Source organism: Aulonocara sp. 'chitande type north' Nkhata Bay, linkage group LG2 (genome assembly GCF_057382095.1).
Source record: "Aulonocara sp. 'chitande type north' Nkhata Bay isolate Kocher_YH1m ecotype deep benthic linkage group LG2, A_spYH_male_GT1.1, whole genome shotgun sequence".
Taxonomy (NCBI): Eukaryota; Metazoa; Chordata; class Actinopteri; order Cichliformes; family Cichlidae; genus Aulonocara; species Aulonocara sp. 'chitande type north' Nkhata Bay.
In genome coordinates, this window is record NC_141345.1 from 25,223,922 (window position 1) to 25,508,385 (window position 284,464).

Consider the following 284,464-nt stretch of genomic DNA (forward strand, 5'->3'; position numbering starts at 1 on the left):
TTTATTGTTTGTTTGCAGCTGGTTTTCTGTGACTCGGGATGACTTCACATTTTCTTTCAGGCTGGGAGGCTTCCCACTGGGAGATAGTGGTATTGTGGAGCAGGGCAGGTGCAAAATCGATATCCAATCTCAGCAGGGATAAAGAAAATGGTTTTCCCCCCCTCCAGACTCCTGCTGAGCTCAATGAATCAATTTGGGGGGGGGAAGAAAAACTGCATGATAAAATTAACTTTAGTTCAAAAAGGGCATCCAAAAATAAAGTTAAAGGTCATTACGCATTGTGCAAGGCAAAAAGTATTTATGCAGAAGTCACTATTGGAGTTTCTCTGCAGTTGGTAAACCAACAAATAAATTAAATCCAGATAGTAAAAGTATTGCATGGTTGCTTACTGTGATCATTTACACAGCCGAATAACTCAGCTAAAGATCTCCCACCTCTAGAAACTCAAAGAACAACCAAACTAGATTCAGAGCCACAACCTCGGATCAGTCCTGAAGCTCTTTCTCCAAAACCGCGTTCTAGTGTCCAAGTTTGCAACGGGGGAGGCTGGGGGCTTGGCCTCAGTGCGCAAGTGTCTGGACAGCTGCTGTCATCAAACACACACGCTGAAGGGATCCGATTTTTATCATCACAGAAGCTTGAGGTCAGGATGTAAATCTTTGTGCTCGTCCCTTTCCCTAAATCGCTAGTGCCACCCCTCCTCCTCAAATACTCCCTCGATCCATCCTCGTCCTCTTACCCCTCTGCTAAAATAAACTCAGTGAGGTAAGCACTGGAGGCATCTTGGGATGAGTTTTATACAGACTGCTCCCTCTGTGCTGAGGAGTGTCAGAGTGGAGCGTGGAAGCATCCCAGCAACAGTAAAAGAACAAACCACACAAACACCCCAACCAGCTCCAACACCCGGCAAACAGGCAGGCAGCAGAAGCAAGAGAAGCAGGTAAGGACTAAAATAAGGGGAGTGCAAACCTTTGTATCATCCAAATAAGGAGTGACATAAGACACAGGATTCATAAATGACTGTTTATCAGAAGCATAACTGAACAGCTAAGTGAATATTTTTATTTTCATTGTAAAGAAGTAATCTGCCCGTTTTGTTTAGACCCATGACCGGAGTACGTGTGTACCAAAAAAATCTGCAGAATATACATTTTTTTCAAAGAAAGCTGGGCCACCTTTTAAAAAAGAGTATGGTGATGCAGTGCAAATCATCATTGACTATATGTATGTGAAATGAGTGCAGATTAAATGTAAACACTGACATGATTTTATTAATTTTTAACTTTGTTTTGACAAAAACTGTTTTTTATACTGTTTTTATACAGTTTTTTGTTTTTTTGGTTGGTTGGGTTTTTTTTTTTAACTTTTCTACAGGCGACAGACAGCCTGTAAGGGTTTGAGGACTTTATTGACCAAGTTTATTATTTTCTTGTACTCACTTGATATACGATTTCAGCTACTTAACGGTTTGCGGTCTCCCTTGTCATAATTTGGGTTTCATGGTGCACCAAACGCTCTCAGTGACTGACAGGCCCGGACTGCAGGCACCCAAGTTTAGAGCCCAGAGTCTTTAACTTTACAGTCATGATCTTATGAATATGGTTTAGTTTTAGTAAAATAATTAAGACCTTCTCTTTTCGTAATTTTGCCTCTGTGCACCACCACAGTGGATTTATGATCAGACAGTCATGTGACTATAGTGTAGCCTTTAGGCTTTAATTTGAGGGGTTTAAAAAAATACATGAACTCTTTGGGAATCACAGGCGTTTTTAAACACAGTCCCGCATTTTCAGAGGATCATAAGTAATTGGATTTTGATTTACAAGCAGGTTCTTGACCAGGTGAGGCCTATCTCTGTTGTTATTCTGTGGCAAATTAAATATTAAAGATCTGAAGTAGCCAAATTAGTACAATTGGTATTTTCTTAAAATAGACAATCCTTATATTTGTATGTATGTTACTTTGCCCAATTATTTTTGAGGACTGTTTATAAAATTGGCTGCAATTCCTTGAAAGTTAATGCCATACTTTTATAGAACCCCTTGAATTAAAGTTGCACTTCAATCACATCTTGACTGTGTGATTTCAAATCTATTTTGGTGTACAGAGACACAGCTACAAGCGTTGTGTGATTGTCCAAATATTTATGAACCCAACTGTATGTTCCGATGCCTGTGTATAACGTTCAGCATCAATAATGCCTCTCCAGATTTGCATAATATGGATAGTCTCTGCAATTTGCAGGTAGGTGCTTTCCACCTCTAAGCTGGATAGTCCCTTTCTTTTTTAACCCACAGGATGCAGAGAATTTGTGCAAGAAGTTGTTTATAATCCATCTGACCAAAAGATAATTCTCTACTTAACATATTCAGTATGAAAAAAAAATTCAGTTTCTCGTTTAAGAAATTGGTTTTCGATCTTTTGTAATTTTTTGTAATCTGTATTTCTTACATTTTACACAGAATCCAAACATTTTTCTTTAAGTACTGGGTTACATTACTAAGGATTTGTGGCATATGGGTGAGGGGTGGCATAGCTAAGTTTTATCAACATCAGTGATATAAAAATATCTAATTATAAAATGTCACTAAATCAGAAAGAAAGAAAGACAGATTAGAAAGATTCTGTGTTTATGTTATATGGGAGAAATTACACATTAGCCCTTATACTGATGATGAAAATGTATGTGTTCCTTAGAGGAAGCTGTGAATGATGATGCAGTCAGACGTGAATCACATGACTAAGCAGAGGTTGTTGCAGACTAAGGGTCTGTCTAAGGAAGTCAGGGGAGGTAAGTGTATTTTAGATGCTTTGTTTTATTACTGCCTATGTCAGGGCATCAGGAAATAGAACTGACATATGTGTACAAAACATTTGCATATTAGTTTCAATGCTTTTATGCACGTTGGTCTACTTCTTCTTTTAGTTGGTCCCTTTAGATCATCTACCTTTATCCCATTATCTCTCACAGAGGCTCTCTGCATGTCCTCCTTCACTACATCCATCTTCTCTGTGTTTTTTTTTTCTCGTGCCTCTATATTCAGCATCATTTCTCCACTATCCCTCTTCTATACGACTCATTCGAATCTTGTACATCCTGGTCACTCCCAATGAAAGTCTTAACATCTTCAGCACCACCTTCTGTCTTTTTGTCAGAGACACCATCTCCAAACCATACCTCATAGCAGGTCTCACTACCATCTTAAAAACCTTCCCTTTCCCTTCTGTCACAAATCCACCCCTAACACTCATCTCCACCCACTCCACCCTGTCTGCACTCTCTTCTTCACCTCTCTTGTGCACTGTCCATTGCTTTGGATCACCCCAGATATTTAAACTCATCCACCTTTACTGCATACACTCCTTGCATCTTCACCTTTCCACCTCTGTCCCTCTCATTCACACTCATGATTTCTGTCTTGCTTCTACTGACTTTCATTCCTCTTCTCTCCAGAGCATACCTCCGCATCTCCAGGCTCTCTCCCATCTGTTTGCTATTCTCACTACAGATATCTTCTGCAAACATCATAGTCCACAAAAACTTGTGTCCGATCTCATTTGTCAGCCCGTCCATTCAATTCAATTCAATAAAACTCTATTGATCCTGAAGGTTGACCCCGAAGGAAATTGGGTTAAGGCTGCCGACCTTTGCCAGCGCCATTTTTTTTTCCATCAATCATTGCAAAAAGGAAGGGGCTGAAAGTAATCCCACTCCCACCTTGAACCCTTCTGTCACTCCTACCACACACTTCACCAATCTCTCACTGTTCTCATGCAGGTCTTGTATCACCCTCACATACCTTCTACTCTTAACTTCCTCATGCAGGATCACAGTTCCTCATATTCCATAAAATAACGTGTGGATATGAGCCCATGTCCCATGTGACATATAGCATATCTGGGACCAACAGATTGAACTGAGCCAAACATCAGCACATGCTGGCCCACTGCCTGGAGAGAAATGAACTGTAGTATACTGAAATCCCCGGAAGGCCAAAGTGCTGTTGAAATTCTCTGCACATTCCAGTGGGGACCATCCCATTTGCACTGTTTGTTTTCCAGTTTTGGCCGCCAGCTACACTTTGAAACTAAGTCTCCTAAACTCAGCAAAATGTGACTCCCACCACTGAATTTTACACAAGCTGATCAAAGACAGCTCCTCCAGGATGGCACATGCCCAAACCTCCCCGAACACTTATCATGTGCAAGTAAGAGAGCCGCTCTTACACAAGTCTTTCATCCAAAGAGCCTATTTATATGCCGGTTACCCATGCAACCTTGGACCACAACAGACATTACACACCTCTTGACATCACCTTGAGGTTATTTGAGACCCTCCACAGTGCCGGGATATCACACAAGAAGAGACCCTGAGCAAAAGCTCTGAGGATACCAACTAAGTGAGGCTTCCCATGCTTTTACTTTTATATATAAGTCCCTCTCAGCTGTTTAATGTTGACAGAAATAAGAGGACCAGAGGGAACTTTATGATTTGCCAAAGGTCCTTAATAGCCTGTTGTTACTGCCCTTCTCCTTCCAAACGTCTGCAAGTTGCTGCCATCATTAATTAGCACCAACAGCTAAAAGTATTTATGGAGGGTCACATCCACGCTGCCTCACTGCACAAAATCTTGAAGCAAATTATTTTCTGTAGTATGAGCTGTAACTTAAAAAATGCCACGTGTAATCAGTTTTTAAAACATGAGTATCTCTTTGTGTATCCTGTTTTGCACAAGGTTTGAACCTGGGGAAGAAGATTAGCGTTCCAAAAGACGTGATGATGGAGGAGCTCAACCTTCTCTCTAATCGGGGTTCTCGCATGTTTCAGGAGAGACAGAAGAGGGCTGAGAGATTCACAGTAGAGAGTGCTGCCAACACCAGTAATGTAAGAAAGTGAGAGATTAGGAAACTGTTTCTCATGTGTATACTCTCTTGTAACAGCTTAGTGTGCTACATGGATCGAACAGTTACGATTAATAGCAAAAAAGCATTTTCTTAGCCCTTGTGCAATTTGTAGTACAGCAAGAGGCCACTTTACCTCACATCATGAAGAATTACTGCCATATCAGCATCACAACAAGGAAACTTGTTAGGAAAGTAATAAGTAAATTAACCCAGTATCTTTCCTAGGTTTATGCGGAGCCCATTCCTACCCAGCAAGTCATCCAAGAGGTGCAGGCAGGAAAAGAGAACCAGGCTTTCTCCATCCCTGGTAAGCATAGCCTGGTCATGAACCTTCAGAAGACTGTAGCAAAGAAGGGCAGTCCTGATGTCCTGGCTCCAGGTAATACACGACAATGAAAGGATTGCCAAGGACTGCCAAAAGCACAAGCCATGAGACTTGCTCGTTGCAATGCCAGTGCCTGGATAGAGGAAACGCTTGAGCAATGCATGGTCATTGTAGCACACTCTGGTTTGCAAGTGCTCACCTTTGTTTTGGAAATGCATCGGGCACATGGATTTGTTTGATGGTTATTGGTGCCAGGAGAGTTGGCAGTTTGTAGAAAGCAATTAAGTGTGAGCATCTTTGCCGAGTGCTGTTGTGTATTTGCCCCAACAGAAGGCACCGCTTACACTCTGACTGACAGTGAGATAAGCACTGTTTATTATCAGGGATTCACACTGAGATCTAATTACTGTAGTTCCTATTTCCTATTGACAGGGGTGATATCAAACATATTCATATTAGATCTGTGTCTGCTTTAATAAGGAGAGCTTTTATGATTTTTATCTAGTGGGTTTTGAGTTTTTTTTAGTTGAGCTCATTTACATAGAATTTAGCACACACTCACAACTGAAGTCAAACTTTTCTCTTTGCCCAAAGCGGTGTGCTATTTTTAGCCGCTGATACTACATTTTTGCTCATGTCAGGGTATTCCGGCCCTCTGAAGGAAATTCCTCGTGAGAAGTTCAACACGACGGTAATCCCCAAATCCTACTGCTCACCATGGATGGAAGCTTTGGGAGACAATGAGGAGCTCCTGAACACCCTCAATACTCAGCTGCCCCAGCCCCCACAAAGACTACAGGCTTCCAACTACAGGTGCTTCAACAGGTAAATCTGCCCTTTCACCCCAAATAAATCAAAAAGTGGTAAATCTTAGTCTGTTAGAAGCCCACAGTTCTACAAATAGTCCCACAGATGACCTCACCACCTTATCCATCACTATCATATCTTCCCGTCGGCTCCGCTCCATGTTTCCATGGTTTGAAAATTAATCCAGTGTCTGGCTTGCACTTCCTTAGGAGTGACGTATCTGTGATGGCTATTTTGAACACTGGCTCTTGAAAAACGATCTACTGAGGGGTTGCAAGCTTTTAAATGGCCCCACAGGACAAACCAGCACACGAAAGAGAATCACGTCTCTCATGGCACACAAGGAATTGCATCACACAAGCGAGGGCAGGACAAAGGTTACGCTTGGGCAGACGGATAAACGGAGAATATATGAAAGACCAACTGGCTTTACTCACTTGAAGCTGTCAGATAAATAAATTCTGACAGCCAGGTTGAAACTGAAGCCAATGTGGAAGGATCTTTTTACACACTTACAGTTATTATGAAGGCTTAATTAAATCTGAACTCTAACAGTGAGAGCAGCTGTGTTAGTAAAGGAGGTCAAGTTCACCCCCAATGCCTGTTAGGGTTTTTTTTTTTTTAACCGTTAAAAGAGCCTTCTGTTTAGAGCAGGGACTTCCAAATTCATATTAGGTATCATGTGAAAGACACCCGCTTTAAGGGAAGGAGTGTAAGCTAACACTTCTAGGTAATGTTCCACCATAAAGTGTTTACTTAACCACAAAAGACTCTTCTTTGTTTCTCAGATCTCCAATGCCATTTGGGGGCGCTGTGGCAAGCAAACGGGTGATCCCGGTGATCAGCTTTGAGGCTGTAGAATCCCAGCAACTTCCTGGCATCGCTCTGGACCGCATGTGCCGTCGCCCCAACTTCAACAGAGCACCCAGGGGATGGGGACCCGATTACTGCCCTGAATCTAATGAACTATGAAGAGAAGCTGACAGACTAAAAGAAGCTAAAGACTGAAACTCTGGCCTATGATCGCTCTTCTCCTCCTACAAAGACGAACCCTCTGTTAATCCTAAAGCACCGCAGGGGAGAAGAAGAAGAAAAAAAGTACTCCTGCATGATATACAAAGTGGTTTTCTACTGCCGAGTGGATTGATGAGCTGAGGCGAACTCCCAAGTTCATTACACACTCAGTCAAGTCCAGGACAATGCTGCCACAGGCTGATCAGTCCTACCTATTGTTCCTGTTTGTCACCTCGAGCAGTATCTGATCCCATCAATGTCTCAATGTCTGCCTGCCCTCTCCTTTCCCTTCACTCTGCAGCTTTACATCTTCTCTATTAATCAGAAGCTGCCAGACGCCGTTATACAAGTAATGATGAATAATGCACACAGAGACGATGGATGGAAAAAGTTAGCCGTTTTAATGACAAATGAAAACAATATTCAAAGAAAGCCTTACAATAAAGTAAGTCAGATGATGTCAGATAAAAAAGTCAACTGAAATTAACAGAATCTAACTGCACGTTATACTACACACAATGTGACAAATACAAGTTTAACCTAAGGAAAAACATTTTATATATACACACACAATGGTTCCTACCACAGGAGGCTTTGAAACCCGTGTGGTCAGCGCTCTTGTTTTTAAAGTCTTTTAAAACGTTAGGCGTTAGGTGTTCAGATGCCGTTTTGGCTACTTTTTGACAACTTGCAAGATCCTGGTTGTCGTCTCTCCAGACACAGATGGTGCTTCTTCACATCATTCACTGCTCTGCAGGTGGAGTATTTAAAAAAAAACATAACAAAAAAACCCGACTGTTTTCTATGCGATGTCCTGCTCCCAGACGTTGCCTTTGGGTTCACCGCCAGTTTGCAATGTGTCCTGACCAGGTTGAATACAAGGAGAAGAGCGACATCTAATAACAGCACGACTTCCCTCTGACTGCTAATCGCCATGACGTGCTCCATGTGCAGCATGGGCACCCATGCGCTGAGGATCCTGAGAGGGGTAGTGGATTTGACCTGGAGGTCTCATGCTCATTGGAGGGGGCATAGGCGGGGCCATGGGACCCATGTGGTGAAACATTGGAGGGCCAAAGCCTAAGGGAGCAAAGGAAATAAACATGCTAAGTATCTACAATTACAAACTGTGTACACCTATGTAAGTGACTAAACCAAGACTGATGCCTTTAAAAAAAAAAAAAATTCATAAACTATACTATAAAATACACATTAATAAGTCATAATTTTACCTGGAGGAGGTGGATTGATGCCTGGAGGTGGGGGTAATGCAATGTTCATGACAGCAGGAGAGGAGCTGGGGTCAAGGTTGAAGTAGTTGGCAGGAGGCTCTTCATCTAGAGCTGGCGGTGGAGGCAGAGCTAGTGCAAAGAAGAGCAAAGTTTTAGAAACTAAACAGGAAATGGCAACAGGCCAGCAAGATGTTTTTATGTCCGATTTTGCCAAATTAGCCCAATTCTACACGCACAGATTTCATATTAACTCATTCACTGCCATTGACGTCTATAGCCGTCAATTGCAGTGAATGAGTCAATGGGTTTAACTCATTCACTGCCAATGGCTGGCAGTGAATGAGTTAATTGAGAGTTTGTAAAACAACAAATAAGAATTAGATGCAGACATCAAACAGCATGCAACAGCTCGCTTTCTCCTCTGCTCGCTGTGTCTGACAGCTGAACCTGAGCTGCAGTACATACGCAGTCACAGCAGATGAAGTGTCCGTTCCACTTGGATTCACATGAAATCTGCAAATGTGGCAACTTCCTCCAAGGTTGTGTGGAGCTGCACACAATCTTATTTGTGCTCTAAAGTGCAACTACCTTGAAACACTGAAAAAAAGGAACGGCAGACTCTTTGCTTTACTCCAAAAGTCACATTCACTCAGCTTTTTTTCCCCTCTGCAGTGACTCTATTCCCCACCAGTGTCAGTACAGAACTGAAGGTTTAAGGGAGAAAAGCTAAAATGACTGGTGTGGGACAGATGATGAACTGAATAGCTCAGTATAAGATAAATAAGGAACATTTTTAACCCTAAATCAAGCACAGCTGAAATCCTGCCCATACACACCTACCACAAATGCTCAGCGCCGCAAGAACAACTCTAAATGTTCTTCATGCACGCACACACACACACACATCCTCACACTCTTCGAGACTCACCTCCAGGCAGTCCAGGCACAGGATCAAGTCTGGTACCCATCTCACTGACACCATCTTTGATTCCCTCCTTTCCTCTTGCTGCCTGGGACCTAAATGGGCACACAGCACAAGTCAAACAATGACTAATGACACTGCAACATTCACCATCCAGGACAAAATCAATTTTAAGCCTCCTGCCTGACATAATTTGATTAAACTCTTTCTACATTTCCACTTTGAGTCAAGCATTATGTCAGGGCATTACCTTTAAACATGGCAAATTATCACTTTTAAAATTGACATCTTTACCTAAATGGCTCTCCTTGGTGGGGGTTTATGGGAGTTAAGCTTATAAATCAGATTGCAAAATGATGTTTTGTAATTTACATTGTTATGAGCCCCCTTTAATGGATTCAGTACCTTCTGGTGTTGCTCTTAATATTCACAAAGCTGGACAATGTTTAACTTTTGATCGGATTCTTACCTTCCCCACTTGACAGTGAGTCTTCGTCCGTTAATAATGAGTTTGTTGAAGGACTTTTCAGCAGCCGTTTCAGCTGACTGCCGCGTGGCAAACTGGATGAAAGCGCACTGCTGCCTTTGGACTATGGTAATGGTTCGGATTTCACCAAACTGGTAGAAGTGACTCCTGCAATGACACAAAATAGTGAAATAAAAATACTTTGTAAATTTTGCTGTGTTGCAGTAAGTAGAAATAACAATATCCGCTTGTGGCTGTAACCCTCTAGCCGGCAACAACAGCTGTCTAGCCTAATAATACATGTAGCGGAAGCTTTAGAAGAGTTTATTAAGCAGGCACGAAAGATAAGTGTTACCAATTTAGAATCTGACCAAACGTGACATATGACCACAATCTCTTCTTCTTTTCCTGACTTATTTCTTTGAGTAAAAGTCAGCAAATTGCTCTCGTAGAACATCCCATCAGCATTTTGTATTACTGCCAAACGCCCTTGCTATGCATCGCGGAGAAGGAACAAATATACATATGCTACGATCATTACAGTGTAATGCTATGATACATTATATTGTGGCAACATTCTATTCTGACACTGCACCGATCAATTGAACTGTCAAATGTACAACAATAAACGACTGTGGGATTTCTATAAAATATTCCTATAGGCCATATAAATGTCGGCACTCACAGGGCCCTAGGCAATGTTTATACAAAGTTTCATCAAGATTAGTGCACTTGTGTTGGAGGCGATAAGGAGCATGCAAAGATACATACGCTATGATCATTTTAGTATAATTAGACATTTGCATTTTGTATTATTCTAACCAGCTCATCTTTGTTTGTGCCTGATTTAAATAGTGATGAGAGAGATAAGATAGGAATGGAACAGATGGATGAATAGACAGCCAAAAACACAATGCCTCCAGCCACAGCTGTCCCGGGCATCGAGGCATAACAATAAATTATCACAGCAAGCTGTAAAAGAGGTCATTATGAAACAGAAATGCTTACTTGAGGTCTCCATCTGTAACAGTGTCTCCCAACCCCCCAATGTAGAGAGTGGTGATGGATTTGTCCTCTGGTGGGTCCAGTCGGGGCATAGTTGAAGCCCGCTTTAGTAATTTGTCAGCCACTGGGTCATTGATGCCATAGTAACGATCCTTTATGTTTTGGTCTGCTAGAGGGTCATCAGGATCTGTGGGCTTCTCATGCCTGTGTAAAGAGGGCAACAGAAAAACAATAAATATGATATGAAACTTCAACTAACCCATAGCGATGTCTTAATATATGTGAGCTGATATCAAAAGAAAGAATCAGCTCCATGGAGACTAGCATCATGGCACTCACCTGTAGGGACATTCCTCCCCTCTCTTACACTCTCCCTTGACCCAGAAGGAGCAGATGTGTGGCCGGTTCCTCTTGTAATATGGTGTGGTCCGAGCCAACTTCAGCAACATATCACTAGAACTTGGAGCCTTACCAAGCTGGCCCACTGGCCGAGTGCCATCGGAATTGGCTATCTGTAAACAAAGAAGTCCAGAGAGGCATGATGGATGGAAAATCTCTCTTATGTTTGCTTGAAAAAAAACCACTGGATCAGACATTGGACCAGTAAAGACTGTTATCACTGTGCAAGCATAACAACTTAAAAAATAAACAAACCCAAACCAAAACAAACAAACAAAAAAATCATACTGCAGTCATGAGAAAGGAGCTTACCTCTCTCTCCATGTTCTGTGTGTAGTACTCTTTATTCACATCTGACCGAGGAACCTCATCTTTAACGGAGAGTCCAGTGTCTCGGACTTGGATAGGCAAACCTGTCAAACACAAGATATGACAGGAGGGTTACGCTCAGAACTATATAAATGAGGAGCTCATGAAATCTGCACAGCGACAAAACCCAGAGGAGACTCACCATACTCCAGGTCCAGCAGACATGTCTGACAAACATTTTTCATTTTACTGCAGGTCTGACAGACTTCTGTCTTTTTGAAACGCATCCGTGTTCCTGGACACCATCGGAACACTGTAAAGGGCCGAGCACAGATCTGATAGGCGGAGAGCGACGTATTAGAATAGAATAGCCCTTTATTGTCATGCATCAAAAAGGCCTGTACAATGTGGGCTAAATATGTACAATTTAAACAGTTAAGGCACCCCCCCCCCAAACAAAAACAAAAAAAACATACCTTGCATTCTTTCCCATATTTTTCCTTGGTCTGTAAAACAAAGCATGACCATATTTGGACTTGCACATTTGCTGGTATTAACACTACAAGCAAATAGTTTTGAATTTGCTATGAAAGCACAGGGATGCTCACTCACCATACGAATGTAAGGATTTTCTCCTAAACATGTCTGACACAAAATTGGAAAATCCTGAGGAGAAAGAAGAACCGTGAAAATCAAGCACTGTAATCTTCGGTTTATCCAACAATTCCTTGAATTAAGTTATTCAACAGACCGACTTGGCTCCCCATCTCTGCTTCACCTTCTGCTGTGAGCACCTTGGCACACGTACAGGTAAGACTGAATACAAGACGTGCTATGGGACCTATTTTGCCATCTGTTAAAGGATGCTGTTTCAGTCCAAGTGCTGGGTGCTGAAAACGGCCTTGCCCTAATCCATCTCACAGACAGCATCAGCCAAACATCTAAATATAGGCAGATCTTATGGCTGAAGCGACATCTACATAATCTAGGGTTGCAAAGTTTATAGACTAGCATCTTAACAAAACCAACATTGGATAAATGCCCTGTGGTGTCATAGCTCAATAAGGGAAACTGATTTGTTGCCTTATAGGGTAAGTAATGTTTAGGTAGGTCACAAACACGTTTTTTGTTTCCAACTAAGGACTGGTCTGTTTGTGACCTTATATAACAATCAGTCGCTGTTGAATTTACCCAGTAGTGTAAAGACTTTATTTTTAGACTAAATTTTCTCTAATATTTTCGCCGCTGTCAAACCTGCCTAACAAGAAGGTTCGTTTTTTCAGTGTCACTTAGAGCGGTTCCACCCAGGATGATGTGGCTTTTTTCGTTTCCTCATATTCATTTATATAAGCAAATTTTCACCCGCCTACCATCGTTTTAGCATTGTTAGCCTGCTAGTGCTGGCCTTTATAGGTGCAGCCAGTTAACTATCACACAGCGCAGGGTTAGGTTACGTTAGCAATGATAGCTGTAAGCTCAGTCACTGTCGTTTTTACTACACTCTATAATATGGTCTCGTTGGATCCAGTGGAAAAAGGTATGTTCCATGAACTAATGTAAAATATCGAAAGCAATAATGTACACAGGTGAGCTAATGAAGCTAGCAGCCACGCTTCTACAACTAGCTACCGCTAGCTAGCGGAAGGCTAACTATCGAGAAAACTGACTAGTTTAATAAAAAGCTAGCGTGTTTCGCGATTATATTAACTCGTGAAATGAAACGTAACATAATGTGCTTCAATCATTGAAACCACTCGGCAACATATAACCCCAATAAAACGTACCGCGTCTTCCCAGTTCTGTCTGTTGTAAGTGTTGGAGCCTAGGGAAGTCGCCATTTTGCAGACTGTGGATCAACCGGAACGGGTTGCCAGGTCTGTGCGTGAAAAACCACCCCAATAGCCAATCAAAACTGGCGCCCACATCAGCCAACGCTGGTAGCGGTACAGGCAGCGGCTGGCAGAGAGTACCTGTAAGTGGATGACATGTGAACTAGAACCAGTTTGCTGGGATATGTAAACATGTATATAACTGCTTAGTCATGTATGCATTGTTTCATTTCAAAAATGAATTTGTATTTATAGATGTACATGTAAGTTCCTTCGAAATGTGTCTACTTAACCAATAATTTTTACCCTGCAGCATTTTAACTGTAGCCCAGTTCCGGGAAAACTGCAGAACTGGCAACCCTGCAGACCTCGCTCTACACTGGGCGAAAGGCGACACATTTTTAAATTGACTATTGTTTTTACTTTTAAGTCTAGGATGTGTTCTATCAGGAGTCAGTTTGAGGATGTGTTTCGTTTAGCGGGATGTGGGAATCTTGTGTAGTCTGCGAGACTACAAAAGCCCACAATGCACCGCGGGCCAGATAGCCACGTTTCACCTAAGGATGTCGCTCTATTTCAAGAAACTATCAGGTTTACGATAAAATAAAATGGGAACGTAAATATCAGAGAATAACTGTCAGTATAGTAGAAATACTAACCCCGACTCGTCCATCTGCACCTTGGGTGTAAACCTGAGTGTGTTTTTGTTGTGTGCTTTTCCCTTTGGCTCTATGACACGAACTGTTAATTGTGAAGGTGTATAATATTAATTTACCCCAAAAACAGAAAACGCAACTGGTGTTTTTTGAGTATGTCTTAAAAAAAATCAGTGACCTAATATGATATGGCTTACAGCCTGTGGGGAGGTTTAAAATGACTTTAATGCTTTATTTGCTTAACTGAGGTGCTGATACAGAGATATTTGTTGTAAACAAAGGCTGTAAAGCGCTATTTCCGGAGACAGGGAAAAACAGAAGACAGACAGACTGCTTGGTTGATGTGTGAGAGCTCGTGTAGGCCAATTGTGTCCTCGACACACACACACACACACACACACACACACACACACACACACACACACACACACACACACACACACACACACAGAGTTTGTCTATCCACCTGCTCTGATTCAGGTCAGGGTGTCTTTGCGGTGTGAAACTCCAATTAGTGGGCCAAAGGATGTTGAAGATTACAGATGGCAACTAAGTCCCTAATGTTTATTTAAGGTCAGAGAGGTTGTGGAGTCAGAGGGCAGGGATTAGATGGAGGTCTGGAGCACTGGCAGCATGCAGCTGCCCTTTAGCAAGTCAAGATGAAGCGTCTGGGATTCCTTATGATCACCTCCAAGTGGAAAATCCCCATGTTGTCCTTTTTCTTTTGATCTCTTACCTAGATTTAGGATTTCAAGTGTAAACTGGTTGAATTCTATCAGATAGGTGGCTCCATTTGTTAATGATTGAGGGTTTGAGTAATCATATTTACATAATAGGGGAGCAGAAATTTCCACTGGCCTTGTCCTGTTGTTTTTCTTCAAATGGGGTGAACAGACAGTCTCTTGCCCTATAGCACAACAAAGCAAACCTTTTGGGCACAGCCCTTTTGTCCTAATGAGTTTTCTGACCCTTTCTCCTTGATCATGTGAGCCAGTTGTTTTGAAGAACGGCTTTGTCTCGGATTAACCGGCCTGTAATTAAAATCACCAACTGCAAGAGTCACAAGGTCAGAGGACGTGTAGGTGTGCTGCCGCATCTCAGATGCTTCGTGTTACAGAGCTGCTTCAAGAAGTCATCGCCTTGATACTGTGTGAATCTGTTTGGCACATGACACGACAGACAGTCGGTTGTTATTTAGGCTATTATGGACCGTCGTCACCAGTTTTATTGCAGATGATTCAAAGATATTGATGTTTGCTGTGAAATGTTTTGTATTATTAAGCATCACCAAGACTATGGTTGCAAATACAAGTATTCCATTAGACATATCCTTCACAAGATAATGAAAATACCATAGTGTGAAAGGATAACTGTAGTAATGCAGTGATAAAGCCACTATGACTCAACACTGTGTAAGTGCTTCTTATAAGGAAACAGAGACTGATGCAAAACCGGTTAAATGACCTAAATGTTGGCTCCTTGTGCGCATAGCATTCCTTTCCCTCAACTACCCCTTTTCCTAAAAAAATATATCAAAAACTTTTAAGTGCAATTGTAATAGTTTTCGACAAATGTGGAAGCACAAGAAGACAAATAATCTCCGCATTGTCGATCAGGGACGCTCCCGCAGTAATCTCCTGCAGGAACAAGATCGCACAGTGATTTCTTTGAGGAGTTCTGTAGCTTGCATGCATGCATGCGCATATCAGAAGGAGGAAAAATGCGCCGCGCTGGCGCCTCCTGACGACAGTTATGGGCTACTGCCTGTGCACAGAGCTGCAGGAGAGAGGGTCTTTCTCACATTTCCCGATTTCTCCCAGCCGAGTCCGCTCTGCCCGCTTTCACATCACGGCCGACAGCAAACCGAGACGACGTGAGCCCGGCGCGCTTAAATCACCACATTCAACCCGGCCGGCCTCCTGTGCACAACATCCGTGCGTCGTCACATACGGACAAGGTGAGTGAAAATCGACACGACCGCACGGAGCGTCGCGGTGTTTTTGCTATTTGGTAGGCGACCGAAAGCCTCGTCGCTCGGTCTCCCCAGGCCAGGCTAGTTGTCTGGCGCAGACGGAGATGAGGCCAGTTTTTTTTCGGCCTGATCTCCCTCTCTTTCTCTCTCTGCCCACTAGCTGGGAACATAAAGCCCCGGCGTTGTTATTATGGTGGCGGCCCCTCGGCACAGATTTCACGCTCGTCCACGTAGCAGCGGTGATCGAGGGGCTAACGTTATTGTCGTGGAGCGCGTCGGGTGGAAGTTTGTGCTCAGGATAGAACCGCTCCGTGATTTTCACGGGAATTCCTTTATCGAGGGGACCAGACGGCACAGCTCGGCACCGAGCAGAACTGCTTTCTACAACTTTGTGGCTCAGTGTGCACGGTGTTAGGAAATTATCGCCCTCCCATAAGTTTGCGCTATCCGGCCGCAGTGTTAACAGCAGACCTGTTACAGTGCTGTGGTTAAAAAGGCGAATGATAGTGTGCGTAAAATAACAGATTTATGCGAGTGTCTGCTGCGCGTGGCAGAGGTGGACAAAAGATTAGCACGGGAGTGTAACTAGTGCTTTAATATGACTTCATTTGATTTAGGTGATCATATTTTTTTCTTGAAACTTGCTTGTTCAAAGCTGTTATTATGGGATTTATCAGATACCTGTAGGAGTCATCTAAATGCTGGTGTTTGTTTATTGATTTTTCTAATTTACTAACTGTTTACAACTAATAATGTGAAGCTGATTAGGTCAAATTATTAACCAGATGAGGGGTTTGTATTCTGAGAAAGTGGGACATTTTCAAATGCACGAGAAAGGCACCCGGTTCTGATATGTTTACATGTGGCTTGGTGGTTGTTGTAAAAGGGCTCCAGCCATGCACAGAAGGAAGGCTCAGATACGATTTGTGTCTTCTCTCTGTGAGCCTGCTTTGTTGTTCTTGTCTGGCGTAAAATAGAGCAAATGCATGCCTCCACCAAGCACCGCATCCGTTAAAAACTATAAACACTTAAAAAAAAAAAAAAAGAAAAGAGAGAAAAAAGGGGGGTAGGCAGTCCAGACCTGCCTGAAATCTGTTGCCTTGGGGCGTTGGAGCATGGAAGTGTGCACCTCAAGTGACTAAGAGATTACTAAAGAACAGTGACTCACGCTCAGAATGTATTTGGCAAAGTCACAAGGACTTTCCCTGCATTTTGCCTCAGCTGCAGAGCAAATTTTTGCAAGTGAAAAGCAGTGCCCTGCTGATTTTATGTATCAAGAGATTCATTTGACCATTGCTTAACTTTTTTTTCTTTTCCTTTTTTGCTATTCCCAAGCCATGTGTTGTTTATCAAATGTCCCACCCTGCATCTGTGGAGAGAGAGAGAGAGAAAAAAAGTGGGGCTTATTCCATTTTCAGATTATATTTTTTTAAGGAGTGAGGTTGCTGTCATTTGTTTGTCAAAATTTTGTGGAAAGCCAGATCCTAAGTTGTGTTCTATTTATCCGTGCCAACTGTTTGTCTGGTTGTTCTAACCCTCCATCTGACTGCTCCCACTGGCTGCCAACCATGCTGTGATCTAGCGCTTTCAGCTGATGAAGGCTGCCACTGCTGCCGCATCCATTTGATCATATATCAACATCTTTTCACTTAGATATACCTGTGAAACAGCGCAGCAGGGCTACAATGCCTACACGCGCGCACACACACACATACACGCAGGTTGATAAAATAGCGCGGGTATGATGCTGTATGACAGATCGCGTCACCGAGGCGCGTCTTGAGCGTTTATCAGAATGAGGCATGATCACAGGCAGTATGTCATTGTAGATTTTAAGGTTTTAACAGGGAACAGAGGGAGATCGGCTGTCGATCAGAGGCTCCAGCCCTTCGTCGTTGCTTATCTCCTTGTAGAGGTGGATGTAAATTTAATTGTAAGCAGTAACTATCATCACATTTAAAGCTATGTGCAGTAATTGTTGGGAGCTGCAGGGCCCAACAACTTGCCAGCGCTTGTATTTTTCCATGTCACTGCTCCTTGTAGCTCCACTCTGTGTGTGGGGGGCAGACCTCTCTTTAGTGTGAGGCCGAAGCCAGGCATCTTTCCAAACTCAACTCCCCCCCCCAACAACCCTCAACCTTCTCTGCTGGTTATAAGCACTGCTTTGTGCCACAGAGCTGCTCCCTATGGTTTTTATTCACATATTACTACAACACCACTAGCTCCACAAGATACTGGAATCTGCAATTCGACGTAAACCCAGCTAGAGCCTGCTGTCTGACAGACAAAGTCAGATGTTCCCTCATTAAAATGAAGCTTTTGGATTAATAAGCCAGAGTTCGAGAGGCAGATTGCGCCACTGTAGCCTCTAAAAAGTAGATTGCGTTTAAGTGTCTTTTCTGTCCCGGAATGTGGAGGTGGCATTTTTGGGCTTAGGCTGGGCTACCATGAGGCGTATTGGAGAGCAGGAGAAAAGTAAATACATTTCAGACAGCGCAGCACAACCGAGTATTAGCAAATGATCCGATATCATCTGTAATCCTCGGGAAAACCTGGAGAGTTGTCTTTGAATGGCTCTAGCGTCCATCCAGACAGTTGGCAGGCGGTAGGGGTGTCCACATGTGCGAGTGGCTGGCGAGGCTAGCTGAATGCTACAGTATGCAGGCAGATCAGATTACTGAACGATTAGCCATGGCCTCCCATCCCCGGCCCGGGGAAATGATTTTCCACTGTCATAATTCCCTAGACTGAATTACGCCGGCCAGTGACTCAGAGATACTCCGTACTACCAGCCCAAGTACCGCATGGTATAACTGTTGCTCTCTGGGGAGGGGGAGATATGTTGTGACCCTTGTTGCACCAGAGCACAAAATCGTTTTTTTTTCTATTTGAATTTCATTAAGAGCTCCGGGACCTGCTTTCATGCACAGATGGCAGTGTGACCTGGCTTCAACTTTGGTTGCACAAAAGGTAGAGTTCAGCGTGATGTTTACTCTTTAGCTGGCAGTGTGACGCAAAGGAGGAAAACTGCCCTCAATACAATAAACTGTTCCTCTATTGTGATGCGTGCTAGGCTGATCGGCGATGAGGCAGTGCGAATCAAGCAGGCCTCTAGTGGAATTTTACTGAATGGAAAGCGGAGGGGGTTGGGGGAGGAGGGTGGAAGAGAGTCGCTGGTGGAGGTAGGACCATGTTTCCGAGGTGCATACCCCCTGAGGCAGAAATCCGATACATTCCAGAGGATCCTGTATCCAGACAAATAATGGTAACTGGGGTGTTGTGTTTCATCAAATGACACATGACTGGAGTGTAAGTGCTGGGAAATTAAGACCTATGCCATGGGCTTCGAGGTAGCCGGCTCTAGTTGCCTGAGGGGTCAGAATGAATGCCAGAAAAGCAAGACAGGTCATGAGATATGGCAGGGAACAGGGTTTTTTTTTTTTTATCACACCCATTTCCCCTTACCACTGCTAAGATAGAGACCTTTACATCTCTTTAGTTGACATGCTCATCCAGAAAAAGATACAATGAATGAATGACGTAGTAGGAAAAACATCAGTTGTCTTTAGTACATTAAACTCAATTGTGCTCTGATTAGGCCCACAGCGGGAGTTACACTGAACAAAGATTGGCTGTTAAATTGCTTCTAATGAATAACAAAAGAGCCTCGTTTGGCTACCCTCTGTATAAATTTTGATAAGAAGCTGTTTCTCAGGTCCACGGGCTTCTGAATATTGCGTGACCTTGCTCTTCGTACGGGTTTTTACATCTTCACTTTCCTCCAGATCAACAGCACTAAATCAATGGGTTTAATTTTCTACTTCGAGTGGAGAGTTTTCGTGCTCTCCAGCCCCTAAGCTAAAGGCTATTTATACTGCAGACAGAGAAAAAGTATCTTGTTTTATTTAGTGGTCAAAAAACAAGCTGTCGGGTGTTAATGGACTTCACCTCAGCCTTTCCGGTGGACCCTCGGGGTACTGCGCGTTCGTACGCTCGGCGAGGGAGCTCTCGGCACAGGCCTGTTAATGAAGCCATTTTCAGAGATGGAGAGATGCCGTAATGGGAACGCATCACTTCACCGCCGGATATTTTAACCCCCCCATCCTCATCATAAGTGCTATCAGTCATCGGATATGATTAGATTTTTTTCCCTCCTTTGTCCATTTAGATGTTTGGTTTGCTCTTTTTTTTTTCCAACTGAGTTAGAGATCTGTCAGTGATTTATCTCGGTGTTGCTTTAAGAAATGCTTTTAACGCATCCAGGTATTTTAAATTTTAAGCCCGTCTTACATATTACACTAGAAATCAATGATGATTATATTTTAAACTATAGGTTTGGTGCTTAAAGCTCATTTACATGAACTTTGAGGGAAGATAGGTAACGGTAGTTGGCGTGGTGGTGGAGGCGGGGATGAGGGTGGTTGTGTTTATTCAGTTGCCGTGGCCCCGGCCGTGTGTGACTGCACTACGCATACCACAAACATACTCTCACCTACTGTCGAACTGGCATGTGTGCACGCTCTCACGCATGCATGTCTCAGTCTGTATACAGTTTAGTTGCAAATAGCATCCATCCCTTACTCTAAATAGAAAAGTTCATCTATTTGCATGTATGTCACTGAGGAACAGGCAGTAGGAGAATTTAAGGTTTAAGTGGAATTTTGCAAGATTTGCAAAATTGCATAACTAATAACTAGTAAATTGTTAAGCAGTGCCATATACCAAATATACATTTGACCACTGCTTTTCATGCATGTGAATATAATATGGGGCACCACTTAATAATTACACTTTTTTAAAATTAATCTAATGATTGTTTTTTAATAAGTCAATTAATATAACAGTTGTTCCAAAGGTTAATATGTATTTCCCCACCTGAATACTGCATGTCAGTTATTTAATCTTCACCTAATTTCACTACCTGCCCTGTTAGCACATTAATAATAATACTATTATATTAGCCCTAATAAATAGGACGCCTTATTAGAAAAGTACTGGTCCTGAAATTCAAAAGTATTGCTGTGACACATTGATTAATTGAATTACTTTACGTTACAGCAGCCCTCTCCTTGATTTATATTTAAAAAAATTTTTACTCGGATGATTGTTGTCATAACCAAATTGTTATGACATAGATTAATTTCATTAGTCGGAGTAATGTGCAGTTAAAATAATCTGTGGGCAAGGGAAATAACAGAAATGATTTACATCCTCTACCAACAGTCGTTCATTCAGGCCATTTTCTCGAAATCAATTTTAACGCGTCTGCTACTAACAGAAGGGTTTCTCGTGTTTATAATCGTAATGTACCGTGCTTGGATGAGGACACAAAGTAAACAATACTGTGTCTTGCGCTTGCTGCAGTCTTGACAAAGCACTCTTGGATGCTTTTTCTTCAAGTGCCTGCGCGTAGCAGTCGTACTTGTGATAAGCCATTTTCAATTTGCAGTGCTTGTAGAGCGTCACGTTGTTGGGTCTCTGTCTTAGTACTCACTATAAGTGATCATGGGTGAGTTTAAGCTGCAGCTTGTTCTCCACTGGAATGCATTGTCCGGGCTTTGATTGCGTTGATTACTTGCACCACCCCTAATGTAGTCTCATGCTGTCATTATAAAGTACTTCCCTTTTATGTTTGTCTGACTACAGGCCATGGAAACTACTTCAGTCTCTGCACTGCATTGTTTTGGGTCCCAGTAATCCACCCACCAAGTGTGAAACGGACTCAATGAAGTAGCTTTCACAAAAAGCAAAGACCACACGTGTCACACAAGTACAAGCTCCATCATTTTTTTCTTAATCATGAAGTGAGAATAAATTTAGAATAACCTTTCCAAATTCGGGAGCACTACGGACTACAGCTGCTAACATGCGCACAAATTGTGACCTTCACAAAAGGAGGTGTAGCAGGTTGCATTAGATGTACTTAAGTGTACCAATTTACAGATAACTGACAGTGTAATCAGTGTCTGTACTGTATTTTGCAGTGCTCAGGCCTGTGTTCATGCTGTTTGACGGCTCTTCCTCGAGCCTAAACAAGATCACAGCTTTGACCTCACGCTGTCAGGCAACCCGTGTTCTCTGTTTGCCAACTCGAGTTTATGTTTACAGCGCTGTCACGATGAGCCGTGATACTGTGGAAAAAAAAAAAAAAAAGCAGGCAGTGAACACCTACGCAAAGTCAGGTAGAGGTTTTAGTTTTCCTTTGTTAGCCTGTAATGATAGTTGTTGTTCGTTGGGACGGCAATACAACATAAGAGCAGGCAGATCTGTGGCACGCTCTTTTCTGTTCTCCGTCCAGTTGCTTGAGAGTCGACCGCGCCAGAGTGGTGGCATCCCACCAGGACTGCATTGACTTTTGTAGGGCATCTGGTGCCCAGTGCCCCTGTTCTCTTCTCTTTCCCTCTCTCCCGTCTCTTGGCCCCAAAGCAGACGATTTTACCACATCACAGCAAGTCATCTGGTGTCCAGTCGGCTCCCATCTGCGAGTGTATTTGACTTCAGAGCAAACAAAACATTCTAGCATGCAAACGGCCGCTAATTCATCTAAACAGCTCGGTCCCGCTTTCTTCCTCCCCCTTCATCTTTGTTTGGAAACTGTGAGTCATCCTCAGGGTTATGGGTCATCTCCATATCAGTTCATAAAATCATACCGAGACACTGAGAATACAGCGCTACAAAGTGACCGCAGCTGATGACACGCCTCTTTTCCATTTTGAATTGCTGAGGTGGAAAGAATTGTGACGGTGCCGACCCCAGGTTTAGCTTCTGGCAGCTCCGCGCGTACCCCTCCACTGATCCGAGGCGGTGCCACGTCTGCCTAGCCTGCTGTCTCTCATTCATCCTGTGTGGCAGAGAGATATGCCTCTGCCTGTGTGTGTGTAGCTGTCCCTGTCTGTGCAGGACAGGTGTTGGCGGAGGTTGGTCCAGACACAGCTGGGGTACCTAGACAGAAGGACGGCTGGAGACTGCAAATGACAGCAGGATGAATGAGCTTTGTTTTGCCAGGTTTTTGGCCAGTTTTTATTCAAAGGGCGCAGCTTCGAGAGGGGTCAGTTGTGACAGTCAGGCGGCATAACGGCTGGCCGCTCTCAGCGGAAAGCGTACGGCAGCGAGCGTTCGGTCCTTGCAGAGAGGCTGGGAGGCTTGTTTGGGTAAAGAAACCAAACTGAAGGAACTTTAGTGGGGTGTGCGAGCCTGAAAACACAAACACAACCCTACCCCCTCTGTGGAGTGTTAAGTGCCCGGATATGTTTGGTGAATGGGACACAGGTGTCTGGGCCGGGCTGTATGTGCCTGGCCAGAGGTCTGTGTTTGTTTTCTCTTAGTAATGGCCTCCAACTCTCTGCTGCAGCTTGACCGAGCTCATTGGCTCTCAGTGGGCCGAGATGGAACCTCCCCCCTTCCCTTTTTCCCCCCCTAAACTGTAGGACTGAGTAGTGGATGAAATAGAGTCAAGAATCTGATAATGATATTCATGACGGGGATCCTGTGAATATACATTGAGCAAGCCTGGCACTTTTTTTTTCACCTTTATTCTTTCCTTTATCCCTCCAATGCCTCTGATCTGCCCCAGCAAAGCAGGCATTTGAAGTTGTGAAGGCTCAGGCTTTTGTGTCGAGTCCTCAAAGTGCTTATGTGACAGGTAGAGCAGAGCTGCAGGGGAGTAATGTGACTCCACTATACGGTCCAAAACCTCCCCATTCGCCATCTTCCACACCCTTGTTTCCCATTTTCTTCCCGCACGCTGGCTTCATCCCCGTACTGACGTCACTTTGCTGAGCTTCCCTTTGTTGAGTGCTAGCCCAAAGGTGCAGTTCAGGCTTTGAGGAAAACACACACACACATATACACTGCTGCCACAACTCTATGCTGTGTCTCCCCTGGGAGTGCAACAGGGTGAGGTAATGACTTGTTAACCCCTCAGTCACCTCCGTGTTTAGCCGTGATAGCATCAGGAGTGGCAGCTATCATCACCCTCATCTGATTGTTTGAGTAACCCCTTGGTCTTTAGTTGGCCGCGCCCCAGCGCTGGTTTATGATAACCATAGAGTTCATGTCTGGCCTACATAACAGTCTCCCAGTTTCTTGCCCGCCCCTCCACTTTCCTCCATTGTTTCTGGTGCCTTCTCCTGAGTGCCCTGTTTTATTTCTTTATTTCACTCATCTTTATAAATTCCAGAATCCATTTCTTTTGCCCCCGGGCACAGTGGGTGATGGCTAGAGAAAGTGTAGCAAATTAAATTTTGTATCCCTATTTTTTTTTCTCCCAGGACATTGTTAGGATGGAACAGCAGAAAGAGAAACAACAGCTTGAAAAGCTAGAGGAAAAAGCCCATTTCCCATGCATTACTGTCTCTGTCCTTAGGGTCAAGGATGGAGTAACACCAACACCTCTATCACTTTTTTTCTTTCTCTCTCTTTAATTTTCCTTTTTTAGTTCGCTCTTACTGCTGGTGTTCGCTCTCATGCGGCCTAACCTGAAGGTCTCTCTGCTCTCGCTACCGCCGCTAACACAATCTGACCCAGTTTATTAGTTTGGGTCTAGTAAATCATTAATCGAGGTTATCTAACTGTTCCTGTAATGATTCCGCCTGGACTCGCGTGTCAGAGCCTCTCTGTGTTTGTAACCAATAAAGCTCTACCCTCACGGTTCTTGCTTGCACACATTTGTACTTTATCATAACCATCGAGCAAAAAAAAAAAAAGCATCGTCCCTCAAGCTAGACTATATGTTTAATAGGTGTGCTGTGCACTGTAATATGTCATTGTGTCAGAGCACAATACGAGGACTAAGTGCACTGAATGCAAATTAATCTTGTGGGATGGCAGCAGCTGAATAGAGTGCGGTTTTGGGGAAGGGAGGGACAGAAGAAGGGCTAACAGTGGCGACAGAGAAGAGAGCATGTGAGAAGGAGGAGGAGGAGGGGAGTGGGATGTAGTCATCGCCAGGCCCATTCATCATGCAGTGCCTGCTGGGATGCGCTGGGGTCAGTCCCGCACAACACAATTACAGCCTGTTCTGGTGTGTTGTGCTCGGCTTCGCTGTGTTCCGACTGAGTTCTGTTGTCTTTTGTTAGATTTCCTCTGTTCCGATGCGCTCGTCTTCCTCCCTTTGCATGTTTTCGCTTCTCTGCTCTTTTCTGTCCCATCCTGTTCAGTGGCAGATTTCGCATTTTCTTTCTTCTTCTGTTACATATTTTTGAACCTGCTGCTCAAGTTGTCACCACAGCAGTTCTTTGAGCTGAACATCTCAATTAGCTACACATTTGTTGTGTTTTGTTTCATTGAGCCTTAAACTCAAATTTGTCTTTCTGTGTCTGTTTTCCTTTTTAAATAAATTGCCATGTTTTTGTTCGTGCGGTGTAGCTCGTGTCTTCCGTGTCTCGGGCTTCCTTTAACCACTTGAATTGCAGCCACTAGCTTGATTCATGTGATTGACAGGCCTGGCTAGCATGGGGGAGTGAGATGCTAGTAACCATGTTGTTTACCCTGCCTGCCTGACAGACTTCTCTGAGCCTACAGATGTTTTCAAAAAGCCCGACATGTGTTCTGTGTACTCTTATGTCAGTTGGAAGCATGTCTGATCATGAGGATGCCTCAGTCTTTTTGTCCTTGACTGTTTTCCATGCAGGGAAAAAGTTTTTCAGAAGGTCCAAATGTTTCATAAAAAACATTGTGCAAGGATATTTTTGCTTATTTATGCTCACTGGCCCCTTTATTACCAGGTCGGGACCCCTTTTTTTCTTTCAGAATTGCTTCAGTTCTTCATGACACAGATTCAACAAGGTGCTGGAACTTTCCTCATAGATTTTCCAAATTGGTTTAAAAGGAAAAAGCGGAACATTTATATAGTTAAAAGTTGAACTGTGACTTGTTGGTTTTTGTATTATATGATTTATTTATTACATTTTATGTGGAGTGAATAAATAAAAGTATATTTACGGTGGCCCCTACAGACAAAGCACATACAAACTTCAAATCACGTACGAACTCTGAAGCACGTACAAACTCCAAAACACGTAAAAACACGTACAAACTCCAAAACACGTAAAAACTCCAAAACACGTAAATACTCCAGAAGCACGTACAAACTCTGAAGCACATACAAAACACAACAGAAATGCTCCAGGATGCTATGGGCAGTGTTGAGCTTTTGTTACCTAGTGGCTACACAAGCCAGGAAGTACCAACGACCGGATTTGGTGTGTGGTAGTAACAGGTAAATGAACATTTTTTTAAATTATTTGAATATATATGAGTGCTTGTGTATAAATACACAAACCATACACATATGCTTTCAATTGTGTAATTTAAGTGATCTAGGTAGCTCTGATTTGGAAGTTCAGTTAACTCTAGGAATGTGTTTTGGAGTTTGTACGTGCTTTGTCTCTAGGGGCCACCACATATAAAACCACTTTTTTTTACATTAGTAATTCCTTTTGTGCATAATTTTATATTATTGTTAATAATAAGTTAATTAAAGCAACAAAACAACCTGAAGAGTCGGTTCGGAGCCGAAAGAGCCGGCTCTTTTTAGTGAGCCGAGCCAAAAGAGCCAGTTCTCTAAAAAGAGCCGGAAATCCCATCACTATTGGCTGCACATCCTTGATGCTAATCTCCTGTTCTGCCACGTCCCAAAGGTGGTCTATTGGATTGAGATCTAGTGACTATAACGCTGTTTGAGTACAGTGAATCCGTTATTGTGTTCAAGAAACCAGTTTGACATGATTTGAGATTTGTAAAGTGGTGCGTTATACTGCTGGAAGCAGTTATTTGAAGATGGGTTATATTTGCGCTCAGCAAACTTCCTGTTTTATACGTTACAACCAATTGTGTTGAGTCCTCTCGATTTGTGGTCATTGACAAAGGCTCATTCAGACCGATTGCAACATGTTGGCAATCTGCAATATGCAACTTTTTGCAGAAAGGTTGCCTCTTATCAGGCGACCTCTGCAATCATTTTGCGATTAAACGTGGCTGTAATTGTGCAGCACCCTTAAGGTCTGGGTAACCGTTCAATCACCACAATTTGCAATCAGTCGGAGAATGTGGGGAAACAATCAATATAATCACCAGACATCCACTTTTTATATTTTTTTAATTATTTTTTTTAGTGCAAGCAGGTTGCTGTCCCATTTACCCCTCATGCGACTGAGCCATTCACTTGCTCTGAATTAAGAGGCAGCTTAATTGTGTTGGATGGATTTTAATTTAATGTAATTAATCAGTTTGCTCTGCTGATATTCTCTCAGGATGGTGGTGCAGGAGATAAGTATTTTTATTTATTTAATAAAACATTGATGTTTGGTGTATCAATACAACATCAACACGCAAAATATCATGATGCTATGTTGCACCAATTTTTCTTTCGATTTGTTTTGGGGGTGTTTCCCTAACCCTCGTACATCAGAGGTTTCTGAAATGCTTGTGAAATGGCATGGTTGTTGGTGCCAGGTCGTGTGTCCGTAGTCGCTTAAATCACGTTTCATATCTATTCTAATGCTGAGCTTGATCTTCAGCAAGTCGTCTTGACCACGTCTACTTGCCTAAATGTACTGAGCTGCTGTCATGTGACTTTTTGATTAGGCAAGGCAAGTTTATTTATATAGCACAATTCAACAACAAGGTGATTCAAAGTGCTTTATAAAGACATTAAAAAAATAAAAACGTATAAAAAGGATGATTTAAAATAGATGGATAAAATCAGTAGTTAAAATGTAAGTTTTAGAATTTAAACTTAAAAATGAAACATTGCAAATTTGGTGCTTTATTCAAATAAATGAATTCAGCTTCTCCGTGTCTGGTTCTGACTCTGGGAACTGATAAAAAAAAAAAACAGATCCAGATGACCTGAGTAGGGATGGGTATCGTTTAGGTTTTATCCGACACCAGTACCAAACCGGTACTTTTGAAATGGTGCTGGTGCTTAAACGGTGCTCGAACCGGTGCTTAAAGAATGGAGAACACACAATTTGTCCAAAAACCTCTCATGTTTAGCTGTTTTTTTGTAAAAAAGATAACAATGCTAGCCTTTTCTGCAGCTATAGGGCATATATGGTATCACTCTTGGCTGGAAGCAGTGCTTAAACAATGGAAAAAACACAAACTTTGTCCAAAAACCTCTCATGTTTAGCTGTTTTCCACTTTTTCTTTGGTCATTTTAGGCTTTTTGGCCAGGGTGAAGGGAGTATCTGCCGTCAAACAAGAAGACAGCTGCATGTAACTACGACGGTGTTTGCTAGTTCACCTTACGTGCATTAATTTAATAACGTGGTTAGCCTACTCAACGTAAATTACACACGAACAACATTAAGCCACTCACTCAGAGAAGAACAGCTGCTGCTGCCATCATCATCTGTCATCATTTCTGCTATACTGGCAGGGCTAGGGGCCAGGACTGTACTCCTCGGGTTCTTGGGGGATGTTGCTAACTCCGCGTCCAATAACAGGCAACCCACCCGCAGTAGATGTGCATGGTGTGAGGGCTCGCAGCAAGCTATCAAATACCGTGCATTTTTCGGCTTTTAACAAAATGCTATGCGTCGCCAGGTGTTTCATCAGATTCGAGGTGTTACCTCCTTTGCACAGTATCAGCTTAAAGCACTTGTTGCAGGCTGCTGAGTTTGCATCTTTTGCTGTGAAGTACAGCCAGACTTTTGACCGCTTCGCCTTGGGCATTTTTAATCTGTAGCTCTGCTCTAATAGAACGTACGTACCTGGGCCCGCCTACTACGCTTGCAAAGGTGAAATGATTGGCTAGAATCCAAAGTGTATGACATCTCAGGAAAAAAAAGCACCGAAATAAAGCACCGAAATGTGCGCTGCTTTTCGGTCTGGTTACTACCGTTTATGTCGGAACCGATGCCATTACCGGTACCCATCCCTAGACCTGAGGGATCTGGAAGGTTCAGGTCAGGAGGTCACTGATGTATTTTGGTCCTAAACCATTCAGAGCTTTATAGACCAGCATCAGCAGTCTATCCACTGATTACTGCTGGTAGCAGTTGAGCAGGTGTACCTAACAAAGTGGCTGGTCACTGTATATTGCCATTATACCATGTGCCTGGGTCATTTTGAAATGTGAAAAAAAGAAAAAGAAAATCCAGCATAAAATCAACCTCTTCATAAATCGTCTTGACTTTAGAGCCCTCAATAAAACAAAAGACTGTTTGTGACTCAAAGGATAATATCACAGCAGTGAGTAACTGTTATTTTCGTTTCATCTTTCTGCTTTTTTCTTACTTGGTGCATAAAGCATTACAAAAGAGTCACAAATGCCTGTTACATAAGGATGGTAATCATTGGCAGTCTACCGATTTGACTCCAATTCAGAATTTATTCTTATTTCAAAACAAATTTTGATTCACTGAAAGAAGGGGTGGCATTTTTATTTTGGCGTCTACCGCGGGCTGTTCATTCTTTGCCAAACCACTGACTCCTATCCTTTGCCCACTGAGCTACAACTGAGGATTTTTGCTTTAACAAAAAAAGCAGTGAAAGGTGTTTGAGGATAACTTGAAGCCATCGTCAAATTGTGAAATAATTGTGGTAGTTAGAGTAATTGCATTAACTTTGAAGAGTACTAAACAATCTTCACCCTGTATGAAATTCAGATTCTGATTCTGTGTGATTTATTAGTGCAGTTCTTCACGGCCAGCCTCTTATCCAGATGGTCTTTTCTTTACTAAAAGGTCAGTGTGTGTTGGCCACCTGGTGTGGATCGGTATTCACAAAATACTTAACCTTGCAATTATGAAGTCAGTACATCTGAAACGTGGTGTTGCACTGCAGCCTCACAGTTCAGAGCTCTTTTCATTGTGTCCCAAACATCTACCACGTGACAAAGAAAAGCAAATCTTTTAGTACACACTGAACGTTGTGAGATTGAATTGCTGCCTTGGATATTTTTGTGTGTCTTGTTAGTTAATGAATTATGGTAGGCTCCCGTTCAGTGTTTTGAGCTTTAATGATGGGCTTGGTTTACATTCGGATGACAAATGGAGCCTTTAATTAATGGTATCATTAGTAGAACTGGCTGCATTTTGTAGTATAGCGTGCTGGCTGTGGAGTAATATTACAAAGGTTAAGTTTATTTTTGATTTGCAGACTTTTGTTTCTAAACCTCATGTTGTTTTGACAGTGAACCTTCCATGAAATGATAAAATAGTCAGTTTCCTCCTAAAAATGTTTTCTTGGTGTTGATAAAGCTGTCTGTTTAACAGCATGTCGACTGTGGGGAACGGGGCATTCCTCTCCTCCTGTTTCAGACTCGCGTTGTTGTGTTCGTTGCATTTAATTGAAACATGTCTCGTTACAAAAGCGAATACAAACGCACCCAAGTGTTCCTGAAGTTCACTTGCTCTCTGCGGATGCTTTGGGTGGTGGCTTGGCTAACAGGAAGCCCCAGCATTGACTGGAAGAATGACAAATCATAGCCTGAAAATGCAACAGTTTAAAGTAAGAGAGCATCTGGAAGCAGTTTGAAACAATGGATTGTCTTTAGGAGGCTCCTTGTCAGACTGAATAAATGCTTCTCTTTCCTGACTTTAGGCCTCTTCAGACAACTATCTTAGTTGATGCCAGTGATTGATTTATTATGCTTCGATTTTATATTCATCGCAAAAATCATCATCCTCATGCATGCCGGAATAGTTTTGGTGGTTTGACAGATAGGAATCTTTCCAGATTTTACCCAAACCTGACAGCGTAAAACCAGATGCACTTTCCAGCCTTGTGCTATTTAAGCGTGCGTTTAAATTGTGCGTTTAAATGATCTGGCAAACTACTAAAAACTACTTCAGCATCTACAAAGCTTCAGATATATATAATATAGGTGCATCCCAGATTGAGACACCCCTGTGAAGGTTATCAGGAAGTACCAGAAGTTGATTTGAAAATATGCATTTATGTGAACTCTCCTCGAGAGAGAGAGAGACATTCTGATTTTCAGTGCAGTTCAATTCAGTTTATTTATATACTGCCAGTTCATAATAACAGTTACCTCAAGGCTCTTTATTATAGGGCAAAGATATCACAGTATTAGAAAGAAATCCCCAATAACCATGAACGAGTACTTGGAGACAGTGTGGAGGAAAAACTCTTAACAGGAAGAAGCCTGCTGAGCCAGGCTTGGGTAGGGACAGCCATCTACTACGATGGCTCGGTATGATCATTTGCTCATACCGAGGCTGCTGGATTGTGGCTGGCTAGCTCTCAGTAGCTTCACCTTTGTCAGCTTCTGTAAAATGGGCATTTTCAGCTTGGTGAGGGTGATTTAAGTGTCTGTCCAGGTTTGTTGTTATTAACGATGCATGGTGGTCTCCCAGTTATTTACTTTGGCGAACTTTGTGCCTTCACTCACAGCGAGGAGCTCCCATGCTAACCACATGCTAGTGTGTGGCTCTGATTGTGTACATGACTGTTTGCCTGTGCCGCCGCACACATGAAATGGACCGGCTTGTAATTGGACATATGTGAGGCTTCCCAGCCGACCACGAGACTCCTGTCCCTGGCCGGTCATCCGATAGACCTCTTGAGGAAATAATACCTTTTTAAGCCCATGGGTAGATTTTAATAATGGGCTGACATCCTGGTACTGCTGAGCTCTAATCAGCTGCAACACAGGTGAAAACTTAAAGCAGCTGACTATAATGTTAAGTGGCCTTTGAGCTCCTGTTATAATCTCTGCTATCAACAATAAATCTGGCCAGTCAAATGTAGGACAAGTTCTAACCGCATCCCATGCCGATATGGTTGCTAAGTATACCTGCTCGAGAGCCTCCCTGGTCTGCAGATGCAGCAGTCTGTCTGTCGTCAAGCTGTCTTTCGTGTGCCCTAATGAAGCTGGGGAAATGTGACGACATGCCTCACATTTCACTCTTCACCTAATTGTGTTGATGTGGAGGCTGATAGGAGTGCTGTGGTGGTTAATCTTCCCAGTGAGAGGAAATGGCGGAGTCATCAAGGGATACGGCTCAGCTAATTAGACTAGTGTACTCTTCCATAAGTGAGGGGAAAGGTGGGGGTGTAGTGAGATCTAGCAAAAACAGAGGGGCGGGGAGGGTTGGTTTTGGAAGTTTTTATTCATTACGTGTGCTTAAAGTTGCTCCAAACTCATGTCTTGAATGTGTGGCACATTCTTTGAATGCCGCTCGGTGATAGAATTCACATCCTGACAAGCAGCAAACCCCAACATTCGTTACAGCTTGACACTTTTACCTCTTGCCACATCACCATTTTGGAGAGCTTGAAACTAAAGTAATTTGAAGTTGCACACACTGGTACGATAATTCCGTGTTTGACTTCATCCTCGCCCAAGAAAAGCTGTTAGTACCTTTGACTGATTAGAGCCTGAAGCCTCTGGCTCTCAATTAGACAGAAGACAAAGCTTCAACCATTGCTGCTGGGAAATCAGAAGCAATGAATTAGTGATAAAGGTTTTAAAGACAACACCGTTAGAGGAGCTCTGAGGAGAAGTTGGACATTTTTTCCCTCTCCTTTCAATTTGCCAAGCAGGTAATTTGAAGTCTGAAGAAATACCAGCAGCATGCTTTGTATTTCCCTTTCTCTGCTTCTTCCCCCTGTCTTTCTCCCTCCAGCTACTAGTGACAGTAATATTAACCTCCTCTCCGCTGCATGGGAATCATGTGACCTGGAAGTCGTCTCTCGTGAAGCTCATAATGCATTATGACTGCATCGCTCGGGGGTGGGCGGATCAAATATTATATTAATATTATGTTGCGAGTTGTCACGCCACACTTAGGTTGAGAAGCGCTACGCTGGCAAAAAAATTTCTGTAGAGTCATGCTCTGATGAGCCCTCATTTCAAAGGCTGCCTTAGGCCCGGTTTGATTTTATTTTAGCTTCCAACCTTTTGCCAGTGTCATCCACACCACTCATCCCCCCCTCCCCCAGTTATTGACCGCCACTAGCGCACACAGCGCCCATATTCATCAGGCTGATAGCGGCAGTGTTTGCCACATTCCCCACCACCCCATCTGTCTGCGCTCCTCTTCGTTTGTGGAGAGAGCTCAGGCCTGTCACCTGAGGGATAAACTGTGTGGTGGAAACTTGTATCCTCTGAGGTATGCGGGGTAGATGCAGACCCTCATTTGGTTCAGCTGTCGTGCCTCGTACAGGCGGGGAAGGCACAGCAGGCCTCCGTCTCTGTTATTGGAGGAGTTACGGGGCTGGGCGAGACATTTACTGTTTGCGAGAAGGTTTTCACGCCTCTTTAAATCTAAATTCGGGTCATGGCGGTCCTTTTTTCCCCTTTTTTTGTGCAGGGGCGTTTTTATTAACTGTGCATTATTTCATTTGCATTGTTTTTATGCAAAGAAATGTCCAAGTTAAGTTGTCTTTTATTCCCCTGTTAAAAAATTAAAAAGAAATCTGCTAGCGCTAAGCAGCCCAGGCTTTAGTGTCTTATGACTGAGTTTTTTCAAAAAACATTTGTTAGTGGTTAGTTGATGGCTATAGCGGCTGGTCTGAGGTCAGCCTGCTTGTGCTGCTGACGGCAGGGTGACAGTTTTTCCTTCATCTTTTTTTATTTTTTTTAACTACCTTAAACTGTAGACTTGCTTATATTTTGACCAAAATACCAAGAATATATTTTTAACGCAGATATTACACAGAATGAGCCCCTTATGAGTAGAGATCACACTGATACATTTCGTCCTCTGTGTGACAGTATAAAGTATACAGAGTGAGTTACAGGAATGCAATCTGCGACTTATTGGCACTGCATCCTTTTCTTTTTAAAGTCTGTGAATATTCGAAGGACTTCCAAAGAGGAATGCTTCTCCAGTGCCTTTTTAATTCATTGACCTCAGGACAGAGAAGCAAAATGTTAACATTTAACTGCCTTTCCTGCCCAAAGCCAGTACACCGTGCGCAGATTTTCATCTTGCCACAGAGGTCACTCGCTTTCAAATAGCACCACCAAAGATCTGGTGCTTTAGTCAGAGCTAATGATGTGGGAGGAAAGTTCAAAACATCACCCAATGCGTTCTTCCCAAAAACCCTTCTATTGTTTTAGAGAAAGCCGCTCTTCCTTTTTGTCGGGAGCAGAAGTGCCAGTGAGCAAAGTGATAGGATGTTAGAGGTCCTGTCAGTGCTTTCTCCGTCTCTCTCCCAGCCATCACTTTACCTTTCCCCCAGCCTCACCCTTTCGATTGATGGTGAGATCACCCTTTGCATAATGGAATCCAGTCTTCCTTCCAGTCCCTCTTCACTCTCATCAGCTGCTCGCTCTAATTAGATGAGGGTGATTTCAATAAAGTTACCGTCGTCCTCACTCCATTAGTTATATTAACACTCGGATTCCTGCCCCGGAGTTGTCTGTCTATCCTCCGCCTTTCACCGAGGGGGGGGGCAGTCCTCTTCTTTTCATGGATCTGTGTAACCTAGTTACTGAGGGCCCAGCAGGGGAGGCCAATCAATTAATGAACAAAGGAGACCGCTCACTGAGCAGCAGCGCAAGTCTGGGACTATAAACAGGGCGCTCCCAAAACATGGTCACTGTCAGTTCAGTGCTCAACTGATGGATGTTGTTTTGCTTTGTTGCTTTGCGCGTGTGTAAGTGCGCGTCTGAGAGGACTATTTCAGAGCAGTCCAAAGCAAATGGATACTGTTATCTGCTTGAACACACTGCCAGCCAGACAAAACTCTGCTGTCTATTATTGAGAATGAGAAGTGAAAGATGGGGAAGAATTTGGAACGTTTTTGTTTTTTTTGTCAGGAAAACCCGGAATGCCTTCATCACCATTATGTTTCACCGTATTTGAGACGTGCATAAATGGACGTTGAGCACAAAGCTAACAAATTCTGGGCAAAGGTTAAAAATCCATATTCAGGAGTTCTCCCCCTGGCAACCTTGTGAGCACTGGCAGGTCATCCACCTGTGCTCACAATCTTTCACCACTTTCTCATCCTTCCCCTTTTCTCAATACCTCTTTTCATCCTAGTAAGTCCTCCTTTTTTCACCGCAGCTCACCCTTTAAAAAAAACATCCCTGAGGTCCACCCCTCTTTCTATTCTTTCTTCTCTCCAGCCTCGCAGTCTCTCTGTCATCCCTTTTTTGTTAAATCTGGCTGTTCGTCCCCAGTGTTCCCCTCCCTGGAGTTTCCAGCTCTATCTCCCTGTGTGTGAGATCAGTGAACAGGCTGTTGTAACAAGCTGTTGAATAATGTAAGCACAGGGCTATAGGCCAGAGTTTCATTTAACCCTTTGATCTCTGATCACACAGTGGGTGAGGTGGACACATCGTAAATGACAGCTCGACAGCAGGGAAAAGCATCCTGGAGGCCGTTTTGCTTCTGTCTTCCTTCAGCCCTTAACTGAAGGCTAAAGTTTCCCCATCCGGGTTTCATTGGCAGTGTCTTTGTAAGCAGAAACACAGTGAGCGTCCTTAGCCTTAGTTATCTTAACATTGATGTATAATTAAAGGGTTAGAAAAGGCAATGCTGAATAATTGATATTGGAGCAAAGATGTCGTGGCATCCTGAACCTCATTGTGCTCAGTGTTTTAACTTGCAGTGCAGATAAAAGATTTACCAGTTTGCTTTCTGGTCATCTACTTCAGCTAGCAGTGTTTCATTGTGGTCAATGCTACACTGTGACTGAGGAGCTACATATATATATATATATATATATATATATATATATAGATGTACTTTTAGGTTTCAAAACAAGGCCACGGAGTGAAAAGTAAAGCATTACCAATTTTTATCAATCAGCTGACCAAGTCATACGTTTCTAATTCAGAAAGAGAAAGTATTAAGAACATATGGTCACGTTAACCCTTTGTAATCAATACGATTCCTCTCACCTTAAGTGCTTCTACTTAGCTTTTGAGCACCATATCTTGAAGCTTGGGTGTATTGATCTGCCCAGCTGATTGGAAGTTTTCCTTTAGGAGCTATAGTATAGCAGTGGGACTACAAGTGGATGGATCAGTTTACTCCTTCTTACCCCCACTTCCGTCACCACACCTGCCACAGCTAGCAAGAACACACACAAACGGCCCATCTGCGCGTGCAAATCCTCGTGTGTCAGTGCAAGAGGCTGCTTGTGTGCTCAGGAGAGCACACGTCTGAGAGGCGTATTAAATGAGAAATGTGTTACATAGGGTTTATGGTGGCGGCGTGTGCTTGAACCGCATTGACTTGAGCAGCTGCTGGGCCTTATTATGGATCCGTGGCAGGAGACAGATTTTAGATTTTTACAGGGCTAACACACTATATGACAGTCTGCTTTTCCGATTGAGTGCTAGAACCCATAACCCACTGCCGATCAACATCCACGCACTCGTGCAGAAACGTGCACACTTTTACACCCATAAACAACAACAGCAATATACACTCCATTAAATGGTCAAACAGTAGATATGCATGTCTATATAGGATGCTGTTTATCCACAGGTCTGGCAGTGTCTCTCTTCCCACTTACATATGTCTACTTTTCTCTGATTCTCTTCTTTTATCTAACAGATGCTAAAATATAGTTTGGATTTTTAAAGGTGTTCTGGGATTGACCTCGTGCGTAGCCTCAAGCCTCCCCCTTTTGTAAACTGATATACCTCATGTGTGCGTGCGCGTGCAGGCGTGGTGTCACAGTCGGATACACAGCAGCTGTGGAGGAGGCGGTGAAGAGGGGAAATGGGAATAGCCAGCACAGTAGACAGAGCCCAGATAGACCTGTCAGCTCTGTGACACCCACACATGGCTCAGGCTCTCCTCTGGGATGAGACCAGAGCAAGGGAAAGGAAGCGTGACAGGGTGCAGGTAGAGCCGTAAAGCCACGGCAGAGGTGTGGTACGCGCTGCGTAAATTCTTGCTCCCTTTTGTTCACACAGATCAACAGATTCACAAAAATAAGAAGGGTTTAACTACATGAGTGCTAAATATTTTTAGCTTAAGTCTGCAGTCAGCGGTTACAAGCTAATGTTGGGACTGCACATATAGCTGTGAACAGTAAGTTGCACAGCTACCGCAAGTTTGGAGTCCTGCAACTAATTCTGCGTTGCACAGAGGTCTGGAAGCTGGCTTAGCCACTTTAATAAAATAACATAGCTGTGTTAAAGCCACTCCTGTGTAGCTGTTGGCCTGTGTTTGGGATTTATGTCTTGCTGAAATCAAAACCTTCTCTTTATAGTTTCATAACAGAGATTCCCATAGTTCGTTTTTCCCCTTCTTTTGTTGTTGAATTTATTTTACCTTTACCAAATTATGCTGCAAGGAAGCCCCTCCAAGCATGATTCTGCAGGAACCAGGCTTTGTGGATGAAGGATGAGTTATGATGACATCACACTGTTTGGTTTACACCAAACATAGCATTTAGTGTGATAGAAGGGGGGGGGGGGGAGCAAAGCTCATTTTTCTCCTTATTCCAAAAACTATTTCAGCTTTGTTCCAAATTCTCCCACATGCCTTCTGGCAAACGCTAGCTGAGATGGCATCAGTTTTTTTAACAGTGATTTCTCTCTTTTTCAGTCTACCAGAAAACTAGCTGGTAAATCACCCGGGCAACTGTACATTGTCTCTCATCTCTCAGCCATGGAGGCTTGTAGGTTCTTCAAAGTTGCTGCAGACCTCTCGCTTGGCTTCAAAGTAGTGTCCTCCAATGCAGAGATGCTCAGTTTTTGAAGATGGCCATGAATTAAAGTTTTTCAATCACTGGATGGCTTATATAGACGTATTTAGTATTTCCACTGCTGCTTACCATTTAGTATGTAACACTGCCGGGATTTTTTCTCCCCGGTCCAAAACATGTAACCATTGTGAGAGCTTTTACATTAATATTGACATATGGAGCTAATGCAAAAAAAAGGTCGTGGAATTGCATTCAAATGAACTGCTCACATTTGGTCCTTTTTTCTTCTTCTTTCAATTAAGAAACAAGCAGAGACACTCGTGCTGCCACGTTGGAAAAGCTGGAAGTATCGCTGAGCTTGACTGCGGTCGTGTTTTTTCAAACCGCGGCTGTGGAAGAAAGAATTAGAGAGAAAGAGAGAGGAGAGGAAAAAAAAGTCTCAGGCTCAGTTTCAAGCAACACATAGGATTTGTAATAAGATTCACGACTGGGCCTACAATCCGGTGTGTAGTTATTGTTACTGCGATAAGCCAATCACGAGGCTGAGTGTTTCTCTGCAGTTGGATGTGTCAAGTGTGCGCTGTTTGTTTATGTAAAACATACTGTAGACAAATTTCCACTTCCTTCCATTTATCTGCTGTTCTTGATTGTGCGCTGAAAGCAAGCTGATGATTATGAGTGTGTTTTCTTACGGGGGTGTGGGTGGGATCATATCTGTTTGATCTTGCAGGCAAAAATATGGGCAGCACAACAGAATCTCATCTCTTGTGTCAGCTATTCTTCCGCGCTGCGATATTCTCATGGGAACGCGTTTCTGCTGCGCGAATCACAGACAGATCAGTGCGGGCCGGTTCTTATCTGGACATGAAGGACGGGAAGATGGAAGAGGGAAGGTGTAAAAGTGAGGGAGAGGAAAGGAGACGAGAGAGAGGAAGAGATCCTCTGGGAATCATAATACCTGAAATTTGGGTGGGAGGGCGGCGGCTCTTGAATCTAGCCCATCATCATTTCATAAGCAGGTATTTTACTTGCCCCCCTTTTTTTTGCAGGCCGGGATGCAAGCTCACCTCGGCTGCGTTCCCTCTGTTTCCCCTCAGATTGAGCAGATTAGACAGTTATGTTGTTTATGCGAGTGCCACGACTCGTGTAACAGCCTGCCTGGAGATTTTGTTATTAGTTTGATCGCTTTCTTTTCTATTCGTCTGCGGCCATCATGCGCGTTGTTGCCGTTTGATAGCATCTCTGGTTCATGTCAGGTCAGCAGATCTCTTATTGCTGTTCTGCTGCAGGTGGGGAGGTCCTAATAAAACCGTTGTGCTTCAGTCAGACATTCTGCGGGGCACTACGTAGGGTTTTCTCAGCTGAATGGGCATTTGATCAGCAGACCCTGCAGCATCAAACCACGCTGACACTTAAGTGCTGTTGTCTCTACGTTCCCCTTCCACTCAGGAACCCCCGACTCTCACACTCACATTCACGGAGACGTGCGTTATTCGCGAACAGTGCGACTTTCACCTCTGAGTGATGTGTATTGTCTGCATAAAGAGAGACCCATCAGGGATCTTCAGTTCCCGATGGAGACATCAGGCTGCCCGCCATGCTCTCTTGTCCTTCACTAGCATCCTGAGATGACAGTAGATAAACAATGGGAACAAACAGGCACTCCCACCAGCATTGATCTGGCTGGCTCACCCCTCCCTGCTTTCACCAACAACGCCACATTGATTCCACCTACACTCAATTTATATGAAAGCCCCCCCACACCCCCACCCCCAGCCCACCTCCCTTTTCTACCAGGACTGACAAAAATGATAAATGACCAACCCCTTCCTCCCTCTTCCGCCACCTCCCTCTGCCTCACGTTGGCTGTCCGAGGCTCTACAAACCTATTTTCTACCCTCAGAAATCCAATAGAGTGTGCTTGCCTTTTTTCCCCTTTCTCTGAAGTGTAGTTTTTGCCGGTGTGCGGGTTGTTCACCACCTTTGCAGTAATTTCCACACATAAACATGTCACTGGGTATAATTTCAACCCTGCAGGACGCCCATATCCGTGATGTCAGAGCATTAAGGAAGACAAATGAAGGAAATTAATATGCATTTTCAATGGCAGACGCCGTAGGATCGCTTTACCCTGCGGCTAATGCCTCTGATAGTCTGCTGTGTCACTTAAAGAAGTAATCATATGCACAGTTTCCAAAATGATGTCAATTATTTTCTTCTCTTTGGCTTAATCAGACCGTCGTCTCATTATGTAATTATTATCTGGTTAATTTGTCCCCTGTGTAAATCGCACGATCGAGTTTGTGGTTCGACTGTCCATCTTAATACACGTTCAGCTTTTTATACATATTCTTTTTCTGATCCAGTGTCCCCCTATGCCTGTAAATGGGACACGGAGCGTCTATAAATAGATATACTGTGGCACCGAGCTGCTGGTGTGTGCGCGTGTGTGTACTGCTTTTCACATGTTCCGTGGAAGTGATCGAGGCCATTGATGAGGATGCCGGTTCCACTCTCGGCCCCTCCATCCTGCTGCCCAGGGGTGCAATACCATTTCACATCTCACTTAGACCCTTCCCTAATGATCCTTCTCCGCTCAGCCACAGTTTTCCCATGGCTCCCAACTCCGCACTGCTTTTCCCACTGTGAGGTGATCCATTTTACACTTCCCTCTGCTCTCAGATACCCACTGGAAAACTAAAGGAAGGTGGCAGCCAGGTTTGTGAGCCTCCAAGATGAAAATGACTCACGAGTGCCATGTATAATTTATTCCCTGCTCCTCCTGTTTCTTATTCATTTCGGTCTTAATCATTCTCACATATTATAAATGTGTAATCATGCCATTATGCCAACGCCTACTTAGGTTGTCTCCCTTGACGATGATGTTTGTGTTGATGGGATCTGATGTGATTTCTTAAATATAGAAGTCTGAGGGCAGGGTTACCGTCTTCCCATTCTCTCGATAATTGCTCCTAGGTAAAGATTCCACTACCTCGTGCGCATTTGAAGATAATTCCCTCCTTGTCCCGTTACTATGTCAAAGAATAGCATTGCAATCATTTCAATTATGACAGCGCTGGGATCGAGGTCATCGAGTGGGGCCTTGAGAAGTAATTGGAAGGGCATGGGCGAACCGAGGAAAGGCATTTTTCTTCTGCGAAATTGCCTCAGTCTTGGGGACAGTAAATTGAGGTGCTGAAAAATGATGTGATAATTCAGCCACATGGTTTGGTAAGGGGAAATTGTCTGAAAGGCACTTTCTGGAGAATTAGAAGGCAAAACTACATTTCCCTCCCGAGTCCTCTGTCCTTCACGCAGTGGCATGAAATGAATTGATGAGACGGAGGGAGAGGGAAGTGTCGGTGTAAATGTTTGCAGCTAAAATGAAGCTGCCTGCTCGCGCATTCAGATTGGCTGAAGGGTGAGAGGCGGTAGCCCGAGCGAGGATACGGTACTCCGCTCCACACTATTTCACGGCCTAAGCCTTTAATCGCAGCAGCTACAATGAATGCATAAAATGGAATTCAAATTTCAGATTGATTGATTTTATATTGATGAATGCCAAGGCTGGCTTAAGGGGAAAAAGAACTGTGACTGTGGCTTTTTTTAAACGTAACCTCTTTAAGAAGGCGAGTCCTTGCTGCTCTCATGTGCCCGTTTGTTGCTTTTAGATGTGCTTCAAAAGAAATATGAAAAATTCTTGCTTTTTGAAGTTTAATCTCTCTTAAGAAAGGGTAGGAGGCAGAATGCAAATGTGGAAATTTGCTCCGGCTTTGCTATTTACTGCTTGAGACTTGGGCATCTTGTAGCCGCGGACAGTCAGCATTTCGAAAATGTCAGGCTTTTGAGTGAGCCTTCTGAGCGAGCGTCGTGGACATCTCAGTTCTCAAATCAAAAACATGGCTGCCATCCCAGCCTCCCTCCCAATGTACTGTCAAAACTTCACCATAGTGGCTCTATTGTGTCTCATTTCTTAATCCCTTCAAGGTATCTCACACAGTAACAGAGCTGCCATAAGCACATTTGGTGCTGTTTGCAGATTAACAGGATTACAGATTATGGATTACACTAGCGTCATTCTTACCCATTTAACCTTGACGCATGCCCCGCTGAAAAATTTCAGGCCTTTGCAAACACAAGACCAAGTTCAGTGTTAGTGTTTGAACACGATACTTGGCAGTGTTGTCCAGGACTGAACGCAAACAAGCCTATCTACTATTGGAGTGTCTTGTGTGTGTTTGCGTATGTGGTCACACCAGCAGCCCTTCGATGAGGGTCCTATGGATTAGCGCCCTCACTGTTTTTCCTTCGCCACAGCTTCCATGCCTTTGAACGCAACCCAACTCCAGCGTTTCCATGGGAAACGTGCAGTTGCCAAGTCCTGTGGCGATTGAGCGCTGAGGGTCATCGTTTATTTCTGTCTGACAGGAGCAAAGGGGGCAGATTGGAGAGGGGACAGCAGGGGGGGAGAAGAGGGGGAACTGTTGGGTCCTGAGGGGATGTGGAGGGCCTAAATCTCCTTTAAAAGTTTATTTGTCCAAGGGATCACCTACGGCGGAGTCTGACACTGGTTTGTTGGTGTTAATGTACCGACTGTCCTCGCAAATCCCTCAGACACTTAGTCGTATTCACACTTTAAAAGAAGTGCAGCAGCAGTGTCGGGGAGGGAGGGGAGGGGGCAAAAAAGGGGGGGAGACGTGTGAAGCCGCATATGGTCGACCGTAGCGTTGTTTTTCCAGAGAGTTGTTACAGCTGAGGACTAGCCTCCATCCCCCTGCTCCTCTTTGTCTCTCATTAATCTAGCACTATGGCTCTGGCTTGTTTCCAGCGATGTAGAGCGAGCAGGTTTAAGTGACCACCCACCCTGAGGAAAAGCATCAGTCTGCCCCCGGTGTCACCTGCTAGTGTTTCTGCCTACATTTCACTCTGTCGCCTCGTGTCTATCAGCCGCTCTAAAATAATGAACAAAGTGCTTTAATTGTAGTTTTCGAAGCGTCGGGATTGATGGTTATACTTTGGGATGAATCTCTCGCTAATTTCTCTTGTCTTGTACGAGTTGATCAACTTGTCCTTTCATTTGCTATTGTCTTTCATTTTTTCCTTTCTTACTACTCTGGTCTGCCACCTCTATTTAGGGAGGCTTTAGTCCACATGTGCAATTACAGAGTTCATATTTGGTCTGAGCTCTTTCCATCACCAAGAATGAAAAGGTTGGCTATGGGATCTGCGTTAGTCTCCTACTGCCGCTCCTTTATGCATGAGTTAGGACTCTGGCAGACTGGAACACCGTGGTGTCTGTGAACCCTTTTGGCTTCTCTTCACCTTACCCAATATGTCTGCTGGCTATACCTATCATCAGCTTCTGCAAAGCATGAAATATTCATGTCCCCCTTGCTTTCTCCCTCTGCATTTTTGAATCTATTATTTTGAAGAAAGGAGCACAGGCACGTTTCCAGCTCTATCTCGGCCTCTTCCAAGGTATACGTAGCACATTAGGTGAGATGGGCATGCAGACATTTTGAGATCCATTAGCCATTATTCGGTTTAGGTGCTTTATCTTCAGCCCCATCATGGTCTAATGTATTGTACTCTCTATTTAACGGGTCTGACCTCACTGCTTCGCACTCAAGGCCTTGAGATTTCCCTTTATTTGTGTCTGCTTCTCTCACTCCGCCTCTCAGGCCTTCTCTTTCTCTCTGCCTTCTTCCTTTCTTCAGCTGTAGCTCACTGCATCGCAGTGTGAAGGTCAACATTGGGAGGCGGTCATCTCTACTGTGATTTGGGCAAGAAATGTGGTTTCCTGTGAGTCTGCTCAGTCTTTCCGCGCTGCCATTAGATCTGCTTCCAAGCCATGTTAACAGTGTCATTAAAGTCACAGCAGTGCTTATTGTCTCCCTGCAGACACGGCCAAAGATAGCATGTCTTCAGTCTGATTACACATTAACAGGAATTGACTTTAATATAGCTCTGATCGGGGCAGGCCACTATGGCTGGAAATGGAGAAATCTGAAAATATATACATCATTAGAAGGTTTATCATTTGGGGAGGAAACATTTTACTAATTAGCGTTCAACCAAACCGGTTAGGATTAATTTGTTTCTCTTTTTTGTTTCTTCCTGTTTTAAAAACAAATCTTTTGGCATTTGACTATTCGTCAGAACAAAATAAATCTTTAGTGTCCATGTTCTTAATAGACCACTATAAATGTGTTACTTTGTTGTTAAATCTACATTGTTGTTTCTCTTATCACAAATATTCTTGTGTATTTCAATGTTTCTTCCTGCATATCTGCTGACATACGCTCACCGGCCAGTTCATTAGGTACACGTTGGACCCCCTTTTGCCTTTAAAACTGGAAGCACTCCTCAGAGATTTTGGTCCATATTGACATGACAGCATCACACAGCTGCTGCTGAATTGTCAGCTGCACGTCCGCGATATAAATCTTGTAATGTAGATTCCTCCACATCCCAGAGGTGCTTTATTGGATTGACAATCTGGTAATTGTAGGGGTCATTTGAGTACAGTGAACTCATTGTCATGTTCAAGAAAGCAGTTTGAGATGATTTGAACTTTGTGAAATGGTGTCTTATCTTGCTTAAAGCAGCCATAAGTAGACTGCTTCACTATGCATAAAGGGATGGACATGGTTGGCAACAATACTGCCAAGAAAATAATCCCACACTTTTACTGCAATCAGCAGCCTGAACCAATACAAGGCATATATCCGTGCTTTTATGTTGTTTATGCCAAATTCTGACCCCACAATCTGAATGCTGCTGCAGAAATCAAGACTCATTTTTTTCTGTTCTTGTCTGATATGATTGATACCCGTTGTGGTCTTCTGCTGCTGTCGCCCATCTGCTTCCAGGTTGGATGTGTTGTGTATTCATCGATCTTCCTCTGCATACCTTTGTTGTAACAAGCAGTTATTTAAGTTGCTGTTCCCATCTTATCAGCTCACAGCAGCCTGGCCATTCTCCTCTGACCTCTGGCATCATGGCATTTTTCTCCCAGAGAGCTGCCACTCACTGGATATATTCTCTGTAAACTCTAGCGATGGTTGTGCGGGAAATTTCCAGTAGATCAGCAGTTTCTGAAATACTCAGACCAGCCCATCTGGCACCAACAACCATACCACATTTAAAGTAACTTAAATCACCTTTCTTCTCCATTTCAATAGTAAGTTTGAACTTCAGCCGGTATTCGCAATCATGCCTCTATGCTCATTGAACAAAACAACTTAGAGCTAGCTGCTTATTTAGTTTAATGTCCAATAGTACATTAAACTAAATAAGGTGAGCATATGCCAAAAGGCATATGCTCACATATTTAAAAGGAGGAAAACTATAAACTTACTATAATTTAAAACTAGGAACTCACTGTGGTGAGGTGAAAAGATACTACAACAGAGGACAAGGGGGGACAGCAAGTATATCTACACAGGAGGGTGATGGGGGGAGTGGAAACAGCTGCGGAGAATGAGACACCGTTAAACCAAATCACAGTGAACAAGACAAAGGAAGCAAAAGTAAAAACAAAGCACCAGGACTACAAACTCTCAAAGTAAAACAGGAACTGATGACTTAATGAGGAAAACATCATACACGAGACATGAATAAACTAAATGCAAGAGGCTTGACACGGGAGGGAGGAAAAGAGAACTAGACTAAATTCGCTAGGAGAAGGAATACAAGACATAATCTAAACCTCACACAACCCTGAGATCTCAATATATATCGAGTAAATAAACAAAACTAGAAAGTCCAAAAACTCAAATGCTGGGAAAACAAACCCATGACCATAAAACCATAACACATCATCGTGATACAATTTTAAGATCAAGTGAATAAGGTTTGTTGATTAATATTCTGGTCCTCATTATTGGAGCCATGTAGATTTCTGAAGCATCTTGACGCTGAGAAATCTAAAAAGAAAACTGTGCTTCTTTACAGTGGTAATAGTTGTCACCCTGGTCATGTCCTCTGCTTCACTGTTTCCATCAGGAGTCACTTCCTGTGGCTAATCATACTTTGATATGCTGTGGCACGAACCCTGGCTCCATAAGAAAGGAACAAACAAGGTACCCGGGGATCTTCAAGCAACCAGCTCTGTTGGTTTTTGTCTGCACCGCTGTGATATATTCTCTGAACACCCACTGTTTTTTTTCACGGCCTCTCTTTACATTAGTCTCTGCATCCCCATGAAGGGAGAAGTTGGACACGACTCAGAGAAAAAAGACGTGCAATTTCTTCCACAGATCTTGCAGGAGGCAGATTTAAGGCATCCTGTTAAGCTTAGCTGGAAGGATAGCCGGGGCAGAGACACTTGCCAGACCTTGATTCTCATTAAAAGGACACCGGATGCACTTGATTTTCTCCACTTTGGAATTCCGTTTGAGCCGAGCTCAGCGCGGCCACTTGTGTATTTTTGACGTTACTGCTTACTTTTAATTAAACCTAGGTTTATCGGGTTACCAATAAACCCTTTAATGGCATTATTACATCTACTTTATGTCCTTTGTGTCTTGCTGGGTTTCGTGGTCACTGTTTAATGTCTTCGGGTTGAGGGGTATGTGTCTCTAATGCAGCATCTATGGTTTTTACACAGGGATGTGTGCACGCTGCAATAGCTCTCCCGCTTAATGGTCAGACCATTTTCCATGCAAAGGTAATGATGCTCCATCTCATTTCTCCACCAGGAGACTTAATGGAGAAATGATGTTTTTGTAAGTGACTCGCTCATACCATTCTCATGCTGGATGCTTTACTTTTCACACTTGGCTTGATGGAGGTTGCCTAAAGGGCTGGTATATTATGTTAGGTCTGCTGAGGGTATGGAAATGTATATAGAGTGTGATAAGGGATTTTTTCCAAGAGTAAAGGATCCTTTTGTTGCCAGGTCTGTCTGTCACTCCCATCCACTCCTCTGCTCTTGGATCGCTTCCCTTCCATCGGCTTGTTTTTCCTTTCTTCTCTCCGTTTAGGTTCCGATACTGTGCGGATTTGAGAGAAATAGAAGGCGAATGTCCCCATGGGTGATGGCTTCACTTGCACGCAGTCACACAATTCTGAGCTGAACTGGGAATTGGCTCACCCTGAAGCTTTGTCACTCAAATTTTGCCTATTGATTGTGTGGAGGCTGCGTGAGCGGGTGATTTGTGTGTGTGTGTGTGTGTTATGTTTGCACACACAGGGGTTAGGCGTGTGTGTGTGTGTGTGTAGGGGAAAACTGGCAGCTCTTACTTTGTGTAGGTGAATGCAAGGACTACTTTGGAGCGAACTTTTGGAGTGCTGGCACTGCCAGTATGCAACATCTCCCACACACGGCTAATCCCACTCAACAAAAGAACGTGATATGCTGTTTGTTCTATAGGAGCTGATGCTTGTGCTGTTAGATTTTAACGCTATTTCCTTCTGTCTTGCCGTTTTTCTAGGTCAGGAGATTTAATCCTGGGGGAATGCTGTTGAGATGACCTGCGTGGCCTTTGTTTCCTCAAGAGATTATTCTCCAATCAAAAGAGTGGAGCAAAATCGAGCCAGGACATGCTTGACAGGTTTACATGATGGACAGGTGATGGAGTCTTCCATCATCTTTCTCCACCAGTGACTCGGCCTGCCAGCTCTCCCCGCGAGGCATAAGTGTGTACCAGCAGTCCAAGGCCCCTTATTTGTTTGCCATGGTGACATAAGCAGTGCTGCAATATGAGGGAGAACCAAAACCGCCTCATTTCTTTCTCCAGTAGCTCCTGCAGCTGCTATCTTAATGCTTCTTATATTTAGCTCCATAACAAGGCTGACCTTGCTCTGAGAATCCCCTGCTCGCTGTCCTCTATCCACACCGAGAGAGAGACTGTCCCCCAAGGTGTGCTGCTGAGCCGGCGCGGCAGAGCGGTGTGGCGTGAGACGATGCTGGGATGTGTGACCCGCCTCCGTCGGCAGGTCCGTCTCCTCCCCCTGCAGACCTCGCTGATACTTCTCTTCCTCTTCTGCACCGTCAGCGTCTTCATCTCAGCCTACTTCCTATATGGCGTCAAGCGGGAGCTGGAGCCATCAGGAGGGGGTGTATCCGGAGCCGAGGGAGCATCCGCCGACACCGATGACCCAAGGGTCACTCCATCCCGACTGCTGCCTTTGCGGCCTGTCTCAGGGGGCCCTGGGGCAGATCCCGGAGGGACAAGGACAGAACCTGTTGTCCTGGTGTTTGTGGAAAGCCAATATTCTCAACTGGGGCAGGAGATTGTGGCCATTTTGGAGTCTGGCCGATTCAGGTACCGGACTGAAATCTCTCCTGGCAAAGGGGACATGCCCACATTGACGGACAAAGAAAAGGGGCGTTTTACACTTGTTATTTATGAGAACATTCTCAAGTATGTCAACTTGGACGCCTGGAACCGAGAGCTGCTGGACAAATACTGTGTGGAATATGGAGTAGGCATCATTGGCTTCTTCAAGGTTAGGACAACACCACACTCCTTCTGCCTCCCCCCTTTCTCTCCCCTCTCTCACTCACACCTTCTGCCCTGTCCATCTGGCTCCACCGTCTCTAAGGAGATGGGATTCACAGAGTTGGAAAGACCTGCCTGGTTCAATATCACTCTGTCCCACGGCAGTGTCTTCTGTCTCTCTTATGTTCTCTGTATCAATGTTTTTCTTTATTCTGCAATCTGGCCTTCTTCTCTTTTCTTCCTCAGTGTCTTATTTCTCTGCTTTGTTTTAATCTACACATGCATTCCCCAGCCTCCTTCTCCCTCTGTGTTTCTCTCATGCTCTCTCCTTTTTCCTCTAGATCAGTAAATCCGTAGATGCTTATGTTTGCCCAAGGCCAGCTTTTTTCTTCTTCTAAGGTGTTATGGTTTTAATCACCATTTCTGAGCCGTGTACAGAATATCTAGAGATGTAGAAGAAATTTTAGGCAGGTCATGGTTTCCTGGCAGAATTTACCACAAGGAGAAAGAGAAAGCAACCAGTACACTTACACATCTGCATGATTGATGTCGTTGTCCCGTTTTGGCCTTTCCTTGATGGATATCAGCGAGTTTGTTACATACACATGAAGTCCACTACAGACGCAGATGCATTGCTTCTAATTAGACTCCAGCTGTACAACAGTGGACTTGCATCTGCTCTGCATCTGTAATTAGCTTTGGCTACTTTTTTCATGTAGCCCTACAAAGTTTATTTGGATTATTTGTGATTTACAACTCTGTGTTGTTTACAGTTAAAACTCTACAGGGTTCACATGACCGTGAACACGAGTAGCATGTCTCCAGAGTTTTGCACACTGTAGAATTTCCCGTATAGCAAACATGATATGGTATGTTTTTGGTCATGTGTAGTCTGTGCAGAATAAAATAGTTGTTTTTTTAAATGAAATAAAATATTTCGACTGATATAGTGGCTGATATTAGCCATTTGCCAATATATCGATATTGTTTTCTCATATTAATAAAGACTCATAAATAACTACATCTAACAACTGTTAGGGAAATCATAAAAATTCTGTGTATTAGTGAGGCTTCATCTCCTTCATAAAGCACGCCTGATATATGGAAAAGGAAATTGATGTTGCATGTGTGCTTGTTTATTTTTCTACATATTAGGTGCTGATAAGATAAAATACAAAGAAAAATAAATACAATTAGATAGTTAAGCATTGCAATAGTTGTTATCTACAGCCTCGGGGTAATTTAACTCCAAATGATGCGGGGCAAAAGAAGCCAGAATGAACGAATGGTTAAAGAAAATCAGCTGATTTGTTTTTTATTAGATTTTTAAAACTACTAAATATGATCAGAGATGTAACGTATAGTTTGCACACATGAATGGGAAAAACGGTGACTTGACACCACGCAGTTTGTGTTAGTGTCAACTTTTCTCGCTAACACCCACGCGCTGTTTTGTATTTCTAAAGGAAGACTTAAGTTGTGCAACATGAAGTGACTGTAAGTAATCATACAGCAAATCAAGCGAATACACTTTTTGTCACGTGTAGTCTGCGGAGAATAAAATGCTCCTTTTCAATGAAATTCGAGCTTGACTGAAATGTTGGCCAAGTTTTCTGCCCTGTCGGCATCGGCCACGAACACAACGGCAAACGGCTGATTGGAGCAGAGTCGGGCGGAGCGTAAACGAGTAATCCACGACATAAACAAGATTATATTTAAATGGTTTCCTTATGGTTTGTTAATAGGGACTCATAAATGACTGCACATACCAAACGTTAGGGAAAGGCGTTTATATTTTGTGCATCTAAAAGAAAAAAAAATCTGACTTTTAAATCACCAAATATTTGTAATTTTGTCAATCTCAAAAATCTAATGTCAGACAGGCTCTAAATGCAGTCTACCTCACAGAGCAGGCCTAATTTGTAATTAGTATTTGTATCACTTTCTTCATATTAGTTTCTGATAAGATGTGATGAAAAGAAAAATCAATTAGATGACATGGGTAATCACTTTATTTACATCCACAGCCTCGAGGTAAATGAGTGTAACAAATGAACGTTTCTTTAGATATAATCACCATCATGTGGACACTGCACAGTGTATATTAGTGTTAATGTTTCTAACTAACACCCAAACACTGTGTTGAAATTCTAAGGAAGAGTTATGTTGAAGTGCAAGATGAAGTAAGAGAGAATCAGGGAATGGCAAGTTTTGGCGGGGAAATTTCATTAAGCCTTTGCTGAAGTCTCAGTCTCAGAGTCTTTGAGAACACAGCAGGAGGTTATTCATTTTGACTGCAATCTCAGGGCATAGCAGATTGAGCATAGCAGGTAGAAGCTGCCTCATGCCTTCACGTTTGAGCAGACCTGACATTCCTTATTTCACACATGACTGGAGAAATTGGGGAATTATTTCCAATGCATTTCTGTCTTCATCACTCCAGTGTATGATGAATCTGTGTGATTTCTCTCTCGTCTCTGTCTCTCTGTGTTGATCAGGCCAATGAAAACAGCCTGCTCAGTGCACAGCTGAAAGGCTTCCCCCTCTTTCTTCACTCTAACCTGGGTCTGAAGGACTGCACGGTCAACCCCAAGTCCCCGCTTCTCTTTATCACTCGATCTGGGCAGCCGCTGCCAGGTCCTCTCCCCGGAGATGACTGGACCGTCTTTCAGTCCAACCACTCGACATACGAACCCGTGTTACTGGCCAAGACCCAATCAGCTGAGAGCGTCGCGTCGATGGGGCAGAATGCTGCTCTGTTGCCGTCAGTGGTGCAGGACCTGGGGCTTCACGACGGCATCCAGAGGGTCTTGTTCGGCAACAATCTGGCTTTCTGGCTGCACAAGCTGGTGTTTGTGGACGCTGTGGCCTTTTTGACAGGGAAGCGACTCTCGCTTTCTCTGGAGCGCTACATCCTTGTGGATATAGATGACATCTTTGTGGGCAGAGAGGGTACCCGCATGAAGGTGCCTGACGTAAAGGTGAGTTTGTGTTTCAAAGTGCTAAAAAAAGAAAAACATCTTCTCAGAATAGTAACTGAACCCACTTATCTATTCATCAGCCGCTGTTTTTCAACAGCCCTTTGCTGGAAAATAAAAAATTGCCTCACACATAGCATGTTCTACCCTCTGCCAGTCATACAGAAACCCCTTCTTCTCACTCCTCTACTCCTTTTGAATGCATTCGTCCCAGTAGGCTGCTCAAAGCTGACAGGCCCCACTGCTCACACTGTCACAGAAGCTCCACAGCAATGAATATTTCAGGGGCCCAGAGACATACAAAGAATGTTGAAAAGCTCCTTGCTTGCGTCCCCTCAGAGCAGAACAGGCTCGCCTCACATGTGGAGGCAGAGGGTATGAGAAAAAGTTATGGAAGAGGCATCAAGGCCCCCCTCACTGGCAGCGCAGCAGCTAGCTTTTAGAGACGCATCACACCCTGACATGATGGAGAAATCTGAGCGAGAGAGAGGGGGTGTGCACTGGGAGCCTCATCCAGCACGGAGATCAAATGAAACAAACACCCGAATCAGAGGAGAGCAAAATATCAAACAGAATGGAGGAGAGGAGTGAGGCAACTGGGAGTGGATGCTGGATGTTTACCGAAAGAAACTTTCAGAATAAAATATGCATGTGGGCACAAGACCGAACGGGTGTTCGCGCTTTCTCATTAATGCGCTCGTGCACCGGTTTCAGCGCATCGTGTATTGACTCACCCTCCTCTCCTCCTACTGTTTCAGGCCCTGCTGGAGACACAGAGGGAGCTGCGCACCCATGTGCCCAACTTCACCTTCAATCTGGGCTTCTCAGGGAAATTCTTTCACGCTGGTGAGATGCAACCCGACGAGAACTTTTGCCAGTTGCTGAGATAAACTAAAATAAATAAAACTTCAAGCTGGTGAAGTCGTGATTCATATTCTTTAATTTTGCTTCTCCTCTCTGTCCTCTCTGTCATGCCCTGACTTTGTCCATTTCCTGCTTCTCATTTCTCAAATGCTTCCTTCTAATATTTGAACTCTGTCTCTCCCTTTGCCTTGCTGACTTTCATTTCCTCTCCCTGTCATCACTCGCTCCATTTTACCTTTGCCTCTTCTTTGTCATCTCCCATTTTTATATCTTCAATTTCCTCATAACCCACCGCCCCTCATTTTTGCGCTAACCCCGTTCATCTCCCTCCATCTCCCCCTCTTCCTTTCCCATGCTATTCTCTCTTACGTCCAGGATCTGATGAGGAGGACCTGGGAGATGACCTGCTGCTTTCCTATGTGAAGGATTTCTGGTGGTTTCCTCACATGTGGAGCCACATGCAGCCCCATCTATTTCATAACCAGTCCGTGCTGGCCGAGCAGATGTTGCTCAACAAGAAATTTGCCATGGTGAGTCAGCTTGGGGGTAAAGGTCACATCGCTGTTTTGAGTAAACACAGTGATCGGCCTTATCTTTTGCATATCCTGCTGTTTTGATTTAAATAGGCAGTCTCGGACGAGCTGGTGACGTTTTTGCAAGTAAAAAAACCCAAAAACAATAAAGATTGAAGCTCACTTCAGTTAGCGGCACACGTGCCTCGAGCAGCTGTTTTGTCTGTAATACAAAAGGGCATCTGGTGCATCTGTGCCTGTAGCCAAAAAAAAGTCTTGCGTTGTTTTGATTAAGAATGCAAAACTAGTGCAATTTTAATCAGATGTGAAGATTCGGACCTGCATGTCTTCTGTGCAAGAAGACGCTGTGGAAGTAGGCTTGCTGAGGCGTCGTTCGGCTCTTATCTAATATCTCGCTGTGGCTGCTCTTTCCTTCCTCACTGCTCGCTCACTCACTCCTCAAACAGAGACGCATAAAAATGAACTTGTTCAAAAAGAATGATTTCCATCTCCACTAACAATGTTAGCACGTGCGACGCATCTTCTATGACCCCTTTAACAGTTAAAAAACAAGTCTAAGATTTAACTGCACAGCAGCAACGGGAAATTATAGGTTTGGTATTCAATTCAATTTTATTTATATAGCGCCAAATCACAACAAAAGTCGCCTCAAGGCGCTTCATAGAGCTCTTAAATGGTGTAATATGAGCAACAGAACAGCGAGCCCGTTATTAGTTGCATAAATTTGCACACGCTGCATTGTTTTCCTGTGAATTCCGTCTGCTTATACAGTCAGTGTGAATACAGCAAAGAAAACGCAGACACCCTTTTCAAATTCAGACAATTCTCAATATCCCCAGAGCTTGACGGGTGTCGTTAAACCTCGACTCGTTTTCTTTTTCATCCCCAGGAGCAGGGGATCCCCACTAACATGGGCTACGCGGTGGCTCCTCACCACTCGGGCGTTTACCCTGTGCACATACAGCTGTACGACGCCTGGAAGAAGGTGTGGGGCATCAAGGTGACCAGCACAGAAGAGTACCCACATCTAAAACCTGCTCGCTTCCGGCGAGGTTTCATCCATAGCGGCATCAGTGTAAGGCAACTTTTCATACACCCAGGCATTCGAAAAAGCCTCGTTATCTTCTTACCTCTGGCTTGTTAGCTTTCTCTCCACTTGGCTTCTCAACATCCATTACCTTCTGAGCCAATAATCCCTTTCAGGGGGCTCTTCTACTATTTATCTTCTACTATTTACATACTTTATCACTCCCCCCTCCTCCTTCAGTTCTTTTATATTTATTCCTCTCTTATGACCAACTCTCTTTTCAACCTGTTCTTTTGCCCCTCATCTACTGCTCTCAGCGTGCCCGCTTTTCCTAGATGATAATTGTGATGACAGTGTTATTATTTTCCATCTTTGGAATCAGGAGTCCTGCAAAAGGCCAGTCCTGCTTGGTTGTATTTCCTATCGAGTGCCAAATGATAATGTAGTCAAGTGAACCAGTCTTGCATGAGACACCTGTCTAGGTTGCGCTGCCTAGGAGGCCTCAGCAGCATAATGGAGACTGACATCCTTGGCAACAGCATAGCGAGTGTCTGCATACAGCAATCATTGAAATGTCAGCACTCCCTCCTCAAAAAAAAAAACCAGAAAGAAAAATACACTTGACTTTATTCAGCTTCGGATCCGAGTTGGTGCTGAAGAGAGCAAAATTAAAGATGAATAGAATACATTCAGGAGGTTTTAAAAGGTGGGTGGGTGAAGGGGGGATCTTATCCATTTCTTTCCCAGGTTGACCTTCACTGCTGATAAGAGGCAGTGCAGCCTCAGTCCAGTTGCTTTGTAGTGCTGGCATTCAGTCAGCCTGTGTGGTCCCACAGTTCTGTTCCTGTCCTTGAGATAGAGCAGTCTGAATGGACAGTCTCCACTGCTTACTGATGATTGATATTCAGTTCCCCTGACACTCCAAACTGTAAACGCATTTCCATGAATTTCCATATAGACTCGGAGTGAATAAGAGGTTTGCCTTGGCTAGATGAGCTGCATAATATGAATGTTATTGGAAGCAAACAATGTGTGGGGTAACTGCTTGGAGTACTGACAGCTTCGCTCTGCTCTCAGCGGAGGGCTGATGGTGTGTATTTATTTGTGACAATGCACTTCTCATGATCCTTTTTTTTTTTTTAACGTGAGTGTGTAACTTCATTCCCTTTTTGTTTCCTCGCTCTTGGTTTGGTGACTTTGTGTTTTTGTTCGTGTCGCAGGTGCTGCCCAGACAGACCTGTGGTCTTTTCACGCACACTATCTTCTACAAAGATTACCCGGGCAGTCCGAATGAGCTGGACAAGCTCATCAATGGTGGAGAGCTCTTCCTCACTGTTCTTCTGAACCCCGTGAGTCAATTACACATCCGCACAGCACCTCGATAGTCTTGCGAGCTTGGAAAAGCCGTTTTACTGATGGTGTAAATTGAAATTTAAACGAGGGACGGGACAATGACTAGTCGGTGAGTCACACAGGGATGTCTGCATCAAGCGCACTCTTTTTTTTTTACTCTGCTGCGAAAGCTTCTGTCGCTGGAGCAAAAACAGTGTTGAGAATTCGTTGTGTTTGTCAGCATGTTTTGTTTGAGATGATATAAATTGAGAACTGGGGCAGCATGCTCTAATATTTAAAGTCTATTATACTGTATAGTGATAGTAATGAATGTCAGAGTCATTCATCTGTGATTAATATGTTTATTTTTATTTTTTTAATAATGTAGTGCAAAAGTCTCGAACCACCCCTCATTTCTTTATATTTTGCTAGGAAAATGCAGTAAAGCATAAATGGAAAATAGTATCCGGGGCAAAACCACAGTTTGTACAATTTGAAAACATGCGGAGGTCAAATTTTAGACTGACCACATCAGGCAAAACATTGTTAGGCAAGCTCTGTTGTCATCTTTTTTTATGTAGTTTTCAGGAAAAGCTCCCCAGGCTTCTCGAAAGACATTCAAAGCTCATTTTGGGGTGTTGGCTGTGTTTTGCTATGTCCTTTGTTAAGATGTTCCCACACTGTTTCAATAATATTGAGGTCTGGACCAATCCATGACTGATAGTGCTGCATTTTTTTGTTTTTGTTTTTCTGACCGTTTACTGCATTGGTCCATTCGTTTGCGTTTCTTGTCATGCTGAAAAGGGAAGCTGTTGCCAATCAGATGCTTTCTGGATGCTATCACATGGTGGATCCAAATCTGTCGATACATTTCTGTGTTCATAGTTCACTTTTGACAAGAGCCCAGCCCCTCGAACCATGACAGAGTCTCCATTGTGTTGGGCTCCTGACCCCCTCCGTACGTCTCAAGAGTGATTTGAAATTAAAAAAAATTATGTTTCAGTTCATCACCCTGTAAGACCTTTTGTCACCTTTTTTCAGTTCAGTTCTTGGGTAATTTTGCTTACCATTTTTGCTTACCACTTCTTCTTTTGTCTTTCAGTTATCTAGTTTCCTTAAACTGTTTTGTTATGTTTTGCTTTGGGGTTTTCAAAGAACACACTGTACACTGTGGTGAGGTATGCCGATAGCTCTTTGGAAATCACATTTGTGTTGCAAGAATACTATTTTACATGTGTAAAACTCTTTTATCTTGCACATTTTTGCACAAAGTAACAAAGTGCCTGAAGATGCACTTCAAAACTGCTAAGTTGCCTTATGTTATGTGTAGGCTCGACTGGTTCATCACTTGAGTTCGGGGCCTTTTTGTGCTTGAATGATTCATAGGTCAGTGTTTAGTGTCATTCCTCTGAGAACATTCCTCTGATAATGGTAAGAAAAAGTGAAAGACCTTCATAAAACCTTGCAATGAAATCTGGCTACTTGGAAGCAAAATATTTTTCTAAAAGACAGGTGGCTCAAGACTTTTTCACAGTACTGCAGTACTGTTGGCAAAGTGTGCTCATAATAATGTACCAGAGTTAGGATTTGCTTTTGTTTGACATAGGCAGACATTTCTCACTTGAAAAGCTGGACTCACTAAATGTTTGTCATTTTCTGTTCATGAACTAATCAATTAATCAACTAATTGTTTTATTTCCTGTCAAATTCACATAATCACAGACAGTTACATAATGTACACAGTTTACCACGTTTTCAGTTCAGACCATATTTTGTTTGTCTTCTTCCCCTTTTATAACTCTCTCTCCACGTTTCCCTCTCCGTTCGCAGATCAGCATCTTCATGACCCATTTGTCCAACTATGGGAACGACCGCCTCGGCCTATACACCTTCAAAAGCCTGGTCATGTTTGTCAAAACATGGACCAACCTGAAAATGCAGACCCTGCCGCCTGTCCAGCTGGCTCAGAAGTACTTCAGCCTGTTCCCATCTGAGAGAGATCCCCTCTGGCAGGTGAAAAGAACATACTGAGTGTAATATTCCTTATTTTTTATATTTTACTGAAACTCACAAAGGAGGGACGATTCCAGAACCTGCTCCAAGTCTGCGCACGTATTCTTAGAGCTATGAAAATGAGAAAAACAGCATATGTTCACAGTGGCAGCTATTGCATAGCTTAATGAGCAGGCTAGATACAATTACAGCCCATTACGGGGGTATCATCCTTGCTGTAGTCAGTATACACCATATATCACCACCGCACAGGCCTATCGCAATTGTTGAGATTTGCAACACTGCAACGTGTAGTTAGATTTTCCCAAGTTAGGCCGTGTCATAAATCAAGCAAAGCCTGTGCGTAATACCTTAATGATGGCCACTTCACCATTTGGTTGCTCTCATATCTGTTAAAAATTTGTAACACTGGATGTTTTTTCAATGTGTTTTCTGTTGGCTACAGGATCCTTGCGAGGACAAAAGGCACAAGGACATCTGGTCCAAAGAGAAAACATGTGACCGCTTCCCCAAACTGCTCGTCATTGGTCCTCAGAAGACAGGTGAGAAGCAGTACTTCAACACCCTCTACAGGACATAGCTAGAAGTGATTAAATGTGACGATTGCCATTGTTATTGTATCTTTATTTCAGACATATACAGAAAAAACAATATATACATGTTTAGCTTTACTCAGTACATTCAGCCATTCAGTTCAAAAGCAGAAGTTATCTTATGAGAGGTTGTCACCGTGGTTGACTGTAGATGTCTGTTACATTACACTTAAATCTGCTTTCTAATTATATTGTTAGAGACTTCCTCTTTCTTCCTCTCACCATCTTCATCATGTCAGTGACGCTTGCTGTGCTGTTCTTCACTCAGGGACAACAGCACTCTACCTGTTTCTTGGCATGCACCCTGATCTGACCAGTAACTACCCCAGCAAGGAGACTTTTGAGGAGATCCAGTTCTTCAATGGGCATAACTACCACAGAGGCATTGACTGGTATGTATTTTTACACTCGCCTCTTTTTTGTGCAGTGGGAAGTAACACTTCACGAGTCAGAAATATCCCCATAATATAATTAATGTTCACATTTTTTCACCCCACCCCCCCTTGTCTGGTGTGATGCTGCAGCATCGAAGCAACTGACAGCAACTGTTCACAGTGCTCTTAATTTAACATCCCTCTTCGGCGTGTTGGCATATACGCCGGACTGTGAGTGGAAAAAGGCAGTTTTCACTTGTAATTATAGTCACAGTTGCTTCACAACTTTGCTGCACCTGCATCTGGAGTTACGTTCTCCCATATGTGTAGGTAGGAGCACAGGTTAGATCATTTGCAGTTAAATCAAAAGAAAAAAAAACACAAAGTGGCAACGGCAGTGAACAATTTATTTTCACTTTGTTAGTAAAAAGCAAAAAAAAAAAAAAGCAAACGACGCCACCTCACAACAACAAATCCACTCATTTGTGACATTGCCGAGAGCAAGACCAGCAACGCAATTAACACCCATTCATCTAAAAAAAAGTCACTGTTTTGAGTTTCCTGCAGGTTTAATTGACTTCGAGCAGCATTAAAGTGAAGCTTCACGCGCCACTGCAGACAATCTGAAAACAATCCAACACAAAATTTACTTGGCAGGCTGGAAATTTCTATGAGTGGGCTGCTCAAATATTAACATTGTATAACACTATAGAGTGTTAGATGGTTTTTTTGTACTCGGGGTGCCAAGCTGTTGTGCATGGTCAATCACCCACACAGTGAACAGAGAAATAATCCTTATCTGCAGGTTGCAAATTGGACCAGATCAACTCTGGCTGCTTGTAATTTTTTTGCTGTGTTTTTGTGTGTTTTTTTTAATGCATTAGGTATATGGAATACTTCCCTCTGCCTTCCAATACTAGCTCAGACTACTACTTTGAGAAGAGTGCTAACTACTTTGACTCTGAGGTGGCAGCTCAGAGGGCTGCAGCTCTCCTACCCAAAGCCAAGATCATCACCATCCTCATCAGCCCAGCAGACAGAGCTTACTCGTGGTACCAGGTTGGTGACCTGCTACTCCACTAATCTCCAAACTTTTGAATAAACGCTGCTGTATTATAGTTAGAGAATTATTTCATCCCAATTAAAATACTCTCTTCACCTTTTGTGTCTGTATGCAGCACCAAAGAGCCCACGATGACCCAGTGGCATTGAAATATTCTTTCCACGACGTCATCACTGCAGGGCGTGATGCTCCTGTCAAACTACGGGTCCTCCAGAATCGCTGTCTGGTGCCAGGCTGGTATGCCATCCATCTGGAGCGCTGGCTTAATTTCTACCACTCCAGCCAGGTACCGAGGGGAGGATGCTTTGTTTAGTGGGGGGGAAATGTGCAGATGCACCCAAAGTCATTATAACAAACTAAAACAATGCTAGATGTGAAAAAACTTTACCACTACTATGAAAAAATAAAGATAACTACCTGAAAAGGTTTTGTGGACTTTGAACACTAACAAAAATAAAATAAGAATACAGAAGAATTGAATATTTCTGTCCTTCTATTATTTATTAATTTGGCAAAACTTTAAACTAAAACAAGCAAACACACTTAAACTAAACTGAAATAAAATCAAAGAATAAAAATGCTAAACTAATTACAAAGTATACAACTAATTTAATAGTTGAATTTAAATGAATTTAACACTCAGGTTGTATAAATGTAGGTATGGTAAATCACTTGTGGTAAGGGTGGCTTGTTCTCTCTTTGGTATTCCTCATAGTCAGTGTTTCAAATGCGGGTGACCTTGAAGAAAGAGAGCTGCTCTTTGGGGACACTCAACAGCAAAGTGAACACTTGTTGCTCAAAATCTCTAAGCTGCACAATGAGTCGGGATTAACTGTGAGCGTCATTACTGAACAAGAACGTCCATAAGAGTCAGCTCTGGTGGATTCTGGCTAACAGATCATTATATTCAGACTTGCAGGTCTAAAATATGATCATTTATAATAAATAATACTTCTAAAGCTTGACTAATATATTGGCCAATATGTTAGTCCTATTGAGAAATTAGAATTTAAAAAATAAAGAAGTGGCTGGAGGATCTCTCTTCAACCATGTTTATAGTGTTCGTGTTCATAGTTTGCTCACTAGAGGGAACTACACAACTTTCCTGTCCGTGACACGTTTCCACACGCCAAACAACCAGCTGGTCCAAGCAGAGTTGGGCAGATCGTAAAGCACAATTTCATGTGAAGTTTAAATAAGATATGTTTTTTATTTCATTGCCATATTATCCTAGTAAAGACTCATAATTAACTACGCATATCAAACTTTATGGAAATCTGTTTATGCGTCATATGAAAGGAAATATCGGCCGATAAACCTGATTCTTAAATGAGCAAATAAACTGGTATCAGTCTTAAAACTCCTTTATCAGCTTTGCTCATTATTAATTTGAGAGTGTCTTATAGCTTTCTGCATACCCAACTATCCTCTTCCTGTTCACATACTGTTTCCCAGGTGTTAGTTTTGGATGGACAGATGCTGAAAACCGAGCCTGCTTCAGTCATGGACAAAATCCAGAAGTTTCTTGGCCTCACTAACATTATCAACTATCACAAGATCTTAGCGTAAGTATCTTCATCCCAGCATGTTGCTTTCAGCTGCCAAGTTTACAAATGAACTTGCAGCTGCATTAATAGCTTTCCTGCCTTCAAATGTAAATACAAAGATGGGATTTGAGTCATTAGCTTATTAAAAAACCTTAGCTATCAACAGCTCCCGCTAGTAAAGAATTAAGACATTTAAAAAATCATTACATTAAAAAAAATCGAAATCACTTGGCTTTTAAAAATGTGTTTGTCTCATGGTTAATTTGAAGGTTTGTCAGCTCAAAAAAAGTTTTCTCCCACCCTCCTAAAATACATGCTGAAAGTTCTAAGTGTGAACATCACACTTCTTTAAGTTGCTTATTGGAATGGGATTATTTGTGGAGCCGTCAAACATGCTCATATGTCCACGCGCTAGAAAACAGCACGTGGACATATGAGCAAAGAAAATATGACGGAAACACAGTAACTGGGGGGAGATTTTAGATTTTCAATATTAGAATTGAAATTCTAAATAGTCGTTTCTTATTTCTCAGTGTATTCTTGTGTTTTTTACGTCCAGGTTCGACCCTAAAAAAGGTTTTTGGTGTCAGCTGCTGGAGGGGGGGAAGACAAAGTGTTTAGGAAAGAGTAAAGGACGCAGGTACCCTGATATGGACCCTGAGGTAGGACGAATTATCACATTATAGTATGATCTTTTTTTAATTGCTATATTTTAGTTTAATATTTGCTCTATTTTTGCATTCTCCAGTCCCAGGCGTTCCTCAGGGAGTACTATAGGGATCATAACATTGAGCTGTCTAAGCTGCTCTACAGGATGGGACAGCCTCTACCAAGCTGGCTCCGAGAAGAGCTGGTCCACACCAGGTAGCAGCACCACAGGGGAAAACCACACCTCCTCATACTGAACCACTAATATTCCCTGCTGGGGCTCACTGGCCTCATGGCCTGAAATGTTGAAGATCCCAATTTGTTTTGACTGAGATTTGAGGATGAGACATCCGCATACAACTCAAGACTCAACTGTGATCTTCCTAAATAGGGCAACAGTGGGCAAACCAGGAACATGGAAGCCTTAACGGTGTGCACTGAAGAAGAGACCGGGGAAGACTCAAGAGGACGCACACGAGGAATTGTCGGTGTTTGATAATCACATGGCCGTTCTCCTCAATCAAACTTATCATCACTTGAACTTCTTCCTGGAAATCAGAGGAAGGGAATAAAGTCTGAAATTTCAGTTGTGGGACACAGGTGATGGAGAGCATCACCTGTGTCCCCGCCAATGAATTTTCACGTAAGGAGCACATTAAAGCAGGCTTAATGGATGATATCCCGATCGCCTGAGAGACATTGGTTCCAAATGCCTTTGATGCACGTGTTTGTATGAAGGGAGAATGGGACGTCTGAAGTCTTGACTTAGGCTGCATGTTGTAGCCTTATTTGATAGGCCTTGGTAGAATCTAGTTATCACGTTACAAGTGCCGGGACAAGAATCTTCCTTAAACTATTACCACATGGACTTTTCATGGCTCTTTTTTTTAAAGTGTTTTTTTTCCTTTACTTTGATTTTAACGTCTCTGTAATGCGGATGGCAATGCATTGCTGTAGAATGTACCAAAATTAAACACTTTAGCGCCATTGGTTTCATATGGGCCAGATGTGCAGTACAGTTGCGTACACTGTTTTCAGCTTAGCATGCTCTGTAGCCAGTTTTACAACCATTTGATTGGCTACAGCAGGAACATAGGACGGGTGATGAAAGCACATTGTTTGAAGATAAAAGGTTACTGGAAAGCACACTCACGAAATTGTTCCTACTACAATCTGTGAAGAAGAAGATCATAAGCTAGCTACTGTATGTTAACGCCACACTCTGGTCCCACAAGATTCAGAAGATTGTGCATCTCAAAATCTGGTGTCAGCATTGTTGTTGTTTTTTGTTTGTTTTTTTTGTTTTGTTTTTTAATCACAGCTGTTTATGTTTTCTTATGTTCTGTTTCATGTCACTCAATAGAAAAGGTTTCGTTTGGGAGATTAAAAGCTGACTCTGCTTATTTAAAAACAGAACAAACACTTAAAGTCACCCGGCAAACCAACAGTTCGCCCAGAGAGACCGCTCAGACATTTTGGTTGTCGGTCAAGGTGTTACCACTGCAACTAGATGTCAAACGTAGGTAACAAAAAGCTGCTCTTCTTGCAATAGTTTTGTACGATGTTCTGATGTTATAACAATGCACATGACGGTGACTTTATAATGTAAATAATGCGAAAACCCTCTGTAGACCTAAATTATTGAATGGGTTTACACTCTCCATCAGCCCATTGTGTGAAATGTCAGTGCTCTACTGAGGGGGAGTGTGGAAATTTTTATTTTATTTTATTTTATTTTTCTCCTCACTGTGCAGAGGTGTGTCGCTGAGATTCTTTCCTCTCATGTCCTCTCACTGCCAACTGTTGTACAAAGGTACTGAGTCTCTCCATATAAAGTATTAAATGATAACACATAACAGCAACGATGGTACTAATCTCCTGGACTGTATGATAAAGATTTGTAATTGTTGTCAATAATTTTTACAGTGTAACTAATATTGTCGGTGCTTTTTAATTTGCAAATAAAACACCACTGTATTTTTCAGTAGTTGGATCTTTTTTCCTCTCCTTTCTCTGCTGTTTGGCTTCCAGCTGTTTTTGTTTGTTTGTTTTACATAAACAGCTCTTTCATTTAATAAAGTCATGCAAAAGCCTACCTCATGCTATGATTATATAAGAATATGGAAACAAGATTAAACAGTGGCGGATCTAGAAAACTCTACATTTGGGTGGGGGCAAGAGGTCTAGGCAGGGTGGCACATACCTCTTCAGTGAAGGTTGTGAAAATCCCTTATCAGAATCAGAATACTTTATTGATCCCTGGGGGAAATTATTTATATGAATATGTCAACAAAATATCCACAAAACACTTTAAATTATTAAGTGCATGATCTCTTCTAAGAAAACAAAGACAATTAGGTTGAGAAAATTAGTTGGGGACAGAAAATTGGGGTGGGGGGAGCACGGATCTACAGCATTGGGTCAGTTGCCCCCCTTTGCCTCCCTGTAGATCCACCCCTGAGATTAGAAGATGAGCCTAGTGTCAAAATGCTCACAGAGTCTTGTGAAAAGGGAAGTTTCTTCCAGGGTTGGATGCAGTCCTGTGAAGTCCATCCATAGGAATTAAGGAGTGTAAGCAACTTTGTGTTGCTGCTAGCTAAAAGCTAATTGCTTGAAAACAGTCTGATCACCTCTAGAACAGCAGTTTTGGTGGTTTGATGGTTTTATAGCATTCGTTTGTGTCTTGTAACACAATACTACAAATTTCCCAGGTGTGAAAGTCCCGTCAAAGACACCCTAAAGGTCAGTCAGTACAATGCTCAGATACTGCACACAACAAAAGGCCAACAGCTACATGTCAGACTCTTCAGGCCTCTGTTAGCATGTTAAATGTTCATGACGGTATAATTGGAAAAAGACTGAACAAGTATGGCTTGTTTAAGGTTTTGCCAGCCAAAAGCCTCTTCTCTCTAAAATGAACATGTCACCACAGCTTAAGTTTGGAAAGTTGAACAAACCACAAGATTGTTTTGAACGGTCTTGTCTGTCTAAAGGACAAAGTAGAAATGTTTCACCAGAGTCACATTTGGTGAAAAGCAAACGTAGCATATTAGCACAAACACCTCATAGCAGCTGTCAAGCATAGTTGGCAAGAGGATTTGGGCTTGGTTTGGAGCCACAATACCTGGTCACCTACAGTTACTGAGTCAACCATAAACTCCTCTGTATACTGAAGTATTCCAGTCAAATGAGAGGCCATCTGTCCGGCAGCTAAAGCTCGGACAAAACTAGGTCATGCAACATCGCAGTGATCCCAAGCACAGCAGCAAATCTACAACAGAATGGCAAAAAAGAAATGTCCTAATCAAAGTTCAGATCTCAATCTGATTGAATTGCTGGGGTGGGACCTCAAGAGAGCTGTGCATAAACTAACACCTGCAAACATCAACGGACGGTTAGTGCTACCAAAGGTGGCCTGTACTCTGTACTTTCTTTTTTGCATTACTATAAAAGGACACCTTTCTGATGCTGGCTTGTTTTAACTAGCCACTCACTTCCACTCTACTTCCACTCCACTAACTCTTTCTTAACCAAAATGTACATTTGAAAGTATTTTTTTCCAGTGAATTATAAAGACTTGAGTATTAAATTGTGACACGAAGTGCATGCAGTTTTTAACAGAGCGTAAATATGTTTTTCAGCCCTGAAAATATCATTATGGGTATAAGAAGCCTAAAAATATTTTGGTTATAATTAGTTGGCTTAAAGACCTCCTAATTTTGACCCAGCCTTATAAGCACCAAGGTCATGTGACTGTAAAAATGTTAACGTGTGGTAGTAAATTTTGCAGTCCTAAATAAGTCCTTAAATATATTACAGTCCACAGGTGGGAGTTTGTATGAACTATTATTTTAGGGGTAGCTGTAAATTAAAAGCATTCAACGTGATGATGACCATTATGCAGAGATTTCTAGAAGCTTCCCAGTCTCCTGGTTTGGATTGAAAAACAAACTGTTTTTCTTTTTGTTTCACTTTATGGAGACGTGAAGCAGACAAACCAAATCCCTTGATAGCACATTCAGCACTAACTTTTATTAAGTAAAAACTTTTACTTACTTACATAAGTCTTTTACTCTAAAGTCCACCAGATTTACAAGTAATTCATATTTCTTCTTTTCGTTTCCTCATTGGGGAAAACACCTTAAAGTGTACAAAGAAGTCTCATCTTATTCCTAAAAAGGCCAACATAAAAAGTAGACAAATGTACTCACCACATTTCCCTTAACATTGTTGTAATTGTAATGTCTAAAACTTTGTTTTAAAAGAACACTGCATATTACTATGATTTGATTCACTGTTTCTTTATTCTTTAAGCTATAATAGTAATATTAGCCTTTATTTGTAATTATGGGAATATTATTATATTATTTTCAATTATATAACATGTACTTTATCTACTAATACAACTACCTAAATGTCATAATGTGCAGTATTTAGTAATGAAACCTAAAGTATGTATTTTCACTGATGTAGTAATTCAGTCATCTAATAAACTACTGTAGTATTATTACTAGCAGCATTATCTATATTTACAAATAATTAATGTTTACTTGCTAGAATTAGCAGAGGCAACTGAAAATACTATACTATCAAACAATAATGGTAAATTCTAGATCTTAAACCGTCGCTTATGTCGCTGCTGTCTGCCTCTGTCAACAGATGATGCTATTAAATCAGCCAATCAGAGTGGCGCTAGTGATCCGTCCCACAACTTCTTGTTCTTTTTTTTTTTTAAATAGAGAGGCTTTCTGTGGAACCCGTCTGGTTTTCTTTTCCTCATTTTGTAGGCAATTTATGCTCTAGACGTGTTGCTCTTTGTTCAGTTTGTTGCTTGAAGGAACGGAAAGAACTCCTAACACAGATGGCCCACTCTCCAGACGATGCACCCCTGGCCAGGGGAAACCTGGCAGACAGTGAGGAGACGCTTCTTCCCCTTGCAGCACCAAGAGGGTGAGAAGAGTGTACTTTATCCATAGCAGCTGTTTGTGCTGTATCTTTAAAAAATTATTATTATTTTCAATAAAGTGCACCTTTTTAAATTGGCTCACACAGATAGAGCAGAATAAATTTAAAAAACTGAAGTTTTTCACCAAAGGTTAGTTGCTTACATGCAGCAGTATCACATTTCCTTTAATTTCATTTAGCAATAGCAAAGATACATTTTATGACATTTAACTTTGAAGGTAGGCCTATCTGTTTCAGATTTGCACTTATTCCTTTTTAGTTAAAAGAGCAGTAAAATTATTTCGTTTTTATCTTTTATAATTATATATTATAATATTATTTATGTATGTATTCATGTTTACAACAAATAATGCTTTTAAAACATTTCGTTTTACTTCTTAATTTCACTGAACCGCACTTCCCCTTTCAGCCAGGACAAGGCGTCTGCCTAGTAACTGGTGACGCAGCAGTTGTTATTGGCTAATAGAGAAAAGAAATGCCTTTTTTTTGGGGAACAATTCAAGTTAGAAATAAATACAGTCTACAAGAATTACAACTTAATAATCGATTAGAATCTGATTTATGAATAAACGTTTTGTGTGGACTGTTGATTGGAAATAATAGATAAACAAACTTTATATTTTCCTTTACGACACAGATTATATTGGCGGTATACATGAATTTATGATAAACAAATAAAAAAATAAATTGCATCGAACAGACTAATGTCGCAATTTAAAAAGCGGATATGTAAACATATGACTTTCTGACTTTCACTATTAATGTTTTCCAGCAATAATGAAAAAGTAACATTGTCCTTATACGTTTGCATTTGAGAAAAATCATTTTACACCTATCTACCTTTGTTTAATTTGCAAGTTGAACTTGAATCATAGTTGAATATGACTTCCTGCTGAAGCCAGAAGAATGTATCTGCCTAGTAACTAGTGATACTCACATTCTATTGGCTGAAATAAAAGAAGGAGCAGTAATTAGATCTGAGATCACTCTTTTTTATCTAATCTAATTTTTTTTTAAAAATTATATATTTTCCAGATTTGCTGCTCTTTACATGATGGAAAATAATTGTTTTTTTATGGTTTACTGATTTGATTCCCAGACAGCTGGATCGCAGCTGTGTGTTATATCTCTCCTCCCCAACATATCCTACCCATTTTCAACTCCTGCCCCCCACACTGAAAAACCAAACAAATATCTTTAAAGATTCAAATTAAAAAAAGGAACAAAAGAAAATAAATTTTAAAGGAAATTCAAAGGCAAACAAAGGAGAGACTAAGGCCGATCCCCCCCTCCCCCTCCTTGTTTTCTTCACAGATTTGTCCCTTCCTTTACATCACGTAATGTGCGGTAAATTAACATTTTACACACTAATCATGATCATTTTTCATCATCTACAGGTTTGACTAAAGGAAACTGTGGCTTTCCTTTTTTTTGTTATTGTATTTTTGTGTGTGGACTGTCCAAAATCCAAATGACTCACCCAGGCCTTAAAAATGTCACACACTTATAGAAATCCCCTCACGTCACTTTCATACCAAGAATTTTTTTATTGGAATCCCATGTTTTGTTTTACCGTTTTTTATGTCCTTCATTTCTTCCACCAAACCTCCTGATTTACCTCCAACCTTTTAGTGACACATACTTTTCTATTTCTCACAGAGGCTCCAACAGTCGTGCCTTGAAAATTGCGGGTCTGACAACCTTGGCTTGCCTGCTGGTGGCCAGCCAGGTCTTCACTGCCTACACGGTGTTTAGCCAAAAGCAGCAGATCCACACTCTACAGAAGAACTCGGACAGAATTAACAAACAGCTGACCCGCTCATCTCACGGTAAAGTCGAGCGCTAAAACCTTAATGGCCACACAGAGCCCTAAGGGGATGTGTCATTTTGAGTGATAGTTTTAATTAGACAGGCGGACGCGGGCTGGAACGCTGAGGAGGGAAGTGAGAGTTTACTTTACAGAAGCTGAGTTTGAAGGTGGATGGAGAAATGGAAAGTTTATTGTGACTCATGGGGAGAAAAAGGTTAACTGTGTGATATTTTTATGTTAATAGCATTAAAACAAGATTTCAAACAGAGGCGTCTCGAGAGATACTGTTAAACAAAGAAACAAAAACACATTCCTTTTTTAATTCTCTATTTATTATGTAGTCCAACTTTTCAATTTGTTTCTGCTGAGCATTAATAATTTAGACATAAAAAGAGCTACTTTTTCTTGTACTTGCATTTATTTAAGTTTTTTGTTGTTGTCGCTGATTTTTTTTTCTTCTTTTTAATTTTTTTTTTCAGCTGTGGCTCCAGTGAGGATGGCCATGCCCATGAACAGCCTGCCCCTCCTCATGGACTTCACCGAGGACTCCACAGCACCCAAGACCCCCTTGACTGTAAGTGCACACCATCTTCTGGGAAAAAGTTCATATTTGTGTGCAGCTGGGATTCATTTAAGGCTTCAAATTAATTGCTAATGCTTGGATTTAAAAGTTGAATAATTAATTTCAACTTGAATGCTCCCTTCCTCCAGAAACTGCAGAACACTGCCATTGTCAGTGTGGAGAAACAGCTGATGGATCTCATGCAGGTAGGTTGCAAACACTGTCTAGCCTCACATTCCTTACCTGCGTGTTGATGTGTTGCTGACGGTAAGCTCTCGAACGTGCTCTGAACAGGACTCCGAGCTGCCTCAGTTCAACGAGACCTTCCTGGCCAACCTGCAAACCCTGAAGCAGCAGATGAACGATAGCGAGTGGAAGGTGAAGCGTCACACGCAGTGATCACATTGCTAACGTAGCTAAAATAGAAATGAAAAATGGCGACTGTCCTTTTAGCCATGCTTATCTAACACTTTCTGTATTGTAGAGCTTTGAGACCTGGATGCGCTACTGGCTTATCTTCAACATGGCCCAGCAGCAGCCTGCAACCCCCACACCTCAGTCAGGTTAGCTCAACTTTTCTTTCCTTCACTTTTAAGTGTTTTATTACCCAAATAGTTGCTATAACAGCAAATACAGATTTTCCTGTTTTACTAGTATGCACTAGTTTGGCATTTAAGTCATTTTCTTTAGAGATTTATATATAAAAAAAGAAAGAAATACAAAATGTTGAAAAATTATTGGATGTTGTTCATGCGTGTTTCATGTTTGTGAGCTGTGCTAAGCTATCTGAGATCTGTATTCCCATTAAACTCTCAACAAAATGTCTTTTTTTTACAGTCTTTATTAACGACTTTTTAATTTTTAACTGGTAAATAAAACCAAAATGAATGTCTGAATATTCTCCGCTCAGCCACTACCATCAAGACCAAATGCCAGGTGGAGGCAGCACCCGGACCCAGCAAGATTGGTTCATACAAGCCCCAGTGTGACGAGCAGGGCCGCTACAAGCCAATGCAGTGCTGGCACGCCACCGGCTACTGCTGGTGCGTGGATAGCGAGGGCCATCCCATCGAGGGAACCACCATGCGTGGCCGTCCCGAGTGCCAGAGAGGTAGAGGACACGGATTAAAGGATCTTTTCTTACATGTGTAGTTTTGGTGAGGCTGTTGTGAATGACACCAGATGGGTTTTTTTCCTGTTAACTTTAGCTGCATTTCCTCGTCGCATGATGGTTGCACCCAGGCTGATGCAGAAGACATACGACATGGATGGTGAGCGCTTCAGATTAGTTTCTTTGTTTTTGATGATTTTTCATTTGTGAGATTTTTCACTGGCATCATCATCATGATCACTTTGTTGTTTGCTGTTTTCATCTCTTTTTCCAGATGAAAAACAAAAGTGAAGCAAATCTTGAAGAAAGATTTCATCCAGCAATCTCTGCAAATGACAGACGTCATGCCGCACTTCAATTATTAACGCTTCTATCCCTGATGAGCTCGTTTTGCGTGGAATCTCGTGATTTTAACCATTTTTTTGTGGCTGCTTGAAATCGGATCAATAGAGGCCTGTTACACCTTAGTGCATTTAATTTTGAAAAAAAAATTGCCTTTACGTCAGATTTGTTTTGGGGTATATTTGTATAATCTACAATAAGTACATTAAACTATGTGAGTGTTTAATATGTTTGGTTCTGATGAATGCTTAAAGGGTAGGTTTACCGCATCTCCTTCTCTTAAACTCAATGCAGGAAAATGGAAGCTTGGTTGTGATGCTCTGAACATTGAAAAATTGCATTTATTAATGTAAACCAGCCTAATTTCTTCCCGTGCTGGTCTGATAATCCAAACCTCACAGAGGGCAGTTTAAATAGGTTCTAATATTTTGCTAGAAAGTAGTGTCAGGAAAAAAACCCAAAGCAACTAGGAACAATCTGGAAAGAGATGTTGCTATTTTACATATAAATAAATGAATAATTTGCATTTCCAACTAGAAATCTAGCTAGTATAAATCTACATACCATAAATACATACCATAAACTGTGGGCTAACCTATCCTTCACAGGATGTGAATATGATAAAGTTACTCTTTTATGACATGTTTGTTTTAATAAGGTTGATGAATAAAGTTGTCCTATTAACACCGCTTGCATTACATCTTTCACATTATCTACAGTTAAGAGAAATCATTGTTTAAGCTGTAATCAAAATAAGGTCTGAATAAACTTTAACCTGATTAGATGCAGTGACGCTGCTCACTCAGTCCTGGATTTTGTGGCATTTTTTAAAAATTAGACACTTTGACACTCAATACATTTGCCGTTAAAGAACCTGAAATGTGCACGAGTGCACCGACTCATCCTTTTAGTTCTTTTAGAAATTGAGTTCTCTCACATTTTCTTAAAAAAAAAGAGTGCCCCCATCTTTTTTTAAGCACCACTCTCACTATCAGTCATCAAATTAACACGATCTAACAGGCAAAGGTGAAAACCACGGTGCTCGCTTCTGTCCCTTCTGTTTTGACAGTTACCCAAGATCATGTTAAGAGTGCAAATTTGCCCACTTGAGGCTCGCATATCTGGGACGACGGGTGCAAAAGTGTGAATTTATTTTCTTCGTCATTAGTGGTGAAGATGTACAAAACATTAGGTTTTTTCTCAGTGAGTCCTCTTTTAAAAAAAAAAAAAAAAAGATGTGAAGAAAAGGAAAATAACTGATGGATTAAGCCAGTTGCACATACCTGCTCCAACTTGGTGAACAGCTCACACAAAAAATACTCATCCATGTCTAAACTGGCTGGACATGAAAACACATAAGATCCACGTTTAGCTACAGATTTGTTCTCCCATATCCATCCATCCACTATCTTAACCACTGGCTGGAGCCTGTCCCAGCTGGCATGCAGTGAGACGCAGGATATACCCGGACACGGCGCCAGTCTATTACAGAGATATTCTTCTGGCAACCAAAAGGTCTCAAGCTGTAAAAAGTGGATGTTAAGAGTTTATAACTCTGCTTGGCTTCACTGTACGACAAGGAAACCCTTAAAAAATATGAATAAAAAACAAAAATGTGTACTTAAAGAACCATTTCAAACTGTCAAATAAAGCAAACACGTATTATAATGAAATTTTATGTGGATTCTCTGAGATTAAAGTTTCTCTTAGTTCCAGTTCCTTTTTTAATATTAACAGGAATTCTTTTCCTTTATTAAAACATTTTTTGTTGTATTTGAAGCCGTAAATTTAAACGCTGAAACCATGACATATTATCTTCTCTAGATCTGATACTTTTTATCTTCTGCTGACTCACTGAGTCATCCGTTTCATTTGAGGCTTATTACCACTTTAAGAGCAGCCACTTCAGTTTGCTTTTTAAGCAAGGATAAGATTTGCTTTAAGTTTAGTCGTGAAACCCACAAAGTGTATTTATTACCAGGCTTTTCAGCTTTGCGCAAAATGGAGCAGAATGATATTCTTTATGCCAGCAGTAGCCCCATTAGTGGGATGCCATCATCTTCCTGGATAACACAGACAAGTGTGTAGTGGAGGACTTGCCTGAGAACTTGTATGCGACACACCAGCAGCCCAGCGGGAGACTCTGATAATGAATTTGTGTCTTGAAGCATGTGAAGCCGAGCAGCGGGATGCAACATCACACTTGATTTTTGACACTATTTATTTTTGCCCACATTTACAGCATCCATCTTTGTTGGGTTCTACTTTCAACTTTTATAAAGGGTCTAATTAGAGGTTTCATAATAATAATAATCTATAACAAAAAGTTTCAGGGCTGTGAGGAAGTCTTTTGAATCCATCCAGAGTAGAGGAGAAGTCTATTGACAACTTATTAACTATTTATTAAAAGAGTTTGTGGATCTTTTTTGCTCTCCCAATTGAGTCTTAAATTATTAAGTGAACGTCTTTGGGAGGAAGCCAGAATACCTGGAAGAAACCCTCAAAGGCACGGGGAAACTCATGGTCTGGACTCCCAGATGGAGTCCAGACCAGGAGCCTTCTTGCTATTGTCAGGGCTCTGTGTGCAGGCAGGTGGAAATGTGGATCCAAATGCAGGACTCCGAGACGAAATGTAACTAAAACCACAGCTTTTATTGCTGGCATGAAACAAAAACCAAACCAACCATGAAACCAAGCAGGAACACACAGGCAGGGTCTGAGGGTACGACACAACACTGAGCACAGGAAAACACAGGGCTAATATACACAGGGTGGTAATCAGGAAATGGCCAACAGGAGGGAGACACAGCTGGGAGAGATCAGGGTTAACGAGACGGGGGGAACCAAGCTGCACACACTAACATAAGACAAGACTTTCACAATAAAACAGGAAACATGAATTACTAAACAAGCACGCAGACTTTACACTGAGAGACAGACAGACAGAGAATGACACATGGAACCTGAACTAAACTAAACGTGAGATATAACCGAGAACAAATCCTTAAGCACGGATAAACAGAAACAAGAAACTAATAATAATCATCATCACTACGAGAAAAAGAAAACAATCCATGAAGCAGAATTAAACCGAAATATAATAAACTCAAAATACTGGGTCCAATGGATATTATATATATGGCCAATTTTTCAAATAAATAATGGCTATCACCCTTATGTTTCCTACAAGGTTAAGTCAGTAGAACACAAGCAGCATGTTCTTGCAATTAATAATTAACCATGGTATAACCATTGTATAGCCATTATTTAACTTACAACCCTTGTATAAAGTGTGCCTTCTCATAAAAAGGGCAATAGAAGACAAATGAGTTTTTAATTATACTGTCACGGCTGTTGTATTTCTCTAGTGTGTACAAACTGTATATGTGATCATGGAGCGAGTCTTCATAAATCCTATTTTATTTTTCCCTGCCTAAAAAGATAGTACTGCTGATCAGTGACCCCATTTCTGACCGCTCTGTCCGTCTTGGTAACAGAACCCTGCTCACTTTCCCTGCTCACTTTCAGTGGAAGTAGCCTCTGGATCATTAATAATTCATCCATCTGAAATGAAATCCAGGTGCGCCAGTGGCTGTCAGACGCAGGATGGCCACTGTTAACATGGATGCACCTGTGAGTATTCATATTCTACACAGTATATAAATAGCATCTTTTTAAAGCAGGGGTATATTTACATCAGAATAATGCAGAATTTAAAGGCACTCTTGTTGGAGTCTCTGTCATTGATCTTTAATGTTTTAGGGAGCTGACGCAGTGAGAGTGGGAGTTGTACTTACAACAAAACCAGGTAAGGCTGGGACAGTGACAGTATACCTGTATATTTGCTATACTGTCACTGGAGAATGACTGTAACTCGGTTTTGAATGCACAGAGAGTAAAGAATCTGTTGTTATTGATGAAGAAGGACATAGTGTTTACTACAAATCATCAAATAATGAGGTAAGTCATTTGACTTCACACACATGCTTCAGAAAGTATCTGTTAATTTGCTTTCAAGCTTGCTTACATTCTTTCAAACAGGCAGCCAAGGCCTTCTCTTTCGACCAAGTCGTGACTGTTGACAGCATAAAGGTACAAAACAGCTCCTGACCTCTTATTTTAACCTTTTTCTGCTCCACTGCACATATTTTCACTACCTGATATTTTGATGGCTGGAAACTGAAAGACTTGAGTGTAAATCTGCAGAGTTTTCACCCTGAGCTCCTGCAGCCTCTCACCGAGTACATGTCCAGTGGGTGTAACGCAGCACTGCTGATATGTGGAGCCTCCACAGAGACGACGAGAGCTCTTATTGACAGCAGTGTCATCAGACAGGTGGAGCTCTAAACAAAACTGCATTTAATATTTGCAGATTTTATGTGTTTATATTTTCAATCATACCCTTGATTTGCTTGTAGGTCGTGGCTAACCTGTTCAGCTGTATGGAGTCAAGAGTGAAAGGCGAGTTATTCATCTCTGTGTCATCCCTTCAGGTTTGTCCTTGTATTCAGTAGCAGAGCCCCAAAGGATAATAGATGCAATAAAACACATGATGACAGCTAATGTTTTTCAATGTCAGTTTTATCCAGACGGCAGTGCAGTGGATCTCTTGAGCCTCAACAGACAGACTCTACAACCTGTAACACATCCAGCGCTTGGAAGGTGTGTCACAATTTTGCATTTTAATGATAAACAAAGACCTCATATAAAACATATACACACTGAAGCTGTATTATATATGCTCATGCCTGCTTTTCTCTCTCAGTCTCATAGGAGGATTATGTGAGGTGTGTGTGCGTTCAGCTGAAGACGCTTATAACCTGTACGAAACATGCAGGGAAACACTGAAGGCGAACACAGGCTCCATTTCCAGCCGGTAGGTCATACAAAGCACAACTTTTATGAACTCTAATCCATTTACAAAATCACTTTGGATCCATTCATTAAATTGGTTAATTGCAATAAATCCAAGTGCCTGAGCGATAAAAAATTTACTTCTGGCTTTTATGATTGAGTTGTTCTGCACGGTGTCAGTCAGCTTGCCCTTTTTTTCATAAATTTCCATATGAACTTGTCAAATGTTTATGCTGTGTTTCTCTCAGATGTAGCTCCCTGTTCATGGTGACTGTTGAGTGGAAACTCCATCCAGAGGAGGTGGAGTCAGATGTCTGCCGCAGCAGATTTCAGCTGTTCAGCCTGGCAGGAGGAGCCAGTAGGACTGACCTCAGAGGGTCAGTGACATAGCCAGTGAGATCTCTATTACATGGGCAAGTGGAACTTGAAATGATCTACCACAAACTGATAAAGCATTATTCTGATTGTGGTCATCATCTGGAGGGAGATGTGCTATATTTATTTATTTATTTTACCTCTGGCTGTAGGCATAGATTATAGGAGATAAGTAGTATATATTGCTATTCCTGAACAAAATCCTCTTGTAGGAACAACTGCTTTTCTTGATGGATTCTTGTAGTTGAGGAATGTACCTCTTGTGACTTTCTGAGTAGGTGTTTTTGTAATAGAGTGATGTTGGGGCCAAATCTACACCAGTCAAAAGTGATTCTATATCTGTCCTATAAACAACTTTAAGGTAGCCAAAGTGTATCATCTGCCCCCCGTCTCACACTATCCCTTGGATTGTAATCTTATCTAAGGTCTTCCTCTTTCCCTCCCATCTGGGAGCTCAATGTTCAACATCCTTTGTCCAATTTATGCAGAATCCCTCCTCTGCACATATTGAAACCCTCTCAGCCTTGCCTCATTAACTTTGTCTCCAAACCACTCAACCTGAGCTGTCCCTCTGATGTTCTCATTTCTAATCCTGTCCGTTCTGGTCACTTCTATTGAAAATCTGAGACTCTCCACCTCTGCTTCCTGTCTTTTTTATGTCAGTGTCAGCACCTCCAAACCATACATCACAGCAGGTCTCATTACCATCTTGTAAACCTTCCCTTTCACTTCTTTACCACCCCTGAACCTTGTCTCCGCTCACTCCACTTGCCTCTTCTTCACCTCTTTGGATGGTTGAAACAAACCAAGTTTTTTTTTTTTTTTTAACTCATCTGCTTTCACCACCTCTGCTCCTTACAGCTTCACCTTTCCACCGGTGTCCCTCTTATTCACACACATGTATTCTGTCTTGCTTCTAACCCTACCTCATCCAGCGTGCTCTCTACTCTCACTAAAGACCACAATGTTGCCTACAAACACTATAGTCCAAGGACACTCCTGCCTGACCTCATCTGTCAGCCTGTCCATCATCATTGCAAACAAAAATCTATATGACACTAATGTTATTTCACTCAGCAAACCAGCTTCAGATCTTCATCTCTACAAGAAAACATATCCAACTCAACAGGGAGTGAATTTGACTCAGAGCCTACAGGTAGATGCTGGGGTGGGGGATGGCCTTTTGAAATATGTTCAGTAACAATGGAAGGAAGTAGCGGCATAGCTTTTGGGGAAAGCAGTGTTCACAGGCAGGCAGTGAAAGAATGAGCAGGGAACTGACAGCTTATACCAGCATGATTAAAAGGGTGTTGGGTATGTGAGGGGAGTATGCCAATGCGAGTGCCGCAGTACACTAGAGTGATTGCCTGAAGTATCTTGCAGCCTTCAATTTCAATTTCAATTTCAATTTTATTTCTATAGCACATTTAAAAGTCACAAGTACAACAAAGTGCTTCACAAACGAACCATACTTGCAGAGAGTTGGAGGCCTAAGTAAAGAGAATTACAGTAGTCCAATCTAGAGGTTATAAAAGCATTCACCTCATTAGTAAAACCTGTACTTTTCTGGCTGCGATGAGTCAAAAATGTCTGCAGTTATATGGTCCTGTTAATTAGGTCAGATCAACAGGGAGGACAGCATTTGCCTCAGAAATGTAATTTTTTGATATCAGTTCTCTTTATGAGTAGAAGCTTTATTCAAGCTAAAAATTATTAATTCTACATTTTACAGCATGGTTTCTTATGTCGGTGTGCTAGAGCATGAACACAACACAAACCGCCTTTTCAATCTCAGCAGGTCATTTGGAATTGGCTTTTAGCATGGCTGCTCTCTCCTTTAGAGGTAAGGTGCAGAGTTCAGTCATTTGGGAGGGGCTCAGAGTAGAGCCGCTACTCCTCCACATCAAAGAGAGCTGGCTGAGGTTAGTCAGGTATCTGACTAAGAGGCCTCCTGGATGCCTCCCAGGTGAGATGCTTCAGGCATGTCCTACCAGGGGAAGGCCCCGGGGCAGACCAGGACATGCCAGAGAGATGATGTCTCTCTGTTGGCTCAGTGTTCTTTCAGATAAGCTGGGGAGAGGGAGGTGTGGGCTTCTCTGCTAAGTCTTCTCCCCCTGCAACATGAAGATGGGTGGATGGTGTACTTAGTTTTTCAGATACTTCCTTTGCATTTTGCCTTAGTTTTTTGATAAAATAATAATAATACGATGTAATTTGTCATGTGTTGTAATTCAGCTCAAGTTGTTTTTACCTCATTTTAAAAGACCTGTAAAGGCCTAGATATCTTTATGTATTGATTTTATACCCAGATTAATTTCTGATATGATATTATATGCTATTACTATATTATATTATGTCCTGATATCTTAGAGACAGGATGAAGAGCTCCGAGTAGAGCTGCTAATCCTTCATATCAAAAAGAGCCAGCTAAGGTTGTTTAGGTTTCTGACTAGGATCCCTTCTGAATGAGGTGTTTCAGGCATGTCCTACCAGGAGAAGACCCAGATCCAGGCCCATTATGTGTCTCAGCTGGCTTGGGAATGTATTGGTGTTCCCCTGAAGGAAGTGGAGGAAGTGGATGGGGAGAGGGAGGTCTGGGCATCTTTGGGACCTGAACCCAGATTAACGGCAAAAAAAAAAAAATATATAAATAACTGGATGGTTGGATAGCATATCCACTTTGTGATATTTGATATATATTTTCAGAGTGAACCCACTGCTGAAGGTCCTGGACCAAATCCCAAATCCTGCTGCTAATATCAGTGTGAGCCTCCTGCCTCATTTGCTTAATGATGCCTTAAAAGGAAATAGCAGGACTGTCCTCATTTACTGCATTAACCCTCAAGGTACTGAGCTACACCACATCAACATACAAAGAAATAAATATGCATGTGTGATTTACAAAACAAAAATAACCCTCCTTCTTTCAGGTCTTCTAGATAACGAGACACCTTCTGCTTTAAATCTGGCCCAGAAAGTGAGAGGTTTTGCAACTAAGCCCACCACTGGTTGCTGGAGTCCAAGGGCAACTGAGCAAAAGATTCGTGACAGCATCACTGATCTAAGAAGCGTGATAATGTCACAGGGGGACAGTGAAGTTCACAGCATCTACAAGCTGGCCGAGCTCACGCAAAACCTGCAGGTAATTCATAAAATCAACCTCATGGAAAATAATGCTTCCCAAATAATGAGTTTGAGTCTGTGCTGTGATCACCACAACAGATGGTGAAAAATCAATCATGGGAGAAGAGACGGGAAGAATCAGAAAAGATAAAAGTCAAAATAAAGGTTTATATCCGAATTATTACATTTATTCACAAGTGTAGCAAAAACTAGAACACAAAGTGTCTTCAACACAATAAAATGAGCTCCATGTTTTATATTACTTGGCAGACTTGCAAGACCTCAAATAGCAATCTGCTGTTTTCTGGAGATCATCACCCCAACAGCAGGCAGGGTACAGATACAATGAAATGTCTACAGGACCAGCTGAGGCAGGAAATGGAAGAACATATTACAGGTAAAATACTCAGATTCAAAAGTCACGGTTCCATATGGCTAACCACAGCCGGCGTATTCTGTTTGTTTCTCATATTCCCAGAAGGTAAAGAGAATGCAGAAAAGGTCCAGGAGAGAGTAGCGAGAATCCAGCAGCTGAAGGAGGCTCTCAGGGAGGAGACACTCAAGAGTGGAGCTGCTACTGGGAATTCCCCTGCCTGTCAACAAGTAAAGCACATCATCTGGCATTACAAACTCTAATTTATTACAGATCATTTAGAAAATACTCAGACCCCTTCACTACTTGAATACCCTATGATGTAGATGGGGAATATAGTCCCACATATGCTGCAGTGAAGCATATGCATAGCACGATTCTGCCACTGAAATGCTTTTCCTTGGGGATGAGATGAGCAGTGTTACTCTTTTTTTTGAAACATCTGAACTTAGTCCTTTCAGTGAGCTCCAAGCAAGTAGGTGTTTGTCTTTTATGCACGACCAGCTTCCATCTAGCCTCTCTATAGGCATGATGTTGGAGTAATGCTGACCTTCAGCTCACTTCGGTTGAAACACCAACTCATCAAAGTTTTAAGCTTCCACTTCAATTTGGCTCCTGGTAACAGTTGAAATGTTGGAAGATGTTCAACACTCCTGCCCTGATCGACGCAAGTCTACAGCGAATTTCTTGGACTTCTAGGTTTTAACCTGACGTCCAGATTTGGTTTTCCGACAACATGTTAAAATGTGCAAGAACAAAAGGGGTTTGGGCATTTTCCAAAACCATGCATGTGGTTGGATAATGCAGTAACAAGGCTGAATCAATAATCTTTTCACCATCTAAAAATTATTTATGTGCACAAGAGTGGGCAGCCCACACAACGGCATTTGTTTTGCCAATTTAATGATTAGTCTCAGTTGGAATACAACAAAGCAGAGGAACGGAGGAGGCAACTTAAGGAGGATCATGGGAGATTAATTCAGCAGGAGGTGGAGAAGATGGAGAGAGACTTGGCACAGGAAAACCTACCGGTGAGATAATGAGATACACTAACACTATTCTGTTTGTGATCCATCTTAACTGAGGTTGCTGAGTCAGTTTGAATTAATGCAAGGCTGGATTTATGGCAAGCAGTGGAATTCACTGTATAATTATGTTATTTTCTTGAATAATTTTATGGTTTGTGCATTCCTGTATTAGAAAGAAGGTCCTCAGAGGGACTTGCTGGTACTGACCAGAGAGAGACAGGTCCTAGTACTGCAGATAGAGGCCTTGCGTGCCGAGGCCCAGCAAGCTGAAAAAGACCTACAGGATCAATATGACAGACACCGAGCAGAGCTGCACTGTCTCAGGGAGGAGAGCCTGCAGGTGGGAGAAATAACCATGATTCAAATAACAGGACTTATTCACATTTAATCAGTTTGTTACTTTCAGCAAACTCATGTCTGCCTGAACTGCCTCTGAAATTAAAAACACCAAAGTTACATTTCTATCTTCATAAGGACGATCAGAATTTGTGACTCAGTCTTGGAAATCAATACCATGTGTAAATTTTTAGCTGTCATCAATTCGTCTGGATTTCCAGATTATTTAAGAGAGGTCGTAGCTATGCATGTAAATATTGTTCTTCTCGATAACTACAATTGCGTAAAACACAAGCTGACATTTAACTCTTTGATTTAAAAATGTGCAACAAGTTTTATAGTAGCTGAGCTATCAAATACAAGATTTCCCTTTAGCTCAAAAGACAGTATCTATATCCTAGCGCCTGTTAGCTAACTTTTGATGAAAGGTGGGGGATACACTCAGGACAGGCAGCCAGGTCATCACAGGGCATGACAACACATAGTGATGACAAGTTATTGTAAACATGCGTATGAACTTGCCTGTAAATGTTTTATGGAAAGTTAATCAAATTAACAGCAATTAAATTTACTGTATAACTTTATTAAAAATATGTATCTTTGTATGGTTGATTACTATATTCCTGTATCCGTTAGGATTTATGTACAGTAAACATCACATATTTATATTTGGAAGCACTGCCATAGACCGTAATGCTCTGATGATGGATAATGCAGCGCTGACACATCCCCCCCGAGTGATGATATTTGCTGATTCAGCTGTATGAGGAGGGAGGAGTCACGTATATAAAGTTCATATTTTGCATCTTTTCCTGCTCTTAGTACTTCAGACTTACATTAAAATTATTAAGCATTTCGCCTAGTGTTGCTGTGTGTTGCTATAAACATGGCAATTAAGAATGCAAGCGAGACAGACCATCGTGACATTTAAAAGAGTAGGTTATTCCTACAGAGAAATCCACAGAAAGAAAGCCACACATACTCAGAAGATGAGTTTTTGAAGTTAACAGCTTGTAAGGCAGCTTACAAGACCACAGTTTGATATTGATCATAGTAAGCAAATACCAGTTTTGACTTTAAAGAGAAGACTATGCTCTATATAAAATGACTTTGTTAGCTGCTTCATAAAAATACTTGTATAAAGCTTTACTAAATGATATCCTTTCTACATTGCCCCCCTGCTGTTATCTCCCTAGGCGTTCAGAGTGTTTCGTCAGGTAGGCGAAGAGCAGAGAAAGATTTCAGAGGGCAGATACAGAAGTGTGCTGCTGGAAGCGGTGCAGGATGCCATCTACTTGTCTGCACAGAACCAGCAGCTGCAGGCAGAGAATAAGCAACTCCGTAAATGTCAGTTTGAAATTATGTAACCTTTGCTAGATGTGTGGTTGTATAACTAAATGCTTAAAAAAATGTTTTTTTTATTTAAACAGCAGCAGCAGAACTGAAGGATATGCTAGCTGCACAAGGTGATCCCATGGCTGATCCCCCGTCAACACTGAATGTGTGACTTGAATGTCTTTACGCAGCAGTGTGCGGACTGTAAATCATGAGAAATAAATGTCAAATAAAAAAACTATTTTTTGACAGTTTATTGGTTATTAAAACACTGCATAACACTTTATCTCTGATGTTGTTCTTGGCAGAGAAGGTGATAAAAAATGAAAAAAAAAAAAAAAATAGCAGCAGTCATCGGAAATAATTCACTCCATATAACATTTGTTTACTGTCTGATCTGAATTTACTGCAGTGTAACACAATCGGAAAGTCAAATTAGGCAACATGACTTAACAGGTATGAGCAATATGGTCACAAACACGTGTTGAATCCAAATAAAAAAAGAAGAGTTTCAAGTTTCAGATGGAAGATAAGGCATTAAAAAACCCTAAAAAACAAAAGTTTAGGTAGCCTCCACTGAGAGCTTTTGTGGGGTCAAACTGTGCTGGTGGTTCTTTTATTAAAGACTGCACTATCTGTAGTAAAGGTAAGCTGCCAATCCAATCATAGCAACAGGTACTGGGAATAAAGCAGTCAGCTGCAAACCTAAGGTGGACCAAGACAACAGAGCATTAACCAGCATGGAGCAGGAAATGACAAACAGTCTGGTGATCCCACTGCCATGTTTGAGAACCACAGACATCAGGAGTCCATTTGCTGCTTGTCCTGCAATGATAACCCAAACCACCCACGAGTAGCCTTCCAGAAAGCCTTTGTCACTTGCCGCAGAGGAAAAAGATGACAGTCCATTGATTACCACACCAAATATATAGAGGTAGAGGTTCTGTAGGCTCAGGGGAAGCTGCTGGCTCTTCAGTATCCCCTCTGTGTAAACTGCTGCCAGCCCTGAAACACAGCAGTACACCAGCACAAGGAAAAGCCCCCAGGCTGTGATATGAAGCCTTTCAACTTCCTCAGCTTCACCCTTTTCAGGTTCCTCCAAATCCAGGTTACTGTAACTGTGGAACACGCCTGCAAACATGAGGAGCCCCAGGCCTAACCACTGAGCAGGCCGGAAGCTCTTGCCCAAACAGAGGGAGTAAAGCAGGGCAGTGGAGGCAATTTTAAGATTTGACAGTACCTGGAATGAACTTGGGTCCATGTAGGCCTGCATCAGAACAACCAGGTTGTTGTTGAGGGCGTAAAGTATAGCAGGGACTGCATAGGGTGCCACGAAGGCAAGGCGTGGAAAAGCACACAAGTTTGATGTACCACCAGTGAGAACAAGAGTCATCAGAGAGATGAGCAGTTTAGCTAACTCAATCATTACAACACACGAGGAAGGGTTAAAAGGGACTTTACCATCTACCTTAGTGAGAGTGATGAGTGGTGCATGAGAACCATAGATGTGAACCATAAGCCCCAGGAGAAACCCCCACCTAATTCTTTTCACCAACTGCCTCTTAATCCTTGCTGGGGGACTGGGCCCCACATTATCAATCACAATCATAATCGATGACACACAATAAATACTTATTTTCCAACAATCTGAACCTCAAGCTTTGCTAAAGTGCATCAACCCCCCCACTTAAGGTTACTTTGAAATGACAAGCAGCAAATTACAGCCATTTAAATGGTAATTGCACAATAGATAGATATTTCTCTATGTAGCATGTTTTAGCTGAACAATAAAGATGTAGGAAATATTTTCAATTGTTTTTATATGACTACTTCAAAATCTGACAGGTGTAAACAGCTGGACCAAAACTAAGACAGGTCATGAAATATAAAGGCTCAAGGTCAGGGTTAACATTGGACAGATGCAAGTGGAACAGTAGCATGTAACTTCCCTCACAACAAAAATGCAAGAAAAAAAAGAAGAAGCAAGAATTCAGTCCCCAGTAAAATTTGAGTTAAATGTTTACATCCATAATTCAGTCTACGCAAAAGTCCTGATCTATCACGAGCCGGGAACTCCAAGAGTAGTACTTCTGTAAAGTCACTGGAAAGACAAACAGTCATCCCAGATTACTTTGGTCCTTTCTTCAAGTTGTTCATGTACTCCTTAAAGGTCCTTTCAATGTTGGGCACTTGATAATTCTGCGCTGCATACATGCCAGTGACTGTTCCCAGCAGTACTCCCAGGAAGGCAGATGAACGTAGTCTGGCCACCACATAACCGGCCAAAAAGCCTTTCAAAAATGGCGATCCCAACACTGAACCACCCTACAAGGCAAAACAATATACACAAATGAAGATATTTCATTAAGGGTAAATATATATTCTGCATAGACCACAATCACAATTTAGCTTCCGTTAGTCTGAATGAGTGACCAGTATTCACTTTTATTCATCAGTCGTAATACAACTGCTAACGGAAATGCTTTACATTTACAATGATATACACTCTCCGGTCACTTTATTAGGTATACCCACTCAACTGCTCATGAACACAAATATCCAGTCAGCCAGTCACATGGCAGCAACTCAGTGCATTTAGCCATATAGACGTCGTGAAGACAAGACGCTGAAGTTCAAACAAAGCATCAGGGTAAGGAAGAAAGGTGATTTTAAGTGACTTTGAATGTGGCATGATTGTTGGTGCTAGGTGAGCTTGTCTTGGAGATTAAGTATCGGAATTTCAGAAGCGGGACCATGCCTCTATACACGCTCCTTTCGGTTCTCACCTATTTAGGTTTCCCCAGTCCGACAAGCTGTTTGTTCTCAAAATTATTGTCAGTTTTGTTTTCGGTATTTTGAACTATACTTATCTGTTGTGTCTCTGATGAAAATGTGGGGAATGGATGACTTATTACAGACTAAATCTACCTACAGGTAGACAAAGTATCTCAAACCTGATGTCACAAAGCTCAAATCATGTCAAACTGGTTTCTTGAAAGCCACAATGAGTTCATGCCACTTAAATGTCAGCTGATCTCAATGGAATAGAGCATCTTTGGGACGTGGTGTGACATTTGATCAACAAATCTGATGCTTACATGTCAAGATGGGGGGAGAAAAAAAGCTGTCAGTAATGTTTCCAGTAGCTTGTTTAATCTGTGCCATAAAGAATGGAGACAGAAAAGATCCAACTCGGTAATAGCATCATATACCTTATAAAGTGGCCACCGACTGTATATTCCTACAGCAAGATTAGACAAGGAGAACGTGCTTCAAGGTACTGACCACTTATCTGGGACACTTGTAATAACTTACCTGGGGAATTCCTGCAGATACTTCGTGCTCTACTCGCCTCTGGATCTCATCCAGCTGATTTTTGAGCTGTGTTAGATCTCTTAACTGTTTCAGAGGATCCTGTAATAAAAGCAGTTAATCAAATTCCCATTAGAAATGATATGATAGTTCGAAATTAATCTACCCGAGGACAGGTGTCAGCCTAAACTTGTCTCCAGCGGTTTTACGAAGAGCACATTTGTTTTTTTCCAACAAACTCCACACTTCTGTCGAAGTTATCACAGCTACAAGCGGTAATACTAAAGCCGAACAATTTCATGTAAAAGTGATCCCTACCCTGTTAAAATAAACGCTGTTAACAGAAAAATATATTTTATTGTTCTAGCAGTCGCTAACATACGATGAAGCGCACAACATAAAGCCTGACCACACTCTCACTAACCTTGTCATCCGCCATTTTTGCTCGGTGCGTTAATCGGCATTCGGCTCATAAGTCTGTGCTGCAGCTGTTTGTCCGCTCGATTGGTATAGCCTGGAAATCAATGCTTTGCAATACGTTAGTTATACAAATGGAAATTTGGTGCTGTTGGCAGGCGTATGAGAAAGTACGGTTAGAAAAAGTTTGGAGTTTCCCTTCCATATCGCTGTCGTGCAAAGTTATGAAAATCATTGTCAGGATGCACGTCATTTAAACTTTTCAAATGCATTTCTTTGGCTTTGGGATTTATGGGGAATATTTAATTTTTAAATGCGTCCGATTTATGTATCCCACTCAAAGCCACTCTCTACCCTGTTATTCTACTGTAGCCCCTCTAGAGGCATTTAACCGGAAAACAATTGCGCTTGCTTGTGTCCACAAGCACTACTCCGTAGGACGCACACTGCACTTTCACGTGGCAAAAACGTCTTACGTTATTGGTTTAATGTATACATTCTGGCATGTGATTGGTTAATGACAATGGCAACAAACCGCCATCTTTTTTCATGAGACGACTAGCAACGAGGCTACTTTACACCTTTACTAGCGTCGTGAAATTCTTTATCTAATGTAAAGAACAGGCAACACGTAGCATTACTTAGCATAATAACACAATGCATGGACATTTTCGGCGACTTCTAAACGTTGTTCAGAGTAGTTTGTAGTACCTTGGGCCGTCGTAGGTAAGACTTCAATAAGAAGGCATTTCATTGGATAACTGACTGACCGTGCGGGCAGTATTAACACACGCCATTAAACCTACCTTTAAAACGAGGAAGGAGCGGTGGTTTTTACATGTTTGTTTGGTTTAGTATCTCTCTCCCTGAGCAATGTGGATAAAAGTGCATGGCATTTTTGCAGCGATATATTCAAATAATAACCTTTAGTCACACTCCAGTACTTTTATTAGTATTATTTTTCATTAGTTATAGCCTTTATGAGCACCTCTGCTTGCCTCTCATCACCCGAGGAAAGGAGGTGAAATAAACTTTATGTCAACAGCACTGCAGTTACTATGTAAAATCACCCTTGTCATACTGTTCAAACATTGTGGCCGCTAATGATTTGTGCCTTAGTTGCATGTTATTGTGTTATTAGGCATAAAATAGCTAAGATGTGCAAACATGGAATTTCATAAAAACAAATTTGCAAGTTGTTTCCAATTTGAGCTTTAGAATTTACTGCATGTGAACGAGATATTGTATTCACTCGTCTAATGTGTGTTTTTGTCTGTTCTTATCGTTTGTGTTTTTATTTACAACTATTTTACTGCTCTCTTGGCAAGTTAACTGCCGAATAAGAGATCTTTATTCTCCCTGAGACTTTTACTTGGTTAAATAAAGCCTAAATGCTTCTATTTTTGGTGCTTCCCTTTTTGAAGTGAAGTGGAGATGGGTACGCTTTGACACAACACCCCTGCAATAAATTCCATCTTCTTGACAGTTCAAACATGGATCCCCTGCTGTGTGTCATTTTTGTCCTAGATCTTTGGAAACATGGACAAAGTGGAGCTTTTTGAGGTTGTTAAAGTGACAGAAGAGGTGGAGAGTGCCTACAGCCAAATGGAGGTGACATCCTTTAAAAAGAGGAAGAGCAAACCTCAAGATGACAGTGTGGAGAAACCTAAGAAGCCTAGGTAACATGAATAAAATGGTTTTCAACCCTTCTCTCATCACTGGCTGAGCTTCAAAGGCATTAAAAATGTCTTAAAAATGTCATGTTCTAATTGTAGACTTGGAATGTGTTGTCTGCCTTAGGTCTGCCTATCTGCTATACTACTTTGATGTTCACCAGATTATGCAACTCGGAGTCTCTAATATGCCACAGTCTGAGATCAACAAGCGTATCAGTGAGAGCTGGAAACGACTCAGCGTAGCTGAGAAAAGCTACTACCTGGAAAAAGCCAAGTTGGAGAAGGAGGGCATAGATACAGTAAGCTGCAGTCTCAACTTTTTTTTTTTTTTAAATGTAAACAAACCAGCGTATCGGATTAGCTGAGAAGACCATATTATTTAAATCCATTAATCTGTAGATTAAACCTTCTTAAACACTTATGCTAGAATTCAAAACTGGCGCACTTTCACCTGGCAATATGAGTCTGTTACAAATAAATTAGAAAAATACTTAGTTCAATATATGGGAAAAAAGATTTAATTTACATTTAAGACCTTCCTCAATAGTGTTTGACTATCTTTCAAAATATGTATATATTCCTACATAGTGAACAATAGTGTCAGAACGTTGAAAAATGTCTGCAGCCTTCATAAACGCAGGTACATAACCTTACTTTTGCTATATGTGAACATGCAGTCATCCTTTGAAGTATACAAGTCATTTCCAAGGGACGACTTACTATGATCGTAGAATATGATTTTATAAATATAATAGGAGGGCCCCATCACTGCAGCCAATCACATCATGAAAAACAATCACTTTTTATAACTTCTAAACAGTGAGTGATGTTAACATTTTCAGTGAAGATCTGAGAATAAATCTAGCATGTCCACAGATGTGCTAGATCTCTTTCTCTTACAAGGATAACAGCCTGTTAAGGCAGTCGTCAACTAATATTTATTAGTTGGCTGGAGTGCCACAAGAGGGCAGCAGCATCAATTCATATTTACCTGGAACATCAAAGTCCCAGGTAAATATGAATTGAATACCTAAACTTTAGCAAATAAATGCATTCCATTATCTTCTTCGTGGGTTCTCTCCGGGTACTCCGGCTTCCTCCCACCGTCCAAAGACATGCAGCTTGTGGGGATAGGTTAATTGAATAATCCAAATTGCCACTAGGTGTGAATGTGCGAGTGAATGTGAGTGTGAATGGTTGTCTGTCCTTGTGTGTTAGCCCTGCGACAGACTGGCGACCTGTCCAGGGTGTACCCTGCCTCTCGCCCTATGACAGCTGGGATAGGCTCCAGCGCCCCCTGCGACCCTGAAAAGGATAAGCGGAAGCCAATGGATGGATGGATGGATATCTTCTTTGAAATATCAGCTATGAATCAACAAAAGAAACCATGTAACCGTGTTTAGCTGGACGTGAAGAGTCAGAATTTGTTACTATGGTAACTGATTCAGATTTTAAATTACTCCTGTTTTCTGAACAAAACATCCAGATTTTCCCTCATCTGAGTTAAAAAGTTCAGTAAAAACTTAACAGTAAAAAGTATTTTTATTATAATAAATACTGTACTAGTAGACACTCTAGTAGTAAATTAATCATTATTCCACAAAGTCAACCTGTCTTTTTAAAAACATTGCCACTGGTAGACAGCTGATTAAAAAGCCCTTCCTCCAGTGAGATTCATTTATTTCCTTTATCATGAATTCTTTTGGCCATAAAAAAATGTCTCGATTGTGCTTTTTCCTCAGTCATCTGTTAGTCTCTCCAAAGATCTGCCAGGCTTCCGCAAAATCCTACCAAGAACCAGTTACTTTGTATTGTCCAAAGGCTGCTCTTCAAGTCTCCAGCCGGGAAGCTCTCAATCAGAGCTCAGCATTGAGTCTACGGAGAATCCACCTGAAAATGGCTTGCCCTCAGTCTCCCTTATTCAGGAACCCCGGTTGACACCTTTAGGGTTGGCTGGTAAGGTTGAACTCTCTGAACACCCCATTGTTGTTGATGAAATAACAGGGGAAACAGCAGTAGTGTCACCTGCCCTCCAAGGAATTCCACCCACCTCTTCCTCCTCCTCTGTCTCACCGAAAGCAACAGCTTCTGGAGACTCCAGTGTCTCACAGAGCTCTGGTGACTGTATGGCAAATCGGGTCATACTGAAAGGAAATGAGGCAAAAGCTGGCAGTAGTAGTTACAGTGCATCGATGGTGCAGCAAACACAGGGGGAAACCACACAGGTGGTGGCCATCATACCCACCCAGGTACAACCTAAATGTCCTCCATCTTCTGCCAGGTTGTAGACTGATATTCATTAACTTATATAATCACCTAATTTTAATAACAGCACATGTATTTTGCTTACTTCTTGCCTTACCCTAGAACCTACTGGAGCCCAAGTCTTTGGCAACTGTGAGCTCTGTGGGCCCAGTGGTGATGGTCCCTGTTAGAGCAAGCATAGAGCAAAGTGTCAAACCTTCATATAAAATGGTAAGCATGCATATTAGTCAAATAAAGAAAAATCTTGTATCTGGAAGAGTACACATTTAATTTTTAGGACTTGAAAGACCTGAAGTTACATATTTTCTTCTTCTCATCAGTCTGTGAAGACATACACTCGGAGAGGTCGAGGGAGGTGTCTGAATCCTGGCTGTTCATTTGTCTACGTTACCCGCCACAAGCCACCAACATGCCCCGAGTGTGGGAGCCACTTGGGTGGTAAATGGATACCCGCTGTAAGTGTTAATGAAACCTAAGAAAAAAATATTCACTATTTACTTGTGATTCTAATCAGTTAGTTTTGGCTGCCATTTTCTTAATAGGCAAAAAAGTCACACGAGAAGCAAGCTGCTTCAAGGCAAAAAGCTAAAAAAAAAGCTAATAAAAGCTGTCAAACCACACAACCAACAACTCAGAAGGCAGGTGCTGCTGTCAGCAAAATAAATACTACTGGAGTCAACAAAGAAGGACAAGTTGTGAGGCGCGCCAGAAAGCAGCCTGTTCGTTCAGCTGGATTGCCACAAGAGGGCAGCAGCACCAAACAACCGGCTCAAACAAGGTGCGTGTCATTTCTGCAGATTATTACTGTCTGAGAGTTCACAAGGCCATTAAATCAGATATTAAGTGTGTTCGTTCTTTTAAAGAAGCAAGTTGATTACATCAGCGGTCCCCAACCTTTTTTGCGCCATGGACCGGTTTATGCCCGACAATATTTTCACGGGCCGGCCTTTAAGGTGTCGTGGAAAAATACAACAAAATAAAACTAGTACCGGTACCGAAAAAAGAAGACTTATTCATAACACATGTGAAAAGACGCAGGAAAACCGAGTTAACGATAAAAACTATAACAAAATAACGCTGAAAAACGATAAAAACCCTGAAAACCATACATTTCACACTGAGCCTCAACTCTCGCGGCCCGGTACCAAACGACTCACGGGCCGGTACCGGTCCGAGGCCCGGGGGTTGGGGACCGCTGGATTATGGCTTTTATGCTTTAGCTGCAGAAGGCATGCAGTATGAAAAGTACAATGCAAAAGTCTCAAGATTGCTTCTTGTAGTCTGTCATTTATATTTACATTTTTCTTCAATACTTTCTTTTAATGTTCAAAGTCATTTTGAGTATTAATTCTCAGGGCTTTCTGAAGGACTATCAACATTTTTCGTTAACTCATTTTAATCTCGTACTTGAATTTTTTTTAATATTTGTTAAGCCATGTAACAATAATATCAGAATAACTGAAGCATAAAAAGGCACTAAAATCAATGGCATGTACCTGTATTTGTAGATTTGTATCTGTATGCCCGTATTTGTCATTTTCCTACCAAATGTCAAGAAATTTGAGGTGGCTCAATGCTTTTTCACAGCACTGTATGTGCATTAGTGGATTTGTTTATTTTTAAAAATGCACACTTACCTTGTTTTTTCTCTTTTAACTTACTGTACCTTCCTTAATAACAAGAACTGCCAAAAATGTGTGGAAAAAAGGGCCATTTTGAAAATGTGGATGAAGTTGAATTATACTCATTTCCTCTTTGTGCTGTTAAAACAGCTGCCTGCTGCCCTCTGTGTTTTGACACTAGACTGTATCTGACTTGACATACTTACTCTTTTATTTCTAGACAAGTGAAAGACAATCCTAAAAGTGCCTCAATCCAAGGCCAGGAAAAGAGCAGTACCACTGTGCAGAAGAGGCCTGTGAGGCCCATCCTTCCTGCCTGCTACAACACAGGTGAAATGAAACAGAGCCAGCAGTAATGTTTTGGTGCATGTGCTTAATTGGGCTCTTACAGCGTCAACATATGTGTTTGTGTTTTAGGTCGTGCTGTGTTTCAGATCATAACTGTTCCACCTGACAAAGAGAAATGTCAGTATTCACACAACAATAATTCACCGAATGGTAATGATCATTTGACTGTATTTCTAATTATTCTTCATTCTGTGCAATTTCCACATTTGTGGCTTCTGTCTGGTTTTATTACATGTCTGCTCTGTACTTGTTCTTGACACATGCAGACCAATTTTATCATGAAGTGTCTCGATGTGACTGTATTTTCTGAGGTTTTAGCTCTCAGTTGATCTGGTTCTTTTTTAACCACAGTGCCACCAGAGAGTTTCTCAGGTCTCAAACCCAGCACTTTAAAGCAGCTCGGCCACGCTGTCCCAACGACCACAGCTAACCAGGTTAACACATACATATGGTTACACACACAGAGAAAAACCTCACACAGAACTGCAAAACAGCAGAGTTAATTCTTCTTTCTAACTGTCTGCATGCATTTGCATAGGATTTTCCGGGCGCAGCTGACAGAGGCCAGCCCACGTCTTCTCTGACTGACAGGAGAGTGAATATCCTGTCAGTTGTGCCTTTCAAACAGCAAACAATTTCCAGTTTTGTGAGTATCTTCTTTGCAGTTTATTTTGCTGTAATTGTGTACAAACCTGTACTTTTGTCCCTCTATATTGCTTGTTTGTTGATATTTAGGTAATTTACTTCTTTATTCTTTAAGGATTTGGGACTGTCCACAGCACGAGGCAGGGGTCGGTGTAAGAACCCATCTTGCGACTATATTTATAAGAACAGGCACAAACCTGCAGTGTGCCCGAAATGTGGCTGCGAGCTGACCCAGAAGAATGCCAAGGCAACAAAGGTACACAAAACCTTCCTTCCTCCAATTTTTCTCCAAAGTGCAGGTGCTGTAAGGTGCTGTTACAGCTGTAACACTTTCGTTTACTTGTCTTCACTATAATTATTGCAGAAACCTTTAGCAACTTCTGAACACAAATGTATTAAATGCTTTACTTTTACTTTAAAACCAACATTTTTGTATTTTTCAATACGGATCCATTTGTCTCCATTGATTTCTTAATTTCCCCTTTTCAGTCTGAGACTCTGCTGTGTCCATACAATCCCCTTAGTCCTGCCCAAAAAGACATCCAGCGTCAAAATACGGTGCAGCTGCTGCGCAGCTCTTTGCAGATTCCTGAGAATGAGGCTGAGCTTCAGGAAACATTAACCCTCATCCAGGAGCTCAACACTTTCCAGGTTGTCTTTGTTCAAGTGGCTGATCAGGAGCAGGAAAACAGCGCTGAGGCAGAGACCATGCTTCAGTCTAGGTGGCCTCAGTACTACGAGTCAGCAGCTACTCACTGTGGCCTGTGTAACTACCCTCTCTTCAAAGGTGATCAGAGGTAAGAAGATGCATGACAAGATTAGTTTTAATATCTTTAGTATTCTCCCACCTTGATTATTGTAGTTCACTTTTCACGTGTGTCTCCCAGTCCTCCATATCTAACCCCCAGTTACAGCAGGACAGCAGCAAGGCTGCTTACAAAAACTAGTCAGCAGTCACATATTACACCTATTCTCTGATTCCTTCACTGGCTTTCAGTGAATTTGAGAATCCACTTTAAAATTCTGACCTCTGCTTAAATAGCAGAGCTTCTGAAACCTCGTCACTGCAGCCGGCCTCTCCGATCCTTAAACCAGGGTTTTAAAAATAGAGGTGATTGTGCATTTGAGGTTGTTGCACCTAAACTGTGGATTAGCCTTCCACACTCATCAGGTCAACTTCACTGTTACTGGTTTTAACTGCTGAAAAGTCATTTTTATAGGTTAGCTTTCCCTTAATATTTTCCCCCTTGACTTTGACCGTAATTTGCAACTATTTGCTTGTATGTTGGAATGAGTGTCTGACCGTATATGGTTGATTTTGTTTCTGTGTGGTTATCATCACTCTGTGGCTTTTATTCAAACTGTTAAGCACTTTGTAACTCTGTGTTTTGAAAAATGCTAAAATTATTGTAATATCTGGTATCTTACATTATCTGTATCTGTACATTTTAGCACTGTTGCAGGACAGGAGAACTGCTGGCTGCTCACTGAAACTCTAATGCAGACAGTCTCTCTGCAGCTCAAGGTTTGTCTCAATGTTCAGTGTCTGGCCCTGCACAGCTTCACTGACCTTCATCCAGGTAAGCAGAGCCAATTGAAGGTATATTGCACATATAATTATGGGATTTGTTTGAATTAAATAAAGATTCTTCAGGAGACTGGCTACCTTTTGTCTGCAGAAGCTCTCAGTAGGCACAAGCTGGCACATATGTAGTAATGACCAGAAATTTACATTCAGTTATCATAGGCATGAATGCCATGGTAATTTTAATTATTTATTTGAACTGTTCTTTTTCAAAGAAGTATTGGTTCTGAATTTATTCTGGATTTTCTCTAATCCAGACAGGGTCAAAAACATACACAGACTCATCTAAATCTTTCAATAAGTGGTGCTGAGGTTCTATTGTGTTTTTTAACGTGATGAGGCCAAAGCCTATTAAATTCTCGCTGGTGATCCCAAACAACATCAAAACTGGTTTTGAAAGGATAAAACAAGCTGACATTAGACTTCTGGAATGGTCTTCCTAAAGCCCCAGCTTAAACGTTTTTAAAAATGAATGAACTAACCTTATGCTTAAAATGCATAAAACCTTTGACTCTATGTGGATTAGAGAAAATTTAAAATAAATTCAATCCTATGCACCAGTTCTTGTTTTCTAAAGTTGTTAAAGATGTATGCTTCACAATCATTACACCCTGAAAAACAGCTAAAAAATCAACAATACCCCAAAATACCACGACATTTATGCTGTATGTAAACTTCTGACAACATCTGTACATTTATAGGCCCATGCTCCCAATTTGACTTATCCAGTTTTTAGTACACTGTGCTTCTGTGATCCACTGGACAGAAAAGAAGTTGGCAAAGTCTTCAGTCGTGATGGAAATTCCAGTGTTACCAAAACAGCAATGCTATTATGAGTAACGGTGGCTCTGTGAGACCAAAACAGTAAAACTAAGAAGGGTGCTGCAATTCTGTTTGCTTAAAATGTTAGAAAAGACAGCAGTCCACTACTTTTAGCCTTGCTACTCATCAGTCGCTCCTTTTTCAAAAAAGAAATTGGTGCTTGTTCAAATGTTAACTCCATCAGTACCTGCCCTGGGAAAGCTCTTCTTCAAAAAGTGCCCTTAAAGGTCAGCTTCTGCAGTAAAATGTTGCATTTACCAGTTGCAGTAATTATTTCACTGATTGGTTAAAAGCCTAGCATATAAGACTCCAGTGAATGCAAATCTATCAGTATTTTCAAAAACTGTTGTCATCGTCTTTCAACTCCATACTAACCTTTAATAATATAAGGACAGGTTAACGTTTCAACCTGCCTCAATATGGTCAAAGTATCAGATGGGGTTGTTGATGATGTTGATGACTTTTGGCTGACCATGGAGAAACAATATTTTCCTTGTGTATTCATACCAAAAGCATTGAGTGGATATAAACAGCTCTTACTGAGGAAGCTTTTTTATAAGGTGTGGTTTAGCCTGTAGCCATATTCTCTGGCGTCGAGTGGATGAATCTTTCTTTATTCTAACAGGTCTGTTCAACATTGGGAACAGACTGCTGGTGAGCATTGACCTCTTTCTGAAGATCAGGGCCAGCATCAAACTAGGCCAGTCACCCTATCAGGCAGCCAAGACTATAGTGGACCACGTCCCCAGTCATCCTGGTAAAATCCTCTATTACACTCAGCATTTATTGCTTCTACTTTGTAAGGGTCTACATTTTTAAAAATAGCTTTGACAGTCTGTTTTCTCCTTTGGTTTTGGCCCCCAGTCCATTCTCTTAATCCAGATGAATCATCTCAAATTCAAGAGCTTCTCCTGAGTGGCTACTGGGCCTTTGAGTGCCTCACCATCCGAGATTACAACGATATGATCTGTGGCATTTGCGGCGTTGCTCCAAAGATAGAAATTGCACAGAGACACACAAACAATGTCCTGGAGCTCAAGAATGTAGAAGTGAGAGTTTGGTGATAACAACTGTAATTAATGCCACATAACTTTTGTTTTGGCAATGGCTGCTTTGTTTAGATATGTGTTTGACTGTGTGCTCTTTTGTTGTGTCCTCTTGTGACCTTTCTGCAGTTTACCTGGCCTGAGTTTTCAGTGTCAGATGAGGTACATGTGGATGACTTCTGGCTGACCATGGAGAGTGAGGCTATTGAGCAAGCAGCTTTCCCCACAGACATCCCTATCACACGGGTAGATGCTTCCATAATTGCTCCCTTCATTCCACCTTTGATGAGGAGCCCCACTGTTATCAACACAGAGAAGGACAAGGTCTTGCCACACCCTGAGCAGTCCTCGGGTATGTTCTTCCTGTAAATTACTGCTGATTTTAATCTCCATATGCATAAATCATTTTTATTAAGGGGTGTCCGATGTTCCAGTGATTAAATTCTAGTGCAATAAGTACTATATTCAAGCAAATATAATGGAGATTTTTAAGGCTAAAAGAACATAAATGCGTAATAGTGTTTAAAAAAAACAGTTTTGTAGGAAACACTAGGGGTGCAACGATATTCGTATCGATATTGAACCGTTCGATACAGTGCTTTCGGTTCGGTACGCATATGTATTGAACAATACAATTTTTTTCAATTTTTTTTTTTCAATTTTTTTTTTTTTTTTTTTTTTGTGTCCCGTTTGGATTTATAGCCATCAGAATTGTTGTCTTGAGGCCAAGAAAGATGCCAAGAGGATTTATTTTAAGTGGATCATCATATTGGTCCATTTGATTGACCTTTATTATAATTCTGAATTTATTTTATTTTCAGTTGCAAACGGGACAGACATGACTGTGGGATAGGACAGGGGGAAAGAATGAAAGAAAGAGGGGGAGAGAAAGAAAGAAAACCAAAGGGGAGAAAAAAAAAGAACAATACAAAATTTGTAATTTATTTTATCAACTTTCCTTCTGACGATGCTGTCTGTGTTGAGCGCTCAGTGAATCTGCATTTGACTACTCCGCCTAGGCTCGAGAGTGCAGCCTAGGCGGAGTAGTCGAACGCAGATTCACTGAGCACTCAACACAGACAGGATGGTCAGAAGGAAGAGCGCAGGGCAAGCTAGCGAGACAGAAGTGGACCTCCCCACCCTCATTCAGATCTGGCGTTTGGAATTATTTTGGTTTTCATGTGACGTATGACCCTGAAGGTAAGCGAGTCATGGACTAAAGTAAAACAGTATGTTGGATGTGCCATGCAATGCTCAATTACATGGGTGGGAGCTAGTGTGTTAGCGCAGTTAGCTCGTTAACGTGTTGGCCGTCTAGCCACTGGTGTCAAGCCAGCCTCCAATTCGAGACTTGCAGTCAAGCCAGCCTCCAGTTTGTTTTACGTTCCCTGTGTATTCAAAGTATTACGGGAATGGATGTGGAAACCGGATTTCAAAATAAAAGCCAACTTCGAGTGAATTAACAGATATGTTAAGAACATAATAACATATAATTTAGGCTTTTTTTTTTTTTACAAACTCTAATGTTAGATCTATATGACACAGCCTTGTACCCTAATTGTGCCCTGTCACTATCAAGGCCATCTTATTTTGGATTTCAAAGTAAAAGCCCTGTGAATCTTCATTTTTGAACTACTCTTTCAATGACTTAATAATGCTCTTAAAAGCAAAAGTCGTATTTCCAAATACTATTTGAACTTTATATCAACACTTTCCAACCACAGTCTTTTTACAGTGATACCATATCAATATCAAGTATATATTTATAATTTTAATAAATGACAAATTAAAAAGGCATGAAAATTTTTTTGTATCGAAAAAATATCGAACCGTGACACCAAAGTATCGAACCGAACCGAACCGTGAATTTTGTGTATCGTTGCACCCCTAGTAAACACATCTCACATGACCATTCATGTGCACTGTATGTGCGTAAGATGCTGTAAACAGGAAACGGAGGATTAAAAACATACTAAAAGTGAGATCAAGGATTTCTTTACTCGGACTGCCGATAACATGGAAATGTTACAGAACCACAGGAGCGGCGGGAGAACATAGATTAGGGGATTGTTGCACCAATATGGTGATTTAGTAACGGGTATTAGATCGGTATCCACTGCTAGAAGAAGTCATTGCAATGAAAAAGCAAAACTATGAAATCTCACAGGTAGCCTAGCCATAATATTTGAGCTTAATATACCCTCACTGGCCACTTTATTAGATATACTGGTTCAACAGGTCATTAATACATGTGTAAACTAGAGATGGACCGATCCGATATTACGTATCGGTATCGGTCCGATACTGACCTAAATTACTGGATTGGATATCGGAGAAAAATAAAAAATGTAATCCGATCCATTAAATATCACGAAAGCACCTCACAAAACTTGCAACACGCCGTAACTCGCCTCAGAACGTCGGAGCAGTATGCATCACGTGATAGAGCAGCTGTGGCATGCGGGACCTGTCGGTGGTCTGGATAGCATTTGGAGCTTCGCTAGCAACCTGGCATTTCATCTCCGACAAAGTTATCCCCGAGAGAAGTAAAGCAAGTGTGTAAGTCCATCTCTGAATGTTTGTAAAGCATTCCCACGTTAAGCTTAACGAGCGACTGCCTCTCGCTCTCCGGCTGCTACTTCAATCGTGAAACTGCTAATGATCAGCTGATCGGCTTTTCTGTCGTGAGTCTCTCTTGTTTGTTTTTGGTCCACTTTGCGCCAGAAAGAGCAAACCAGCGGCTGAACAACAGCAGCACGTTTAAGCTTGATAAGCTGTTGTTACAATTTATTTAATATTACTTTCTACACCAGGATCTTTTTCTACGTAGCTGACGGCTGGTAACTGTGCAGGGGCGGATCTAGCAAAGTTTAGCCAGGGGGGCCGATAGGGCATTAACTGGGAAAAGGGGGCACAAAGACATACTTTTCTTTCTTATTCTCATTTAAAATGTCGAGCTTTTAATAAATAATTATCTGACACCCAAAGTTTTAATTTGATGTAAAATGAATAGAAGTCAATTACTGTATATAGTAACTATTAAGTCTAATATATATACCCTAGTAAGCTATAGTACTTTTTCCTTTGGGAAGGTACCATCTGTGCAGTCTGCAATTTTGTTGAAGAAAGATGTTGAATCTATTTAATATTTCTTGAAATAATTGATTTCTGTGCATTTTTTTTCACACTGCATCAAATTAAGGTTGATTACGTTGATTAAGCATCATGAGGTGGAGTGTGAGGGGTGGTTCCCTATTTTTTATTTATTTATTTTTGTTGTTGCTGGGAGTTGGAACCCTATTAGTTAGGTTGCTTAATATTTATGCTAAGTACTCTTTAAAATACCAGAATAGGGAGGATGGTGTAGGTTTAAGTTTATTAGATTGATCAGTATTGCTGAACTATGAAATATTTTTTTTGTATACAGGTATAACAGAATAGCTTTAGTGTAGTTGTTGTTTTAAACTTGAGTATGAACTTGCAGACTTGCAAAATGCAGCAAGATATTTTAAAAAACAGTTTTGTTGATTAAAAAACACTATATCGGATTCATATCGGTATCGGCAGATATCCAAATTTATGATATCGGTATCGGTATCGGACATAAAAAAGTGGTATCGTGCCATCTCTAGTGTAAACCAATCATCTGACAGCAACTCGATGCATTTAAGCATGTAGACGTGGCCAAGACAACCTGCTGAAGATCAAACACATCATTAGAATTATGATTTAAATGACTTTGACTGGGGCATTGTTGCCACGTGGGGTGGTAATTTGCAAACTGCTAATGTACTGGAATTTTCCTAAACAACAGCATCTCACAGAGATGGTTTACAGAGAATAATTTGAAGAAGAGGAAAAATCCATCATCATCATCAGCATCTTGCCGCACAGCAAGAAGGTGCTGTTCAATTCCACCATCAGGCTGGGGTCTTTCTGTGTGAAGTTTGCAGGTTCTCCCCGTGTTTGCGTGGGTTCCCTCCGGGTACTCCGGCTTCCTCCCACAGTCCAAAGACATGCAGTTAGTGGGGATAGGTTAATTGGTTAATCCAAATTGCCCATAGGTGTGAATGCAGGAGTGAATGTGAGCAGATGGGCCACTTTAGTAGGAGAGCACATGGTTTTCACGCCTGTTAGTTAACAACAGGAAACCAAGGCTACAATAAGACCACAGAAGACTGGTCTGAGGAGTCTGGACTTTTGCTGCCACGTTTAGATTTTAGGGTGAGAATCTGGCATAAACAACATGGAAGCATGGATCCATCCAGTGTACCCATCTTCTAATGTATAATACACCATGTCACAAAGCTCAAATCATCTTAAACATCTTTATTGAACATGACAGTGAGTTCACTGCACTCAAATGGCCTTAGCAGTAAAAAATCTCGTTGTGATAGAGCACCTCTGGGATGTGGTTGAACCGGAGAGTCACATCATTCATGTCAGTATGGACTAAAATCCCTGAGGAATGTTTCCAGCACTTTGTTGTATCTGTCACCATTTGGACAATAAAGTGCAACCCAGTACTAGGAAAATGTATCTAATAATGTTACTAGTGACTTTAAGATGATGGAGTAGGGATGTAGCCATTTTTTAAGACAGCATTGTTCATCATGTGCTTCAGGAGATCCATCAGTTTTGGTACGCCTCATTCACGACAGTCAGCTGAGACTCGACAAGATTGAAGATCACACTGAGGACGAGTTGAGAAAAGTCCTGGACTGCTGTGGGGCAAACATCGCCCCAGGTTCCACTAAGGTACGTGTGTGTGTGTGTGTGTGTGTGTGTGTGTGTGTGTGTGTGTGTGTGTGTCACTTTTTTCCTACTAAATAACTGGAACTGGAACTAAATTTACTACTTATGAAGCAAAATCTTCAAAAATCAGTTTTCTTGATCATTAATTTGCTTTGTTAATTCGTTCATTTTCTCATATTTGTGTGAGAGTTTGTAATAATAAAACCCTGCTTTCTGTCTCCATTTGAATGAATTAGAATGAGCTGCTGGCCTCTCTGATCTCCTTATACGCAGTCGTTCATAGCGGCCTCTCCACTGCCACGCAACCCCCTGCACACCTCACTGCTGGCAAGCTGTCCAAAGTCTGCCCCCACAAGGTAAAAACAGCAGCCAGATGTTATCCAGATGTGTCAAAACAAATGAATTAAATGGATCAACTTGTATCACATGCATCCATCTGCAAGTGTCATTTGGCGCAAACACACCAAAGTATTTTAAAGAAGTAACAAACAAAAGTGATTTTACACACTTTAAAAAGTATAATTGTTTTCTCTGTGATGCCTGTGCCCAGGTCATGTGCGCGTCTAAGTACTTGGTGAAAGGAGAGACGGCTCGTGACCATGTTGATCTGCTGCTGTCATCTCGCTACTGGCCTCCAGTCTATGTTTGTGACAGTGCTCGTCAGGTGGCCCTTTGCACTGACCTGCAGTACCCACAGCTGGCGAAACAAATGTGGGGCAGAAATCAAGGCTGCTTCTCTGACCCTTTTGAAAAACCAGTGGTGTGTGATTCCAGTGTTTAGTGTGATCGAAATAAGCTGTTATTATAGTAGTTTGCATTCAAAAGTTACGAGGTAAACACTCTGTGTGGTGCCTTCCTCAGACAAACTGTCCTTTGTCTTCTTTAGCTCGTGTCATGTCCGGAGCTCCAGGACCAGCTGTACAGTGCTGACCTGTCCTCCGGAGCAGAGAACCAGCAGGTCCACCCCATCACCAAGTCCTCTTCCTGCTGGCTGGTTCATCCTCCACAGGAAACCCAGAAGCCTGCTGCTCCAGAACATCATTCTATGGTCGTCTGCAAAGACCTCGAGCCCTATGTTAGCCTGGTAGCTGAGATAGAGATGGAGAAGGGCGAGGAAGATGACAAGAGTGCTCCGGATAAAGAACAGTCAGATACACTGAAGAGTGACTCCACAGAAAGTTCTTCTAGCGTTCCTTCTGTGAGCCGTGCGCTGAAACAACCTATTGTTTTCAACAACACTGCTTATTATTACCTGTACAACCGTCTGGTGGATTTTCTCACCAGCAGAGACATCGTGAGCCAGCAGATCAGTCAAGTTGTAAAGGCCTGCCAGCCTGGAGAGGTCGTGATCAGGGATTCTCTGTACCGACTGGGAGTGGCGCAGATAAAAACGGATGGCGAGGAAGATGAAGGAAGTGGGGTGGAGGGACAGGCACAGGAGGAAGTAATAGAGACGTTTGAGGTTGTTCTGGATGAATAAGCTAATTTGGCTTAGAAAGCGAGATATGTGAGCAAGCAGGCAGGGAGGTGGACTGAATGTATAATGGCTGCAAAAATTTAGAAACATGCAAGTTCTACTAGTGATTGTAGTGATTGTAGGGTTAACCCTGACAATAGTAGTATTTTTAAGATGGTGATCTTGTATCAAGTTGTTGAAACAGTTTTAGAGATGTTTAAGTGTGAGAACAAGTAGATCAGATTGATGGTAATGAAATGTCAAAGCTGTCCTTCTCAGTTGACTAAATGAATGTAACCTATGTATATATATGTTTTTTTAGCAACAGGAAATAAAGATTGAAAAAAGAACAGAACATATATGTAATGTATGTAAGTAACCTTGAGTCCTGCTCGTAAATGAGTGCTTTCCTCTGACTGAAAGAATGTAAGCAGGGTTTTATTCACTCAGCTACGACTTCAAACATGAAAGTAAATATTTAGCTTTGAATTATTTGGTATATTTATAACCCTTTGGCGTTCCTGCTTTACATTTTTACACTCTTACCTCTCAACTGCCACCCGCTGCCTTTTGGACTGATGTTTATTTTGGGAAGCGATTATAAAATGTTAATTGTAATATATGATAATGTGGTGATAGACCCTTGTTGGTAGTTTTTGCTTTAATTTGTGCCACACTGAATGAGTTGGGTTGACTCAAGTGAAGTAGCCAACCTTTAAAGAAACAGCTGCATAAAAGATATGTAATATATCTGTCTATGTGAAGTATTCGTGTTTTTTTTTTTTTCATTTTTTCTGGTGTTGATAAAGATAACGTAGACTTTGCCTGGCAGCTAAAATGAACAATGGATGAACAGAATCTCTATGGAAGTATTGGGGCTGCAGAGTTGTTAGTAGGGACACCTGTTGATCAAGTGGCACCGAAGCAGCCGTGTATAGTGGTAATATGCAAAAGTAGTCTGTAAATTAAACTGCTTCTGTCACAAATAAATATAAAGAAATTAATGGCTTTGCAGCTTTATTTAAATGTATAAATAACATGTGTATAAACTGATAAACTTAGACTTGACAACAGGAAATCTGAAACTTTGTAACGGTTTAATGTCTGCTACTGTAAATCTGTTGACTGTGAAGTTTCCTTACTCAGTTCTACATCAAAGCCACCCACAAGCAACACTGACATTCAGAATTACAAGAAGTCATCACATGAAAGAGGCTGCAAACATCAGGATGGTTTTTGAAGTCCCACAAAGGTAAAAGAAGTGAAACAGCTCCAGGATACAGTTTCTGACATCATTCATTGCTTGAGGAAATGAAGAGAGGTTTACAAGTAAGCAAATTACTAATTATGTTATTAATTCAGTCAATGTTGGGTGTACTTTGGGGATTAATGAATTAATATATAATTATGATTAATTAATATATAATTAGATGAATAGAATAGATGTGAAGGGAAAAAAAGCAAGTTTCTGTTGTTTTTTTGCAACACTGGATTTTTAATCAAATATTAAGTAAACAATTAGACGGCAAGCATTCAGTGTCGCGCTGACCTAGTAGGTGTGGCTGTTATTCCTCTCTTCCTCCTCCTGCCCACTACCTGTTCGGTGCTGCTGTTTGTGCATGGCCGCTGATTAGACCTTGGGTGCAATCAACAACCAAGCACGGCCTGGTGTGCACCGCCCTGCCAGGTGAGCCACATTAGAGCAATCAAGGGTGGGCGTGCCTAGTAGACCTTAAAATGCATGCAGCAGTCATTTGACCCGTGTGCGACATACTGAGAGGACAGCAAACAAAGTACGATCCACTTTTCCACTGTGAGGAAGACTTTGAACAAGACGGGCTATCGGTAAGCTCTTGAGCTCACATTTGCTGCACATATATTTGGAACTGTGGAAGCTCAGTTGTGCAAATGTTTTACGCTTAGGGAAATAGTTGCTGCATTTAAGTTTAAAAAAATTATATTGACAAAAAAGAATGTTTAAGTTTGAATAAATTGTTTGTGCAGTTAGTGTTCCCACATATTTATGTTACTTAATATTAAAAATAGTTACCCCAAATCCTTGGGTGGATCGTAAAACTAGTGAATAAATGTTTGGTTTTGATTTAAAGAAAATAATTCTTTGTAAGGAAAATCCTTAAAGTCTCTATTAAAATGTTTGTGAACTCTAAAATGTATACTTTAAAATACAATTGTTTATAAAAAAAGTGTTAAATGCAAAGAAGACACATTGTGTATATTTATTTAAGAACCACAGTTAAATTAACACAGTTAACCACATGGTAAATGGCTTTACTGAAGTGTATTTTGTTATTTCATCTGTCTTTTGTGTAATGCATGTAATTTATCTGAACGGTTAATGAAATGTTCTTTATTTTTGTGTTGAAAGGTTTTTTACCTGCTGCTACCTACCAGCTATCAAACTAGTTGGTCTAAATAAAGTTGAGTGAAATTCAAAGTCTGGTCTTTTTCAAGACCTCACAGTCAAAGGAACACTTGACATTCAGCTTTAATTGAAGGGGTTTATAAAAGTTGTGAATTTACTTGAAAATCCTTTGTAGTGAATAACTACCTTAAGTCTAGAATCCATGGACATCAACAAATTCTGTCTTCTGCCTTGAGATGATTTGCCTTCAGTAACTGAATAGATGCTCCGTACTAACCCAAACGTTACAACAATTCTGTCACTAATTAGCTAAAATAAACTAATTTAAATGTATTAGCGGCAACAACCAACAGACCATCCCAGTGACATAATGTTTTATACAGGCATAAGAAGGTGCTACACATGCTCAGTCTCAAATCTTACACTTTAACCACTTAAGCATTTCTTCAATCCAGTGTCACAGACAGCGTTACAACTTTTTATATGCTTCCTTTAGCTGGTATCATTCAATCTTTTAGCGACCTGTCTTATCATTTTTATGCTGATGACATTCAGCTCCATATGTCCTTTAAGCCTCATCTGGATAGGCTGTCCACCCTAGTCCAGTGCTTAACCCAGGTTTCTGATTGGCTTTCAAGCAACTACCTCGTTCTAAATACTAACAAGACCGAGACCATGATCATAGCTCCTCCTGAGCTACATTCTAAAATCAGTCAGGTTCTTGCCTCTTTCTGTCCATCTGTCAAGTCAAATATTCGAAATCTTGGAGTAATATTTGACTCTTCTCTGAGCCTTGACTCTCATGTAAAATCTTTGTCTCGTTCCTGTTTCTATCATTTAAGAAACATATCTAAACTGCGACATATGGTTTCCTCAGCTGAACTGGAAAAGCTCATTCATGCATTTGTGTCATCACGCTTAGATTACTGTAATTCCCTGTTTACTAGCTTGGATAAATCATCTCTCTCCCGCCTCCAGACAATACAAAACGCAGCAGCCAGATTACTAACTCGCTCTACTAAGCGTGTTCACATCACTCCCATCTTATATTCTTTACTTTGGCTCCCAATAGAGTTTAGAATTCGCTTTAAAATTCTTGTTTTAACATACAGAGCACTAAATGGCCAGATTACTTATACAAGCTTCTTATAAAATACACTGCTGCTCGTCATCTCCGCTCACAGACTCGGAGTCTCTTAGTTGTTCCCCGTACACGACTAATGACAAAAGGGGACAGAGCCTTTCAGTCTGTTGCACCAAGGCTGTGGAACAGTTTACCACTACAATTACGTTTGCTTGACTCTGTGGATTCTTTTAAAAAACAGTTAAAAACTCCTTTTGCCTTTTGTTTATCTACATATTTTATATTTTTTACATTATTTACATTTGATCTTTTACATTGTATATAATGTCTATTGATTTTATTGTTTATTTTAATATTTGTGTACAGCGCTTTGATTGTCTGTCCGTGAAAAGCGCTTAATAAATAAAGTTTACTTACAACTATTTCAGTTTTTGAGAGCAGCGCTCCACAATGTGTGTTAGCCTTGATATGTGTAGTGTTTCATGTCCTCTTTAACATTAGAAAAAGAAGTGCAAGTTCAACCATATATATATTTTTTCTGCATGATAAAGAAATGCTGCTGAAGTAAATGAACTCCATCTGCATGACTCTTTGGAGTTAAATTGCAAGAAATAAATGTATAAAATTACAGAAAAAAGTTGTGCTAGCTTATTTTCAAGAATGCCCAGAAACTATAAAATTGAAAGATTTTGTTAATTCACAGATAATGTGAATTAATTTTTTAGTATTATTATTATGGATTCATTAAAAAACACACATTTTGGTAGATTTTTGGGGGAAAAATGAACTTTTTTGTGATTTCCTTTTTTATCTATTACAAAATTACTTTAATGTAATATGAGGAAGTTTGAGGAAGCCATGAGGAAGTTTGTTTGTTTTTTAATAAATATCCAATGCTGTATAAGATATTACATATACATAAATGTAGTTAGAAGTCCAAAATTAAAGCCTTCCCTCACATTTTCCAAAGTTATCCAGGGGACTAGATCGGAGCCTTTGCCGGGCCCCAGGAACTTGTGTTTGAAAAAATTTACATTCATTTAATTTATTTTTTATTCATTTATTTATTTTTTTAGCAGCAAGGTGCTGATGATCAGATGCACCTGATTCACCTCATTAGCATTAATGTGAGCACTTCTATAAAAGTATTGGCTTGGTTGACACATTCAAGTGTTAACGCAATGCCATTAAGGACATCAGGCTTTAGACTTCAGCAATGATGTTAAAGGAACAGCTGTTGCTATTCATCAGAGAATGATTATAACTGTAATCTGGGACCAATTTGAAGTTCATCATTCTACAGTGAGAAAGATTATGAAAAAAGAAGCTTTAAAACAGTTGGCAGTATTCCCAAGAGTCAATTCACCCCAAGGTCAGAGAAACTGCAAGAATAAAAAGCGTGACATGTCAAACTCTACAGGCACAGTTAACACATTAGACGTTAAAGTTCATGAAAGTGCAATTATAAAATGAACGAACAAATATATCTCGACCTTAAACTTTTTTAAGTATACTGTATGTTGGTGTAAAACCTCTATTTCCACTCATAATTGCAGAGCTTGAAAACAATGTGACTTCTTCTGACTCAGGACTTCCTTTAGTTAGATGTTGTGAAGATCTTCATGCACTTGAGTTGTCCTCTGAGGTCTTTCAGGCCTGTTGGTGTTGCTGAGCTGGTCATTGCATTCATTCCTGTTGCTTTGGACACTCCTAAACCTTTTACTCTTTCTCTTCATTTTTTTTCCCAGTATAATGATGTCGTTCTTCACACTGAGATCTCTTTGAGTATCACATTTAAAATTACAATGAAAAACTATAAAATTCAAATTTGACACTTGGAATCAACAGATATTAAGTCTGCTTCGTTTTTTTTTTTTAAAATAACACCCTGTCAATAAATTGTCCAGTTAATTCTGAGAAAATGGGTGACTGTGTAGAAAAATTGCCGCAATTTCTTCCAGCAAATTATGAACCTCATTACGCACATGAACTTCCTCTTGTAATCAAGGCATGAAGAGAAGCATCTATGAAGTCCCAGCAAATGCTTAAAAGCTCAAATGTAAACAGAAGTACTGTTATTTACTCCACGACTTTCACGTTTTTCATGAGAAATAAGATTCAAATCTGAACCAGCTTCTTGATAAAACATTTATATTCATTTAAAATAAAGTAGGAACAATTTGAGTGGACAAAACAGATACTTTACAGTTTGTCATATGTTTCAAGCCACAGTAAGAACGCACGTCACATATATGAGAGTAGATTCTTTTAAAGTTTTACACACAGCAGCTGACAAAAAGAGTACAACCCAGTGACGATAGTGATGATGATCATGCTTTGCTCAAAATCAGTAATATCTCAGCTTCTTGATAGAGCAAATTTCAGCACCTGATAAAGTAGAGCAAGATAGTTCCTGAAAAGGGTCTGAAACTGATAGAGAATGAAATAGGTTTCTAACTGAACCCACACGGAGAAGGAAAAGAGTCCAGACTGACATAGAAACTGAAGCCGGATTATTACTTCCCTATAAAGATTTTAGAGTTGCGCAATTGTTGACAGACACTGTGGGAAATGTGGACTGGATGTTATCCAATAAAAACAGGAAGCGAGGAGAGAAGAACACGAAGGAAACAGTTTCTGTCGGCACAGTTAGGAACAACAAAGGAAAAAAATGGTGTGAAATACAACATTTCAGTTGGATAATATAAAACTTTACATTGAAACACAGAGTTTCGGTGATAAATCTTTTAATGAACGCCTCTGCAGTTATGCAACAACTTAATTTGCAGCTTTTTTGTTGATTGTCTCATTTGCACAAAAGAAAAAAACGAGACATAACACATCTATGAAATATTCATGTTTCTCTTCTAAGTGAAAATAAAGATCATTCTTGATTCATGTGTTATATGTACATTATTCGACATCTCACTTCTGTTTCATTCAGATACAAGCACATTTAAAGTAGCCAAAGTCACAGAAATTGGCAGTCTCTGTCTCTCGTATAGCTTATATATATATATATTTATATGATCATATAATCTTCATACATTTGGCAGTGTAGGCTGACTGCTACATACACATGTGCATGAAACTTATCATGTAACGCTACAGGAAAGTACAAGATTCAGCTGCACCCTGCTAACCCCATCAACCCCAAACACCAAACATTGTTCTTTTGCTCCATAAGACATCTACCGATTTCCCTGCTCAGCTCAGTCGTACTCCTTGTTCTAAAATCACGCTGACTAATTAGATTGAAGTCGAACAATCACATGCTGCAACCCACTAACAGCTACTGCAAGTGTGTCACAAGAAATACAGCCGTGACCAAAGCCCAGCGAGGAAAACACTGCACTCATTATCTGCCTCCTCTTTGGCTCCTTTAGCATGTTTTAATCAAGGGAAAAACTTGAGCGCTTTATATTTTTTGATTGTAATTAATATAACACAAGTTGTCTGGAGAGAAGAAAGGCTCTCATTGTTTTAATTCAGTGTTTCCGACTGTTGTACCCCCAAAATAATGAAAGACAGTGATCCTGATGGAAGAACACATAATTCTGAGTCTCCTTTGGCGGTAATAAAAAGTATAATAAACATGGTGTGCAATAGATAATTAAGAGCACACTCACAAGTATAAAACAAAAGAATCAGGCGGATTCTTGCTTGGAAAAACTGACAGATTTGACCTCAAATAGAGAACAGAAGAAGGGCTAATAAACAGTCTGCCATGGAGCAATCTTTAGAATAAACTACCCTTTGATACCTTGTGTGACTTGTTGACATTGTTTCCTCCTTTCATTTTAGACGTGGCAATTTCTAGTCATGGATCGCATGCAAAAGATGCAGGTCACATGCTTGCCGCAGCTGCTCGTCTGTCTGGAGAGCAGGCACGACAGGCAAAAAATAGCTGATAAGACGACTCTCCGGCAATTGAAACAAGCTGCAAACTAGAGATCATGCCAGTTTTCTGATCCTTGTTGAAGAGTGATTGGTTTGCTGATTGATTTGAGCGTAAGGCCTTTCAACAAAACTGGTAGTTGTTGGTCTTCATCAGAGGCTGCTCTTCTTCTTGGTGGTCACAAGACTGGTCACAGGGGCTGTCGAAGCACTCGTCACACCCTTCACCCTCCGTGACCTGCTCCTGCACATTCTGGTACATTAACTGCGGAAGAGGTATCATCAAGATGGTGAGAGTTATACAAAACATGATTACAGAGTTTATATTTTAGACTGACATAAATAGTGGCATTGTGAGTATCTTCAGTTGGAACAACACCCAAACAGACATTATCGCAAAGAATCTAAATCGTGTAATTGGTCTTGGACTTCACAACTAAATTTGCTGTCTCTTAAGGAGCATTAAAAGAAACAGGGTTTCCCGAGGTCATCTTGGCCGGGCCGCCACATGTTTTTCTCCCTGGGTGCTTTCTCCCACACTGCACATGCAGACTAACTCACCTGTCCCTGCTCAGGTTGGTCCCCAAGTAGCCTTTGAATCATGTGACAGATTTTGCTGAAGGTGGGACGCTCTGTCGGCTCCAGATTCCAGCACATCTTCATGATACCGTAGCTGAAATCAAAAAGAGTTCTTTCAGAGAAACAATTCATGGTGTACATTAAAGGGGTTTTGCACTCTTATTTTCACTCCTCAGACTGTGTGGTGTAAAGCCGAGTTAGATGAATAAGGAGAGGCTTATGGAGGCGGTGACGCAGTTAAAAAAAAAAGACAGACTTGTTTATAAGGACCCCTGCCCCTCCAGTTCCATTTAGTTGCCATGAAATAGCAGTTACATGGCTCTCTAGCTTTGAGATCATGTGGCTAACAGGCAGAACTGAGGCCTGACTCACAGCAGAACAAGAAATGAATTGGCCCTGACTCAGATTCAGTCTATTTCCACAGCACATTTATTCCTGGCTAGTGTGACATGCCATGGCAAATCAGCACACACAGATGTTAGGGCTGTATCGCAAAAAAATAAAATCTTTTTTTTTTTTTAATTTCGATGGCTTGCAAAGTTTGGAGTTTGGACTTATTTAGTTTTAGGTTTGAGGTCAAGGGAGAACCCAAAAGCAAATGAAATTCATGAATAATGGAAGTGCATTATGAGGTTATCTCATCTGTCAGTTATTTCAGATGTCAGATAGCCCACGAGACTGCAGGAAGGGGAAAAAATAGGATCTTTGTTCATTCATAAAGACCATTTAGAAAGCAGACTGTTTGAACTTTGGGAGGCTAGCGCCTATTCACAATCAGCTACATTAATAAGTCTGTTATATTAAATTAACCTATTACTAGTCAAAAGTCACCGCATGTTATCAGCTGATCTCACTGGTTAGTAAGCATAACCATAGTATTACTCCTACTATTGCTTAACTACGTGTCAGGAGCTGATACGAAGGCCTTTAATTGGATTATTTGTCATTGTATCAGTCGTAAAAACTCTGCTGATAGTCACTTGATACGCCCGTAAAACTCAACTGATAATCAGGTGATGGTTAGCAGGATAAGAGCCTCAGACAAAATAAAGTGTTTGAGAAAAAGGGGAAGCAGTGACTCATCCCTGAATGAGCCATGCTGCTGAAGTGTCAAACTTACATTTCAGGTGGAGCAAAGTCTGGTTGGGACATCTGGTAGCCACGCTTCACCATCTTGTAGAACCTAGTGTCCACAGCCATGCTGGGGTAGGGGCTTTTGCCTAGTAGTGAATAACATGTGATTTTCAGCACCAACCCATGAAATAAATACAAGCACAGATCACATGTTTACGCATTCTTACCTAAAGAGAAGATCTCCCACAAGAGGATGCCATAGGACCAGACGTCACTCTGAACGGTGTACACGCAGTCAAAGATGCTCTCGGGCGCCATCCACTTCACTGGCAGACGTGCCTTTGCACAAAACAACACACAAACAAATTAAGTGATTTGCAGTGGATACCCATGTAAGCAATATTTAGCTCTTATCAGATCAAATGCTTACATTGCCTTTCACCACATAGTTGGAGTCATTCATGATGTCCCGTGCCAGACCGAAGTCACAGATCTTTGCCTCTCTGCGACTGGTCAGGAGCACATTCCTCGCAGCCACATCTCTGTGAATACACTGCACACACGCATTTCACACAGTTTGTTTCTGCTTGTAGAGCTTTGCCCAGTGAAAGACAATAAGATCAGTGGAAGGCTTAATTTAGAACGAAAGATCTCCATTAAGAAATGTACAACGTCAAACTATGACTAAATATGTGATGGGAAATACCCATCATAAGCCCAGAGGAGTGGTTTAACACACAGGGACGCTGTGTAAAAACAAATGAAAGCTGAAAGCAATGTTTTTGTAAGACATTAAGACCCCTTTTTTTTTAAACAGCAAAAAGGAAATAAAAAAGATTTTAAAACTGAAAGAAATATATGATTTTGATATCAGCTTTAAAAACATGGAAAGGGGACTGGTCACAGCAGGTTGTCTCACCTTATGAGATAAAAGATTTCAAATGCATTCTTTGTCACATTTTTTTTTAAATCAGATAATGCCTCATATTCATAATTCTTGCTATGGAGCCACACTCCAGCAATACATGCATAATGTGGGTTTGCATTTTTATGTCCATTTAAAGCTCCCCCTGTTCCCATAAAGATTTTTAAATTAGCCAAACCACAGTTCCTCTTCGTTGTCTATTTTTATTGGAATGTCACTTACGGATTAAAGATCAGCCATTGCTCCTTGTATGATTTTTATAATGACATTATGTATCTTAGATAATCTACTATCTACATCATCTGCAATATTAAACAGAGAAACATTATCCTAAACTGTTTGGTGACGCTCTCCACATTGTTACTTCTAAAAGTCTGAGCCTTTCCTGGAAGCTTCTTAATGAAATCATGTTACACCTGCGGTCAGTTAAATGGCCTGTATTTATATAGTGCTTTACTAGTCCCTAAGGACCCCAAAGCGCTTTACATATCCAGTCATCCACCCATTCACACACACATTCACACACTGGTGATGGCAAGCTACATTGTAGCCAGCGCGACCCTGGGGCGCACTGACAGAGGCGAGGCTGCCGGACACTGGCGCCACCGGGCCCTCTGACCAGTTAACCTCACATCCATCCTGCTTTCCAATGCATAATTTTTTTTGTCTCTGGTATGAAATTGAAATCATGAAATAATTTGTCATATAAAAAAACAACAAAGTTTCAGCATTGTTGTGTTGTACTATTTCAAATTAAATGCGGTGCTGTAACAATCACATTCTGTTCTTATTCACAAACCAGAAAGCGTCAAATTTCTAATTTGTTAATGGAGTGTTAAACTCACATTTTTCCTGGCCAAAAAGTCGAGGCCCTGAGCTACTTGGAAGGAAAATCTGAGCAGGTCATCAATATCCAGCGGCCAGTCACCACTCTCCTCACAGACAAGGTCTAGAAAAGAATCAGATAGGAATAAAATCCTGCGATCAGCACACTGATCTGATCATTTTCAACAATTTAAACCTCAGGCTGATGACGAGCTTACCTTCAGATGATTCCACAGTTGGCAACTCTGCTAAGCGGCTGGGTCTCATCTCCAAGTAGGTGCTCGAGGTTTCACTGGAGATCCCGCTATCGCTGTTAAAAGTAAACAGAGATATCAGTGCTTGGATACATTTCACATGTCCTCTTTCATTAAGTGTGTTTGCTGATGTACCTTCGAATGAACTGCTTCTGATTGCAGATGTTCTTGTAGTCGGTAGAATTTTCCATGATGTCGGGAATATTCATGACAAAGTTCACAAATGTCTCTGCCTTCTGGCGAAGGAAGTTCAGGAGGTCGCCGAGGCTGCAGTACTCAGTGATCACAAGCACTGGACCTGATGAGGAAACCCGCTATCTTATGACCGTTGAAATGAGCTTGCATGCTTAGTTAAACAGGATTTTCCATGATATGGATGACTTCTAATTTTAACACAAGTTTTTGCAGTATTTCCGTTTCATCTGCGTTCTCTGACCTCCATAGGTGCAGGCTCCAAGTAGGTTGACGATGTTCTGGTGGTGACCCAGGTGACTCAAGATCTTCAGTTCAGACATTAGAGCCTCCCTCTCATCTGAATGGGCACGGGCTGCAGAAACAGGTTTTTTTTCAGAGGTCTAAATATAATGTCTTTTACACAGAGTCAGTCTGACTTGCTCCTGTGGACAATAACCTCTCAGTTAGGTCCTATTTTCCATGAAAGATCTGTCACGCTCAACTCAAAAAAACTCACAGTGCAACAGTGGATCCAAACCTTTTAACATTTTCACAGCTACGCGCATCACATTGTCTTCCTTTCCCATTCCATAAGCAGTGGCCTCAACAACTTTTCCAAATGCGCCTGCACCCAGGATCTTCCCTGTTTGTAGAGAAAATACACAGAGGAGCATTTTGACTTCAACCTAGTCTGCAATTTACAATCAAATATTCAATTATTATTATTTTGATGTAATATAATGAGAATTTAGTCAATTTGACAAACACGTTGCACACCTAATTTGAGCTTGTCTCTAGGGAACTCCCACTTTTCATTGTAGGGCAGCTGCGTGGGGTCAATGAAGGTGTAATTGTTCCCATCTCTCGCCTCAATGATCTTCCAGCGGATCTCATACCTCGGTTTCTTAAAAATAAAGTCAGTAAAGAATGGAGTAACTGCTTTCATAAATGTTTTTGGGCGTCATATTTGGATGTTGGAGATGCTTCTTACAGTTTATTTTGCGATGTTATTTTTTAAGAATTGACTCAACCTACCTGCTTGTATTTGTAAAACAGGAAAATGAGGAGCACAAGAAGGATGGTCAAAATCGCTGCCGCTCCAATCAGAAGGGAAGTAAAGGGCCAGTCTGTTCATAGAGAGAGATTTCAATGTGAGTTAACCTCATTAAGACTGGCTGTGTGACATACAAGCTGATGTCCTTAAACAGAATTTATCTAGCACTTGCATATTTATTGAGGATAATTAATAAACATGCTCAGAAAAGAAGAGAAATAACATTTTTTTTCTTTCCATGAAAGAAACATTAGATTAGATCTGAACCACATCCAGTAATGGTACTCTAGAGAAATTAGAAATTTAGAGAGCAGCCTTAAAATGGACATATGATCGAGTGCTCACCGTTAACGTTCACAGCAAGAGTGTCACTGCTGACGCCAGCGAGGTTGAAAGCCACACACTCAACCGTCATCCTCCTGTTGGAAAACGCCACAGTGAGGACGCTTTCCACTTCCACAGCCCCGTACTCCTCCCTCTGGACCTCCACTGTAGGAGCTCGGAGAGGGATTGCCAGCTGCAGTCCAGTATTGTTTTCATTGCACCTGCACAGATAGAGAAAGGCAATAAACTGACAGAAACGTCAGTGCTTAACCTTATCTCAGAGAGAAATCACTAAAATCACTACAGTTTGTGTTCATTCACAGGGTCAGAGACTGGGTGAGGTCTTTTATGCGCAGTTATACTTACGTGGGTCGGATTCCAAAACACTGATACCAGAGGATTCTGGGAGGAGGATAGCCATGCGAAGTGCAAGTAAGTGTGGTTACATTTTCCCATTTCACGACAGCAATTGGTCTCTCTGCCAGTGGGAAGAAATGAGGGGGAAAAACAATAATTAGTCAACAGTGAATGATCGAGATATACGACCAGTTGACAAAGAAAAAAATTAAACGATGTTAGTTTGTGTTTCTGTCACGTACGATACATCTGGACTTGAAATGTGATGGATGCGTTGGTCATTTCACTCTGAGCATAGAAGGTGTACTGGCCCTGCTCCTGTATATTCATTCTTTTCAGCTGCAGAATAGCATGGTATCTAAAACAAAAATAAATAAATGGTGAAAAAGAGGAATATCTACAGAACCAGAAGTGACTAATTTGGTGTCTTGAATTCAGACAGCTCCTATGCATCATTGTTGAAATAAAAAGAGAACAGCACTCTTCCCTCTTTGAGTTTCATGACCTGAGGAAATATAATGACCTGGTCAGATTTACACAGAATGCAAGGACAGCAAATCTCAAATTTAGTAAAACTTCCTCTTCCTGTAGTACACTTGATTTTCGCACTTTTCTAACTGTACTGCTGAGATACCAGAATGATGAGTAGGGGTATTGCACGTTTCTTTCCCATGAAGCTATTTTAGTCCACCTGTTGTTGTATCGGATGAGCTTGTTCTCCTGTGTGGCTGTGTTGAGAGATGTCGGCGTGTCCCATCTGTGCTTTGTGATGTGGGGGTATGCTTCGATGAGCACGCTGAGCTCCAGATCGTCTCCCTCGTTCACCTCGACCGAGAGGCCCTTGTGGGCCAGCTTAGGCGACAGCTGGGGTGATAGTCTGATGTAAGGCTTGTCTGCTCAAACAATGAAGAGACAAACATTTTAGTTTATTGAAATCATTAAACAGTTTATAAAGTGAATACGTTAGGCTCTTCTTTATAAATTCCAAGAGGTTTTAGCTGTTGGGTGTTTTTTTGTGGCTTACCCACAACCAGCAGGTATGTGGTCGAAGTGTTCACCCCTGCTTCGTTAGAACCGATGCAGGAGATGTTTCCTGTGTCTGCCAGGTTCACAGCAGCGATAGTCAGTGTGCTCTCTATGTCCAGGCGATTTTCACCATTGGAGCGAACTATCTCAGTGATTTTTGGGACCTGAAGACAAATACATAAAGATGTTTAAAGAAGAAAAAGAAAAAATTAAAATTTTGATTAGTATCACTGTAAAACGTAGAAATATCTTGTACTGACTGATTTGGTTGTGTATTTCCAGGTGACGTTGTAGTAGAAGTTGGGATTGTGTGTTGTGCATGGGATCTTGAGTTCTTCCCCAACTATGCGTACATATTCCTCTGTCTCCAAGAAGACGTATGGAGGGAAACGGAGCTCTAGAAAAAGAGAAAAATCATACCCAAATGTCAAAATAGACACAAGTGGTAATGGGCTGATTCTTATATTTGTGTTTTGAGTGCCTACTTGAGCACTCAAAGCACATTTTTCTACACCTAAGTGCTTTCTATTCACACATATTCAAATCCTATAAACGCATCAGAGAGCAACTTGGGTTGAGCATCTTGCCCAAGGATACTTAGGCATGCAGACCAGAGACAGAAGCAGCCAGTGACTGAACCACCTGCTCTACCTCCTGAGTTACAGCCACCCCAGACAAGTTTCAGTTTAGAGGAATTCTAAAAAAAAAAAAAAAAAGCTTTGGGATATTATTTTTCTCACTCTGAATGACATTGATGGAAAAGGCCTTAGAAGTCATCTCCACTCCGTTGACCCTGGCCGTGCACATGTAGTCAGCATTAAAGCTGGGGTGAAGGCTGTGGATGAGAATGCCACGGTCTCTGAAGATGGTAAAGTTCATTCCTGGTGGCACAGAAGTGCCATTGTTCATGCGCAGGCTTATGTCTGTAGCTTCTGGGTTGGTCAGTAGGCAGGGCAGCAGGTAGCTCTCACCCTCCTTCGCTACCACCTGCAGGGATGTGCTGCTGGTCCAGAAAACATGACTTGGATCTGGAAGAAGGATTTTCAAACAATTAACTAATGCGAAACTTAGCCTGAACACTAATAAACATCCAGCTAAGCACAAACTTCAGGAAGCTTGCAGCAGAACAACAGAAGCTCACCTTTTACATACACATACACCGAGGAGTCACGATGGGACCCGCTGGTGTAATAACACTTGTACGTTCCAGTGAATTCTGCGGTGGGACGTTCGACTTTAAAAGTACGGACACTCCCATTGCCCCTGGATATGTAGCGTCTGTGTTTGGGTAGTCTGGTTTGCCAGATTACAGGTGCTTCACCCTCACACCTCAGATCCAGAGGTCTTCCAGCTCTGACCACCACCTCAGCGCTCTTAACCACCTTGGAGTTTAACTTGATCACTGGACGCCTCCACTCAGCTAAAAATAAGAAAATGGCACAAATTAAAATGACATAGAAAAATAGGGTAAAACGATTTAATGAACTGAATTTGTTCCTGATGGTCTCTGAGGGTTTTTATTTATTTATTTTTTTTTGTGTTGCATATTATTTTTGTTCTCGCCATTTCATTATCTCATCTGCTCTGTGACTCAGAATTATTTTAAGAGTATGATTCAGGAAACAGATTGAAGACTCTTGGCTCCATCTATACTTGATACTTCTGCTTTTCACATTGTTGTTATATCTCAACAGTGGGGGTAAAAAAAACAGTTACTATGGGAAACTTCAAATATTACTGCTGTAATTTTTGCTTAGACCCTTTGCCTTTGACATCAAAAATAAAACTAGAGACACATTTAAGAATTTTAAACACATGAGAGCGGAGAAATATTTATTAGCCATTTCTGAGGAAGGGATTTCGTGTAATGGGCCAAACCCTGAGGGGTTAATAAAGCATATTTTTTTGCAACAAAGAACACTGATTTCTTTGATTACTTTGGTGAGAATCTGGACGTTTTTAAAAACTGGATAGTGCATTACGCCAAATTACCGACACTGGAGAAGCTGAGACGTCTTTCCAGTTAGAGGTCATAAAATTTTCCATTCGGCCTTTCTTACAGTGCGTGTTGAATCTTGAAGCAGAACTGAGATTCCACGTTCAGCATTTTGTATTCGCCACATAGCACAATGTAAGACACTGAAAATTAAATGTCATGTGAAGCCAGCATTTTATTTCTGATGTCCTGCTCAGCAGTGTAAACAGCTACCTTTGCCCCAAAGTCCTTCAGCTGTTTAAAAGAGCTATTCATGCAACCTCAATATGACTCATTATAAACGTTATACAATAATCAACCAGAAAGCAAAGCTAATTCATTCAGACCTAACTCAGCGAAACAAGAGATGCTTTTATCTATTAAAATGCAAATAAATGAAATTGCAATTGGATGGCTGTCGGGTGATACTTATATTTGTGATGTTAAATATTATCACAAGAACAACCCTAAACCCCCAAAACTGAAGACAATCAACAGCTGAGAAGGCTGTCAGCTCTTCTCTGCTGTGAGTACAAGTGCATCAGTCCAAATATGATGAGTATGTTGTTGACATGTTTACATCTCACATTTAAAAACATAAACAGATGAATGCTATTTTCTGTAAGCACATTTAATTTGATTTCACTAACTTAATCTTTTAGTGTTACACAAACTTTACTCACACAGTACTTTTCATTCTTTAAGTCTATCGGGGAATGTGACAGTTACGTGCTTTACCCAGTCATCTTTCACATCTAACAAATTGTGGTTTTAACATGTAAGTCCACATTAGTTTTCAAAAACAAGACAAAAATGAAAAGCAAACATCTGATATAAGGGGGCAAAATCACAGCAATTGAAATTGTTGCTTTTCAGAGCTTACCTGAAGCAGTGGAGGCCACAAGCCACAGCATAAGGTAGGACAACATCCTTGATCAACTCAGACCTGGAGTTTAAACATTGTTACTTATTAGCGCAGGAAGAAAAAACCTGATTTGTAGTGATGGGTGCGAGCTTAAAAACAAAACCCCCCAAAGAAGCAACTGTTGCTATCACTGAATTTCATCTTTTACTTCTTTCTGAATGATCAAGAAAAACACTGAACAAACTGTTTCCATTATTATTACCAGTGTAATAAAACCAGAATTGAAATATTAAAACTTGAGATCATAAAAACAATTAAAGAATGACATACCCCGAGAAAGAATTTCATTGGTGCATGTATTAAAAGTAAAGAGTCACTCTAACTTGAAACACAGAATTATGAATTATAGAAGCAGCCCATATTTCTTTCCAGTGTTTTCACCTGCAGATGTCTTCAGCTTGGATCTAATAACTTCCCTGAGTCAGAAGTTTCCAGCATCCAGAGCTGACACAGCTGAGTTCCTCGTTCCCTTTCTGTGCGTCTCCGCGCTCCTTCTTCTTTCTTGTTTACAGGCTTTTTGCCACAAGTCACACAGCAAACAGAAAGTTGTCTTGGGAGCAAGTGGTAGAGGGGTGGAGGAACAATGTGTGTGTGTGTGTGTGTGTGAGAGAGAGGCGACGTGTTGGGGGTGGGGGGGCAGTCAGCATATCATGCTCAACAAATTAATGAGGCAGTGTCAATTGGCCTCTGAAAGGCACAATAATATCGAAACATCCGCAGAGGTGAGACCAATCATCTTCATTTCCGCTGAACTTTGGACATGCGTCAGGCTTAGAAATGCAGCTCGGTAATAAACTGTGAAAATGGAGAGTGAGAAAATTAAATCACAGAAATATTACAGAAAGTTTTCCTTTTTTTAATGTGCTTGAGTTTCATTAACAGCAGAAATGACAGTGAGAGACACCAAAGAAAACACCAGTTATCCAAGCAATACTACGATTATACACTTTATTGTCACATTTACAACATAGAAAATGACACATATAAAAAATACATTTGTAAACGTTAAGAAGAGCTTTGGTACCATAGCTTGTGATAACAGTGAGCTTGTGCATTTTACATAGAGTAAGAAAGGCTACAGGACATAAAAAGACGTGTTCTTCCTTTAAGTGGTGAATTACGTTGAAACACAGTTAGTGTTATCCAAAGCAACAGAAGACTACAGGTATTTTTTTTTTTTTCGATTTTTTTCATGTGTACATATTTATGGCTATCTATTTCTTGAGCAGCAGCCCTTCATATGCAAGCAACAACAGCCCGAGACAACAATCAGTCTATACAAAGGCACTCATCTGTGCCATCTTGTGCTAAGGCAGTGATATGCTGTATTTATTGTTTTCACTTGAGAGTCACAGAAACTGCATATCATAATCACTCTAACATTAGATCCCCAGTTGCTGCGATGTAACTTTCACATAATTGAAATTATTTTTTTGTTATGAATATCCACATTTTCTACATAAAGTGCAAATCTGGCACAGAACTATGAGTTAAGCATACAGGACAAAAAAAACTCCCAAAAGTTTTCATACACACACATCACATACAAGATAATATTCAAAATACACAAATAAAAACACAGACGCTGTGGCATATTAAACTAAAAAATAAAGTATATCTCACATTAAAACAGTGCATGTGGAACCTGTTTGTATTTACTACGATTAGTCCTCTTGACTGTACCCAAGGTAAGGTTTTCATTTATATATCGCCATTTCACATCTGATCATGCTTTAGGACAAAATGTTGTCATGTTGTCGAACTTGTCATTTAAAGGCAAATTAACTTCTTTTCAGGTTCTTGAGGATGTTTAACCTCTTACCTGAAAAGCCTCTTTAGCTCTAAAAACCCTGATGTGGGCTAGCAGGTCTTTAACCTCACGCCTGATTGTCATCTGTAGGTGGTCCTCATCATGTGAGTCATTAGGGAAACATGGGTGAAACTCACACTTTGACCCATGCCTTGGGTCTGGTGATCCTAAGAACTCACATGATAACAGGGTGGGTGAGCAACTCTTAGGACTACCTCCAAGGAGCCTTTCAGATGAGAGGTGAAATGTCTTCAGAAACCTAAATAGAAGTCTAGTTGGCTTCAATCGGCCACTTAAGCCTGTTGCAACGTGGACGAATTCTACACAGAAAAATGGATTCGAGGTTTTCTCACAATATTGTGTCAATGATTTCGTACTTTTTAAAAAAAGGAAATGCAGCCTACTTTTGAACAGTGAATATGGGGAACAGTTGTTGATTAGTTATCTAAAAGATAAAGCACTTATTTAATAAGGCCTCATAAGCCTCACTACACGTTGTAAACTAAGTGTAAATTGTGAGGAGGGTACCGCATTAATTTGTAGCAAATTTCCTAATACAACCGAATGACAGAAGACAATTTTGTAGTTAACTACTTGTAGTTAAAAAACAAAAGAAGAAACTTTCTGTGTGCTTAGTGAAAATACAGAGATTTCCATCTCAGTCTCTATGCTACATTTTAGTTTATTCACGTTCCCTTTTCAGCCCCAGAAAGGAAATCTGTTTCCTCTGGGCTCCTACATCTGGCTACAGGAAGCTGTCTTCTACCTCGGGTGTCCCGGAGGAGCCCAACAGAGCGTCTCTCTCGCTGGTCTCTTCCAGCCGGTCCTCCTCTGGAAGGGTGTCAGCAGTGTCCTGAGACATGGAGTCGGTCTCCTCCCCCACAACTACAGAGCTGAAGGTGAAAAAAACCATTCACAAGTTCACACAGTGCATTTAATCACAAAGTCGTACACAGACGGCTCTTTTTGAGGTGTTGTTCTAGATGAAGTATTTCAACATGAACTTGTTCATAAAAAGGTTCATAAAAACCACCAAAACATATATTGGTGGTATAAAAGCCCAAGGTGCTAGCTGTCTTATTATATCCGTATATATTATTTTCATATGCCAGCTAAATGGTGGATGTTTATTTGGTTTTTATTACCAAATATGATCTAAAAAAAATCAGTGATCTGTGTCAGTGATCTTGGACAAAGGTTACAAGGTAAGACTTCAAATGTAAAACAAAAACATTTCCATCACTGGTTTGGATCACTCCCAAACTGGGAAAAAAAATCTATGTTCAAGTTAAATGTGACTAAAACTAAAACTTTGGTGGTTCAAACATTCATTTTCTCATTAATGCTGAGTGTGTGTTTATCTAAGCAGTAAAAACACTTCTCCATAATACGGCTATTGTTTCAGCTCAACATCTGGATGAGTGGGTGTTTGGATGAAAAAACTGCTTGGGTTAAGCAAACACGAATTCATCTTTGTTTCAATCCCTGCTCTTGGCACACATTTGCAGCATCCTTTCAGTGACTCTGTACCTTCCAGGACTTTCCGATGGCACGTCAGTGAAAGCGTCTTCTGGCTTCGGGTCCGGAATGGGAATGATGTACTCGTTGTATGACGGTATGACTTCCTGTGCCTCTTGTCTGAAGTCTTGTCTAGGCCTTGAGTTTTGGTTGTAGGCATCCAGTGGAGATTGGAGTGTGACAGGAGATGGGGTGCCAAATGCTGGGTTGGTGATTGGAAAGGGTGAGGTCAGCTGAGGTTTGGTGCGGGCGACTGCCGGGTGGTCACTCTTCGTGAAGTTTTCGTTGGCTTGGTTGTATCTCTGTTGTCAGGAGAGAGAGTTTGATTACCTTAACAGCGTAGGAGCAGTCTGATGAGCTTGTAAGAAGAATGATGATGAGCATTTTAGTGAAATTACTTGTGTTTTTTATTGACTGTGACAAACCTAAACTCAGGAAGGGGTAATTTCTTTAACCTCTGATGATGATTTAATATATTCAAAAGAGAGCTACATCAATAGTCTCCAAGTCACTAGTTGCACTCCATTTGACAGGAAGAGCTGTCATATGGAGTGCAACTACTGCGCTATGATGCTCCTGCTTTTGGCACCTTGCTTCACACTTCAAGGTAGGTAGTGTGGCATTGGTGACATTAGCTCATTATAATAATGAGTGCAATAAAAACATGGAAAATGTCATTCATTTACTTATTATTACTTACTGGAATAAATAAAATATTACTAAATAAATCATTCAGTATTTCTATTCTGTTTTCTGTTTGTCAAAAATATCAAAATTGTTAGAAAGATTTTTAAATATTGTGATTTCATTTTGAGGTTATATTGCCAACACTTTCTGAAAACACTTGCAACATATGTAATATGTGTTACTTATAAAATATGTATTAATGGTAAATGACTGTAAAAGAGTTTAAAAATATATTTAAATCACTGTATTGGTGGGAGGTAATACAAATACTGAATAAAAGAAGGGGTTCGGGTTTAGTGTGGAACTGCTTTATTTTAAAGAATAAAAAACAAGTAACTATTATTGCTAATGTCATAAGGTGACTGAAAAAGAACTTAAAAAACACCAGATTTCCATCTGAGTTTGGCTGAAGCAGAAGCATAAAAATATAACCATAAAACTGAAGTACAATTTGTTTTTGTTTTTTTACAAATTTTTTACAGTTCAATTTTAAGGTTAAAGTGAAATTACTGTGAAATTGCACCAATGTAAAGTACTTGAATGCTTGCCAATATCTCATCCAGCTACTAGGAAGTGTTATTATGTACCTTTTTATAGCTGTCTGTCAGCATATTCCCCACGCTGTGGACCAGAAATGAGAACTCGGGCCTTTTCTCATACTTTTCATCCCAGCATTTCTTCATAATCTCATAACTGCAACATGAGCAACATGAAATAAGGAAATAAGTGTGTTTCTTTTCAAAAGTTGTTGAAAAGGCAAGAAAATGTCACGGTGAAAGTGAGACTCACACGTCATCGGAGGCATGGGTGGGTTTGGCCATTCGGTAGCCTCTCTTCAAAGCACTGTAGAATAATTCATTCATGGGCAAATCAGGGTAGGGGGTCCCTCCTGCAGAGAACATTTGAGATCATTCAAAAGCTGACTTAGAAATCAGAAGCAAAGGCTAGGAATCTAATTGAGATCTGTATCCAACATAATGCAACCTTGCACACAGAATTACATTGTTTCAGCCTATGAGACACTGAGACATTGAGTGAATTTAATGGGTTTTCCAAGAAGCAGAACACTGACTTATTATTTCAACTTCAGTAAAGTAAAGTATTTATTCTGACCCAGATCTGTGAGAAAAATTGACCCATAAAATCCAGTTAATTTCACATTTAGACAAGGAAATACAGAGAATTTCGTAAGTGTCTCGCTTACAAAAGTGGATTGTATGTTTTCACCACTCTTGCTTACAAGTGCATATCCTACAAACATATCCTGTCAACTTTGTTTTTATGGTACTTTCAAAAAAATGGTGAAAGGATGCTTAAAAACAAACAACAAAAAACTCACAATACTCTGAGTAAGGAAATGCTGATTTCAAAGCTTGACTGTGCCTAATTGGAAGACTGACCTCATATGAAGCTTCAAAGAAACTGGTACGTACTTGCAATTAGACATAGAACAGAAGATTTGCCATGGCCTCCTATACTCTCCTTTACTGTCACATGGAAATTGTATGTCTCTTTATTGGTTACACTTTAGGATAGAGAAGTTTGTAAAGAGTCCAGGAGAGTTCTAACCTGAATTGAAATTAAGATTAATACACTAACAATTCTGTTTTGCAGTGTTAGTCAGTAAGTGACTGGCTGCTCCCGTATGGGATTAGAACGATGCCCCCTTATCCCATAGTCCAGCCTATAATGCAATTCACACTTGTATATACGCAGCTAATCAACGTCGTTGACAGGCTATGACAGCGTCCTTATGTGCCGACACCTGTGTTTTAGCTAGCAAAGCGGCGTGGCTGATGTGGAGTGAAGCCACGTTAATGACAACGTGTACAATCATCGGAGATGTACAATGTTTAGCGCAAATCTTGTGTAGTTAGTGTGTAGTGTAGTCAATAGTTTTGTTGTGTGTCAGAACATTGAGGCGAATACTGAATGTTACAGGTGTTACAGGAGTGATACAGCTCCTGTTGTCAGGCCTGCAGGTATCAGGCTGTTGTTCTCCTTTATCTCATAGTGGACAGAAATTATTTTTTGGAGTGGCACAAATAATTTGTGTGGCATCAAATTTCATGCAGAAGAGCTGATTGTTCTGTAAATAGTTTGAAATGTATATTTAAAAAAACACCATGGCTGCATTTTTAAGTAAATAGCTGCAAAAAACTTTTCTGTTTGCATAACTCAGTTACTTTTTTGAAGAAGTAACTATATAATTAATTGCCCAACATTGGTCATTATACACTGTACAAAAAGAAAAAAAAAGTTTTGTTTTCAAAATTGGAGTTCAAGTTATTTTTACTTCCAATAGTGTTAACATACTACACAGGACATGAACAAGATTTTTTTTAATTTTCATTGTAAGTGGGTTAAAGCAGTTAATTAAAAGTAGTCTAACAAAAATGTAAATGCTGTAATTTGATTATTTTAATAATAAATAATAAATATAATAATAAACCATGTAACTTGGATGCTGGCATGACCACAGTGCACACGTCTGCTGTTGCTCACAGTTGTCCAAGGGATCGCTCAGGGAGTTTGTGTGTTCGCTCAGACACATGAAAATTTAGTGGGAACATTGGAACAAAGTGTCCTTTAATATCACTTACAAATAAGGTGATTCTCTTCTACAATATGAATACAGCACTTCAGTAGTAGGACTAAAAGCTTTTTGTGTGTTGATGTGAGTGTGCCTGAACTGACCCAGTGTGAAAATCTCCCAAAGAAGAATGCCATATGACCACACATCGCTTAGGGTGGTATACAAATTATGGAAAATGCTTTCAGGTGCCATCCACTTCAAGGGAAGGAACGTCTGAATGAAAGAAGAAACACATCTTATTAAAGAACCACTGTTCCTAATTTGAAACATGCAACAGTCAGGAGGGCTAAAAGAGTCCAGCTAGAATTTATTTGCTGCTATTAAATTTCTGTTATACGCGGATAAAAAGCCAAAACAGGTGAAAACTTGTCAGAACAGAATAGAATAACTTTCCATAAGTTTTTCCATAAACCACTGGTTTTTTTTTATACTTACGTTGCCTTTAGAGATGTAGTTGGAGTCATGCATGATGTCTCTGGCCAGGCCGAAGTCACAAATCTTCACCAGCTTGCCCTCACAGATCAGGACGTTCCTGGCAGCCAGGTCACGATGGACACACTGCGGAGGAGGAAAACGAATATACCTGTTGTAATCATCATGAGGTTGCCACATAAGCACAATTTTTCCTTTTACATATTGCTGCAAATTTGGATGCTGATTAGCTGATCTCTATTTCTTCTGTCTTCTTTTGACACAGTCAGGCTACCTGCTTTCTCCAGTTTCTTTTCTCTGTTTCAAAATTTTTTTATGCTAAACTAAGCTTCCAATTCTTCTCTACATAATCGGAAAATTAAGACTAATTTTCTAATTTCATCTTTGTTTAAATGGGCACAAAATGGCAGTTATCTAGAAGGTTGAGATGAGTATTTTATAAAATATCATACGTTCTTAGAGGCAAGGAACTCCATCCCCTTCGCCACTTGGTAGCTGAATCCTAAAAGATCTTCGTAGGTGAGACTGGGAGAGTCGCTGATCACCAGGTCTAATCTGTTGACTCCTGAACACAGTGACAAGGTGAAAGGATCAGCAGGAGAAAAAAAAAAGGAAGGTGATGAACATGAATGAAGACATTGTCTTTTGTGATGGGGGAACTCTGGCTGTCCTGTGACTGCCTGGGTAAAAAGAGATCAGGCTCTTTATATGTTGCCACATTTGTCTGTACATTATCTCCAGCATTTGATCAGTTAAGAAAACACGTATTCATTAGTCTATTATATGTAAAGCACTGTGCTTTTCAACCAGAAGTACAGCTTATAGTGGCAGAGTTCATCATCCATCATGGTTAAAGTGATTTTAAAACAGTGGTAAACTGGCTCAAATCAAACCTTGTTCCTGGTAGAAGCCGTGTTGGTAGAGAGCCTCGTACGGAGAAGGCTGGATATCTGCATATTTGATGGAATCTATCTGCTCTTGCATGGGAACGTAGACTGAGGGCTCATCTTTGCTCATGTCCATGTATCCTCCATCACTCTCACTTCCGAAAGACACATAGCTGGAGGGATGGAGATATATATATATTTATTGTGTCTGAAAAGTGCACTAAACTGACCTTAAAGGCATATTTGTTTATTTATGCTCCTTCATCATCTGAAACTTTACAACAGAAAAATATCCCCTTAGGAATCAATAAAGTATATTTACCTAATGTTTCAAAGTACATAAGAGGAGGTTTTAATAAAAAGAACCTCCTACATCATACAAAAACGCCCTTTGTGCAGCTCTGAAAGCTCCAGTCTGCTTCGCTCACCCTTTCCTCTGGCTGAGAGGGGTGCTTCCTCTGGAGATGAGACAACTGTAGTCCTGGTTTTTCTCAGCATAGTACTGCAGGAACGTGTGCTTGTTCCTGTGCAGGTAGTCCACCAGGTCGCCATAGCGACAGTACTCAGTCACCAGGTACAAAGGGCCTGTGATCAGGGAACAAGAAGTAAAACAATAACAATATTAATACAATATGTTCTTTATACTTGTATGTATTATGTATGCCTCATAAAATCAACTATAACTTTCAAAAATATAGAGCTTTTATACAGTACTTTTTTCACTGTGTGGCTGACTCTATGCTTTGAGCATATTTAACTGAGGGACTCTCTTTTGCTGCTTCTCTTTGCAAAAGCAGCTGTTCTAGATGTAAAAAAAACCCCACTTGTAAGCTCTGATGTGTTACAGTTAATGCACTTGGCTGTTTTCTTTCATTCAGCATTCTTTAAAGAAATTCCACAGCTATTTAAAGTGCAAGACATGCCAACACTCATTAACTCATTATCCAAAGTGCAATGTAATGTGAATTATATAATCTAGAGCAGGAGTTCTCACATCGTTACCCAAAAAAAGTGGGGTGGGAGTAGAATAATGGATACTTTTTTCTGTTGTAGAGTCAGTAGAGTCAGTAGTCAGTAGTGATGTGAGTATATTCACTATTAGATGTAGCAAACTTTTACATTTCCAAGGGTATTATTCTGAGAACCCTTTTGCTATGAATGGTAGAGTCACACTCAGAAGCATTGCATGCCATTTTAGGGTAAATCAAAGCACTGTTTTAAGAAGTTAGACAAGGGTTTAGGAAGTCTGGTGAGGTAGTATAAAGAGCCATTTAGAAAGGTCCATTTAAAAAGCATGCTATGGTAAATGGGTTACATCAAATTTCTAACAAACAGGCTGGTTCAAAACCTTATTTTTACTTGGTTGACTAATTTTGTCCATTTTATTATGCTTTCAGTTTCCAGTAGTTTTGTTTTTAATCATGTGTAAGAAAGCCAAGAATGCTTTTCTATTCCTTTGACCAGTGAAATAAACTTGTTTCTGTGCAAGAAAAGCAAACTTCCAAAATGATAAATTGTACTTTTCTATATTTAAAAAAATCATTTCCTATTAGTCACATTTTCTTACTTGTAACCTTTTGTACTGATTATTTTGATGGTAAATGTATTGTGACTTTAATGTTAAAAAAATATAGGCCAATCCAGCACCAAATGCCACTGAACTTCCCGCCTTTGACTTAAACAAATCTTCACCACTATTATCCGGTACCTTTTGCATTAAACAAAGCTAAAATGAGCAGACAGACATGTGTATCAAAGCAGTTTTCCACAGTTTGTCATTGTGATGCATGCTCACCATGTTTGGTACAAGCCCCTAGCAAGTTTACGATGTTGAGGTGAGGACCCAGATGACTCATGATCTTTAATTCTGACATCAGGGCCTGAGTTTCACTCCTTCTGGCTGTAGCTGGATGTCAGAAGATGGAAAAAGAAGGGAAGAAAAAGCTGGAAAAATTAGATGCATAAACTTAGGGTAGTTGGAAATAGATACCCTGAGAGCAGGACACACTGTGCCTTTGCCAAACTGCTCAATGACCTGTGAGCTATGACTTGAATCAGGCTGGCAAGCAAACTAAAGCTCAGCAGGCTGCTGCTCTCTATGAGCCCAAAGGAATATGGCACTGGTGTCACAACATCTGACAGCTATGCGGGGGTTCATATACTGTTCACACAAATTACGCACATGGCTTTCTGCTTTGTTTTTATATTGTAGGGCTTACATTTCAGCATTTTCACTGCCACCTTTGTGCTGGACTGCGAATGCGTGAGACCATACGCAGTTGCCTCGACCACCCTGCCAAACGCTCCTGATCCAAGAGTGCGACCTGAAACACAAAGAGGAGCTCAGAAGGACAGAGTCTGAATGGGGCCCACATTGGACCTGCAAAAGTAAGGGAGACCATTTTTAACTAAAATATTGGTGTCAGCAAATGTATGTTATTTTCTGAAGAAGGGAAGATTATTGCAGATAAATAGTATTTATTAAGAGCATATGATGTTTTTCTCGATGTTGAGATGTGTCCTGTTTGTAGGTGAGCAGCTGACTATGAACATGTCAGTCATTAGACATGAAGGTTTAAAAGCTCTCTGTGAATAGGGCTTTAAAAATGAAGTGCCACTGGAGCTGATAAGAGACGTTTAACAAGGTTTGTTTAGTATTCCAGTGTCGACTGTGCCCAGACAACACAAACCACCCACAGCACTAGAGCTACCGGGCAAAAGCTCCAGTTTAACCCTAGAACACTATCGCTGGGTGATTTACACCCGAGAAAATACATTTACATGATTTCTCTCTCCTGTAGCTGTTTGCGTGTCGAGGAGCCTGTGCCATCACCAGGGAAGTCTCAAATGTCCCAGGAATGGTGGACCAAAGACCAGCTTTCCAGAGTCATTATTTTGTTTTAGGAGTTTTATTTTTCATTTTGTTAGACATGGCACAGTTGAAAGTAAAAGAAGACCACTCTAATTTGTCATGTGTTGTCATATTTTGATATATTTGATTACTTTTCATTGGTTATATTATATTGGGTACAAATCACCCGGCATTAGTGATCGTGTTACTATTTATAGCGATAGTGTTCTAGGGTTAAAATGTCTGGAAGCAAATGCGTCTATTAAGACAAATAAAAAGTGACAAGCTGAAAATTTAGCTGCAGCTAACGATGAATTAGTGTCCTCAGTTGACTAGGCTAATTTTAATGCCTAAGATAATAAATATTTGTTCAATCCTCAGTGTGTTGATGCTTTAATAGATTTAAAACTCTGTTTTATGTGCCACATAATTTTTTTCATATTTTTTTAACCACACATAATATTTTACCATTTATGGAAAACCTCTATTAAAAAGATTTAATGTAGTGGGAGAAAATTACAAAGACATTTTCTGTTCTGTTTCTTTTTTTCCCTTTTTTTTTTTTTAATTATTTTTTAATAGTTTAATCTAATTTAATTTGGTTATGCCATTTAAATTTGTTATTATGCTTCACAACATAAAAATATGATTCATATTTTTATGTTGTTGTTGCCTTTGTTTTCAGCATCATTTGTAACACTGCAATTTCTGATCTTCATTAAGTTGGGTTTCCCTAATTTGCATGAACGGGAGCAGATTTAAGTTAAACTGCACACATGCAAGATATTAGGATTTCCATCAGGACTAGTTTTTTTTAGCTGAGCTTAGCTCATCATCTCTCTTAACTGAGGACTCACCCAGCACTAGGTGGTCACGGCGCATTTCCCAGGCCAGGTCATAGGGCAGGTGGATGGGGTCCACGTAGATATACTCATGCCCATCCTGGCTCACAGATTCTATCACCTTCCATCTGATCTCATAGCGAGGTTTCTGAGAACAAACAGTATTGCTTTTGAAGAAAGGAAAATTGAAAAATGGAAACTAAAAAATGTTTGAGTTTCTCTTACCTTCCTCCAGATTGCAATGAGGATGATGAAAGACATGATAACAATGACCACTAAGGCTAAAACAGCAGCCAACACTGCCACCTGGGAGAAAAGGGCTGCAATAGGCAAGAGTACACAGAACATTAAACACAATATAAATAACATGAATCTCCACATGCTGGAAATTAATTTATAAGTATAAATGAAGCTATGTTTTGTCTAAGACATACAGTCTACTAAAGGATACAAAGTTTGCTTTGTGTCTCTATAAACTTATCAGACTTTCCTATAGTGTTTGTGCAGTTTAAGCCAAATACAATTTAATTTAATCCTATATTATCATTTACCCATTTAATAGTAAAGTGGCATAGTCTATATATACATATAAATAATCCCATGACACCTACAGCTGAATACCAGTTTGATGTCCCGCCTGCTGATGAGCCCCTCTTGATTGCTGGTCTCACACCGAACTGCGGCCTGCTGAGGTGTCTGGAAGGTCAGCTGGCTGCGAACCTGACTGACCTTTCTTGTCTCATTGTAGCTCACGTTCGTATGGATGCTCAGCACCTCTGGCTCTGGTGTCAGCGGCTTCCACACCTCTGTCTGGTTGCTACACCTGCAGAAGAACATTAGATCGGAGGGTGAAATATTTCCAGTCAAATACAGACGCACTGAAAGCAAAGCGTGTTTTGGTCAGCCACCTAGTGTTCCTTCTGTGACAGTTCAATGGAGAAATGGGTGGTAGGGACTCACTTGAGCATGCTGCCACAGCTGTACCATTGTATGGTTGGGGCTGGCACCCCTTCTGCAACACAGGTCACCAAGTGTTTTTTCCCTGGGAGACTGTGGTCGGTCAGGTCTTTAATCTGAGCGGGAACTAAACACAGGGTGGCAGCAGCCATTAATCATTGCTGACTCGGAGAAAAACACAATCTGTCCTCAGCTTTTTTCCATTCACAAACACCACTTTCAGACAGTCGGTCAAAAAATATAAAACACCACACAAAACCCCACAGCACACAAAACACGTGGGAACATTTCAGCTTAAAAAAAAGGCTCACCTTGGACCTCCAGGTCAAAGGTCATTTCCTTTGAGTCGTCTCCATTGGTAACAAGGACAGTGTAGAGGCCCTTCTGGTCTGTCCTCACCCTCACCAAGGTGAGGACACTGACATACCTGAGGTACAAAAAATTCATTTTTAAAAAATAAAATATACACTTTTTCTTCCAGTACTGAAAATGTTGACTATTTGTCTGGAGAAATCAAAGCTGACTGGCAAAAAGTTACAAATTTAATCAGACCTACTTTAATAAGAGACACAACACTCTTAAACCAAAAAGCAGCAACACTGTTTAAAATGTAAATAAAAACAAAATGCAATGATCCATGTGTAAAATCATTTTTTAAATTTTACTGTTATGTAAAAATATTGTAAATTTAAATATTAATTATGTTTTTCATGTTCTGTTGTGAAAAAATGTGGTTATATAAAATTTCTAAATCAGTGAATTCTGTTTGCATTTACATTTCATACAGTGTTCCAGCTTTTGTGGAAATGGGGCTGAACACTAAATGAACTGTTCTTTAGATATGAGAGCAAACTCATTTCTAAAGTCTTCAAGAGACTTTGTAAGATATGAAAATATTAAGAAGCACCCCGGGTTAAAATTTTAAACAACACAAAAGAAGATATAAAGTTTATGATGTACCTCATTATCAGGGGACATGACAGTTTTGTCTCATGTGTTGTACATAGCTGTCAGCATGGAGGTGGTGACTTTTTCTCTCTATTTGTGAACTACTAGAAAAAAAACAGCTTGATGTTTCTCTTTCTTATTTATTACGGCCGGAGACTTCATGGAACTCGTTAACATGGGTTGTTTCTTTCTAGCTACCTATCATCATCCCTGTGGTTGATATCTCACTTAGATATTTAATGTGTGTTGGCAGGAATGTGAAAACATAGCCTCCAAATTTAAGCTTTATTTGACATCCGTTTGAAAGACACAACTCAGTAAGTTGTGACAAGCATTTGGTGTTTATGGTTCCTGTGTGATGAACGATGGCGTCCAGCCCTCCAGAGGGTATCGTGTTTCTCTCTGTGGAGACCCTTATCTGGCGATGACTGACAGGAGCAGACTGACCTGTGGAGGCTGTCGCCCTATCATAGGTCCTGTGCTAATTGTTTAAATGTATCAAGGCCGTAGACGTGTTTGGGTGCTTTGTGGTGTGCGTGAAACTAAATACTGGTTGGATGTTCTACCTTATTTCATGCTCTTGTCTCGTGTTGATGATTTTGTCTCCCTTGATGGTGGCGCCATCCTTGGTCCAGTAAACCTGTGGGGGAGGGTACGCCTCCATCGCCACTCTCAGCTCCACGTTCTCTTGTAGCTTGACGGAAATGTTTCGTTGCTGAGGCGGTTTGATGTCCACAAAGCCGTTTTCTAACAAGAAAAAGAGCAAAGTATATATGCAATGCACTAAATGTAGTAAATTATTTTTCTCTTTAGCTTAACTACAGTACTGTGAAAAAGTCTGTTGCCAAAGCTCATTTTTTTACATTTTCCTAGGAAAATAGAAAACACATGTAGTGACTTATTGATGCACGTGCAAACATTCCAAGAGGTACAGCAAGTATTCTTCAGGAATAGTTCTCTCAGACTACTTAATGAACATTCAAGGTTCTTCTTTAGATGTTGGCGCTTTTTGTTTCATGACAGAGTATCAGCTGTATTCTACAGATGGCTGTAGACTCTCACTGCTTAAGTCCCGTTGCCACTGATTTTCAGTCCAGTTTGTGTGTAATTTGGCTTTCCTAAAGAATGGCTTCTACCACTGAGACCATTATGATGAGGCATCAGAGAACAATAGATGGATCAAATAAAGGCAAAGATGCATCTCTCAGATCCTGCTTCAGGTCTTTGTTGGATTGTTTTCCTATTTCTTAAAGACATAACTTTCAGGTCCTGTTCATCTGCTCTAGGTTATTTTTTAGGCCTGTGACTTCTCTTTTATTCTTCTCTTATTCAGATTTCCTCAATTTTTTTAAGGACATGCTGCACATCCTGCTTAGGTATTCCCAGTTTTTGGCTAAAGCCTCTTTGGGAATCACCTTGTCAGTGCAAAAATACTATTTTATGTCTGTCAAACTGTCTTATCTTTGGAAATTTTCATAGCTTTAACCAGAAAACAACAACAACAACAACAACAACAATAACAACAACAACAGGATGATGCTTCAAAATACAATTTAAAATTGGACAGAAAATGAGTTGGAAAAGCAGCCAGTATCAAAATCTTAATTATCTTAATTTTCATCTTAAGGAAGCCTGGAAAACTATTACTCAAGACCACTTTAAAAGAAATTCAAAGCAAGTCTGTCTCCTAGGAAGCAAAATATAAAGAAATAAGAGGTGGCACAAGACTTTTGCAGAATACCTACTCTCCACTCCACTGATATTTTTGCAACCAAAGATTTTGTCCAGGAGAGCAGTGAGACTGAACCAAAACCAAAACTCTGCAGGCCAGAGAATAAAAAGAAAAATCCTAAAAGATACTTTCTAGTTTCACATAGCTGGGCACTACTTTCCCCTGTTTCTATTCAGACTGCTTTTCTTGGTCTAAGGCTTTTTGATGTGACCATTTCTCTGTACAAAACCATTTATTAAGCTGCTTCTGTACTGCTGCTCTACATTCTTGAACCTCTGTGGTCAGACACTATGCATCTTTTCCACTGAGATGTCCAGTGTCCACCATTAAACTGTCCTGGCCTCCTGTCTCTACTAAACATGGAGCTTCGAGCTTGTATAAATATAACACACCTCAGTGCAGGTGGAATAAGCATTAACTGACCTATACGGCATGCAGTGACGGTCAGGAGACAGAGCATTAAGAGTACATATGATGAATCCCGCTTACCTTAGCAGCTAAGATGCTGACTTTCTGTATGTTAACATTTGAAGTCAAACCCCAGTTACATAAACACTGTGAGTCTAAATATAAAGTTGCTGTACCCACTGATTTACAGCTGTTTCTCAATGTATCACTCGAGGGATCCACACCGTGTCAAAAGTTTATTTCACACTTTGAAGAAAAACAAATAGAAGTGATCTTCATTTCCTTTAAAAGTAACTCCTCTCCCACCGTAACATCCAGAGGTTGACATAATAAGCAGTCTTTCCTATGTCAGCAAAAGGTAATAATAATCTGCATAGCATCAGTTTGTTTTACTTTTGTGTCTATGTGTGTGTGTGGGAGGAAGGTGGGAGAAAGGTTGGGGGTGTGCAAGGGGGGTTTTATCTTACCAAGCACAGTGATGTTGACGCTGGCAGAGGCTCTCTGGTCTTGTATGCCCTCATGGACGTGGCAGACATATTTTCCACTGTGGTCCACCGTGGCCTGGGAGAAGACCAGGCAGGAGCGCATGCTCGTGGGGGACAGGACATCAGTCAGTGGCTCATAGAAGTCAAGCTTAGAGACAAGTACAAGAATAAGATGTGATGTTTTAATATGAATTTATTGAAATCGGACTTTCAGTGAGCTCTTATTTTTGCAGTCAGACTTATTAGGAAAAGCTGTGAGTTTGTTTTAAAACATGTTCTAATAAAGCCATAAAAATAAAACTTCATCATCAAAGATAAAACGGAAACATTTCAGCTTCGCTGTTATCCAAACAAGGACCTACAGAGACCCAGTTATTACAATACCAGCCTAATGTGAGCTGTGAGTAAAGTTTCACAGCAGAATAAAAACTATGAGGTGTGTCTCCACATCTTGATATAATTTGGGCTTGGTCCAGAGGCCTTAGAGTGATCACAAAGGGAAAACGGAACAATAGCGCTTGTTCTGCTCCACTCCTACTCACCCCTCTATTGGGAATATCCCAAGAAAAATTCACCAGCTCCACTCCGTGCACTGTGCAGTTTACTGTCAGTGGTTCACCCTGCTTCAGGACCGTCTTCGAGGCATTGATGTAGGCGTCAATGGCCTCTGGGACTGGGACGAGAAGAGAAAACACAAGGGAGAAGTGAAAAGGGTGTGGTAATGTAATGTAACTAAACAATAATGTCTGCACTAAGGCTGATCAAGTTATTAAGTTGGAAAGAACTACTTCTAAAACAAGCTCTTCAACCTGAACACCTACCCACAATGCTGAAGACATAGAAAGCCTGAGACTCTCGCACTTCCTCGTTCAGCTTTCCCCGACACACATAATTCCTGTCCTCCACCGGCGCCTTGTAGCCCTCACTAGGAACATACACCCCACTTACGGGTATGTCAGTGTCCCTCTCGTGCAAGGTGACAGTGATTTTTGGATTGGTGACCACACAGGGGATGGTGCTTTCTTCACTGGTCTTTGTTACCATGCCGTGAGAGCTCTCTATGAACCACACGTCAGGATCTGCAGACAGACACATTTTTTATGACAAAAAATATTTTTCTATTGATTTACTGCGTCTTCCTCAAAGAACTTCCTGGAGGTTTTTCACCTTACTCTTCTTCAGAGCGCTTTCAAAATCACAGTGTTTTCAGAAGCTCTTTATTTACATGCAGCATGGAACTTAGACAGTTTTTGTTCAATTGTACTGTACAGTTAGCTTTGCAAACTCTGAATCAGGAAGGTAAACCAAAGGTAAGCAAACCAGGCCCCACCTGGGACAAACACAGCCACCTCCTCTGTGTCTCGCGTGCGCTGATCAATGCACTGATACACGCCTGTGTGCTTCCAGCTCACATTGAACAACGTCAGAACGCTGGATGTGGCTCCGCTTTGCACGATCTCGTAACTCTGGTGACCCGGTTTAGATGGTTCCAGCTGAAAGTACGGCACGTCGTCCATCTTAAACTTCCACGTGGTCTCCCCTGAGCCGCTGCAGGTAAGGGTAAGAGAGGAGCCCTCGGCCAGAACAAACTCTTTGTCACCGGGCGTGATCTCCAGGCAGCGCAGCTCAGTGCAGAAACACAGCAGAGCTGCAGTTTGCACAGCAAGACAAAAAAAGGTCAGGATGGAGGTCACAGAGACTGCAGCAGGAGGTGAAAGGTTAAATCAACAGTGTTAGTCCTGCGCTATCTTTAAATGATGAAGGATGTGAGTTGTCTGCAGCAATTTAGTGGGAGGGCGACGACGCCTTGTCACTGATAAATACATTTAAATTGAAAGAGGTGAGTGAATGCATCAGTTGTGTTGTGAAATCCCACAGCTAATGAATCACAGAAGAAGTCGCTGTATTCTTTAAACATTCTGAACAGAATGACTTCATACTTACTTAATAAAACCTGAAACATGCTGTCCCCATAATCCTGACCACATGTTTTGCAAATTTAATAAGATATAAGTTATAACCCATTGAATTATATCCATTTTTTATATTAAATTGTTATATTAGATATCCAAATCATATTAAGTGTGATTTGTTATAAAAGAGTCCCAGTCTTGCAGTATCTATTTCCCCTAATTGTAAAATACTCCATCCAAACTTAGCTTCAAGCTTCTTGCTTCCCTGCAAATGACTTTTGCTTCTTCTTACACAGTTTCACTTTTTGTTGCTGAAGTAAAATTTAGGCCTCACCTGTAAATGTGACTGTTAGGTGGAGCGGGGATGCTGTCACCTTCCTCATCACGGAGGCCTTCAAGTCACTTTGTTCTGCAAAAAGAAAAACAAACAAACAACAAGAGTGATCCTTTTCAGAAGTATTTTGCCTCAACAGTTAAGTGAAAATGAACACAACAGCAAAATTCTGTTTTCTATTCAAATCAATGAAGACAAATCTTGAACAGACTTAATATCTGTCCATGTGAGGATGAGCTTCATATCATGATGGATTGGTTTCTGCTCTCGCAGGCTCCACAAAGTCAGGTTAAGTGAGAAAATAAATCGTGTGTGTCAGAACAAACGGCGTCAAATGAAAGAGAATGATACCAAACTATGCTTTTCTCCCACTAAATAGAAACAAAAAGTATTGAGTTTGTTATCAGGCTGCTTTCTTTAATAGCGACTGGCCCTCACAGAGAAACTGAGGTACCGATGCAACTCATCAGGTATTTGATGCCTCGCTGCACCAGGACAGAGCAACAATGTCTGGCTCTTTTTGTTCCTGGTTCACCAGCATTCTGCCCGCTAACAAACGGGTCACTGTGTTCGGCTTTGCAACGCGCTCGCTGGCAACAATGCTGCGTCCGAGCTATTCCACAGCCATGCTGAGCCATTAATTGCTTTTGCTAAAAACAAAAGTAAAAATGAGGGCAGTCACAAAAGCTGCTGACAAAGCAACCTTTGAAAGGTTGCTATGGTTTGGCATTACTAATAGGGTATCGAGTTGTACAGCAAAGCAATGTCAGCATCAATGGATTCAGCACTTGGGGGGGTCAAAGTTGACCCATGCTTACCATCATCGAAACTGTTATCAAAGACCTTGAAGTTCTAATTGTACAGCACAGTGAGAGGCCAAAGGAAAGTGGGGAGAGGTGGTTTGCTGTTATGTTTAGGATAGGGGTTAAGGCCTGCAGCACAGAGGCGTCTGGAAACAGTTAAGGATGGATCACAGGCCTATACGAGGGTGGGAAAAAGAGAGGGCGGAAGACTGATTCTTGGGAAGAGCGAGGGTGGAGAAGGAAGAGAGGGAGTGAGCCAATGGAAAAATTGTGAAATGTATCTCTAGAAATCGCTCCCCAATTTAACATTTTTATAAGATAATGTACACCAATTGCACCACCTCTATTTTAAGAAACTGGGCCATTTTCCTGCATTACATAATAGAACACATGTTTTGAAGATTACATCTCTCCATCTAATCACGAACAAAAAGGCTTCACGCTTCATTCATCAACTAAATATCTTTGGCAAGACCTCCTTTGCTGTATCCATCGAGCTGCACAACGTTACTAAAGGTGGTGTTTTGAGGTTTAAACAAGACGACACAGCTGATTAGTTTGATAGTGGTGGTGAAGCACAAAAAGTTCTGTGACTAACCCAAGGACATTTACTCAAACCAGATACATGTTGTCTCTCTAAATTAACTGCCTCTGGCACTTCCGCTCCCAAAACGAAAAGCTCACAGCTCTTGAGTTGCTCCAAAAACATGACTGGTCCATTTCCTCCCCTGCCTCTTGCTTCCAATAAAAAAGGGTGAAGGAGAAACAGACAGAGAGAGCAAGAGCGAGTGAAAGAGATGTTATGTTTTTATTGTGTCGTAGTTCATTCACATGTGCACGTAAACATTCTTAGTGGCACATAATGGATACTGGATGCATATAATGTACACACAGACACATGCTGTACAAGAGTCCTGTCATACATACAACTTACACACACACACAGAAACACTCGCCAGACCTCTCCTGCCTTTTCCCCTTTTTGTCACTGATTTGGGTGTACAGTTCACGTTCCCACAGAAAAACTGAAACTTTCCCAGGGCTGCTGATACACTGGGGACCCTGCTGGTGATGACGGCAGAAGAGGAGGGGTCACCTCATCCCCGGGGGACCCCGCCAACATGCGACAAGGTCCGGTCCGCCGAGGAAGCCATACATCAGCACTCTACAAGTACTAGTAACCTCAGTGTCAACGATAGCGACAACAGCCAAACGCAGAGATGCCAAAGGCATGTGTCTTTTGGCAGTATGAAAACAAAACAAATAGCTCTGTGACTGGCTGCTGATGATATGTTTGCTAAAACAAGCCAAACTGGTACATTAAGGGCTACTACAGGATGTAAATTCATATCTAAAAATCAAACAACAGAGATCATGCTGAGATTAACAAGAGTCGAGGTGTTTTCATTAGGCTTGAGAAGGGACAGAAAAACAATGTTTGGTTGTTCCAACACTGGTTGATGGGCATTGGGACAACATGACCAGAGAACACTGAGAGGGAAAAGCTACTTTCAGCTGCCCCCATACTCACAGGAGTCACTACAGTGGGTGTTTGATTGGTTAAAGTTCTTATGCTGGATCCTCTTCCTGAACCCTTTTGTGCTTTCTTCCAGGTTCAAACCAATTATCTTTTGCTTGTTAAGCAAACGTGTAAAGCACTACACTGTGGAGCCACTGACCTCAAAGTGGGATGTGCTCTCAAGGATCATGGCCCAAAGGAGTCAGAAGACCACTTACACACTGAGATTAATGCTCATCTTTGCCTTGGTCAGATCTTTGTGCGAGATGGGAACAAACAGTGTTATGAAGCCTTAAAAGGGTCAGGCCACTAGTGAATCTGCCAAGAATGCTTGGCAACCTTTCAGAGATGTTAATAAAGCACTTGGTAACAGTTTGATCCCTGAACCACAGGACAGCTCTTTGTCTGCACCACAGAGGCAAAAGAGTCATTTACAGTAAGAAAGGTCCATAAACTAAGTGAAGGGCTTCTCAATCTGAGAATTAGAACGTGTAGAGGATCTTAAAGGATCTCAAAAGCATTTTTCTAACCCAGATGTTTATTGGTGTCTTTTGAATCTTTGAAATGGTATACTGCATTCCTGTAGTAATCTTGGAGGTCTGGAAAAAACAACAACAACAAAAAAAACAAACAAAAAACCACAAGTGATATTTGTGTTAGTGATGGCATAGTAATCACAATGGGGGATAAATTCTTATCACTCTGCATGAGGTTTCCCACAGATGCTTGGGAATTTGGTGGCTGATTGACCCTTCCCAGTTTTCATAAACAATCCTACTACACTCAAAGTGTCACCAGCTAATGAGGAAGAATGCTAAAGTCAACCTCCTTGGGATGCACGCAGCCCACGCTCAGCCTCAGGATTCAGCTAAGTGTGTAAACGCCAGTCCCCAGCACCCCGTAATCCCACTCCAGGGATTATCTATATATACTGTAGCTCCATGTTTCAGTTAAACATCTGGCAATGATAAAGCAGTCCTCGATGAGGTGGGAACGACTGTCAGAACCACATTTGTAGCAAACTGTTTGCTTGAGCGTCTCCCGAGCGGGGGTAAGCTTGCACTTGGAAAAAAGGGAGGGGGGGAAAGTGTAATCTCTAACAAAAGAGAAGGATTTTCGAAAAGCCTCCCAAAGTGCAGCTGGAAGGCTCTGACTTCCTGTTTCTGGGAAATTTTGCGGTCCTGTGTGGGTGTTAACCAAATGTGTGTCATGGACACAGCAGACCATCACAACCACCAATCCAAATAGGCTCAGAAACAACAATCAGTAGAAATCTAACAGCAATAAGACTTCTACAAGGAGGAAAAAAACATTCTTTGATTCACCAGCTTCACAGACGAAAGATGTAAACTCACCACCAGATATGAAAAACAACAGAGAAACAGAAACAAAACAACGGCAGGCAAGAATAGACCAATTAAACCAATGACAAAGCATGACAAACCATTAACACACCACAAAAAAAACTGCACACATCACCAGACCAGACGGTGGGATAAACAGCAAAGGGAGCACGCAAACATACGGAATATACCTTATGGGTAAAACCACATCAAAGAACGGAGTGAGCCAGCAGAAGGCGCACACACGCAGACTTGCATCACAGACTGTGATGTTTACTCTGCTGAAGTGCCCAGGAAGCCACCATACAAAAAAAACAATCTTTCCAATGAAAACAATTATAGCTCAGAATGTGAACTATTGCTGACAATCAAGATTTTTATAGGGCATGCAGTGTATCATTAGACTATCTACAGTGCAGAATAAATGCACATGCCACATTTGTCTTTTTTAGTTTTTGTTTTTTGAAGGATGCGACGTTTTCCTGACGTATCTCTGAACAGCAGGACTTGGCAAGCTCTGTGGGAAAAAACTGACCCAGTGATTCTTTGTTAAAATAAACCTCCATTTTTATCACTCATCTTGAACTGATCATCCCCCCTGAGGAAAACCTTCTGGTCTCTCTGTAGCAGACCCATGATGCACTATTCCCACCCCAGGCGGCCTCATTGTCCATCAACTCCAATAACTCTACTAATGCACACTTTGTACATTACAGGAGCTGTAAAAATGATAGCACAGTGAAGCCCTATGAAAGGTTCGGCTACAATCTCATACAACTGATTTTTAGCAGGAGCTGCTTTTGGAGATTTTGTGAAACTTCATACTTTTTGATTTACAAATACAACTGCAATGGAAATTGTTCTTTTCTTTGATTTGTAGTATAATCTTGGAACAATATCAAGACTCTCTTTGCCAAGACTCTTCACTGAAAGGCTTCAAGTTGTCTGATCTGCACTTTGCAGTGCACGTTGATCAAACATACTGGCTGCGACTCATGATGTTTACTCAGTTATTCCAGAAGTGTTTCATTCATGCACTGCACCCCTGAACTCCTCAAGACATTGGAAGACCACTAAGAATAATGATGTCTGAATCCAATCCAGTTTTATTCATACAGCACTTTGTACATTACACCAAAACATCAAACAGCTAATTCTCAACCTAATATGGGCAGAGATGACTCCAGAGAAAAAAAGCACAGTTGCAACTGGTATTCAGTTTAATCTTAGAGACTCCACAAATCTCAATGACCTTGATGTGAAATGTGTAGTCAATAGCTCAGCCATATATCTTGGTGCTGATTTAAAATAAATAAAAATGTTAAAAGAATCCTAAAACGACTGGGGAGTCAGGGGAAGGAGGCTGAGTGGAAAAGTCGCTCCTCTTTATAAGTATTTGATTAAAGATTAGCAGCATTTTGACAACTGTGCAAATAAAATGTTGTTAAGGAAGTGTAACTCTTCAAATGAGTTGCAAAACTGATAAGATTTCACCTTGGATAAAAGCCTCTGTGAGAGAATTCATCTCCTTATCTAGTTTAAGATCAGACTCAGGTTTGACATTTAAGGTTGGTTATTGTGGGTTTTACATATGGCCCAAGTCCAAGAGAGGATCAGCACAATCACCACTGGGTCTGAACACAATAGCCTTAGTTTTACTTTCACTGAAATATTAAAAAAAATTAAGCATATCGATGCTTTTATGTCCTGATATCATTTCTTTTTACTGAAATGTAAATGCAGATCATCTGCATAAAAATGACACGAGAAGACTTTACCTTATCATTCCCCAGGTTAAAGTCCATATAATCTCCTACTGAGTCCACGTGTGAATAAAGCAGTTTTACTGCCCGGAAAATTTGCACACCCTCCTCAGCCTCGGCAGAAAGCTTAGAGCACACAGGGAGCAGCTCTTAAACGTTGGTCTGAATCAGGGTCACTTTCTTTAAAGATATAACTGCACTTTTTGAGTGTCCTTCCAGTTGATCTCATCTATCTAATTTTAGCATCTTTAACAAACTAAACAAATTTAATCTCTAACCTCTCACTCACTGATGATCTAACAGTTGCCATTTGCCAATAATGCACATGTCATACCCCACATGTCTTTCCACTCCAGAGCCTTAGGTGTCATGATGTATTTTCATGCCAGCCAACTTGTATAAAGGGCATTTTTTTGTGTTTTTGTGGTCATGACTAAAAAGGTTTCTTCAGATGTGTGACTCACTTGTTCTGACCTCAAAGTAGGTTTCACTATTATGCAGCAGGACACTATTAGAAAACTGTTAGACTATTAGAAAAGTCTCTGCTGGACAAAAAGTGCTTGTACGCTGAAACTTAAAAAGCTACAGCTGCACTGAAACCATCTCAAGTTTGCATTATCAGCACTGAAAAATCTGCCTAGTACTCCTGTAACAGGTTTCCTTCTGTTCGGTATTTGGACACAGTGCTTGTGAGGTCTTATCACAGAAACCAAAGTAACTCTATACTCATGCTGAGGCAACACATGTTTGGGAGACTGCGGATTTTGGTTCAGTGCCTTTTAAACAGAGTTGTAAATGCTGTGTGTAGTGGCAGTCGGGGGAGATGTAAAGAGCTTCTGTGTGAAACCCATGGATGTAGAATGACAGCCTTAGATGTGGCTAGCGTTTGAGATCAATTTAATGACTTTTCAGGAACCAAAATGAAGGAAAAAGGGATTACGATTTACAAACTTAAGCAGCCTCTGTCATTGAAGTCAGTTTTCCTCTTTCAAATCAGCTGGATGTGATTTTGTCACTGCCAGTCAACTCAATAAAATTGCTTATAGGGTATACAGATAATGCAGCTCATGCAGATACATTTGCTAGCATAAGCGACACAACATCCTTCAAAGATTTTCCTCCAAAAACGTCTCCACCCATGTTCATTGTGGTACCCTCCTTTTTTGCTGCACGATATGAGACCCCCTGCCTCATGAGAAATGAAATACGCCTACACACACTTCCAGTCCCTGCACTCCCTCCCAAAAAGAAAGAAATTGAAACAGCTGAATACAATTAGGACTGACTGACTTTAAATTCCATCTGTTTACCTAAAAAAAAAAAAAACCCAAGGAGACGGAGAAGGAAGAATAACAGTCACAGGGAATTTCTTTTTAGTGGATAACTTGTGCTATTTGTGCATAAATTCTGTAATTTTAACTGCTGTGCAGTTTCCCACATTTTTGTGTCTTGCTTTCAGTGAAGCTAAACTGTGCAGATTAACTTAACAAAATGCTCCTTCATTTTTAACTGTGCAAAATATTCTTATCTCACAAAAGACTGTTTTCCTTTATCCTCCTTTCTCATTGCACTGCATCACCATTTCCAACATGTTTTTGTTGGAAAGAGGACAGAACAAACTCCAGGGAGAAAGCCTGGTGCTTTAAACGAATCTGATGGAGACCAAAACTTCCTGTTGAAAGTAAGCCTGTATTAATCCTTATGCAATAAATCCAGAGAGGAACTCATAATAACACCTTACTAATGTTACACTCATACAAGGTTGGACACAGCTGTCAAGTCATTTACTTGAGTAAAGGCAGGAAAATCAATAAAAAAAGACCACATTATAAGTCAAAGTCCTACACTTTAAATAAAAGCTCAATATTTTGTGAAATAAATATTTTTCATCTTTTGCAAAGAGTTCAGTGAAAACATTAATGCAACTCTGGGGGTACTGATTAGCTTAGCTTAGCACATAGACTGAAAACAAGGGAAAGATGTAGTGGACCTTTCTCATCAGTTTCTTGGTTTTACACTTATTTAAGCTTTATTTATCTTTTTTTACACTATATTTTTGTAATATGTGGATTTAGTGTAGTTTTGCATTCAAAGTGTATTGTGGTTTTATGTAAATGAATGATATAAATTTTCTTTTTGCACAAAAAGCCCAACAAAAGACAAGGGTTGGAAATAAGCAATAGGTATAAACTGTGTGCAGCACATCAGTCCCATGCTCTATACTGGCCTTATGTCAAACTGCATTTAGTTACATAAATAAATAAAAAATATTTATTTCAGAAATGCATCAAAAGATATAACAAGCTCATTTGTGTCAGGCTGTTATTTCCCTTTAGCGACAACTCAGCAGCTGTTATTAGATCTTAGTTAAAATGTTACTAAATCTTGATCTGAGGAAACCTGGAACGTGACTGGGTGTTTACAACAAGATAAGTCATTATGGAGGAAGTAGTCTCTTAATAGTCTTCTAGTATTTTTCTGTACTGTATTCACAGTGCAATGTTTTTTTTTTCCATGATTATGACACCTTTCTTTGCGATTTTAGGCTGATCCCCTTTCAAAAGTTTGTTATTGTGCGACAAGAGTATATATATAATAAATCAAATGAATGTTTCCTCAATGAACAAACTCACTTCCTGTCTTAAGATGAGATGCAGCTGCCTGACAGCTCTGTGTGAGTGGGAGGGAAACAATGAGGGGGAGGCCAGATGGACAGCCATACAGGATGCTTTACTGCAGCACCACTTGGTGCTTTTCATTAAAGCTGTGTGACTCAAGTATAAAATCTAAGTACAGCATGAAAGAACCAGCGACGTAAAAAGAGGCTCTAGACTGATAGTGTTAAGAAAAGCAACAGCTCATTTAAAAAATATTGGTGGTGGATAATGAGTAAGCCAATGAGTGTCCACCAGGGGATGAGTCAGAGTTTGTTCTGTGAATCTGAAAAACGAACCAATCCGTGTCACGACAACATGATGTGAGAGTGTGTAAGTATTTTAACTCAGTGTTTCCTCTGTAAACAAGTTTTTTTAGATGAGGGTTGCTCAACTTTGAGTTGAAGTCACAGAGGATAAATGAAAACAGGACAGAATGGGATCAGTATTTTTCAAAAGTTGTTGTTGAGCTCAAAATGTTACATATCTGCACATGTGAGTTAAATCAGACTCCTGGCATGCTTTCTGCATGGTCATAATGTGAAGCACATTTTCTCAAAGCTGCTGGAATGCAGAAGGCCTAGAGAGCCAGGAAACAGCTGATGTCGACGGATTAGGTCCGGGCCAGGGGGAATGGAGCCGGCTGGGCTGCACTTCATCGGGGCCGGAGAGGAGCACTCCGCTGGAGTACATACCAGCAGCCTGACGCAAGACAGGAAAATCCCCACTTGTCAGAGTCAAAACTAAACTAAGTTTTGCAAATCTTACAATAAAGATTTGTCACAGCTGATCAAGTGTTTTATAAGTTGGTGCCGTGAAAGTAGAAGCCGACTTTAAAGCTATGAAACGAATGCAATGCAGTCTAGCACCATTAATGGTAAAAGTATGACATGCATGCAGTCTTCCAGCGGTTCATCTACAAAAACAATGCCAGACAGTGCCTGGAGTGAAACATCCACAGCGCCAGAGAAGATCAAAAACTTCAAAAGGACACTCCTGTCTGTAGAGGAGGAGAAGAGCATCCACAAAACACATGCCAACAACATTTTGATTACAGCAGATGTCAAAAAGGTCCCCTGTATGCAGAAGATGAATGTGCAGCTAACGAACCCAACAACAAATACCAAAGTCACCATACACAACAGTCAGGCAGGAAGGCTTTCAGGTGCAAAACATGTGTTGGAATATACTGAAAAGACATGTATGCCACATGTGTCACAGCCATTAAAATGGCTCACAGTGCTATAATATAACTCGTTCCAGCTACTAAAATCTTCTGATGAACAGGAAGCGATGATTCAACTAATTATGCCGGCTGGACTCGGCATTCTTGAGATGAGACCAGGTTGCTGGTTTTACGACATATCTACATTACAAAAGGGAGACTGAGTAACACAACTATAAATTTAGGGTGGTATGTGTTAACACTTAAAGGGAATTCCTCCAAAGAGGATGCTGTTGACAGTGATAGATGCTGATATCAGTTCACAGCCATGGCTCTTCAATGAGCTTCTCCATGAATCAATGCAGAGAAGATTGAAAAGGGAGGAAAGTGACCAATGGTTTGGTGTAGAGGACCCCCGGTTCACTCTGGGTGACTGAAGAGGGCTGTACAAACAAGCCCTTTAGCAGCGAAGCACAAAGTGGAGAGCGTACAAACAGCTTGTACTATAAACCCTACTGTGTTTGTGTGTACGCTAGACCCCGGGACACCTTGTCAAATGCATTCTGTTAGTGGGAAAATAAACAATGTTAAAGTTGTCCAATGTCAAAGTGTCAAACAGTTGCTGTGTACAGAGATGCAAGCCATCACTTTGCTGATGTTTGAACAGGTTGCTTACGCTCTTTCACGCAGCGTTGCAATGGCTGTTGTGTATACACACACACACACACACACACACACACACACACACACACACACACACACACACACACACACACACACACACACAAGTATGTGGGTAACGAACACCACCAAGAGACAGCAACAACATCACAAAGACATACAGTTGTTCTCTTGTCAAATCGAATCAGATTTTTTGTTTAAAAAAGCTATAAGAAACTTGGGTCCAGTGTTCAGGATGAAGTGCGTCTATGTCAGATGGCTGTGAAAGTCAATCTGTCACAGTGGGCTTCCCGTACAGGATAAGTGAATTTTCAACACTTTGCACAGCCCTTTTTTACTTCTGCCAGCAGCTGTCGAGCAGCTGGAACTTATACTAAAATACTTGACGGTGACAGAGAAGTATGCTTCTTACCTTCAGACGAACCCCAGAAACACAGAAGAATCTTTCCTCTTTGACCAAGAAGGTTGCCGGCCAGCAGAAGGAAATTGGAGAGACTTCCAGTGAGATGTCTCTACAGGGGCTGCTGCTTCAAATGTATAGATCCCTCTGATGTTCACTCTGAGGTTAATCTCTCCTGTCCCAGGAGTCCGTTGGAGGAGGTACTGCAGTGAGCCCGGCTGTTTGTTTAGTCAAATCACATCACCGCGGGTGTCTCTCTCTCTCTCTCTCTCCACTCTCACACTCAGAAAGAGTGTTCTAAGAAAAAAAAAGTTCCCAACAGAAACATGCACACACACGCACACACAAACTGTGCACACTCCACCCCTGACAGATCCACACTAAGCAGAGCGCCAGTGTCCACCCCTGCTGAAGCTGAGAGAGAGCAGGACGAGGGAGAGGAGGGAGGGAGCAGTGAAACAGAGCTGAAGCAGAAAGCAAGAAGTTTCTAGCAGGGCGACGAAACTTCAAAATACAAATCCAGTTCTGCTTGTTGTTCTAAGGTAGAGGCTCAGAGGTCTGAGCCGGAGCGATTTGTTTATGAATGGAGTGGAGGTGAACTGAGACTGTCTCTATTGGCAACGGCAATCTGGACCGCATCTAACCCCCTCCATAAAACAACAAACACAATAAAAAGGAGGAGAAAGAGTGAGAGAGTGAGTGAGTGGTCCAGCCAGGAGAAAAAAAAAAGGTTTTGGCAGCGCTGATTGCACCCTGCTTTGGAAACAAACATGGAAGTCTCAGTTTCTCAGGAAAAATAACTTCCCTTACATAATCACACTCTTAAAAACAGGTATAAAAGTGGTTAAAAGTGGGGACTTTAGCTTTAGTGAACCAACTTTTTTTTTACATCGCTTTTTATATCATATTTTTTTCACGTGTTTTCTTTTTCCCCTGCATGAAATAACTCAACACCTCCCACCATCCCCACTCCCTCTTTCTCCCTTTTTTTTCCTTGGCCTTTTATCCTCTCTTTTATAAACACAAGCAAAACCATGTAAATATGTCTGCTCTCAATACTAGCTTTCTTCCTAATTCAATCCTTTCCCAGGATATGAGAGGATGATCTGAGATTCGCTACGCAACACTGCAGCTGAATAAAGACCTGTTCTATCTAACAAGCAGGTTGGGGCAGATGGGGGGAGGGGAGGGGAACAGGAGCTAAATTGGAAACTAACATGTTCTCCTTTAATTGAGAGGGCAAATCTAAAAGACCTGCTCGCACTAATTAGAGTGCCAGCAAGCCCCCTCCAGTTATTAGATAGGAGGGGAGCAACACCACACAGGGACAGTTCCTCCTTTTACATCTTTCTAATTCTACCTATGTAATTAGCACCTACTTGCAATAAACCTGCTCTAAATCCACTTATTTGAACTCTTGAATCTATTTGTAGGCGTTTCATTGCTTGTAATGTCAATAAAACTGTAGACCCAAAAGATAAAAAGGCAGTAATACAGCAATAACGTGCTCGTCAGTCACGTATGTAAACACTCATGAACACACGATTCTTTATCAGCATGAGATGTATAATTTTAGCATCTTTTTACAAAGCAGTGCTGGAGAGAGTCCACAACGGGATGTCTACTGCTCTATATATGGCAGCAGTCCTTGTTTACCCCCACAGAGTGGAGCAGCTCTTAACAAGTGGGATTCCAAAATATTCTGCCTCAACAATACTGAGTCTCTTCAGCCTGTCAGCAGCTAACAAGTAGTTTCTCTCACTGCTGATCTGAATTAGTGTTATAGCTTGAGTGCAAAGCAGTGCAAACACACTATACGCTTGTTTTCCTGCTGGGTTTCAGGAAAAGGTAAAAGTTACACCGCTGTGTTTGTCAAGCACAGGCCATTATAGAGGTACAAGAGTTGAGACAAAGACCTGGAGAGGCAGGGAGCATATATACTCTAGACCTGGAGCTGAACCTGCTGGACCTCTGATAGATGAAGACTGACGGAAATGTTTGAACTACGGCTGCCTCCATTTCAAGTTGTCCCGATAAAGGATATATGACTTTGGGGCACCTTAAAGCTTGATTTCGGCAATGTGATGGGACTAAATCTGAGAATGAACCACAGTTATAAGACATTCGAGATAGACATTCGAGATAGACGAGATAGCAAAAATCAAGAAGAAGCAATACAACATATAACATCATCATAACAGCATCATCACATATGAGATAATAAAACACGATAACAAAAGGACCCGAAGAACACAGCCTTACAAGTCAGCTGATATTTATTTGCAGGGCTTTTATTAGCGCAGCCTTCCAGTTGCCTTTGTTGCTCCACACCACACACAACAACTCCTGTCAAGTCTCAGCAACCTACTGAAATAGGGAAGGCTAGCTGTGTTGGTCAACCTCCCCTAACGCCATTTCCTGAACCCTTTACTCCACCCCCCACCCCCACTGCAGCTGATCTGCAAACTACACCCCGCCGCAAACACACATCCATCCACTTTCTTCTCCTTATCCAGTTTGGCGTCTTAGGGGCCCTGGAGCCTATCCCAGCTAATATACACCAAAAGACGACATACAACTTGGTGAAGCTGCTATCACTCGCTAAGACACAGAAACAGACAGCTCACATTCACACCTAAAGCCGGTTTAGAATCACCAGTTAACATAAGATGCATGACTTTAGATTGTGGAACTGTGTACCCACAGAGAACCCATGATGCAACGACAGGAAAACCTACAAACACCACAAAGAAAGGCCCCAGCTGGGTGCTGGATTCAAACCCAGAGTTTCCTTCCGTGAAGCAATATTGTTAACAATGGTTAATGGTTAATCAACTAGTTTATAAACTAAACCAAAAACAGAAAACCTTCTATGGTTCAGGCTTCTCCAGTGCAAAAGAGTTTCTGCTTGTCTTAGCCAAATGTTGTGATCAATTTACAGATATTTAGTTTAGGGCTACTGTTCAAATGGAACGATTTGTTTGATCTGTTACTCCAAGAACTAGTTATGGGAATGAATGAGATTACTGGAGGAGAAATGACAGAAACTGCATCCGCGCCCTCTCTCTACACTCACATCTTAGTGCAATTTAGTTGCATGGTGTCTAACACATTGTCAAAAAAGAGAAGACAAAGTGGGACAGACAACAAAACAACAATGCATTGCTATCTATTTTGCATTTAGGGAGTGTGGTTGGCTTAAATTTAAACTAAATATATAACTTACCACGATGCTGATTGTAAAGGGTAAAACATTCCTTATACCAGCTCTCTTTTTGGAGCGGTGATTTTTGAATAGATTAAAAAAGGAAACAGGCATCTTAAGGTTAAACAGATTTAAACTAAATCTCTATATATGGAATTATAACTATACAGTAATAGAAATGTTTAGGGTTTATCGAGGTCAAACATTACTTTGTACATTAAGACATACCCTCATAAGTGCTTTTACCACATTTATTTATTTTCAGGCAAGCTGGCTTGCATTGTGGTCGCCATCAATGTATTTCAAGCGTTGGATGATATGTTTTCATGTTTATGTTGCAATTTCCTTAATGATCAGGCCATTTCCATTAACTTCAGCCAGCTTCCTGCTAACAGCTGATAGGCACTGTAGCTGAGAATGATTATCTTGATAGTGACATGAATCTTTTATGATCGTTTTATATAGAGGACCTCATGCACGGACTTGATAAGTGCAATATATAGCATAAGGCACAGTGTCAACAGAAGATGGAAAGAATAAAAAGCTAACAGTGAGAATGATGATGACAAATAAACTGTGTGCATCTTGTTAACGACAGGTCAGTTGTATGACTGAACTTGAAAGACTCCAAACCAGGAAAGTTATCTGCTATTATTCAGCTTTTTGCTGCCCTCATATGGACGTTTTGAGCCATGACATAGCGGGGAGCAAAGCAACTTTGCTTTTGCTTGACCTATGTCACTATTGGTCTTAGCAGACATCAGAGCAGACTATAAATGATAAAGAGCACTGGAGTGGTTTTTCAGGATTTTTATCATTTGTTTTTCTGGTTAATCAAGCTCACAACACAAAGAGTTACAAAGGAGAACCATGTTCGATTTTGTTTTGTGAGAAACTAAAAAAGAAAAAGACAAAATAGGAGAAAAACCTATGTAGTCTGAAGGACTACAAATGTATATTAAACAGCTTAAGAGAATAAAAAATTCTTTATATTTGCCATAATGATGATACTGAAGTGTATTATCTGGTCAGAGCCATAGCTGCCACTGAAGGGAAGCAGCCCATTTCTACAGCTATGTTTTCTACATGTTCTAATGTTCCTGTGATGTATAGAATTAAAATATGGACTTTAACTAATTTAATTACATGTACATTTTCCATGTTTTTTTCAATACAGTATGCAAATGTAATATGCTTGATTGGTTTACATTTAGTTCATACAATGCACGTTTTTCCTCACGATTTCTTATTTGAGTAAATAAACCTTTAATTTTATATATTTAAGTTGTATCTTACTCAAATGTTTTACTTGCATGTTTATTGGGGTTGAATAATTAAGTTCTTTTTAGTGTATGAAGATTAAGTTGACAGTGAAGAAAAACAACATTTAAGCTTTAAAATAAGAAGCTAAACTATATCAAAATAAAAATATAAATTGATAAATGAATGTGCATTTTTTTAAATCTTCGGCATGGCTAGACGAGGTCTTTATAGGTAACCGGAAATCCTGACCTGATCATTTTTCAACATATGTAATTTTATATTTTAAAATTTTCCTTGCTTTGAAAAAAACAAACAAACATATAGTGGTATGTTTTCCTGCTTGTTTGTTTGTGTATTTGTTTCCTTCCACCTCTGTCCGTATTATTATTATTATTATTATTATTATTATTATTATTGGTGTTGGCCTGTAGTCTCTGCGCTGAATCTAAGCCCCCTATACATGCACGCGGAGGCACATGGACTTCCCACGCATTCCACACATTGTACCGCCTTATCAAAATGATTCATCAGGGCAAACCTGGTAAATCGGGGTCATTGCCCTGACGTCGCAAAGACCAGCAGGCAGGTGAGTCTCAGGTAAAGCGTGACGTCAGGATGATACTTTCGAACTCCTTGCCAGTAAATCTATAAAGGTGTGTAGTCTTACTGCACAGGTAGCCTGAACCTTAGACTGAAATGAAAACAGAGCTTGCTGAAGATAAACTCGGGGGCCTAACATGCTCTTGGAGGTTTGATTTTTCCAGGTCTTCCAGAGATTCACCCTACCTGTCGAGCGAGGATACCGGGATGTACCCGAGCTCTGCTTCTATCAGACAAACGGCTCAGGCTCTGTCACTGAACAGTCAGTACATTCCGCCTCCGTATGACTTCCCCAGCTACCACCATCACGTCACGGGAGTCGGTGATTTGTCGGCAAGTACCTGGAACCCCCTTTACGCGCCCCGGGAGGAGTATCCCTACAGTTTCCCGGGGTCAAGCCCCAACACCGCGCAGGTCAACTTCACCTACCCGGATCTGAGCAACGTTCCTTCCGCCGCTGGAGGGGGATCGCTCACCCCTTACAATTTCATCTCTGGACAGGATCCCCTCATTCCCAGGAAAAGACCACAGGAGCCCGTTAAACAAACAACTTCAGGTGGGACTTTACTTTGTCATACTTATTCTTAATCATAGGCTTATTTTGGTCTGCATAATGTATTCAGTGAATTATACAGATATAAAGAACATTTGTAACATCTTCATCTAAAGTTGCTTCGTGCATACAAATATCTGTTATCTGGAGTACTTCAAACGCACTTGTCTCTGTTTTTTTTTCTTCTTCTTCTTCATTCTCGCGACTGATCACATATTAGCTGTCACTGTGTTAACAAGTGTTAACAAGTGACACAAACAGGAAATGCAGCATCTTGATAAGACACATCCTATAGGGGAAGGAGATTACACAACCTCCTGGGTTACCTTTGTAGCTGTCACTGTGATTGCATGACTAACTAAACCTAAAAAAAAAAACGTACAAGTATGGGTAACACATGAGAAACACATGCAAACCTGTTTTAAGTGAAAAACAAACCCAACTTCAGCAGGCGCACATTCATCAAGGTGTTCGCCTCTCTTTGGACAATCATGCTGTGAGATGTCAATGCAAAGCTAACAGTGGAGGCCATGAAGTCTACACAAGTCTCACACCCCACCCTCTCTGTCCACTGGGTGGGTGTGAGATGGTGACAAACTGGATAGATAACACTGGAAGTGCAGGAAGTCTGCAGAAGTTAAACGAAGTCTCCTCTAGAGGCTAACCCTCTCTTAACCCTCTTGTGTGTATCTGTGTGTGTGGGTGTGGCTGGATCAATGCTGTCACATGAGCTAGTTTTCTGATCAATAACTGTGACTCCTAGTTTCTTGAGTGTGTATGTGAACATGCGTGTCAATGAATAGCTGCCTATGTAAAGAGCTGTGTAGACAGCACTCACGGTGATAAGGAGAAGCACTGATGCAATGCAGTGGGGAGTCTTTGCCTTCGTTATAGTGTGAGCACGATTAGTAGAATTGATGAGGTTTTAAGTGGCGCCTGAACTTGAACGTGGCACCAGACTGTTTGGTCACGACACACACATTTCGTGACTCACTGACACAAAATTATTAATTCCTGAAAAAGATGTGGGCCATACACATGAATAAAAAATGACTCTATTTACTTACATTCACTGTCTTTATTTTTGTGCTTATGTTTACTATTCTTAATATTTATTGATTTTTTACTAAAAAGCAATTTTTTTGTCTGATTTAGGTGGGAAGACTCGCACTAAGGACAAGTACAGGGTGGTGTACACTGACCACCAAAGGATGGAGCTTGAGAAAGAGTTTCAGTTCAACCGCTATATCACAATGAGAAGGAAGTCAGAGCTGTCAATGGCACTCAGCCTTTCCGAGAGGCAGGTGAGAAGATTAGAGTAAATAAACGGTCAATGTAGAAAATATATAGAAACTGTCTAGGACAGTGAGACTGTGTAACTTTTGCGTTCTCTCTTCACATTCAAAGAATTACAAACGCCTAACACTTTTAAAGTAGCCAACCACATGTTCTGTTTTTCTTTTTTTAGGTTCCTCCTTAAGAGGAACGAATGAGATAAACTAAACTCACAGCAGAAAAACCCCATGAAGCAATGAGACAGAGTGTGTTTCGTTACTGTTGAAACTCAGTTAGGAAACAGAATGTGGGATTTGTTCGTGCAAACCCCCCATGGTTTGCCCGAACAAATCTATAGGCCAAGGCCAAGAAGTATATATTTGTCACCCCCTTTTGTGAGTGACAATAATAAGGAAGGTCACTGCAAATTTAACATGTTTATGTTAGGGGTATAAAAAATATGCCCTAATTTTTTTTAACCTTGTAAAGCCAGAACCACAAAATAATGACATTTTTTTTTAGTTACCGGAGTTTAACCTTTATCTCTATCATTATCTCAAAGAAATCCACTTAACTGCCAAAAATGCTGAAGTATGTTTAAAGTTTGCTGAACAATATTTAGACATGCCTGTGAAATACTGGGGGGAATATAGTCTGGTCAGATAAGACTGAAATAAACTCTTTGGATGGCAAAATACACGCCATGTTAGGAGGTCAATAGGGCAATGCATATCACCCCAAAACACCAACAGGGAAGTTAAGAGGTGGGAAGGATGAATAGAAAAATGTACCAAGACTTTTTTGATGAAAATCTTCTGCCATCTACCAGGATGATGATGATGAAACGAGGGGTGGACGTTTCAGAAAGACAATGATCCCAAACACAAAGCCAAGGAAACTCTTGACTGGTTTCAGAAACAGAAAATAAAGCTGCTAAAAATAGCCCAGCCAATCACATGACCCGAATCCAGTTGAAAATCTATAGAAAGAACTAAACCCCAGAGTTCATAGAAGAGGCCCACAGAGCCTTCAGGATTTGAATTTCTGTTTGTGTGCGACTAGTTTCTCCACACAGGAGGCATCTTGAAGCTGTCATCACCAACAAAAGCTTTTGTGCGAAGTATTAAATAAATGTCAGTAAATGTGTTCAATACTTTTTCCCTGTGTCACTTCTTATTATTACACATAGTTTATGGACATCCGCAGTTTAATTTGTCTTTGCATGTGCAGACTGGTTGGGTTGTTACTGACATCTGGTCAGAATTTCATACCATGTGAAATATATTTTGCTTTGAAAACTGGTGATGTGTTCAATACTTATTATACCCCATGTGTATAAACACACATGGGGTATAACAAAAATGATCTTGGCATTTTTGTGGAATTTCATGCTCACCGCATAAATCTGCATATACTGCAGATATCTGATTGTAAACAGTATACCACTGATGATGCACAGATCTCAAATATGGCATTAACTTTGTGTTACAGGGTTATTATCTCATTTGTGGGTTTCTTTTTTTTTCTTATGTGAGATAACAGGGAAGGTGGAGCTTGGATTTATTTTGTTGATGTTATTGTGCATTAGAAAAAAAACCCTGCATCTGCAGGCCATCTATTACCACTGTGCTGTATTTTACTTATTCCCATGGTTAAGTGTAGGGTTTCTACTAATGCAGCACATGTGAGCACAATGTTCTCAAACAATCCCCTCTGGAGAAACGAGCTCCAGAGAAAAAAACAAATTCTGCAAACCGTAATGTTAACATATGTGGCCAAACGCATAAGTAGTGTTAATGGTGAAACCCTCAATCTTACTGTCATTATGCTGTTCTTGTTGTTTCTTCTGCCTGCCCTTGCAGCTTCTTAAAACCACAGCTGAGTGCAATTGTTGTAGCTCCCAGAGTAATTCTGGGAAAGTCAGAGATTACTAAATTTCAAGTAGATGAAGCAAGGCAAGGGAACGTTACCACAGAAAGCAAAGTCGCTGCAGTTTTCAACTTCCTTTTAATGCAGCAAATAAGCGATTTATAGAAGAAATGAAAACGATAATGATGTGCTGTTTCTTTTGATGTTGTTTAGGGAACAAGCCATAATGCTCCCTAACTGAGAAACGTTCTTGATGCTGATATCTCATGCATGTATGTCTCAGGTGAAGATCTGGTTTCAGAACAGACGTGCCAAGGAGAGGAAGATCAACAGGAAGAAGTTGCAGCATTCCCAGCAGGCCTCAACAACCACACCCACCCCACCTGTACTGTGTGCACACAGTGACACCCACAACCCCGTGAGCCCCAGCAGGAACATTTTGTCAGACGCAGTATCGGAGGAGTACTAGGTGAAGTCTATGTGAAAGACTGGCACTGTATCTGTGTGTGTAAATAATGTTTTTAATAGTTGTACAAGTTCACCACAGAACGAATGAAAAAGATTCACATGAAGATCACCTCTATTTTACAATGTCACCACCACACGTTTGTCACATGGATCGAGTCGAGTGGGCATTTATTCCACTTGCTTGTGTTAATCATTATCAACGTCAAGATAGCGTTTTAACAGTGCATGCCCAAGAAAGAGGATTAGTGTCTTTCTTGTTGTCTTTTCCTTGTATATGTATCCATTAACAGGAATATAATGCAAATGCAGATATAAAAAAGAAAAAAAACTGACAGCCCTTCTTCTTGTTTCCAAGGCAGTACCGTGACACTAACACGCCTTTTTTATGACAACTTGAAGTTACAGGAAATCAGATGGGGAAAGCAGATATCTAATTCGAAACATGCATTTACTCTACATTTTAGCTGCAGCAAAGCAAGGGCAGCATTATTAAAAGTGTCACTGGTTTTAGACATTCAGACAGGAGAGTTTAGCCACATCCTGAAAAACTGCTGAAGATTGCTCAACTGCATGACTCGTGATTTACAGTCGCTGTGGCACAGACATTCAGCTCTGGCATGGAGCTGGATATATTCGTTTTATTTTAAAAAATGTCTACACTTCTCTATTTTTTTTAGAACCCAATGTCTGTATATATGAAATGTTAAAGGATGTGCTGTACAAGCAAGAAATGCTGACACATTTTGATACTTCTTCACTGTAATGTTAAAGAAAAGGAAGGAGAAACAAAAGATGTGGAAATTTAGTAGGTATGAGTCATCTAACGATTAAAGGTTTTTCCATTTCTAAATAAATGACTGACTTATCAACAGTGCAGTGTGTGCAGTTGTGTAATCACAAATGTTTAGAGTGTAAGAAAGTCACTGTTTTCTAATTTAGCTCTTCCGAATTTCAGTGTGTTTGTGCATGCTTTTGTGTGTTTCAAGTGGAGTTTATGTTGGCTTTGCAGCTTAAACCCTCTCCTCAGCACTGAGGTTTTATTGATTTAGAGTTGTATTTTCTGTTAATTTGCTCTAGCCACATTCATGTGGATCAATTTGCTTTTCATACAACACAGTTTCTACAGGAAAAGGCTTCTTGATGAAGAAATATAACATTAGTATGAAGTTCTATCTATAAATGCGCAAAACGAATACATTGGCTTCCTGTCATCACTTTTAAGACTCTAAATGAGCCTACAACGCTTTATTTGTTAGATCTTTTTTTATGTTCACACTCCTGTCAGAGGTCTTCCAATCAGATGTGACTTCCATAAACTAGACTTAAAAATAAAGGTGACTTACGATTTCACACTAGAACTGCAGAATCTGTTTCTACATTTGAGTCTTTGCTCCAGCCTCATTTCTACTCTCTGGCCTTTAATTCGATCTAAACCTTGACATTTCCTTTTTGTTATGTTTTATTATTGGCTGCCTGTGAAGCACTTTGGTCAACTCCGGTTGTTTTAAAGGTGCTATATAAATAAACATGACCTTGACCTTGACATGAAATTCATCACAATAAAGCCTAAGATGACCTCAATTGTATATCCTTAAATTACAAAAAAAATAACAATAAATAAACACATTTACATTCCTTAACAATCTTTTTTCTTCTTTTTTTATTGTGTGAAAAAAGGAAAACAATTTTCAATTTGTACAAGGTGTATTAAAGGTTACAGAAAGAGAGGAAAGACACAGGACTATTTTGGTTTTCGGTTTTGTAATTTGCATTATTTATTAGGCAGTTGCCACTTTAAGGCATAAGTGTGTGTGTTTGTTTTGTGCTGTTTGTGCATGCATGCGTGAATGCGGTTTGTATGTATGGCTGAGTGTCTATGTGCATGTGTCTATAACTGTCTGTGGAAAAACAAAGTCTTACATACACACTTTGTCTTACAGAAAAAAAGTACCAATTAAACTACAAAATCTGTACTGTACAATACTAAAGAAAAAAACATGTAAAAATGTTTTCATTCTCTTGCATTAAAAATATAAATGATATTCTGTTTGAAAAGTATTTATAGTTCAAGGCTTTTATCAATTTAAAAACTGAAGTGCTAAAGACCAGAGAACTGGCGCCAGTCTGGTTTTATAGTTTAACAGCTTTGGCATTGCGAGGCAGCATCACATGATCATGTCACGACAATTATAAAATCCCCTGGTGTGTATGTGCTTCAGCTTCTCAATAGTGAATGTGCAACAGTTCACTCGTTTGCATTTCCTATGCCACACACGCATTAAAAGGTAAAAACAACGTTGCTCATACTGGCGCGCTCTGATGTACAAAGCAGCATTTGCTGACTGATCACATGATCAAAAAATAAACTCTGAGGAAACTACAACTGTAATGGACCATAAACACCAATTTTATGGCAGTATGAATCAGCATAAAGTCAGTGCATGGTTATCAATCTTTAACCCCATATCTAACCAAATGTATTTCATCTGTTTTGTGCCAACAGTTGCAACTTCTGCATTTGTCAGGTGACAAAAATATTACCAGTATTTTGGAGCAAACACTCAACCATGAAAGGTATTTTCTTCTTTTTATATAACAGTCTAAATGCAGAAAAGAGGAACTGAAATGGGCAAACATTACAGTAAACCGAACGGGACCAAACTCATTCGGCGCCATTTCATTTAAAATATGGTTTATACAAATGTGTTATCGGCCTTCCTGTGCTTCAAATAGACGCGATAGTCGGCCTGACCGTGTTCACACCCACACCAAGGATGCCGGGACTGTGAATGACCCTATTTAGAATTACTCTGCATCTGTAAGAAAAGGTTCACCGTGCAGTGCTCTGCACGTGCATCTGTCTGAGACTCAAACAGCAATGAAACGTTTGAATCTTGAATCTCTGTAATCTCTGATTAATGACTTGGTCTAAACATGTGCATTATCCTGTTTTCAACGGTGATTCTCCTTTTAACAGCTATTCATCTTAAATATAATTACTTAGTTTTAGTTTTAACACAGGCCAAAATAATTTTCCATCCATGACTCTCACTCCACCTCCTGATTAACGCTAAAACATCTGCTTCAGCTGATTTTTGTTCAGCTGACCTTTTATTAATTTAAAATCATTTGAATGGATAACGGCAGTTCTTCAAACCTGCAAGTTAGAACCTTATATTTGATTAAAAACCATGCACTGTTTGAAGAGACTGATGATGTCATCTCTGGTTTTTTTTGACAGATACAACTTAAACTCGAACCGCAAACACGTAGGAAGTGTAATTGAACTAAATATAGAAAACACAAGTTGATGCTGTTAAATGATAAACAGGTGGCTTCAGCTCAGAATCTCACATGCAGTAAAACAACTTTCTTCCTCAAACTACAGCTAGTTCACTGAACTCCTTTTAGTGTAGTCACAAATCATCAACACAAACATTTAAAGTACAGTTTAAAAATGAAAAGTAGAGGTGTCTTTACATTTTAAAATTGAATTTCTGAATCAATTTTACATTTGAAGGCAATTAGGAGACAGTATTTATAAGATTGCTGGTCTTGATACACTGAAACAAAACGTATTCTTTTTTTTTTAACAACCAGTGTCACGATTAAACCTACACAGCCCACTCCACTGTATTATTGCTCTAAGTGGTTATTGAACTTTGATCTTATCCAAACGGTTTGAGCAGAAAACAAAAGGAGAAAGAATGAAAACCAACGTCTGAGAAAAAAGCAGAAGTATTTGCATCATGGAAACAAATCCCCTCTCTCGTCTGCTTACTGTGAACTTCCTGAAACACTTCGCTGTAAATTTATCTTTGGATTGAAGAGCCAAAGGAAGACAACCTCCACCTACAAACTACACTGAACTGTTAGTAATTAGGTTTGTGTAAATCACAAGTCATTAACTACATGTGTTTAATAATCACACTTTAATTAAATGGACTTTTTTTTGTGGCATTAGATTGAAATTGGCCGTTTTAGGATAAATGAGTGCATCATGTATTGTTAAAACTATAGCAATAATGCAGTTTATCAGTGTTTAGACAATAAATAAGATAAAACATATCCATAAATTATAACTACGATTAAAACTATTACAACATCCTATAAATATAAAAGCTAATAGAAAAATATGAATAATTATGTTTAGAAATGTTAAATAGCTACAAAACTACCGCAGCTTGTGTAGCGTCATATGAAATGATAACCCAGATGTCACCTAAGTCTGAGTGTGCTGATGCTCTTTTATATAACAGAATCACAGTGAAAGCAAAGAAAATCAATACGTATGAAATCTGAAGGTTTTTTATTTTTCTGATGGGAAATTGAATTAAATAAAAGACCTTTTGGCATCTTGACATCATCTCCTCTCTCCATGGACCTTCAGTCTGTGTGAACACACCAATAACCTAAATCACCGGAATCTTTGGACCTTTGCATACATACAATCATCTCCTGTTGGTTCAGTGTGCCGAGATCGCCTCGAAAACTTGACTTGGCCGTACTCCACCTCCACCTCCGCCTCTGTTGCTTGCACCGCTGGCTTCCCCTGTTGCTTCATGATCCTGACATCAGCATAGGTTACATCTTGGTCACATTCATCCTCTGCAGAGTAGCAAGAAGATTGTTACAAGGAGACTATTACAGATGGTTAACAGCTAAAGGTTTTTAATTTTTGTGAAGTTTTTTTGCTTTCTTTATAAGAGTTTCAAAAATATTTTCACAGTGATATCTGCTGCAGAAAGACCTGGTTAGCTTCAGCTCATAGACTAGAGAAAATGAGTCAGATACAAAAATGGGTTTTAAAATGAGTTCTTTGGCAATGCTTTAAGACAGACTTTGTTACCTTTGTACACAGCGGTCTACTCAGCTTTTGTGTTGAAGCTTATTAGTTAACAATACCCACAGATTTTATATGTGACAGAAGAATTTTTGTACCTTTTGGTTTTGTAGGTTTGTTGTTTTGTTTTTTCCTCTGAGCACAGATCACCGCCACACCCACAAGTAAGAAAAATACCAGTGCTGAGAGAACGCCACCGATCAGTGGCAAATTGGCTGTTTCAAAAGTAAAATATATAAAAACAGATGTTTCAGTTATCAAAGGTATGTTTTTTGTAAAGGAACATAAAGAAAGAGAAAGTGACATCAGTGGATCTAGTTAGTTTTCACTTACTAATGTACCATTGGTCATCACTGTTGGAAGTCACAGTTTCATTGTTGAATTGTGTAATTGACACTGTGCCAGTCTCCTTACCCACAGAAGTTGGTGTGACTGGGGTAGGTTCTGTTGTTGGTTCAATACACAGGCCGTTACTGTCCACAGGCACCCACCCTAATATCTGTGTCCCATTGATTGAGGTGCAGTTAATGAAGCCTGGCAGAAAAAAACAAATAATTTGAGAAAGATGTTTGAAGTGAAATAGTTGTTATTATTGACTTTCATTCATAATGTTGTCACTCACGACAGGTCTTCTGTTCTTCTGAGACATCACTGACGTTGTTCCTGACTGAGCAGACCAGACGTCCTGAGATGTGCTGTTTCAGAGTGATGTTGTTAGTCTCATTATTTCCAGAAAAGAGCTCAGCATCTGTCAGTGTGCGTCCATCCAGAGTCCAGCTGTACTGAGGACTGTCCCCTCCCTCAGAGGAGCAGGACACCCTCATCTCTCTCTGGGACAGACACTCAGAGAGCAGCAGGACAGAGGACACAGGAGCTGAGAGAAACACACACAGATGACTTAGATTTCAAATTTAAATCTTTGTCATTGTTGATACTGTCTAATGAAGAACAGGGAAAGCATAAAATACATGTAGCTTGTGTATTTTGTGCTATATCACTAAGGTTATCAAAACAATGTTAAATGTATATCTATAATTTGTTCCGAACAGAGAAAAAAAATACCTTGAATGAACAACTGTAAAGTCTGCTCGCCTGATGATCTTCCATCTGAATCAAAGGTTTGAAGGGTATATTTACCACTGTCATTCCTACTCAGGTTATTGATCCTAAATGTTCCATTTCTGGGAAAAAAGCTAGATCTATGTACTACGGTATTAGAAATAATAGAAATATTATTTCTGACATCTAGTATTTTTAATGAATTCTTTAACAGTTCGTATTTAAGTATTTCTGAGGTGTTGTCAATCAGCTGGATGTCCACAGTTCCTCCCAAAGCTCCACAACACTGAGCTCCAGCCTGTCTGCCATCACAGTGAGTTTCCACACCTGCATGGAAAATGTAAAAGAAAACAAAAGCAAAAACTAAAAAACAGTAATGATTTAGCTTACAGCTCCATCTGACATTTAAGTTTAAATGTTTTAGAAGAACATTTAACAAATCATCTTAAATCAGTTATATCAGTAGAAGTACAGATAATTAACTGTATGTCTGAGTTTTGAATTTTGCAAGTCGCCCAGTGTTTTTCTAAAAAAAATCCTTTAGTGAATTTTTCAATTTTAGCGTTTTAAAAATATATTTAACTCACCCTATAATTATGATATTGTGTTGTTTATGAAAATGATTGATGTTAAAGCTAGAATGTTTTCATTTTTTAGTTTTTGTTAGCATACTGTCTGTATAATACATTTTACTGTAGTAAAATAACCCTAAAATTTTTTTAGAGTGCACATTCATGTTAAAATGTTGAAATGATATTAGAATGTAGCATTATTGTAAAGTTAAAGACTTCAGAAAATAGCACTGTTATTATGTTCGACATGTCATGAACTGAATTTATTTAATAATTTCTTTTTTAAAACGTCTGTCATTGACAGTCTTGGATCCTGTAATTGCAAAACATGCTATTTATGCACAGAAACGAAGTATGATGAATTACAACATGAAAAGCTCACCATGAGAGAATCCGAGCCACATCAGTAGCAGTCCAACTACAGCTTCCATGTCAGCTGCTGAGCTTCTGTTGATCGTCAGCAGCTTTCAAACCCTTTTCCTCAAAACAAATATGTGTGTGCCGCTCTGAACAGACTGCAGTGTGTCCTGTTAGTGATCAGCCTCAGAGGAGAATGTGTGAAAATCTTTACGTGAGGTCGTATTGAAGTTACCTTTTCATGCACCGAGAGGATGAAAGGAAGTGGTATCAGTTTTTCTTCCCCTTTTAGCCCTGACGAAAAAGAGAATTCATGTGTGATAGACTGAGAGGAAGAGAAGGAAATGTTTATCATTTATACTAAAAGACGTTTTGACTAAGACATATTATAGATTAACATGGAAACAATCAATCACACAAACATGTTTAGGTGGCCGAATAATAATACATCATGGCTTATAACAATGATAATAATAATCCAGCGTTCTAAACCACTTAAGCTTTCCTTACCAAACTGGTAGAAGTTACAACAACATTATGAGTAATGATTCGTTACACACACTGCATACTAGAACACTTCAGTATTTTAAAACTCATTAGATAAAACTTAGATAATTGGAAAAAAAGGGTGTGTGGGGTGGACAGCACTGAAAATGTAAGTGCAAATCTTAAGAATGTATGCATATCTTTTAATAAAGAAATACAGTTTTATATAATAAAACAGATTACAGTTATACTAAACAGAGGTAGAGGTTTTATTATTTGATTTTAAAACCTGAACAACAATGATCAAGGGGTTGTTTTTTGTTTGTTTTTTACACAATGTCTCCCTCTAGTGGTAATGAATTATACAGCCTCGGAATTTACTGGATGCACAAGTTGCTTATTTGACTTCTTTGTTTCTGGCAGCTTCACAGATACTTTTTAGATTTAATATTGTCAGTTGTAAATCTCATCACATTATCACCCCCCCCCCCCCCCCAACAAAAAAAAAAAAAAAAAAAAACTTTTTTAAAAAGTGTTTTGAGGGAAGAGCTTGCTGTGTCTGTGTGGGCAGTCGGAAATAACAGGATGACCACCTGATTGAGTCACATACTCAAGGTTAGAGCACGTCAGAAGTAACATGCAGGCTGCTGGTTTGTGTTCCTTTTCATATAAGAATGATTAACATCCCGACTAAAGTGATTTTAAGAAAACTAGTTTTTTCCAGTCTCCAGGTGTTTTTCATTGGATGAAGATCAGCAGTCAGTACAGAAAATCAGCATCTTTACATTTACCTTCTGTAAGAGGAGCACAGTTACACAAATCTTTCTAAACCCTCACAGCAATGATCAGGCTTTTTGCTTATTACAATTACTGATAACAATTAACATGGTTAAAGTTGCAATAAAAGCTTGATGAAAATAACAATTGAACAAAGTTAATATTCACTGAAACAAATGTGACGTCATGGTTCACCTTCTGGTTTACTTATAAATATAACCTTTCATTGTTTCATAATTTTAACATGAAAATACCAACACAAAACCATAACTTACATTTAAGGAAGGGTTAGCAGTAGACGGCTCTCATTCAGTGTCCTGCTGCCACTCAGAAAGTATGCAAATACAAGTTAAACATTTAAGAAATCTATCATTAAAACTGGTAGCTTAGCCAAATGTCCGAATGTGTGTTTGTGTGTGTGTGACATAAAGAGAGAGAGAGAGAGAGAGAGGGGGGGGGGGGGGGGGGGGGGGGGGGGGAGGAATCCTATGAGCACAGCTCACTAACATAGCCAAATATTTAAATTATTTTACTGGGTCCAGTTAGCAAAGCATAAAACTTCATCAAAATCCTTTTTGCACCAAATGTATCTATGTAATTGTAAATTACGGACAATGTTAAACCGATTGGTGGCAGCTCATTATCACATTACCACTGATATCCAAAGAGTTCAGTGTCTGAAAATATATACATTAACAGTAGCTCTGTGTGTCTCTTATGTGTCATGGTAGATGTAACCAGGTTTTTAATTGCATGTTGGAGAATGATCACTCGGATGAGGCCTTGATGTCTCTAATAACAGGAGAATGGAAATCCTTAATCTGCAAGTCTGCTGTTGTGCTCTTTTTATAAGCTGGTAGTTATTAAACAAGAGCACCACCAATAACAACAACAACTCTTGAGATTTTAGGATGTCGATGGTAAAATGCCTCACCCTGCATCTGAGGCTGAATTTCAGGTGGTTCCTGTAATCTGCCATCTTATGTGCTGTCTACTCATACTGACGTACAAGCTTTAGGCAGTCCTTGCCAAAGTGGGTTAAAACTTCTTGATGCATGTTCAATCATCCAGGTAAGCAAATCTCCAAAAGTTGATTCTGTTCATTTGGACATAACGTTTTCAGTGGGAGAAACATTTTGTCACTCATCCAAGTGACTTCTTTAGTCTCAGCTGACTGCAGGTTTCCCCAATTTTATAAACAGTGTATTTGCATAATGACTGAAACTCGCACCACTGAAGGAACAATGGGCTGTGAGGTCTTAGATAAATAACAACATTGTCTAAAGAGTTTTAACCCATGTAATGATTCATCTGCTTTTTTGCATTTTGCAGAAGAGGGAAGACCCCTGGATTTAGTGATGGAGTACATGCAGAGGGTTAATGTGACAGAAGAGGTTAGGGTTAGGGCTGGGTATCGTCACTGATTTCTAGAATCGATTCGATTCCGATTCACAAGGTCCCGAATCGATTCGATCCACGATTCGATTCAATTCGATTTGAATCTGGGAAATTTTGAAAGTCAGATATATTACAATTCAGATCAGTACATTTCCATATTTTTATATCTATAAAAAGAAAACTGACACTTGCAAGACTTTATCAAAGGTGTAAGCATCACAGCAGATGCCTTTGTGTCAAAGTAGCTGAGGATAAAACACAGAAAAACATGAAGGTGATTTTCCTGGCCTGGGATTTTATAAAAATATTCTGCAGTAGATCAAAAAGGAAAGAAACCCATTGACCAACATATAAACATTACCTGATGCTGCTGAAGTGAAACAGAGCAAAGTTACTGAGGTTTTACTAGAGACACAGCGAAGCGTTTTGCAATTTTGCATAATTGTAAAAAAGTTAAAATTTGTTCAGTAGCCAATTGAAAATAGGCAGAAATTAGGTTTTCTTTTCGGAAGTAAGTAAAAGGAAAACAACAGCGGCCGACAGCGCTGTAAACAACGGCAGACTTGTGCGCAACAAGCAAGCAAATAATGCAGAAAACAGATTTTAGACGCGAAACTGTTCTTGAAGTATACAGAGAGAGAGAGAGAGAGAGAGAGAGAGAGCTGTGCATGAAGTGTGATTTTATCGTGGTGGAAGCAAAACAGCAAAAGTCAGAGGGAATTCATGATGATGTTTATGTGAAGCGTAGTTTGGATCTTCTTTTGCTGCTGGTTTAGTCAATATTGTTTGTAGAGAGATAAAACCTGCAGCTTCAGAATCAGTGCAAAAAGGGCGTAAAAACAAAGCGCAGACCCGCCAAAACATCAGAATCAGCGAGCTGTCAGCTTTCAGCCCCGACCGTGTCCGTGACGTTGGGTGAGATTCACTGCTCTCAGTTACTGTTTTAGCTGTTTGGTAACTGTTGAAATTTTGTGAGGTTTAACCTGAGATTCTGGCGTTTCGGGCAAAAAAAATTATATTAAAAAATCGATTCAGAATTTTAATGAATCGATATCACGTTATCCAAGCTAGAATCGATTTTAATCAATAAATCGATCATCAAAACCCACCCCTATTATGAAATACATAAATAAAATTTAAAAATAAAATAAAAATAATTTGATATTTACTACTTTGCTATAGTGATATCTTATGATAGCTACTAGGCGATAGCTCTGGTGACCAGACTATAATACTGTCTGACAGTGACATAGCTGTTTAAAGAAAAATAAACATTTATTCAGTATTATTATTTATTTATGGCAACTTACTAAATAATTGGTTTCTTAAGTAAATTCCAATATTGTCTAAAAAGTTCTACTACATTTTTTTATTGATCTATTTTTTGCATTTTGCAGGGTTAAGATGGTTTAGGCATATGCAGAGGAGGGATAGTTGATATATTGGACAAAGGATTTTTAAGAATAAGCTGCCAGGGAATAGAAGACCACAGAGAAATAGTCATTGATGTATTACTCACAGCATCATTAGTTCACTGCCCTGGGTGGTACTGCTGACTGCTTGGGTAAAACACACAGTTTGGGAGTTCACCGCTGCCAACAGCTAGCTGAGTGTCAGAGGAAGTCTTCAGTTCCTCATTAAAGGAAGCACTGACAAGGTGTGAAAACATGTGCCAATGCACATATTTTCACACTGGCCTTTAGCTTATGATTTTTTCCTGTTCTGAAGTCAAACTGTATTTATTATACCTTCTTATGTTCTCTCTCTTATGGTTTTGTCCAACACTTGTGATTTATTGTGATATAATGCTTTGCATGTATGTTTTGCACTGCTTTGCCCCTGCATGCACAAGTTTAGATAATAGTTTTCCTTAAAAATACTTCTAAATGTTTAAGAAGGTGTTTAGCTGAATATGTAAATATATGTATGTAACACCACTGTGAAGCAGGAAGTGAAACTTCACAGCTATGACTGTTGTGATATTTTGATACCATGGTAGCATTTACAGGATATTGTTTTGTAGTGATATTATACAGAAAAGAGTTACTCAATAAGGCCCATTTACTAGTTGTTTTTCTCTTTCTCTCTGACCCAAGAATTGATGTGTAAGAATCACAGGCTGGTACCCCAAGGTCGAAAATACCACAGAGACGAGACCACTTCCTTACTCCCATCCTCCCTTCCTTATCTTTTAGAAAAGAGCTTGTTAAAAAGCCAGGTGGTTTGTTTCAGAATTCACTAATGAAAGAACTCTGTATTCTATGTCTAGGAGTGTATTTTGCTGGGATGATCATAAATTGTAGCTGAACTGATAAACTACACGAAGGATACTTCTTTGCTCAGAAGGCAGGAAGACGTTTCCTTATTTGGTCTGTACCGGTTTGAACTGAGAACCTGCTGACACACGAACCTTTTTTTCCTCTATATAAGCTGTTTTGTACTAAATAAACCTTTGAGTTGGTTTGGGAAGGCAACCTGAAGCAGTCTGTGTTTCCTTGTTCTCCCAAGCTACTCCCGGCGCTGTAACTAACCCAGCTGAACGGCATACTTGAGCGTTACTTTGAATAATTAGGAATCTTATAAGGAAAGGACAAAACTCTGCTTATCGGTGCTCACGCCTTGGAGGGAAACCGGGACGGAGATTTTCTCTTCAATGACTTTCAGATTTTGTTCATTTCTCAGCTCTCACAAGACTTTCACATAAATGCTGTTTTAATCATGACAGCAACGGACCAACATCTGTAATTAGACCCATATGAGACAAATACAGAAAGTTTTTTAATAATTAAAGACAGAATTTAAAAGACATTTGGTAAAATCAACATTTAGGAAGATCTACTAAATGCAAACATGAAGCTATGAGTGTATAATAAACCCTACAGAAAGTTTTATTTGTTGAACCTCGAAACAATGTAAAAATCTAAAATTGCCAAATTATGTGTTGGATCATCCGATGCTCAGCATACAATAAAGGTGCAATCTGTGATTATAAGGGTAGCTCACTAAACATGAAGACATATCCTTGGATGTGTGTGGTAAGACTGAGCTGAATCAATGCATTGAGAAGTTTGTACTCCAGACATGAGGTCAAGCAAGGACTGAGACAATATATACATACATTACAGATTGTAAGACACAGGAAGTGGAACTACACTCAAAGAACAAGAGACTAAATCCACTATAGTAAAACAGGAAGTTGATGGCAGACTCAAAACATGCAACCTTGACAGAAACACAAGAGATAAACACGAAGACAAGACTGAAGACACAGAATGGAAATACAAACGATAACACAGATAACAGGAACATAACCATCACCCGATAGACAGAAAGCTATGGAGCTCAAAGAAAAAATTTCATCTCAAAACCCAGAATTAACATCAAGACCTTTGGAACAGAAGCACAAAACAAACACAAAGATGATCAAGAATCCCAAACTAGAGAAAAACTAAACATCCCAAAAACCCCTCAAAAATCAGGAAACATAACATGACTAAGTACAAATAACATGCCAAGATGTTGAAAACAAATCCAGAATATTATCAGTATTGTGAGTAATATGTCTATAACAAGCACTTTGATGTTGCTTAAATCTATTACTGTAAGCTGTTTCTTGAGCTGAACATGAAGACATGAAGATGAAGCTGTGGTGACTTGGATAACCTTTGTTCTGTTAGAGATTCAACTGTACACAAAGACAGAAATTAAATGACCTTTAGGATCACAATATCACCTCCTCCCTCTGTGAACCTTTATTGGTGCAGTCCGTGTAAAAGCACTGACCACTTATATCACCTGACTTTCTGTATCTTGGCATACATACAGTCATCTCCTCTTAGTTCAGTGTGCCGAGGTCGCTTTGAAAACTTGACTTGGCCGTACTCCACCTCTGCCTCCGCCTTTGCTGTTTGTTCCATCCAGTTCCCCTGTTGTTTCATGACCCTGACATCAGCGTAGGTTACTTTCTGGTCATCTTCTTCATTTGCAATAAGGCATAACAATCAGGTGTGGCAAAAACGTAGAATGATTGTACTTATTCGATTTCTTGATAAGAATTAAAAAAAAATGTTCACTTTTAAAAGTTTCCGTTGGTGAAGTGTAATATTGTTACTTTTGGGCAGACGTGTTTCCTCACATTTCTAGTTTAAGCTATGAGGAATAGTGATACTTGCAAATATCACTCACATGAGACACAGTGATCAATAAACTTTGCTCAACAGCAAAAAAACCAAACAAACAAAAAAAACCTGCAAAAAAGAAAAATATGCAAACTGAGTTAGCAAAAATTTAGTTTTGTACCTTTTTCTTTAGTTGGTTTGTTGTTTGGCTTTTTCCACTGAGCAAAGATGACTGATGCACCCACAACAATGAAAAATACCAGTGCTGAGAGAACACCCTCCTCTCTCCCTGGGACAGACACTCAGAGTCCAGCAGGACAGAGGACACAGGAGCTGAGAGAAACACACACAGATGAGTTTAGATCTGAAATTTAAATCTTTTTCATTGTTTAGAGTCTCTAATGAAGAACAGGAAAAGCAAAAAATATGTTTATCTTGTGTATTTTGTGCTATATTAATAAGGTTATCAAAACAATGTTTCTATTTCAAAAAGGAAAAAATACCTTGAATAAACAACTGTAAAATCTGCTCGCCTGATGACTTTCTATCTGAATCAAAGGTTTGAAGGGTATAATTACCACTGTCTGTCCTGTTTGATCCTAAGTGTTCTATTACAGGAAAAAAGCATAAATATGTGTTTTACGTTTTTAGAAATAACATTATTTCTGACAAATAGTATTGGTGATGAATTCTTCAAAAGTTGGTATCTAGATATTTCTGCAGTGCTGTCCATCAGCTGGATGTCCACAGTTCCTCCCAAAGCTCCATAACTCCGAGCTCCATCCTGTCTGCCATCACAGTGAGTTTCCACACCTGCAAATAAACAAAAATAAATAAGCAAAACTTTTAGAATTTTGAGTGTTTTGTCCCACAAGAATGACTGTGGCAACATTTACAAATGTTCAACAAAAACAAAAACAATGGTTTTGTTGCTACTTTGCCTCTTTGAATCCAAACTATGAAAAAAAAAAAAAAAAAAAACCCATACATTGTTGTGCAGTCACAGATTATACAGATCTGTGACAAAAATACATTTAAGGCTTTTTTTTCACAGAGATGTGTTTTCAAGAAGAACATAATAACATTTCTGAAGCGAAAAATTCTTCTGAGTTCACTGTTGTGCATGGTACTTGTTCTTCTTACTTCGTAATGGGCAACTATGATACTTAAAACAGTAATTTTAAATGCTACATGTAGCCTGTAAATTGTTTTTTTAAAAAAAGAAAAACGTGTCTCTTCATTCTCCCAGGTACTGTAAAAAAATGTTTTCACACTTTTGTTATTTGCAGCAAAATCCTAAAGAAAATATAAAATTACGTAAAAGACAGAAAATTTAAATTTGAATATATATGTGTGTGCTGCTCTGAACATATTGCAGTGTGTCCTGTTATAGATCAGCCTCAGACAACAGGTGAAAATGTTGCTGTCGGGTTTTATTGAAGTCGTCCTGAACTGTATTTGCTGAGTGCATGAAAGGAATAGACACAGCTTTTATTATGAAGCTTATCCATAAGTTCAGTAAGGAAGATCTGTAATCAGTAATCTGCCTGGTTCCTGGCTGCTTTTCTGTTCTCTTCATCACTACTACTAACATCTAGACTCACCACCAAGTAGATTAATTATCTCTCTCTCTCAATAAATCATGTTAAATTCTTTCAAGTGATCTCTGCTTATTGAGCCTCTTTTAGTCTTCAAGAAAGGGAGAATTCATGTGTGACTGACTGAGAGGAAAAGAGAGAAACATTCCTTATTTCTAGTAAAAGAGCGTTTGAGACTCATAGCATAAATTCCTCAGACACCCATGCTGAGCTGGCATTCTCTTAAATGATAGATCTTGAAACCATATACTATCAATACATCTATTAAAAATGTATTTATCATAATAAAATGATATCATTGGCAGCATACAGTAGTGTGTATTTTACCTGCCCCCTTTCTACCCACACGTCTGAGGATAGTTTCTTCCAAAGTCAGTTATCATGTGGGATAAAAAAAAAAAACATAAGATAGAGCTTCCACACTTTTTTGTAACGTCTGTGTTCAGTATTATTAGCATTAATACCGACATGGAGTCATGGAGGCTCATTGCTAGCCACACTCAGCAGGAACCCTCAGACAAGGAGACAAGAACACACTGGAGTCCGCATCATGAACTAACAATAACAAGACCAACATAACATAACTGTGATAAATCTCATAACTGTAACTGTAACACAGTCGGCTTAACACTGGTCCGTACACTAGTGTGCCCTTCCCCTCAAATGAACTGAACAGGTGGGACAGGGGAAAACATTAAAATCAAATCCCAGCTTTTATGCACATTGTCACTGTATGTTCAGCCAGTTCAGCATGAAAACACTGTAGTTAACTTTAAAATAGCTGAGACAGAGGTTAGCTTTAGCAGCAGCTCACAACCAATATTCATACATGCAGGGCCGTGGTAGATGTTGGTGAAGGCATGAAAAGAAGGAGTTCATCAGGAAAACAGACAGAGAGATGGAAAGAATGAGAGCACCCAATCACAAAATATGCCATCTCAAAGGACTTCAGCACCAAAGGCCTCACACTATAAGGTAAACCTACCAGTAGCAGCTGGTCATATTAAATTGTATTTGGGCTTTGCAGTGGTTGTCATACAAGTAATCATGGATTGTGTGATCACTCTGGGGAATTTTTTTAATGTTTTGTTTGTGAAAATGGTGCTTTTAACATTTTGTCATTTAAGCATTAACAGCATGGCAGAAGTACACATGGTGATAAAATGTGTACATTCACACTTCTGAACCTCGTAGGTTTCATCTAATGATCCTCTTCTGTCCTGTTGTTTGTGATTTTAGATGACATTATGTCACCCAACACTGGAAACGTATCATTTAAAGAAACATAATGCTGTGAATGTAACTTTTGCGTTGTTTTGCTTCTGCAAGCATTCATTAAATATTTGTATGTTTTTAACAGTTTCACTAAATACAGAAGCATGCATATGCAACAGTAACACCTCTGTAAACCAGTAGATGGAAACTTCACGCTTCCCCATCTGAAGACATGTTACTTACTTCTCAGCAGAAGTTGCCAATGTGTCTGTGAGCAAAGTGTCAGCAAAAGCCAACTTAGATAAACTGAGACATATCGCTTCAAAAATAAAGAGAGAAATGTTAATAAAGCTTTAAGTTGGGTGTTCAAACAAAGGTAATATAGCATAATGTAGCTAATATTTAACCAGAGATTTTTCTTTCCCTTTCAAAGTAAGACTATAAAACGTTAGGGAGTATTATTTTATTATATTATTATATTTCTCATATCTGGTTACACTTTAACAGAGCTAGAAATATAGTTCAATACCTGCACCATATTATTTTTTAAAGAAGAAGTATTTATTTCTATATTTATCTGTTTTTTTCCACATTCAGTGAAGCATCGTGTTTGTAGCACCTCTGGCCTTTCTTCAGTGAAAACTGTGTTCACAAGTGGCCTCCAGCTAATTCCTTTAGTTTGATTTTTATATCAAGTTAAGCTGCTGAAGCTGCTGCTTTTAGTGTTTTTGGTTTAGGTTTCTTATTAAGGCTTTTGTAAAACTAACTGTAATTATTGTCATTTACTGTAATTAAATTTTGCTTCTGAACCTGTTTTTCTTTCCCTAGTGGGTCCAGCCCTGTTATTTGATCTATTCCACTATTTGATCTAATATTGGAATTAACTTGATTTCAGATCTTGACTTTGTCAGCAATGAGTTTTTGTGCCTCACAGTCATTTTCCAGTATAATTAAGGGTTGTTATTGGCTAATATTTTCTGGGGTGTAAACCACCAGGTGGTGTTGCTGTTCCTTTTCAATTATATTACTCCTGAGCTTCACCACATTTGAGTCAGGAGTGAACGATTCAGTGACGCAGAAATGAAAGGTCATGTTAGGTCTGTCACAGGCAGGGTTTCACTTTGATTGATAGTTACAAGCCTGTAATGTCAAACTTCATTGAACCCCATGATTGATTGTGACGGTGGCTTATTAACTTAAGAAAATGACACATTAAGGCAACTAAATTAAACTAAACTAAAGATGACTTTTAAATGGTTATTAGCAAGGAAGTTAGATTCAAGTTAGATAAGAAACAAAATTCATTGTTGTATCAGCTAGTCATTTAACAGTATCTGCAAGTCATACGCTTCAATAATAATTTAAGTTTTTTTTAAGTCGCAATAATTATCAAAGCTCTGATTATCAGCTTTTTTTGTTGTTCTCACTCGTCACAGGGAGATAGATATCCTCTCCTCTTTGGAGACACACATATTGATGTTGCTGTTTACTGAGTAGGCAAGATGTCCTGCACTGTTCCAAAAAATAGTAAGTCAAATTTTTTTTACTGTGTATTTTACAGTTGTGTACTGTTTTTCTAGAATATCATTACATTTACTGTGACTGTGACTGTGTAGACTGTGATCTGACACGTCAAATGTAAAATAACATAACATCACTGTAAATGTAATAAAACACAATTTACTTGTTTGTTAAATATATTTTGTTGTACACATGCATATTTAGATCGTAAAAATACATCCAGAAATGTCTCCCATCATGCCTTGGGACATGTGCTGCTGTTTAGATGTTCTTGTTTTATTGTTCATGGTTACGTTACTTTTAACTGTTATCTTGAATGTTGTGTTTACGCCGTGGTGCAGCGTCACTGACAGTTGTTGTTTTGTAGAGAGAGTGCTGTACCATGAGTGACTGAAAGTTGAGGCAAATTGTAGCACCGGCAAGTGTTTTAATAGGGAGCTCCCCCTACCAGCTTAGGGTTAAATAACAAGTTCAATCTCTCTCTGTGAGCTTCTTTGTTAAGATTTCTCTGCATGCCACAATGTAAAACATTGTACGGACACGCTGTGCGCTGTGCTAATTATATATTTTGAAAAAGAAATGTAGAGGTAGGAATTGCAATTAATATAAATAACATGACGCTAAGCATCGGCCAATGAATGTGAACTAACAACAAGGTCGCGGGTATGGCTGCGACCGTAGGAAAAAAACCCTAATATGAAGGTATTTTACTGTGCATTTTACAGTAATGTTCTGTTCTTCTAGAATATCATTAAAGTTACGTAAACTTTGACTTCACATTTTGAATGTAAATTAACGTTAAATCACTGTAATGTAATACAACATAATTGTCATGATTATTAAATGTCTGCCTGTACATATGCATATTTAGATTGTTAAAATACATTCACTAATGTATCATAATTTCACAAATATCTGTCCGTTATTTGAAAGATTGAACTGTTGAATTCAAATGTAATGCTATGTAAAAGTATATAACATGATCCCTATAAGCTTGTGTTACATCACATAAGTATTATTATCGTTGCTAGTTAGGGCGATCGTGGCTCAAGAGTTGGCAGTTCGCCTTGTGATCAGAAGATTGCCGGTTCGCGCTCCGGCTCGGACACTCTCCGTCGTTGTGTCCGTGGCCAAGACTCTTCACCTACCGCCTGCTAGTGATGGCCAAAGGGGCCGATGGTGCGATATAGAAGCCTCGCCTCTGTCAGTCTGGGCAATCAGTTAGTATTTAAACCAACTGTTAACTGTATATTTCTGTACATTTACATATTATGATTCATATTTCCACATTCAGTGACCTTGTTTATAGGTAATTTCATTGTTTGATCGCGTAAAAATGTTCCTAATTTAATTTCTAAAAGCACTTGGAAAAGGCAGAATCTCATGTCAAATTAGCGCAACAAACTGTATTGTCATTACTGAAAATAACCGTATTTTTATGAGGAAGTTATTTTCTGTTATTTTACGGTCGTATTTTGGCGCCCCAGCTGCCGGAATATTACCGTTGTTTTAGGATGTTTTTTTTAACAGTGTGAGACGTGCTGTTTCAGAGTGATTACGTTACTCTCATTATCTCCAGAAAGGAGCTCACCATCTGTCAGTGTTCGTCCATCCGGAGTCCAGCTGTACTGAGGACTGTCCCCTCCCTCAGAGGAGCAGGACACCCTCATCTGTAAATTGTTAAAAAAAATTCACAGATGAGGGTGAATGTCTAGTGTTGTTGCTGGCGGGAAAAATCGTTTTATTCACGATAATATCTTATAACATGTTAAATGGACTGATTCTTATAAAGCGGTTTTCTAGATCACACTAGCACTTTTAAGTTCTTTCTAACTAACATTCACACACAGTCATACTCCAATAGATGCATTGCAACTTGGGGTAAGCGTGCAGACGGGAGAAAAAGCTCGAACCCCCAACCTTCCAATCAGTAGATGACCTGCTCTATCGCCTGAGCTACAGCCCACCATTATGCTCAATAATACACTACAATCATCAAATTAATAATAAGCTGATTTTCAGCTTTATCATTTCATTTTGCAAAGCTGAACATTGAAGGCATATCACAACTACCACAATTTCTTTTCCAAATATAATGGCACCCTCTAGTGGTAAATAATAATAACACTGCTCCATTGTTGGCCATTATTAGCTTTGATGCCTTTTTTCAGCTCTGACTTTGGGTCTGAGAATGTCACACTGGTAAGAAATGTATTATCTTCAGCACTAGACCTCATCACAGTGTCATATCATTCAATTTCAAACAAAACAGGTTTTGAGATATTTTGTCCTTAAAATTACTGTTTTTAATGCAGTGAACATATACATTCTCACTGCGCTGGTGTTTCACATTGGTCTAATCCTCCTGTTCTTTCTCTGCAATGTTTTTGTTCTGACATCCTCCTGTTTGCTTATTATGTTACCCTCCACTGTTCATTTGTGATGTACGGAAATATGATTCCTGGCTCAAAGACTAATTGGAATTGGGAGACAAACAGACACGATAAGTTATTAGGCATTTTCCCCCTTAAACATCAGGCATTTGTTAGCAGTGTTAGTCCTAGTATGCTTGGATGAGGTGCAGTCTGTGTTACGATGATGGGTCTTATGGCCCAGCAGTTTCACTTTCTTGTGTTTTTTTCCATTTTGTATTATGGTTTGAGTCCACCTTGTTAGTTTAAAGGTTAGTCAATAGTCCCTCGGTTCTTATGTTTAGCTTTTGGTTGTTAGATTCCCCCGTGTCTTTGCTCCTGTGTCTCCCTCTGTGTATCTAGTAAGGAATACCAGGAGGAGTTAGCCCTCCGGTTACAGAGGATGATCTCCGGACTCCCTTGGCTATTTGGCGTGCTACACCTGCTTATTCAGGGCTTCCTCGTCTCCACCGTGCGTCCACCAAGAGCAGCAGCTTTAGTCCGGCCCGGTGTTCCAGATTAACTGGCGTCGCAGATCAACTGGCGTTGGTCGAACAGATGTGTGACTTGCTTTTCAGGAGCTGCTACCGACAAACCAGCAAATAAACACTAAATATGTCATCTGTGACATGTTGCTGACAGGTTAACCCAACACAGTCCGTCAGTCGAGTTGTGTGGTGAATTTAATAAACATTTGTAAGGAGATGGCAATTACTGTGAATTTACAGCAGTTACACAGTGATTAGTAAAAAACAGCCAGTGTGATTGAGTCGCTCGTGAGTAGAATAAAGAAAGTGAGTGACTCAGGTGTGTCAGTTGGTTTGTCATGTGCTTTTGAGAGTTAGCATATTTATATTTTAAAGCTAAGTTTAGAATATTCAGAATTTTTTTTCCAAAATTTGCATATCATCATGAACTTTAAGAAAAACAATCAATACAGGAATGAACATATGTACATTTATTTTTTATGAGAGAGCAATTCGCATACAGGTCTTCATAAGAATCAGTGACTAACTATATGCTATAAGCAATACTGTTAAACCTGCAGAAACATTTTGATTAAAAGACTGAATTAGAAAATAAGTTAAGGGGTGGAGCAGCAATCTGCTGTGAGTGTTGGGGGTGAGAGGAGGAAGACAGGTCCAAACAGATGCTAAGAGCAAGAGATTTATGAAAATGGCCATTAAATACAAAGTGGTGTATAAACACCGGAATACCAATTTTAAACCATAACTTGTATTTAAAGGAAAAGTGAGAAGCAGACACTAAGAAAAGACATAATTAAATTGACACTGTTAGCTTAACTAAATAAAAATACAATAAAGAACAAACTGAGTCATCTATACTGGAACAGGTTGTGATATTTGGGACAGATTTTGTGAATTAGTAAATATCTATGGACACTAAAAAAATTACATTCTAAATACATAGCTAGAGGGTAGTAATACAGAAGCCAAACATACTTAGTACAGTGTTTATTTCACACCTCAACCATTTAGTAAGCAATTAAGCAAATACAAGTAATTTGCAATCAATTACAGGTAGTAAGAAAATAAACTGCTAACTTTTTTACGCTACATCCACACCTATACGGGTATTTTTGGAAAACGCAGCTGTTTCGTCCACACATAAACGGCGTTTGGAATCACCAAAAACTGAGATTTTTTAAAACTCCTTTTTTGCGTTTATGTGTGGACAAGGAATACACAGTTCGTCAGACAACGTCAAAGGTATGTGCTTTTTTCACGTCACGCTATGCACCACGTTATTGTTTACATGAGATGAATTGCAGAATGGCAGATAGTCAGATTAACAGTATTTTGTCTCTATCTTCAGTTTTTACACGCTTACATATAAACACGCAGTTACTGTCCCACTATTTAGAAAGGCAGAGGCGTCACGGTGTAATTATTTTACGTGTAGTTGTTTTTTTCCTGTGTAATAATATTCAAAATTGCTATCAATACATTTTTAAAAAAAATGCCTCTCTGTGCAAAATGGGTTTAAAAACATAAACAGCTGTGGGATCCTGTTTGTCCGTGATTTAGACAGGGGGAACAAATCGTGGCAGGATCAGCCTGATGTTATTTGTATCCCACTGTAACTTTACTGTATAAAGAGCTAACATCTCCAAAATGTCAGGAGTAGTTAGTCATTACAACAAGTGTTTGTGAACTAAAAATCAAGAATGTGGGATACTGTTTGTCCATAATTTGAAGAGCCCAACGGTGCTCCCGACAAAGGAAAGACCAATTAAGCAGGGGAGACCTACCTCGGCACTTGTGCCGGTGAAACCAAAGGGAAGATATGCTTCACCATATTTTCTAGTGTTTGTCTTAGAATAAGGTTGGTTTGGAAACATATTCAGCTATGCTTCATCTCCTGCTTTGCGTTTGTGTAGGAGCCCCGTGCTAGCAGTGTCCAAGCATTGTTTTTTTTTTTTTTTTCCCTTTTCATACCGAGCACCCCCTGCGATGGCTCTGCGCCCCCCCTAGGGGGCGGGCCCCACACTTTGGGAAGGTCTGACTTAGTACATGTATTATTATTATAATTTATTAACAATAATGAGTTATTAAATTATTGTTTTTATTCAATATGTAAATTTGTATCACTGTAAAGTGTTGCTGCAGTGAAATTTGTCAAACAATTCTGTTTTTCAATTTTACCTTATTCTTTTAACGAGATAAGTGAAAAACTTGTCACGCTGACATGATGACAGGAGGAAATCTCAGATCTTTAACAGAATACAAATGAAAAATAAAATAATAAACTCATGGTGCTTGTAATTGAGAGCCACCTTATGAACAACAAGTGCAGTGAAAGTGAAGAAAATCAATATGCATGAGCATTGATGTGAAAAGCTCATACACTGAAAATCACAATAAATGAGAGACATTCACACATCTTGACAACAAGTCCTCCCTCTGTGGCTCTTCAGTGGTTATTCTGCATAGAAGCTCTTAATTCACCTGACTTTATGAACTCTGGCATACAAGCAATCATCGTCTGTAGGTTCAGTGTGCTGAAGCGGCTTTGAAAAGTGGACTTGGCCATACTCCACCTCTGCTTCCACCTGTCCTGTTTGCTCCACTCGCTTCTCCTGCTGTTTCATGACCCCTAGATTAGCATATGTTACTTCGTGCTCACCTTCTTCATCTGCAAATTAGCAAGAAATGTGAGAAATTGTGAGACTTCTTTGCTTTTTTTTTTGATAGGAGTGAAATAAAAATATTCACTGTCATGTCTGCTGTGGAAACAGCTGTTTCGTTTTAGCACAAAGACTGGAGACGATGTGAAATGATTTGTCTGACTCTGATCAAAGTTCACACAAACAAAAAGATTTAAAAAATGTTTCAATAGTGAAATGTAGTTTTATTGTTGGGGGGAGCTGTTTCTCCTTCTTTCCAGTTATTGTATTAAAGTGAGCTGATCAGGGATAATCAAGTTTTTGTACCTTTTTGTTTTGTTGGTCTGTTGTTTTGCTTTTTCCTCTGAGCACAGATGAGTGCTACACCCACAACTAAGTAAATTACAGCTGCTGAGAGAACAATACTAACCATTGGGAAATATCCTGTTCAAAACAAAGAAAGCCACAAACACAGATGTTTGAGTCAGCAAACACACAACATGTTTTTATAGAAAAGGACAAGAAGGAAGAGGAAAATTACACACATTGAACTACAGGTTTTTATTTTCCACTTACTAATGTACCATGGATCATCACTGCTGTTAGTGGAGTTTTCTTTTGACACGATGCCAGTTTGTGTATGATCTGTTGTTGTTTTAATACACAGGGTGTTATTGGCTTTATACACCCACCGTGATATCTGTGACCCATTGACTGAAGTGCAGTTAATGAAAATGCAGCCTATGAGCAAAAACAGATTATTTATGTAAGACAAAGCAACCAAAATGATGATACATGTTATTATCAGAATGTTCTCACTCACAACAGGTAGATATTCTCTCCTCTTTGGAGACGTTGTTTCTGACTGAGCAGGCAAGACGTCCTGAGACGTGCTGTTTCAGAGTGATGATGTTACTCTCATTATTTACAGAAAGAAGCTCAGCATCTGTCAGTGTGCGTCCATCCAGAGTCCAGCTGTACTGAGGACTGTCCCCTCCCTCAGAGGAGCAGGACACCTTCATCTCTCCCTGGGACAGACACTCAGAGACCAGCAGGACAGAGGACACAGGAGCTGAGAGAAACACACAGATGAGTTTAGATGTTAAATCAGAATCTTCGACCTTCTTTTAAGTCTCAAATGAAAAGCACAAAATACATGTGTCTTGACTTTTTTTTTTTTGCATATTACAATGTTACATTGATATCTATTCATCTGTTATGAACAGAGAAAAAAATACCTTGAATAAACAACTGTAAAGTCCGCTGGCCTGATGATTTTCCATCTGAATCAAAGGTCTTAAGGCTATAATTACCACTGTCATTGCTGCTCAGGTTATTGAGCCTAAATGTTCCATTACTGGGAATAATGGTAGACCTGTTTCCTATCATATTAACCTGATTATTTTTCACATCTAATATTTTTAAAGAATTCTTTAATAATTGGTATCTAGGTAATTCTGAGGTGCTTTTCATCAGTTGGATATCCACACTTCCTCTCAAAGCTCCATAACACTGAGCTCCATCCTGTCTGCCATCACAGTAAGTTTTCACACCTGCAAAAAAAAAATAAAGCTGTCATAGGTGTTAGTTTATCCCCAGATTGCCTAATGCAGTGGCCTGAATTCTAGCATAGAGGGCTTTGCTGTGTGCCCTCCTTTCTCTTTCTCTTTACGGAAAGCTAAAGATCAGAAGTGGAAACAAAAGAGGGTCAAAACACCACCAGGACTCAAAGACTAGGCAGACCAACCTGAGCACTGGGTGGATTAACTCTAGGAACACTTAAAACTCAGTGCCTTACACATGGATTTTGTTGTGCTTGGCGTTATACAAGACTAAGTATTATAACAATACTGCTTCAGACTTTATTGTTGCCTTTCTTAAACTTGAAGTTTTGTACTGTCGCAATTCAGTTCTGTGCATTTAGGATGTAGTTAGAATGATGTGAAAATGTTCCCTGTTCCTCTCTATTCCGAGAGGAACAGAGAGGTCATGTATTGACTCAGCAGGCAGCTTTCAGACAAACTTCTCTACTTAACACAGATGCAAACTTGTACAACCTACATACAGCTATTTCCTGTTAGTGATCATTTCCAGATAAGAACATGTAAATATAGACCAGGCAGGAAGAGATTAGTATCACATCTTACATTTGCTTTCAGTATCTTAGTATTAACTACTTAAAGCACTTGCCAGGAGACAATATCAAGTTATTCATACTAAAATCTCCTCGTCCAACTTAATATCATCTGACTGATTCCTGTTCTACATTCAAGTCACTGTTTTATCTTCTTCAAATTATTTAAAAAGTAAAATTGTTCACATTCAATATGCGTTATATTCACATTGGATAATTAACATGAATTTTTAAGTAAATAACAGATTGCTTTACATCTCAACTCTGAAATCATGGCACAAGAAATAACCATTTGCAAGTTGTTTACACTCATTCTATGTTAAGACAGTTGAAATGAAAAACATTTTAACGAGTAAAAATGAAAATGGATCGAAATGTGATATGAGACACATACCATGAAAACAAACAAAAAAAAGTGTGCAAACAGGAAGTTGGTTTTGTATAGCAGAAATAAATAGAAATAGTCTAAATAATTCCAGAGTATTAGATTCTAAAACGTATGCACAACCTGTCCAGGATGTACCCCACCAATAGATGGATGTATGAGATGTGCAGACTTTATATATTTGTTACTGAATATGGAAACGCTTTTTAGTACTTTAGTGCTCAAATCCTTTTTAATTATCTCTCATAATAATGCATAATGTAAAGCTTTTATTAAGTGTCTTTTAAAATAAAGTGCTAGTAGAAATACATGAAAAAAGCTCACTATAAGAAACTCCGACCAGCAGCACCAGCAGTCCCACCGCAGCTTTCATGTCTCGTCTCTGTTCAGTGTGTGTGACCCAAATAGAAACAGCCTGCAATGTATCCTGTTGAAAGCTTTGACCTATAAGAACATTGTTATAGTCATCTTTTTTTTTTTTTTTCCTCTGAGGTGTAACTAAGGAGGTCTTATTTTTCTTCTGCTTTCAACATCCCACGACTGGACATTTCTGAGCTGAAAAAAGGAAACAATCCTTATAAGTAGTCAAACACAGAGCTAATCGTTGCACGGTAAAAATTTATAACCACGGCCACATTTCTTCTGCATATGATGATAATAATAATATTGATAGATTTTATTTGAAAGCACATTTCAAGACACCCAAGGACACTTGACAATAGAATAAAACACATAATAGAACAATGACAACAAGGAACAATAAGAAAACTAAAGCGCAACGTAAGATAAACAAACAATAGGTTCACAGTGAATATGCAGATTTGAATAGATGGATTTTGAGTTGAGTTTTAAACTGGGGGAGCGAACCAATGTTTCTTATATCTGGGGGTCTCTACCCCCAGATATAAGAAACATTGGTTCGCTGTGGAACTCTCTAGTTCCACAGCCTGGGATCAGAGCAACTGAAAGCTCTGAAGGTGAGCAGTAGAAGTTTGTATTTAATCTGGAATTTCACAGGGAGCCAGTGAAGTTCCTGGAGAACAGGGGTGATGTGCTGGTAGGAGGGGGTTCTGGTAATAATGCGGGCAGCAGAGATTTGAACCAGTTGAAGCTTATGGAGGGATTGTTGGGGGAGACCATGCAAGAGAGAATTACAATAGTCAGTACAGGAGGTAACAAGACTGTGGACAAGAATGGACGCATACGTTTGAAGTGTGTAGTCGCCGTAATTTAGATTTTTATAAAGTCAGAAATATCCATGATACAGTTTTGGACAACAGTTTTGTCAGTGGCACCTGCCCCTTTGCTCGTCAGTGCCCCAAGTGCCCTTTTCTTCATACATTTTTTTGTTTGTCTTTTTAATGTGTGTGTGTGTGTGTGTTTGTAGTAATAACAATTGACTATTAACACCAATTTTGCTAAATAAAGGATCTGTCTTGCATCAGTCACATTATGACCTTTAAGCAATCCTCTCCCTTAATGACAGAGAGTGCTGCTTACAAACTGGGAACAAGCTCACAAAGAGCACTCGTATTTTTCAAGCATACAACACACGGAGACAAATAGGAAAAACAAAAATACAGAACTAAACTTTTACTAGAAACATGATACCAAGAACGCAGGGGAGGCACAGGAACAGAACAGAAAACCTAGAAACCAGGAACTATAAATATAATACAGACAGAAAACAATCATTCAAAGAATATAACTTAAATCAAAAACACAAATACTGGGTCTCCACACCCAGTACTGTGACAAGTTACAGTCGTAAAGTTCTGTTTATTAGCTTTATTGTGTAAAGGATCATTTCAAAATGTATTCAGAAACTTGATACCACAGCATGTGCATGAGTCAGAAACAGACAGCCTTGTTGAAAATATTGATCTGTGAGGTAAGTAGACGGACAAGGTAAGCGACCCATGTTGTAGGTGACGTCAGACGCCGGAGATTTTGGCGGAGAAAAAGCAAAATGGTAGCATAGAGTTTAACAAAGGTTTTTCAAGCTTCAGTATTACCAAATATACTAATCAATTGTCATATAACTAACAACATCTGTTTTATCATCTCTAACACCCTGGAGGACAACGGGGAGAGTTTAGACGCTCTCCAAGATTACATCGACCGCTGTTTTCAAGATTTAGTAATGAAGAAGGCCCAGAGTGCATCTTCCCCGGCCAAAATTGAGACACCGTCATCGAAGAGATGTCGCCCGGCAGACTCCCCCGGTACAACATCGCCTGCCGGCAAAGACATCGCAGACATCCTGGAGTCAATCGACAAGCGATTGTCCAATTTCGATGCGAGGCTGTCCCTGGTGGAGATTTTACACCGGGAATTTAAATCTCTGAGAGAATCCCTGGAATTCAGCCAGCAGCAGGTGGAAACGCTTGCCGCTGTAAATGCCACGCTACGGGAGTCAGTCAAATCTCTCACCGATAACGTGACCCAGCTAAACATTGAAAATAAAAAAATAAAAGAGTCCGTTATCGATCTACAAGCCCGTAGCATGAGAGATAATCTTGTGTTTTCTGGTATTCCAGAAACTGCCGGAGAGGACGCAGAGGCAACGGTGAAAAGCTTCATTAAAATCCACCTGAAGCTGCCGGAGGACACCGTAAAGAACATCAACTTCGATAGAGTGCATCGCTTGGGGGGCGTGAGGTCGCGGACCGGGAGACCACGGCCTATTGTGGCCAAATTCGGTCAATTCAAACAGAAGGAACAGGTGAAGAGTCGCGGCAGAGAGCTGAAAGGAACGGACTTCAGCGTGAACGACCAGTTCCCCAAAGAGATCCTGGAACGACGCAGGGTCCTGTTCCCAGTTCGACGTAGCTTCATCCAGAAAGGCTCCCGTGCTGTCATCGCCGTGGACCGGCTCTACGTGGACGGACAGCTCTACCGCGACCCCGGCACCACACCGTGGTTATATTGACTGCACTCCAGATAAGAACCCGCTACGCTCTTTTCTTATTCATTCACACTTTCTCTTTTAACATGGGTTTAACCTAGTAATATCAATATGATGTCATAGCAGATATAACACCGTCACCCTCCGTCATTGCTTTAATTGGAATGTTTCCGTTTCGTTTCTTTTTTGTTGTTGTTGCTCACAGTTCATGTGGTTTCTTTCTTTCTCTTGTCTTTCACTGCTGTGATCACCTACTTCCCCACTCACCTACAAACAACACCCTCTATTTCTCCATAATTTCACACCACGATCACGCAAACACATCAGCTCAACGGCAGCACATTCACAACAGCCTCACAGCACGCACAGACTTGCAGGACACATAAGCAAGCCACGCTTGTTCATATTAGTGAATATTCACACACATAGTCAGACTTATGGAGCCTCTCACCACACCTTTTTTTTCTCTTTCTATTTACAAACAAGGGATGTTTCCACATTCTCTCCACCTGTCTAAACGAAACACCCAGCGTACATCATTAGACATACACACACAATTATGGGCATGCTGAGGTTTGTCACATGGAATGTAAATGGAGCTGGCACCAGAGGAAAGAGGTTAAAGATATTTAACCAGCTTAAAAAACTACAGGCAGATGTTGTTTTATTACAAGAAACTCACAAACCTGTCACAGGTTTAAACGAACTTAAAACACCTGAGTTTCCTAACGTGTTTGCAGCCTGTTATAATTCTAGACAACGGGGAGTAGCAATTTTAATACATAAAAATGTTAATTTTACAGTACTCGATACAGTTATAGATCCAGAGGGTAGATTTCTAATTATTAAACTATCAATATTGAACAAAAAACTATGTATTGTAAGTATATACGGTCCAAATGTTGATGAACCCTCATTCTTCCACGGATTTTTTAGTGCACTCTCTGAACACCTTGATTGCACACTCATTCTTGGCGGTGACCTCAACCTTGGACTAAATGAAGACATGGATAGGCTCAACACAACAGGAACTCAGCGTAATTGGCAGTCCACAAATATAATCAAACAGTATATGAGCGACTTTGGTCTTTGCGATGCATGGCGCTCTCTTCACCCCACCAGTAAGGAATATACTTTTTTCTCACATGTTCATCACACTTACTCTCGTCTGGATTATTTTTTGGTCAGCAGCTCACTGCTGAGTGACATTTCAGACACTGAGATTCATCCTATAGCTGTCAGCGATCATGCTCCTGTATCTTTAACACTAATGCACAAGAATAACACTACGCCAAGAAAAAACTGGAGGTTTAATATATCACTACTTAAAGATGAAGACTTTATTAAATATTTTAAAAAGGAATGGACTTCATATTTAGACTTTAATGACACTCCCGGAATATCTGCTTCTGTTCTGTGGGAAGCAGGGAAAGCTGTGATGAGAGGTAAAATAATTTCTTTCTCATCACACAAAAAGAAAGAAGAAAACAAAAACATTCAGGAATTAGAAAAAAACATCAAATCACTAGAAGAAGCCTACGCGTCCCACCAAGATCAGGAAACATTGAACAAAATATGCAAAACAAAACTAGAATTAAATGAAATTATTAATAAAAAAACACAATTCCTTATACAAAGACTTCGCTTGCAGAATTTTGAACACAGTAACAAATCAGGTCGATTTCTAGCTAACCAGCTAAAAATAAATAAATAAAAAACAACTATATGTGCTGCTAAAGATTTATCGGGGAACACAATATATGATCCTGGAAGAATAAACAACATTTTTAGGGATTTCTATGAAACTTTATACTCACCACAAATAAACCCATCTAAAAATGAAATTGATCTGTTTCTTGACAACGTAACTCTTCCAAAATTACTAGACAGTCAAGCAATGGAACTGGATTCGCCACTGACGCCAAGTGAACTCCAGTAAGCCCTAATAAGTATGCCCAATAATAAGGCTCCAGGTCCAGACGGCTTCCCTGCAGAATTCTACAAAGAATTCTGGACAATTTTGGCACCAGTATTCCACGGCATGTTGCAGGAAATCGAGGAAAATGGCAGACTACCACCAAATATGAATTCTGCCAACATTAGTCTCCTGCTAAAACCAGGCAAAGACCCTTTATTTCCCTCAAGCTATCGTCCAATTTCTCTTTTAAATGTAGACCTTAAAATAATCTGCAAAGCTCTCTCAAAGAGATTAGAGAAAATGACCCCCCTTTTAATTCATCCTGACCAAACTGGTTTCATAAAGGGTCGGCACTCCTCAACAAACACTCGTAGATTACTTAATTTAATAGACTACTCATACGATAAAAACATCGAAACCATAATATTATCTCTAGATGCAGAAAAAGCATTTGACAGAGTTAACTGGAAATTTTTATTCGCAACTTTACACAAATTTGGTTTTGGAAACTCTTTCATAAACTGGATAAGAATATTATACAATTCCCCAACAGCTCGTATCAGAACAAATGACCAGACATCCTCCAGCTTCTGTCTCCTGAGGGGCACCAGACAGGGATGCCCACTCTCCCCTTCACTTTTTGCAATTTTTATCGAACCTCTAGCAGCAGCATTTAGACAGGCTACAACAATTAAGGGCATAAAATGTAAGAACATAGAACATAAAATCAGTCTCTATGCAGATGATGTGTTGCTTTTTCTGCAAAACACACAAACCAACCTCTCTGAGGTAATTACTCTAATAAACTGGTTTTCAAGAGTTTCAGATTATTCAATTAACTGGCCAAAATCTACAGTTCTCCCCATTAACTGCTCCTTCCATAATTCTTCCTCTGCCCCACTGCAATCCAGAAATATTAAATATTTAGGTATTAATGTCTCTCCTAAGCTTTCAGACTTAACTAAATTAAACCACATCCCACTTCTAAAGAAAGTAGAAGGCGATCTGACTAGATGGAAATCTTTACCCATATCACTCATGGGAAGGGTCGCCACTATAAAAATGATGATCTTGCCAAAAATAAATTACTTATTTTTGATGATCCCTAACAAACCATCACAAGATTGGTTCAGATCTCTGGATTCATATATTTCCAAATTCCTTTGGAAAGATAAACCCCCGCGTATCAGCTTAAAAACGCTACAAAGAACCAAGGATAGAGGAGGATTAGATCTGCCTCATTTTCACCAATACTTCTTAGCCAACAGGCTTCAGTTCATCTCAGAATGGTTAAAACATACCTTCTTAGTTGAGCCCTGGCTAGATGTTGAACAGGCACTATGCAAGGATCTAGAGATTTCAGACCTACCATTTATTAGCTCAAACATCAAAAGACATGAATGCTTTAAAAGTATCAACATCAGCTTTTCTCTGACAGCATGGTGGGAGTTTCTAAAAATAACGGAGTCTTCATTAATCCCATGCAAACGTACACCTATCTGGAATAACCCTGACATATTACAAAACAATAATATGATTAATTTCCCAGAATGGAGTTGTAAAGGAATTAAATACTTAGAACATATATTAGAGGGAACAGAATTTATTCCATTTGACAGACTAGTTGCACAATATGGGATCAACAAGACAAGATTTTTAGAATATCAACAAATTAAATCCATAGTAAAAAAGAAATTTAACCTCAGTCAAGTTGAATTACAAACACCACTAAGTGCGACACATTTTCTTACTCTTAAATCCCCCAAATTATTATCTAAAATATACAGAACACTTTCTAAATTAGATGAATCAATATCCCTTCCTATTGCAAAGTGGGAAGCAGATTTATCAGTCAGCTTAGACCAAAACTTCTGGTCTCAGATTTGCTTAAAAACCTTTAAATTAATTAAAAATCCCAGTCTGCAATTAATACAATACAAAATACTACATAGAGTGCACTATACAGGTCATCGGATGTTCAAGATGGGCTTTACATCTTCCAACAACTGCTCACACTGTCAAGGCAATACACCAGACAATTATATCCACGCTCTTTGGTTCTGTCCACCAGTTCAGAAGTTTTGGCGCGAGATATGTGAAGACTTATCAAAGTGTCTGAAATGTAACATTCCAACTTCCCCCTTAGTGTGTTTACTGGGCAGCTTAGATAATGTCACTTCAGAAAAGACTATAGCCCATATGATTTTCACTGCCCTATGCATAGCCAAGAAAACAGTCCTCATGAACTGGAAAAATAAAAATAATCTTAATTCTAACCAATATAGAAATTATCTATTAGATTACATTAGTCTTGATACAGCCTCTGCCACCACATCAGATCAATTGCTCTGGGCTCCTTTTATCAGCTCCATCACCTAGTGGGGGTGGGGGGTCATAGTTTGGTCCCGCCTTCACTGTTGTGATTGGTGTGGGGGTAGGGACAGGCTTAGGGCGTCGGGGGGTTCCCCGGAGGCATCTTCCTTGGGGGGCTCAACCCGGGGTAGCGGTCATGTCCGGTTGGGGGCTCTGTTGGCTCTCAGGAGACTGTTTCCTCGCGGCTGCGTGCAGCGGGGCTAGGGGAGGGTCTGTGCTGACGGACGTGGGTTACTGACCTGGTAGCCTGGCTGGCCCTGGGTGGGTCCGGGATGGGCGTGAGGTTCTGGGGGCGCTCCGTCTCTGGGCTGGGGCCCGGGCCGGGCCTCGGGGGCTTGGGTCCTGGTTGGTGTGTTGCCGGGGTTGTGGGCTGGTGGGTGCATGGGGGCCCGGCCCTGGAGCAGGGTGCCGCCGGTGCGTCGAGCCGCCTGGGGGGCTCTTCAACTGGTGGGGGAGATGGTCACATCTTGCAGGAGCTTTCCTCTCTTCAGGAACTCTCTCTGCAGGAGGGGGAGATACAGGAGAGGTGGAGGAAGATCTCAGCCTGGGCGTTTACTGTCTTATGTAGTCTGGAAGATGAGTGGATGGTGGGGTGGGTGCAGTTTTCTCTGTGGTGGGGTTGGGTGGACTGTCCCGGGCTCTGTGGGGCCGGGAGGCGCTGCTGCGCTGGGGCCCGGTCTGGATGGGCCTGGGCCCCCTTCCCCTGGCGGGTCGCGGAGTGTGGGAGTGCCTACTGGGGTCAGCGGGGGAGCTGGCCCCAGGGAGGGGTTACCTGCCCCTCCCTTCCTTCCCTCCCCATCTCCAGCTGCCTCCCTCTTCCCACTCCACCACAACCACCCACACATGCAGGGCCTTGGAGTAGGGGTATGTCACCAGGGTGCAGAGGAGGGTACCCCCCCCCCTCTGTCCCCTTCTGGCTGCCTCTGCCTCAATTTTATTCCACAACTTAGACATTCACATTATTCACACTCTCATTACACATACATATAGGATCTTGGGGTGGGCACAATCACGGAGTCCAAATTACCATCAGGGTGTACACCTCACCCCTGGCGTCGTTGCCCACCTCTCAATTTTAAATACATTTAGACATTGAGGGCTATCAGGAGGGACTATGCGCTTACCTGCTGCTCCTTGGCAGGTAGCTCCACGCCCTCCTGGGTTTTAATTGCACCTTAGAACACACATGCATCAACACTACAATGAGCGGGTGGAGGGAGGTTTGGAGTCTTCTCCCACCCCCATTCTCTGCGGCCTGCTGGAGCGGGAGGGCTAGGTGGAGTTGGCCGTCCGACTGCGGTCTGGAGTGTGGGGCCTCCCTGCTGCTACGGAGTCGGGGCGGTCTGCCTCTCCCCACCGCAGGGAAAAGGGTAACACCACCTGGGTCTGGGTGCAGTTCCCCCCTCCAGGGGCAAGGGTACCTAGACCCGGTTTGTAGAGTACGCTTGGGGAGTGTGATCGTGTGTACAGCGTCTCTTTATGTCTGTCTCCACGTTGGTTGAGTGTGGAGTGAGTGCATATGAGAGCATGAGGGGGGGAATGGATGTTTGTGTCTGTGTGTGCCTGTATGTCTGTGTCAATATGTCAGGTTGGGTATCAGACGCCACCTCTCTGGGGACACCTCAGGCCCTCCAAGGTTTGGAGGCCTATCTCCACCCACCACCACTTCCCCTGCCGGTGGCGGACTCCCTCAGGTGTCGGTGCGTTGGTGGTTCTTTGTGTCTGGGGGTGGGTGTCCAGGTACACACCGGCTCACTCCTTGGCGGCCGCTTGTCGGGGCCTGGAGGCTGGGGCTCGCTCGGGCCCCTTCGGAGGTGGGGTGCCCCCGGCCTCTCGGCCTGGGGCTCGGTCACTCAGGCACAGCTGGCGGCCGGCGGAGCTCATGGGCGCGTCACTGCAACTCCCCCTGGCTTCTGCTCCGCGGCTGCTGGGTGAACCCTCATCTGGGACTCTCCTCAGCTCTTACTGGAACAGTGGCGCGGCTGCCCCTCTGTTGGTCTTCCTTGGTCTCTTGTGTTCTGGGGGCCTCTGGATGTCTGGAGTTTTGATCTCCTCCATACCTGCTTCACACCCTGGAGGACGGGGCTGTGGCCCCCCCACACTCCCTAGCAGATCGTTACATGGAGAAACCTTTGGAATACAAGCGCGCTGATCCACACAGGTATGCACACGGGTGTTCACTGCTCGTAGACCCAAATTACACCTTTCTTGGCTGCTACTTCGAAGCACATCTGTCCTGCGTGCTGCACAACAACATTGAATATTTAGTATTTACTGCTGTTTACACTTAGCTAGATTAATGCGATGGTGTTGTGTTTAGTATGTTGCTTTGTTTTTTTGTTTTTTGTTTTTTTTTTTGCTTGTTTTCTATTCTTCTCTCAACAGGTGATCCAGGAGGTTTTTTTTTCTCCCCCCCTTTCTCACTGTCCCTCTCCCCTTCTGTTTTTCTTTTCCTTCCTCTTTCTTTCTCCCTTTCCTATCCCTCACTCATGTCTGTCCCGTCTGTAACATCTGAAAATAAAATATAATAAATAATAAAAACAAAGATCGACCAAATGGACCAATACGGCAATGCCACGATGATCCATTTGGCAAAGTAAATCCATTGGGTATCCTTGTTGGTCTTCAGACAACAATTCTGATGGCTAAAGAACCAAATGGGACAGGCAGAAAAAAAAAAGAAAAAAAAAAGAAAAAAGAAAAAGAAACAGACAGCCCAAACATAGCATCCTATGTCTGTGTCAGCTCAGCAGCCAGATTCAGACTCGTACAACCTACTTTAAGCATGTTTCTTGTTAGTGTTGAGCTTCAGAAAAGAACGTGTAAATTTAGACTAGACAGGAAGTGATCATTATCACATGTGACAACTGCTCCAAAGTATCTTAGAATTAATAAATTAAAAAAGTTACATGACACAAGTAAAAACAAACAACAAAAAAGTGTGCAGCCAGGATTTTGGTTTTGTGAAGCAGAAACAGAAATAGTCTAAATGATTCCAGAATATTTGATTTGATTTTTTAATATATGGAAAAGAATAGTGAAAAATACTTTTTCTTTTTTTTGAGTACTATTGTATTCGGGATGCTTTACATATTGCTCTAATAATGTAAAACTTTTATTGACTGCACTTGATCGGATTTCTGCAAAACGTGTGAATAAAGATGAAAAAAGTCAACAGCTCACCATAAGAAACTTACCAACATCACCAGCAGTCCAACCACAGCTTTCATGTCTCCTCTCTCTTCAGTGTTTGTGACCCAGTCAACAGCTGCCTGCAGTCCGTCCTGTCAGAGATCAGTGTCAGAGGAGAATTCATAAAAACTTGACTAATAAGAGCATCATTATATTAATCTTGTTTTTCTGAGTAACAGGCTCCTATAGCAGTGTCGTACTTTGACACAGGATAAAGAAATTGCTGCTTCACTGAGTGAATGGGTTAAATGCAGAGACGAATTTCCCCACGGGGATCAATAAAGTATACATTATTATTATTATTATTACTACATCATTATTAAATTTTACAATAGAAAAAATGATGGTATTTACAGATGTATCCAGAAATGTGTATTTGTGTGTTGGAAATAGAAATCGGAAATACATGCAGCAATTTGTTAAAATGTGCAAACAAATGTTGGGATACCATATTTGAGAAATGTTTTTATTTAAGCCACCAGATGGCACTGTTCCTCTTGAAATGCCCCTAGTCAGGGAAGGAGATAGTGGATAGCTTGCACTGATCCAACATCAACAGTACTGCTGTTCAGTATGTAACATTTTCTTATCAATTGAATACTAAGTAAATACAATTTAGAAATTTTGATTAGTGTAAAGTTTCTAGTGTTGTATGAATTGTTCTGTATGAGTTGAACTGAAACCCCGGCATCATTTTACCGTTGTCACAATGTTATATCAAGAAAACTAGTTTATTCTAGTCAAACTATGATGTATGTATGATGTTTTCCACAGACTGAAGAACAACAATCAATGAAGGAATGGACATGTATACATTTATTTTGTATGAGAGCAGATCACAGGCCTTAACAAGAATCAATGACTAACTCTATTTAATCTGTCAAAGGGCTTATTACAAATTTTTGCTATAAGTAATATTGTTACAGCTTCAGTCAAATAATCAATTAATAAATAAGTAAAGTTAATATTTACTGAAACAAATGAAGAATCTTTATTTAATTTCTTCCCCTTCAGTTTTCTGTACATGTAAATATGACCTTTCAGCGTTCAATTCAATTTTATTTATGAAGTGCCAAAAACAGACAACTAAAAGAGCTTTACATCCTATTGGAGGATACAATAATGTACAGAGAAAACCTCAACAATCAGACAGCCCTCTATGAACAAGCACTTTGGTGACATTTGGAAGGAAAAACTTCTATTTAACAGGAAGAAACCTCAAGCAGAACCAGGCTCGGGCAGGGGCAGCCATCTGCTTTGAGCGTTTGGGGGTACAAATTTTAAACCATAACTTATATTTAACCTCCCAAGATTCGAACTCTTCCACTGCATGCATTTTTAATTTCTCTTTGATATTTGGGCTGATTGGGACCTGATGAATGTAAAAACAAAGAATTACCAGATTTTTTTTCACCTAAATTTTGTTTCTAAGAAAAATGAGAGCCACATATAAGGATATTCGTTTAAAATTTCGATAGAACAGTAGCAGTATAATGTCCTCGTACAATTGAGTATTTATGTCTAAATAACCCAAAATGTGATGTCCACATATGTGGACGCCAGGTCCTAGGAGGTTAAGGAAAAAGTTAGAAGCTGCTGAAGTTCCCTGCTGCCATTAAGAAAAGCCATAAATAAGAGCTACCATCTAACAAATCTTTCATTACATCAACACTGTTAGCTTAACTAATTAAAAATACAATAAAGAACAAACTGAGTCATCTATATTGGAACAGGTTGGGATATCTGGGACAGATATAAACAATGATTAATGTTTGTGAATATATGGACACTATGAAAAATATGTTAAAATATACATTGCTACAGGGTAGGGAAGGGTAAAATATACATTTATCTTTGTCTAGGGAGCTTGGAAAGAATCTTTGAACAGAGGCGGTGGTTTACGACACCAATTGTCTGCCATCTATAATCCAGTTTTGAGATCCCTTCCCAGACGCCTTAATGCACTCACACCCTGGGCCATCTGACCTCAGGAAATCACATGATAGGGTGGGGCTAGGTTTCACAATGAGCTCACCCGAAACCCTGGCTCATTGTGACCCACACATGTTTTCACACCTTGGCTCATGTGATTAGGTAGAGGATCATCAGGGGGTCCTTTGTTCCTCTTTGGGGGGAAACTCCCACTGGATTTATATCTGGGACTCTCCACCATTTGACCTTAGAACTGAAGAAGCTTCTCAGATGAGAGGTGAAATGTCTTTAAGCAACTTAAAGAAGTCCAGACACTTTTCTTTCCAAGCTCCTTAGACTACGATGACCTGGATGAGTGAGAACCTTCAAAGGCTAATTTACTATTAATAATAATGAGTTATTAATTTATTAGTTTTATCCAATATGTTAATTTGTCACAAATACCTTCTAATGACAGGCAGATAAGCCGCTCTCTCTCCACACAGATGATTTCTTTGTGTTTGTCTAGTCTTTGGTCTTCAGTCTCAACATAACTGTAGCGTTTATGTATGTTTGGAAGGAGGCTGAGCTGCTTTATTGTCAATACACTGACAATTTGCACTCCAGATATGTGTGTTAAAGCAGCTCTTAGGTAATTGTTAGTATAAAAAAGATGCCAAGATGTTAAAAATACAACTTCCCAGAAAATGATCAGTATTGATAGTATTATGTCTATAAGAAGTAATTTGATATTGCTTAATCTATAAATTTTAACTGTCCATTGTTTCTCAAGAATTTTTTTTAACACCATGTTCTCTTTTTCTGTGTTGCTGCAGTGAAATTTGTCCAAAAATTCAGTTTTTCAATGTTGCCTTATTTTTCTAACAAGACAAGTTAAAAACTCACTTAAATGATAACAGGAGGAAATCTCAGATCTTTAACAGGATACAAAAAAGAACACAAAAACCTCCACTCATAAAAGCTGTGGTTGAAAAGCTTGTACACTGAAAATCACAATAAATGAGAGATAGTCATACATCTTGACAACAAGTCCTCCCTCTGTGGCTCTTCAGTGGTTAGTTTGCATAGAAGCTCTTAATTCACCTGACTTTATGAACTCTGGCATACAAACAGTCGTCTTCTGTAGGTTCAGTGTGCTGAGGCGGCTTTGAAAACCGGACTTGGCCATTCTCCACCTCTGCCTCCACCTCTGCTGTTTGCTCCACTCGCTTCTCCTGCTGTTTCATGACCTCTAGATTAGCATATGTTACTTCGTGCTCACCTTCTTCATCTGCAAATTAGCAAGAAATGTGAGAAATTGTGAAACTTCTTTGCTTTTTTGATAGGAGTGAAATAAAAATGTTCACTGTTGTGTCTGCTGTGGAAACAGCTGTTTTGTTTTAGCACAAAGACTGGAGATGATGTGAAATGGTTTGTCTGACTCTGATCAAAGTTCACACAAAAATGTTCCAGTAGTGAAATGTAGTTTTATCTTTGGAGAGAGCTGTTTCTCCTTCTTTGTAGTTATTGTATTAAAGTTAGCTGATCAGCAACAGCCAAAAATTACATTTACATATAACAAATGCATCAATAAACTCAACCTAAAACAGCAAAAACAGTTATTAAACAATGTAAAATGAAGATGTATATTTAACACCAAAACAAAATCCAAAAGGTACACTAACCCGAGCAAGTGACTGAGGAAAAAATAAGTTTTGTACTTTTTGGTTTAGTTGGTCTGTAGTTTTGCGTTTTCCTCTGAGCACAGATGAGCGCTACACCCACAACTAAGTAAATTACAGCTGCTGAGAGAACAACACCGACCAGTGGGAAATATCCTGTTCAAAACAAACAAGACCACAAGTTGGCAAACATACAGTATTTTCTTAATGAAAAGGACAAGAAGGAAGAGGAAAATTACACACATAGATCTACAGAGTTTTTATTTTCCACTTACTAATGTTCCATGGGTCATCACTGCTGTTAGTAGAGTGTTTCTTTGACACTATGCTGGTTTGTGTAGACTCTATTGTTTGTTCTGGTGTAGGTTGTGTTGTTGGTTCAATACACAGAGTGTAATTGTCTTCACGCACCCACCCTGATTTCTGTGTCCCATTGACTAAGGTGCAGTTAATGAAAATGAAGCCTATCGGTAGAAACATATACTTGATGAAAAACAGAATGACCAGAATCATTAAAGTTGTCATTGTCACAGTGTTCTCACTCACCGCAGGTAGATATCCTCTTTTCTTTGGTGACATCACTGACGTTGTTCCTGACTGAGCAGACCAGATGTCCTGAGACGTGCTGTTTCAGAGTGATGATGTTAGTCTCATTATTTACAGAAAGGAGCTGAGCATCTGTCAGTGTGCGTCCATCCAGAGTCCAGCTGTACTGAGGACTGTCCCCTCCCTCAGAGGAACAGGACACCCTCATCTCTCTCTGGGACAAACACTCAGAGAGCAGCAGGACAGAGGACACAGGAGCTGAGAGAAACACACAGATGAGTTTATATGTTAAATCAGAATCTTGATCATTCTAAAGTATAAAGAATAACATATAGGCATCCAAAATTTTATAAGATATGCTTTATAGATTAAAATTATAATTTAATTTATAGATGAAATTATAACTTATAATGTTAGCATTTTCCAACAGGGAAAACATTACCTTGAATAAACAACTGTAAAGTCCACACGTCTGATATTCTTCCATCTGAATCAAAGGTTTGAAGGGTATAATTACCACTGTCATTTCTTCTCAGGTTATTGATCCTAAATGTTCTATAACTGGAATTAAAGGCAGAGCTCCTTTCTGTGATATTAGGAATCACCTCATTATTTCTCACATCTAGTATTTTTAATGAATTCTTTAACAACTGGTATCTCGACATTTCTGAGGTGCTGTTCATCAGCTGGATGTCCACAGTTCCTCCCAAAGCTCCATAACACTGAACTCCATCCTGTCTGCCATCACAGTGAGTTTCCACACCTGCAAATAAAACAAATGTAAAAAAACATAAATTATTATTTTAGGTGTTCAAATAGTACTTTTTTGCTTATCTTCTGTCTGTTTCAGTGCCAGAGGAGAGATGGTGGCTTTAATGGACAAAGGGTCTTAAATATAGAGCCTTATGCAGGAGGAAAAGAGGAAGACCTCAGAGAACATTCATGCAGAGGGTAGGTGTGACAGAAGAGGATGCTGTGGATAGGGTGAGATGGATGCTGTGGTGACCAAGCTGAAAGAAGAAGAGTAGTTGGAGCTTCTTCTTAGTAAGAATAATGAAACTCGTTTTTTGGCTGTATGGTGTACAGCTTCTACCTAGCTTCAAAGCATATTGTTGAAACACCGTGAGGAGAGCTGAACAGCCTACCATGGGAGACTACAAAAACATAAATAGTCCATCTACAGCATCTATGCATGCTCACCATTCAGCCTCTGCTGATCCAGTCAGCAGCTATTAAACCTCAAACTCATCAAAAGAAATGATCAACTTCAGAAATAAGTTTAGGTGACAAAATTTAATAAAATAAATGATTTTTCATTGCCCTTCACAGTCAAATAACACTAATACTAATACTAAAACTACTACTACTAATAATAATTATAATACATTTTCAACCTCTACATAAGATTCCAGATTACAGAAGAATATGTAAAAAATTTGAAATTGTACTGTTGGAAATATTAACTCTGTCAGATTAGTCTTTAACGGCTTGACAAGAGTTCAATTTGGATATTTAACAGTCAATGTTTACAAAAATTAAATATCAGGTTTTTATTTCTTTTTTCTTATATTCCACTAAAACATTAACACAATACACAATGCAGCTACGCTAATTTTGACCTTTTATTGTTTCATTTTAAAACTTAAGCATTTTAGAAATAACACTACTTTCAAAAAATCTTTTCTACAAATGATGGCACCCTGGTGGTGAATAATAACAATGCTACTTCAGACTTCATTGACAAACTTTCACACCTTTGTTGCATTTCTTACACTTACCTTCCTGTACTGTCATAATTCAGTTCTGTGCATTTTTATTTTTATAGCATAAAATCACAAAATATGCCACCTCCACAAAGATGAAGGCCTCGCAATATTAGAGAAACCCACTATTAACATATTAAACTGCATTCAGGTATATTACTCTGTTTGACTGACATGATCCGTAGTGGGCTAACAACCCTCACGACCACCTTTGCTGGGATAGCCACCATCAGGGGTTTATTATATTGGAGTCTCCACCAGCTGTTCTAAAACTGAAGGAACATTTTGGATGAGAGGCGAAAAAAAACTTAAAGAAGACCATTTATTTTATTTTACAATGACCTGGGTGGACAGTACAATGGCAAGTGTTTCATTGTATACTCTGTTGTAATAGCAAAATAAGCTATATCTGATTTAAAGAATTCAATTTTCTAAAAGCAGACATCACTGATGGGGTTCATTTTATACTCCTGTAAGTTTTTAAAGTTTTGTGTAATGTTTTGGGTGAATGTTTGGTGGCTTTCACCCAGTGCCATTCAGGACAGGATGAGTTACAGTCTTACATTTTTGTTTTATTATAGTTTTATTGGATGATGTGAAAATGTGCTCCAATACTGGACTTGATAACACAGCTGGTACATGTGCAAAAAAACAAACAAACAAAAATCAACCCCCCCAATAAACAGCATACTATAACAGACTGTTTATTGGGGGGGGGGGGGGTGATTTTTCTATGTAATCACAAGGCAGCTTTAAGACAAACTCCTCTACTTAACACAGATGTAAACTTGTACAACCTACACTGAGCATGTTTCCTGTTAGTGATCAGTTTCAGACAAGAACACGTAAATTTAGACCAGACAGGAAGTAATTGCTATTACATTTGACATCTGCTTTCAGTATCTTAGTATAAACTACTTAAAGCAGTTGTCAGTACTCAATATCATCTCATTGGTACTAAGAATTCCAACCAAATATTGAACTCTTTGTCCAACTTAAAATCATCTGATTCATTCCTGCTCTACATTCAGGTGAAAATTTTATATCCTTCCAATTTTGTTTTTGAAAATAATATTTTTCGCAGATTGTGTTAAACCTCAACACTGAAATCATGGCAAAAGAAGAAAACATTAGCAAGATTGTTTCCACTTTTTCTATTAAGACAGTTGATATGGAGAGTTCAGTAGCCAAGATGAAAAGCTAAACTTTAACATATAAAAATCAAAATGGATCTAAAAGTGACATGACAACGATGCCATGAAAACAAACAAAAAAGTATGCAAAGAGTAAGTTGGTTTTGTGTTGCAGAAACAAAGAGAAAGATACAATTGATTCGGAAATGTGTGCACAACCTGCCATGGACTGACAACCTGTCCAGGATGTACACCACGTTTACCTCTACGAAAAGCCCTGCTTGAGAAATAGATGGATGTATGAGATGCATGCGCACATATTTTTTTTCTGAATATGGAAATGCATTTCAGTATTTTAGTATTTGGATAATTTTTTAATTATCAATAAAGGATAATTTAAAACTTTTATGCGCACTTTTATGTGCACTTCGTCTTATTTCTTCAAAGCAAGTGATTAATCATTTAAAATAAAATTTTAGTGGAAAAACCTTAAAAAGCTCACCATAAGAAACTCTGACCAGCAGCACCAGCAGTCCCACCACAGCTTTCATGACTGCTCTCTGTTACGTGTCTGTCACCCAGTCAGCAACAGCCTGCAATGCATCTTATTAGAGATCGTCAACAGAGGAGAAAGAGTGAAAACTTCAACCAATAAGAACATTGTTATAGTCATCTTTATTTTTCTCTGAGGTGTAACTGAGGGGCTCTCATTTTACTTTCACTTTCATCATACCATAACTGGACATTTCTGAGCTGAGGAGAAGAAACCGATCCTTATAAGTACTCAAACAGAGAGCTGTTCTTTGTAAGACGATGCATCTCTTCTGCATATGTTTAAAGTGTGTCGTCACCTTAATAAAGACTTTTATGAAGTCAAAACTCACTATCGTTACAGTTTTGGCCAAAGTTTGTGTTTTATACTTGTTGCTTCAGTTTTCAATTAGATTGTTGTTTACATGTTTATGATATAGTGACAATGATCTTTGACTTTTATTTAAAAGCTAAAGGCAAATAAAATGTTGCAATCTGTTAAAATATATTAATAAGTCACCATATGTATTTATATATGTACACATATACACATGAAACAGAAAAAGAAAGCGAGAGAGAGCAAGAGAGTATCACTGATACTTTTTAAGACCTCTGGAAATCCTGGCGAATATTTGCTAAATCCTGCTTTTAAATGAGAAAGCCTGGCTTCTTAGGAGCCAAAATATAAAAAAGGGGAATGACACATGACTTTTGTACATTAGTTTTTATTTAGCATTATGAGTTGTTTTTTTTTTCATTTTACAAATTACAGGTTGTATGATATAAGCCCCATCCATCTGTCTATTTTCTATTATGACATGTATCAGACTGTGTCAGAGTTTTTGTCTGTAATGTATTGGAACTATAGCCAGCCTGACTTGGCACCTCTGGAGCTTTGATGACCTGCACACCTCAAATCTGGCTGTGTCGAGTCCATCAAGAGAATAGTTAATTGGCAGAGTTCTGCTGTATTGAAGTTTGCTTTTGTAGGTCATTAATATGAAATTAGATAAACACTGAAAGGCACGTCTTTACTGATAATACACCATTAGCATCATATTTATTGTCCCGGAGGGCCTGGAGACTATCCCAGCTTTCTTAGGGCGAGAAGCAGGGTACACCCTGGACAGGTTGCCAGTCTGTCACAGGGCATGAATCTGTTCACTAACAGGACAGCTACAAACAGGTTGTGCCAGTTTGTAGCTGTGCAAAAGAAGCTCAGCTGAGAGCTGCCTGCTGAGTTGACAAAGAGTGAATAGTGATGAAGCTTTGTTTTGTCTGTATGTCATTCAATTAGCAGTCTCTATTATACCCTCACTGGCTTGCTGAGTGGAAAAGATGTTTAAATGCATGCCACCAGATGGTACTGTTCCTCCTGTAGTGCTCCTGTGAGGGCATGGATGCTGGGAAACTGTGCAGAGACAGTCCTTAACATTATTCTACTTTTTAAAGTACTGAAATATGGATATTTATTAAGTCTCAAAAGCTCTTTTTTTTTATATGGAGGATGAATGATTTCCTCTTAGTCACACATGAATTAGTTTTCTTTTTGAACGCTTGAATGATGCATTTCAGTCACAGTGATGCCCTCTGCACACAAACAAATACATCTTTACAAAAACACAGACAGGCTGAAACCACAAAAGTACAAGTTCTGCTTTGGGTAAAAATATGCCAATATTACCTTTACATGATGACAATTGTGGTTTTGTTTACTTTTTTGTTTGTAAGTTAGGAGACTTCTTGTGATGGCTGACAGGATTGGGATGAAGTGTGAACATTTACCTAGAATTCTTTAAAAAAAGTTAAAGAATTCATTAAAAATACTAGATTTAAGAAATAATGAGGTTATTCCTGATATTATAGAAAATAAATCTCTTTTTATCCCCCAGTAATATTAATGTAAAATCTTTTATTCAGTTAGAAAATCATCAGTCAAGTTTAACATTTAAATTAAACACACATACATATATATATGTGTATATTATATATATATATATATATATATATATATATATATATATATATATATCTCACACAATACCAGATATGTGTATTTTGCACTTTTTCATTAACGACTACAAAGAAATCAGATCAAAAGACATCTGGGTGTGTTTCTCTCAGCACAGGGTACAGGATGATTGTACTGTGGGAACACCAAGCGGCAGAATAGTCATTCACAAGTGGGACACAAATATTTTGGTGATAAAATAAACGAGGTGGCTGTAGCAGAGGTGGTAGAGCAGGTCATCCACTGATCGGAAGGTTGGTGGTTCGATTCCTGGCTTCCCCTATCTACATGCCAAATATCCTTGGGCAAGATACTAACCCCAAATTGCTCTCAGATGCATCCATCGAAGTATGTGAATGTTAGCTATGAAGCACTTTGTGTGAATGGGTGAATGCACAAGTTGTGTAAAGCGCTTTGAGTGCTCAGATGAGTAGAAAAGCGCTATATAAGAACCAGTCCATTTACCAAAACAAATATAAGCTCCAATAGATGTACTGATGTTCTGTTGTGATAGAGAAGTGCAGTGAAAGTAAAGAAGATCCATAAATCAATATGAGCTTTGATGGTTTGTATTTTTCTGAATCACCTGAAGCATCTTGACATCACCGTCTCACTCTGTTGTGCAGTATGTATAAAAGCAATGATCACTCAAATCATCTGATTTTTGAACATTGGCATACAAACAGTCATCTTCTGTAGGTTCAGTGTACAGAGGTCGCTTTGAAAACTTGACTTGGCCATACTCCACCTCCACCTCCGATTTTTGCTCCATTTCCTTCTCCCGGTGTTTCATCACCCTGACATCAGCGTAGGTTACTTCCTCATCATCTTCTTCATCTATATTGTAGCAAGAAGGAGTAACACAAACATATTATTACAGTGACTGAGTAGTTTGACTTTTCACAAAACTTAGATCGTGAAGGACCTCAGCCATCCCAACAACAGACTGTTCTCTCTGTTGAGGTCAGGAAAGCGATTCCGCTCCCTGAAGACCAACACAGAGAGACTGAGGAGGAGCTTCTTCCCGCAGGCGATACGGTCTCTCAATCACACAGTACTGACCCACACATATAGTTCTTACACACACACACTGGACATTCTGGACATTGTTTTCACTTCATCACTTAAACCACTTTAAGCATATTTGCACTGCACAAGACATAATGTGGATTGCACAACACTGGTCACTATATTCTTCATTTCCAGTTAATACTTGTACAGCTGCTGTTATTGTGTATATATTTATATTTCTTCATACATTCTTATATAGTTCTATACTGTGTATTGTGTTGTACAGTTATTTTATTTTCAACTTTAATTTATATATTTTATCTTATTCTTTCCCAGTTAAATTTACCCTTCATTCTAATTTGTGTTGTACAGTTATTTCATTTTTAACCTTAATTTATATTTTATTCCTTCCTAGTTAAATTTACCCTTTTTAATTTTTCATATTTATTTCCTATCTTATTCATAGCCTTTTTTTTTCTTTAGGTCACGAGCAGTTGTCTAAGCATTTCACTACATATCGTACTGTGTATGACTGTGTATGTGACAAATAAAATTTGAATTTGAATTTTATTTTTTATAAGATTTAAACAAAAGTGCTCAGTCCTGTTTCCTCACATTTCTCGTTACTGTATTAAAGCCAGCTGATAAATGATGCACTCAAATTTTACTGACATATGCCAGAATTAAAAACTCTTGGCAGCAAATCAAAAATGTAGAGGTAGAGGCTGGTGAGAAACAATATTTGTGTGTATTTCTGTAAATAAAATCAAAAGGATATTAAACCTTCTCGAATCTTAGAAAAAATGTAAGAAGGCAGTCTGAGCTACATGAGTAAGAACAACAGGAATTTTCTTACCTTTTTGTTTTGTAGGTTTGTTGTTTTGCTTTTTTCTCTGAGCCCAGATGACTGCTACACCCACAACTAATAAAATTAGGAACGCTAAGAGAACAGCACTGATCAGTGACAAAATACCTGTTTTAACAGGACACAAAACCAAACCATTCAGAAAACACTTTTTTATTAAGAAAGAACAAATTCGAAAAGAACATTAACAGATCTACTGTAGTAGAATTAATTTTCCACTTACTAATGTACCACAGCTGAGCACTGCTGAAAGCTGGACTGAGGATATCATTCGGGTTTTCAATTGGCACTCTGTCAGTCCCTTCAGTCACAGCAGTTTGCGTGATCATTTTAGGGTCTCGTGTTAGTTGTGTTGTTGGTTTAATACACAGGGTTTTATTGGCTTCATGCACCCACCCTGATATCTGTGTCCCATTGACAGAAGTGCAGTTAATGAAAATGAAGCCTGAGAGCAAAAACAGATTATGTATATAAGAGAAAGTGACCAAATGATCATATTTGTGATTATCACAATGTTCTCTCACCACAGATAGATATTCTCTCCTCTTTGGAGACATTACTGATGTAATTCCTGACTGAGCAGACCAGACGTCCTGAGACGTGCTGTTTCAGAGTGATGATGTTACTCTCATTATTTCCAGAAAGGAGCTCAGCATCTGTCAGTGTGCGTCCATCCAGAGTCCAGCTGTACTGAGGACTGTCCCCTCCCTCAGAGGAGCAGGACACCCTCCTCTCTCCCTGGGACAGACACTCAGAGACCAGCAGGACAGAGGACACAGGAGCTGAGAGAAACACACAGATGAATTTTGGTAGTATAACAGGATCCTGGTCATTTCTTGTTATTTTAAATGAAGAACATATATGCTGCTATTAGATGTATATCTATTCTTAATCTCCGAACAGGGAAAATAATTACCTTGAATAAACAACTGTAAAGTCCACTCGCCTGTTGATCTTGCAGCTGCATCAAAGGTTTGAAGGGTATAAATACCACTGTCATTGCTGCTCAAGTTGTTGATCCTAAATGTTCCATTAACGTGGAAAATGAGAGATCTGTGTCCTATGGTATTAGCCTGAACTTGTTTGTCTGACACATATAGTAGTACTAATGAATTCTTTAAATATTTGTATTTATGTATTTCTGAGGTGCCGTTCATCAGCTGTATGTCTATACTTCCTCCCAAAACTCCAAAACACTGAGCTCTATCCTGTCTGCCATAACAGGGAGTTTCCACACCTGCAAAAAAGAAAAAAAAATTAAAGTCAAGAAAATAAAAAAATAATATCACAGTTTTGAGAGCTCAGTCTCTGTTAGAAGGTAAACATTTGCATCTGCAGCATGCAAGTGTTAACCTAAATCAAAAATAGCACTTTTGTGGCTACTGTGTGTCTGTCTCACAGTATGCAAATCATTTAGTATTTGCAGATGCATTATACAGGTTTGTCACTGAAAGACAGTGACGTTTCAGCTGATTTGTCTTTTGTAGAACAGCTGCTGTAGCTTCAGTATTCTGTTGTCCATGTTTTAAATGCTGCAATTCGTCTGTGCCTTTTTACAACAAAAGAAAAGAAACGAAAAAGAAAAAAAGCTCAGTAATTATAAAATTGTTGTTTATAAAAGAAGTTGTTACCTTCGTTTGTGAAGAAGACCCTAGTAATTTTAAAATGATTCAAAATACCTAATATTAAAATGTGTATTTTTGCCAGCATAGTGCTATGTCCAATCTACTTTTTGATATGCTTAATTATATTTAATCAGTTTGTCTGCGTTTACTTTACTTAAATAATATAGCAACTGTTAATGTGTTTAACAAGCCCTCAACTGAAAAAAACCCAAAAACCCCCCCCAAAAAAACCCCAAAACATGTTTCATTAGCTGTAGTGGATCCCGTAGCCACAAAACATAAATAAAATATAGAAGTTAACATTGAGGCACCACATGGAAAAAGTTTAGTAGCTCACCATGAGAGACTCCGAGCAACATCAAGAACAGTTTAAATACAACTTCCATGTTCTGCATTTTTATCTCTTTGTCTCTTGCGTGAACAGGTCTCAATATATCCTGTTAGTGATCAGCCTCAGAGGAGAACGTGTGAAACCGTTGAGGTGAGGTTTTACTGAAGTTAAAATGATCTTTTCACATGCTGAGAGGAAGAAAGAGGTATCAGTTTTTCTTCCTCTTTTAGCCTTCAAGAAAAAAGATAATCCAGATGTGATGGACTGAGAGGAAGAGAGGGAACAATTTGTCATTCACGCTAAACAAGGTTTGATTAAGACAAAAAGTAGTCAAGTGTTAACAGAAAAATAAATATTTACAGAAATAAATTTACATGAGAGAATAATCATAAGCTACATACAGTTAAACCAAACTGGGCTTGAGTGTTTACTATTTGATTTTAACCTAAACGTCAAAGTAATACTACTATGTCAGAACTAGGGATGGGTATCGTTTAGGTTTTATCCGATACCGGTGCCAAACCGGTACTTTTAAAACGGTGCCGGTGCTCAAACGGTGCTCAAACCGGTGCTTAAAGAATGGAGAACACAAAATTGGTCCAAAAACCTCTCATGTTCAGCTGTTTTTTGTAAAAAGATGACAATGTTAGCCTTTTCTGCAGCTATGGGGCATTTATGGTATCACTCTTGGCTGGAAGCAGTGCTTAAACAATGGAAAAAACACAAACTTTGTCCTAAACCTCTCATGTTTAACTGTTTTTCACTTTTTCTTTGGTCATTTTAGCCTTTTTGGCCAGGGTGAAGGGAGCATCTGCCATCAAACAAGAAGACAGCCGCATGTAACTATGATGATGTTTGCTAGTTCACCTTACATGCATTAATGTAATAACGTGGTTAGCCTACTCAACGTAAATTACACGCGAACAACATTAAGCTACTCACGCAGAGAAGAACGGCTGCTGCTGCCATCATCATCCATCATCATTTCTGCTACCCTGGCAGGGCTAGGGGCCAGGACTCTCCTCTTCGTGTTTTTAGGGGATATTGCTAACTCCGGGTCTGATAACAGGCAACCCACCCGCAGTAGATGTGCTCGGTGTGAGGTCTTGCAGCAAGCTATCAAACACGGCGCATTTCTGGGCTTTTAAAAAAAACGCTATGTGTCGCCAGGTGTTTCATCGGATTTGAGGTGTTACCTCCTTTGACAGTATCACAGTATCAGCTTAAAGCACTTGTTGCTGCTGAGTTTGCATATTTTGCTGTGAAGTACAGCCAGGCTTTTGACCGCTTCGCCTTGGACATTTTTAATCTGTAGCTCTGCTCTAAAAGAACGTACGTACCTGGGCCCGCCTACTATCCTCGGAAACGTAAAATGATTGGCTAGAATCTAAAGTGTATCACAGCTCAGGAAAAAAGAGCACCGAAATAAAGCACCGAAATGTGCGCTGCTTTTCGGTCTGGTTACTACCGTTTATGTCAGAACCGGTGCCATCATGGCACCGGACACCGGTACCCATCCCTAGTCAGAACTATTTCTTTAACTATTGGCAGCCCCTAGTGGTAAAGAAGTTTCTTGTTGTTACAGCATTAACTTTCACTGGATATAAGGGGCTGAGCTGAACTTCTAACAAACAACCAAACACCACAATTCCACCTCTGCCAAACGTTACACTTGGCACATTGCAGTCAGACAGGTAGAGTTCTCCAAACACATACTAATCCATCGGATTGCCAGATGAAGAAGGGCGGTTCGTTACTCCAGAGAACATGTCTAATGCTGTAGAATATAGTGCCACCATGCTTTAAACCACTTCATCCGACTGCTTTCATCGTGTTTGGTGATGTAAGGCTTGGATGCACCTGCTCAATCATGGAAACCCATTTTATGAAGCTCTCTATGCTATTGGAAGGTCACACAAAGTTTGGAGGTCTATAACAGAAAGTTGGTGACCTGTGCACACTGTGCACCTGATGAACCTGTGCTGTGATTTCACATGAAATATCATTTTGTGGCTGAGTTGCTGTCATTCCCAATCACCTGGACTTTTTTAAGAATATTTACTAGTGAGAAAATTTTATGACTGGACTTGAAAATTGGCATACTATTACGATACCACGCTGAAATTTACTGAGCTCCTAACAGTGACCCATCCTTTCACAAATTTTTATACAAGCAGTCTGTATACCTAGGTGCTTAATTTCATACACCTGTGGCCATGGAAGTGATTGTAGCTTCTGGATTCAATGATTTTAGTGGGTGAGTGAAAACTTTTGGCAATATATCCTTCAAGCTTAGGCCTCTACCAGAAACCTGGGAGTTTTGAGCATCCTGTGAAGTATCTTTGCTGTTCCTACAACTGTGCTCATTTGGTAATCTCAGATGACTATCCAGGAATGACATTGTGATCCCCTAACTGGCTGTCACCTTCCGCATCTTCCACCTTCCCCATTATCTTCACCTTCTACATCGTCTCTAGCCCTTGGTATTAATTTAGCTTCTTGTGTTCCAATCCTTCTGATCTTTCTATAGCTTGGTTTTGCTACATCTATCACTACGGCCGTCTTCTTCTTACAGGATGCCCAACACTACAGTGTCTGATTGGTTAGCCATCACCAGTTTGTCTGTCTGTAAGGACATCACACGGGATCTTAGCTTGGTCATTCTCAACAACTTATAGCGGCATATACCATTTTGACCTCCAGGCCACACTCAGGATAGATATTTCAGTACCCTGTGCCAGGCACTATGTTATGGCGTATCTCCAACCTTGGTGAGCCTGTTCTAATAAAGGGTCTCATTTATTAGTATCTCTGTGGAAACATTCTTACTGTACTCGAAAAATGACAACTTCACAGTAGTCAGATACCTTCAACATGTATCATCATCACCGTATCATCACAGTGTCCATTCATACATCATTAAAATCTGAAAATGCTTTTTGAGATGTTTTGTTTGTGAAACTGATGGTTTTAATGTTAATATATATCAATGTCATTTTCAGTATTCACAAAAAGGCACTACATGTGTACAGGTTGTAATAAAATAAGTTTATACAGTGCTGTTGATTCACACTTTTCTGAACTCATGCTTTTTCCTCACACTTTACTCAATTCATTAGAAATAGATGGAGGTGTGAAATGCATGTGTACATATTTATTACTGAATATGGAAATGCATTTCAGTATTTTAGTATTCAAGATTATTTTTAATCAATAAAGGATCATTTAAAACTTTTATTGTGTGCACTTTGTCTTATTTCTGCAAAGCATGTTATAAATCATCTAAAATAAAGTTTTAGTGAAAAAACCTGAAACAAACTCACCATGAGAAACTCTGACCAGCAGCACCAGCAGTCCAACCACAGCTTTCATGACTCCTCTCTGTTACGTGTCTGTCACCCAGTCAGCAACAGCCTGCAATGCATCTTGTTAAAAATCAGCAACACAGAACAATGTGTGAAAACTTTAACCAATAAGAACATTGCTATAGTCATATTAACTGAGGAGCTGTCATTTTACTTCTTCTTTCAACATTCAACAACTGGACATTTCTGAGCTGAAGAAAGGGGAAACATATCTTAAGTACTGAAACAGAGAGCTGATCTTTGTAAGACAAAATTGTATAACCACAGCCACATCTGTTCTGCATATGTTTGAAGCGTGCCGTCACCTTAATTTAATCATAAAATCGTTACAGTTGTTTCCAAAAGTTTTGTCAGTGGCACACATTTTGTGTTTCTTGCTTGTTATTCAGTCTTTAATTAGATTGCTGGTCACATATTTATGTACATGTCACCATGATCTTCCCCTCTTGCCCCTGTGGGTGGTCTATCCTTCAAGCTCGCGTCCTCTACCAGAGGCCTGAGAGCTTGAGGGTCCTGCACAGTGTCTTAGCTGTTCCCAGGACTGCGCTCTTCTGAACAGAGCTGTTGTTCCTGGGATCTGCTGGAGCCACTCGCCTAGCTTGTGGGTTATTGCACCGAGTTCTCCGATTATCACTGGGTCCACTGTTACCTTCAACCCTCCACATCTTCTTGAGCTCTTGTCTGAGCCCTTGGTACTTCTTCAGCTTCTTGTGTTCCTTCTTCCTGATGTTGCTGTTATTCAGTATCACTTTGTCTTTCACTACAGTCGCCTTTGTCTGCTTGTCTACCACCACTATGTCTGATTGATTAGCCATCACCAATTTGTCCATCTGTACAAGTCCCACAGGGTCTTAGCTCAGCCATTCTCCACCACTCTCGCCGGTGTCTTTCATTTTGACCTCAGGACTTCCAGGCCATACTCGGCACAGATGTTTCTGTATACTATGCCGGCCACGTGGTTATGGTGTTCCATGTATGCCCTGCCTGCTTGCATCTTGGACAGGAACATCTCTAAAAAGCCTGCACCTGGGGTCTTGCATGGTGTGATAGACCCCAGCCTCTATGGATCTTAGAGCTTGTTCCTGAGCTGCCATGATTAGTGCCTCTGTTCTGTCTTTCACTCCAGCTTTGTCTAGCCACTGGTACGATTTCTGTATGTCAGCCACTTCCTCTGTCTGCTGATGGTACATACCGGGCAGGGGCACTGTCCTTCCATGATGGTTCCTCCTCTTTCTTGGGTTTCTGCTACCTGAGGTATTTGCTGAAAATTGTGGATGTTTGTTGTCTCATCCTGGACAACAGTTGCCTCTAGGTGTTTTCTATTGTGAGGAAAAGACCCAAGAAAATTACAAATAAAACAGCCAAAACTCTAACAATCATGTGACCCTCTATGAGTAAGCACTTTGGAGACAGTGGGAAGGGAAAACTCCCTCTAAACAGGAAGAAACCTCCAGCAGAAGTAGGCTGAGGGAGGGGTAGCCATATGTTATGACAGGCTGGAGTTAGGGGAGGAAACCAGAACAAATAACATACTCTGGAAGAGAGTCAGAGATAAATAATAACTGACTTCATCCAGAGAGATGTAAAAACACATAGTGGAAAAAAAAAAAAGAGAGCCAGAGATTAATAACAAGTTTTCTGGCTGTATTTGGTTATCAATACAATGGTAACTCAAAGTCTAGAAAACCAAAGATTTGTGTGTTTAAGTGGCTCTTAGCTAATTCCAAGTGCAAATAAATTCACAATATGTTTAACACCTTCCCCAGAATGACTAATGAGCAGTTTGACAGTGCTCAAATACAAATTAGTATAAACAGCTATCACTGATGTGATGATTATTTTAATCTAAATCAAAATCAGAATATTGGTCACTCTGTCATTTTCAATGAAGAACAGAGACAGCATGACATATTCAATGTTCAAGATCCAAGAAATTTTTTGTCACCACAAAACACAAATGGTTACGCTGAGCATGAAATTCTTACTTTGCAAGTTCCCTTCATGCATGTCAGGGTTGGCTGTGTGGCAGGCAAGCAGAAGTGGTGGACCCAAAATTGCAGGACTCTTGGAGATGGGAATAAACTGAAAACGCAGCTTTATTGCTGGAGGAATGATTCACGAAATAAAACTTACAAAAACAAAACTCTAAACCGAGGTGCTGGAGGACAGGACAGGACATTACAAACACACAGCAAGTTGAGGGTACAACACGACACCAAGCATGGGAAAACACAGGGCTTAAATACACAGGGTAGTAATGAGGGAATGGCAGATAATCACAGTTCAATAATTAGTTAGTGAACAACAATTAGTCATGATTCAGTAACCTGCGGATAGAAACTGTTTTTTAGTCTGGTTGTCCTCTCTTTCAAACTCCTGTAGCGTCTGTGTAAACAGCGTGTGCTGTGGGTGGGTGCAGTCCCCAATGACATTGTCTGCCCTTTTTTCTGACCTGGGTGTTGTAAATGTTCTTGTAGTGATGGGAGGGGTACTCCACAGATGAATTGTGCCATTTTATTGACACACTGGTGAGCATTCCTGTCCTTAATGGTGCTATTCCTGTACCACACTATGATGGAGGTTGTGACTCATTGTTGAGCCTTCTTGATAATCTCCCGTGTGTTATGGGTCCAGTTGAGATCCTCACTGATGTGGGTGCATTGAAATTTGAAGGTGTTCCCCCTCTCCACCTGAGTCTCGTTGATGTATAGTGGGGCATTCTGGTCACTCCTCATTCTCGGGTCAACAATCTCTCCTTAGTCTTCTCAGCATTTAAGGAGAGATTGTTTTCCAGCCACCAGGACACAAGTGTTGGCAGCCTCCTCTCCACCAGTGATCATCCCGAAGATGGTTGTGTTGTCAGTGAACTTAATGATGGAAGTGTTGCACAGGAAGGGAATGGAATAGGTGAAGAGGGTGTACAGGAGTGGACTGAGCACACAACCCTGGGGGATCCCTGTGCTTACTGTCTTTGTACCTGATGTCCTGGTACCAACTCTAACTGCCTGAGGTCTGCCTGTGAGGAAGTCCAGGACGGTGTCAGTCCAAGAGTGAAGAAGTTTCCTTTATTACAATTGAAGTGATTGCGATGGGGCGATAGCCATTCGAACAGGTTAGGTTGTTCTTCTTGGGGAAGGGAACTATGGTGGTGAACTTGAAGCATGTGGGCACAGCTGACTGGGTGAGGGACACATTAAAAATGTCTGTAAACACCTCAGTCAGCTCTGAAGAGCAGACCCACAAAGCAGGGCCGGGGATGTTGTCAGGGCCAGCTGCTTTCTGGGGGTTAGCCCTCATCAGAACCTTGCATACTTCAGTCAAAGTCACAGTTAGTGAGGAGTAGTGATGTTTTGGTTACATATATATATATATATATACATATGAGTGTTTGTGTATAAATACACAAACAAAAGACATATGCTGTGTAATTTAAGTGATCTAGGTAGCTCTGTTTTGGAAGTTCAGTTAATGCTAGCAATGTGTTTTGGTGTTTTGTTTCTAGGGCCTACTGTATATATTTATATATAAACGTATATAAATAAAACCACATTTTTTTTACATTAGTAATTCCTTTTCTGCATAATTTTATATGGTTTTTGATAATAAATTAATTAGACCAACAAAACAACCTGAAGAGCCAGTTGGGAGCCGAAAGAGCCGGTTCTCTAAAAAGAGCCGGAATTCCCATCACTAGTGAGGAGCTCTGTGATGCCTCTACTGGTAGAATCCCTCTATGTTGGCTGGTGTTGAGGGTGTCGAAGTGAGCGTAGAACTCACTCAGCTCATCTGGTAGGGCGTTGCAGCGGACTGTGACCCTGCTGCTACTCTGTTGGAAATCAGTGATGTGTTGCAAGCCCTGCCACATGCATCAGGAATCTGAGTTGTTGTAGTATCCTTCCAGTCTCAATCTGTACTGCCTCCTGGTTTCCCTGATGGCCAAGGCCATATCTGTCCTTTCTTGAAGCCTTCTGCATCAACAGATTTATTATAATTTATTTATTTATAGAAATAGCTATAATATGGTGTAATATGGAGATTATAGCATAAATTGTAGATCTACTAAAGGCTTAATTTCCAAATAGGAAAAAAAAAACAACTATTTTGTATGATTTGTGGAGGCAAAAGAGGAATAGGATAGGAATAGGATCCCAGAAAGTCCAGGAAAAAACATGCAGTGAATAAAAGAGCAGATAATAGCAGGAATTAATTGAAGACAGAGGGTATAAATACAAAAAAGTAATGGGGGAAGATGACATGGAAGAGAAACTATGACACAGCTGAAAATAATCAAGAGAGAAGAAGTAAAACTAGACATGAGACACAGAAGATGACCAAAGAAATAAAACAAGAAGTGAATCAAAACCAAAGCTGACACACTGAACACAGGTGAACTTCACAGAAAGAAAACACAAAATAAATAAAGAAAACCAGCAATTTCAACAAATACAAATCAAAACTAGACAGACAGACAGACAGATAGATAGATAGATAGATAGATAGATAGATAGATAGATAGATAGATAGATAGATAGATAGATAGATAGATAGATAGATAGATAGATAGATAGATAGATAGATAGATAGATAGATACATTCTACATGGAACAAGTTTATACAAGAAATTGTAAGTAATAACAGACACTACAAGAATTAATACAAGAACCAATTCAAAAAAATCACCCATAATAAAAAAAACTAAAATGATAAAACAACATATAAAGCAACAGATGAAACAGTTCATGCTGCCTTGGTTGGGCGGAGGGAGCAAAGACAGATAGAAACAAGACGTTCAAACAAGAGGGGAGCAAAAGAGTAAGGACATGAAGGCTGGGAGAGATCAGGGGATTTAGGAGACACTTTGGGTGGCTGACCTTGACGAGGAGCAAGGTCAAGGGAATGTTCTGGGGGTTAGCTGCCAGTAAGTTTCAACACAGACAAATTTTAAAATGTTTGAGGAAAAAAAAAGACGTTGCAGCAAATTCAAAGCAACAAACGTAACTCATCATGAAGTATTTTTATTAGTATTTTAATTGTAGAATTTAAAAAATAAAAATTTTCTTTTGATTAAATCTGCAGTCATAAATACAAAGAACACAATTTCAGGCTCTTTTTTGGATGTTGACTTTTGTTTCCTTCTTTGTTAACATGATGCCACACTGCTTCAGTAATGTTAAGGTTCAGGTTCTGGTTCCCTCAGCCCTAGATTTAACAAGGCTGAGGGGACAATGCAGAGTACTTGATTACCAGTCAAAGGTTTGGACACACTTTCTCATTCAATGCTCTTGTTTTTTTTGTTGTGTTTTTTTTTTCATCACACATAGCACAGTAAGTATATAGTATCTACTATACTATACTATACATATACTAGTATATGTACATATATATATATATATATATATATATATATATATATATATATATATATATATATATATATATATATATATATACATATGCACACTGCAAAAAACGTGGGAAAGAAGAAGCTGAGGTTATTTTGTCTCTGCCCTTGCTTTTGCTTCCTATATCACCTTTCCACATGTGTCTATTTTCAAGAATCTAAAACATGCTTTGAGTTAGTTCACTTTTTGTTTACTGCTTAATTCCATATGTGTGAAAATAAAGAAAAACCTTTAAATGAGACTGTAAGTGTATACATATATGGCTTAATATTTCTGCATTCCTGTGTTTGTAAAATAAATTAAAAACAAAAAAAAAATCTGAAACAAAACGTGGGAAAGAAGAAGCTGATGTTATTTTGTCTCTGCTCTTGGTTTTACTTCCTTTATCACCTTTCCACATACAGTTTGTGAACACCGACTGATGTGTAGTATCAGTCATTTCTTTTATTTATGCTGCAAACTGTATGAACACACTCTGAACAGCAAGAAGACATGGAAGCTGTGCTTGGATTGATAGTGATGTTGCTGGGTTTGTCTCATGGTGAGCTGAAAACAGTCGAGGAATCGTTTTTTTTGTATTTCTTTTAAAATAAATTCAGGAACTGTTGAATACATCTGCAGTTTAGGAATGTTTTAATATAGAGCATGTTCATTTTCTTTTCCTTCATTTTCTTTCTTTTTAGTTAATTTCATTTAATTCCTTTTTTTCTTTATTAACACTTTTAATTATAATAGGAAACTCTGACATCACTTCATGTGAACAGCACTTTCAGGAAACATAACAACTATGTTGGATTTTCTTAAGCTGAGACACGGCTATTGGACCCCATGTTTTTAGGGCTACAGTGCCAATTAAAATATTTTCATGCAGTTCATTATTTTATTTTATTTTATTTTATTTTATTTTTTTAACAATTTTAATAGGACGTCACAATTTATCTTACACTACCTAATACGGAAACGTGAATTTCTTGGGAATTTAAGTTGTCAGTTTCAAAAACCTCTTCTAGTATCATTAATATAATGGTTCTCTCTCTTCCTCTCAGTTCTAACACAGTAATTTACTTTTCTTCAAGGCTTGAACCCTAACTATGTTTCAGTCACAGACATGCCTGCATCAATAAATGTATCTTCACAAAAATACAGACAGGCAGTAGCCACAAAAACACCATTTCTGTTTTCAGTAAACATTTGTCAGTGCTGCCAGTCCATTGTAATAATTTTGCTTTTCGTTTCCTTTTTTGTGTGTTTGCAGGTGTGGAAACTCATTGTGATGGCAGACAGGATGGAGCTCAGTGTTATGGAGCTTTGGGAGGAACTGTGGACATCCAGCTGATGGACAGCACCTCAAAAATACCTCGATACCAACTGTTAAAGAATTCATTAATAATACTAGATGTGAGAAAGAAAAAGATTCTTTATAATGTATTACAAAATGGGTCTCTCTTTTTTCCCAGTAATAGAACATTTAGGCTCAATTATCTGAGCAGGGATGACAGCGGTAATTATAGCCTTATAACATTTAATTCAGATGGAAAAGCATCAGACGAGCAGACTCTACACTTGTTTGTTCAAGGTAATGTTTTCCTTGTTTAGAAATACAGTAAAGCCATTAATAGATATGAAACAGAAAATTCAGATACATGTATTGTATGATTTATGTTTGTTCCCCATTAAAGAGAAACAAGAATGACCTAGATTCTGATTTAAAATCTAAACTCATCTGTGTGTGTTTCTCTCAGCTCCTGTGTCCTCTGTCCTGCTGCTCTCTGAGTGTCTGTCCCAGGGAGGGATGAGGGTGTCCTGCTCCTCTGAGGGAGGGGACAGTCCTCAGTACAGCTGGACTCTGGATGGACGCACACTGACAGATGCTGAGCTCCTTTCTATAAATAATGAGACTAACATCATCACTCTGAAACAGTACGTCTCAGGACGTCTTGTCTGCTCAGTCAGGAACAACGTCAGTAATGTCTTCAAAGAACAGAAGATATCTCCCTGTGGTGAGTGAGAACACTCTGAATTTTTATTACCATTACCTGGACCCCAGTTGTCTGCGCCTTCTTTAACGCATATTTACTTAACGACATTCAGTAACCACAAAAGCACCAGTTATGTTCTAGATAAACATTTTCATATGATTCTTGTTGTCTGTCTCTCTAATTTATACACATATTTCACAATGGAATTTCATTTTAACTGGAACATTGAAGCCACATTTTTAAAGGTGTTGTAAAGAACAGAAAGTGTTCTGACTGTGTGTGTGTGTGTGTTTTAAAAAAAATACATTTTCAGTTACTAACAAAGTAAGAAAAATTTAAAAAAAAGTTAAATGGCAGTTACAATACCATCTATGATTTTATTGATTTATTGTGGCACCATATGTCTACCCAAACAGTGAAATATTCAGAGGTCCATGCTACTCATGTGTGCAACAATAAAGGCATCTTCACAAAAACACAGACAAACAGTAGCTGCAATAACAACATTTCTGTTTCAGGTAAACATTTGTTAGTGCTGCCAGTCCATTCAAATAATTTTGCTTTTGTTTCCTTTTTTTGTGTCGTTGCAGGTGTGGAAACTTACTGTGATGGCAGACAGGATGGAGCTCAGTGTTATGGAGCTTTGGGAGGAAGTGTGGAGATAAAGCTGATGGACAGCACCGCAAAAATACCTCGATACCATTTGTTAAAGAATTCATTAAAAATACTAGATGTGAGAAAGAAAAGGATTCTTTATAATATCATAGAACATAAATTTCTGCTTTTTCCCAGTAATGGAACACTTAGGCTCAATTATCTGAGCAGGACAGACAGCGGTAATTATAGCCTTAAAAGCTTTGATTCAGATGGAAAAGCATCAGATGAGCGGACTCTACAATTGTTTGTTCAAGGTAATGTTTTCCTTGTTGTGAAATGAAGCCATTAATAGATATGAATATAACTTTAATATTGTTGAAGTAATCCATATCTTTCCATACATGTATTTTACGGTTTATACATATTTTTCCACTGAAGACTATAAAGAATGACTGATTTAATTCTGCAATGTCGATTTGAAATCTAAACTCATCTGTGTGTTTTTCTCAGTTCCTGTGTCCTCTGTCCTGCTGCTCTCTGAGTGTCTGTCCCAGGGAGAGAGGAGGGTGTCCTGCTCCTCTGAGGGAGGGGACAGTCCTCAGTACAGCTGGACTCTGGATGGACGCACACTGACAGATGCTGAGCTCCTTTCTGTAAATAATGAGAGTAACATCATCACTCTGAGACAGCACATGTCAGGACATCTGGTCTGCTCAGTCAGGAACAACGTCAGTAATGTTTTCATAGAACACAGGCTGTCTACCTGTGGTGAGTGAGAACCTTATGAATAAAAGTTATTAAGCACAAATTAAATTTTTATGGTTATTATGTCTTGAACTGTTTGTTTGTTGGATCATACTATGCTTCATTTTTTTCTTTATTAACTGCAGCTCTGTCAGTGGGATACAGACATCAGGGTAGGTACATGAAAACAATGTACATTGAACCAACAGCAGACCCAGCTCTGCCTAACATGTGATTTTGGTGTCTCCTAACAGATAAGATGCTTATATGTGGTTTGCGAGCAGTTGTGGTCATTCTCTTGCTAATTGGGATTCCCATCTACTTTGCTTGGAAGAAAAAGAAACATGCCAAAGCTGAAGTCTCTGCTGTCCCACAAACAAGAGGAGATCCAGAGGATTCTCTTCTGATGGTTGAAATGAGTTCTGCAACTTACACCAACACCTAGTTTCACCTTTTACTTGCTGTTGTTTATCTTTGGTTCACAAGCATGAAAATAGCATTTAGAGAGAAATTCTTCTGCTCTTTTTATTCCCCACAAATTATGATGAGAAGCTCTGTGGTTTCTGGGTTTTACATTTTTTAAATACAAAATCTTTACAATTCTTAAACAATAAAGTCTTGAATTAAGTTTACATCATGTGTCAGTTTTTTTTTTTTTAATTTTCTGCAAATGAAGTTACTGAGAGAGGAGAAGGGGAAGCAGGAGATTTATAAATGAACTGGGGCAACAACAGCAGTCATGCAGATGCTGCACTGGTCCATTGAAGAAAGAACTGAGAGAATAAGAGCTTTAGATTCATGTTCCTAAGATCACCAATTGTCATGAGCTCTGGTTAATGACTGAAAGACTGAGATCACAAATACAACCCAAGGCAGGAGATTTTTGTCATTTTAGACTCCTGGGTCCCATCTGGGCAATGTTTACATTAAATTCAAATGCAGGTCACATGCACTTTGTGGAAAAACAATGTGATCAATGCTTACGTGGCAAAATAATCATGAAATGCATCTTGGTGTATATCTTTTAATTCTTGTACAGTGATAACATAAAACCATATTAACTGAACTGATCACTGTTTCATAATGTGAAATAAGTTTTTAGACATACTGCACAATATATTTTGTGGATGGTGAAAACTTCTATATTTGGAGTTTTATTATTTGAGTTTTAAAACATAAATAGGGGAGAGTGGGGTGGGTTTTTACTTAAAGTAAAAACTGGCACAACTCACTTTAAGATTTTGCTTAAAGTGAGGCCATGATAGTAATGCTTCCAACTAAAACATGTTCAGGATGTTGTGCATGCTTGGGAACAATCACTTTGGATCTGAAATATATAGTTGTGCCCCAAGTGCTCTTGTGGCACAACTTGACCCCGATGCAGGGTAAGTTGCATCTTTGGAGAGAATACCTTGGGGTAAATTGAGCCAGCATATTTTGATCTCAGAAACTGTAATGCTATATAAAAGCTAGACAAATTTAACATATTTAAAATTATTTTACAATATCAAAGGCCAATTTTATACAAGCCACACGAGCACATCGAAAGTCAGTTTTCTTAAAAATGGCCAAGGACCAAATGAACTTGTTGAAGCTACCCACTGCTGTACCTTCTGGATGTACCACCAAGTTTTTGTGGTGTGGGTAGTTCTTTTTTTATGCACATCTTCTCGAGGGATGACTCTGTCACAATTGTCTTTGAAAGTGAAGATGGGCTTTCCATTCACAATCCCATTACTACTTCACCTTAAACACTTTGCACCAGTGTCAGTCAGCACCATCAACCAATCCATGTAGTTGTAGGATTTGATTTTGCCTGCAAACGTCATAATGACAATCACAATTACTTTCAATTATATGTCAAGCTATACACTCTAAATAAGTACCCAACTTTACTTCTTTGTGAACTATCTGCATTTTAATAACTGATAATGAGCATTTCCAGGGGAAATAATTATTGTTCCCTATATACTTTTCCTTAAATGGACACTTAACCCAACCTGCCTCTGATATCCCTGCTAGCTGGATCAAAATGTCATTTCTTTGTGCATATTCAAATACCATGAACTGGATTTTGAGTATGCACAAAGTAACGAACACATAAATGCTGCTAGTGCCTTCATATGTTCTGCCAGCTCTCTCTCCATAACACTTGATTGACAAGTCCAGATCTTTTACATCCTTTTATAGCCTTATGTCTCTTCCATCTATCTTTTTCTTCTCCACATATTGTTTTAATGTCATCATGAATATGTTCATCTTCCTCGCCACTTGATGAATGGACTTCCCCTTCTCACATCATTCACTCTGTCCATGTCCTGTAAAGGAGTGAAAGCCCTGCCTGTCCTCCCTATTATAACTCAATGGCATGATGGTCTATTTCTATTTTTGGTCTGAAATAAAGAATGTCACTGTGAAAAACGGTAAATAATAATAATAATAAAAAACAATCAATAAAATAATATATTTAAAATATTCACAAGTTGGGCACAAAGCACCACACCATATAGACTCACAGTGTAGCTTACCAAAGCACTAAAACATTTGTGAAATGTTTTTAAACCTGTCTGTAACTGTTTAGACAAAACAATCAAAAAACCTTGATCACAGAAATTTTACCTTGAAAGGCAAAAATCGTTTTTGAACTTAAATATTCTGATGTAATGAGGTTCTCTTATTTGCAGGATTAGTAAAATGGCTGACTCTTCAAAAATGTGCAGTCACATGACTGATTTCTTCTATGGTTCACTAGAAACAAGGGGTACAAATCACCCTCTTTCTCCTATTGTGGGAATAGCAGCATGACAATTTTCAGTATTTTTTACACAATGTCGCCCTCTAGTGGGAAATGTTTGGACTTTATCATTGCTTCGTTACACTGTCCTTGCTTTTATTGTATTTTCCTTCACAAAAGACTTTACACTAATGTCAAGAACTTACAATATTAAAGAAATCCACCAGTACAGCAACATTTTCCCATACCAAATAGTTTGAAACTACAGTACATTAAACCTTAACAAAATAAAAGTACAGTGAAGTACATACTCAGTCCATGCTTAACAGGTTTGTGTATCTGATTTTATTTTTTTAATTTTACAAGCAGAACGAACTCAGTGTCTCATATTTATTTCTGTGCTATTGTGATAGCGTGATGGCTGTGGAAGCTATAGCTCTGGCAACTGTGTTGAAAAAACAATAACTATTATTCATTTTTATTTTTACTTATTTATCTCAACTTCCTAAATCACTCATTTCTAAAATTACAGTATTGTTTAAAAACATTTTAGGACATTTATTCATCTATTTTTTGCATTTTGCGTGCGGTAAGATGGTTTAAACATGAGGAGGGATAGTGGCTATATTTCACAAAACATGTTAAAGATTGAGCTGCCAGGGGAAAAGAAAATGAAAAAACCACAGAGAAAACACGTGGATATCCTGAAGAAGGATATGCAGAGGGTTGGTGTGATAGGAGAGGATGCTAGAGACAGGGTGAGATGTAAGCAGATGATCGCCTGTGGTGACCCCTAAAGGCAGACACCAAAATAAGAAAAAAGAATTGGGCACTGTGATGTTTGTCTTTTATGCCAGGGGGCACTGCACAGAATCATTATTTGTGCGTCCCCAATGATACTGTACTAGTGTAGGAGGAAGGAGTTTAGTAACTTATTAGTACCTCATCACAGATTCAGAGATAACAAAGAGTAAAATATGTGTATTAACACTTTTTTATGTTGCAGTGTGGTCTGAAGGTCAGGTTTTTTCTCTATTTTGTTGGTGTTTGTTGGTGTCATTGGGGTTGCCCAAGACTTAGGATTTAATGTTAAATAATGCTTTGCATGCATGTTTTACATTGCTTCATCATTGTTTAGAGCATTGCTGTCATGGTTCTCAGGATCTGGAGAGGGTGTGGTGTGTGTTTGTCTCAGCCTCTCCAACAAGGCAGAACTGGACTTTGCTTCCCTGCCTCTGAACCCGCCCTCACAGCACACCTGTGGCTCATTCATGCTGATTCTGCTCTGGCTTCTCATCGCAAGCATTTTTCCTGGCAGACTACTTAAGACGGCAGGAGATGCTGCTTCCTCGCTGGATTGTTGCACTACCTAGTGTCAGTGTAGCCTAGCCTAGCCTCGCCTAGCCTCGCCTAGCCTTGCCTCGCCTCGCCTCTTGAGTATCTTTTGTCATTTCCCAGAGTTTCCTTCTAACATAGTTTTCCCTGCCCATCTCTCCTGCTGCCTGGATTCCTGTGGATGTGTGTGAGTGGGCATGAGCATGATTGGACTGCCTGAGTGAATCACAGACTGTAAAAGAGGAGAGTGTGTGCCTTCCCTGGACCTTCCCTCACCTTCGGACCCCCAAACCCCCTGGAGCCCTGTATTACCTGTTCCACTGTATATATGTATATATTCTCACAATAAATCCTTCACCCTCTCTCTAAAAATCAGAGTCCTGCGAGTGAGTCCTCTGCCTAACTGAGAGTGACAACTGCATGTTTTTATTGAGAAGCTTTAATTAATAGCTTTATTAAACAAACATCTTTAAGGAACAACAACAACAAGCACCATGGAACAAGAAGGGAAACTTCCACATCTTCTTACTGATAAGTTTAAAGTTATGTTCACTTCTTAGTGGTCACCAAAGGCTTTTGAATCAATACTGCTTGTGATCATGGCATCATCAGGCCTGTCTAAATTTAGAATCACATTAGACAAACTTAAAACTGGTTTATACTGGTGTGAAATTAAAGACTGAGCTTAATAGTGATATTTTGTTTGCAAAGATAAAAACTTTAAGTGAGTACGGGCTATTATAAGTCACATCTACTCTTCACTTTGTAAAGACTACTCAGAATTACTAGTTTAAACAACTAATGTGAAAATTGCTGCAACATATGATTTCTTTGTCGTACATACTTAAACAGAAGTCTCGTCTACTTGTAAAAAACATGCAAACTAATTGCTATAACAAAAGATACAAATAAGAGTTACTTGTGTTACTCAAAAGCTTCAGAAATCTTCCCCAAAACAGGTTCCATTCTCCTAAAAAAGCCACATATGTACAATTAAGGTAAAAACACAGTTCAAAGTATAGTAATACAAGTGTACATCAAAATGTAAAATGTGTATTTTATATCTTGCCTTCTTTTATAAAACAACTGACAGCACACATTCAGAAACTGTTTCAGTTGTAATAATGAGAGAACAACACACAGAGAGAAGTCGGTCACCTATAGAAATAGCCATGTTCCTATGCAAATGACAGGATGTTTAAAATCTGGATTCAAACATTAAAGTCAAATATGACCATTTAAAAACCTGACCGTCAAGCAACAGGGACACCTGGACACGAGTGTGGAGCACAGTGGTAAGGTTAAAATGGTGTTTGTTAGACAGAATTTGCAACCACTTCTTTCTTGGTGGTAAACTGGCGGCAGGGACGTTATCAAACACTGATCTCAAAGAGTGGTTGAGAACAGAAGAGGAAAAACAAATGAAGACTCTGCATTAGTCCACCAGAACAATATCATTAGGATTTTTTCTCTCTTCTCTTCCCATGTTATTATATACAATGTTTGCTTCACATTTATCCAGATTTATTAAGACACTTGCATTTCTTAGAGAAGAGGGGGCTGATCCCCAGATATAAATCTAAAGACAGGCCAAAGATGAATAATAATATTATTATTATTATTGTTGTTGTTGTTGTTGTTGTTATAGTAGGGACAAAGTAGCCCATGAAGGTGTCACAGGAAGCTAAAGTGTCTGAATAGAATTCAGTCATCATTAATTTATTCATATTTGTTTTGTTCTTTATGTGCTGTTAGCTGGAACATTAGCTGTGTTTCAGCCACAGACTTACATGAAGCAACAACCTTTTGGCATCTTGATGTCACCTCCTCCTTCGGTCTGCTGTCAGTGGTGCAGTCGGTGTAAAAGCTCCAACCACTTAAATCATCTTCTGTTGCTTGAAAACTTGATTTGGCCATACTCCACCTCCGCCTCTGCTCTTTGCTCAGCATCCTTCCTCTGACATTTCGTGATAATGACATGAGCATAGGTTACTTCCTGGTCATCTTCTTCAGCTGCAAATTAGTAGGAAGAGGTGGCACAAACATAATGTTACAGTCAGTGTATTAGTACAGGAATGGTTTGACTTAAAGAAGAACTTTCACTCTCATGTCTGCTGCTGGAACAGTTGATTAGTTTTACCACAAAGGTTGAAGGCAGTGTGTGTGATTCTAACTGGTGCACTTTAAAACTAATTAAAATGTTTCATTGGTGAACTCACGGGTTGCCGTTTTTTGAGCTGTTTCCCCATGTTTTTAGTTGTTGTGTTAAAGCTAGCTGATTAGCCATACCAACAAATTTGACTGGCATATGACAGAGGTATGATTAAACTCTTGGCAAGACAACTGGTGCGACATCTTGGCAAGACAGCAAAAAGGTTTATTAAATTTTTTAAAATAATTATATATGTTTAATTAATCAAAGTGGAGTGGGGAAATGGAAAGTTTTGTACCTCTTTGTTCTGTAGGTTTGGTTTTTTGCTTTATGATGTGTTCACAGGCACCTGCTACACCCACAACTAACAAAATGAGCAGTGCTGAGAGAACACCACCGATCAGTGGTAAATAGGCTGTTTGTGGTGGTAAAAAGGACAGAATAAGACAAAAACAAGTCAGCAAGTCTGAGTTTTTATGAAGACAAACAAAGAAATAATGAGAAACTGGCATTAGTCAGTCTACTGTAGCAAAGTTATTTTCACTTACTAATGTACCATGGGTTATCACTGCTGACAGTTTGATTGAAGGGTTTGATCTTAGTGGGGTTTTTATTTGACACTACGGCGGTCTCCTTAGACGTAGCAGTTTGTTTGGGGACTGTTGTTGGTTTAATACACAGGGTGTTATTGGCTTCATACACCCACCCTGATATCTGTTTTCCATTGACTGAAGTGCAGTTAATGAAAATGAAGCCTGAGAGCAAAAACGTATAATTAATGAAAGACTGAGTGACCAAAATGATCATATTTGTGATTATCACAGTGTTCTCACTCACCACAGGTAGATATCCTCTCCTCTTTGGAGACATCACTGACGTTGTTCCTGACTGAGCAGACCAGATGTCCTGAGACGTGCTGTTTCAAAGTGATGATGTTACTCTCATTATTTCCAGAAAGGAGCTCAGCATCTGTCAGTGTGCGTCCATCCAGAGTCCAGCTGTACTGAGGACTGTCCCCTCCCTCAGAGGAACAGGACACCCTCATCTCTCCCTGGGACAGACATTCAGGGTCCAGCAGGACAGAGGACACAGGAGCTGAGAGAAACACACATAGATGAGTTTAGATTTTAAATCAGAATCTCCCTAATTCTTTAGAGTCTCTAATAAAGAATAGGGAAAGCATAGAATACAGGGAAATGTCGTGAGATATATTGTATAGATTATTGTATAGATTACCACAACAATATTTTATTTACATCTATTAATGGCTTAATTTCCCAACATTTACCTTCAATAAACAACTGTAAAATCCGCTCGTCTGATGATTTTCCATCCGAATCAAAGGTTTGAAGGCTATAATTACCACTGTCTGTCCTGTTTAGTTTATTGATCCTAAATGTTCCATTACTTGGAAAATGAGCTCTCTCTCTTATGGTATTAGAAATAACCGTATTTTTTCTCACATCTAATATTTTTAATGAACTCTTTAATAATTGGTATCTATTAATTTCTGAAGTGTTGTCCATCAGCTGGATGTCCACAGTTCCTCCCAAAGCTCCATAACACTGAGCTCCATCCCGTCTGCCATCACAGTAAGTTTCCACACCTGCAAAACAAAAATAAAGTTGTCATAGTTGTTAGTTTTGCTCAGTAGATGAACAGATGTCCACATGCCTGATGCAGTAGCCTGAGTTCTAGCCAGAGGGCTTTTGCTGTGTGCCCTGCTTTCTTGTCTCCTCTTTACTGAACACTATTTAACAAATGTAAGCAATGTTTCAGAGAGGATATCAGAAGTGGTAACAAAAGGAGATCAAAGCACAAAGTAATGGTTAATAGACCTGTACACCAGAACTATAAGACCAGGAAGACCAACCTGAGGAGGCTTACAACTCAGTGCTTCTGGATTTATGTGTGCTTGGCTTTATACAAGGCTAATATTGCACTAATGACATTTACTAAGAACTCAAGTCACCATCAAATGTGGAATATCCCACACTTGATGCACTGTCCATATCACAAAGATCAGAGTGGAGTGACCATCAGCCACTTCTTGTCCATCGATGACATTATGCTGTATGACAGGAGTGACTGAAACACTGACTCACTGATCCACCTCACCAGGATCTACAGTGAGGACGCTAGGATGTCATTCTTTATAAATGTGGCAAAAAGGTTGTAAAGAGAGACTGATGGGGTGGAGTTGCCATAAGGACATACAGGACACACAGAAGAAGTGCTTGGGTATCCAACAGGTTAACGAGAGCTACATGATAAAGACACAATAAAGTCAGACACAGTCAAATACCTCCAGAAAGTAATAGAGGTGCTAAAAAATGTGAGCCATCAATATATATGTCTTCACGTCATCAGATACCAAACTGGAATAACAAACTGGCCACAAGAGGAGACATGAAAACTCCTCACAATGCCACTCAACATCCTTCCTCTGATTTCTTCAATTTCCACTCAAAGGTCTGAGACTCTGTGAACAGATGTGGAAGCTGCTGTTGAAATAAAAAATGGCTCCCTGAGGTGAGTTGCTCCAAAACAGCTGAAGACAGACAGTGATAAGGAACAGGAAGTGGGACCATCATGTATGACTGACCTGCAGATATATCATCAACAGATAGAGGGAAGAAAAAGAACAGGGCCTAAGCACTAGAATTTAGAGGAAGGAGTCACATCTAACAGGGCTCAGAGACAGAGCAGCGTACAGTAACAGGGCTGGGACAGCGTACACTGACTTGCACAACCAACTACAAGAACATTTGTGCTGCATATGATCCCCAAATCCCGATAGGAGACCCCACTGAAGGTGGTTGAGAACAACAGTGCTAACTAAGGTCATGTGGAACTTTGAGTTCCACATAGACAGACAGCCAACCATTAACCACTCAGACATAACCACCGACCAGCAGCTGTGATACATGAAGCAATCCTAAAATCCAGATAGGAGACGGCAACATCAGAATGAAGGAGCATGACAAAACTAAGAAGTAACTTTTTTTCAGACCTAATTCTGATTGTACTGAAATTAAGTATGAAATAAGTATTTTTGAAACCTTGCATGAAAAAAAATTTGGTTGCTCACCATGAGCTACTCCGAACATCAGCAACAGTCCAACTGCAGCTTCCATGTCAACTGTTCAGTCTATGTTGACTCAATCGGCAGCTTTCAAATCTTTTCTCTCAAATAAGCAAATCTGTGATGTTACTGATTTTAACAGACTGCAGTTAACAGACTGTTAGTGCTCAGCCTGAAAGGAGAAATCATGAAAACGTTGGCTTTAGGTTTTAGTGAAGTGGTAAATAACGTCTCACATGCTGAGAGTAGGAGAATGAATTGACATTAGTTTTTCTTCCTCCTTTAACCTTCATGAAAAAGAGATTTCATATATGAGAGTAACAATTTAAATTCCTAAGAAATAAAAGTTCCAGACTTAAAATGAAATGATACATTTCAGAAATATGTTTAGATGAAAAAATAGACACAAAATTAATGATAGCACATGTTTCATCTCTAAAAAGAGTACAACATGAAAGTAGGATGCTTTCAATCTCTGTCAAACAGATAGTTCAGCATGTTGAGCAACAATGGTTTGAACATTCTTTGCACTGCACTGGTTAATGTTATATTTAAAAATGCTGATCACAGAAGAATTTATACAAATTACAGAATGTACTGTTGGAATTAAATATTGCTTTAGTTGAATCTTAAATGGTGCCATGGGGTCATTTAACATTCATATCATTTAAAGTTTAATTGAACAAAACTTCAAAATATCTGATTGCTTTTGCAATAAATGCTTATAAAAACTAATCCAGATTCAAAACTACTGCTGAAGGATTTAAATCACAGTATTTCTTTTTTCATAAATGTGCACTCTAGTGGTAAATAATCATTAGCAAAAAAGTATTGTAGCTAATATTTGACATTTATTAACATACAAATAATTATTTTCCCCCATCTTAACTGTGGAATAACATTAAATTATACGGGCTGTGACAAAATGTGTATCTGATCCCTTTTTATACTTTAAAGAGGCCCGAAGTTTGAGATAATTTTACCAATTGAATTGATCAGTATTGTTTTTATTCATATTGTAGTTGTTATTTTAAAAACTAGTATATTATAAAAAACCAGTGCTCAAATACAATTTCATACAAACAGGTGCCACTGGTCAGATGACTTTATTTGAAGTGATGATCTGATTCCACTTTCGCTAAAAGATAGACGAGTTAAAATTACAGTCATAACCTTTGAAATATAAAAATGTGTTATCTAAAATATCAAGCATTTGTTTGGAATAAAAACAAGATGATTTGACTGTAAATATACTTTTTAGACCCATGAACAAAGGTCAAGTGACACCAGGTCTGGGGATGATGTATCAATAAAGTGCCGCATGAAATGAAAAAGCAGAACAGCTCATCCTCAGATACTCCCAGTGGCATCAACACAATGCCACCAACCTGTAAGCTGCAGAACTTACTGTAACACTAAAGACGACATCAAAATCTTTGTACTTATTACCACAGCACAGCATGCTTTGAATAAGTAAACACAGCTCACCATAAGAGACTCCTAATAGCATCACGAACAGTACAAACACAGCTTGCATGTTTTTTCTCTATTCAGCATCAGTCGACTCCGCAGGCAGCTCTTCTGCTTTACTGTGATGCAAACAGACCCAACCTACACTGACCATGTTTCCTGTTGATGAGAAACCTTCAGATCAAAACATATACATTTAGACCAAGCAGGATGTGGCTACTTCAGAATTTTTTTGTGTTAATTACTAAAAGCAGTTGCCAATAAATTTCATTGCTTGTCAATACTGATCAGCTTCAGATAAGTATGTATGAACTCAGACCAGACAGGATGTGACCAGAATTTAACTGCAGAGAAAGAAAAGAGAAAAGTTTAATTTAAATTTAATTCAACAGCCCCAAACTAATCATGTAATTTTATTGTCCAACTAATAATAATGCCGTTTCATTGACAGTTGTAATATTTACAGCTAAATTACACTGACAACTAAAATATGTTTATTTGCACGCGGAAGCAAGTTTAATGGGGATGGCATAAAACAGAGTGTATAATAAAGCCAGACATGTTTAATTTAATACATCTTAATAACAGATTTCATCAAACCTTGAAACACATTCACAGACATTTATGATGCCCGTGTTACTCAGTGGTTTTGAAATGTTATCATAAATAGAGGTTAAGTGTTGTGTTTCACCATAAAAGAACAGATTGTCATTGTATGTAGAAGGAAGTGAAACAAGAGAAACGGTCACCATACAAAACCAAAGGTACACATGCATCTTTTACCAAGAACAGCCAGTCCATTATTCTTCTGGTTATATTCCGCTCGTCTATATTTAAGTGTAGACTATGAACACTTGGCACAGCAGAGGTTTCGTTCTTATTATTGTTTTTATTAATAACAGCAGCTTGTAAAATGTGATAGAGAGCAAGAGAGAGAGAGCAAGAGAGAGAGAGAGAGAGAGAAACTTCTGCTTTCATATTGTTCACTGAGTTGTTCCTCGTTTCTTTAGAACTTGTTTTTTTAGACTATTTTTAATTTCTTTTGTTTTAGTAGAGAGACAGCTGCTTGTTTGGCAGCCTAGGCGTGTTTGATGAAGTTCCCTCTTATGCATGTCAGTGTAAACATCAGGATATGAGTAAAAAGCACCCCTTGAGCTGCAGTGTGACATCACGAGTGAGCAACTGGTAGCACTGCCGCTCTGTAGGTTGTTTCTCTAAGTGGCCTGCCTTTAACCCTATTGATTAGTTATTTTGTTCAGCTGCTATTTTAACTAGAGTAAGACAGTGACAGTGAATCTTGTTGTTTTTAAGCAATGCCTGGTAATAAAGTGTTTTAATTAAATGCCTTGTGGTGTTCTAAGTCCTGTCACCTAATTTTCTGTTTTCTTTGGTGCAGCTCCATATTATCTTCAGTTAGTTTGTTTAATAAACTTATTGAAATTGATTGGTCACGCCTCTGCCTCGTCAGTAACGAGCATGAGTGCCTTTGTAACTGGTGAAACTTTGCACTAGTTAATGTCGTATTTCCTGGCGTGTAACTCCACCCCCAAGTGGCGTTGTCAGTACCATTTTGTTGCCTTTTCAGTTTCCTCCTCCTTCTTGCTTCCACATACTTATTTCTGATTATGTCCATCCAGGTCACTCCAATGAACATCCTGACACATTCAACTTTGCTACCTCAAGCTCTGACTCTTGCCTCCATCTCCAAACTATAAATCAAAGCAGGTCTCACTTGCATCTTGTAAACCGGTGGTATCTTGTATTCTTGTGTCACAAATCTTCCCTGACACTTGTCTCCACCCACTCCACCCTACCTGCACTCTCTTCTTTACCTCTGTTGTGTACTGTCCATTCAATCAGCTTGGTGACGTTACATTTTTCAGATGGTCCACTTTAAAAATTCACCTGAAGAAATAAGAGAATTCAGTAAAGACGCTTCTAATCTTTTATCACTTCTTTTGGATTTCTGTAAACAGATGAAATTGATCAAACATAATTTAGCAAATATTTAATGTTTTACCAGAAAAGGTAAATTTTGTAATAATGAGATTATTAAGAGTTCAAAAGTTAACTTAAAGGTTAACATCATGTGATTTTACTCTAGTCTTTCGTTTTTGAAGTTTATGGTTTTAATGTTGTTTCATGGCAACACTACACATGGTGATAAATTACATTCACACTATGCTGTTGACTCACATGTGTCTGAACTTCATAGATTTTCACATTAATGTTCCTGTTCTGAAGTTGAGTAAAATGTCTCAGGCCATCCTCCTCTTTAAAAAAACAAAAACAAAATCAAATCGCCCGAATCTTCTAAGACAAAAATCCTTGTTTAAAGCTTAGTGAAACTAAATGTTTCAGATGTTTGAATTAAAAAATTGACTTGACTGATTCCACCTTTACCAAGTTCAGATTACATTCACAACCTTTGTAATCAAAGCTTCCACAAATAAAAATGCAGAAAACCCTCACAGCTTAATTCAGCATGAGGTGCTTAAGTGAGGAACATAATTTGCCAAGAATATAAACAAAAATGTGTTGTTTTGTCAAATTTCAGTTGATAAAAGGTGAAACTAGGTGTTGGTGTAAGTTGCAGAACTCATTTCAATCATCAGAACAGAGTCCTCTGGATCTCCTCTTGTTTGCGGGACAGCAGAGACTTCAGCTTTTTCATTTTTCTTTTTCCTCCAAGCGAAGTAGATGTAAATACCAATTAACAAGAGAATGACCACAACTGCTCTCAAACCACATATAAGCAAGGAATTATCTGTTCAGAGACACCAAAATCACATGTTAGGCAGAGCTGTGAGTTTTCACTTACTTCTCATGGTAAGAAAGAAGAAAGTGTGTGAAATGCACTTCACACACACACAGTTCTTTATAGCCAGATGACATGTTTATTTTGAGTTTTCGTTTGTTGTGACAGTCCACAGTCTGGACAGCTCCGGTCTCAGCTGTTGCCAGCTTCCCCTCCGCTCCTCTCCCATCTCACTAAAAAGGGGAAGGAAAACCGTCATCAGACCAAACGCCATCACTTGTGTTCTCACCTGCCACCTGCCAGCACCGCCCCATTGAGCTCACTGCACCACTCCTTCCCTGCAGCCCGAGCCCGGGACCACACCTCCGCCACAAAGTGATGTAAATGAATCCAATTTACTGGTGTTAGTTTTCACTTACTATTGTGCCATGTGCCATCGCTGCAGGTAGTTTGATTAAAGGGTGTTATACTGTATTTTTGTGAGTTAAATCATAAAGATTTTCAAAACCATGTTAAATTTCTATCAAGTTCTTGAACTCATTCCTTACCTTACCTTGAATGAACAACTGTAAAGACTGCTTGCCTGTTTCTTTTCCATCTAAATCAAAGGTTTGAAGGGTATATTTACCACTATCATTCCTGCTCAGGTTATTGATCCTAAATCTTCCATTACTGGGAATAAAAAGAGACCTACTTTGTATTATACTATAAAGAACCTTATTACACAGTCACTACAACCACAATTCACTCACAAAGTTACACTAACAATGAACGTTATTCATAACTAATTTATTAACTAACTAAAAAAATAAGTCACACAAACTCTCCAGTTCAGTCTAAAACAAACACTGTACATGTTTGTTTGTTTTAAAAAAATGAAAACTACAGGAGTGGAATCATGACTGATGACACTGTTGGAGAAAACAACATTGTCACTATTTCTTAATTTGTACGTAGAGTTCAGTTAGTCAGTTGCTAAGCTTTTAAATGGGAAATACCATAATAACAAAACATGATATCCATAAAACTTGAAAAAATTATATAAACTAAAAACTTCTTATTCATTCTAAACCAACAAGAATTACCTTGAATTAACAACTGTAAAGTCCATTTCCTTGATGATGTTCCACTTGAATCAAAAGTTTAAAGGCTATGATTACCGCTGTCATTCCTGTTCACTTTCTTGATCTTAAATCTTCCATTGCATTGAGAAAGGAGAGATCTATGTGATGTGGAGTTAGAAATACCCCTTTCTCTCTCACATCCAGTATATTTAATGAATTCTTTAACAATTGGTATCTAGGTATTTCTGAGGAGCTCTACCAGAAAATCATCAAGAAGAATTTCAGGACATGCTCAGAAATACGACAAGTCCACCTCTGAATGGCTCAATAAATAAATATTTTTAATATATATATATATTTTTTTTTAAATTAAGGCTTTGAAGTGACCTTAGTCAAAGTTCACACGTAAATCCAATTAAGATGCTCGCTTCACAGTTCTTGCTGCTAAGGGTCACACAACCACTTGTTAAAGTTATGAAGTAATTACTTTTTCAGATAGGAGTGGGTAAATTTGGGTAACTTTCTTTTCCTCAATAAAAAATTAATAATTTAAAAAGAATGGTGGCCACCTTCTCGAGTTATCGCATTCATTAGAGTTTCAGATTACTGGAGATGTTACCTTTACCTAGAGGTCAAGGTCGCTTTCAGCAACAATACCTGATTGTGGCCACAAGATGGCAGTAATGAAAAAGATGGATGGATGCAAGGAACTAGACAGCATTATGGCACTATGGCAGCTGTGATATCTGCCTTTTGCACCAGGGGGTGCTACAGCACCTGCAGCAATGTGAAGCAGACTCAACTTTTGACACTGGTCTAAAACTCATGCTTTCACTCTTTTCCTTCTCTGAAGCAAAACCTAAATTTATCATTATCATTTTTGTTAAAATATGTGCACTTTTTAAAACTAGACGTTTTACTGAATAATAAATATCTTTAAGCTACAACATCCAGTGAATCAGGAAGGGAAACTTCATGCACCCCCTTTTTGATAACAAGGCTGAAATGTATGCTTACTTTCCGGTGGGGAGTATTTTTGTGTTCATGTGTATGTTTGTGTGAGAGTTTATGAGTGGGTGTTTGGGAGTTTCCCACTAAGTGAACAGAAACAAAAGTAGGTCACATGGTAATGTTGGCCATGTCAAAAGCAGTTGTCACTTTTTCACACCCCCCCCCCCCCTCCCTTCAGATTGTTCTAAGTAAGCAAATACAATGCTTCACATTAATACATGTTTAAAACCTGTGAAGAATTCCGAGTCCCCACCATAACAAACAGGAGAGGGCTGATCCACTGCATCATGCCCTAAAAGAAGACAGGACAAGACCCTGAGGAGGAGTGTGTGTGAGGGGATTACTAGTTAGATGATATTCTTTTGTTGGTTGAAGATAGGAACAGTGACCCTACAGTGTCTCTTTTTCATTAGTAGTGTAAGTTGTATTATTGGTGGTGACACAGCAGGCCATGATGCCGTCACATTAAGCTAAACAGGTAAATAAAACTGAATTAATTTAATTGACTTTTTTTTTCCCAGTTATAATATTTAGCTGTTCTTTAGTGTTGTTAGCTGAACCCTAAATGTGTTTCAGACACAGACTTGCATGAAGCACCTTTGCATACCATGGACTAAGACAGATGGGTGCAACCAAATGCTTTTTTCTGTTTTTGGTTAACATTTACAAATTGTGGTCAGAGTCCTTCTGGTTGGGACTGATAACTCGAAATGGTGATGCTTGCTCTTTTTCTATTTGCAGATGAGGAAACCTTTTGTGAAGGCAGGGTGCACTATGAAGCTTTGGGGTGATCTGTGGCAATTTAAGTGATGGATAACACTTTATTTAGATAGCATATTTAGATTCTAGCTGTTAAACGATCAATCAAAAGTACTCACTGGAAAAAAGAATAAGGTTCTACTTTATAACACAGAAACAGGTTTGTGGTCCCACTAATGCAATAATTAGGATCAATAACCTGAGAAGGACAGCTAGTGGTGAATATATCACTAAAAGCTTTTGTTCAAGTGGACACATATCAGGCAAGCGGACTCCACACCCTAATACCCACAGCCATGTGTCAACTGCTATAAACCACCATCTTAATAGATCTTAATAGGTCTCTAAATGTCCCACAAGTTTTTCACACAGGGCTATGTAGGTTTGGATTTTATCCTCCCATTTTCTGTTTATTTGTCTTATCATTGTCTTTTATTTAAATTTGTTTGATGATCTGATCTTTGTTGTTCCTGGGACTGTGCTCTTCTGGACACAGATCTCGGATGTTGTTCATGGAATCTCTGAGCTGCTTGCCCATTTTGGGAGTCACAGCCTCAAGTGTTTTGATTACCACTGGGACCACTGCTGGCCTAACCTTCCAAATCTTCTCTAGCTTCCCTCTCACCCCTAGGTATTTCTCAAGCTTCTTGTGTTCCTTCTTCCAGATGTTGCTATCACTTGGTATAGCCACATCTGTCACTACAGTCTTTCTCTTCTGCTTGTCCACCACTACTATGTACTCACTCTCAGGGGTATATCCCATTTATATTCTACAATTACACTGTTATAGTGTATCTGTGCAAAAACCAAAATATATGAAAAGCTACATTTTTGTTCACATAACAAGTGTGGTACAAAAGACGCTTTATTTACAGTCATATTTTCATAAATGTTAAAATGCTTTCTCTTTATCATGTTTCCATTTACATGTTGGTCGAACCTTTACCAAGTGAAGAACTAGTCAAAGGCTTCCACAGAGTACAGATGCAGAAAACACTCAGTGTTTGTAATTAAATCAAGAGGTCATGTAACAATAGTTGTGTTAATGACCTGATATATTACAAAAGTGACAGTTAAATAGTCCAATACATTAAACCTTATAAGCTATGGTTTGTATTTTATACGGGGAATTTACATTAAATGAAGGACCTTTAGGCATCTTAACATCAGCTCCTCACTCCAGCTACTTTCAGTGGAGCTGTCTGTCCAAAAGCACTGAGCACTTCTTCACCTGACTTTATGGACGTTAGCATACACACAATCAGTTCCTGCTGGTTCAGGCCTCCGAGGTCGCTTTGCAGACTTTACTTGGCCGTACTCCACAGCAGCTTTTTTCTCAGCTTGGTTTGCCTGCCTTTTGACAAACTTGACATCAGCAAAGACTTCCTGGTCATCTTCTTCCTCTGCAAAGTAGCAAAAGGGATGGTTCAAATATAGTATTAAAATAAGTGAATGATTAAAGGAATACAAAGACAGTAGATAACATAAAATGAGTCACACAAAATATGACATGGGTTCTTTAGCGAGCTTTAGAGTTTATAGTTTGTGGATTTTGCTTTGTTTAGACAGAGCTGTTTCACAGGTTTTTGTGTTAATTGTAGCAGGATAGCAGTATCTGCATATTTAACTGATATATGACAGAGTTATCAATAAACTCTTGACAAGAAATCAAAAATGTATTTAAAAAGCTTACTATTCCGTATATCCTAAAAAACAAAAAAGCAATCTGAGCAAAATAAGTGATGAAATAAAGTGTACCCTTTTTTGTAGGTTTGCTGTTTTGCTTTTTCCTCAAAGCACATATGACTACTACACCAACAACCAAGAAAATTACCAGCGCTGAGAGAACACTACCGATCAGTGGCAAATTTCCTGTTTCAAAAATAAAAGGCACAAACAGATAGCAGGTTGAATCAGAAAACATGTTGGTTTTTTATCAAGACAGAGAATGAGCAAAGGAGAAAATTACATCAATGGATCTGAAGTTACTTTTTACTTACTAATGTACCATGGCTCATCACTGATGGTAGTTCCATAATCCTTACCCACAGAAGTCTGTTTTGGTGGAGTACACAGGGTGTTATTAGCTTTATACACCCACCGTGATATCTGTGTCCCATTGACTGAAGTACAGTTAATGAAAATAAAGCCTATGAGCAATAAAACACATAATTCATGCAAAGTTACTGTATTAATTAATGAATTAGTAATTATCATATATATATCAGATTATTTATATTCTCACTCACCACAGGTCGATATCCTCTCCTCTTTGGAGACATTACTGACATTATTACTGACTGAGCAGACCAGATGTCCTGACACGTGCTGTTTCAGAGTGATGATGTTAGTCTCATTATTTCCAGAAAGGAGCTCAGCATCTGTCAGTGTGCGTCCATCCAGAGTCCAGCTGTACTGAGGACTGTCCCCTCCCTCAGAGGAGCAGGACACCCTCATCTCTCCCTGGGACAGACACTCAGAGAGCAGCACCACAGAGGACACAGGAGCTGAGAGAAACACACACACAGATCAGTTTTTTAAAATAGTATTTGGTCATTCTTTATAGTCTCTAATGAAAAACAGGGAACGCAAAAAACACATGTATCTGAAATTTTGTGAGATGTATTATATGGATTACCAAAAATCTATTAATGGCTTAATTTCCCAACATTTACCTTGAATGAACAACTGTAAAGTCCACCCGCCTGATGATCTTCCATCTGAGTCAAAGGTTTGAAGGGTATAATTACCACTGTCTGAGCTGCTCAGGTTATTGATCCTAAATGTTCCTCTACTGGGAAAAAGATCCACTCTTATAGAATTAGAAGTAACCTTATTATTTCTTACATTTAATATTTTTAATGTATTTTTTAACAAATTGTATTTATTAATTTCTGAAGTGTTGTCCATCAGCTGGATTTTCACAGTTCCTCCCAAAGGTCCATAACACTGAGCTCCATCCCATCTGCCATCACAGTGAGTTTCCACACCTGCAAACAAAAAAGGATACACAGTTGGTTTGTTTGTTTTTAAGTTACAAATTTGAGTTTGGCAAAATCTGCAAATGTCTACCTAAACCAAAAATGACGGTTTTGTGCCCACTGTCTGTCACAGATGAACATTATACAGGTCTGTGAATCACAGTTAAGGTTCAGCTAGCAGCACTATTTTCCCTGTGCTGATGAACAGTTACAAACTAAAACTAGAAAATTACAAATTCAAATTATACAACTAGAAAAAGTTGCACTTCCTGCGAAAATGTAGTGTGAATGCCGTGTAGTGGAATCTGAAAACAGCAGAAGAAGGAGAGCTATCTGTTGAAAACAGGTATAGAAGCTGAACTCTGCTTTATTTGAAAGACTACACTGAAGAGTGTCAAGAAAGCAGATTACATGTAAGCAGGGAAGATGTGCAGCATCTGTCCCATGGTCTGGTCTGAGAACGGCTGCTCATCTCACCGAGCTAAAACATGGCTCAGCCCGGCAAGCAAAACTGGTGATCACACTGATAATGTGGTTCCTGTCAGCAAAATGGGCTGATTTCTTGACACTCTTCAGTATAGTCTTTCAAATAAAGCAGAGTTCAGCTTCTACACCTTTTTTCAACAGATGGCTCTCCTTCTTCTGCTGTTTTCAGATTCCACTACACGGCATTCACACTGCATTTTCGCATGATTTAGCTGCTGTAGCTTTAGGGTTTTGTTGATGAAACATGTTGCCTTATTGTTATACCATCATAGTCTTACTTCATTTTTATTGCTATAGCCTATATGGCCTGTTAATGAAGGTATAGCCTTCGTTAACAGGGCACTCAAATTAGTATGTTTTGTCACAAATATCAATAGTATTGATACCAGCACTGTTATTGGTATTGGATCGATAGTACGACAGGATCTATAGTTTGTGTTCAACATATGTTGAACAAAATATCTTTAGCTAAATATAGCTCTTTCTTCTCTCTCTCTCCTTTTTAATCATGGCAGGAAACATATTATTGATTATGAAATTAATAAGTAGAGACGACATGACAAAAATAAGTTACTCACCATGAGAGACTCCAAGCAACACCAGCAACAGTCCAACTGCAGCTTCCATGTCTGTTCAGCCTGTGTTGATCAAGTCAGCAGCTTTTCCATCAAAAACAAAGGTGGGTGTGGTGCTCTGAACGGACTCCAAATTGTTAGTAAGCAGCCTCAGAGGCGAGTGAAAACGTTGGCGTCCGGTTTTGAAGTTGTACTTGTATATTCATGCACTGAGGGGATAAAAGGAAGTGGTGTCGGTTTTCCTTCCTCTTTTAGCTTTCAAGAAAAAAGATTCATGTGTGATGGATTGCGAGGAAGGGAGGGGAAGCATTTATTATTTATTACTAAGTGATGTTTTGAGCATGCCTAAAATATAAATTGGCCCATAAAAAATAATCTATTCATCTATAAACACTGTAAAAAAAAAAACATGTCTAACCCGTGACAAACAGGTCAACCAGCACATTTTGTGTTTACACACACTGTGCAGTATAGCAGTTAACTCCATGTTTAAAATCTAAGATTACTGAATAAAATATACAGTTCTAAAATGTATTCTTGAAATTAAATAATGGTTCATTCATTCATCTTTAAAGCTGAACAAGGGGTCATTTCAGATTTTTAGCATGTGAAGTATAACTGTACAAATCTTAACAAGACGTATAATCCACCAAAATACGTCACCCATATACTGTAACAACTGCAATGAAGTTGGATTTCAGTTCTTATGATTTCATTTTAAAACCTGAACATTGGAGGAATAACTGTTCTTTCATATAATGGCACTCTCTCCTGGAACAGAATAATAATACTGCTTCAAACTTTTCATTGCCTAGTTACACCTTTGTTTCCATGAACACTGACAACAATTAGTTATGTGAGATTCTTTTTTCTTTCTTTTGTCCATGCCCTCTGTCCATGCTAAATTATATTTGGGCATTTTTACACTGGTTAACATAGTGATAATAATAATATTGATATTATTCTGTCATCAATCTGAGAACCCCTTATTGTCTAGTATATCATATTTGATACATACAGGTTTTTTTTTAGTTTTTTCTAAAATTCTATATCATCTGTGTGATTTTTTTTCCTGTGAAAGCCCTAAATAAATTGCACAATACACTTTTAAGCAATTGAAACTCTCAACTTTCAAACATTTAGAATTTTCTGGCACTTATCTCATGGCTCAGTTTTTAAAGGGTTAACATTTTGTCAGCTCTCTTATGTTGACGTCTTGTACTGACCCGTTTGTATATGATGGCTTCACAGTGGTCAGATGCACTGAGATGTATTACAATCAGTGTCGGATCCTATCACAATGTCATTCTGTTTAGTTAAAGACTCGAGTTTCACGATGTTTTGTTACTGAAGATGCTTGTAATTAGGCTGCGGGCCAAATTACATTTGGCCCGCGAAGCAATACCAAATTACTATCAGAGCTGGCCTACTGGTATTATACAGCTAATATATATATTGTTTAGTATTAAGCTTTGCTTGTTCCATATTCAGTTTTTAGCAAAATGTGTTTGAGTCCATAAGAAAAGATTCATTCTTATATCTGGAGGAATAAATATATTTCAATAAATATTAACGTTAGCCCGCGACTTTGTTCCAGTTTTGAACTTTGGCCCACTGTGTATTTGAGTTTGACACCCCTGGTTCACAGCAATGCAAAGGAAGTACACATATTGTACAAGGTGATAAAATATGTGCAGCCACACTGTGCTATTCACACTTTTCTAAGCATGCTTTTTCACTGTAATGTTCCTGTTCTCAAGCTAACTTAAGTTTCTCATGTTATCATGGTCACTTGGAAAAAAAGTGAAAAAAACTTAGAGCAAATGTATTTATTTGGTGTCTAGATATTTCTGAAGTGCTGTGCATCACTTGGTAGACCACAATTAGTGCACTAATTTATTCACGCTTTCTTCAAGCAGTTATCTAAGTTATCTCTAAAATTAGAAACACACAGTGAGCTCACTAACACTGTCAGAGAAAAGTTAAGGGCTTCTCTCTTTACCTGACAGAGGATAAATTATCCCCAGTCAGCCCTTCAGAGTCCACAGCCTGTGATCAGAACACAGTTAATGCTACATCTGTAAGTCTTCCATTAATTACTTATGTCAATGGATCCCCGAGGAAAGCCAAGAAAGCTGATGCTACACTTGCTAAATATTTTATAAAAGTAACAGAAACAACAAGTGAGAAAAAAGGCATCTTCTTGAAAGATGACCTGTTTATGCACAAATGGGCCTAAGTTAAAGCAGGAAAATCAAGATGAGGACTAGGGTGTGGTATGGCAGATGGTAGTTCCCAAGGGGTACAGCCAAGGTGTGTTGCAGCTAGCCTATGAACATTCACAGTCTGATCATTTAGAAGTTAAAAAAACATGACCGCATCCTCCATCATTGGCTGAGTGCTGGGAACAGTTTTTCTGGCTGGGTCTTAAAACTGATGTAGCTAAACCTGTAGCACTTGTCAAATTGCTGGTAAGTGTGACCACTTTGTGCAACCTGTTCCTATCATTCTGCAGTTGGTGAGTCTTTAGAGTGTGTAATTGTTGATTGTGTGGATCTGCAATCTTTAGGTATTTCGAAAATAAAATCTCTAGCCTCAAACAAACGTCTGGCATCAAACTTTAAAGATCATGATGCACAAATACTGCCTTGAGACTGAGAGACACTGGGGTAAAGGTCTTGCTTTCCTGCTGTTTGCTGCTCACAAGGCTAAGCAGATATCTCTCAGTTTTATCCCTGCTGAGCTGCTGTTTGGACATAATGTGTGAGGGCTGCTAAAAGTGTTTGTCCTTGATGTTGTCACACAGTTCCGAGCCTCTTCTTTTCTCAAAGTAACATAAAAACGCTATATGATAGGAAAACTGTTCAGTGTTTTTTTTTTTTTTTCAACCTGCTGACAAGTGCTAGTGTTGGTACCCACACAGAGTTGTTTTCAGCAAAATTTGCAGGTCAGGGTTAAGTTAAAAGCAGCATAAATTACACCAGACTCTCCACACACCTGCACGGTGGAAGCAGACACGCCTGTGTTATACTAACATGCTGAAACTGTTCCAGTGACTTTAGGGAAGATCCCCCAAAATTCCCATCTAAAAGACAAACCTTCTGAATCCACTTTCCCTGTCTCAGTTTCACTGATATCCGTGCCAGTAGATAGTGATGGTTCCTTCACTATTTTTATTCATGCAAACCTTTTCTGCTGTTTTGTTTTTCTTTGTTTGTGTTTTTTTGTTTCACTTTAGAGTTTAGTGTGTTCGTTTCTTTCCAGGAGGATTTTTTGTTTGTTGTTTTGTCCTTGGAGACCCTGAAGATGAATTTGCTTCCTTTTCTCCTCCTACTTAAGTTAATTGTAAATAGTTGTTTGTAAAATTGTAAAATAAATCTTTGACTCATCGTTTATGGGCTTATGTATGGCTTGTGCTGTTGCCCTTGTGTGTTACACCCTTGTGCCCCCTAGACTTCACAGACAAATGAGGGGTCATAACAGTGTAATGAAAATTGCAATGTGATTACAGTAACATGATATCAATAGATGGTGTCAAAATCACCCAACTTTGCTTCTCACAGAGTCTATTGACACATTCAGTAGCTGTCAAAGTATAAATATTAATTAGCCTCATCATACAGCAGCTACATCAGCCACAATTATAGTTACAGTCAGTGGTACATCAAAATGTACCAAGAATTACAATGAATTATTTTTTGTGTAAAGTTTTACAAGCATAGGTGAAGCTTTAAGTTGCAGAACTTAACACAAAGGATGTTATTAAAAGCTACTCAGTGACTGTACTTGATAACAGAGCTATTGCATATTTTAAATAATTAAACAGAGCTAAACATAAGAAACTCCTAATAGCACCACCCGCAGTCCAAATGTAGCTTCGTGTTTCCTCTCTGTTTGTCTGTGAAGGTTCTCAGTCATCCAGGTCATCGTAGTCTAAGGAGCTTGGAAAGAAAAGCGTCTGGACTTCTTTAAGTTCTTTCCTCTCTGTTCACTTTCTGTCAACTTAGCCAGCAGCTTTCAGATAAACTCCTCTACTTTACCAAGATGCAAACAGCACAGGATAAATGCAAGCAGGCCTCTTTGCACACTGTGTGCATAGAGGCACAACTGGTTTCCTGTTGGTGACCGGCTTCAAATAAAAATGTGTGAACTCAGACCAGGCAAGATGTATGTCAGAGAAACCCAATTCTCAAAAGTACTTTTAATATTTACAACTGATTTATATCCAGTTTGAAGCTAATTGAACACAGAAATGACAAAAATACGCTGTATAATAAAGCCATATATATATATTGTTTAATACATTTAAAAAATAGAATACTTCAAACCTCAGAACACATTCACAGACATTCACGATCGTTGTGTTGCTGAAGTTTTGTGTGTTAAGGTTATGTGCATGCCAGTAGATGCTAATAATGAATAAAATGAAGTCAATCAGCATTAATAGTCACCATACAAAACCACAAGTACACATGTAGCTGTTACATAATCGAGCTATTATTCGTATTGATTGTATTGTGCTCTTCCCATATATTATAAGTCTGTACTGATGAAGATAAATAAATATATATATATATATATATATATATATATATATATGAAGGAAGCCAGACTAAAGTAAGAAAAAGGAAATAAAACATTAAATTTGCTCTGTCTCTTGTTTTTTTGACAACAGCACACTCTTCAAACCATGCATCATAGCAGGTCTCACTATAATCTCATAAAGCTTCCCTTTCACTTATGCTACTATTCTTCTGTAACATATCAGCCCAGACACTCATCTCCACCCAGTTTAACCTGCCACCACTCTCTTCCTTACCTCTCTAATGCATTGTCTGTTGCTTTGATTTTTTGTTATTTAAATTCATCCACTATCACTACCTTTTCTTGTTGCATTTTTACCTTTTCACCCATCTCCCTGACATCCACACACATGTATTATGTCTTGTTTCTACTGAATTTCACTCTTATTCTCTCCAGAGCATATCTCCACCACTCCAGACATTATTCCACAATGTGTTTCTACACCAATCTGCATTTAATTATTAGTTATTGTTAATCTCTGGCTCTCTTCTACAGTGTGTTTTTGTCCTGTCTTCATCTGCTCGCCCTCAACTGGTTGCGGCAGATGGCCACCCCTCTCTAAGCCTTATTCTGCTGGTTTCTTCCAGTTAACACAAATCTAACCAACCAACACGACAGTAGACATGATCACGATTACCTGCTGAAGTTCAAACTGAGCATTCAAATACGTAAGAAAGCTGATTTTGTGGCTGTGAACGTGGCATGGTTGTTGTGGCATTAGTTACTAGTTACTTCTTCAAAAAAGTAACTGAGTTAGTAACTGAGTTAAAATATTTTAAAAGTAATAACTCAAAATGTTAGAAATATTCCAGTGTTAGAAAATCAGCACTGCTCAGTGTTAGCCATTGTTAATCTTCAAAACTGATTAGGTTACTTTTAAACATATAACACTGTCAAAAGTGTTAATTTAACACTCAACAGTGATGTATTTAACACTCAGAGGTGTGGACCCATATAGACACTCTCTAGTGTTAATTTAACACTGGAGATTTTGCTGTGCACTTGTCCTGACAACCCAACAGAGTGAACATTATTGCCACAAACTGTCACCTTCAAGCATGAGCTGAGAGTAGCTATGTGTCTCTCCTGTGCCTCCACCCAGACCCCCCACACCTAGGCTATGCAAGAAAGGGTGGAGTTGGCTTAGGTTTCTCATTACTCATCTTGTTGCTTGTGAAACCTCCAATGGTGAATGTGCTGTGGTTGATAAGTCACTAAAAATCCTCCATTACCACGTTCTCTTCATCTTATCTTCATTTTATTCCTGTACAGGTGGCGTGGGGCACCCGCAATTAGGTTGTACATGTACAATGACAAAAACGGTCTACTCTATTCCATTTTATTGTACTACAAACTTTTCAAAAACATTTAAAGGAATAAATGTAAACAAATTGAGTACAATACTATTCCTTTCAAAGTAAATGCCTTAGTAGAGGTTTGCACACTCTGAGTGCTTCTCGTTTCATTTTAAGACCTGAACATTGGAGGCATAACACCAAGACAACTATTGTAAATATCTCACATAATGGCTCCCTCCATTGACACATATAAATAATGCTGCTTTCATTGGGTTTTTTTTTTGGCCATTTAAAGCTTTGTCTGACAATATTCTGTTTAAAGTGATTTTATTGAATGTAGTTTTTATTGCACTACCTCAAAGGCCCTAAATGTATTAGAGGAACCCAAAATAAACAGCTCTTGACAATAAAAGGTTTTTTAGGGTATTTTACACTTGCTGTAACAATAAGAATACTCTTTATCATCAACGCTTTCTTGGACTGACCTATTTAATAGTTAACAGTTTTACAGTAGTCATCTACAAGTTTGAAATCTATTGCAGTTTCTGACCTCATCACAGTATCAGTCCATGTATCCATTTAAAAACAAAGGTTTTGAGATGTTTTGTTTACAAAATTGCTGGTTGAATTTAACAAAACTTGGCTAAGCAAGTGGACATATCTGCTTATAAGCAGAAGCTCTGAAACTGTACATCTTGATAAGATATGGACAGTCACACTGTGCTATTGTTTCACACTCTAAACATCATGCTTCCTGTGTCACATGTCACTGGCTGTGTAGCAGGAAGGTTAGGACGCAAAGACAGAAGTTAAACTCAAAACAGCTTTATTGCTAAATGAACAAAAACTAAAATACAGAATAGAATAATTCAATCAAGGTAGAAACAGGAACTAATGAACTAGGTTTACTTGGTAGGACACATGAACAGCAGAACACACAGCAAGAGGCACACTGTCTAGAGGAAGAACAGAACATGAAACTAAATGAGACTGAGGCCATACATGAACATATAGGAAGATGAGGGAACAGGCAAGAGGTGGGAGTACAGACACTTATCCCAGGCTAATGAAATAAGAGAAACAAAACAGAACACAAAGCACAAGGGATGGCAAATTAAAACAGGAAATGACTAACATTAATACCTAGACTATGACATATGAGCTTGACACAAAGACAGAAAGTTAAGGAAACACAGAAAAGGCAGAACCAGACAGATACACAAGGTAAGCAAGAAAACGCAGCAATAAATAAACCTGTCCTGCAAATATATTGTTACAGTGTAGCAATAACAAAAGAAAAGTACACAGTATGAATCAGTGATGTTGATTTCAACCACTTGCAACAGTGCTCAAATTCAGTTTAGTACAAACAGTAGTTTCTGGTGGGTTGATTATTTCTATTTGCAATTATGTAATATGTATTTGATTTTAGGCCAAAAAATGTCTCAGATTAAAAGACTACTCTACTTACAGTTACAACATTTGTTATATTAGTTTCCACAGAATACAAATGCATAAGATACTCAGACCTTCTCATGGTAATTCAGTGTAAGCTGTGTAAATGTAAAACATGATTAGTGAATAAAAACAAGAGATACGTGTCATCTAAGTGTTATTTTCACACGCACAGAGATGTGAAATGTCAGTAGATCAAAGTTGACACTACACATTGCAAGAAGTAGAACTTCTCATTTCAACCATCAGAACAGAGTTGTCTGGATAGTCCATCATTTGTGGGACAGCAGAGACTTCAGCTTTTTCAGTTTTCTTTTTCTTCCAAGCAAAGTAGATGAAAATCCCAATTAATAAGAGAATTCCCATCACTGCTCTCAAACCACATAAAAGTAAGGAGTTATCTGTTCAGAGACACAAATATCACATTAAATTAGAGCTTTGACCAGGTTCACTTATGTATAACTGAGTTACCATTGGAGTAAGTGATACTACTAGAGGATTGATTCCTTACCTAGAGGAGTGTCAGAGACTTTTATAGGGCCCATTGTTGGTTTAATACACAGGGTATTTTTGGTTGCAAGCACCCACTTTGTAATGTGTGTCCCATCAGATAAAGTGCAGTTAATGAATATGAATCCTGAGGAATTCATTTGCTGTTTCAATAATTTATAACAAATGTAAAACTCATAACTCTTAAGATATTTTTGCATCATGTTCTTACTCACCACAAGTGCATATCCTTTGTTCTTTGGAGACACTATTGACATGATTTCTCACTGAGCAGACCAGATGTCCTGAGACGTGCTGTTTCAGAATAATGTTGTTACTCTTATTATTTCCAGAAAGGAGCTCAGCATCTGTCAGTGTGCGTCCATCCAGACTCCAGCTGTACTGAGGACTGTCCCCTCCCTGAGAGGAGCAGGACACCCTCATCTCTCCCTGGGACAGACACTCAGAGACCAGCAGGACAGAGGACACAGGAGCTGAGAGAAACACACACAGATGAGTTTTGATATTATATGTCAGAACTGTTCATTCTTAATAGTATATAAGGAAGAGAATTGTAGCCACAAAATACAGTTAAATTTAGAATTTTCAATTAAATATTCAAATTCAGTCTAATCTAATCTAATTTTATTAATAGCAACAAATCACAACAACAGTTGCCTCAAGCTGTTTATGTTGTAAAGTAAAGGACCATCTATACCACACAGAATATGAGATATATTATATAAGATGATATGTTATGTAGATTACCCAAAATAATGTTACATTTACAGGGCTTAACACATTTATTAGGCTACCATCTAATGCAACGTTTATACCACACCTGCCTTAAATAAACATTATTGATGATTAGCAAATATATTTTTTATGTTTCTATGATTTTTCATGCACCAATATTTATTAGCCCTTTAATCCAAATTATATTTTAAACACTATAAAGTATTTATCTATAAAGTTTAAAATGTTTGATGTTTTTATACATTTGTTAAGCACTATATATAATAATTGTAGTCATTTCTTGAAATGGAAAAAATTACCTTGAAAGATCAACTTGAAAGTCCACTCATCTGATTTTCTTCCATCTGAATCAAAGGTTTGAAGGGTATATTTACCATGCTCATTCCTGTTTAGACTACTGATCCTAAATGTTCCATTACTAGGAAAAAATAGAAATTTGTTCTCTGTGGTATCATGAAAACTCTTATTGTGTTTCACATCCAATATTTTTAATGAATCCTTTAACAACTGGTATCTAGGTATTTCTGAGGTGCTGTCCATCAGCTGGATGTCCACAGCTCCTCCCAAAGCTCCATAACACTGAGCTCCATCCTGTCTGCCATCACAGTAAGTTTCCACACCTGCAAATTCAAAAAATATTTTTGTAAAAAAAACAACAACAATAAAAAAGATATTAAGCAGCACTGAAGCAATTAAAAAATAATTCTGAATATTTCACTCACAGTGGGTTAATTGGTTATAACGTGTAAAAACAAGGTATTATACCTGGCATTGTGTCTTATATGTCACAGGTAATAGAGGCACCAGTACACGGTCACTGCAAACATGGTCACTACAAACTTTGCAACAAACTTGCAACGTTACAGTAGTAAAGTCCAAAATTTAGAGATATCTTAACGACTAAATATACCATATTTTCAGATCATAAGGCACACTGGATTATAAGGTGCACTGTCCCCGAACGGGTCTGTTTTCATACATAAGGCAGATAAGCGTCAGATAAGTCAATTTTGCTCAACTCATTCTTCTTGCTTCTTCCATTTCCGTACCATTGATTCATGAATGTTGAATCTTCTTTCAGCTGCTCTATTCCTGTGTTGTTGCAGTATATTAATGACTAACCTTTATTGTGGATGGGTTATCTCAGTTGTTCTCCTGACTGAAGTTTGGTCTGTTTATAGCATCCTGCCATGCGATTGCATTTGTCCGAATACCATCGGGAACCCTTACATTAACTTTTATTGAGTGGAAAAAAGTTAGCATTCATCCTCTAGCTTCACTGTGTTTATGTTGTGCTAACATAGCTGTGTCACTAGCGATCATGTAGCAAATCATTATATACCAACCAGCCCAACTTTAGTAACCCTACAAAAGTCACTGCTATTTAGTTTTCTGTCTTCATCTATGTTGGAAGTGAGAGCAGTCCCTAGTTTTATACTTGAAAGGTTTCACATCATTACTCTATGTAATAATACCAGTGACAGGCCTACATCTGTAATTAGAATCATATGAGACAAACACAATATGAGTTTATAATAGTGTCAAATTGAAGGCTTCAACTTGATAGCTATGTTCATGTTTCGTCTTTTTACTACTGCTATTTGCAATTCATTTTATTTTTTATAAAATTTTTGTCCCTGGTTTTATACTTTGAATTTTGATTTATTGTATTATTTCATTATTTGATCAATTCATGGAGTCCTTTAAAGCTTTGCATTATTTCACAAATGTTTGTAAAAGTGGGCTGCATGGTGCTTGATTTAATATGCCTGCGGCAATGTAACTGAAAACACCTGAATTCAAATATTAAGAGATGCCTTTGTCTATATACACCATTTATATAGTGTACATTACCAGTGTTGGTCAAGTTACTTGAAAAAAGTAATCAGTAGCTAATTACTGATTACTTCCCCCCAAAAGTAATCCCATTACTTTACTGATTACTTATTTTCAAAAGTAATTAATTACTTAGTTACTTTTTAAAAACACAATTTACAACCTGAAGAGGTGATAAAGTGATAGATCTTTCAGCCCAATTCTACTTTTTCTACATAATCCATCATACAAAATGTAACCAAATGGAAAAGTCTCTTTTTAAAACTTGTTTTGTTAGTTTTAATCTTTTAACTTTATGCATCTAGCAAAAATTTAATTATATGCAACATTCTCTGACTGGAAGTTACTGCCCATCTCTGTACATTACAAACGTCACTGCTGTTTAGTTTCTCTCTTCATTTATGTCGGAAGTGATAGCAGAGCTGTACGTCTTAATTTGTTTACGAAATCTTTCAGTCAGAACATGGTATATCCTGTTTAGGTGGAAACTAGCGAGCTAACTCCCTGCTAACTTCTAACTCCATTAAATTTAATAAATTCTGTTTTCATGGATGCCTCGATTTTTAACTTAATTGTTACACCTGGTAAAGCAGCAATGCTGATCATTATATTAAAGATGAAAGCATTTAGAAGGTTTTTAACTCCCAGTGATGGCTCAGTGTTCATTTATCTTTAGGACCTGAACAGACTCCGTGAGGCTCCTGACTATTTTATCCATAATGCTCCGACAGCAGTGCGGCTTCGTAGCTTACCAAAGTCGTACTAAAAATCTTTTTGACAGATTTTTGAGAACGGTTTATCACATAAAATTGGTTCGAGGTCAGTAAGCACAACCAGAATTCATACATGAGGCGCACCGGATTATAAAGCGCACTGCTGATTTTTGAGAAAATGTAAGCATTCTAAATGTGCCTTATAGTGCAGAAAATAGAGTACTACTAAAGCAATTTGGTAAGTAAACAGTGTATAATATGTCACCTATGACAACTACAATTACGAAATCATGGCAATAAAATTTTGAATAAACCAAGCTACTTTTTGTACCTTACGAAATTTTAAAGTTTTAACATTTAGTTGGAAAAGTAAACATCCTTAGATGTGGGAAAAAGAAAATAGGTAAAAAGATTCCATTATGAGGTAATTCCATTTCAACCACAAAAACTACAAGAAGAAGAAGTTGAAGAAGAAGTTGGTTTTGTGCAGCAAGGATGAACAAAAACTGCCTAAATTCTAAAAATGAATGCACAAAGTAAAGAATTTCTCCATTTATCTGCAGCTATATTTTTTCCAGTTAAAAACTTTAAAAAATATATCACTCAACACTACTGCATCATACCGCTACTGTAACTGATGAACACATTAGTCATGTTGGAAATCTGTATTTGCCAACATGACTATAACTCAGCACTGCTTGTTTTTACCTTAAGTGCATACTGTAAATAAGCTGAACTTATAAACAAATAAAAGACAAGAGATCCTTTGGCTGTTTTCAAGTAGTCAAATGTACTAACACATGCCATGGCTTCAAAACACACTGTTGATATATAAGATTTTTACATTATAAAAGTGTTGCATCTCAAAAGCTGAAAAACTCACCCTGAGCAACTCCCAGTAGAACAATCATCAATCCAAGCACAGCTTCCATCTTTTCTCACTGTTCAATGCGTGCTGGTACAGTTTTCAGCTGTCCGAGTGATTCCTTACATGTGATAAGTGTAAATAGTAATCATCCACAAACATCAGTGGAGATTGTAGCAAAGAGAGCTTTCATTTAATATCCAGGCAACTTTAAATCCAAGGAAAACTTATAATGAATTTTATTTTTGTATAAATTTATCATAAGTGTAGCTCAACCTTTAAGCTGCAGAACACTAAAGATAATATTATCATCGATTCAGTGACAACACTTATTACCCCAGCTGCTGCATATTTCAAACAATTAAATACAGCTCACCACAGATATGATGCAATAATAGCATCATCAGTAATATAAAATAATAATATGATATCAGCATCACCTACACAAACACAGCTTCTGTGTTTCTTCTCCATTCAGCCTATTCAGCAGGCAGCTTTCAGACAAACTCTTCTACTTTACCAAGATGTAAAAAGGCACAACCTACACTGACCATGTTTCCTGTTGGTGGAAGAACGTGTGAACACTGACCAGGCAGGATGTGACTACAATAGAGCTGCAAAGAGAGACAAAAGAAAGAAGCTGCCTACCAATTTAATGAAAAACAGTCAATTATTTTTACTTGTCAAACCTTGAAACACTTTCACAGGCATTAATGATTGTTGTGTTTTTCAGTGGTTTTGAAATGTACCAAATTTCTGTGTGTCGAGGTCTCATGTTAGGTTTCGCCATAAAAGGAGACATCAATGTCATTGCACAGCAACTGTTACCATCACTGCACACAGAAAGAAGTGAAACACAAAAAAAGTGTCACCATTCAAACCACAAATATGCATGTAGCTTTTATTACACAGAGCCTCTCAATAACTCTTCTTGGTTATATTGTGCTCCTGCTCTATGTTTATGTCTATGTTTAAAATGTAGACTGATGAGCACAGGACACACAATGCTTTTTGATGTTTTATTTTTTTGCCTTTGATTTTTAATAAAAATAGTTTAGGCAATGTGGGTGCGTTCAAACTATTACATCTGTATATGATACAGTATTTTGAGGAAAATAGATGCTGAAAGAAGAAATCCAAAGCAGAATATGTGTGTGGAGATTGAAATATAATCTCTGATATTATATATTAGTTGCCTGGGCAGATCAGAAAAACCACAGCTTTTCCGTCTTCTTTTGTTTGCTCCCCGGTAGATTATCTACTCCTGCAGGCTTCCTCTTTTCCTGCTGCCTGACAGCTCGATATTCAGCACCCTCGATTACACCTCTCCAGTATTTAAAAACCTCACCACATGTCTAAACCCTCTTATACTTGCTTCTCTAACTTTGTCTCCTAAATCCTCAACCTGAGCTGTTCCCTCTGATACTTATTTTGAGTCTTGTACGTTCGGGTTACTCCCATTGAAGATCTTAACATCCAGATCCAAACTGTAAATCATAGCATGTCTCACTACAATCTTGCAAACCTTCACTTTTGCTCTTCTTGCTAGCCTTCTGTCACACCTGAAATTCATCTCCACACACTCCACCCTACCTGCACTCAACAAAAACATAGTTAAGCCAAACTGGGTTTGAAATGTAACATTTGATTTTAAAACCTGAATAATGGAAACACTGTCAGCTCAGTAATTCTTACATAATGGTGCCCTCTAGTGATTAAAAATTATGCAGCTTTGGACTTCTTTACTGGCCACCTTATTTGCCTTGCTTTATTTCATAAACATGATCTCTGACAAAACATAACAGCTTAACTAAATTGATATTACATACATATTATCAATTACATTTGCACAATTCTCACAGCAGAAACACAATTCTCACCACTCTTAATGCAGTTCAGAAATCAGTAACACATTCATCATTCTCATTGTTTTCACACACTACTGTTGTTTCTGCACATGGTTAATGTGTAGAAATATATTTTATTAATATATATATTTGTTACTATGTTGATGCACTTCTCACTTGAATATGAGAATGCCCAAAAACTGAAATACATGAAATATTACAGAAAATATATGTAAACCAAAATAAAATCTGTTACAGCAATAGAAATCACCACTTTTGATACTCACTCTCATCTGCCTTAGACCTCCTCCATAGATGCTGGTAAAGAACAACACAGATGTGGAACCTTTTGTACGGTGTACATTTTAGGACATCGTCAGGTCTCAGGAAAAAAGTTGTCAGGTATGGACTGTTTGAATGACATCCGTGTTAACTGTTTTGCAAAACTGTGGGTTAAAACATTTCCAAGAGGTATCTTCTGTACTACTGATATAATGATGATGAAAACTGAGGGAACCCAGCATCTTTAGGTGGGTCAAAGCAATCAAGAAAAACTGCAATAATAAAAAAATTTTTTTCCCCAAATATGTATGACAGAGTAAATACAGAAAAACAATATTTTCATATTTTTCACTTTTTTTTCTTTTTTTTTTACCATCAAACTGTTATACAAATACTGCTATCTGTTACTTTCTGTTACAAGATAATAATATTAGGTTCACAGAGGTTTAGCTCAAAAATTTTACTTTTTCTTAAAGGAAATGTTCATCACAACCAGTTTCAACCTTCTAGGAAAATCCATGAACATCTGTCCTTCTGCATTTCTCCTCATAACACCATACCTTCGCAGCACCTAGTCATTATCCCTGTTTCATTCATATGCCCAAGAACCACTGCCTCCATCCCTGGGTACAAATACACAATGGAACATCTGGCCTCCACAAAAACCTGCAATTCACCATTATTGAAGCAGTGTGGGAGCAGTGTTCTTGACCGAACAGCAGAAAGTGCAGCCAACATCCAAAGAAGAGCTTTGAATGTCCTTGAAGAACTCTGGAGAACTATTCCTGAAGACTGCTTAAAGAAATTATAAGAAAGTTTGCCTAAGAGACTTCAGACTGTGTTGCAGAATAAAGGTGATCATATCTGATATTAAGCTGCTAGAATTGTACTAAAAAAGAGACAGAGCGAGGGGGAGGGATTCAACAAAGATTTTTCAGTCCAGAGTATATTATTTGATATATTCTACAAATGCACAAATGTTACAGTGTAGCTGTACGTAAGGAACAATATATGAAAACCTGTATTTTCACATAACATCTTTGGAACAAAAGGAGCTTAATTTACTTTGTGATATTTTCTAAAAGATTAGAAACGTTCTCTTTCAGAACACTATTTACACATTTATTTCTAACATCTATATGCTCTGCGTCAGGTTACCAGTTTGGTTTTTAATCAATATATAAATATGACAAAGATGTTTTCTGATGACAAGCAGATGAAACCACTCTCATCATTTTGACTGTTTCCCTGTGTCTAGTCTTTCATCTTCAGCTTCAACATGAATGCAGAAGCAGAGTTAAGCTGTATAAATCTTATTTTACAGTCAAATATGACAGTCTGACATTCAAAAATATAATACTGGCAAGTTTTATTGTGTAATATTCTTAGAGATTTTTGATTTAATGTTACATAAATTTGAACTGAACTGTGGTAAACGTACCACAGCAGACCCGATAATATGCACATGAACATGCTTTTCAACATACTTTATTGACACTTTTACTCTCTCATGGTTGCTGTTACAAACACACGGCTGCAGCTCTACAGCTGCCAGCCCAACATTAGAACACAGACTTTAAACTGGTGAAGGGTGATTGTGGATGCCATTCAGGTGCATCCGCCTCCCCTGCACTGGCACCGCAGACCACGCCATGCCACAACTGTATTTAAACAAGTTAGGGAATCTTTTTTTTGAACGTAAAATTTATTGTGCAGATATCAAAGAAATCACAAACTTTTAACACAATGTATTCTCTTCCTCTGTGACTGAAGAGTCAGCTGTGGGCATTTGGATCTTTTATCAATGACCAATGTGTTTTTTGGTCATCTTCCAGGAATCTGTAAGAGTGAAAAAATGTGGATATGAGAGATAGCTTCCAAAAGTTGATTCTGTTCATCTGGACGTAGCGTTTTCAGTGGGAGAAATGTTTCGTCATTAATCCAAGTGACTTCTTCAGTCTCAGCTGACTGAAGGTTTCCCCAATCTTATAAGCAGTACATTTGCATAATGACTGATACCAGCCTACTGATGGAACAAAGGGCTGGGAGGTACTCATGGCCATTGATCAGTGGTCTTTGATCAGTGGGCTTTGATCAGTGGGCTTTGATCAGTGGTTGTTAATCAATGGTCATGAGAATTTGCATAAATATGATGAAGGAACTGACCTCCCAGCTCATTGTTCCTTCAGTTGGCTGGCATCAGTCATTATGCAGATGTACTGCTTATAAGATTGGGGAAACCTTCAGTCAGCTGAGACTGAAGAAGTCACTTGGATGAATGAACAGGATGATTGAGCATCCGTCAAGACTGTGAGAGATAGCCAGTGATCTCCTGACATGTGCATATTTATGGTAAAGAAAGTTGATCTTCAAAAAGTATAACTCAGCAATGGCAACTGATCAGGAGGCCAGACACTAAGAAAAAAAACATCTCCTAAGAGATGGTATAATAGGCTCTCAAATTCATGATTATTCACCTTTCATCTAGTAATGGTCCACCCTATCCTCTCTTTTGAAACTACTCATAACTACATAAAAGAAATGTGATGCTTTGTAACATGTTTGTAACATGTTAAGTAACAGAGTTTTACTGAATATAAAGGTCATAAGCAACAGTGACACCTCTGTAAACCAATAGAGGGAAACCTCACACCTCTTCCTACTTTTGTTCACTTCTCAGCTTTCATTAATAACGTTTGTGATCAAAATGGCAGCAAAGGCTCGCTAAAAGTAACTTATAACTTAAATACAAAAAAACAGCAAGCAACTAAATTAAAGCTCCTGCTTTTATTGGTGTGAAAGGTTTCACATTATTACTCTTTGTAATAATAGCAGCAAAAGGTCTACATCTGTAATTAGAGTCATATGAGACAAACACAATACGAGTTTATGATAGTGTCAAATTAAAGGCTTCAACTTGATAGCTATGTTCATGTTTCGCCTTTTTATTAATGCTATTTGAATTCATCTTATTTTTTTGTAAAATATTTGTCTTTGTCTAGCCTCCACCTAGTGACTAGTTTTATACTTTGAATTTTGATTTATTGTGTTATTTCATTATTTGATCAATTCATGGAGACCTTTAAAGCTTTGCGTTATTTCACAAATGTTTGTAAAAGTGGGCTGCATGGCTAGGTGCGTGGTTCAATATGCCTGTGGCAATGTAACTGAAAAAACCCAAATTCAAATATTAAGAGATGCTTTTGTCTATATATATACTGTTTATATAGTGTACATTACAAACGTCACTGCTGTTTAGTTTTCTGTCTTCATTTATGTCGGAAGTGATGGCAGAGCTGTACGTCTTAATTTGTTTCAGAAATCTCTCAGTCAGAACATGTATTTAGATGGAAACTAACGAGCTAACTCCCTGCTAACTTCTAACTCAGTTAAATTGAATAAATTCTGTTTTCATGAAAGCCTGGATGTTAAACTTAACTGTTACACCTGGTAGAGCAGCCACACTGATCATTTTATTACAGATGAAAGAATTTAGAAAGTTTTTAACTCTCAGTGATGCCGCAGTGATCGTTTGACTTATGGACCTGCAACAGGGTTTGGGCCCAGACACAGCTGATGACGTCAGACTTAAAGACCGGATAGAAACAGTGGGCAGCTATCATAGTGCTTCGTTCCAAGTGACATTTAACCTCCTAGGACCTAGCGTACACATATGTGGACATCACATTTTGGGTTGTCTAGACCAAAATTCTAAATTTTGCTGATATCCACTCACGAGGACATTATACTGCCACTGTTCTATCGAAATTTAAAGCGAATGTCCTCACATGTGGATCTCATTTTTGTCAGAAACAAAAATCAGGTAAAAACAAACAAACAAACAAACAAAAAATCACGTAAGTCTTTGTTTTTACATTCATCAGGTCCCAATCAGCCCAAATAGCAAAAAGAATTAAAAATGCATGCCATGAAAGAGTTTGGGTCTTAGGAGGTTAAAGTGTAAATAGTAACTATACCACTATGGAAGAATGTGAACATGATTTATTGAGATAGAGAAGTAATAAATCTCTTTGGCGATTAGACTCTGATGACTCATTGTGGCAGAACCGAATCCCAGCAGTGATAGGATTTAGGGCAGGACTGCTCAGAGTCTAAAGGTGGTGGTGGTGAAGATGAAGATGAGGTGTCTGTGAGATGGAGATGGGGAGGAGGTGGCCTGCGAGAATAAGAGTCTGAAAGGGAAAATGATGAAGAGAGCAGATTTAAACTATGCAAAGTGGAGGCTGATTGGCCCAAAGAAGGTGAGCAAGAAGATGATTGGACTAGAGTAAAGATGACAGTATTGAGATCGACAGAGCGGGAATGTGGCAGTGATGTAGAGAACAGAAAAGCAGGCAGATGAGTGACTACAGATCTTCCCTAGTGAACTAGGCACAACCTCTGACCATGTTTCTTGTTTTAGTGATCATCTTCAGATAAGAATGTGTAAACTCAGACCAGACAGGATGTGACTAGAATAAAACTGCAGCGCGAGAAGACAGACTGAAGTTATTAATTTAGTAATACTAAAACTCTAAAATTTCTAAACCAGTCGTGTAATTTTATTGTCCAACTTATTATGACTTTTTCACTGACAGTTAATATCTACAGCTAAATTAAATTAACAACTTAAAGGGGTTTATAAGCACTTTGAAGTTTGTTTAACTCAGACATTACAAAATAAAGTGTGTAATTAAGCCATAATTGCTTTTAATTTAAGAAATGTAAATGAGAGATTCCTTTAAACCTTGAAATACCTTCACAGACATTAATGCTTGTTGTTACTCAGTTCTGAAATATTATCTGAAGCTCTGTTTGTTGAGGTTACATGCTAAGCAAAACCATCATTGTGCACAAGGAAGTGAAGTAATAGTATCTGCCACTATACAAACCACAAGTACACATGCAGGTTTTAAAATAAAGATCCTCACTTTTATTCTTTTATTCATTTTTGTTATATTCTTTTGTGTCACTATATTTAAATCTGGACTGATGAACACAGGCTACAGCACATATTTTAATGAATTATTATTATTTTTTTAAATAACAGCAGTTTGTACAATGGTTGTCTGTGTTCATGATTACATTACAATACAAAGCAGTATATTGAGGAAATGAGACACTAAACTAAGAGGACAAAAAAAGAAGATGAGGTTTAACGTCTGATGTTTTATTATAAATGAAAACATGAACATAACTATTATAAACTGTCTGCTCAGGATTACCTCTTCTTCTTTTATTATTATTCTGTGCCACAATTCTGAGCACATGTAAAAGAAATTTGCAGGTGCAAGTGTTGCATTTTGAGGAGAAATTTATTTTGAGTGAAGAAAAGCTAAATTTGAGCAAACAAAATTCGTTGCTGTGTGCAAAAATGTATTTCGGTGTTTGCTACTTTCCATACACACACACACACAATAGCAACCCCTCTTGCTCAGTTTTTTCATTTGCTCTTGCTCGCAATGTGTTGCTTGCGCTCTCAACATTTCTGCCCCTGCCTGTTCAACTCTTTCTGTACACCGTTATATTTGTGCCACAAAACCAGCCAATCACAGATTTGGATGCAAAAAATTCTGATTGGCTGTTTTGGTCTCCAATCAGCTCACTAGCTGCTATAGGTAAACCCAGGCAAATATCCCAGAATGCATTTCATCCAAAACTCCAATGAGGCAGTGGTGGAGGAACGCAGAGTGGCAGAGTTTGAAATATTACTTTTTCTTAACCCTCACGTCATACTGGGCTCTTTTTGTGCCACTTTTTTCATTCGTATGAACGCCATTTCCGCTGTGTTGGGTGTAACATAGCCAAACTTGCCACCCGGTTTCGTTTTTGTAAAAAATTCAAATTTTCAGTCTGATTTTCTTACATCAGCCTAACACGGCTTAGCAGCAAAAATACTCACACTCATCACCCTAGGGACCGTTTTGTGCCCCATTGAAACCCATTATAAACGCTATTTTTCACGGCAAAAAAATTACGGTCAAATCGATCGTGATCGGTTATGTTTCCGTTTCCGTTTGCAGTACTGGCCTTAGAGTTGTAATTTTTTTATTTGTCCACCGGGTGGCGCCCTTGCTCCACATTTGACCCCGGGCTGGAAAACAGCGGGCTGCTTAAACAGACCTGCGGGAAACGAAGCCTCATTTCCGGCGTGCAGCAGCGGCTTCGCCCGCTGATCGGGCGGGACCATTTTCGGCCCCTAGGACCGTTTGAGGGTGCATTTTTTTTTTAATCAACAGGAAATGACGTATTTGTTGTGACGTGGTACCGGACGTGTGTGTTGGAAAAAGGGGTCCGACGCAACATGCCCCGGTCATCGTCGGGAGTTAACCCGGGAGGATGCACTGATTTCGGCCTAGAGGAGCAGCATTTGCCGCCTGGAGACCATTTTCTGGTCCTGAAAAAAAAAAAAAAAGGCGATCGAAATGAAGGTTGGTGCCAATCTTTAGTCCATCTAAAGGCCTAATTATAATAACAATCAAATATTACTTCAAATGTTTTTTTTTTTTTAATATTTCGTTTTGTTTTGGGGGGCTAAAAAAAACGGTGCGCTCATGTAATTAAACTGCGATTAATTACAAAATAAACTTTTAAGATATTTTCAGGTGAGAATGGTGCTGTGTAAACTTCCAATATCTGCTCAATTTATCGAGACATCACATGTTTGCAAAAGTGTTCTAACGCTTTCAAACCCCACAAAAATAACGCCTTATTCTTCTTCTTCTATCTGATACTTTTAGGGGCTGTCCCAGGAAATCACCGGGCTCCATCTTGTGTCTTTCTATCCCTAGCATCTTTACCTATCATATTAGCTCTGTGAACATGCAAGTTCGAGTCTCCTGCCTTACATCATCAACCTGTCCACCAGCACTCCGGACAAGAAGCGGCTCAGAACCAATCACTAAGGAGGAGTAATGGCATATAGATGAATTGAGCACTAATGCTAATGCTTAATAGTGTGACATTATTAGAAAGTGCTAATTAAAGAAAAAATTCATTGTTTAAGTTTTAATCCATTTTGCAAATATACTGTTACAGTGCAGTAAAGAAGAAGCTCTAACATACAAATGTAACAAAACAACAACAACAACAACAACCGTGTGATTTTAGAAGCAGAGTTGAACTGCATAAATGTTATTCTGGCTTTGAACATTTCCTTGATATTTGTACTGAGGCTGAGGCTCAAAACATTTAAAATGTGTATTAAACTATATCCTAGGTTATTGCCACAGTGTTGAAAATTTGCCATCCCTGGATCCAGACTGATGACAATACATTATTAATAATGTTATTACTACTATTGAAACTATTACTACTATTGAAATTCATTTTATGTTATATTACAGTCATAACCTTTGTTTACAAAAAACATTTACAGTACTATAGTCAAACCTAGCGGTAACCTAATACAGGATACACATATGTCGTGGTATAATTTGGAAAACAGTGAAAGTTAGAAAGACAAGATTTTATGAGCTTTGATGATTTGTGTGATGGGAAATTACATTGTATGAAAGACCTCATCTTGGGGTATCTTGACATCACCTCCTCCCTCGGTGGACCTTCAGTGGTGCAGTCTATGTAAAAGCACCTATTTAACTGATTGACATCCCTTGATTTTATGAACCTTGGCGTGTGCCAAGGTCACTTTGAAGAATTGACACGGGCATACTCTGCCTCCACCTCTATCTCCACTCTTTGCGCAACTTGCCCCCCGTGCTGTTGCATAAACCTAACATCAGCATACATTATTGCCTGGTCATCTTCCTCTGCAGAGAAGCAAGAAGAATAAAGTAACATCAGTGAGTCATTAAAATAATTGTTTGAGTTTTTATCAAACTTGATTTCTTAAAGTTTACCATCATTTCTTTTGCAAACTGAAAATGGAAATTGTTTCACTGATTCTGACCAAAATGCACCCAAGAATATGACTTTTAATAATGCTCACTTCTGGCTTTTTATGGCAGAGGTATCAACAAACTCTTGGCAAAGAATCAAAATGGTTTATTTCAAAAACAGTAAAAGCAAAAATTGTTCTGTGTAATTATAAAAAGAGCAAAATCCCACTTAACTGCAATAAAAATTGCAGTGAGTAAAGTGAGTAAAAATGATTTTTTTTTTTTTACCTTCATGTTTTGTACCCTTGTTGTTTTGTTTTTTTCTCCAAGCGAAGATGACTGCTACACCCACAACTAAGACAATTATCAGTGGTGAGAGAACACCACCCATCAATGGTAACATTCCTGCTACTGAAATAAAAGAAATAAAAAAACAAACAAGTCAACGTGTGTTTTTATGGCAAAAGAGAGGGGACATCAACAAATCCACTTCATTAAAGTTAGTTTTACTTTATAATTGTTAAGTCAATATTATTGACTGATGGGATTAATCTAATATTTAATTTAGATAAATTAAAGAATACTTAAACAAACACATGAAAAACAAGTATTGAATTCTGCAGACATTACTACTGACTGACAGGAATGTGACCTTGTTTAGATCTTTCAGTAGGCCGACCTCAGCTCTAGGTACCTTGTGTAGCAGAGTGCAGTACAAATATCTGAAGAAGACCAGTTGGTGTCTTTTGTCAATCTCTCAAGACTACTATTAGCTGGATTACTGGGAACTTACGTCAAATTAGTTGATGATTCACTACTTACAGTGTTCTCACTCACCACAGGTAGATATCCTCTCTTCTTTGGAGACATTACTGACGTTGTTCTTGACTGAGCAGACCAGATGTCCTGAGACGTGCTGTTTCAGAGTGATGATGTTACTCTCATTATTTACAGAAAGGAGCTCAGCATCTGACAGTGAGCGTCCATCCAGAGTCCAGCTGTACTGAGGACTGTCCCCTCCCTGAGAGGAGCAGGACACCCTCATCTCTCCCTGGGACAGACACTCAGAGAGCAGCAGGACAGAGGAAACAGGAGCTGAGAGAAACACACACAGATGAGTTTAGATTTTAAATCAGAATCTCTGTCATGTTTTATAGTCTCTAAAAAGAAACAGGGAAAGAACAAAATACATGTATTTGATATTTTGTGATATATTATTTAGTTTGCCAACAGAACAGAAAAAATACCTTGAATAAACAACTGTAAAGTCCACTCGACTGAACTTTCTCCACGTGAATCAAAGGTTTGAAGGGTATAATTAGCACTGTCATTCCTGCTCAGGTTATTGATCCTAAACGTTCCATTACTGAGAAAACAAAGTCTATGTTCTGTGCTATTATAATTTTTTTTCACATTGAACATTTCTGAGATGCTGCCCAGTTGAATCTCCACAGTTCCTCCCAAAGCTCCATAGCACTTAGTTCCATCCTGTCTGCCGACACAAGTTTTCATACCTGTGAATAAAAAGTAAATAGAAGCAAAATTGACAATTTTGATTATTCAGTCCTGACAAGAATGACTGCTTATTTTTTTTATTATATTTTTTTAGTATTTGCAGATGTTTAACTAAAACAGGAATTACGGTTTTCAGGTTACTGTTTGTTGAAGTGCACACAATGCAAACAAGCATTTACGGTATTTACGTTTTTTCAAGATGAACATTTAAAGAATTTGCTGGAAAATCATAAATCTTTCAATATTTCAAATCTTCACAGAGGACTGTGAAAATTATAGTGTGTGTGTGCAGGTGACTATTACTGTGCATAATTATTAGGCAACTTAACAAAAAACAAATATATACCCATTTCAATTATTTATTTTTACCAGTGACACCAATATAACATCTCCACATTCACAAATATACATTTCTGACATTCAAAAACAAATAAAACAAATCAGCAACCAATATAGCCACCTTTCTTTGCAAGGACACTCAAAAGCCTGCCATCCATGGATTCTGTCAGTGTTTTGATCTGTTCACCATCAACATTGCGTGCAGCAGCAACCACAGCCTCCCAGACACTGTTCAGAGAGGTGTACTGTCTTCCCTCCTTGTAAATCTCACATTTGATGATGGACCACAGGTTCTCAATGGGGTTCAGATCAGGTGAACGAGGTGGCCATGTCATTAGTCTTTCTTCTTTTATACCCTTTCTTGCCAGCCACGCTGTGGAGTACTTGGACGCGTGTGATGGAGCATTGTCCTGCATGAAAATCATGTTTTTCTTGAAGGATGCAGACTTCTTCCTGTACCACTGCTTGAAGAAGGTGTCTTCCAGAAACTGGCAGTAGGACTGGGAGTTGAGCTTGACTCCATCCTCAACCCGAAAAGGCCCCACAAGCTCATCTTTGATGATACCAGCCCAAACCAGTACTCCACCTCCACCTTGCTGGCGTCTGAGTCGGACTGGAGCTCTCTGCCCTTTACCAATCCAGCCACGGGCCCATCCATCTGGCCCATCAAGACTCACTCTCATTTCATCAGTCCATAAAACCTTAGAAAAACCAGTCTTGAGATATTTCTTGGCCCAGTCTTGACGTTTCAGCTTGTGTGTCTTGTTCAGTGGTGGTCGTCTTTCAGCCTTTCTTACCTTGGCCATGTCTCTGAGTATTGCACACCTTGTGCTTTTGGGCACTCCAGTGATGTTGCAGCTCTGAAATATGGCCAAACTGGTGGCAAGTGGCATCTTGGCAGCTGCACGCTTGACTTTTCTCAGTTCATGGGCAGTTATTTTGCGCCTTGGTTTTTCCACACACTTCTTGCGACCCTGTTGACTATTTTGAATGAAACGCTTGATTGTTCGATGATCACGCTTCAGAAGCTTTGCAATTTTGAGACTGCTGCATCCCTCTGCAAGATATCTCACTATTTTTGACTTTTCTGAGCCTGTCAAGTCCTTCTTTTGACCCATTTTGCCAAAGGAAAGGACGTTGCTTAATAATTATGCAGGGTGCCCCCTGATATAGAGTGTTGATGTCATTAGACCACACCCCTTCTCATTACAGAGATGCACATCACCTAATATGCTTAATTGGTAGTAGGCTTTCGAGCCTATACAGCTTGGAGTAAGACAACATGCATGAAGAGGATGATGTGGACAAAATACTCATTTGCCTAATAATTCTGCACTCCCTGTATATATATATATATGTGTGTGTGTGTGTGTGTGTGTGTGTGTGTTTGTATTATTTTTTCCAGCCTTAATAAACGGCTAGTTTTCTGTTAAGATTAAGTTTTCTGTCTTTGTGTGTCTGCACTTGGGTCCACCTTGTCACTGCCATTATTTACTTTAACTGTAAATTACTGTTGAAATGATGTAATTTTTGAAAAATTGTTAACTAAATGATAAGTAGAAAGTGTGAAACACATTCTTAGCTGTGCACACCAAGTATCATTTTTGAGGTGCAGAGTGGTGTGTGGATGCATTTCAATCCAAACCAGATTTTTTACTAAAATCAACCAAGTACTTCTAGTATTTAATCCTAACAAACAAACAGTGAAATGAAAAGAAATTTTCCTGTGGTCTTTCTGGTTTCTCCTCCTGTAAGATCTAACAACATATATATGTATAGTTATTCTACACAGAGTTTATTAAAAACACAATTTTTATAAGCTACTTGCAGCTTTACTGTCACAGTTTAAATAATGTTGCAAAAACAATTTGTATTCTCATTGGTACAACTCCTTTGCAAGATTATAAGAAATCAATTTAAAAATAAAACAACTAAAATTTACCTATTTTGGTTAATAAATAGTTAATTGATTATTATATTACATAAATTATGTCCTACATTTTTTTGTTTAACTTTGACTGTAACGAAGATTGTGCTCTTCGAAAACAACGTAATCAGACGGCACCTCTCTGGGGACATCTCAGGCCCTCCAAGGTTTGGAGGCCTATCTCCACCTACCACCACTTCCCCTGCCAGTGGCGGACTCCCTCAGGTATCGGTGCGTTGGTGGTTCTTTGTGTGTGGGGGTGGGCGTCCGGGTACACACCGGCTCACTCCTTGACGGCCGCTTATCGGGGCCTGGAGCCTGGGGCTCGCTCGGGCCACTTCGGAGGTGGGGTGCCCCCGGCCTCTCGGCCTGGGGCTCGGTCACTCAGGCACAGCTGGCTGCCGGCGGAGCTCACGGGCGCGTCACTGCAACTCCCCCTGGCTTCTGCTCCGCGGCTGCTGAGTGAGCCCTCATCTGGGACTCCCCTCATCTGGGGCGCGGCTGCCCCTCTGTTGGTCTTCCTTGGTCTCTTGTGTTCTGGGGGCCTCTGGATGTCTGGAGTTTTGATCTCCTCCATACCTTCTTCATACCCTGGAGGACGGGGCTGTGGCTCCCCACACTCCCTAGCAGATCGTTACATGGAGAAACCTTTGGAATGCAAGCATGCTGATCCACACAGGTGTACACACGGGTATTCACAGACGCGGACTACACCTTTCTTGGCTGCTGCCTCAAAGCACATTGTGCGCTGTCTATCTTGCGTGCTGCACAATATCGTTTATTATTTAGTATCTACTGATATCTACTACTAGCTAGTTTATTGTGATGGTGCCGTTTTTTTAAATTATGTTGCTCTTTGTTGTTTGCTTTCTCTTCTGTTTTTTTTCTCCATACAGATGACCCAGGTGTTTGTTTTTTTTTTGTTTTTTTTTTCTTTCTTCCCCCCCTTCTCACCGTCTCTTCTCCCCTTTGGTTTTCTTTCTCTCCCTCTCTTTCTTTCATTCTTTCTCCCTGTCCTGTCCCGTTTGTAGCAACTGAAAATAAAATAAATTCATAATTATAATAAAGGTCAATCAAATGGACCAATATGGCAAGGCCATGATGAACCACTTGGTAAAATAAATCCGCTTGGCATCTTTCTTGGCCTTAAGACAACAATTCTGATGGCTAAAGATCCAAACGGGACACAAAAAAAAAAGAAAGAAAAAAAAAAAAAGAAAACAACGTAACACAGAAGAGCCTAATGTGAAATGAGCCAATTTATTATGAGCCTGAGGCATCACGTTACAAATAGATAAAATCAGTCTATATCAGTCAGTTGAGATATACACTCTCCGTGTTTTTCAATGATAATCACACAGTTAACATTGCGATTGAATTTTAATACTTAATAACTAACCCCAATTTAGATGTTAAAAACTCTTTTTCTTATTGTTAGAGATTTTCTACATTATACATTATAACCAAATCTCTATAATACAATATAATCAAGTAAGCCTTATATTCTAACCAAGTAAATCTTATATTTTAACCAAGTATGCCTTATATTTTGTGTGTTCATATATTTTCACATAACCAAGCCTATTGTTGAAGAATCACCTAACCAAGTCTATTGTTAAAGGAAAACTGATGCATTCCTTACCTAAGTGTCTGAAATGTTTGACAGCATGATATAATGATGCATTCTTTTCCTTTAGTGTCTGTGATGTCAGATAAAGCATGATATACTTCTGTATTCTTATCCCAGTGTGTGAAAGATCAGATAAGCTGATTTAATGTTTAACCTCTTCCCTGACAGTTAAAAGAGGAAGTACTATGTAACCCATTTTTTCCTTATAAATAAAGCAAGCGAGCCTGTGCTCGGTGTGTGTGTCTTCTCAGAGAGACATTCACCCGTGCGCACGTTTTCTAATTACACTCTGAGTCGGTCTGCAGTTGTCTCATTTCTCTTACTTGTGTTGGAACAAATGTCTACCCTTGACACTTATCATCAAATCTTTTTCATTCTTTCTGTAATCCACATTGTTAAGAAAAGTGCTATGCAAATGCAGTTTATTGTTCCTATTCTTACTATTTGCTAAACCTCTCCATACCACACCACAGCAGATACTGTTAAAGACTCATGAAAACACACACTTCTGTTAAACCACTGTATATTTCCTATGAAAGAACCATATTTACCACACAGGTTAATGCCCTCATTTAGTGCAGCTAATAATAATACTCACTGACCAAGTGGAAAGTTTCAGTGTAGCTTCAAAGTATAAAATTTAAGACTTAATCACTGATAAGAATAATAACCTATTGTAGTGAGATTAACCTGTCATGATCTGCAGGCACAGATCGCGTTTAGCAGAGAGGACACAAATGCAGAGGCTTAGTGATAGTAACAATAACAAACAAGAAACCATGAACAATTAACTTTAACTTTACAATATAAAATCACGAGTAAGTTTCAAAACATACCTTTAATTTTGCTATCGTCTTTAACATCCAGGGTGAAAAGAATGTTTTTCTCTTGGACTCCATTTGAATTAAAGACCTCAATGCTGTATTGACCTGAATCATTCCTCCTCACGTTTGTGATCTTGAGTGTCCCGTTCTTGATTATAAACTGTAGTCTGTTGTTAAATTCCTTGTCTGTTGTTATTTTTTCTTTCTTTATATTGAACACAGTTATGTTCACCATGGGAAGCACCTTCAAACACTTCAGTTCACGGCCACTAGCATCAGTCATCACTTGGATATACACAGTTCCTTTAAGAAGAGGAGAGCATGGGCATGTGTTCGTCCTGAGGTCACATGTAGTCTCATCAACTGAAACGTGAGCTGGGAAAGATGCAGTCACATGAACATGAGCTGAAATTATTCACACTACAAATACTAATGCTTGGCTTCTTTATGAAGATGATCTTACCATGAATTCCCCCTGCCACAAGCACAATGATAAGAAACTGCTCCATACTCTTCATTAAGCCACGTTGTGATTTTAATCTTTAAAAATGACTGAAGAAAATGATGAACAAAGCTGGGTATAAATCAGTATAAAGTATATACTGTTGTTTACTGTTTTAGATTTTTCAGCATACCCATATGGAAAAGAAATAGTAAAAACTTATAAAACACTTACATAAGATGTAGCCTACTTCATATAGTGAATCATATAAGGCTTATATGATTTACTCATGAAAGTGGCCACTTTCTCATTACTTTCATATATTGTTTTAGGAAGTATCCAAAACATACAAGTTTCATTTATATGATTTTTCAAGGGATCTTATATCTGTTTTCACTCTTGTATGCATTTCATATAAGTTTTACACAAGACAGATACAAACTTTATAAGATTTATATATATCTTTTCCATATGGGTACATTTACATACACATCTTACTTTTCTATCCCTGTTCTAGTTACATCAGCAAAACTGAGTCTCTAGACAACTCTGTAGGATGACACTTTCAAAGCATGTCAATCAAATATTTTTCACATGTCCTTTTTAAGGAAGAACAGACAATGTAATGTGATAAGTTAATTCACAAATAGTCCAGAACTTCCTGTTTGGTAGAGTTGTATTCCTTAGCACTCTTTACAGGTTTACATGTTTGTAGGTTTGGATGAGTTTTCTTTCTGAAAGTAAAGGAAATAAAAAAGTGTAGAACAAATAAAATGTAAATAACCAAGGAAAAACCAGCTTGTTAAAATTACGCAAATCATTGCCACAACATGGAACTGTGAAGTAATGTTGTCTAGATAATATTAAAACATTGAATCCTCGTATCTATCAAAGCAGGCTGAATTCAATAAAAACATTTAGCTGCATGACTCACAAATAATCAAACTTGCCTACAGTATTGTTGTAAAGAAGACAAATTTAGCTCATCTAAATTTATGCAGCTGTAATATGCCATATGAATCTTGTATTGCAAATGTAATTAAACTGCCCTCTTCACAAGTTAAAGCAAGCATTACAATTTTGTGATTAGTTTTAATTTTTACTTAAAAGTAAGAAGACGTCTTTTGACTTTATTAAATCAAAAACATTTAATCTCTTACTTGCTTCAGTAAACACTTGGAGTGATGGTAAACATTAACAGAATAATTGTCATAAAGGAAATAAGGACATACATGATTCACTTACAATTTAATGGATGCACACAGCAGCAGGCAGTGACCCACTTATGAGCACTCAACTGGAACTGGGAACAACTCATCTGCGAGAAAAGACACACATACATGAGTACTTCCTGCATTACAGAGCAGAGATAGAAGCTAGCACTTTGAGGGAGGTGCAGTGAAACTGTTCAAGTAGTACTGGGCTTTTAAACACACCTACTTTGAACTAAGATAAGATAAGATAAGATAAGATAAGATAAGATAAGATAAGATAAGATAAGATAAGATAAGACTTTATTGATCCCACAACGGGGAAATTTTTGCGTCACCTCAGCTCAGGTACAGATATCAGAAGGAAATACAAAAATATAAATAAGTACAATCAGTGAAAAAAAGTAAGATAATACACTATATACAATGGTAGCATACACAGTATGTGATTATGGATATGGTTGGAAATATGGAAGACATAAACTATATAGCTTGATATAGCTATTGTACCACTACTATTCCTATTTATAGACATGTACACACACACATGTACACACTAAATATACATATGTATACATATACATACATATATACGTGCACATGTCCATACACATGGAAGGTCCATTATGCATGAAGTGGTGACCGTGGATGTTCACAGTGTCCTGTGACTTATGACATCGTGATTGAGCAGTTATAGAGTCTAACTGCTGTTGGGATGAATGATCTGCGAAAGTGCTCCTTCCTGCAGCGAGGGTGTTTCAGTCTCTGACTAAAGGAGCTGCTCAGCCCACTCACATACTCATGCAGTGGGTGATGTGGGTTGTTCATGATGGATGTCAGCTTTACTAACATCCTCCCCTCACCAACCACCTCCACAGACTCCAGGGGACATCCCAGCACGGAGCTAGACCTCCGCACCAGTTTGTCAATCCTGCTCCTGTCCCTGTCCGTGCATCCACTCCCCCAGCAGGACACTGCATAGAAAAGATGCTACCACAGTGTCATAGAATGTCCTTAACAGACAGAGTCCTGCAGACTCTGAAGGACCTCAGTCTCCTCAGCAGGTGGAGTCGACTCTGGCCCTTCTTATACAGGACGTCTGTATTTGTAGTCCAATCCAGTTTATTGTTGAGGTGAACACCCAGGTACTTATAAGAGTCCACTATCTCAATGTCTTTCCCTTGGATGTTCACCGGTGTTGTAGGGGGTGACTTCCTCCTGAAGTCTATGATCATCTCCTTTGTCTTGCCGGCGTTGATTTGGAGTACGTTGGTCTCACACCAGCCAACAAAGTCACTGATGACCCCCTGTATTCCTGATCATTCCCGTCTGATACGCATCCAATGATGGCTGTATCATCTGAGAACTTCTGTATATGGCAATCGTCCGAATTATAACAGAAGTCTGAAGTGTAAAGGCTGAACAGGAAAGGGGAGAGAACCGTGCCCTGTGGTGCCCCCGTGCTGCCCCCGTGATGCAGATTACCACCTCGGACACACAGTCATGGAGCCTCACATACTGTGGTCTGTTGGTAAGGTAGTCGATGGTCCATGCAGTCAGCTGTTTGCCTACTCCGGCTCCCTCCAGCTTCCCTCTCAGTAGTGCAGGTTGGATGGTGTTGAAAGCACTGGAGAAGTCAAAAACATGATCCTCACAGTGCTCCCCGCCTGCTCTAAGTGAGAGAGGGATCGGTGTACCAGGTAGATGTCAGCGTCATCCACCCCAATTCCAGACCGGTAGGCAAACTGCAGGGGGTCCAACACTGAGCCCACCAGTGGCCGAAGGTGGTGCAGGTTGAGCCTTTCCATGGTCTTCATCAGATGAGAAGTCAAGGCAACAGGCCTGAAGTGGTTGGGCTCCCTGGGGTGTGCGATTTTTGGCACCAGAACCACACAGAAAGTCTTCCACAGTTCAGGAACCCTCTCCAGGCTCAGGGCTGCAACTGGAGGGGGGTTAATGGAACCTGGGGGGTGGGAGAGGTGATAAGTGGGCCATTGTCAAATCTGTTAAAAAACAGATTCAAGTCGTTAGCCCACCCCCAGCCAGCAGACACTGTGGCTCCTCCATTGTCCTGGAAGTGTCCAGAGATTTTTTTCATGTTCCTCCAGACTTCTCTGACGTTTTTCTGTTGGAGTTGGTTTTCCATCTTCCTCCTTAAGCACTCCTCGCCTTCTCGGATCTTGTATTTAAGATCCTTTTGGACTTTCTTAAGTTCCTCCTTGTCTCCCGACCAGAAAGAAAACTAACAGGCCTGTTTTATTTTTTATTTTTTTACATAATTAGTTCAAAATCTATTGAGCTTAGAAATGATATATACATTTTGTAGGACCTTCACTATTTTTGTGAAGCTAACTAAAATTTATTTTCTTACAAGATCACCCTGAATAGCAGTGACAAACATCTAAATGCTCTTTTCTTTTGGCAAGACCCTTTTAATTCTAAAGTCTCTACTACATAAATGAAATTTTGCCAAGAGGACAATAAAAAAAGTCTTAATATTAGGAGGATCAGAAAGCTGAAAATTGTGAAAAAAATCGTATATATTTACACAAACCAAGATCTAGTTCTACAGTTCGAAAATGTGTAAACACAATAGTTAAGAGTAAATTTACATAAAATAAATTTCGTTTACAATAAATCTCCCGTTGAGACAGAATTGTTCATCATTTACATTAACCTTGTCAGTTTTGTCAAGTACACAGAGTGTGATCATGTAAATTAACCCTTTTCTGTATGATAATAAACACCCATCCTTACAGGCTATCTGGTGCGAGTGTAGTACACCAGTCCCCCAGAAATGTACAACAAAGTCACACTATTGCAAGAGCAAGAAATGTGTCATAGACAGAAATAAGTAATGACTAATGAATTCCGCTAAATACAGAACTTATCTATGCACAACAGTAACACCTCTGTAAAGCCCCAGCAGGAAATCTCATCTCTCTTCATACTGAAGGTAACCCTTGTTCCCTAAAACAATCTGTCATCAAAATGTCAAAAAAGCTTACCAACATAAACTGATAAAATTCAAGGACAATTTACTGAACAACTAAATTAATGTGCTTGTTTTAATGCTATCAAAAGTTTCACATTATTGCATGATGCAGGACCTGCTGGCCTGCTGCTGGAAATGAAGGAAGGCAAACACACACGCACGCATGCACACAACAAACACACACACGCACAGAGAGAGAGAGAGAGAGAGAGAGAGAGAGAGAGAGAGAGAGAGAGAGCGAGCGATAGAGAAAGAGATCTATCCTCTCAAAGTCTTGAGGGCTTTGGATCAATCACGTATCCAAAGCCTGGATATTTTGGTTTCAAATGTGTTCATATTTCATATGTTCTGTTATGTTTTCTTTTTTTGTTGAAGTTTTCAGTGTTGCTGAAGTTTGCATAATAAATTTTCCCATTGATTATCAGATGTTGATTTGTAAATTATTTCACACACAAATTCATACAAATCATATAAAGGAGCTTTCCTCTCCTCAGGAACTCTCTGCAGGAGGGGGAGATACAGGAGAGGTGGAGGAAGATCTCAGCCTGGGCGTCTATTGTCTCATGTAATCTGGAAGATGAGTGGATGGTGGGGTGGGTGCAGTTTTCTCTGTGGTGGGCTTGGGTGGACTGTCCCGGGCTCTGTGGGGCCGGGGGGCACTGCTGCACTGGGCCCCGGTCTGGATGGGCCTGGGCCCCCTTTCCCTGGCGGGTCGCGGAGTATGGGAGTGCCTACTGGGGTCACCTGCCCCTCCCTTCCTTCCCTCCCCATCTCCAGCTGCCTCCCTCTTCCCGCTCCACCACAACCACCCACACATGCAGGGCCTTGGAGTAGGGGTATGTCACCAGGGTGCAGAGGAGGCTACCCCCGTCCCCCCGTCCCCTTCTGGCTGCCTCTGCCTCAATTTTATCCCACAACTTAGACATTCACATTACTCACACTCTCATTACACATACATATAGGATCTTGGGGGTGGGCACGATACACGGAGTCCAAATTACCATCAGGGTGTACACCTCACCCCTGGCGTTGTCGTTGCCCACCTCTCAATTTTAAATACACGTAGACATTGAGGGCTAGCAGGAGGGACCATGCGCTTACCTGCTGCTCTCTGGCAGGTAGCTCCATGCCCTCCTGGGTTTTAATTGCACCTTAGAGCACACATGCATCAACACTACAATGAGCGGGTGGAGGGAGGTTTGGAGTCTTCTCTCACCCCCATTCTCTGCGGCCTGCTGGAGCGGGGGGGCTAGGAGGAGTTGGCCGTCCGACTGCGGTCTGGAGTGTGGGGCCTCCCTGCTGCTGCGGAGTCGGGGCGGTCTGCCTCTCCCCACCGCAGGGAAAAGGGTAACACCACCTGGGTCTGGGTACAGTTCCCCCCTCCAGGGGCAAGGGTACCTAGACCCGGTTCGTAGAGTACGCTTGGGGAGTGTGATCGTGTGTACAGCGTCTCTTTATGTCTGTCTCCACGTTGGTTGAGTGTGGAGTGAGTGCATATGAGAGCATGAGGGTGGGAATGGATGTTTGTGTCTGTGTGTGCCTGTATGTCTGTGTCTATATGTCAGGTTGGGTATCAGACACCACCTCTCTGGGGACATCTCAGGCCCTCCAAGGTTTGGAGGCCTATCTCCACCCACCACCACTTCCTCTGCCAGTGGCGGACTCCCTCAGGTATCAGTGCGTTGGTGGTTCTTTGTGTCTGGGGATGGCCGTCCGGGTACACACCGACTCACTCCTTGGCGGCCGCTTATCGGGGCCTGGAGCCTGGGGCTCGCTCGGGCCACTTCGGAGGTGGGGTGCCCCCGGCCTCTCGGCCTGGGGCTCGGTCACTCAGGCACAGCTGGCTGCCGGCGGAGCTCACGGGCGCGTCACTGCAACTCCCCCTGGCTTCTGCTCCGCGGCTGCTGAGTGAGCCCTCATCTGGGACTCTCCTCAGCTCTTACTGGGACAGTGGCGCGGCTGCCCCTCTGTTGGTCTTCCTTGGTCTCTTGTGTTCTGGGGGCCTCTGGATGTCTGGAGTTTTGATCTCTCCATACCTGCTTCATACCCTGGAGGACGGGGCTGTGGCCCCCCCACACTCCCTAGCAGATCGTTACATGGAGAAACCTTTGGAATACAAGCATGCTGATCAACACAGGTATGCACACAGGTGTACACACGGGTATTCACAGACGCGGACTACAGCTTTCTTGGCTGCTGCCTCAAAGCACATTGTGCGCTGTCTATCTTGCGTGCTGCACAATATCGTTTATTATTTAGTATCTACTGATATCTACTGCTAGCTAGTTTATTGTGATGGTGCTGTTTTTTTTTTATTATGTTGCTCTTTCTTGTTTGCTAAAAGGAATATGCAAGTAGGTGACATAGTGATGGACAAGGAAGAAATACTGCCACGATCCCAATGGAGACTTGGTAGGGTTGTGGACACCATAACAGACGAAGATGGACTTGTGAGAAAGGTCAAAGTAACCTTTGCAGACAGAAACCTTAGTAAAAAGGGTGAACATTTGCAAAGGATGTCTACAGTGGAACGCCCAGTTCATAAGTTGATTCTACTGTTAGAAAGTTGTGAAAAGTAAGATGCATTAAGCAGTTAAAATGCAATGAGAATTAGTTGTTGCATATACAAAGGTATTATCATTGTTAAGTTACCTGTTTAGAAATTATTTGTGTTTTATTTTGTTTGTAACAGCAAATAATTTGGTGGGAGTGTAACGGCGGATATGTAAAGCTAGCGCATATTCACGTAATATAACATTTGTGCTTTTATTCTGGTAACTTCCTGTGTGACCGGAAGTGAATGATGTAACGGTAAAAAACTTGATGTACAAAAAAGACGGAAGAAAACGGAAAACTAATGCTAACGGAGAAAAGGGAGAGAAGAATATGGTTAAATTGTACAAAAACGAATGGTTCTAGCTACAGTCGACAGGGGAACAAGGTTTGTAATGTATATGATTTAATTTGAGCAATCTGAAATGCATAATAAGTATTATATAGTTTAATAGAAAACGGTTAGACCAGCGTAACGAGCGGTTAAGATGCTGTTACATGAATAATATGGTAATTGTTTTATTTGTTTGTCTAGCTCTTACGTTGGTTCGTTGTCTGATACACGGCAAGGAATAATAAAGGTCATTCAACAACCATCAGTTCTGGCCTTCTCAGTTCGACTGGATGCTACAGATGATATTTGAATTGAGACTGAGATTGTAATACTGTCACGGTCTGCAGAGGCAGGCCGTGCGGTGGTGTGTGTAATGGACCCAGGAGCGTACACAAGTGAGTAGACGGGAGTGAGTTTAACAGAAAGCGAGCCTTTAATATGACTGAAGACCAGGAATACAAACACAGCAGGGATAGCGTGGCTAAACTATAACTAAACTGGGAAAACTAATACTGTGACAAACTAAGAGAACTCTGAGACGAAGATGATCACAAAAGACTGATCGTGAAAACATGGGGGTGAGAACACAGACGACGCGACACAGACTACATGAAACACAGAGACTAAATACACAAGAGGGATGATCAGGGGAAGTGGCCACACATGGGAACACAGCTGACACAGATAAACATAACAAGACATGGCAGGAGTAAACAACACTGACGGGAGACTGTCAAAGTAAAACAGGAAGTACACAGAGGTGCAAACAGGAGGAGAGAGAGAGCACAGGCATAGTGGGCTGGGGAAACATGGAATGAAACACAAGGAGGGGAGATGAGGGCTCACAGATACATAGAGGGGCACACAGGGGATAAAAGTCACAAGGGGAAGTCAAATAAGGAACAACATAACAGGACAACTCAGGAAACATGACCTAAATAAGGAACGAAATACAAAAATACAAGAAACTAAGAGTACTGGGCCCACATGGCCCAGGACCATGACAAATACAGTGTCAAAGATCTTCTTACGTAAAGGGTTCTGTGGTAAACTGGCTCTGAGCTAATTGAAAATACAATTAAGTTGACAAGATGCAGATCACGTAACTTCCCTAAATGACAGAATATAATCAATATTGTTATTGTGATCTCTATAATAAAAAATCAAATCTGACAGTCTGAGATTCAAATATATAATACTGGCAGGTTTTATTGTGTAATGTTTCTTGAGATGACATACATTATGAAGTAATGTTACATAAATTTGAACTAAACTGTTCTATGATTCATACATGAACATGCTTTTCAGCATACTTTATTGACACTTTTACTCTCTCACGGTTGCTGTCACAAACACATGGCTGCAGCTCTACAGCTGTCAGCCACACACATCACCACCAACAGCAACGACAACAGTTAGAACACAGACTTTAAGCTGGTGAAGGGTGATTGCGGATGCTGTTCAGGTGCTCCCTCCCCTGCAGTGACACCGCTTACCACGGCCCACCACAACCGTACTTAAATAAGTTAGGAAATTATTTTTGTTTCGACTGTAAAATGCATTGTGCAGATATCAAAGAAAAAATACAACCACAAAACTTTAATATAAAGTGTTCTCTTCTTCTGTGACTGAAAAGTCAGCTGTGGGCGTTCGGATCTTTTATCAATGACCAAAAGTTTTTCTGCACTGAATTTTTTACAAAATGTAATGATTTAAATTATTTTAAATTTAATTATTTTAAAATTTGTGGAAAACAGTCACAGTAGTAGTGTAGCAGTAAATGTAGAGGTTCCCTAACAACAGAACCATTTTGTACAATACAGTAAAAATAAGATAAATTAATAAATCAATAAGTATGATCCTTGATGGGAAATCGCATTAACTGAAAGACCTCTAGGCATCTTGGCATCATCTCCTTCCTCTATGGTTCTTGAGTGATACAGTCTATGTAAAAGTAGTGACCGCTTAAATTACCGTGCGTTTTTTTATGATGTTAGCATACACAAAACTATCTCCCGTTGTTTCAGTCTGGCAAGTTCATTTTAAAGACTTGATTAACTCCAGCTCTGCTATTTTCTCCCTTTGCTTCACCTGCCACAACACCAACATCAGCATAGACTTCTTGGCCATCTCCATTCTCTGCAGAGCAGCAAATAGAGTCAGTGAATGATTAAAGAATTTTTCATGTTCTATGAAACTGTTTGCTAATAGTCAAAAAATGTCACTGTATGGAAAAAGTTCGTTTTACCACAAAGATGCAAAATGATTCGCATTTTACATAGATAAATAAATAAATAAAACATGACTTTTAACATTCTTTTGGGAGCTTTAAGCTTTACAAAGCTGGGCAAAATTGCTTTCCAACACTTTGTGTTAAAGGTAGTTGGTTAACAATACTTGCATATTTAACTGACACATAACAGATATCAATAAACTCTTAGCAAGAATAATAAAAAAAAACTATTTAAAAGTGCTCAATTATTCTGTTTATCTTCTTAAAAAATGCAAAAAAGAGCGACTTGAGTAATGGGAGAAAGAAAAAAAAGATGTTTGTTACCGTTTTGTTTTAAGCGTTTGTCGTTTTTCTTTTTCTTTGAGCAGATGATAACTGCACCCACAGCTATGAAAATTACCAGAGCTGAGAGTCCACCACCAATCAATGACAAATTGCATGTTTCAAAGATAAAAGACAACAAAAGATTGTCATGATTCGAGTTTTGAGGAGAAGACAAACGACTGCATGGTCTCAGTAGATGTCAGAATAGTGATCTTTATTACACACTTCTAAGACAGAAGCATGGGAAGACAAGCGTACAGCCACAGATCTCCGCCGGGCGGCGGCTCTCCATATCTTTTATATTATTCATGATGACGTCACACAGACCTTACTGGAAATGATAACTTCCCCTCAGTCAGAAAGTTCTCCTTCTATGTCCTTCTATGGCTAAGAACAACAACATGTTCCAGATGTTTCTACTCCTCTGTATCTGGGAACATAACCAATAGTGTGTAGAATGTGTAGTTGTGAGAGTGTCAGTTTCCGGCCAACAAACGGTCAGTGTCCTTATCTGACTCTGTTTTGGGCCATCTGGATCCACAGCTAAGCTGGTGGTGAATTACCTTGTAGCCGATTTACTAAGAATGATATGATGAATGATACAATGATATATTGCTGATAAACTGATGCAGACTAATGAAGTAATAATGAACTAATAACAGTGCATGTAAATGATATCAGTGAGATTAAAATAACATCCATTATCCTAACAACTCCTTTGAAACAATGTAAGACATTCAACATAATACAGGTCAATCCAACAGATCTAATGATTTTCACACTCTTCTAAGTCAGAGGTCTAATGCAAACTAAAACTACATACCATATTATAATGCAACTACTTTGATCTCATATATAAGGTAACATATGATAACAAAATAATCTCACAAGATGAAAAAACTGATTTCATTGGATCTACTTAGTTTTCACTTACTAATCCATCATGATTCATCACTGATGGCAGTTTCTTTTTCCTTACCCACAGAACTCTTTGCTGGTTCAGTACACACAGTGTTATTAGTTTTATGCACACACTCTGATATCTGTGTCCTGATGACTGAAGTGCAGTTAATGAAAATAAAGCCTATGAGCAAAGAAACCCACGTAATTTGCTAAAGATATACAAAGTGAGCATATCAATTGCTGAGTGATTATCAGATATTATTTACAAAGACCTCACTCACCAGAGGTAGATATCCTCTCTTCTTTGAAGACATCACTGACGTTATTACTGACTGAGCAGACCAGATGTCCTGAGACGTGCTGTTTCAGAGTGATGATGTTAGTCTCATTATTTCCAGAAAGGAGCTCAGCATCTGTCAGTGTGCGTCCATTTAGAGTCCAGCTGTACTGAGGACTGTCCCCTCCCTCAGAGGAGCAGGACGCCCTCATCTCTCCCTGGGACAGACACTCAGAGACCAGCAGGACAGAGGACACAGGAGCTGAGAGAAACACACAGATCAATTCTGATACCGTGACAGGATTTTGGTCTCCAATGAATAACTGGGAAAGCAAAAAAATATATCTGAAAATTGTCCACGGGAACTTGTGGATTTTAGTTTGTAGTCCCTGCCAGAAGGACTGTGGTTACATTTTCTGATGATTGTCAGTTTAAGTCCATTAATGTAAAGCTTTTATTTGTGAACAGATACGTATTATACAGGTCTGTGACTGAAACATAGTTTGGGGTAAGTTAGCAGCTGTAGTTTCCTTGTGCAGATATTCATCAAGATGAAAATTTACAAAACATAGCTAGAAAATTGCAATTTTCCAAACGACAAAACAAATGTCTGAATTGTATTTAGCTGCTGTAGCGTTTAGACTCTGCAGCTGTGCATGTTGCTTTACCACACCATCATCAAATGTTTTAAGTAGCCTGTACTTTTCTACAAGAAAAAAAGTAAAAATGTCTGGTATGAAATAGAACAGTTGTTTAATGAGGTAATTTGTCATAGTTGTATTTACTTATATGTGTTTACTGCATATTCAATGATCTCAGAATGGCACATTAATGTTTAAAGAAAAGCAGGCCAAGCAAGCTGGAAAAATTTGTCTTTTGTTGTTGTTGTTCTTTTTGTTCCAAACTTATTTTATGGACTGTACTAGATTCCGTGGCTGCAAAACATCTCATTGTTATAAGATTAGGTATTAAGCAAGTTTTGTAGCTCACCATGAGAAACTCCGAACAACATCAACAACAGTCCAGCTACAGCTTCCATGTCTGCTCAGTGTTCAGCCTTTGTTGATACAGTCTGCAGCTTTCAAAGTTTTTTACTCAAAAACAGGCGTGTGTGTGCTGGTCTGAACAGGCTCCAGTGTGCCCTGTTAGCGATTAGCCTCAGAGAAGAATTCTTAAAAATTTTGGTGTCAGGTTTCATTGATGTTGTACTTAACAACTTCTTTTCTTTTGTTTGTTTGTTTCTTTTTTTGGCCCCACAAACACAAATAAATATAGACAATTAGGGGGAAAAGATTTCGGAATTATTTATAAAGGTTTCATTTTCGCTTCATATCATTGGTTGCACTGGATTACTTTTTGATAATCAACACATTTTTAAATAGTCTGACTTTATGTCTTCACTGAGGCGACACGGTTACGCAACTTATTTATAACTGACTGCATTCATGTTATATTTTCGCTTTCTGTTCATGATGTTGAAAATACTTGTTTAAAACCAAAAGTATTTTATGTTCAATATCAGAAGTACTGTACTGTATATTAGTGTGAAATGTGGGGCACATCTTAGGGGCTCATGTAAGGCAGCCCACACTTAGGCCATGTCCACACTAATACGTTGTCATTTGAAAACACATCTTTTCTTTCTCCATTTTGGCGTTTCAGACAAAAGCACCATTTTCAAATTTATCGGGGCTAGTGTGGACATAGCCTTAGAGCAGGGGTCACTAACAGGCGGACCGGTGTCCGAGTCCGGACCCAGACGCCATCCTATGTGGACCCGGACCTATAGTTAACAAAATATTAAATTATATTTAATTTTGACGGGGCGATTCAATTTTAAGCGGTAACATTACATTGTATTAGACCAGGGAACATACAAACCAAGCGAGTGCGAGTTAAGCCACCCACGTGACACTACTTAGCCAATCAAATCTGTGCATTCAAGGCGATCGCAACGCTGAATGCAGACACAGACAGACAGAGGAAAGAGACGGTGAGAGGCGAATGACAAGCGAGGCGATAAACGATACAGGGAGACAAGACGTGAGGTGGAGTCACAAGAGGTAAAACAACTATGGCGCTTTCAAAAAAGAGAAAATAGAACTTTCAAGACTGAATGGACCAACGCATATATGTTCATTCCTCCAGCCGCAAGCAGCAAACCAGTGTGTCTCATATGTTCAGAAACCGTGGCACTGATTAAAAGTGGCAATGTCAAACGCCACTATGAGGCAAAGCACAAAGCCTTTGAACAATCATACCCACCCAAGTCTGAACTCAGGTCCCAGAAAATTAGCAGTCTCAGAGCCCAATATGATCAATCCACAAGGATCTTAACCAGTTCTTTCACCGCCCAACAACGTGCTCCTGACACGGAGGACGTGTCCCGGACCTCTGCTTGAGAAGATTTTCTCCAACTGGACCTCCTCAAATTTTAGTTTAATACCCCTGCCTTAGAGTGTGGAAATACTACTATATGTACAATTGGCCCCACTGTGGAACCCTCTCTGCTTAGTATGGGCAGCCCACACTACGTGCTGCCCAACTGGGGCCCATATTTCTTCATAATTCAGGAAAAAAATGGAGGACCCGGCCCATGACTGCGAAGGCCGGGTCCTCTGGTGGACGCAGCTTCAGAATTTGGACACCCCCGGCCTGTTTCCGGCCGGACAATAATAACAGTGACATTTAACTTGTTTTATTTGATAAATAAACACTGTAAGATTCAAGTTTTTTGTGTATATGTATACCACTCCCACCCCCCAACCCCCAACAGCCCTTTTGAATGTCTCCCTAATTCTGAGTTCTCAAAGTTGGTAAGTATGTGCTAGGCTTGGCCCACATCAGTCTAAAATTGTATGTAACCATGAATAACCTGTCCACCAGGAGAGACTGGACAGTATAGATGTAAAACAAATATGCCAGAAGTTTATCTCAGCTAACGAAAGGAGAAGGCATGTGTTTGGCTGCTTCACATAGTGGACATTGAGTTGTTGTGTGGGGCACCAGTAGTCCATGTCTGTTGCTGTAACAGTAGTTCATGTTTAGAATAAAAAATCCCAGCTCACAGATTTGATAGGGGCAGTAGTTTACCTAAAATGTTGCATAATTTTTCTGAGAGATCTTTTACTTTGTGGTAATCTTATATGAGTAGTTTTGTATAAGAGATGTTGGTGTACTATAATATGAAGTAATGTTGTTAAGTCCTTAAAGTCATATTCTTTTATTGTCATGATTGTATTTGAAACTATTTTTATTTTTGAATACCTGATTTATATGGAATATGGCCGAGGTAAACTAAAGTCTAAAATACTTAGTCATTTGTTTAATAGTAATTTAACATTATATAATTCACATATAAAACTATGAATTGTGATTTTAAATGGTTTAAAAGCATGTAGAATAGCATATGTAGGCAAGTATATTTCTCCTCTTTGTATTAAGAAGCAAAGACAAAAAAAAAAAAAAAGAAACATGGCAGGGTTCGGTGGCTGAATCATCTGTCCCCACCAATGCCAAAACCAAATCTTCGACCTTGCGCTGATATATAACATGTAAATATATATTAATGATATGCCACATGTAAAAAGCTGAAAAAACTGCATGAATGAGGAAAGGAGAATGATAAAGAGCGCAGTGGACACTGATTAGCCCAAAGAAGGCGAGTAAGAAGATGATTGGACTAGAGTAAAGATGACGGTATTGAGACTGACAGCGTGGGAAAGTGGCAGTGAGGTAGAGAACAGAGAAGCAGGCAAATGAGTGACTACAGATCTTCCCTAGTGAACTCACACATAACGTTCATTACAATCTATTTAGTGACTGTCTTTAATATCACGGTTGCTACAGGTTTCAAATAATTAAACCCAGTTCCCCACAAAGGACAACTAATAGTATCACCTACACAAACACAGTTTCTGTGTTTCTTCACTATTCAGCCTCTTGTGACTGAGCAGGCAGCTTTTAAGTAAACCTTGTACTTTACTAAGACACAAATAGGCAAAACCTCTGACCATGTTTCCTGTTTTAGTGATCAGCTTCTAAATAAGAATGTGTGAACTCAGACCAGGCAGGATGTGACTACAATACAACTGCAGAGACTGAGAAGACAGACTGCAGTCATTAATTTAGTAATACTAAAACTCTAAAACTCCTAAACCAATTTTGTAATTTTATTCAAGATTCAATTCAGGATTTTTCACGTACATAGTTATACAAGTATAACACGAAGTGAAATGTGACCTGATACGCTCCTCGACTGTGCAAAATATATAGAGAAAAACTAGAGATGGACCGATCCGATATTACGTATCGGTATCGGTCCGATACTGACCTAAATGACTGGATCGGATATCGGAGAAAAATAAAAAATGTAATCCGATCCATTAAATATCACGAAAGCACCTCACAAAACTTGCAACACGCCGTAACTCGCCTCAGAACGTTAGCACGTCGGAGCAATATGCATCACGTGATAGAGTGGCTGTGGCATGCGGGACCTGTGGTCTGGATAGCATTTGGAGCTTCGCTAGCAACCCGGCATTTCATCTCCGACAAAGTTATCCCCGAGAGAAGTAAAGCAAGTGTGTAAGTCCATCTCTGAATGTTTGTAAAGCATTCCTGCGTTAAGCTTAACGAGCGACTGCCTCTCGCTCTCCGGCTGCTACTTCAATCGTGAAACTGCTTAAATGATCAGCTGATCGGCTTTTCTGTCGTGAGTCCATCTTTGTTTTTGGCCCACTTTGCACCAGAAAGAGGAAACCAGCGGCTGAACAACAGCATCACGTTTAAGCTTGATAAGCTGTTGTTAGAATTTATTTAATATTACTTTCTACACCAGGATCTTTTTCTACAGCTGACGTAACTGTGCAGGGGCGGATCTAGCAAAGTTTAGCCAGGGGGACCGATAGGGCATTAACAGGGAAAAGGGGGCACAAAGACATACTTTTCTTTCTTATTCTCATTTAAAATGTCTAGCTTTTAATAAATAATTATCTGACACACAAAGTTTTAATTTGATGTAAAATGAATAGAAGTCAATTACTGTATATAGTGACTATTAAGTCTAATATATATACCCTAGTAAGCTATAGTGCTTTTTCCTTTGGGAAGGTACCATCTGTGCAGTCTGCAATTTTGTTGAAGAAAGATGTTGAATCTATTTAATATTTCTTGAAAAATAATTGATTTCTGTGCATTTTTTTTCACACTGCATCAAATTAAGGTTGATTACGTCGATTAAGCATCATGAGGTGGCGCGTGAGGGTGGTTCCCTATTTTTTATTTATTTATTTTTGTTGTTGCTGGGAGTTGGAACCCTATTAGTTAGGTTGCTTAATATTTACGCTAAGTACTCTTTAAAATACCAGAATAGGGAGGATGGTGTAGGTCTAAGTTTATTAGATTGATCAGTATTGCTGAACTATGAAATATTTTTTTTGTATACAGGTATAACAGAATAGCTTTAGTGTAGTTGTTGTTTTAAACTTGAGTATGAACTTGCAGACTTGCAAAATGCAGCAAGATATTTTAAAAAACAGTTTTGTTGATTAAAAAACACTATATCGGATTCATATCGGTATCGGCAGATATCCAAATTTATGATATCGGTATCGGTATCGGACATAAAAAAGTGGTATCGTGCCATCTCTAAGAAAAACATTATATACAGTAAGTAAATAGATATATACAAAGATGACATTATGTGCAATATTGTCCAACTTATTATGCTTTTTCATCGACACTTGATATTTACAGCTAAATTAAATTAACAAGTTAAAGGGGGTTTTTAAGGACTTTGAAGTACACAAAAATTACAAAAAAAGTGTGTAATTAAGCCACAATTGTTTTTAATTTAAGAAATGTAAATAACAGATTTCATCAAACCTTGAAACACCTTCACAGACATTATTGCTTGTTGTTTTGCTCAGTTTTGAAGTGTTGTCTGAAGTTCTGTTCGTTGATGTTATATGTCAGGTAAAACCGTCATTGTGCACAGAAGGAAGCACAGTGAAGCAATAGTAACTGCTACTGCACAAACCACAAGCACACATGCAGGTTTTAAAATGAAAAGCCTCATTTTTATTCTTTTATTTATTTTTGTTATATTCTACTGTGTCACTACATTTAACTCTGGATGAACACAGACTGCAGCACATATTTTAATGAATTCATTTTTTAATAAAAGCAGTTTGTACAATGTTTGTAACCTGTGTTCATGATTACATTTATATACAATACAGTATATGGAGAAAATGAGATACTAAAATAAGAGGACAGAAACAGAAGATGAGGTTTACCCTCTGATGTTTTATTATAAACTGTCTGGGCAGGTCAGGAATACCTCTTCTTCCATCTGGTACTTTTAGGGGCCATCCCAGCAGTCCGTCTTCCTATCCCCAGTATCCTCTCCTATCATATCAGCTCTCTGCATGTCCAACATGACAACCATGTTGTCTCCAAACTGCTCAACCTGAGCTGTGCCTCTAATATACTAATTTCTACTCTTGTCCATCCTGGTTGCTCCCAATGAAAATGAACTAACATTATAAACGAAACCATGAACTAAAAATATAGATCTATAGATGACATTCAAAGGTAAACAGAAGGTAGAATGTGAACAGAAGATTATTGAGCTTGAACACCAAACTCACCATTACCCACAATGAACCTAAAGCCCCATTGAACAAAATTAATTTGAAAAATGAGTAAAACCCCAAAACATCATAAAGCTCACAACCCTGGGTAAATCACGTGGGTGACTTGGGATTACTCTGTCTCCACCTCTATCTCCCCTCTTTGACAACTTGCTTTCCTTGCTGTTGTGTGAGACTGACATCAGTAAACTTTATTTCCTGGTCATC

General features: G+C 39.7%; 18 protein-coding genes across 37 annotated transcripts; 8 read left to right on the forward strand and 10 right to left on the reverse strand.

Moving 5' to 3' along the window:
- Positions 1 to 830: 830 nt before the first annotated feature.
- On the forward strand, positions 831 to 10,295 carry LOC147337908 (myozenin-2-like). 2 transcript variants are annotated; one of them, XM_086312761.1, is made up of 6 exons: positions 831 to 941; positions 2,699 to 2,792; positions 4,738 to 4,886; positions 5,132 to 5,285; positions 5,873 to 6,056; positions 6,827 to 10,295. In XM_086312761.1, the coding sequence occupies exons 2-6, from the start codon at positions 2,711 to 2,713 to the stop codon at positions 7,008 to 7,010; spliced, it is 753 nt and encodes a 250-aa protein (XP_086168887.1). In that variant the 5' UTR covers positions 831 to 941; positions 2,699 to 2,710; the 3' UTR covers positions 7,011 to 10,295. The 2 variants fall into 2 exon arrangements, with proteins under 2 accessions (XP_086168887.1, XP_086168895.1); XM_086312769.1 differs by having other exon boundaries at positions 5,132 to 5,213.
- rbm22 (RNA binding motif protein 22) lies at positions 7,433 to 13,335 on the reverse strand. The gene is made up of 11 exons (XM_086312741.1): positions 13,170 to 13,335; positions 11,998 to 12,051; positions 11,862 to 11,891; positions 11,588 to 11,720; positions 11,389 to 11,489; positions 11,017 to 11,189; positions 10,681 to 10,881; positions 9,676 to 9,840; positions 9,213 to 9,301; positions 8,285 to 8,413; positions 7,433 to 8,132 (listed from the first exon to the last, which is right to left on the reverse strand). Exons 1-11 carry the CDS (start codon positions 13,221 to 13,223, stop codon positions 7,978 to 7,980), a joined length of 1,284 nt encoding a protein of 427 aa, XP_086168867.1. The 5' UTR covers positions 13,224 to 13,335; the 3' UTR covers positions 7,433 to 7,977.
- LOC147337910 (bifunctional heparan sulfate N-deacetylase/N-sulfotransferase 1-like) lies at positions 12,847 to 62,840 on the forward strand. Of its 2 annotated transcripts, none has more exons than XM_086312728.1 (15): positions 12,847 to 12,922; positions 46,871 to 47,888; positions 50,380 to 50,862; positions 51,618 to 51,705; positions 52,099 to 52,253; positions 53,146 to 53,331; positions 54,504 to 54,632; positions 56,446 to 56,628; positions 57,074 to 57,170; positions 57,490 to 57,613; positions 58,480 to 58,654; positions 58,774 to 58,944; positions 60,114 to 60,223; positions 60,765 to 60,867; positions 60,954 to 62,840. In XM_086312728.1, exons 2-15 carry the CDS (start codon positions 47,343 to 47,345, stop codon positions 61,071 to 61,073), a joined length of 2,670 nt encoding a protein of 889 aa, XP_086168854.1. In that variant the 5' UTR covers positions 12,847 to 12,922; positions 46,871 to 47,342; the 3' UTR covers positions 61,074 to 62,840. The 2 variants fall into 2 exon arrangements, with proteins under 2 accessions (XP_086168854.1, XP_086168844.1); XM_086312718.1 differs by lacking the exon at positions 12,847 to 12,922 and adding an exon at positions 15,605 to 15,827.
- A 2,771-nt stretch (positions 62,841 to 65,611) lies between these two features.
- cd74a (CD74 molecule, major histocompatibility complex, class II invariant chain a) lies at positions 65,612 to 70,448 on the forward strand. Its single transcript, XM_086312753.1, has 9 exons — positions 65,612 to 65,803; positions 67,478 to 67,647; positions 68,108 to 68,202; positions 68,340 to 68,396; positions 68,485 to 68,568; positions 68,675 to 68,753; positions 69,101 to 69,301; positions 69,399 to 69,461; positions 69,576 to 70,448. The coding sequence occupies exons 1-9, from the start codon at positions 65,715 to 65,717 to the stop codon at positions 69,590 to 69,592; spliced, it is 855 nt and encodes a 284-aa protein (XP_086168879.1). The 5' UTR covers positions 65,612 to 65,714; the 3' UTR covers positions 69,593 to 70,448.
- A 2,801-nt stretch (positions 70,449 to 73,249) lies between these two features.
- On the forward strand, positions 73,250 to 78,101 carry LOC147337912 (kinesin-like protein KIF17). Its single transcript, XM_086309202.1, has 11 exons — positions 73,250 to 73,276; positions 73,406 to 73,451; positions 73,536 to 73,603; positions 73,685 to 73,735; positions 73,850 to 73,978; positions 74,062 to 74,136; positions 74,223 to 74,305; positions 74,409 to 74,519; positions 74,746 to 74,874; positions 77,579 to 77,718; positions 77,803 to 78,101. Exons 1-11 carry the CDS (start codon positions 73,250 to 73,252, stop codon positions 78,099 to 78,101), a joined length of 1,158 nt encoding a protein of 385 aa, XP_086165328.1.
- Positions 78,102 to 78,235: 134 nt separating this feature from the next.
- LOC147337913 (uncharacterized) lies at positions 78,236 to 81,272 on the forward strand. The gene is made up of 5 exons (XM_086312804.1): positions 78,236 to 78,598; positions 79,280 to 79,399; positions 79,569 to 79,736; positions 80,929 to 81,079; positions 81,163 to 81,272. The coding sequence occupies exons 1-5, from the start codon at positions 78,236 to 78,238 to the stop codon at positions 81,237 to 81,239; spliced, it is 879 nt and encodes a 292-aa protein (XP_086168930.1). The 3' UTR covers positions 81,240 to 81,272.
- Positions 81,234 to 82,684, reverse strand: LOC147337914 (putative UDP-sugar transporter protein SLC35A4). The gene has a single exon (XM_086312803.1). It carries the CDS (start codon positions 82,674 to 82,676, stop codon positions 81,699 to 81,701), a length of 978 nt encoding a protein of 325 aa, XP_086168929.1. The 5' UTR covers positions 82,677 to 82,684; the 3' UTR covers positions 81,234 to 81,698.
- A 510-nt stretch (positions 82,685 to 83,194) lies between these two features.
- Positions 83,195 to 85,174, reverse strand: LOC147337915 (SLC35A4 upstream open reading frame protein-like). The gene is made up of 3 exons (XM_086312807.1): positions 84,804 to 85,174; positions 84,383 to 84,481; positions 83,195 to 83,392 (listed from the first exon to the last, which is right to left on the reverse strand). Exons 1-3 carry the CDS (start codon positions 84,816 to 84,818, stop codon positions 83,195 to 83,197), a joined length of 312 nt encoding a protein of 103 aa, XP_086168933.1. The 5' UTR covers positions 84,819 to 85,174.
- Positions 84,854 to 102,006, forward strand: hmgxb3 (HMG box domain containing 3). Of its 5 annotated transcripts, none has more exons than XM_086312801.1 (22): positions 84,854 to 84,966; positions 86,324 to 86,475; positions 86,597 to 86,771; positions 88,215 to 88,428; positions 88,552 to 88,721; positions 88,840 to 88,947; positions 89,058 to 89,192; positions 89,280 to 89,515; positions 90,580 to 90,689; positions 90,777 to 90,857; positions 91,059 to 91,141; positions 91,246 to 91,353; positions 91,468 to 91,608; positions 91,842 to 92,149; positions 92,805 to 92,932; positions 94,385 to 94,516; positions 94,624 to 94,808; positions 94,935 to 95,157; positions 99,430 to 99,563; positions 99,797 to 99,916; positions 100,111 to 100,320; positions 100,447 to 102,006. In XM_086312801.1, exons 1-22 carry the CDS (start codon positions 84,904 to 84,906, stop codon positions 101,038 to 101,040), a joined length of 3,810 nt encoding a protein of 1,269 aa, XP_086168927.1. In that variant the 5' UTR covers positions 84,854 to 84,903; the 3' UTR covers positions 101,041 to 102,006. The 5 variants fall into 5 exon arrangements, with proteins under 5 accessions (XP_086168927.1, XP_086168909.1, XP_086168926.1 ...); XM_086312800.1 differs by lacking the exon at positions 84,854 to 84,966 and adding exons at positions 85,337 to 85,522; positions 86,125 to 86,234 and having other exon boundaries at positions 88,215 to 88,721; XM_086312783.1 differs by having other exon boundaries at positions 88,215 to 88,721.
- A 4,611-nt stretch (positions 102,007 to 106,617) lies between these two features.
- On the reverse strand, positions 106,618 to 118,432 carry csf1ra (colony stimulating factor 1 receptor, a). Of its 3 annotated transcripts, none has more exons than XM_086312834.1 (22): positions 118,254 to 118,432; positions 117,831 to 117,893; positions 116,114 to 116,392; positions 115,713 to 116,000; positions 115,233 to 115,369; positions 114,971 to 115,136; positions 114,638 to 114,839; positions 114,189 to 114,304; positions 113,956 to 114,067; positions 113,611 to 113,810; positions 113,247 to 113,338; positions 112,989 to 113,115; positions 112,750 to 112,854; positions 112,474 to 112,584; positions 112,173 to 112,335; positions 112,002 to 112,093; positions 111,804 to 111,907; positions 110,464 to 110,586; positions 110,261 to 110,372; positions 110,080 to 110,179; positions 108,942 to 109,053; positions 106,618 to 108,645 (listed from the first exon to the last, which is right to left on the reverse strand). In XM_086312834.1, the coding sequence occupies exons 2-22, from the start codon at positions 117,874 to 117,876 to the stop codon at positions 108,505 to 108,507; spliced, it is 2,928 nt and encodes a 975-aa protein (XP_086168960.1). In that variant the 5' UTR covers positions 117,877 to 117,893; positions 118,254 to 118,432; the 3' UTR covers positions 106,618 to 108,504. The 3 variants fall into 3 exon arrangements, with proteins under 3 accessions (XP_086168960.1, XP_086168950.1, XP_086168955.1); XM_086312824.1 differs by having other exon boundaries at positions 112,729 to 112,854; XM_086312829.1 differs by lacking the exon at positions 118,254 to 118,432 and adding an exon at positions 118,143 to 118,246 and having other exon boundaries at positions 112,729 to 112,854.
- A 379-nt stretch (positions 118,433 to 118,811) lies between these two features.
- On the reverse strand, positions 118,812 to 147,213 carry pdgfrb (platelet-derived growth factor receptor, beta polypeptide). Its single transcript, XM_086312816.1, has 23 exons — positions 146,613 to 147,213; positions 136,273 to 136,347; positions 135,356 to 135,673; positions 134,847 to 135,104; positions 134,568 to 134,698; positions 134,008 to 134,173; positions 131,967 to 132,147; positions 130,764 to 130,879; positions 130,456 to 130,579; positions 130,107 to 130,318; positions 129,721 to 129,815; positions 129,511 to 129,643; positions 128,022 to 128,126; positions 127,598 to 127,708; positions 126,231 to 126,387; positions 125,809 to 125,975; positions 125,368 to 125,480; positions 124,919 to 125,041; positions 124,585 to 124,696; positions 122,677 to 122,776; positions 122,475 to 122,580; positions 121,213 to 121,502; positions 118,812 to 120,575 (listed from the first exon to the last, which is right to left on the reverse strand). The coding sequence occupies exons 2-23, from the start codon at positions 136,319 to 136,321 to the stop codon at positions 120,428 to 120,430; spliced, it is 3,315 nt and encodes a 1,104-aa protein (XP_086168942.1). The 5' UTR covers positions 136,322 to 136,347; positions 146,613 to 147,213; the 3' UTR covers positions 118,812 to 120,427.
- Positions 147,214 to 151,759: 4,546 nt separating this feature from the next.
- Positions 151,760 to 157,405, forward strand: LOC147337919 (homeobox protein CDX-1-like). Its single transcript, XM_086313036.1, has 3 exons — positions 151,760 to 152,224; positions 153,377 to 153,525; positions 155,649 to 157,405. Exons 1-3 carry the CDS (start codon positions 151,765 to 151,767, stop codon positions 155,832 to 155,834), a joined length of 795 nt encoding a protein of 264 aa, XP_086169162.1. The 5' UTR covers positions 151,760 to 151,764; the 3' UTR covers positions 155,835 to 157,405.
- Positions 157,391 to 162,930, reverse strand: LOC147337920 (uncharacterized). The gene is made up of 6 exons (XM_086313049.1): positions 162,690 to 162,930; positions 161,739 to 162,062; positions 161,299 to 161,550; positions 161,010 to 161,210; positions 160,775 to 160,891; positions 157,391 to 160,441 (listed from the first exon to the last, which is right to left on the reverse strand). Exons 1-6 carry the CDS (start codon positions 162,736 to 162,738, stop codon positions 160,251 to 160,253), a joined length of 1,134 nt encoding a protein of 377 aa, XP_086169175.1. The 5' UTR covers positions 162,739 to 162,930; the 3' UTR covers positions 157,391 to 160,250.
- A 15,793-nt stretch (positions 162,931 to 178,723) lies between these two features.
- LOC147337921 (T-cell surface antigen CD2-like) lies at positions 178,724 to 209,006 on the reverse strand. 11 transcript variants are annotated; one of them, XM_086312844.1, is made up of 8 exons: positions 208,958 to 209,006; positions 204,595 to 204,915; positions 204,203 to 204,460; positions 196,807 to 197,127; positions 196,365 to 196,622; positions 196,094 to 196,282; positions 195,858 to 195,974; positions 194,510 to 195,427 (listed from the first exon to the last, which is right to left on the reverse strand). In XM_086312844.1, exons 1-8 carry the CDS (start codon positions 209,004 to 209,006, stop codon positions 195,237 to 195,239), a joined length of 1,704 nt encoding a protein of 567 aa, XP_086168970.1. In that variant the 3' UTR covers positions 194,510 to 195,236. The 11 variants fall into 11 exon arrangements, with proteins under 11 accessions (XP_086169000.1, XP_086169038.1, XP_086169030.1 ...); XM_086312874.1 differs by lacking the exons at positions 194,510 to 195,427; positions 195,858 to 195,974; positions 196,094 to 196,282; ... (3 more) ...; positions 204,595 to 204,915; positions 208,958 to 209,006 and adding exons at positions 178,724 to 179,344; positions 179,643 to 179,759; positions 179,892 to 180,056; ... (1 more) ...; positions 180,554 to 180,868; positions 182,159 to 182,207; XM_086312912.1 differs by lacking the exons at positions 194,510 to 195,427; positions 195,858 to 195,974; positions 196,094 to 196,282; ... (3 more) ...; positions 204,595 to 204,915; positions 208,958 to 209,006 and adding exons at positions 178,724 to 179,338; positions 179,643 to 179,756; positions 179,949 to 180,056; ... (1 more) ...; positions 180,554 to 180,868; positions 182,159 to 182,207.
- A 5,735-nt stretch (positions 209,007 to 214,741) lies between these two features.
- Positions 214,742 to 218,282, forward strand: LOC147337922 (pregnancy-specific beta-1-glycoprotein 1-like). The gene is made up of 7 exons (XM_086312938.1): positions 214,742 to 214,942; positions 215,657 to 215,977; positions 216,144 to 216,401; positions 216,971 to 217,291; positions 217,488 to 217,745; positions 217,868 to 217,894; positions 217,976 to 218,282. Exons 1-7 carry the CDS (start codon positions 214,894 to 214,896, stop codon positions 218,164 to 218,166), a joined length of 1,425 nt encoding a protein of 474 aa, XP_086169064.1. The 5' UTR covers positions 214,742 to 214,893; the 3' UTR covers positions 218,167 to 218,282.
- A 3,960-nt stretch (positions 218,283 to 222,242) lies between these two features.
- On the reverse strand, positions 222,243 to 227,108 carry LOC147337923 (uncharacterized). Its single transcript, XM_086312995.1, has 6 exons — positions 227,034 to 227,108; positions 225,231 to 225,548; positions 224,780 to 225,037; positions 224,491 to 224,697; positions 224,241 to 224,357; positions 222,243 to 223,803 (listed from the first exon to the last, which is right to left on the reverse strand). The coding sequence occupies exons 1-6, from the start codon at positions 227,077 to 227,079 to the stop codon at positions 223,673 to 223,675; spliced, it is 1,077 nt and encodes a 358-aa protein (XP_086169121.1). The 5' UTR covers positions 227,080 to 227,108; the 3' UTR covers positions 222,243 to 223,672.
- Positions 227,109 to 235,002: 7,894 nt separating this feature from the next.
- Positions 235,003 to 250,194, reverse strand: LOC147337924 (uncharacterized). 2 transcript variants are annotated; one of them, XM_086312923.1, is made up of 8 exons: positions 250,146 to 250,194; positions 247,013 to 247,333; positions 246,194 to 246,451; positions 236,765 to 237,079; positions 236,339 to 236,596; positions 236,090 to 236,239; positions 235,848 to 235,961; positions 235,003 to 235,492 (listed from the first exon to the last, which is right to left on the reverse strand). In XM_086312923.1, exons 1-8 carry the CDS (start codon positions 250,192 to 250,194, stop codon positions 235,317 to 235,319), a joined length of 1,641 nt encoding a protein of 546 aa, XP_086169049.1. In that variant the 3' UTR covers positions 235,003 to 235,316. The 2 variants fall into 2 exon arrangements, with proteins under 2 accessions (XP_086169049.1, XP_086169055.1); XM_086312929.1 differs by lacking the exons at positions 246,194 to 246,451; positions 247,013 to 247,333; positions 250,146 to 250,194 and adding an exon at positions 238,135 to 238,277.
- A 9,453-nt stretch (positions 250,195 to 259,647) lies between these two features.
- LOC147337925 (uncharacterized) lies at positions 259,648 to 277,746 on the reverse strand. The gene is made up of 8 exons (XM_086312972.1): positions 277,606 to 277,746; positions 268,017 to 268,089; positions 266,793 to 267,505; positions 266,342 to 266,704; positions 261,342 to 261,608; positions 260,932 to 261,189; positions 260,383 to 260,505; positions 259,648 to 260,025 (listed from the first exon to the last, which is right to left on the reverse strand). Exons 3-8 carry the CDS (start codon positions 266,845 to 266,847, stop codon positions 259,901 to 259,903), a joined length of 1,191 nt encoding a protein of 396 aa, XP_086169098.1. The 5' UTR covers positions 266,848 to 267,505; positions 268,017 to 268,089; positions 277,606 to 277,746; the 3' UTR covers positions 259,648 to 259,900.
- Between the last annotated feature and the right edge of the window lie 6,718 nt (positions 277,747 to 284,464).

What these genes read in the sequence shown, in the direction of transcription:
- LOC147337923 (XM_086312995.1), bottom strand. Translation starts at nt 227,079, where the DNA reads ATGGAAGCTGCAGTTGGACTGTTGCTGATGTTCGGAGTAGCTCATG. An exon ending in TTTACAGTTGTTTATTGAAG is followed by an intron (nt 225,038 to 225,230) that starts GTAAATGTTGGG and finishes TGTTTCTCTCAG; the next exon opens with CTCCTGTGTCCTCTGTCCTG. An exon ending in CAAACCTACAGAACAAAGAG is followed by an intron (nt 223,804 to 224,240) that starts GTACAAAACTTT and finishes ACTAATTTGCAG; the next exon opens with CTGAAGAAGATGACCAGGAA.
- LOC147337924 (XM_086312923.1), bottom strand. Translation starts at nt 250,194, where the DNA reads ATGGAAGCTGTGCTTGGATTGATGATTGTTCTACTGGGAGTTGCTCAG. An exon ending in ACAAAGGATATGCACTTGTG is followed by an intron (nt 237,080 to 246,193) that starts GTGAGTAAGAAC and finishes TTTTGTTTGCAG; the next exon opens with GTGTGGAAACTCACTGTGAT. An exon ending in TTTACAGTTGTTCATTCAAG is followed by an intron (nt 236,597 to 236,764) that starts GTAAATGTTGGG and finishes TGTTTCTCTCAG; the next exon opens with CTCCTGTGTCCTCTGTGGTG.
- rbm22 (XM_086312741.1), bottom strand. Translation starts at nt 13,223, where the DNA reads ATGGCGACTTCCCTAGGCTCCAACACTTACAACAGACAGAACTGGGAA. An exon ending in GTTACAGATGGAGACCTCAA is followed by an intron (nt 9,841 to 10,680) that starts GTAAGCATTTCT and finishes GTGTCATTGCAG; the next exon opens with GAGTCACTTCTACCAGTTTG. An exon ending in CATCAATCCACCTCCTCCAG is followed by an intron (nt 8,133 to 8,284) that starts GTAAAATTATGA and finishes TTGCTCCCTTAG; the next exon opens with GCTTTGGCCCTCCAATGTTT.
- LOC147337920 (XM_086313049.1), bottom strand. Translation starts at nt 162,738, where the DNA reads ATGGAAGCTGTAGTTGGACTGCTACTGATGTGGCTCGGATTCTCTCAT. An exon ending in TTTACAGTTGTTCATTCAAG is followed by an intron (nt 161,551 to 161,738) that starts GTATTTTTTTTC and finishes TGTTTCTCTCAG; the next exon opens with CTCCTGTGTCCTCTGTCCTG. An exon ending in CAAACCTACAAAACCAAAAG is followed by an intron (nt 160,442 to 160,774) that starts GTACAAAAATTC and finishes GCTACTCTGCAG; the next exon opens with AGGATGAATGTGACCAAGAT.
- csf1ra (XM_086312824.1), bottom strand. Translation starts at nt 117,876, where the DNA reads ATGTTGTCCTACCTTATGCTGTGGCTTGTGGCCTCCACTGCTTCAG. An exon ending in TCTTGCTGTGAACGTTAACG is followed by an intron (nt 113,339 to 113,610) that starts GTGAGCACTCGA and finishes CTCTATGAACAG; the next exon opens with ACTGGCCCTTTACTTCCCTT. An exon ending in GACTTTGCTCCACCTGAAAT is followed by an intron (nt 109,054 to 110,079) that starts GTAAGTTTGACA and finishes TTTTGATTTCAG; the next exon opens with CTACGGTATCATGAAGATGT.
- LOC147337915 (XM_086312807.1), bottom strand. An exon ending in TATCTGCAGGAATTCCCCAG is followed by an intron (nt 83,393 to 84,382) that starts GTAAGTTATTAC and finishes TTTGCCTTGTAG; the next exon opens with GGTGGTTCAGTGTTGGGATC.
- pdgfrb (XM_086312816.1), bottom strand. Translation starts at nt 136,321, where the DNA reads ATGAGGAAGGTGACAGCATCCCCGCTCCACCTAACAGTCACATTTACA. An exon ending in CGTCAACATCACTGTGCTTG is followed by an intron (nt 132,148 to 134,007) that starts GTAAGATAAAAC and finishes TTTTCTTGTTAG; the next exon opens with AAAACGGCTTTGTGGACATC. An exon ending in CCGTGACCACCTAGTGCTGG is followed by an intron (nt 128,127 to 129,510) that starts GTGAGTCCTCAG and finishes TTTGTGTTTCAG; the next exon opens with GTCGCACTCTTGGATCAGGA.
- LOC147337914 (XM_086312803.1), bottom strand. Translation starts at nt 82,676, where the DNA reads ATGATTGTGATTGATAATGTGGGGCCCAGTCCCCCAGCAAGGATTAAG.
- LOC147337910 (XM_086312728.1), top strand. Translation starts at nt 47,343, where the DNA reads ATGCTGGGATGTGTGACCCGCCTCCGTCGGCAGGTCCGTCTCCTCCCC. An exon ending in TCACTGTTCTTCTGAACCCC is followed by an intron (nt 54,633 to 56,445) that starts GTGAGTCAATTA and finishes CTCCGTTCGCAG; the next exon opens with ATCAGCATCTTCATGACCCA. An exon ending in CATTGGTCCTCAGAAGACAG is followed by an intron (nt 57,171 to 57,489) that starts GTGAGAAGCAGT and finishes TTCTTCACTCAG; the next exon opens with GGACAACAGCACTCTACCTG.
- LOC147337908 (XM_086312761.1), top strand. Translation starts at nt 2,711, where the DNA reads ATGATGATGCAGTCAGACGTGAATCACATGACTAAGCAGAGGTTGTTG. An exon ending in GTGCTGCCAACACCAGTAAT is followed by an intron (nt 4,887 to 5,131) that starts GTAAGAAAGTGA and finishes TATCTTTCCTAG; the next exon opens with GTTTATGCGGAGCCCATTCC. An exon ending in TCCTGATGTCCTGGCTCCAG is followed by an intron (nt 5,286 to 5,872) that starts GTAATACACGAC and finishes TGCTCATGTCAG; the next exon opens with GGTATTCCGGCCCTCTGAAG.
- LOC147337922 (XM_086312938.1), top strand. Translation starts at nt 214,894, where the DNA reads ATGGAAGCTGTGCTTGGATTGATAGTGATGTTGCTGGGTTTGTCTCAT. An exon ending in GTTGCTGGGTTTGTCTCATG is followed by an intron (nt 214,943 to 215,656) that starts GTGAGCTGAAAA and finishes GTGTGTTTGCAG; the next exon opens with GTGTGGAAACTCATTGTGAT. An exon ending in TCTACAATTGTTTGTTCAAG is followed by an intron (nt 217,292 to 217,487) that starts GTAATGTTTTCC and finishes TGTTTTTCTCAG; the next exon opens with TTCCTGTGTCCTCTGTCCTG.
- LOC147337912 (XM_086309202.1), top strand. Translation starts at nt 73,250, where the DNA reads ATGGCCACTGTTAACATGGATGCACCT. An exon ending in ACAAATCATCAAATAATGAG is followed by an intron (nt 73,604 to 73,684) that starts GTAAGTCATTTG and finishes TCTTTCAAACAG; the next exon opens with GCAGCCAAGGCCTTCTCTTT. An exon ending in AGTAGGACTGACCTCAGAGG is followed by an intron (nt 74,875 to 77,578) that starts GTCAGTGACATA and finishes ATATATTTTCAG; the next exon opens with AGTGAACCCACTGCTGAAGG.
- cd74a (XM_086312753.1), top strand. Translation starts at nt 65,715, where the DNA reads ATGGCCCACTCTCCAGACGATGCACCCCTGGCCAGGGGAAACCTGGCA. An exon ending in CACCCAAGACCCCCTTGACT is followed by an intron (nt 68,203 to 68,339) that starts GTAAGTGCACAC and finishes CCCTTCCTCCAG; the next exon opens with AAACTGCAGAACACTGCCAT. An exon ending in AACCCCCACACCTCAGTCAG is followed by an intron (nt 68,754 to 69,100) that starts GTTAGCTCAACT and finishes TTCTCCGCTCAG; the next exon opens with CCACTACCATCAAGACCAAA.
- LOC147337925 (XM_086312972.1), bottom strand. Translation starts at nt 266,847, where the DNA reads ATGAAGAGTATGGAGCAGTTTCTTATCATTGTGCTTGTGGCAGGGGGA. An exon ending in TGTGGCAGGGGGAATTCATG is followed by an intron (nt 266,705 to 266,792) that starts GTAAGATCATCT and finishes CATCTTTCCCAG; the next exon opens with CTCACGTTTCAGTTGATGAG. An exon ending in AGAGAGGATATCTACCTGTG is followed by an intron (nt 260,506 to 260,931) that starts GTGAGTGAGAAC and finishes CTTTTATTTCAG; the next exon opens with TAGCAGGAATGTTACCATTG.
- LOC147337913 (XM_086312804.1), top strand. Translation starts at nt 78,236, where the DNA reads ATGAGCTCCATGTTTTATATTACTTGGCAGACTTGCAAGACCTCAAAT. An exon ending in ATTCCCCTGCCTGTCAACAA is followed by an intron (nt 78,599 to 79,279) that starts GTAAAGCACATC and finishes TTTAATGATTAG; the next exon opens with TCTCAGTTGGAATACAACAA. An exon ending in TGGCACAGGAAAACCTACCG is followed by an intron (nt 79,400 to 79,568) that starts GTGAGATAATGA and finishes TTCCTGTATTAG; the next exon opens with AAAGAAGGTCCTCAGAGGGA.
- LOC147337919 (XM_086313036.1), top strand. Translation starts at nt 151,765, where the DNA reads ATGAAAACAGAGCTTGCTGAAGATAAACTCGGGGGCCTAACATGCTCT. An exon ending in CGTTAAACAAACAACTTCAG is followed by an intron (nt 152,225 to 153,376) that starts GTGGGACTTTAC and finishes TGTCTGATTTAG; the next exon opens with GTGGGAAGACTCGCACTAAG. An exon ending in TCAGCCTTTCCGAGAGGCAG is followed by an intron (nt 153,526 to 155,648) that starts GTGAGAAGATTA and finishes TGTATGTCTCAG; the next exon opens with GTGAAGATCTGGTTTCAGAA.
- hmgxb3 (XM_086312802.1), top strand. Translation starts at nt 85,686, where the DNA reads ATGGCATTTTTGCAGCGATATATTCAAATAATAACCTTTAGTCACACT. An exon ending in TGGCCATCATACCCACCCAG is followed by an intron (nt 88,722 to 88,839) that starts GTACAACCTAAA and finishes GCCTTACCCTAG; the next exon opens with AACCTACTGGAGCCCAAGTC. An exon ending in GTGGTAAATGGATACCCGCT is followed by an intron (nt 89,193 to 89,279) that starts GTAAGTGTTAAT and finishes TTTTCTTAATAG; the next exon opens with GCAAAAAAGTCACACGAGAA.
- LOC147337921 (XM_086312844.1), bottom strand. Translation starts at nt 209,006, where the DNA reads ATGAAAGCTGTGGTTGGACTGCTGGTGCTGCTGGTCAGAGTTTCTCAT. An exon ending in GGAGAGAATATCTATCTGTG is followed by an intron (nt 197,128 to 204,202) that starts GTGAGAGAACAT and finishes TTTTATTTGCAG; the next exon opens with GTGTGGAAACTCACTGTGAT. An exon ending in CAGACCAACTAAACCAAAAA is followed by an intron (nt 195,428 to 195,857) that starts GTACAAAACTTA and finishes GCTAATTTGCAG; the next exon opens with ATGAAGAAGGTGAGCACGAA.